We start from the raw sequence: 287,000 nt of genomic DNA, 5'->3' as shown, positions 1-287,000 counted from the left end.
AACCTGTAAAAAGAGAGTTATTTTATTTGGTGGGAATGTTAAGGACTCAAGTCTGGGAGACAGTATCTCAGGCAATCCCTGAGAGAGCTGATTATGAGGAGGTGGGGTGGGAGCCAGGCTACACACAAGTTTGCAGCAAGGGGCAGGAAATCTGAGTATCAAAAGATTAACAAAACTGAAGAGAATTAGTGATCTTCTGCGTATAGGAGTATGCAACTGTCCAGTCTCGCTGAAATCATTTATTTCATAAGCATCTAGCTATCTGGGGCCAAAGATGTTTTCTTGATTGTTCACATCCTCGTTCCTTGTTTACCAGTAAAGCATAGAGCAGAAGACATTTCACAATTTCTTGACATAAAATCAGCTGTTTTGGGCCTAAGCCATGTTGTGATGTAAGCCTGGCCATCAGGCTAGCCCTTGAACAGGGCTCTCGGAAATGGGGGAGCACAGGAACAAAGGATAAGCAGTCAGGAAACCATAGTTCAGTGATAAGATAGAGTCCTGGTTCTTCCTCAAGGGAGGAACAATCTGATAACAAACTTTGAGTTCTGCAGTAATTTGGGTGGAGAACGGAATGGTGATGCGGACCCTCGTGACTTTGATCAACTAAAGCTCAGACTCTGTTGACCGTGGCCCCAATTCCGTCCTGAATTCTCCTCTGCTCAAGCCCCTTCATGAATATGCATACACCCTTACCATAAAACTTTCCCAATTTTGTTGTTCAGGGAGACGTTGCTTAGGGAAAGATCCCCGGTGTCTTTACTTGGGGCAGGTAATAAATCTTTCAGCTTGACACCTACCCAGAGGCAAACCCAGTTTTTCAGGTAATAATATCACCATCAACATCATCATCATCTGTAGTAATTCAATCTTTCCTTACCTTTATATCTTGCACAGTACAATCTTTGTTTATGTATTTATGACTCATTGAGAGCCCTTTACTCTGCTGCTTTTCTGTTGGATGTCAGCTGTTAGGTAATTTCATTCCAAGGGGCATTTTCATTGATCTAGACTTTAAAAAACAAAGAAATACCATTAAATTTGGTGACAGTGTGTCACAACTGAGAATAGACTAAAAACCACTGAATAGGACCCTTTAAATGGGCAAACTGTACAGCTTGTGAATTAAATCTCAATAAGCTGTTAAAAAAAAACACAACACATAAATGAGAAAGTCTAGCCAAAGTGCAGAACCAATAAATTTATCACAGTGTTTGTTGCCAATTTTGACAAAATGTTTGCTGGGTGAGGAAATTAAAACAAGCCATGTATTTTCTGTTCATTATTGCTATCTGGTTCCAAATTTCTATCAATAAGTGAGAGTTGACTGTACTTAGCAAAAACAAAATGCTGGCGGGGGTGGGGGCAGGGATAAATTAGGAGTTTGGGATTAACATATACATACTACTATATATATAAAATAGATAATAAAGGATCTGCTGCACAGGGAACTAACTATATGCAGTATTTTGTAATAACCCAAAGGGAAAAGAATCTGAAATATATAGATAGATAGATAGATAGATAGATAGATAGATAGATAGATAGATAGAGATATAGATACACACACACACACACTCACACACTTGAAACTGACACATATTTGTAAATCAACTATACTTCAATTTGGGGCTTCCCTCATAGCTCAGTTGGTAAATCATCTGCCTGCAATACAGGAGACCCAGATTTTATTTCTAGGTCGGGAAGATCCCCTGGAGAAGGAAATGGCAACCCACTCCAGTATTCTTGACTGGAGAATCCCATGGACAGAGGAGCCTGACAGGCTCCAGTCCATGGGATTGCAAGAATCGGACCCGACTTAGTGACTAAATCACCACCACCACTATACTTCAATTTAAAAATAATTTTAGCAGAATTCCCTGGCCTTCCAGTGGTTAGGTCTCCGAGGTTCCACTGCAGGTGGCATGAGTTCTATTCCTGGTTGGAGAACTAAGATCCCACATGCCGCCAGGTGCCGCCAAAAAATAAATTTTTTTAAAGAATGAAAACAACTAGACCAGTGGTTCTCAAGCCTGGCCTCACAGGGAAGCCTTTCGTGGAATGTACTTAAAAAGTATCAGTGTCCATGGTCCTACCCCAGACCAAGTATATCAGAATCTAGATATAGGTTGGGTTTAAAGTTTCCCCAGGTAATTTTCTTATGCAACCAACAGTGCAAACCACTAGTTTAAGAGATCCATTTTCCACAGTGAGATACCACTTCACACTCATGAGGATGATTATTATTTAAAATAACAAAACCAGGGTTTCCCTGGTGGTTCAGTGGTAAAGAATCCACCTGTCAGTGCAAGAGACACGGGTTTGATTCCTGATCCAGGAAGATCCAACATGCTCGCGAACGGCTAAACCACGCACCACAACTATTGAGTCTGTGCTCTAGAGCCCCGGACCTGCAACTACTGAAGCCCATGTGCCTGAGAGCCCACATTCTGCAGCAGGAGAAGCCACCACAAGGAGAAGCCCGCACACCGTAACTAGAGAGTGGCCTCCACTCTCTGCAACTAGAGAGAGCCCCGCAGGCAGAAACGAAAACCCAGCACAGCCAGTAAATTAATAAATAAAAAGAAAGTAACAAAGCAAAACCAGAAAACTACAAGTGTTGGTGAGGATATGGAAAAACTGGAGCCCTTGTGAATTACTGGTGAAAATGTAAAATGGCACAGCCACTGTGGGAAAAAAGCATAGCAGTTCTTCAAAAAATGAAACAAAATTACCATATGATTCTGCAATTCTACTTCTACGTACATACATAAAAGAACTGAAAGCAGGAACTTGAGCAGATATTTGTACACTCATAACCCAAACAGCATTATTCACAATAGCCCACAGGCGGAAGCAACCCCAGTACCTACCGACTGATGGGTAAACAAAACGGAGTATATGGAGACAATGAAATATTATTCTACCTTAAAGAGGAAATTCTGAAAAGAAAAACGGAAACAAATTTTAATATATTCTAAACATGAATGAAACTGGAGGACATTATGCTAAATTAAGTACAGTATTTGTCACTATAGGGTTCTATGAGGCATCTGTGTGCATGTGTGTATGTGTGTGTGCTCAGGCATGTCTGACTCTTTGCAACCCAATGGACTGTAGCCTCCCCAGGCTCCTCTGTCCGTGGAATTCTCCATACAAGAATACTGGAGTGGGTTGCCATTTCCTTTTCCAGGGGATCTTCCCGACACAGGAATAGTACTTGGGTCTTCTGCGTTACAGGCAGATTCTTTCCCTTCTGAGCCACCAGGGAAACCTATGAGACATCTAAAGTGTTCAAAATCATAGACACAGAAAGCAGAATGGTGGTTGCCAACGGCTGGGGGAGGGGAGGATGGGGAGTTACTGTTTAATAGATACAGAGTCTCAGATTGGAGAGATGAAACAGTTCTGGAGATGGATGGTGGTGTTGACCGCACAACAGCATGAGCGTACTTAATGGCACTGAAATGTACACTTACAAATGGCTGAAGTGGTACATTTTTTATGTTATCTCTATTTTACAATAAAAAGAGAGAGACCTCCTTTTCAAGAATGGGAAGGTGATCCAAATTCTGGCAGTGACATGGGAGGAGATATAGAGAACTTCTGAAAAAAGTTTCTTCATTCCTAGAAGAGGGCTGCAGGGTGAGATGCTCTCTCTTACTTCTTTGGGCGCATCTGGAACTCTCTCTTATCTGGAGCCCTGCAGCTATCTTGGGGCCAGCCGGAGAATGAAGCCGACACCCAAGGCAGCAGACAGATGGAAAGATGTAGGTCACTGGTGATGTCATTAAGCTCCCAAACCAATGGACTAAGAAGTCAGTCCTATCTTAGAGTTTATAGTTAAGTAAGAAAATACATTTCTTAAAGTTAAATTTACTTTGAGTTGAAATTTCTATAATTGGTTCTGAAAGGATCCTGACACTTGTATCATTATTGTTGGTATAACAAAAAATTGGAAATAACCTAAAAGTTTAGGGAAATGGGTGAATTAAAAAAAAGATGTATAAACATAGATGGAGTTATTATATAGTAGTTAAAGATAAACACGTGAAGTGAAAGACAGATTTTGCATATTACATGTAAATTCTAAATGCAGTGTATTTTTCATTGACTTATATGTATATATATCTTTAAATAGATGGATCTCATAGGGCTTCCCTGATAGTTCAGTTGGTAAAGAATCTGCCTGCAATGCAAGAGACCCCAGTTCAATTCCTGGGTTGGGAAAATCTGCTAGAAGAGGCATAGGCTACCCACTCCAGTGTTCTTGGGCTTCTCTTGTGGCTTAGCTGGTAAAGAATCCACCTGCAATGTGGGAGACCTGGGTTTGATCCCTGGGTTGGGAAGATCCCCCAGAGATGGAAAAGGCTACCTACTCCAGTATTCTGGCCTGGAGAATTCCATGGACTATACAGTCCCATGTATATGTATCAGTCAGTCAGTTCAGTTGCTCAGTTGTAACCGACTGAGATGGTTAGGTAGCATCACCAACTCAATGGACATGAATCTGAGCAAACTCTGGGAGACAGTGAAGGACAGACAAGCCTGGTATGCTGCAGTCTACAGGGTCCCAAAAAGTCGGACACAACTGAACAACTAAACAATAACATACTACAATATGGGTGAATTTTGAAAATAGTTTGCTAAGTGAAAGAAGTCGGACACAAAAGGTTATATATGATTCCATTTATATGAAATGACCAGACTAGGCAAATCCTAGAGATAGAAAGGAGATTGGTGAGTCTCAGGGGCAGTGGGGAGAGGAGATGGGGAGCAAGACCCTGTGGGAATGAGGATTTTTCTCACAACAGTTATGGGTTTCCTTATGTCATGATCAAATGTTTTGGAACTAGATAGAGGAGGTCGTTGCACAATACTGTAAGCTCACTAAATACTGCTGAATTGCTTACTTATTTTAAATGGTCAATTTTATGCTATGTGAATTTCATCTTACTAAAAGAAGTTTTTTTTAAAGCAATTTGCTTGTTGTAGGAAAATCTAAACATAAAGGTACAAGTAAAAAATTATAATTTCTTTTCCCAGCTGCTCATCTCCATGTCCAATCCCATCCCACAAATATACCTTCCCTTAACTGTTTATTTTTCAAATTTTATTTTTTTAAGTTAACAAGGAAAGTCTTATAGGGAGGAGGTCTTTATATATATATATATAATTGCATTTTATTTATTTTTGGGTGTCCTGGGTCTTTGCTGCTGCACTTAGACTTTCTCTAGCAGCAGAGACTGGGGGCTACTCTCTAGTTGCTATGCCCAGGCTTCTCATCGCAGTCATTTCTCTTGTTGTGGAACATGGGCTTTGGAGTGCACAGGCTGCGTAATTGTGGCATAAGGGCTCAGTAGTTGCAGTTCTCAGGCTCTCTCGAACACAGGCTCAGTAGTTGGGGCACACGGGCTTAGCTGTTTTGTAGTATGTGGGATCTTTCTTGATCAGGGATCGAACTGATGTTTCCTGCAACGACAGGTGACTTCTTTACACTGAGCCACCAAGGAAGCCTCCCTTAACTGTTTATATATATATATATATATATATATAATAACTCTCCAAACTTTAAAAAGCTTTATAGCATCCAGAGAGATACATATGTTTCCTTCTCTCCTGGAGGTTTACTGAGGACTTTATACCGACATAAGCCAAGCAATGTTGTAGGTGATGGGAAACTCAACAGTGAACAAGACAGGCTGGAGGAATTAATTTTCTTGTAAGAGATGGGCAGTAAGCTTGGGAATGAATGTGATTTTCAATTGTGGTAAATGCTGTGAAAAAATAAAAGTAGGAAAGATGGTAGAGAGTGATGTGGGTTGGTGGAGGGCCAGGGTGGCTAGTAGAGGTCTCTGAAATGAATGACGGCTTCTGAAATGAGTGATGACAGTTAGGGAGGTGATGATCTAGGGAAAGAGAATTCAAGACAAAGGAAATAAAGCTAGGTATCTTGGGATTTCCCTGGTGATCCAGTGGCTAAGACTCCACCCTCCCAATGCAGAGGGCCCAGGTTCCATCCCTGGTCAGGGAACTGGATCCCACATGCTGCAGCTTAGAGTTCATATGACACAACTAAAGATCCCAAATGTTGCAACTAAGACCTGGTACAACCAAATAAATAAATAAAAATAAATACGAAAAAAAAAGCTAGATATCTTTACAGAAATAAGACTGTATACTAGGTACAGTGATCCACTACATATTTATACACATATTAGATATCTTGCTTTCCCCCTTCTTTACCACATATTATACGTGTATTTCCAAGTTGGCCTCATCAGTTCAGTTCAGTCACTCAGTCGTGTCCAACTCTTTTCGACCCCATGAATCGCAGCACGCCAGGCCTCCCTGTCCATCAGCAACTCTCAGAGTTCACTCAGACTCACGTCCATCAAGTCGGTGACGCCATCCAGCCATCTCATCCTCTGTCGTCCCCTTCTCCTCCTGCCCCCAATCCCTCCCAGCATCAGAGTCTTTTCCAATGAGTCAACTCTTCGCATGAGGTGGCCAAAGTACTGGAGTTTCAGCTTTAGCATCATTCCTTCCAAAGAAATCCCGGGGCTGATCTCCTTCAGAATGGACTGGTTGGATCTCCTTGCAGTCCAAGGGACTCTCAAGAGTCTTCTCCAACACCACATTTCAAAAGCATCAATTCTTCAGCACTCGGCCTTCTTCACAGTCCAACTCTCACATCCATATGTGACCACAGGAAAAACCATAGCCTTGACTAGACGGACCTTAGTCGGCAAAGTAATGTCTCTGCTTTTGAATATACTATCTAGGTTGGTCATAACTTTTCTTCCAAGGAGTAAGCGTCTTTTAATTTCATGGCTGCAATCACCATCTGCAGTGATTTTGGAGCCCCCAAAAATAAAGTCTGACACTGTTTCCACTGTTTCCCCATCTATTTCCCATGAAGTGATGGGACCAGATGCCATGACCTTTGTTTTCTGAATGTTGAGCTTTAAGCCAACTTTTTCACTCTCCTCTTTCACTTTCATCAAGAGGCTTTTTGGTTCCTCTTCACTTTCTGCCATAAGGGTTGTGTCATCTGCATATCTGAGGTTATGGAGATCTCTCCTGGCAATCTTGATTCCAGCTTGTGTTTCTTTCAGTCCAGCGTTTCTCATGATGTACTCTGCATAGAAATTAAATAAGCAGGGTGACAATATACAGCCTTGATGTACTCCTTTTCCTATTTGAAACCAGTCTGTTGTTCCATGTCCAGTTCTAACTGTTGCTTCCTGACCTGCATATAGGTTTCTCAAGAGGCAGGTTAGGTGGTCTGGTATTCCCATCCCTTTCAGAATTTTCCATAGTTTATTGGGATTCACACAGTCAAAGGCTTTGGCATAGTCAATCAAGCAGAAACAGATGTTTTTCTGGAACTCTCTTGCTTTTTCCATGATCCAGCGGATGTTGGCAATTTGATCTCTGGTTCCTCTGCCTTTTCTAAAACAAGCTTGAGCATCTGGAAGTTCACGGTTCACTTATTGCTGAAGCCTGACTTGGAGAATTTTGAGCATTACTTTACTAGCATGTGAGATGAGTGCAATTGTACGGTAGTTTGAGCATTCTTTGGCCTCTTAGCTACATGTTACTCCATAATAGTGATACATCATATTCATTACACATGTACTTCTAAGTTGGCCTCATAGCTAAATGTTATCTCAAATGATAAAGAACCTGCCTGCCAGTGCAGGAGACACAGGAGATCTGGGTTCAATTCCTGGGTCAGGAAGATCCCCTGGAGAAGGAAATGGCAACTCCATTTCCTAGTGTTCTTGTCTAGAGAATCTCATAGACAGAAGAGCCTGGTGGGCTGGCTACAGTCCATAGGGTTGCAAAGAGTTTGACATGAGTGAGGTGACTTAGCACGTGCTACATATATCACTTACTTAACCATGTCTTTGTTCATGGACATTTAGGTTGTTTTTAGTTTGGAGCTATTCCATATTCCATATTCCAATTCCAGGGTCCTCAGGGTGATTCCTCTTGTTGTCAACTAACTTTGTGTGTGCATCACAGGGACTACCAGGTTGTCCTTGGAAAACTAACTCTTAAAGTTGAGAATCCTGTGTCTCAATAGACCCAATGAGTGGAAAAGGGCAGTATTGTGCCAGATGCCCTACTGATTCCCCCATTCATTCATCTAACATTTATTAAGCACGTTTTCTATGCCAGGCATTATACTGAGCATTATAAATATAAAGAAGATGAACAAAAGATTCTAACCTCAAATTGCTCAGTCTTAGCACAACGATAATTATCAAGACACTGTAAATCAATTATACCTCAATTTAAACAGAGAAGAAAAAAAAAGAAAGCTTCTTCCTTTTCTATTTGGAGCAGTATCTCTACCCAGGCAGGTTAAGGCTTTTGAAAATCAACAGAGTGGATTCTTTCCTGAATAATTATCCTATTCAGGGACATCAATGACATAATGACATCAACTTTTCTAAGCTGCAGTCTTAGTAGTTTCTTTGTCCCTAGGAAAAATACACCAAAGAAACTCTGCTGATTTAATTAGATGTGAAGAACTAACCTATCAGTGATCACCCAGTGCCCTCAGGGTGATTCCTCTTGAAGTGTGATATCCGATGACATGGGGTTGGAGAAGGACACTGTGGTTCACTCTTTGAGTCAGCTGCTTGTGTTGACATTTTCCTAGCAGGAGGTTGGGGAGAGCAAATCTTGACTGTGAGAGCACTTCAGGCACTTTATTTTGGATACATTGTATTTTCTTCTTCTCCTGACTGATTCAACAGCAAAGGTGGCCTCCTATATATAAAAGAAGGTCTGTTTTTTATATCAATCATTGATATAGTCTCTGTAAACCTAAGGACAATCCACTTAACACCAAGTTTAAAGCGGAACATATACGATTCAGTGGAGTTTTCAGAGAACTATACTAACAGGCTGTAACAAGAACTTTGTATTAATGAGAGGAATAAATCCTCTGTTATTGGGGGGGGGGTCGGGATTTAGGTCCAGAAAATTTCAGGGAACATGAACCACAGACCTGTCCAGAAGCTTAAATCCAGCCTTGTGGTAATTGAGATTTCTGGTTTCTTTACATTTATAGGGTTCAGTTTCCCAAGTGTTATGTGTTAAAGAAACAAAGCAACCAGCAAATTTGCTAATTTCATATTAAACACAATTTCAAACCACTTTAGAGTAGCATTCATTCTCAAAGGTAACTGACAGCTTTGCTTTTGATTCGTCTCATTAGGCTGGGTCCTCTTTTATCCTTAAATCAGACATTTAAAATTAAAATTAAAATCTAGATTTGGGATCTTCACATAAGGTTCTTAAGAAACATTCTGTGTTCCCGCTTGTACGCCCTATAATTTCTATTGAGCAGGTTAGTTGCACTCTGTCTAGACTTCTTGGAGAAAAATAACAATATGTTTTTCTCGGTCTTGGGCTCCGCAAGGGAGAATTACAGGAAAACTTAACAGGTACCTTCCTACTTGAAGCAGTTGGATCTATATATTTATCTTTTGCCCGCCCCCCCCCCCCTTTTTCCATGTTTACCAAACGGCAATTGGCAGCAGTCAATAAAAGCACTTCGAGAAAATCTGAGCAAATTCGTCCATTCAAAAGAAAACCACTTCACCGGAAGGTGTACAATGAAGCACAAAAATAACCCTGTTAGGTGGGACTAGCTGGTTACATCATGGAATATGGTAATCCTCTATTTAATTTACAAAGCCCTTGGCCGAGAGGAGGAAGGGATGGAAAAGTTTGAGTGAAGGCTTTAAATGACTAGTCATACAGACAGTGAGTCACGGTAAGTTTCCAGTTAATAATCCCCTCTGCTGGGCTGGGCTTTATGAGCCACAAAGCAGTTTAAGTGGTAATGGCTCACAGTTTTATGGTCTCTTCTACCAAATGAATACAGAAAATGAAAGACGCCCTGAGTCGCCTTTGAAATGTAGGGCAAATTCAGACTGGGGGCAGGGAGGAGGAAGGTGGAATGAAAGAGAACGAGGTAGGATGCCTGTGAGGCAGGGAACGCAGAGGGCTGGTGAAACGAGAAGGGAACGATTTTCAGGAGTTGAAGGCTTTTCTCTCCACCTTGGAACTGCTGTCCACTTTCCCGCGTTCTGTGCAGAACAGCACGGAACTGGCCACCCCCGCGACCTGAAAGGCTAGCGGTCCGCCACCCAGAGCCGAGTCGCGCCTGGGCTCGCTCCCATCCCCGCCCCCACTCGGTGACAGGTGGGGCAGCCGTGCGGCAACCAGACCTCCGCCTCCTCGCGCTGCCTGCCGGGAGCCGGCGCCGCTTCCGGTTGCTGTCGGCCCCGAACTCCGACTCCCGTCGGCCCCCGGGAAAACCGCAGCGGTGTCGCGCGGGCGCTGCCGGAACTCGTAGTTTCGCCTTCTGCCGCGCTTCATAAGCGGAAACGGGGTCGCCCGGGGCCGAGAACTACCGAGGCGAAGGTACGGGTGGCGGCGAGGGGTCAAACCGCGCCGGGCGTGGGGTTGGCGCTGAGACCGTCGGAGGTGGTTGGGGCTGGGTGGGTGGAGATCAGCGCGCTCACACGAGGAGGGTTGAGTCGCCGCCGCCGCAGCCGTCGTCGTCGCGAGTGCGGAGTCGGGACTTGAGCTGCCGCCGCGACGACGCCGGGGATTGGGCCGCTAGCCCCCGGCCCTTCTGTCTTGCCGCTTTCTTGGGTCAGCGCGGCCTGCTCCTCCCCAGCCCGTCTCCCCCGCCTCCATTTCCCGCCCTCTCTTCACCACACACACGGCCCCCCCGATCATGGATCCCGGCAGTGGTGGCGGTGGCGGTGGCGGCGGCGGCGGCGGCGGGAGCAGCAGCAGCAGCGACTCGGCGCCCGACTGTTGGGACCAGGCGGACATGGAAGCTCCCGGGCCAGGCCCGTGCGGCGGCGCCGGCGGCCCCTTGGCGGCGGCGGCGGCCGAGGCCCAACGTGAGCACCTCAGCGCGGCCTTCAGCCGGCAGCTCAACGTCAACGCCAAGCCCTTCGTGCCCAACGTCCACGCCGCCGAGTTCGTGCCGTCCTTCCTGCGGGGCCCGACCCAGTCGCCGGCATCCCCAGCTGGCGCCGCAGCCAACAACCACGGAGCCGGCAGCGGCGCGGGAGGCCCTTCGGGTAAAGGGCCGGGATCAGCCCCCGGGACGGGAGGAAGCCGTGCTGCGAGGGCTGGGGCAGATGGCCTTGGGGCCGGAGCCCACTGGGACGGGGCCCGGGGTAGGATCGGGGGCGCGCCTCGCCCGGCAAGGGACGCGTGGCCGTGGGGCCGGGAGACACGTGGGGCGCTGACAGCGGCGCCGGCTGTCCTGGGTGGGGCGACCCAGGGCCGGGGAGGCGGCCTGCGTGGGGCGACCGCGGCGGGGTGGGGGGGCGGGAACAGGGTGCGGGGCGCACCGGTGAGGCCTGGGGTCCGCCTCTCACCGCCCCCCGCAGGGGCGCAGTTCCCTGCTGGGAAGTGGGAACCGTATGGGACGGAGAGCGAGTCAGTGCCACGAGGCCTAGAAGCCAGGACAGATGGAGCCAGGAGTCGGCCGGATGGGCGCTGAGAGCGCTGAGGAGTTGGGGCGGACGAAAGCTCGCGTTTTCCCTTCAACCTTGGGCCTAGGCGAGAGAGCTTCCCCCGCTGCAATGCCTGTTATCGAAAGGGTAATTACGTTTTAAATGTCCACGGACCCGAACAGTCCCGAAGGAATCCCAGGATGCATTGCAGCTCTGCCACCGGGCCGAAACTGTTGGCTGTCAATAGATCCTTAGCATTTTGTAAGATTGTGAAGTTAATAGAGTGTCCCAAAGTTAGAGTTCTATACTTAACATTAAATTGTGTAGGAAATGACGTTGATCTGTGTGCCCTTTTTCTGAAGTGGGACTTGGATTCTTCCCCTTAGTTGATGACACGTTTAGAATTTTTATTGCGTTAAAAATCGTTTGCCTCATTCAGGTTGCTTGGTGTATGTAACTCATTCTCTGTGTTCTTGTGTCAGGAGTTAGTCTGTTCAGACACCTGAGCATTTGTTAAAACTTCTTAGGAGTCATATGCAGTTTTGACCATGGCTAGTCGAGTGACTTTCTGTGACTTCAAGTGAAGTTTTCAAAAATCTCACTGTAGTTAGGCTGCTTAAGTGATAGCATGCTTTCAGGTACTGATTTTATTTTGTAGGAATGTCAAATGAGTGAACTTGATTCCTCTCTGAAGTTCTTTGTTGCCCTATTTCTTGGATAGGTAGACATTGTAAAAGTGCTCTAGGAGTTTAGTTTCTTCAGAAACTTTGCCTGCAGTTCTCTCTCTTGAGGCAAAAAGAGAGTTTGGGGAAATGCTTTTGGGCACACAGTTGGATTTAGTTATTTTATTGACTGGTATTTCTTTTACTTGTGTGAAGCTCTTGATGTTTTCCCTTTAAACAGAAGCTTAGCTTTGCTTACTACTTTGGTCTACATAAACTTCTTCACTTACCATCTCCTAAAAGTGCCTAGTTCCCCAAACCTTATCATGCAGGTTGCTCTTACCTGGCCATTTTCTTTTTTGACCCTCCCTTGTAAATCTGGAGTTACTAGTGTCACTGTGACTAGACCTGGGATTCCATTTCCAGCCTATGTAGCCATCAGCGAGTCAAGGGATGGCAGTCATTAGAGCAGTGGTCTGGAAGGGTGGTCATTCTTGAATGAGTAGGCATTGCCTCTTATGAAGGACTGTCTTTTCTCTTCCTGATACTTATTTGCTGATTTGAAGTTTTACTCTTAATCCTTTCCTCTGTGACACTGCCGGAAGTTGGAGATGTAGAATGTGTAGGGGAGTGGTTGTCCCTACCTTAGGGATCCCTACATTATGGTCAGTTTTTTCTTTTTTCTTTTTTTTTTTAATCAGAAACCCAATTTGGTGTTACTGACTCTTACTAGCTGTTTCTACAAAATGCCAGTTAATATTTAAAAAACAACTCATCCATCCTCTGTGGGATGTCTATTTGGAAAAGAATGGATGGTCCAGAGTTAATGTGGCACTATTGGATTGCATGTTCCAGCATAAATTCAGGCCCATAGATTATACCAGCATAAGAGCAAAGAACTATGTTTGGAAGAAGCAGGGAAGACATTGAAATGGCACTTAGGTTGAAATTTGTGAAGGGGAAGCCCATAAAGTGTGCAAGTATTTTTTTGTGAGGAAATCAACTGTAGGGCTAGCATGTTGTTAAGTCAGAGCTTCTGTTAAGTGTTCTTCTGTTGTTAAGTCATAGCTAAAACTGGTGGTGGATGTGTTTTTAAACTGGATACCAGGAGAGCTCTTGAAGGAGTCTAGAGGCAGAGCTCTATCACTAACGACTTTATTTAGTTATTTATGACTGCACTGGGTCTTCTTTCCTGTGCGCTGGCCTCCTCTTGTTGCGGAGCAGGGCCTGTAGGCCCGCAGGCTCAGTAGCTGTGGTGCAAAGACTTACTTGCTCCACCTCTTGTGGGGTCTTCCTGGACCAGGGTTTGAACCCAGGTCCCCTGCATTGGCAGGCAGATTCTTAAGCACAGGACCACCAGGGAAGCCCTAGAATCAACAGCTTTTAAAATGTACATGTGTAGGATGAGTATCGGTCATTCTCCTGAAAGAAGGCTAGTTTTTTCTTTTTCTTTCTTCCTTTTTTCTTTTCCCCCAGTGGTACTTGGAGCAACCAGTAAGGGGAGATGCTTTTGCATAAAAAGTCATCCACTTTCACTGGCAGGCTGCTAGTTAATCTTTATATCCAGCTATAGGATATCCTGAGTCACAGCTTGGGATTCAGTGTTGACCTTGGATCTCTGAAAATTTTTAACATAAGTTTCCAAAGAAATGATTAAGTAGAACCCATGTAAGTGTAATTACATGTAATTCATTTAAGTACAGTTCTCTCCAGATCCAAGTAAAATGGCTAAGTAATGGTCATTTAGAGTCCTTTAGATGAATGAAAATGTAGACAAGTGCTGTGTGTGCCAGAACAAATATTTTCTATAATTGAATGTACTTATTTTCAGTTCCAATTTGCACCAAGTTCAGGCTTTTTTATTGTTAAATGAGAAACAAGTTCAGCAGTGTTCATCAGGATTGGTTGATGTCTTGGTCTGTTTGGGCTGCTATAACAAAATACTGTAGACTTGGTAGCTTGTAAACAACAGAAGTTTATTGCCCACAGTCTGGAGCCTGGAAGTCTGAAACCAGGGTGCCAGCCTGGTTGGGTGAGGGCTCTCTTTCCTCTTCTGGATAACAGACTCCTGACTGACTGCTTTCTGTGTCCTCCCAGGGCTGAAGAGGCAAGGGAGTTCTCTGGGGGCCTCTTTTATAAAGGCACTAATCCCATTCATGAAGGCTGTGCCCTCATGGTCTAAGGCCACCCAAAGACTCCACCTAATACCATTACTTAGGGCATTAGGATTTCAACATACGAATTTGGGGAGGAACACAAAACAGGCCATAGAACTTGGCCAGAGCTTCTAAAGTAATGGTATAGAGTTCTATCATCCCTCCCGCATTGCCTCTCAAAACTGCCATTGTGAAATGGACATGGAGTAAAAACAGCAGTCCTCAGTAAATCCTTGTTGTTGTTTAGTCATTAAGTCATGTCCAACTCTTTGCGACCCTGTGGACTGTAGCCTGCCAGGCTCCTCTGTCCATGGAATTTCCCAGGCAAGGATACTGGAGTGGGTTGCCATTTCTTTCTCCAGGGAATCCAAGAATAAATCCATGTCCTCTGCACTGGCAGGTGGATTCTTTACTGGTGATCCACCAGGGAAGCCAGTTAGTCCTTAGAAGGGGTTTAAGTCACTTGGTGGATGCTGTTATTTACTGAAATTTCCCAAAGGTGACTGACCTCTTCTGGGCCACCAGAGTAGAGAAGATACAGACTCAAAGTAATAGTCGTTTTGTCCTGAAGGGCTCTTACACTTTTTTGTGTTAAAGAATACCAGTTGACTGACACTTAAGTATAAAGAGATGGTAGATATGGTTGCCCCTTTGTTTTCCTTGTAATTGTTCTGCAGTAACAATTGTAATAGAAAGGACTTTTCAGATGAGACAGTGAATGGAATAAGTGGGCTGAAGAGATCAGAAAAAGTATTGTTCCTGGAGTATTATTTCTTTTCCTACTGCGTCATACTGATTATTAGAGATCATTCCATTGTGGCTCTCGTTTCATGATTTTACATGTGGAGTGGCTCAGATATGGGGGTTCAGGGAACAAGTGAGGGCATCCACTAGGGCTGCACCATGTTGAGCAGCTGTTTCAACTGTTAGAAACTTTGTTTGGGAATAAATTTGATTTTTTATTTATTTGGTCACGTTGCTGCTTGTTGGATCTTAGTTCCCCCTGATGTGGAAGCATGGAGTCCTGACCACTGCACTGCTAGGGAATTCCCATGGGAATTTTAGAGCAGGTTTTATTCACTGCTTTTTTTTTTTGCTTTTGTTTATTTTTCACTTTTTTTCTGGAATTGTACCGCATGAAAAGATGATGAAAACATCATGCCGTGTTGGGAAATATTGTAGAGAACACATTTTGAGCCTTGTTTTGTTTGCTGGGAGGAAATGTCTTAAAGTGTTAAAATAGTGCTGTCTTTCTAATTGGAGAGGAAGGAATGAAAAAGAGATTTGATCATCTTTCCTGGTGAGTTAGCTGTATCGGAATGGAATTTTTCGAGATGTGAATCTCTGGTTTTGCTCAGGTATGTGTATGGCAGTTAATGAACAGACATTGCCTGCCTGCAGAAGGCAGGATGCTGTGCTAGGCACTCAAAGTGATACCACCAAGATGGTAAGTGATTCTCAAGGAGTCCAGAAAGGGATCAGATACCCAGTCTACTCAATTGGAAGACGCTTCATGGTAAGAGGGCCACACACAGAGTGCAGAGAGAGGGCTTTCAAAGCTGGGAAGCACCACAGGTCCCCTTATATAAATAATTTCACTTGTGTCACCCTAATCATAAAACCACAGATCTGTTTTCTACTAAGTGTCCTCTGTGACTATCCGAGGTACAGTTAACATAAAATTCACCTTTCTTGTATTTCTGTACTTCAAGTTTCCTAGGAATTTGCTAGAGTACCAGTCATCTTTACTTGTAAGTAAGTGTTAGTCGCTCAGTCATGTCCGACTCTTTTTCGACCCCATTGACTGCCAGCCTCCTCCATCCATGGGGTTTTCCAGGCAAGAATACTGGAGTGGGTTGCCAGTTCCTTCTCCAGGGGATCTTCCAGACCCAGGGATCAATCCCGCGTCTCCGGTATTCAGGCAAACGCTGTACCATGTGAGTTACCAGGAGAGCACACTTCTAAGTAAAGACTTGTTTATTTTTTATTAAACATGGGTGAGTTACTTTGATTCTGGCTCCTTATTTAGAATTTTATCATTTGAATTCACAGTTCTTAAAATTTTGAGAGAAGCCAGATTTTGGCTACTTGTTGTTCTGAGGTCCTCATAATCCTTTTTTAGCTGTCAGTTGATGGTTCATACCGAAACTTCTTAAGAGTTTTATTCCTGCTTTTGGTAGATTTTAATGAAGTGTGGCTGGGCTACAGATGTGTTGTTGGTTTTTTCATAAATGACTTTGTTCTAAGGAAAGGTTAGGTGTTACATTACTACTCCAAGTTAAACCAATCCCCATCATACTCTCCTTCCTAGGTGAGAGGAACACTTAGCAAGGATTTTTTGAGCTAGCCTTGTCTGAGAGTGGTCAAACCTAATTCCAGACCATATTCTAAGTAACTGTATTCCTCTTCACTTGAAATAAAAAAAGCATACCTTAGCAAACTACTGTGTATAAAATAACCTACAAGGATATATTGTACAGCATAGAGAATTCAGCCAGTGTTTTATAATAATTCTAGAGTATAACCTTTAAAAATTGGAATCACACACAAAAAATTTTGAGTCACTGTGTTGTACATCCAAAACTTATACAATATTGTGTATCAGCTATCGCTCAATTTATTTTAAAAAGTACATACCTTAGAATGTCATCAGGTTGCCTGTTTTTGTAGAACTCCAGTAGGAGTTCTTATAGTACTACTAAGCAGTCTGTGCCCATCTCCTTTGTGGTGTTTGGTTTCACGTGGATGGTATTCTGTTATCTTTGTACTTTTTTGTGGTATCTGAAATTTAATATCTTCTTCTTTTTGCAGCAGATAGTATATAAATTATAAAGACTATCCTTTAGCATTGTTTGAAAAATAGAGTAGAACTTAAGTTATTCTACAGAAAAGCTGTATCAGGTTGCTGTTGCTTTAGTGACTGAGTAAATAGGTTCTTTAGAGTGTTAGGACCAGAGATGACCTGGCAGTAATAATAAGAGATGCTGAGTGAATGCCTAAGGTCACTCACAGACTTAAAGACACAGTTGAGCCTAGAATCCAAATTTGCCAGTTGCTAATTTAGTGCTTTCCACCACACCATGCTGTTTAATAATGGCAAAAAAAGGGAGCATGCCCAGAGCTAATTACTACAAATGGATCTTCTGAGAGAGAGGCCCTGGAATTTGCCTTTCTTACATTTCATCCTTAAAAGTTTCTATAATCATTATGGGACATTGAAATGCTTATTATAATAATAAATTTATTGAGCAGTTACCACTCGGTTAAAATGCCCTTCACAACAACCTCTTGGGGTATAGATACTGATGGCCTATTTTTACAGATAAGAAAATTAAGTTTCAGAGAAGCTAAATAAATAGGGGATGTGACATCCATGAATAAACGGAGGAGTTGGGATTGGAACCTAGATCTGATTCCCAAGCTTATCCTACCAATAGTAACTCCTTGCAATTGGAAGTTACACCGTCTGTTGGCTGAGACACTGTTTGAGACACGGGGCTTATGAGTGTGTGCGCCACGGCACTGCCTCCATGTTCTTTCTCAGCAGTAGCTGGGTACACATCATGAGTAGGCAATGCTCTAAGTTTTAGAATTTTATTATTTTAGTTTTTGGCTGTGCTGGGTCTTTGTTGCTGTGCAGGCTTTTCTCTAGTTGTGAGTGGAGGCTACTCCCTAGTTGCGGTTCAGGCTTCTGATTGCAGTGGCTTCTCGGTGGCTCACGAGCTTCAGCAGTTGCAGCAAATAGGCTCAGTAGTTGTGGAATGCATGGGCTTAGTTCCCAAGACCAGCGAGCAAACCTGTGTCTCCTGCATTGGCAGGCAAATTCTTTACCACTGAGCCACCAGTGAAGCCCGCAATGCTCTAATTTAAAGTAACATTTTGAAATTATTTAAAACATTTCAGGAAATGATGTAAAATAAACAGCTGTGATCACCACTATCTGTAACATTGTGCCTTTTTTATTTTTAGAGGGTTAGGTAGTTAAAGCAAAACCATGGGCTCTTGTACATGTTCTGCAGGCTTTTCTTTCTGATGGCTGCTTTTACTATTTTCCAGTGTTGTCTGGGAGAAAATGCCTCAGCTTTTGTGAGACCATGTGGGCACCTGTGTGCCAGGGAATTTTAGTTCCTTACTCAAACTGTTTTTAACATCTCTTGGATATTGTTTCTCTAACTCCTTTAGAAAATTGGCACATATGAAATTGTTCTGAACCCTACTGCTGAAGTTAATTCAATAAAAATTAAGTGTGTATTTATTCTATACAGTATACTGTGCCTACCTGTGGAGACAACATAGAGGAAAAAGTCTCCATGTTTCAGAAAACCAGTCATTCTAGAAGTCCATAATCTCCTAAGGAATAAGAACTAAGCTGTGTATGTGTGTGGATCTATAATTGAAAGAGGGTCATATCTTAGAGGAGTCAAGAAGCCATCTTATTAGCCCTTCAGGTGGAGAGTGGTTGGAGAATAGGGCAAAGTGGAAAACCAGATAAGGCAAGTTCATAGGGCAACTGAAGTGACTCCTTCAGAGGAGCCAGAACTGCACATGTGGGTATTTAATTTTAAAACTAAAATCTAAAATTCAGTTCCTCAGTCACAGTAGCCACCTTTCAAGTGCTCAATAGCCACATGTGGTAGTGGCTATTATCACAGCACAGATATTTCTATCATTGTAGAAACTCAGAATCGTCACACTGTTTACCAGATCTGTGCAGTGTGGGACACTTGTTACTTCTGTGACAGCACTGAAGTTGTTTTTATTTTTCTTTAATGAACACACCATTTAGCTAACAGGAGTAAGATATTTTAGTTAAGATGGCATTATAAATAGCTGTTTTAGTATGTAAAGGGGATTTGAGACTGGTTTTATAGCTAAAGCAGTACAAATTTAACTTGCTGATTTATGAAATAGATGGATTAAGCACTTTTTGAGAATTGGTCATCATTTATGTTTAAAATATGTAGCTTAAATTAAAACATAGCTTTCATTACCTGCCACATGTATGGTCTTGACTAACTTGTGCTGTCCTTACTATATGCTGGCAAAATAGGAGTTGCCATGTTGAAGTCCTTTGATCCATGATTGTATCTTTAAATTTTTTGTATTAAAAAGAAATCTATATAACATAAAATTAACCATTTTAGAGTGAATAATTCATGGCATTTAAAACATTCTCAGTGTTGTAAAAACTGTCACCTCTGTCTAGTTCCAAAGCATTTTCGCCACCCCTTCCCATTTCCTTTTCCTTCCAGCTTCTGGTAACCACCAATCTGCTTTTTGCTCTCTGGATTTACCTATTCTGAATATTTCATGGAAGTGGAATGGTATAACATGGGACCTTTTGTGACTGGCTTATTTTACCATGATCATATTTAACTAGCAGTTTTAAGACCCAGATTATCATCTGTGTTAAAACACAGGCAGTATTGTTGTCTGGCTGTCTTTTGGTAAAATCATGTTTTAAAAATTGTAATAATTTCACCACAATTATTACTTTCTCCTTTTAACTTAAGGTGTGGCAGTTTTAATCACTTGTACACTCTGATAACGTTCCTACTTTATTAGAATTATTCCTTCGAATACTCAATAAGAATGTGTGTCTGAACATGGAGATACCATTGGAATATATGAAACCATAATGTCATTCCTTGGGAGGGTTTTCTTCTCTTTCACTGATAGGTATGAACTATGCAAGACTTGAGAAATCAAGTGCTAATAATCCTGTTTGCTAACCATGAACAAAGGACTTTGGGTCTAGTAGAATTCTAAGCCCAGGATTACTAGTAGCCAGTAAAATCTGGATGTGATGTGCATGGTGAATAAGACCAGAGTGAAATGAACAAGAAGGGCGTACATGAACGTGTAAAGCCTGGGTACACGATATTGAGAAGCTTAAATTTAAGGAACATCTTGTTATATGTGATTTTTCTGCTTTATTAATTCCCAAAACATCAGTTTGCAAATGTCACCAGCATTACCAATAAGTTTATAACATCTTCTGAGGTCTGAATGCATATCATTAGGTGTATATTAAGCACTTGATTGCTTTTGGTACTTTGTCTCTAAGCTTCATAAACTTAAGACAAATATTCAATAAAAGTAAGACATCTTGAAAAATAAAACCATGAACAGATTTTGCATTATGCATCCATGGGGGTGAACTCATGACTGAGGTCACTGTCAGGAGAAGTGCCTTACAGCCTAACACATATGTTGTGTATTTGTAAGTTTAACAGTTGCTTCTAGAACTAGGTGGTCAGGTGTATGTACTATTTCATTTTATAAAGCTCAGTTGCAGTTTGGGTTATCTTACTAAGTGACAGGAGAGTCTACTATACCAGTTATCTTAGTCTTTTCCTGCCTTAGAATATATGTATATCATCATTTATTCAGTTCACTTTTTCTGAGTGATTTTCAACAGGGGCCATCTGAGGAAGGGCAGGATGGTACTTATATAACCTGAAAAAGCCTACTTGAGTCTGATACCATCTGAATGTTAGATGGTAGTTGTCTATTTCATAGGGTTTTCAGGGGAATTAGAAGAGACAGCAGTTAGTACATAAGGGCTCAGGAAAGGTTAACTGGAATTAGGGTAATTTGCCACCAACTCCCTCCCACCTCCAGCACTTGGGGAGTGTTTCTTAATCCCTGTCTAGACCATAATAGACTCAGTACGTTAGTTGATAGAATTGATACTCAGTCCATGTTAGGAGGTAGAGACTCATTTGTTGAATATCTAAGTGCCATGCGTTATTTGATAACAAATTATTTTTTCATTTAATCCTGTCTGGCAGATGGCATGTCATCTTCATCACTCCAGTGAAATAACTGTATCTGAAAACTAACAAATGACAAGCCAGGATTTCAAGCCAGGAATCAGCTCAGTTCTGTCCTTCTGCTACTACCCTGTGCCGCCTCTTCCATTCCTAGGGTGGCATATGAACTTGACTTCTTCTGAAAATTGAGTAATTTTTCCTTATCTTAACCTATAAGCTTTTCTTAATAGAAAAACCAAAAAAAAAAGAAAAACTAATCTATATTGTATCTGAAGTACAGTTCCTTTTACTTTGTGGACTGAGTTCAAAGGATTTTTCCCCCCCAGATCCTGTCAAAATACCCTGTTAATCACATAGGGTGGGGTCATCTTAGACTTTTTATTATTCCTCCCTGCCCCTGTCGGATCTTTGCTCCCTTTATCTTTGCACTGCTGAGCTCCTTCTCTGGTTGTGCCACTCGTTTGCTCTGATGGCACACTTTCTTGTAAGTGGTGGTGTTGGTCTTTCTGACTTGTATCTTTACCTCTCTGGTTCATTTGTGTACTACCATAGAATGATCTCCCTAAGTCACACTTGGCATGTCACTTCCTTCCTCAAAAAAAATCGGTTGCCCTCGACCTTTCAGGGACAGGAATTTCTTTCTTTCCTTCTTTTCTTTTTTTGGCCATGCAGTCTCGGTTCCCTGAGCAGAGACTGAACCTAGGGCTGTGGCAGTGAAAGCCTAATAGGCCACCAGGGAACTCTCAGGAATTAACTTTTTTCAGCACTTCATGTTGTTGGAGATTGGGCCCCAAGCTTTTTGTTGACTTACTTCCTGGGCACTGATTTTATGAGACTGATGTGCTGCCTACTGTGCTAAGGAGGCAGACTGGACACTGATTTAAATGTGAGTCTTGCAGGTTAAGAAGTCACTGTTCTTTATTGGTGTGGAGGATTCATGTGACTTCAGATTCTCTGATGTCTTTTTGCCTCTTGTAGATTCTTTAAAGCAAGAGTACTGAGGTATTGAAGTATTTAGTATAAAAAATTAATGTATGGACTGGGATATTAGTGTATATTTCACATACATCTCCTCCAGTGATGTCAAAAATTTGTAATGTGATAGTTATGGAAACTGGGTTATTGCTTGACCTTAGAATTCTAATACAGGACAAAACTAGCATCATTATAACCACTTTTTCTGAGATGATGTAAGGGCCTGGATGCATTCCAGAGACTATATACAATGCCCTTTTCATTTTATTGGTATCAAATAGAATTTATTTAAGGATCTTGATAACATGTATTATAGAATCTTAACAAAGACTAATCAGTACTTCTTGGGCTAGAGAATCTAGAGTAGTAATGTGTATTTGTTGAGTAAAATCTAATTTGGGCTGGGCTGCAGGTTACTTTTACAGTATCTGTAAAGGAAAAGTTTATGAAGTAGAGTCAGAATAAACATGCTTTTGTGAATACATTTCAATTACTGAAAATGTGTTAAAATTGGCTGTAGCTGGTAGATTTTTTTTAGGTTAAACAGATGTGTAATTTGAAAGCCTGGGTTAGTTGTCATTGTTCTGAATTATTGAGGTTTTTGTTTTGTTATTGAACTTCTGTTTTTCCTGTTTCTTAAAAGATAAGTAAAATGGATGTATAGGTCTCAATTTTTAATAGAGCTTATTTCTGTTAAACAGCACCTGTGGAATCTTCTCAAGAGGAACAGTCATTGTTGTGTGAAGGTAATTTTCTATGATGTGACTCTTTGAACAACTAATTGAGAAAGCATTAAATTGTCTGTGGTGTGTAAATCTAGATAGTGTTTTGTAAATATATATCTCAATTTCTTGTCTAGGTTCAAATTCAGCTGTTAGCATGGAACTTTCAGAACCTATTGGTAAGAAAATTTCTGACCATATTAATACAGTAATATGAAACTCTTTCAGTCTCTCAAGATTTAAGGTACAAATGTTTAAGTGTTATCATTATTATAATGCCTACATTTAAAACTACAATGACAACTGAGTCTTTGCCATTAGGATTTAGCAAGCAGAGCTAATGCAGCATTAACACTGCCATGATAAATTTAGTGATGGCAAATAAAAAGAATCAAGTGGAGGAAATGCTAAATCAGTTTGAATAGGTGTACTTAATTTACATTTGTGAAAATTTTCTTCCATTTTGTAACTTTCTTACCCTTAAGCGTTTCATATTCCCAAGGTGTTCAATAACATTGATACTGAAGTTTTACTACTTCCAAAGGAAAAACAGAAATCTAAATCTTTGCACTTTTTTGTATTCTGATTTTGAACTTCCCCTTTTCTGTCAGGACATCTTGATGCCAGAATAATTGGGCTGTTGGGAGTGTTAGATGTCCTATTCATATTTTGTTCGTCCTTATGAAGATGAAGCTCCATTAAAATAGTCTCTCCTAATCTGAGTCAGAGCTCTGATGTCACCTGTGAGGCCAGCTTGTCTGTGTGTATTACTAGATGTTAGGATATGGAACTGAATATGTTAAGTTCTGTTTGTTGTTTAAAAGCATCTGTGTTTTAATGTATAGATAGATGATAAACCTTTTTCAGAATACTAAACTAAAATGTTTTATTTCAGTAGAAAATGGGGAGACAGAGATGTCCCCAGAAGAATCATGGGAGAACAAAGAAGAAATAAGTGAAGCAGAGCCAGATGGTGGTTCTTTGGGAGATGGAAGGCCCGCAGAGGAAAGTGCCCAGGAAATGATGGAGGAGGAAGAGGAAATACCAAAACCTAAATCTGTGGCTGCGCCGCCAGGCGCTCCTAAGAAGGAACACGTAAATGTCGTATTCATTGGGCACGTAGGTGAGTTGCACTTGTAGCAATGATAAGAAATGACCAAAGTTACTGAATCCATCAGACAGAGAACATCTTATTTAGCTACTTGAAGTATTTAGTGAAACTGAACTAATCTAAAACGTCTTGATTTTTAACTCAATAGATTTTTTAGCTGGCAGAACATTGCCAGCAGTGTATTCTTGGAAGCTGTGGTGGCATGGTAGCTGGAAGAAAATAAGTATATTTGTATGTGATACATAATTGGTCTATAGGCCACTGGTGATGGCTCAGCCTGTTATGACATCTGTTAGTCAATATATTTTTTTAAAGTCTATTTTTTTGTGTGAAAAGAAAATAACAGAATTATGTACCCTGTTTTCTTTCCTTTCTCTTATCTCTGCCTTCTTTTGAATTTGATGATACACCATTCTGCTCTTTTTAGTAGCAAGAACTTTGAAATTTGTAAAGGAACACCTATATTGGCTAAAAGTGCAAAGCATACTACCTAAATGTAGTTCAGGGGTCTTGGCTACTTTTGTTCTCCTTCTGAGGCTCCCCTTGGGTAATTCATATTATCAGTAAAGTAGTCCTAAGTTACTATAGAGCTGCAGGGGGGGGTCTTAGATTCAAGGAGAGAAGGTAACTAACCGGAACTTCTGACCCAGATTCTATTCTTTGCAGTCGCTTTTGCAAGCTGTAATTAGGTATTTTAAATGGGCCTTTGGTTGTGTTCCTATATAGTCCTTGTGTTTTGGTTTGACTACACCTTTGATTTGCCTGTTGTTGATCATGTTGTTACTTTCAGATGCTGGCAAGTCAACCATTGGAGGACAAATAATGTAAGTATATTTTTTGTTAAATACCTTTTGTTATCACTGTAAGCCTCTCATGAAACCTTAATTAAATGTATTTCTAAAAGCTGTCTTTTAGATTTGTTAATAAAAAGTAATATAGAACCCTAGATTATAAGAAATTTTACTTTGTTTTAAATATAATTTTCTTGGGAATAATGAATCTGGGGGAACTGGTGTTTCCTTATTCATCAACTCCTTGAATATATGTGGATTTAATCAGAATGTCTGGCTAACATGCTTTTTTTTTCTTTTTTATCATAAATAGAAGGTATCTAGGTATGAAAATGCCATGGTTGATGTTTAGTGATGTGTTCTAGAATTGAAAAATATTTTAATTAAAATATCTTTTTAATCTCTCCTAAAGTAGACTCATTTCTTTAAGCTGTTATCTTAAAGGATAACGGAGGGTCTAGACGGCATATCTTCATTGTCTTGCTTTGTTAAGAAATCTTAATCAGTAAATTTGCTAGTTACTGCTGAAAATTTCTACAACAGATCCTAAAGCAGGCTATTATACAGGAATTCTTACCTAAGACTCTGTGGAAAGAAGTGGCAGGCCCATTTGATGTTGTGTTTTAGGAGAGTGTATATTTTTTGATTTAGATGACTATTGAGAACACCCAGAGACAGAAGCTTAGAAAAGGATTTGATTTGGATAGAGTCAAGGGAAGCAATTAGGTATTACTAAGGAATTATTTTAAAATTACGATCTCATTTTGACTAGTATGTTTTAAATATTAAATAGTAAGACTTAATTGCTTGGCTAGCACTCAGAATTCCTTTCTTTTATGTTAGTATTTACATTTGCTGTTTAAAAAAAAAACAGTTATTTTGAAATAATTTTAGACTTATAGAAAGGTTCCAAAAACAGCAGTGGAATTGTTAGACAATTTTATTCAGGCTACCTTAATGTTAACATACTAAATAACCACTGTATAATCATCCCAACTAGCAAGTTATCACTGGTACAAACTAACTAACTAAACTATAGATCTCATTTGAATTTCACCAGTTTTTCAACCAGCATCATTTTTTCTGTTCTAGAATTCCACCTTACTCTTGGTTGTTATGTCTCTTTAGTCTCCTCCAACGTGTGACATTTCCTCAGTCTTGTCTTTCGTGACCTTCATAATTTGAAGAGTGCTGTTTGGTTATTTTATCTGATGTTCTTCAATTTGGGTTTGACGATGTTAATAATTAGATTGAGGGTATGCATTTTGGAAGAGAATATCTCAGAAGGTATGTTGTGCTCGTATGAGAGCACAGATGATCACAATATTCAGTACGTTTTATCTATTACTGGTGATAATAGCCATGATTACTTGGTTAAGGTGTCCCCTGCCAGAATTTAGCACTGTAAAGTTATTTTTTTCCCATTATCTTGGGGGAGGTAATCTGAGACTGTAAATGTCTTTTCCACTGAAATTTTCCATGATTTCAGCATCTACCCCAGTGGCACTTATACTTTAAAGTAGCTTTTTTATGGAGTTCAAATTCCCTTTGAGTGCTTTAAAGATTTCCTAACTTCACAACTGAGCAATTCATGAGTAATTAAATGTTTGTTTCTCTTTTCTTTGAACATTTTCAGGTATTTGACTGGAATGGTTGACAAAAGGACACTTGAGAAATATGAAAGAGAAGCTAAAGAAAAAAACAGAGAAACTTGGTAAACTTTTATGACACTATAAGTTACTTTTCAGGAAACTACTTATTTAATGCTTTTGTAGTCTACTAACAAATTCATGAGAGGAGGCTTGTGGGATAAATTATAAAGCATCTATTTAATTGAGACATTGCCTGGCTACAAAATTTCATTCACAGAATTTATAATAATCAGGAACAGATGTTACAGTGGGATTTGGGGAGAAAGCAGATAACATAATAGTACTTAAGGGTATGATCATTATGTGAGTAAACAGTTGAAAGATAAAAGAATATATGGAATAATATATTGACAGTAGTTGCCTTTGCATGGAGAGAGGGTCAGCTCTTTTCTTCTTTCTAACCTTATTTTTTCTTAAGTTAACAAGCTTTATCTCAATAGGACATTGGTGGTATTTTATTTTTTTTAATTGTATTTCTGTGTTAAGGGGAAAAGTTCCTAATCAATATTATACTAAAAAATGGATTCAGTTCAGTTCAGTCGCTCAGTTGTGTCCGACTTTTTGCGACCCCATGAATTGCAGCACGCCAGGCCTCCCACCAACTACAGAGTTCACTCAACTCATGTCCATCAAGTTGGTGATGCCATCCAGCCATCTCATCCTTTGTCGTCCCCTTCTCCTCCTGCCTCCAATCCCTCCCAGCATCAGAGCCTTTTCCAATGAGTCAACTCTTCACATGAGGTGGCCAAAGTACTGGAGTTTCAGCCTTAGCATCATTCCTTCCAAAGAAATCCCAGGGCTGATCTCCTTCAGAATGGACTGGTTGGATCTCCTTGCAGTCCAAGGGACTCTCAAGAGTCTTCTCTAGTAACACAGTTCAAAAGCATCAATTCTTTGGCGCTCAGCTTTCTTCAAAGTCCAGCTCTCACATCCATACATGACTACTGGAAAAACCATAGCTTTGACTAGACAGGCCTAAGTTGGCAAAGTAATGTCTCTGCTTTTTAATATGCTGTCTAGGTTGGTCATAACTTTCCTTCCAAGGAGTAAGCATCTTTTAATTTCATGGCTGCAATCACCATCTGCAGTGATTTTGGAGCCCCCCCAAATAAAGTCTGACAGTGTTTCCACTGTTTCCCCATCTATTTGCCATGAAGTGATGGGACCAGATGCCATGATCTTCGTTTTCTGAATGTTGAGCTTTAAGCCAACTTTTTCACTCTCCTCTTTCACTTTCATCAAGAGGCTTTTTAGTTCCTCTTCACTTTCTGGTGTGTCATCTGCATATCTGAGGTTATTGATATTTCTTACTTACTTTGAAATACAGGTGATGTGATGAAGTTATCTAAATTAACACTGTTATGGATGGTTTGAATTTATATATTTAATTTTTATATGGCAAAGAAATATCCAGATAATTTTTAGCAAGTAACCATTGTTCCCAAATGGTGGGTTAGTAGACTTCACTTGTAGAAGTTACCCTTAAACAGCCTTATTTGTATTATACTTTGTGCTAGATGATTTTTAAAATGAAAATAAAGGAACTCATTACTTAACTCATAGTGATATTGGCATTGGTACTAAATAGTCTTTCTGTGTATGTTGTCATCTTGTTATTATACATAATATTTGCTTACAGAATGTATAATTGACGCTGGATATATATAAAAGCTCTTGAGTGTTTGAATCAGAAGAATGTAAGTTTTAGTCATTTAACTTTTATTTCTATTTAAATGTATGTTGAACATAAAATTCTTCTACCATTAATTACACATTTAATGGCAGAAGAATATTTTTAAAACTCATGTTCTTACCAGTATTGTTATTTTAAAATTATTTCAGGTACTTATCTTGGGCCTTAGACACAAATCAGGAAGAAAGAGACAAGGGTAAAACAGTAGAAGTGGGTCGTGCCTATTTTGAAACGGAAAAGAAGCATTTTACAATTCTAGATGCCCCTGGCCACAAGAGTTTTGTCCCAAATATGATTGGTGGTGCTTCTCAAGCTGATTTGGCTGTACTGGTAAGGAAAGATGTTTCCAGTTCATCCCTGTATTTGTTCGCAGCCCTACTTGAAATGTAAACACTTGGATTTACCTTCTAAAAGCTAGAATTTAGATTACAGTGAACTGTAAAATATACAAAGTTACAGTTTTCACTTTGTTTCACTAATCTGCCCAAGAAATCTTCATAATTTGATTTACTTATGAAAATGTTTCTGCTTTTCTTTACCATTGCTATTATCTCTGTGTGAGAAATTGGTGTCCACTGACTGCTAAACCTAATCCATTTTGTACTCAATCCTGTGAGTACAAAATTGAGTAAGAAATTATCTGTTTAAGATCTTCAGTCATTTTGCAGCTTGGGGGTAGTTATTGTACCAGCACTAAATCACATATATGTTTGAAATGTAAAATATAAAGGCGTACTAGATTTTGGAGAATTGGGAATGAGAAGAAGCATATACCGAAATTTTAAAGTATTTAGACATTGTGACATTCAAAAGTATATATATATACTCAGACGATAAAACAATCTACCTGCAATGCAGGGTCAGGAAGATGCCCTGGAGAAGGCAGCCCACTCCAACGTTTTTGCCTACAGAATCCCGTGGACAGAGGAGCCTTGTCAGGCTATGGGGTCACAAAGAGTTGGACACACTGAATGACTAACTCACTCACTTCTATTTTCTTGCAAGATGCTTCTGATAAAACCGAAAAGAAAAATGTTGTATTGCTAGAAGAGTGTACTTGAATGTGTAAGAATAAGCTGTTCATTTCTTGGAACAGGTGATCTCTGCCAGGAAAGGAGAGTTTGAAACTGGATTTGAGAAAGGAGGACAGACGAGAGAGCATGCCATGCTGGCAAAGACGGCAGGCGTAAAGCATTTGATTGTGCTCATTAATAAGATGGACGACCCAACAGTAAACTGGAGCAATGAGAGGCAAGCTTGGACATCTTACTGTTTGTCCATACTCTGTTTAATGTTGAAACTAGAGAGTTCAGTTGCTTTACATTATAATTGAGTTATTTATAAATATTAATAGATACGAAGAATGTAAAGAGAAACTGGTGCCGTTTTTGAAAAAAGTTGGCTTTAATCCCAAAAAGGACATTCACTTCATGCCATGCTCAGGACTGACGGGAGCAAATCTTAAGGAGCAATCAGATTTCTGTCCTTGGTACATGTAAGTAATCTTCTTAAAAGTTTGTGTCTTATTAAGTAAATTTTTTTTAAATTTTTTGGCCACACAGCATGTGGGATCTCATTTCCCTGACTAGGGATCGAATCCGTGCCCCTGGATCTCTAGGGAAGGCCCAGTGTGTTTGTGTGTGTTAGTTGCTCAGTTGTGTCTGACTCTTTACGACCCCGTGGACCAGGTTCCTCTGTCCATGGGATTCTCCAGGCAAGAATACTGTAACCTTTCCCCTCTCCAGGGGATTTTCCTCAACCAAGGACCAAACCAGGGTCTCCTGCATTGCAGGCAGATTCTTCATGGGTTGAGCTACCTGGGAAGCCCAATAATTTAAGAAAATATTGAGTGTAACCTTGGCTTTAAAAATGCCATGACCTTTGTCTTTTAACTGGGTTTTCCTTTTTGTTATTGAGTTGTTAGGGTACTTTATGCACTGGGTACAATTCTCTTATCAGAGACATGATTTGGAAGCATTTTCTCCCATTCTGTGGGCTATCTTTTTACTTTCTTCATAGTGTCCTTTGAAATACAAAAAGGTTTTAATTTTGATGAAGTCTTGTTTATTTTTTCCCTTAATTGTGCTTTTGGTGTCATGCCTAGGGAATTGTTGCACAATCCAGTCATAAAGAGTTAGACCCGTTATTTTCATTTAAGCCTATTGAAGCTCTTAGGTGTGTGTTTCATTTTTGGACTAATTTTTTATAAGGTAAAGTCTTGAATACTTCAGCTTTATGAGTATTTAAATTGGGAAATGGGAGTCTTTGACTTTTATCCCCCTGTCCCCCAAGAATATTTTGCCTTTTTGGGTCCCTTGAATTTCCATATGAACATTGGGATCAGCTGGTCAAATTTCTGCAAAAAGGCAGTGGGACTTTAATAAGAACTGCACTGAATTTGTACATCAGTTTGGGGGGAATATTGCGATCTTGTCAATATTATACCTCCCAATTCACATACTGTAGTTTTAAAGGGGAAATTATACAATCTTGATTTCAGAGCTGGAAAAAGTCCATGAAAAATTAAGTTATATAGAGTGGCTTCAATTTATTACAACATGTGGGTTATCTGCCATTAAATATTTTTATAAGTTTATAGGGAAACTTTTTCATTATATTGATCTACTTTGTTATTTTTTTAGAAAATGTTTCTGAGGAATAAGTGAGATTAACTTAAGTTAGAGCCATGTAATTTCTTAAAATTTTAACATTTATGTTGACTCTTTAATTTTATTATATTCTCAGTGGATTACCATTTATTCCATATCTGGATAATTTGCCAAACTTCAATAGATCAGTTGATGGACCAATCAGGCTGCCAATTGTGGATAAGTACAAGGTACCCAAAATGTTCAAGAAATTGGGTTTTATGGGAGGTGACAAATTATTTTGTCTTCTGTTTTAAACTATGAAATAACTTTAATAATTAACAACATAACACAGGTATCTTTTTAATAAAGATTATGTTATTCAGTGATATAGATAGATCATAATTTAAATCAGTTTAGTTTATTTTGTTTTTCTATGAGCCAGTGATCATTTTTTGGTGAGAGATTCTTATAAGTAAAACTTCTGAAAGAGTTTGTACATTAAAGTTGATAGATACTGACAAATAGCCTTCCAAAATACAGTGCTAATTTACATGACCACCAGCAGTATATGAACTTGTTTACCATAGCCTAAACAACACTGGATGTAGTCTTTAAAAATTAAGCTTTAAATAAAGAAAAAAATAATAAGCTTCACTATTTTTAACTATGTTTTTAGCTTCATTTTAAGTACTGCACTATCAATATGTAGTATTTTGCTTTTTTTCAAATACATTACTTCATTAGCTTCATGCTAAATTTCTTGAAATTTAGTTTTTAAATAGGTAATGTCTCAGACAGTTTTGAGAGAAGCTCAATTTGAACAAGAAATTTAGATCTTCAACGTAAAATTCTGTCTCCTGCAGTGTGTTTCTTTTTAAATCCTAGGCATACTTATTTATTAGTATTATATATATAGATGTGCTTTTGACACAGTATTTGTTGCCTGTGTCTAAGATTAATCCTAAGCATTCTACCACTTGAGCTAAAGATTTTCTTTTCTGAATAAGCCTTGTAAGATTTCACTTTGGGTTGTTGAACCCCTGTATATTAGTAACAGAAGTCTGACATTTGGCTTTTTATTTTAAACAGGATATGGGCACTGTGGTCCTGGGAAAGCTGGAATCAGGATCTATTTGTAAAGGCCAGCAGCTTGTGATGATGCCAAACAAGGTAAGAATTCATAATGCTCTTGTTCATTTAAATTTTCTCTTGAAAATATTAGTAAGGAATCAGAACTTTTCAATCTTAGGGATTTCATTAAAAGAAACCACTTTTTAAATCCAACATTGGTGGTGGTGGTGGTGTAGTCGCTAAGTTGTGTCCGACTTTTGCAACCTCATGAACTGTAGCCCGCCAGGCTCCTCTATCCATGGGATTCTCCAGGCAAGAATACTGGAGTGGGTTGCCATTTCCTTCTCCAGGGGATCTTCCCAACCCAGAGATTGAACCCAGGTCTTCTGAACTGCAGGCAGATTGTTTACCAACTGAGCTGTATGGAGCTAGTTAATGTCAAGTGCAAAATTTAATCAAGAATATGTGGCGTCATTTATTGACAAATGGAGAAGGGACAGTATTAGCACCATGTCCGAGTTAAAAGGTACGTCATCATGAGAGCTTCAGTTAGTTACTTTATAGGAAGTAAATAGAGATCTGAAGTGGTTAAATGATTTGCTTCTGTTAACATTCTAGATTAGTAAGTGAGCCAGGGATGAAAACTCAGGTTTAACATTAATATAATCAGCTTTCTTTTATTTTTTGTACATAGTAGTTATGTTGGATACTATAAAATGTGTCCAAGCTATGCTCCTAATTTATTTGGGGAGAAAGGGATTTTTTAAAAATCATAAATGGGTCTTTTCTTGACTCTTAATACCTTATTGTAGTTTCTTCATTATAGGAGAGGGTTTCATTAAATAACATGAAAAAATCTCAATAAACTATATTCTTTTGTGTTATTTTTGACTGGTCAGTTGCTGGTAATTGCAGATGACCTGTTACTAAGAAACTGTTACCTGTCTCCAGAGGACTTCTCTAACAATCCAAAGATGTTCTTTATGTAGGAAAAGGCCTGAATGATCAGAAACTCCAAATAGACATTTTGTTAGATTTAACTGAGAATTTCTTTACCACCCTTATTCCAGGCAAAGAATATTACAAAAGATAATTGTTAATGTACTGTTGAGTTTTAATTGAAACCTTACAAATTATACTTTGGGGTTTCTTGATGCCTTATGCATTGGAGATCAGAGTATCCTATCATAGTCTCTTTTCTCTAAGAGGTAATTATGCAGTGATAAACGAGTGAAAATAATGGTCAGTTTGAATCCTTGTTGTATTTTGTCTGTTGAGCAATCACAGAAGTCAAGTTTGTTTGTGGAGATGGAAGCAAGGGGCTGGGGGAAGAATGGGGAGTAGATTCTTAATGGGCACAGAACTTCCTTTTGGGGTGATCATGTTTCGGAACCAGATACTGATAATGGTTGTATACCATTGTGAATGTCGATGCCACTGAATTGTACGATGTAAAACAGTTTAAAAAGGTAAATATGAGTATTTTATCACAATAGAAAAGTACTTACTATGGGCAAGTGAACTTAGTGCTGGGCTGTAGCTAAAGGTGAAGGGACTTAATATATTAGTTCTCTTTAGAAACTATCACTTTACACTAATTACTAAACAGGTCAGTGTAGCATATCTTACAGGTGTTAATCAGTCCTTAAGAACTCAGTTTACTTCAGTCCCTGAGTTTCAGTGGAACAGAATTATGTTTTAAAAGATGTTAGACTATGCTGTGCTGTGCTTAATTGCTCAGTCATGTCCGACTCTTTGCGATCCCATTGACTGTAGTCCACCAGGCTCCTCTGTCCATGGGGATTCGCCAAGCAAGAAGACTGGAGTGGGTTGCTATGCCCTCATCCAGGGCATCTTCCCAACCCAGGGATTGATTGAACCCAGTTCTCCTGCATTGCAGGTGGATTCTTTACTGTCTGAGCAACCAGGGAAGCCCAGATGTAAGACTATTTTACATTAAAAAACTATAGGTAGGGAACCTACAGAATGGGGGTAAGAAATTGTATATCATGAATCTGATAAAGGGGGTTACTATCCATAATATATCAAGAACTCCTACAACTCAACAACAAAAATAAAGAACCTGACTAAAAAATTAGCAAAGAACTTAAAGCAGGCATTTCTCCAAAGAAGATGAACAAGTGGCCAGCAAACACATGAAAAGAAGCTCAACATCACTAATCATTTCAGTCACCGAGTCGTGTCCGACTCTTTGCAACCCCATGAATCGCAGCACGCCAGGCCTCCCTGTCCATCCATCACCAACTCCTGGAGTTCACTCAGACTCATGTCCATCGAGTCCGTGGTGCCATCCAGCCATCTCATCCTCTGTCGTCCCCTTCTCCCCCTGCCCCCAATCCCTCCCAGCATCAGAGTCTTTTCCAATGAGTCAACTCTTCGCATGAGGTGGCCAAAGTACTGGAGTTTCAGCTTTAGCATCATTCCTTCCAAAGAAATCCCAGGGCTGATCTCCTTCAGAATGGACTGGTTGGATCTCCTTGCAGTCCAAGGGACTCTCAAGAGTCTTCTCCAACACCACAGTTCAAAAGCATCAATTCTTCGGCGCTCATTAGGGAAATGCAAATCAAAGTTACAGTGAGATAATACCTCACAGCCATCTGGATGGCTATTTAAAAAAAAGAAAAACCCAGAAAATAACAAATGGTGGTGAAGGATATAGAGATTTGGAACCCTTTCTGGATTGTTGGTAGGAATGTAAAATTGTGCAGCTGCTATGGAAAACTTAACAGCATTTCTTCAGAAACAAAAATAAAAATAGAATAATCATGATCCAGCAATTCCACATCTGAGTACACACCCTTAAAAGCCAAAAGCAGATCTTGGAGAACCAATGTTCATAGCAGCCAACACATGGAAGCAGAAGCAAACAAATATGGTGTATACATAAAACGGCATATCACTCAGCGAGAAAGGAAGGATATTCTAATATAGGCTACAACATGGACGAACCTGGAGGGCATTATTACTAAGTAAGATAAGCCAGCCAGCCATAGACACATAAATCATGTATGACTCTCCACTTTTGTGAAGTACTTTTGAGCAGATAAAATCTTTACTACCTCTCAGAAAGTAATTAAAAAATTAATCTTAATTTTTCATAAGTATGGATTATAGATTTGACTTGCTCTATTTTGTTATAAAAGTCTTCATTTAGGGAAAGGAATTGTTACACTGTATTATTTGGGCAAAAAGTAGTAAACATACTTGTTTGGTTATATATGATGGAACTGCTACTTTCTACCTCTTTATTCCATTACTCTAAAGAATTTGCTAGCAAATATGGCTGTACTACCAGTTTCTGGAATGAATTTCAAGACAGCTATCAGTAAGGTATAAGCTACCTTTGGGGAAAGCAAGCCATTATTTGTGTATGTGTATGGGGGAGAAACTACTGGAGTTTAGCAAATGACAGTTTATAGAATTCTGGTATGGAATATAGTGATTCTGGATTTTCTCCTATTTATCTGTCATCCAATGAGAAAGTTCATTTTGTCTTAAAGGTTGTTTTATTGTTTTGTTTTCTGGCATGTGTTTTAAAAATATAAATTATCTCCAAGGGAGGAAATGGGAGTAAAATAAGGACTACTTTGTGGGTATTGCTTTTAACATTTTCCCCCATATATATGCTTTAAAAAAAAATTATTGTAGTAAAAGACAAATTTTACCACTATTGACATTTTGTACGTTCATGGTATTGTGCAGCCATCAGCACGTCTAGTTCCAAAACATTTTCATCACCCTAGAAGGAAACCCTCTACCTATTAACAGTCAGTATGCTTTTAAAGCTTAGTTGTTCAAATAACCTTAGAAAAATACATTCTTCAGATGTTTGGGGATTGATAGATAATAGAAGCTATGTCTCTTAACTCCTGACTAAGAATAATAAAAGTTATATCTATAAAATTAAAATGGTATATGTTTTAATTTTTAAAAAGTAAAAAAGGCAGGTATTGTTTGGAAATTATTAGGATGTGATATATTTAAAAGATGACAGATAAATCTTAATTGGCAGCTTTAATTCTAAGATATGATTTTCAGTAAGTTTGTGTTATACAAATGTTATAAAGTTTTAAACTCACAAGAATTACTTTGGCTACTCAACAACCACAGAAAAATGTGACTTGCAAGTCTTCAGCAAACAGATCATTTTCCATTCTATAATGTAGTGAATGTATCAAAAGTTTTCCAATCTTGGTTTCTTTTTAAGCACAATGTGGAAGTTCTTGGAATCCTTTCCGATGATGTGGAAACCGATTCTGTAGCCCCAGGTGAAAACCTCAAAATCAGACTGAAAGGAATTGAAGAGGAGGAGATTCTTCCAGGGTTCATACTTTGTGATCCGAATAATCTTTGTCATTCTGGTCGTACATTTGATGCCCAGGTAAACCAGATATTGTAGTTATCATGATGACCTTTACTATCACAATGAGACTAGGATTTAAATACCCTTTGTCCTGATTATTGGTGATATGCCATTGTGTGCAGTACATCTCATACCCATAAGGTCTTTGATGGTACAAGTCCTGGGTAGAAAGTATGCATTTTTACTTTTTATTTTCTGTTGATAATATGTATTGATACTTAATATTTTGCCCAAAGTGTTTTTCACTTTAAGTAGAGCATAGTTGCCTTGGAAGTCATGGTTTGTCTGCTCATTCAGAGCAAGCAAATTTCCAAATAGGAAAACACAATTAATTTCTCCATGCTATTAGCAACCTGACTTCCCCAGGAGGACAGAGTAAGTAATTGGTACAACTCACAGAATTTTTGAGTTGTTATATGATGATTAATCAAGTTAGATTTTTATGTCAGATACAAGGTTGTTAACTTTGGAGCTTGGATACTAGGAAATGGATAAAACTAAATTCATATCAGGAGGGAAAATTCTAGCATGTGAGCAGCAGTGAATGCCTTGGTGGGAGAGTATAGAGGAAAGGCTTCCCAGAGAAGAAAGTATGCCTATGTTTTTAAAGTTTGGGTACTTGCCAAGAAGATCTGTAGGATAAAGATATCAAAAATTCATGCTTTGAGGTAACCCAATCTCACCTATCACTTCTAACACAAAAATAAGTTGGTGGCCTACTGAAATTGTGAGTTACACATTCAATTCTTTTTTTACCTAGGGATAAAGATGATAATTTTTTTTGTTTGACAGATAGTGATTATAGAGCACAAGTCCATCATCTGCCCAGGTTATAATGCGGTGCTGCATATTCATACCTGTATTGAAGAAGTCGAAATAACAGTGAGTTTTAAGATAATTGGGGTTTTTAAGACCATTATTCACACTTCTGGTCTTGAAGATTCTTTTATTAGGCATTATTCTAATCTCATCCTTTTTTCTTGGATAGGCCTTAATCTGCTTGGTAGACAAGAAATCAGGAGAAAAAAGTAAGACTCGACCCCGTTTTGTGAAACAGGATCAAGTGTGCATTGCCCGCTTGAGGACAGCAGGAACCATCTGCCTTGAGACCTTTAAAGACTTCCCTCAGATGGGTCGCTTTACTTTAAGAGATGAGGGTAAGCCTTTAAATTGATGTCCAGAGGTCTAAGGTGCTTAGCTTTGGTAGTTTTCATCTTGAGTACAGTGCACATTAGAAGTTCATAGGAAACTTAGATACCTGTTTATATGTCATATGTTTTATGAGTTGAATGAATTAAACAGACTTGAACATACACTTTAGTAGTAATGCTCTAGATGAAGAACCTTAATCTTGATGTTTTGCAGGCAGTAGGTTTTGAGAGTCCTTTTATTTATTGCTAAATAAGACATTTCTATGATAAAATCCTCTGTAATATGTGTGATAAAAACTCATCTGGAAGAGTTTTTATCCAATAGAGCAAATTTTTGCTAATAAGCAAACCTTTGAGGTAAACATCTTATTTTTTAGAAAAAATCACTTTAAAATCCAATATAATAAACTTTAACTGCACTGAAACGGGGGGAGATAAAGGAGTACATAGACTGATAGCCTTAATGCCTAATATTTTCAAGGTTTAGTATTTATTCATTATATTTTTTATATTTTTATAAATAAAATATTTAAAATAAAAATACTTTGTTATATTTTTAATATTTATTTCAAGGTTTAATGTTCATGTTCTTTTGTGTGTGTGTCCACTTCTGCCTACGTGAATTGGAATAGCTGTAATTTTCCTGTTTCAAACAGCTATGAAACTTTGGTATCATAGAAACAAAATGGCTTTGTGTTTAATAGAACATTTCTCTTATAGATTATTAATTTAGGTTACTATTTTAAGACTATGGAAGACTTTAAATAAAAGGTTTATGGTTCACTTAAAATACAGAATAGTCAGTTCACATATTAGTTCCAATTCAATTCAGCAAAATCTTTACTGTATATCCGCTGAATGTCAGGAGTTGTGCCAAGCACTGGGAATATGATGGATGTGGTCCCTGAGCTTTATTTCAGAGCAAACTATAAAGATGGTATACATTTAAAATCATTATCTTAAAAGTCTTCTTGATGATAGTGAAACTGGCTATTGGGGCTTTCCTATTAATATAACAAAATGAGAATTTTATTTATCAATTAGAAATTAATGTAGCAAGAATTTTTAACTTCAGAATTTTTTTTTCCCCTAAAGAATAGCTTGGCTTTTAGGTTTTTCACAAGACCAAATGGATTTTGTATTTCTAATAGGGTCTGAGAGCCCTTTTTAACAGCTTTTATTGAGATAATTTAAATACCGTGAAATTGACCTGTTTGGAGTATATAGTTCAGTGAATTAGTATGTTCAGTTGTATAGTCATCACTACATCCTGATTTTATAACATTTATAACATCTGAAAAAGGAACCCAAGTACCTGTTTACAAAGTTACCACCGATTATCCTATCTGTCTACCTCTGGCCGTTGTAGGCAACCATATGTCTACTTTTTCTCTGCCTGCCTTTTTTGGACGTGACTTATAAATTGAATCATATAGTTTGTGGCCTTTAGTGTGTAGTTTATTTCACGCAGCATGTTTTTGAGGTTCACCCATGCTGTGATACGTATATAATTCATTCCTTTTTATTGCCAAATAGTAATTCCACTGTATGGATATATCCACACTTTACTTTTCAGCATAGGTCTTAATTAGTAATTTACATTGTAAAATAATGATAAAGTTTTAATATCTAACATAGCCTTGCTGTTAACTACTGAAAAGGTTTCTTAAAATTTTCATTTCTAGGTAAGACCATTGCAATTGGAAAAGTTCTGAAACTGGTTCCAGAGAAAGACTAAGCATTTTCTTGATGACCCTGCACAATACTGTGAGGAAAATTGACTGCAAAAGCCTACTTCACACCGCCTTCTCTTATTTTCTGCCCATTGACAAACCTCTCCCCATATTTTGCAAAGACAAAATTCACAGCAAAAGTCCACATTATGTCAGCTTTCTCATATTGAGAGCTCTGCTATGCCACTGTTGAATTTTTCCCAAGATTTTTTTCTTCCCCTCTCAAACTCTGCTTCCTTGGACAGATTTGGCAATAGCTTTGTAAGTGATGTGGACATAATCGCCTACAATAATGAAAAACCTACCAGGAATTTTTTTATTTTTCATTTCCCCTTGGGCATTCCTAGTCTTTTTTCCCCCCAGGCAGATCATTCTGAGTGTGCGAGTGTGTGTGCACATGTTACAAAGACAACTACCATGTTAATAAAATATTCAATTTGAAACCCTTTTCGGTATTTGAATTGCTTTTGAATACTGTTTTTTATCTGGATGTAACATTGTTGCATTAGCTTTTTAACTTGACCAAGTAATCGAGTACATTTTATTACTTGGACTTTTCTAAACTTTCCCTCTCCACTACTTAAATGAGGCACTTAGAAACCATGTTCAAGTTTGTATTAAAAGAAAGAATTAGATGGACCCCTTCTTTTGATGGTTAATGCATACATACAATATCTTTATGCAGCTGTGACACTGCTTTATTAGGTCTCTCGGTTATTTTCTGCCAACTGATATTTTAACATGGTTTCTTAAACAAAATAAGTGGTTTTAAGACACAGGAACAGCATATCTGTAGTTTTCATAAGTATAAAGCATAATGAAATTGTACCCCTACAAAAAATTCCATTAACTTGTTTAATTAGTGGAATTTACAATATAGACAGCATGTTGAGACCTGGCAAAAATGCCTCCTTTAGTATTTATAAGAGCTGCATGCAACTAGTATGAAAACCGTATCAATTTCAAGTGCCAGTTCTACAAATTACTCAGTTTATTTATTGTTTATATCAGTAATTTTAAAGGCTGACCCTTGCTGGTTAAAGCTAAATCTCATCCAGTAACTAAATGAACACATATTTAGAACCATCAGAATCTGCACAGACTAAAGTTAACAATGACAAGTAGAATTATGTTTTTCTCAACTATGCAAAACTGTTTTCTTAAATATATTGCTGAAATTTGCTCAATTATGATTTGGATGGCCCAGAGCGCAGCACTGTGGTGGTTTTTAGATTGAATCCTGACCTTATGCTACAACTGTCATGATTTTGAAATTTTTAATGAGAATAAATGGAAAATGGAAGGGATACTTTCAGGGATTTTTTTCTGGATTTATTGGAAGCCCCACCTTGATTTTGAGTGTTGCCTTTTACCCAAGACTTAGCCTCTTTTAGGTTGGCTTAATCTCTAAATAAGATACTTTGTAATTGTGTATCTAATGACATGTCCCTTCCCTGTAATCTTCCTGCCTTAGAAAAGAAAAGCCTCCTCTGACTATTTCCAGCCACAAAACATAAAAATTAAATCTAACCGTTTTCATAACTGTAAAATTCCCACTCATTTCATGAATGAGGCTACATCTTATGGACAGAGCACAGATACTGTCCTACAGTTTCTTGTAACTATACTCATGGTTATTAAAGTTGCATGAAATTTAAGTTATACTATGTTTGCAAATCTGGGCTTTTAGTTTTCTGGAATATGTGGGAACTTTAATCAGTACATTATAACTTTTCATACTTCCAAGTTAAGAACAAAATACTAGCAATTGCTTGGATTTTAATGAATCTCTAGAAGCTCAAGAGTCACTGAAATTATTTCCAGAGATATATTTCCATTTTTAAATTGAACACATTTTTTTAAAAAAGTTATGTTTGCTATTAAAACAGTTACACTTTTAGAATATTATGTGCATGTTGCCAAGACTCAAAATGACTTGGATATCAACTGTGAAGGGCCTACCTCTAAAAAAAATGAAGAGAATAAATATAATCATGAAATAAAACTATTGATGGATTCTTGCACATTTATGCAAGTAAGATTATTTAGAAGAAACCTCATTGTTACATTAACCAACACCATACATTTTTGTTGGCTTTGAAGTTCCATGGGAAGAATGCTTACTTGATGGATTGTAAAATCTTCATTGCACTGCCTGGTTACTTGGACAGGCAGATGTGTCTGAAGTGAACTAGCAGTGTGGGGAGATGTTAGACCTATGAAAAGCAATATACAGATTCCTGTGCTGTCATTTTGTCTTCTGCAAGTGCAAGTGTGTTTATATTGTTGACAATGCAAAAACAGGGTAATTGGCTATAGACTTAGGATATTACAGACCTAAACATTTTTCTTTTCTGTCTTTAGCATAGATACGTTAGATTCACAATTTTCTTTGCATCTTTTTACATTAATAATGTTCTTTATACAGCTTTCATGCTAGATTTAATCATAGTTTTTTAAATTAATAAACTTAAGATAATTGAAATAAACATTAAATAATTGCCATTTTTCAACCTTTATTTCTTACTACGGGAGAAGGGGAAATGTTTCTTGTTTTTAATTTGTAAGCATAATTCATCCAGTGAAAATTATGTAAAATCAAACTAAAAGCGATGGACTGAGTATATAATGCTATGAAATTAAGTGACAAATAGTATTCTTGAATAATTAAGCCCATGTATATTTGTTTTGAACTGAGTCTTGAAATATGTGATAATTGAATGTAAAAACTTTGTGAATTGTAGAAGAATAAGGTTATTCACTGTAACAAGAGGTAGTTCGTACTTGTCTGCTAGTTACATAAACTACAAGAACTACTTGTACAAAATAGGAGGGACTTTGAATGTGATGCAGTTGACAGATACTGGCATCCTCAGCTGAAGTGCTACAGATATTGCGGGTCATATGCTCAACCAGCTGCAGTTTTGCAACCCAAGAAAAAGGTGAATTTATGCTCAAAAACTGCTTTCATGATGAACTTTTGAAAAAAAAATCAAGAAAACTCCCTGGCAATCTTCAGAAACACTAGTTGTGACTGTAGTTACCCCGTGGTCTTTGACGGCTGTTGGATCTGGCAGCACTCGCACCTTTCCTCACTGGCGTGGACTCCTTATGGACTGTTGCTTCATGGATGACAGCTCCATTGGTTTGGGTAGGAAAGTTTTTATTACAGCTCTTAACATCAAGCAACTTGCAGCTTTTAAAAACCCTTTGTGGAAATTCTGGTAACAGCACAATAGCTGATTGTGGAATGATTAAATGTTCAGTGTTCGTCTATCTTAACAGAATAAACTGTGCCATTAATCCTCTCACAGACATACATACATAAGGTAGATAGCAATCTACAGAATTTAGGGGACAATTTTCTGTCTCCAAATAACATGGCTTCTATTTCCTCCAGCTGATTTTTTCCATGATTGTAGCAGATGTCATCTAATACATTTATGATCTTAGTTTCTTTCCTCTAGAGATCTTGCCATGGCAGCAACTTAAGTAAATAAATGTACTTACACGTGCACAACTCAAAGACTAGTAGGTTTAAATTTAGCAGTCAGTTGGTTATATTAGATTTCATAGTAAATGGAATAGGAAGTGTTTTTATTTCCCTGTAGTTCAGTGCTTTCCATCTGAACCAGTGTACTGCCAAATTTCAGATAGGGTAAATTTGGTTCAACTTATGATGGTTTTGGCTCTAGGATATTCTTAATTTTCAATATCCTAGGACATAACTGAGTCTTCCTTCAGTACACTTTTCACATACCTCTAATCCTATGCTTCCTTGAAACAGTAATGTGCTAATGTAATGTGAGTTGTTTATTAAGAAGTGTTTTAAGGGCATGAAGGTGTGGGAATATTGGAGTATTCTCCAAAATAAGGGAGAAGCAGTAAGGCACCATGTCTGATTAGGCAGAAAATTAGGCAGGATTTAAGTGACCCTCAGAATGGTGGTAGTCTTTTCTGCCTTGTCACACATGCCACTGTGCCCTTTACTACCTACCGTGGAAACCTCAGGTTTGTGGACAGCAAAGGTAGAATGACATTGTGCTTCCCAGGCTCCCGTCTGCCAGGCACATTAGCCTAGTGCTTGTCAGCCCAAGTCCCCACTACCTCCTTGCCTGCTGCCCAGGAAGAGTGTGTGTGCTGGAGCTGGAGCTCCTGAACACCTCAGGCGACCAGACCACCCACATGCATTAGGCGAAACTGAGATCTGAGCCCAGGTCTGCATTTTAAGGACTTAACATTTGGCACACGTCTTAGTTAACTAGTTTCTTCTCTTTGTTCTAGAAGAAATGTGGGATCTCTCTCAGGCCAGGATTTAGTGACTAGTTTTCACTAGATGGCAGGTTAATACCTAGCTCTCCTTTTTTAAAAGACAGAATTGAAGGGAACTGATTAGGTTTGCTGGGTTTTTAACCTAATTCCAAAGCATGGCAGAATGCTCTAGGTAGGAATTATGGGAATCCAAGGTAAAGAAACCTTTTTCTTATAATTTGTAGCTACCTACTGTGCCTGACTTGGTGCCTGTGTGAGGATTAAGCCCTTAGTCTGCTCTTGCAATTATTCAAATGACTGAAATTTAAAAAATTTGCTTTTGTAATAACAATAAAAATTGTCATCTTCCCTTTTGAAGGATTTGTCCGTTTGTTTATAATTACTGTATTCTGTCATACTCTGAATGTATCTGCTTTCTTTACAGTTCTCAGTGTCGTGTTCAGGCATCAGAGGACACACAGGCTGTGTGTGCAAGATTGACAATAGAGTGTTTTTTATACTTCATGGCCCATGGAACCAGTGTCAGATACAAAAGTTGTATCTGACATCTTAAAGCAGAAAAATAGCATTAGTACCTTGGATGTTTTAGCTTTGTAGTGAAGAATTTTATCCCCCAGTCTAGAATAAATGATGACCAAATTACAGTTAGATTTTAAGTTTTCTGAATTTTAAAAGAACCAAAATTTGATGCTAGCATGATTTCGGAAAGTCACATACGGTCATGGCATCTTTTTGTGGTTCTTTGTATTTAATTTATCCTCTAAACTCAACATTAGTCTTAAAAGTGAAATAAACAAGAATAAGCAGTAAAAGAAATTGTGATTTTATGATTTATATGAACCTATTTTGCATTCTAAGGCATTTTCACCAAAAGTTCTATGAGTTTAGTGAAGAGCGAGGCTACTGATAATTTCTACCAGTACAATAGTTTAGCTAGAGGGGGCATAATGAAAGAAACATGTTGAAATTGCTTTGCACTCTTGTTTGTGACTGTCTAGGTTGAGACTTCACCCCTCTGAATTGAGCAGTACAGTCCTCCTAAAGAACTTTGTGTTTGCTAATAAATCACACAAATTGTTATACTTCAAACAAAAACTATCTCCATTGCCATCTTTGCTATTTTCCTGGCAAATACACTTAATTTTAGAATAAAAGAAATTTTGAAAGATTAGATGCTGAGGAGTAATTACTGTTTACAAACAAGGTCCAGCAGACAGAATGTGTACACAAAGGAGAATTTTTTATTATTATTTAAGATAAAACTTGCATACAGAGAAATGCACAGATCTCAAGTTTAACAATGAATTACCTGGTGTATACAATTATGTTAACATCGCCATCAACATATAGAACATTTTCATCACTACAGAAAGTCTCTTTCTGCCTCTTTCCAATCCATCCCTTCCTCCTGCCAAGGCAATCACTACTCTGCCATAGATTAGTTTTGCCTGTTTTTGAACTCCAGGTAAATGGAATCATGTTATGCACCCAGTTCTTTTTTCCAGGGCGGGGGTGGGGGTGGGGGTGTTTCAGAGATTAATTAACCCACCTGTCTTATCACTAGTTTATTCTCTTTACTGCTGGGTAATTTGTTTGAATTATCATTAGAAATGCAAATGAGTAAATAAGCCAGAGAGGAAAGCTTCACATCTCCTCCCTTTATCTGCTTTTATAAAGCTGTTACCACACACAGACCACTTGGTATTCCTCAAAGGTGGCGAAATAACTTGAGCTTCCCTCCCAATCTATCAGTCTTGAGTGCCTGCTTCACACTGTTCCCTTTGATGTGCCCTGTCAGCTATAACACTGGACTGTCCCAGGACTTCCCTGGTGGCCCAGTGGCCAAGACTCTGTGCATCCAATGCAGGGGGCATGGGTGTGATCCTTGGTCAGGGAACTAGAACCCACGCAGATAAGACTCCGTGCAGCCAAATAAATAAATACTAAGAGAAAAAATACCAGATTGTCCCTATCAGACTTTCATGTTATTAGAGCCAAGTTCATCTGTACCTCTGCTGATTAACTCTTTAAATCTCAAGGCTAAGTCCTTGTTTTCTTTTTTGGTAGATCTTATTAAATTACATGTATGAATAACTTTTAGAAGTTCTTTCATTGATCGCTTATTGATGACCTATCATAATACTTCACAGAGGCTATTGAAAGTGAAAGTCACTCAGTCCTGTCCAAGTCTTTGCAACCCCATGGACTGGAATTCTCCAGACAAGAATACTGCAGTGCGTAGCTTTTCCCTTCTCCACAGTATCTTCCCAACCCAGGAATTGAACTGGGGTCTCCTGCATTGTACGTTGACTCTACCAACTGAGCTATCAGGAAAGCCCAAATATTGAGGCTATTGAAAACCTTCCTAATTTAAGTAAAGATGCACTTTGACTATCAATAACATTTACCAGTTACATACTGTTATGGTTAAATGAACCCAGTCCTCCAAGAAGTTGTCAGCTGCTTATCTTCAATAATAAAAGATGATCAATGGTGCTGAAAGCACCTCCCCACACACACTTTTTTAAGCCTATAAATCACTTCTGAGAATAGTCTTGATGACATTTCTCAGGGAATATAATTCCTCTAAGTTAAGGCTGATAGGATTAAAAAGTTGTCTTCCTAAAAGGTGTACAAGGAGGCATTGGTGTCCTTTGTGAGACAGAGTTAAATGGGGTGCTCAAGGCACCCACACAGCTGTACCCAGATACAAGGAGAGAGCCAAACAGGAATAGCAAACAGGTTAATAGTTTCCCTACTGAAATTTTCTCTGGTTTCACTGTTTTCCTGCTTCTCATTCCCTAGGGCCTTCATTCCCTATTTTTTTTTTTTTTTTAATTATCAGAATCTAGTGATTTCTTGACTTAACAACCTCTTCTTCCCTCCTTGAGTTCAGGCACACTGCCTCCCCTCTTTCACACCTTAAGGTGCACATTCCACTTTCCAATCCTTTTAATAATGATTATTTTCAGCAAAGGGCTAACCCTGTCCTATTACAGTATGTGCCAGATACTATGTACGTATATACGTTATCTCATTCAATTATCTTAACAATTCCAGTGGAGAACTAGTTTCCTCTTACACATTAAAAAAAAAAAAATTGAGGCTTGGGAGATTAGCTGACTTGTCCAAAGCTAAATAACTACTATATTACTGAGTTAGGATCCAGACTCAGATCTTTCTGACCAAAAAGACCATATTCTTCCTATTTCCCTTATGTCATACTCTATACTGTCAGCAATACTGTTTCACCTCATGCCTATATCAATAATTCCCAGCAGATTTCAATACCAAGATGGATCTTGAGGACACTGACAGAACATTTTAAAAATTGCTTTTAGATAACTCAGACATGGATATTTCACTATATGCCTTGTTTTGCCATTTGTACTAATAATTATCTTAACTGCAGGGCTGTCTAGATTTACTAGTTGATTCTAGCAAATATTTATTTTCAAGTAACTAGAATTTGAGCTCCATTATTAAATTTGTTATTAAACTTTGTTTACCATCCAGCAACATCTTCATACATTCTTTGCAGGTAGTTGCATTATGATTTATTAAATCCTTTATACAATTATATACTACTTTGCATATAGTTGATGCCATTTTGTTAATAAGCAGGCAGATTTTGCAACTACTAAAAAAATTTCAAAAATAAAGAGAAACCTCTTTTAGTACCTTCAGGGAAACAATAGTATTCAGTGAGATCTGGGTGCTCAAAATGTTGACTGACTCTTACTTAATATATGCTTACTAGAAAAGAAATACTACAAGACTTAGTAATTGTCTCATTAGAAATGTATATGCTAATTACTTTGACTTCTTCCCCAAGATGTTAATGTATTAATTTTTAAAAAGCAATTTGCATATATGGTTCAAGATACTTATTACTTTTCCTTTAACTCAATTTCCACTAATAGAACTGCTTTTATTATTCCTTTACAAGTACAATTTTCATTTTGGCTGGCAATTATCATATTTAATTCATTTAAAAGTGGATAAAGGATAGATGGGCATAAATAATGTAATTAGGTGGAGTCTGGATAAAGTTTACAGAGTATTAATCTTGTGTGTGTTCCACAGTATCTTGAGTTTAAAAAGTTTTAAAAACAAGAGGTAGAATTGACAGCAGTTTAAGAAAAATTTAAGTTACTTAATTTATGAATGAAATATTTACCCTCAGGTATTGAGTGAAATTTTACAGAATAATGTGGATGTTTAAGGTTAGTTATTTTAAAAGACTACTTGGTAAGAGTAAAATATTTTCCAGCATAAATCCCAAAGTTAAATAACACACTGTGGCAACTACATCTATACAGAAACAAATGAAGTACAATTCACATTTAAAACTTAGTGCTCACTAATGGCTAATTTAGCTCTTAATAAATAGCAGGCATGGATATTTAGAAAAGGATAAAATTTCTTCAGAAATTTCACTGAACATGAGAATGGTTTCAAATACAGCAGAGCAAAAAGAATGAGGATTTTTTTTAAAATTATTTGAATTAAAAGGTCATTGGTGACTTTAGACGGAATAGTAATAGTGTGATTGAAATGAAAGAGTTAAGAGAAAGCTGAAAGCGCTTTATAGCACTTGACTACAAAGACAAAAAAAGGTAGGGAAAAAAATAGCATGGCACTATTTCTTTCTTTTTTTTTTTCCCTTCAGTATTTTTACTTTTTTTGCTCTTTATCTTTTATTTATTTTTACTTTACAATACTGTACTGGTTTTGCCATACATTGACATGAATCCGCCACAGGTGCACATGAGTTCCCAACCCTGAACCCCCCTCCCACCACCCTCCCCGTATCATCTCTCTGGGTCATCCCAGTGCACCAGCCCCAAGCATCCTGTATCGAACCTAGACTGGCAATTCGCTTCTTACATGATAGTATACATGTTTCACAGCCATTCTCCCAAATCATCCCACCCTCTCCCTCTCCCACAGAGTCCGAAAGTCTGTTCTATACATCTGTGTCTCTTTTGGTGTCTCGCATATAGGGTTATCATTGCCATCTTTCTAAATTCCATATGTATGTGTTAATATACTGTATTGGTGTTTTTCTTTCTGGCTTACTTCACTCTGTATAATCGGCTCCAGTTTCATCCACCTCATTAGAACTGATTCAAATGTATTCTTTCTAATGGCTGAGTAATACTCCATTGTGTATATGTACCACAGCTTTCTTATCCATTAGTCTGCTGATGGACATCTAGGTTGCTTCCATGTCCTGGCTAGGCACTATTTCTTAAGAACACACACGAAGCACAAAGACAGCTACTGGAGAAAAGGAAAATGAAGACAATGGAATAGGAGGAAAATTAAAAGAGTAAAGCCTTCAGAAGGTAAGAAGGGATTCATAGATTCAGTGTCCACTCACCACGTGACACGCAGACCTTGTGTGTACCAAGTAAATTTGAACCCCAGTTCTGGTCTCAAAGGACTCAATCTAGTGCATAGAGGAAACAAACTAATCAACAGTCACTATCACACAAGGGTGAAAACACTAAATTTAGAGAAGAACTCTTCTTACTATTGCTATTCTTTCAGTTTGTAAGTAATCTGAGTTCATGTGGCAGCTTATAAAAATTACAGCATTGATCACATCCTGCCTCATAGGTCTTACTTTGCCCTATTGCCCTGTTAAGTTGTAAACTCCCTTGTAGTAAGCACATACACGAGTTGCGACCTATTGAAAGTGAATAGGATAAAACCACAGATATTCAATCTGTGGAGAAATAAAAAATGCTAACTAGTAACTCAACAGATGCTTTAGAGGTTGACATAGCATTTATACCTATATAAATCTATATTTAAATATATAATCGTGTCCAACTCTTTGTGACCCCAAGGACTGTAGCCCGCCACGCTCCTCTGTCCATAGGATTTCCCAGGCAAGAATACTGGAGTGGGTTGCCATTTCCTTCTCCAGGGGATCTTCCTGACCCAAGGATTGAACCCAGGTCTCCTGCATTGCAGGCAGATTCTACCGACTGAGTTACCAGGGAAGACAGAGAGGTAGATAACCAAGTGCTATTATATGTGTTATCATGGATAGTAAAGAGAATTGGCGATATAAAGAATTCCCTGGGACACAAAAATAGTTTCACTTACTTCACCTGCCTTAGCCTGGGCTTCCCTGGTGGCTCAGATGGTAAAGCGTCTACCTACAATGAGGGAGACCTGGGTTCAATTTCTGGGTTGGGAAGATCCCCTGGAGAAGGAAATGGCAATCCACTCCAGAATTCTTGCCTGGAAAATCCCATGGACGGAGGAACCTGTTAGGCTACAGTCCTTGGGGTTGCAAAGAGTCGGACATGACTGAGTGACTTCACTTTCACTTTCATCTTCCTTAATGGTAAATAAAAGTTTAAAATATACCAATGTTCCATTTTTTTCCTCTCTCACTCATAACTCTCATAATCCTTTCACTGAAATTGTTTTCCGTAAGGTCACCATGACTTAACTGCCCAACAAATGGCTTTCCAGAAGTTCTTCAGTATTTCTGGTATTAACACATCCTCACTTCTCCATTCCTAAGCACCCTCTTGGTTTTCTTTTACATCCTAAACAATTTCTCGATTTTATAGGCTCTTTTTCCTCCTGTCTCCTAACGGGGCTTCTCCATATCTCTGTTCTGACTCTCTGCTGCTGCTTTTGGCAGTCTCATGTATTTCCAGTTTCCTTTTTTCTTTTCAGCCTTGCTGTGCAGCCTGCGGGACCTTAGTTCTCCCTGCAGTGGAAGCTTGGAGTCTTAACCATGGGACCACCAGCAAAGTCTCACTTGGTTGCCTGAGTAGTCTCAGGACTTCTCAAAGCTTCACCCAGAGCAAGTAATTTGAAAAGAAAAAAGGAGGGGGAAAGAACACTTAAGGTTGAACCTATAGTCTTTTTATAACCTAATCTCCAAAGTGACATCCCCTCACTTCTGCTCTATTCTATTTACTAAAAGCAAATCACTAAGTCAAGCCCTTACTCAAGGGACAGGGGAATGAAACTCAATCACTTAAGGCTTCAGTGAATTTGTGGGCATATGACTCTTTTAACCACTACAATACCACGGAAAGATCAACTTTCCTAAAGTCTAATTCATTACTAATTCCTCTTCTTCCCTGACACCAGTTCAAAAACCTTGTATCCATATGGTTTCTCCAAAATATAAAACTTCAGCTTGACAATTAATCCCTTAGGCTACCCACTCTAGCCTCATCTCCTCTTTCTCCCCTCTGCACATCCCTACTCCAGCCACTTACTACTTCCAAACACCACCATCTTCTTTTACCTGAATTCCTGCTGTTTCCCTTGGCCTGGAAGTCCGGCTCTTGACTTGAATTCAGATGACACAACATATGGCAGCCCCCATGTTCTTTTCAGAATACTAGGAGACACAGTACATGAAGCCTAAAGTAACAGCTCATTATCGTGTTAAGATGAATTCCAATTCTAAATTCCATTTAGAATTCCAGATTCTAAAACAGGCAAGTGGGAATTGGTGCCAAAGGTTTAGAACATTTTTCCTACAAGTTTTTGGTTAAAGATAAAACGAGACATAATACTGTAAATTAACTGTATTTCAATAATTTTTTTTAAGACAAAGTCAGTATCAGAGATCAGCAGAACTCCCCTTTTTTCAGCTTTGGCAATAGGGAAGGAGCATTTTCCTTGAAAGCAACTGACATGGAAAGCATCCCACTCCCATCCTTTCATATCAAAATTTTCATAGCTTTTTAAGAAACATATTTGATTTATAATAGTGTTAGTTTCAGGTGTACAACACAGCGACTCAGCTAATTTCTTTATCAGTAAATGTTTGCTGCTTATCTATTTTATGTACAGTATTTTGTACTTAATCTTTTTAATTAAATTTTTTATTTTGTATTGGAGTATAGCCAATTAACAATGTTGTGAGTTTCAGGTGGACAGCAGATGGACTCAGCCATACATACCCATGTAGCTCTTTTGCAAAATGAGCTATCCTGACTATCCATCAAAAAGCTCCTAAAAAAAAACCCTCTGGTTTATACCTCCGTGGTGAAAGGCCATATGGCTGTAAAAACAAACGAAAAAAGAGGCAAAGCCACAAGTACTGACTTGGACAACCTCTAAGATACCTTAAGAGAAACGGGCAACGTACAGAACAATGGGCATAGAACCTACTACTTGTCTTAGAAAAAAAAAAACTAAATTGAAGCCCAACCATCCATAAAGAGAAAAAAGTGTAAGTATTTCCTAAACACACGTAGACGGAGAAGGCAATGGCAACCCACTCCAGCACTCTGGCCTGGAAAATCTCTTGGACGGAGGAGCCTCATAGGCTGCAGTCCACGGGGTCGCGAAGAGTCGGACACGACTGAGCGACTTCACTTTCACTTTTCACTTTCATGCATTGGAGAAGGAAATGGCAACCCACTCCAGTGTTCTTGCCTGGAGAATCCCAGGGATGGGGGAGGCTGTTGGGCTGCCGTCTATGGGGTCGCAGAGTCGGACACAACTGAAGTGATTTAGCAGCAGCAAACATACGTAGACCATCCCTGGAAAGCTCCAGGAGAAACAGGTAGCCAGTGGTCTCCTGTGGGGCCGCGGGGAGGGAGAGGGGCCTTCTCCCGTTCTGCAGTCTGCACCGTTACCTGCTCTTGCTCTTACCTCCCGCCTCTGTGAAACTCGAAGCTCAGGAGACCGGCCTCGGCTCACCTTTCGGGCCCCACACCGCTTAACGACTCGCACGGTGTTTCCCGTGCACGAAACCGTCAGGCAGGGAAGGGCCTGTGTCTGGGGAGCGGCGGGGGTTCGCCCCAGGTCACCCGCCAGGTAGGTGGTGGAGCCAGATTTCCCACGCCCCGTGCCTCCTGCTCCCAAGTCGGGGGTCCACCCACAGCGGGCCTTCTTTTCCGCTTCAGGGCGCTTTCGCGGAAGAGTGAGAGCCAGGCGTTGCCAGGCTGCTCCCCGCGCCTCACAGACACCGGGAGCTGAAGAAACTTGAGAGGCATCTATGCCCCTCGCCGTAGCGACTCAAATCGCAAAGGGGGAGCCTACCTCAGTTTGCTCGAGCCCGCCAACCCCTGACGCCGCGACGCCGAAGCGCTGGACCCCGCGCTCCCGGAAGTGACGCGAGCGTCCGGTTCCCGCCTCCCAGCTTCCGGCTTCGGGCCTGTGTCCGCGCGTGCGCACGGAGAGCGAGCTCCCGGGTCGGCACGCGAGTCTCCACGCGGTGAAGGAGACATGGAGGCTTCGGCTTCTATCCCGCCGTCAGCCTCAACCGAGACTTCAGCTTCGAGTCCGGAGACCCCGGCCGGCCCGGAGCAGCTGGACGAAGAGCAGGTGAGTGGCCCCCGGGCGGGGAGTTTGGAAGCGGGGCGGCCGAGGCCTTGTGAGTCGCGGATTCCGAGGGCGGGCTCCGCGCCGGTGTGGACGCCTTCTGGGCTTAGGGTCGCTCGTTCGCAGTGTCCTCCACTTTCCCGCTGCCTTAAACAGCTGGCTAGACGCCCGCCTCCTCCAGCCCTGCGGCCTGGCTCTCTTGAGTTGATTTTTTTTTTTTTTAATGGCCGCTTCGCGCGGCTCTCGGGGTTCTAGTTCCCCGACTAGGGATGAAACCCCTGCCATCTGCAGTGTGAGCTCAGAGTCCTAACCGCCGGACCGCCAGGAGAGTCCCTTACCTTGAATTGGATTTCAGGTATACCTTGGGGCCCTGGAGTGAGGCCCACCTGGCTCTGCTTCCCTGCCGGTTGCCTTTTTTGCTTTTGTTTCTGACAATTCATAAACCTCTCAGTTGATTGCAAATAATTAGCGCAGAACATAGAGTAGCCTCCAAGGAGAAGTGCTGGGAGAAGGCGTCGCAGCACAAGCAGCAGTCCGGCAGCTGGTCTCTTAACAAGCCCGAGAGGGGAGCAGGCTCCTACTGAAACAAGGCCTCCGGCAGTATCCGTCTGGAACAGCTCTCAGCAGCGAGGAGACTTCACGTCTCTCGGCTCCAGAGTCTCTCTTTGAGGAGTGGTGGTAAAGAACGCACCTGCCAGTGCAGGAGACATAAGAGATGCAGGGTTTGATCTCTGGGTGGGGAAGATCCCCTGGAAAAGGAAATAGAAACCCACTCCAGTATTCTTTCCTGGAGAATCCCATGGACAGAGGAGCCCGGTGGGTCCATGGGGTTCCAAAGAGTCAGACACCACTGAAGAGACTTAGCACACACAGTTATTACAGGGGAGTGGGTCATGGCTCTATCAGTTGCTCCTTCTATTCCACACACATTGCCCATCAGATTTCTCATCTAAAGTAACACTCTCAGTTTATCACTCTGAGACACTTGCAGTCTTAGCGCAGGTTTTTAAAAAATATTTATTTGACAGATCCCGGTCTTAGTGGCCTCATGTGGAAACTCTTGGTTGCTGCATGTGGATCTAGCTCCTTGACCAGGGTTGGAACCCAGGCCCCTGCATTGGAAGCACAGAGTCTTAGCCACTGGACCACCAGGGAAATTGCTAGCATATGTCTTAAAGCAACTGATACGAAGTTCCTGCTGGCCACTGTGACTCCATTTTGAACTGCCTCACAGAGTTTTTGTTGTTCCATTGCTAAGTCGTGTCCAACCAGGGCGTGCCAGGCTCCTCTGTCCCACTATCTCCTGGAGTTTATGTCCATTGAGTCAGTGATGCTGTCCAACCATCTCATCCTCTGCTGTCCCCTTCTCCGAGTTTAACATTGCTTAAATGTTTTACGTTTTTCACAAGATGAGTAGGTATCAGAACACAAAAGAAATCACCTTATAACAGCAATAGAGTAGGGCAAGAGAAAGGGGAATGTCTCTAAAACAGGCCCAGATTATACCTTGAAAACCACACGACTGGTTTGATTCCTTCGGGGTATTCTAAAGGAATGTCCTACCAAGTTTTCCCTTTCAGTTCAGTCACTCAGTCGTGTCCGATTCTTTGCGACCCCATGAACCGCAGCATGCCAGGCCTTGCTGTCCACCGCCAACTCCCAGAGTTTACTCAAACTCACGTCCATTGAGTTGGTGATGCCATCCAACTATCTCATCCTCTGTCATCCCCTTCTCCTGCCTTCAATTTTTTCCAGCATCAGGGTCCTTTCCAGTGAGTCAGTTCTTGGCATCAGGTGGCCAAAGTATTGGAGTTTCAGCTTCAGCATCAGTCCTTCCAATGAATATTGAGGACTGATTTCCTTTAGGATGGACTGGTTTTCACTTTAACATTCTGATTAGGCTTTGTTAGAAATAAAGCTGCAAATTAGAAAGCTTTATTTTGTATTAATTTTTATTGGAGTATAGTTGCTTTACAGTGTTGTATTAGTTTCAGCTGTACAGGAAGATGAATAAGCTGTATGTATACACATGCCCCCTGCAGTTTGGCCAAGTCACTTGATCCTTGGTAACTTCCTCAGATTTAAGAATGGGCTCTGCTCTCCAGGATCGGAGAAGGTGATGCAAACAAAGCAAGGGGGCCAGGCGGGCCTGGCGCATAATAGGCACTCAGAAAATGTGAGATGCAGATGTATTGTGCTTTTATGGGGTTTGCTGCCTTCATTGTTGAGTGCAGGGGAAGCATGCTCCCACTTAATTGTTTTGTTTTGGCCTTGCGGGGACCTGTGCCTCCTGCAGTGGAAATGCAGTCTTAACCACTGGACTTCAGGTGGCTGCATTCCTCCGATTACACATTGCACAATCTTGATGAGTATGGTTGTGGAGATTACCTGCGAGAATAGAAATTGAGCAGGGGCAAATTCTGGGGAGGGGCTAGATTTTGAATTTTGCTAAATTCAATTGAAATTTGACTGACTTGTTTATCTCCACTTTGCAGGTTAAGAAGGCAGTGGAGGCTCTGTTGGCACATTCCAGATCCAGGAAAAACGCGAATGGATTACTTCTGAATGAGAATGAAAATTTCTTTTTAATGGTGGTATTATGGAAAATTCCAAGTAAAGAGCTGAGGGTCAGATTGTAAGTTCTTGCTTTCTGCTTTTGCTGTTCTTAACTGATTGGCTGTTTCGTGGAACTTTAACAACTGTCAACTTAGTTTTTGGTGGAAACTTTGCAAACTCAAAATATCTGATTTGAAAACCATCAGATTTAGACCTGCTTAAACTTTCTAAAAATTCCGTCAGTTTTCTGAATGGTTGGTGGATGACTTGACCAAAGCCAGATTCAGTTCTGTTGAATCTGAAAACCTGGTTTTTGAGAGGACAAAGGTTAGAATAAATGAAGCAGCTTTTGTATTTTCATAGAATCTGTTATCTTCCCATGTCTAACTAGTTCCAAGCTAAAATTACTGAGATGCTAAACTCATTCCTATATACAGAGACTATTAAAAATTTGACAGTGAATTCCTTACAGGAAAGAAACCCATGAAGATTACACATTCTTATTGCTATAATTCTTAGGTCAAAGATGCCAGACTTAGCAAATAAAAATACAGGGGAATTTTTTTTGTTAGTGTAAGTAGGTCTCATGTAGCATGGGGACATAATTAAAAAATGATTCAGGTTTAACTGGGTGTCCTATATTCTGTCTGGTAACCTTCCTCTCTGTGGAATCCTTCATTTCCAAAGCTAGAGCTGTTATAGAAAGCAAGATGCGGGATAGCTTTTCTTTCCCCTGTAAGAGTGGAGGATAGGGGTTACGAATAACTATAATTAGACATGTTATCCCCAGATGTCCAATGGCTAGGGCCTCACCTTCTAATACAGCGGGGGGCAAGTTCGATCCCTGATTGGGGAGCTGGGATCCCTCATGCCTCTTGGCCAAAAACAAAAAACAGAAACATTGTAACAAAGTCAATGAAGACATCTAAAAACTTTTTTTTTTTTTTAAGAATGATTACAAACTGGGAAGACCCCTTTAACCCTCAGACTCTTAACTCATCGCCATGAGCAGCCCTAGCCATGTTGTTTTAGTTACTGCTTCACATGTCCGGGTGTGTTCTTTGTTTATTCCGCACTTTTGCCCTCACGTTGTCCAGGTTATTTTCCCAACCACTCAGCTCTTGTGATTTCTGCCACTTGCCATCTCATTGTCCAAGTCCTGCTGCTGAGGCTTGCTTTCCTCTTAAACTAAGGATATGTTTCCTCAGGACACATAGACCTAGTGCCCGAGCTAAGCCTTTTTTTCCCTTTTTGAGACTCAGCATAGCACATGTTTGCTGGTCCCTGTGGGTTTGCTCCCGTTTCTGTTTCAGCTCATAACAGTTATGATTATGGAGCCCAGAGGTTTCTGCAAGGTGGCGTTCTGAACCACAACTGCCCTGATGAAACTGGATTATTCTAGCGCTTCATAGTGCTATATATACCAAACATATAAAATAATGATCAGACTTCCCTAGCGGGCCACTGGGTAGGATTCCACCTTCCAATGCAGGAGGCATAGGTTTGAACCCTAGAAGGAACTAAAATGCCCTGTGTGTTGTGGCCAAATTATAGTATATTTATACTATTTTGAGTGTCCTTGATATATTTTAACTCTTAACCGCGTCCCAAATGTTAATGCTATTTTGGTCTGTGGATATTTGTGGTGATTTAGTATTTGAATCTTAACTTTTCTGTGCCGTTGAAAACTGTGTGTATGTGTGTGCTGTGCTCAGTAGCTTATTTGTTTAAAAACCATGAATAAAGTTTATTGAAATGACTGGATTGATTGTGTATTCTGTGGAATATAAACGTATATATGATCTGTTAAAATGCTTTATTCTTTGGTGTGTCTCATGTATTTTGCAGGTCTTTGCCTCATGGTATTCGATCAGATTTAGCAGACGTGTGTTTATTTACCAAAGATGAACCAAATCTAAGCTCTGAACAGACAGAACATTATTATAAGAAGCTTCTAAACAAGCATGGGATCAAAACCATTTCTCAGGTAGGGAGCAGGTTAATATTTTAAAGACAACTACAGTTGAAGTGACAAGTAATAATTACCTATTTCATGTTACTCTCCTGGGAATTTAATTTTTAACTTAATTTTCCCTTTTAAATTCTCATTGGCTTTGGGTAGGGCATATTCCCTCTAGCTTGTAACGAATGAGCTGTTGAGGTTGGTTGGCCTAAGAGCTCTACATGTGCATCAGCGATGTTTCTGTCTTGAAGATTTTACAGAAGGTTGCTCTGTTAAATTGCTCCTTTCTCCTTCGGGGTGTCCTGGGTTTGCCTCCGGCTTGGCACCTCTCGCCACCTCTCGTCGGTTCTGTCGTTGGCGGTGCAGTTTCTTTAGCCAAGGGTCCCGCTCATTCCTCTGTGTCCCCAGCAGTCGGCCTAGTGCCTGCGCTGTTTCACGCACATTTGTGTCTACTCAGCTGTGACTCCAGGGCATCTTAGAATCTAAACAGAAATTGTCCCTGTATTTCTTCTTCTTGTCCAGGTTCTTAGTGTTTTTGTGTTTTTATACTTCTCTTTTTCCCCCCCTGCTTTCTTTCTCCTTTTTCTCTTTTATCGAAGTATAGTTGGTTTACAGTGTCGTTTTGTATCTGTTGATCCCAGACTCCTAATTTGCCCCTCTCCCTCCCCTCTCCCCTTTGGTAACCATAAGTTTGTTTGCTGTGTCACTGAGTCTGTTACTATTTTGTATATTCATGTTTTTACATTTTCTTAAATTTTCTAGATTATTCCTCTCCGAACTTTAAAAAAGGAATATAAAGCCTATGAAGCCAAGCTCCGCCTCTTGGGTAGTTTTGACTTCTTCATTACAGATGCCAGAATCAGGCGGCTCTTGCCCTCACATCTGGGGAGGCATTTCTACAACAGAAAGAAGTAAGTTTCTCAGCAGTGACTGGACTTGAGTAACATAATGTTTATGACTGTTATGTGCTGCAGTAAAGAGCCATTGTGTTGTTCTAGGGTTCCAGTATCTGTAAACCTTCAGTCCAAGACTTTATCTACAGAGATCAACGACTGCATTGGGGGAACTGTCTTAAACATCTCTAAGAGCGGCTCTTGCAGGTAGGTAAAAGGCGTGAAGGTGTGCCTCTGTTTAATTTTATCTTTAGTAATGGTTTTATTTGGGGTTGCAGAGCCGAACACAACTCAATGACTGAACAACAGCGGTGGCTGTTTAAACATTTATAAGATGGTGTTAACGAAATCAGATTCTTCAGATAAACTAAGATTTATTCCATAGGAGTATTCAGTTCTCTAGAACGGTGCTGCCCCCTAGAACTTTCCCCAGTGCTGGAGACAGTCTGTAGCTGTGCAGTCTCACAGGAGAATGAGCCACGCGTGGCTGCTGAGCTTGTGATGTGGCTGCCGCAGCTGAAGAACCAAATTTCCAACTTCACTTGTTTTTAGCTGAATTTTAAAAGGCATGTCTGCTGACTTTTACTGTATTGGATAGGGCACCTCCAGATGTTCAAGAAAACAGGAGAATAAGGCCGATGCTTAGGGAATGTTAGTAGTTCTGGGTTTCTGTGTAGACCAGCATCATTTGTCCCTTAAAGTCAAGGCCCTCTTCAGTCTTGCTTTAACTTCTTGAGAAGTGAGTTCTGCATCTCCCGTTTCACCAGCCCGTCTTATATTTCAGCATGTTCTCATGGAGCTTCTCTTTCCTGGAATGCTGCGCTGGGTGGAGTCCCCACACCCACCAAAGACCTCTTAGGACAGTGACTGCATTCCAGCCTTCAGGTGGATAGATAGCAGCTCAGCCTTTTTCTTTCTTTCTTTTTTTTTTAATTAGAATGAAAAGCAGGTTGAGTTTGAGTGCTTGAAGGGAGGGTTAAGTTTGAGCTGTGTGGAGGAACATAATTCAACATCATTTCATAAAACACGTAATCTGATGACTGGGACATCTGTGGTGTAGGGATGAGCAGCTGCCAGTAGGGCAGGGCTGTAAAGCCTTTCCACCCAGAGATACCCCAGAAGCCCATGTGGACCCAGTGGTCACATCCATAACAAAACAGGATGTCTTGGCTCTGCTCACCAGGGAGGCCAGCCCTCAGCAGTGTCTCCAGGCGAGTTAGAGCAGGGTATGGCTAGGGAGACTGGTGGACTCTGGTGTCATCTGCCTGCAGGTGGGAACCGTCCTACTTGGGTGAGTTAAGCAGCTAAGTAGAGTTGATGGTTAGGCGTGGATCCCCCACTCTATATATTATAGGCTGACATAAAAGTAGTGTTTGATGGGAATCAGCTAGCTTGAGGGTCAGAGGCCTGGTTCAGGGTGTGCTTGCAGGTCAGCGCCAGTGGGCACACAGAATGGGCGAGCCCCTTCTTTGGCTTGAGAGGGGTGGGATCACCAGCCCGTGTCACCCTCATTCTGCAGATACCCCACCAACAGCCAGCCTGCCTGTCAGCTCCCCTGGTAGGGAGAGTGGGAGCTGGTAGGACCAGGGGACCTGGTGGCTGAGCTGTGGGCACTTCTAGGCTCTCTGCTGGCCTGTGGGTGCCCTCTGCTTCAGTTGAGGAGATAGTTTTGCTCTTGGCCAGAAGCTGTTCCACAAGCAGCTAGTGCTGCGTCAGGGCAGTGGGGCTATAAAGACGGCAAGTGGTCCTCCTGGGAGTGGGTCCTTTGCAGAACAGCCACTGTTGGGGGTTATCACCCTCAGCAAAGCTTGAGGGCTGGCCCGGGGACCTGTGTTCTCCAGAAGGCAGGTGGAATTCCCTGTGGCCCTCCCCACTGACCCTCCCAGCCTCACACAATTATGTGCCAGCTCCTCAGTGCCTTCTTATTTTGATGGCGGGGGTATAGTTACTTCACAAAGCTGTGCTAGTGTCTGCTGTACAGTGACGTGAATTGGCCGTACATATACACGTACCCCCTCCCTCCTGGATTTCCCTCCCATCTAGGTCACAAGAGAGCAGCGCTGATCACCTCTTGATATTTCAGGAGGAGGGTATTTCTTCTAGAACAGGAAAGATGATCATCTCTTAAAATAAATGAAGGGCCTGAAGACCTTAGTGTTTCTACCCTAAAAAAAATGTTTCAGTTGTGCGCTTCTGTTTGTCACATACCAGCTTACGCTTTATTTTGAGATGCAAATTACATTTTCACATCTCTGTCGGATGCTTTTCCAGCACTATTCGCATCGGTCACACCGGGATGCCGATTCAGCACATCGTTGAAAATGTTGTTGCTGTTGCGAAAAGGCTCTCGCAGAAACTGCCGGAGGTACGGTCTCGCAGACGTCTCACAGTCAGTCCTTCATATAAAAGAAGCAAAACCCGCGTGGGTGACGTTGCTCTTCTCTCTGTTTCAGAAGTGGGAGAGCGTGAAGCTCTTGTTCGTGAAGACTGAGCGGTCGGTTTCCCTGCCTGTCTTCTCTTCCTTTGTCAGCAGTCAGGGTGAAGCCAAGGGACTCCGCACACGAGACCTGTTGAAAAAGGTTAGTAGAAGTTCATATCCTGGACAGGCTTCATCATGTCTGTAAGCACAGCCCAAGAAGAGAGAACAGAGGTTCCAAGAGCCTGCAGGAGATGCTGAGAGGAAGAGGAAACCCAAAGTCTAGGCTGTTGAGTACTTGGTTATTCGTGCGCAAAATGTAAGACTGCTTGAGGCTGACATGCCTCTTGGTTCTGGCTTGTGGGTTTTAAATACTGCTGGTACTATTGTAAAAAGTGGCAGGAAAGAAAGTGGACCCTTTTGTTATTGGTGGGACCAGTCTCCTAGTTGATTCAGTCTTTCTCCAGCCGTGTTCATCCGTGTGTCCAGTGAGTGTCTTATTTGTTTGTTTGTTTACAAATGCCTGAACAACAATGTCCCGTATATAAGTTAAACTACACACATCCTTCTGTATACTTTAAATCATCTTTAGGTTATAATACTGAATGCAGTGTGAATGCTATGTAAAGAGTTGCCACAGTGCAGCAAATTTAAGTTTTGCTGTTTTGAACTTTGGGGATCCCCCTGCCTGAATATTTTTGATTCACATCAGGTTGAGTCTGTAGGTATGGAACCCTGCATGTATGGAAGACCAGCTATTTCACAACACATACTATACAGTTCCGAATTATTCGTAACTCAGCCTATAGACAGAGTTGACTTCCACACAGCCGGTGACCACACACTTACATACCCAGATTCTGGATAGAATTCACCACATAAAATGCATCTTTAGCTGTGGCTTTGAGACAAAGTGGAGTTGGGTTTCAAGTGGTGGCAGTGGGGCTCGTTTGCTTGGATCTTGTGCAGGTCTAGGCCCTTTCAGGAGCTGACAAAAGACCTGACTACACGTGCTAAGAAGATTCCACTCTTAAAATTACGCTTGGTTCTTTTTGGAGGTATCAAAGAAAAGCCGAAAGAAGAAAGAAAGAGCTCTTAAAAGACAGCAGGAGAAGAAAGAAAAGAAGCTTCTAAAGCAGGCTAGAAAGGCCAAACCTGCCCCAACCACAGATGCAGTGGCCCCCAAAACTGGGGATGTTCCAGCCCAGGACCCTGCACCCCAGGAGGAGACCGGTGGGGTGAGCACCCTGCCTAAAGCACAAGACGATTCTGAAGATGAAATCCCACTGCTGGTGCCATTGAAGGAAACTCCAGCTGCAGGAAGCGTCAAGGTATTTTCATTAATATTGGTGCCTGTTGTGGATGGGTTCTGGGGCCCACGTGTGCCAGCAGGCACTGCTGAGGGACAGGGAGTGCTATACCTGGGAGGCAGCTCTTGTAGAAATTTGTGAAGTAAGGGATGAAAAATGCCAGAGTGAGCCCCAAGAACCTCTGACTGACTCTGCCCACCTCCTTAAATATTGGAGTGACCTGTAGTCAGCCAATGCTTTCTTCATGTACCTTGGAATCATGGGAGACTCAGCCATATTAATAATGCTAATAATTAACCATGTTGCCTGTGGTTTTGAAGAGCAGACTCAGTTTGCGAAGGTGAGTCCTCAGTCACCACAGAATTCATCTCAGAAAACTTACCTGAGGGGAAACTTGGGTGCTGGGTCCTGCCTCTGACACCTTTGCAAACACTCGGCCCTGCGTGGCTCTTAACGGAGGTCTGACTTCATGGGTTTCAGAGGAGGTGGTTTAAAGGAACTGAGTTTTTTTATTTTGGGGTGCTTTGTTAATGTTTTCACTCAGAGTATCCATCCAGCTATTGGGGAGAGACCTCAGAGGGGAGCAGTGGGTCCTTTTTAGGAGATTGGAGGGTGGCCCTCACCATGTGTCTGGGAGACTCACAGCCTCTCTGGGCATAGCCTGACAGGGTCGTCCCACGGCTGTCCCTGCAGTTTACCTATTATGTATATTTTTGGAACAGTAATCTTTAAAATCTTCAACAGAATTATACTTTTCCTCTGTTAGTGAAAATATTCCTTTTAAAGTATCCCCAAAGTGCTAATTGAGATTTTTAAAATATATTTGAAATTAATGTTGATAATTAGTATGTTTACTACAAGCAGTATAATTGTTTCTAGAAGTAAGCTGTATTTGTTTTAATGTGACTGGAAGGTGATATGCTGGAGGGGAAAGCATCGCTGCCGGGGTGATATGATTCAAGAGTATTCAAGTGTCGGCAGTTCCCTGGAGGTCCAGTGGTTGGCCTCAGCGCTTTCACTGCCGTGGTCCCGGGTTTGATCCCTGGTCAGGGACCTAAGATCCCACAAGCTGTGCGGCATGGTTGGAAAAGAGTGTAGAAGTGTGTGTGCCTTTTGAACCACCTAGGAAATTTGGGGAAAGATAAGAAAGTTTCATCATGTTTTTAATGTTTTTCAAAATTTCCATCTGTTGGTTTACATTGTCAGAAACAAAGTCCTGTTGCTAGTTTTGTCTATATTGTCTGTCTGTGTGGGACACAGTCCATTGCTGGAATGTTGTCCTCGGATCATCTAGGGTGCTTGGAAAATCCAGGCGTCCCAGCCTGGAGTACAGTCCCTGCTTTTTTCTAACACGCCCCACAGTTGGTTTTAACTGGGTAACCGGCCAGCCACCCTGGTTTTCAGCAGGGTAACCCAGTGCCCTAACCCACATATAGGGAATTTACTCCTGGGGGTGAAGAAGAGTCAGGATGAGGTCACAAGTCTTCCTGCTGTGCTCCCAGCGTGTGCTTCCCGGAGCCCTTAGCCCCAGCCATAGGAAAAGATGGTTTTCCACTGATTGCACCAAGAAGATGTAGGGTCCTTTCTACAGTCGTTAATAATGAAATGCAGCTGCCTTTCAAAATGTTTGCAAGGCAGAAGGAAAAAGCCGTTCCTAACTCTTTGTGCTGCAGTGTGCCTTTTAGGGGTTCCCTAAATTTTAGGAACAGAAGCTCTTTGGGTTACACTGTCAGTAGTCTGACCCGTATTCACCCACCTTTTTCTTTTTCTTAGATACAAAAAGCTGCCACAGGAAAGAAGTCTCCGAAAAAGAGTCCTGGTCCCAACGCAGCTCGTGGGAAGAAGAGAAAGGCCTCCCCAGCCCTGGAGACCCCAATAGCTGCAGAGCCCAAGACCCCAGGGAAAGGCCCAGGGAAGAAGGTCAGAGTCAAAGAAGAGGTGGAGAAAGAAAGAAACTCTTCCCTGGGGAAAAAAGACCCAAGACAGACTCCCAAAAAGCCAGAGGCCAAGTTCTTCACCACTGCTAGTAACTCTGTGAAAAAAGCCCCCCGTACCCTGACACGGCGACCCAAAAAACCCAAAGTACCCCAGTCAACCTAAAATCAGAGACTCAACCAGCGGGAAACTCAGCCATCCGAAGAGCTTGTAAAAAAAATACCTAGGTTCTGACTGACCCCTGCTGCGACCTCAGAGTGAGGCCTACCTAGACTTCAGTATACTTTTTAATACTTCCACAAGTAACTCTGATACATATTCATGGGTATATAAGAACCAGTAGTTGAAAGTAAGTCCATTTATTTTGTTCTTCTGTGTATTTGCTAATATAATAGAGGGAAAATACAGTGCTTCTTCGTGGTTGTGTTTATTATTATTAAAGTGTCACATTTGTTTCCTGATACACTGTTGGCATTCCAAATCTTGCTGGTGTTTTACTTGAATGCCTATGAAATAGTTATTTTCTTCATCTGCTTTCAACCATTTGTTCACTTGACAGCTCCATCACAGTAATTTGTGCAGACGTATCCAGAGCTTGTCTGCAGGCCACTGGTGGACTTACATGCGAATCAGCCATGAAACTGGTGACCAACTCGTTTCATGGCCCCCATGCTGAGATGGATCTTGGAAAAGACCCTTGAATCAGAAATAAAATAATTGATTCCATGGCCCAAGGTTCCAGATCACTGAATTAGCATGCATTTGATGAGGGAAATTAACTATCATCAATTAGAGAAGCCCTGGATCTAATCCTGCACATTGGAGGCAAGAAAATACTTATTTCCCATAGCCTTTCCTTATTCCTCCAGATTACTCCTCACCCTACATGGATTCACTTTCCTAGGGGAGGAAGCTCAGGAGAAAAGACTATAAAACTTCAGGTCATGGTCAAACATACCTGAGGCAGTAAACTGACTGCAGGTACTCCCACTGAGTTTGAACTGGAGTGTACGTCTCTAGTAGTAAGTGATATAGTCACTAGCACAGGAAGGACACACTGAGGCGTGCTTTCAAAGATCATGTCATTGATTAATAGAACGACTAAAGGAATAAGAGCTTTAGGCGGTTCTCCAGGTTTTTAAGTCATGAAAGCTTTTGAAACACAGTTTCTCACTCCATTGTCCTTTTAGACTGTTAAAAGTGAGTATACTACGTTTAATGTAGGGGTTTACCATAACTGATTTGTTTACCATAGAAACTAGGTTCTATGGGAAGGTGTATTTAAGACTATAAACCTATAATTCGAAAATAAAAAGGCAATCCAATATTTTAAATGAGCAAAGGGTCAGAATGGACATTAGCCCCAAAGAGATACACAAATGACCAACAAGCACTTGAAAAGATGATCATTAGTCAATAGGAAAATGCTAATCAAAACCACAACAAGATATACCACTTGACCCTAAAAGACAAGAGGGATATGAAGAAATTGGAATGCATTGCAAATGGGAATATGAAATGGTGCAGCTGCTTTGGAAAACAGTCTGGCCGTTTTTTGAAAAAGCATAAGACAGAGTTAACCACATCCATTCCTTTGTATACACCCAAGGACGTTAAGAACATAGGTCCACAGAAAGATTTGTACTTGGAATGTTTATAGCAGCATTATCATAATAGAGAAGTAAAAAACCCCAATGTCCATCAGCTGATGAATGGATAAAGAAAACGTAATATGTCCATTCAATGGAATATTATTAAACCACAAAAAGGAATGACTTACTGATACATTCCACAACATGGAAGGACCTTGAAAATACTATGACCTGTTAACCTCCAAGTCCGAACTTTCAAGGTGGGAATGTGTGTTTGCATGTGCAGTCACGTAAGGTGGCTCACGTGTCTGGCATATATTGTCACGTGTGCATCTTCTATGAGGAGTGCTTTTACATACTGTACAGTACTGTATAGAGTACAGTAGTAGGGTATCTTTATTTCAAGCCCAGGGTGTCTGGAAGCAAGAGGGTGGATAGAATTGAATCTAGCAAAGAACCAGAACCTGTGCCAGCAACGTCAGGGGTGAGTGAAATCGCAGCTCGCCCTCCCGTCTCCTACTGCTGGTGATCCTTCAATGCTACTATCTTCTCCCTCCTCCATCAGTCACTCTTCCTGCCTGTTCACTCGATGCCAGCCCCTTAATGCCAGCTGTTGTACTGTCCTAGGTTCTGTATCATAAGATTAAAAATATTTTTCCTTGATTTTTGTGTTTGCTGTTAATGCACTATTTGAAAAGTTTCTTAAACCTATCACTACAGCACTGTATCAGTTCAGGTCAATCGTTCAGTCGTGTCTGACTCTGCAACCCCATGGACTGCAGCACGCCAGGGTTCCCTGTCCATCACCAACTCCCGGAGCTTGCTCAAGCTCACGTCCATCAAGTCAGTGATGCCATCCAACCATCTCATCCTCTAATCATCCCCTTCTCCTCCTGCCTTCAATCTTTCCCAGCATCAGGGTCTTTTCCAACGAGTCAGTTCTTCGCATCAGGTGGCCAAAGTACCAGAGCTCCAGCTTCAGCGTCAGTCCTTCCAATGAATATTCAGGACTGATCTCCTTTAGGATGGACTGGCTGGATCTCCTTGCAGTCCAAGGGACTCCCAAGAGTCTTCTCCAACACCACAGTTTAAAAGCATCAATTCTTTGATGCTCAGCTTTCTTTATAGTCCGACTCTCACATCCATACATGACTACTGGAAAAACCATAGCCTTGACTAACAGACCTTTGTCAGGAAAGTAAAGCCGTGCATGCACAAGTCCTTTTGAAGGAGATGGCCATTACAGTCATTACCCCCCCCCCCCCCCCCCCGCCCCACCATAGTTTGGCCTCAGGCCAAACAACAGGGAGGTAACACAGCCCCGCCCATTGGAATAAAACCCAGCTTCCCCAACAGTCAGTCTCTCCTATCAGGAATCTTCCATAAGCCCCTTATCTATCAGAGGGCAGACAGAATGAAAACTACAATCACAGAAAACTAACCAAACTGATCACATGGACCACAGCCTTATCTAACTCAGTGAAACTATGAGCCATGCCATGTAGGGCCACCCAAGAAGGATGGGTCATGATGGAGAGTTTTGACAAAACATGGTCCACTGGAGAAGGGTATGGCAAACCAGCATTCTTGCCTTGAGAACCCCATGAACAGGATGAAAAGGCAAAAAGATAGGACACTGAAAGATGAACTCCTCAAGTTGGTAGGTGCCCAATATGCCACCGGAGAAGAATGGAGAAGTAACTCCAGAAAGAATGAAGAGATGGAGCCAAAGTGAAAACAGTGCCCAGCTGTGGATGTGACTGGTGATGGGAGTAAAAGTCTGATGTTGTAAAGAACAATCTTGCATAGGAAACTGGAATGCTAGGTCCATGAATCAAGGTAAATTGGAAGTGGTCAAACAATACTATATAGCTGATTGCATTAGCTGGGTACCTAACTAACTTCGTTGGACTTTACGAATTTGCTCTTGAAATGGAGTTTGTATGTAGGGGACTTAACTGTATTAAGTAAAAGGAGCCAGACACAATGGCCATCTATTGTAAGATTTCATTTATATAAAACATCCAGAATAGGTAAAGCCATAGAGACAAAAAGTAGATCAGTGGTTGCCAGGTTCAGAGGGAGTGAGGGGATGGGAAGTAACCACTAATGGGTACAAGGTTTCCTTGAGGGATGATGAAAATGTCCTGGAATTCATGGTGATGGTTGTAGTCTTGTGGAAAAAAATACTAAAACCCTCTGAACTGTACACTTGCAAAGGGTAAATTATATGTTAACGTGAATTATATCTCGAACAGCTTTGATAAGAAGAACTAATGTTCACAGAAGCAAGTTCAAACTTCTCCTTTATAAATATAAAAACCTACTATTGGGGAGTTTTTATAAAAATTCAATATTTAGTTTTTCCTAATAGGGTGTACTTTAATATAATTCCAGATAACAGAAAATGTTTTGCATTTTCCCCCACAAACTTCATATGCTGCTGCTGCTGCTGCTGCTGCTAAGTCGCTTCAGTCGTGTCCAACTCTGTGCGACCCCATAGACAGCAGCCCACCAGGCTCCCCTGTCCCTGGGATTCTCCAGGCAAGAACACTGGAGTGGGTTGCCTTTTCCTTCTCCAATGCAGGAAAGTGAAAAGTGAAAGTGAAGTTGCTCAGTCGTGTCCGACTCTTAGCAACCTCATGGACTGCAGCCTACCAGGCTCCTCTGTCCATGGAATTCTTCAGGCAAGAGTACTGGAGTGGGTTGCCACTGCCTTCTCCACAAACTTCATATAGATGCCTCTAAATCCCTTCCAGTTTCTCCCTGAGTACCACCAGATACTGATGTGTTCTAGGGACGTCTCTGGTTGTCCAGTGGTTAGCACTCTGAGCTTCCACTGCAGGGTGCACCAGTTCGATTCCTGGTCAGGGAGCTAAGATCCCCATACACTGAGCCCCGTGGTCAAAAAAAACAAAAAGACTAAACATTGCAAGAAAATAATATCCAAAACTCCACATCCCAAACATGAGAATAGTGTATTTTCTATTGTTGTTTTATACAAACAGAATTTTTCATTTCCTTCTCTTTTTTTAACCATTTATATTTTTCAAGTTTCACTCATAAAATTTCTATTCTAATTAAAAAAGTTGTCTTTTCTTAATTGTACTTCTCTCAGTATCAAGCAAAATATAGTAACAAAAAGCATATCAGTGGTTGTTGCTTGGGGATGGGAGGGGAGATGTAGATCACCAAGAGATACAAAGAAACTTTGTGAGGCAGTGGATGTGTTTATGACTGTATTTGTGCTGATGCTTTCATCGATAAATATATACACACATATGTCAAAACTCATTGAACTGCACTTCAAAAACTCATAAATTGGTGCACGTTCAATCCCTGGTCAGGAAGCTAAGATCCTGCATCCACCATGGCCAAAAAAATCCAAAACATAACAGAAGCAATATTGTAGCAAATTCAGTAAAGACTTTAAAAATGGTCCACATGAAAAAATCTTTAAAAACAAGAGTCCCAGGCTTCTCAAACTCAGGGCAGTTGGAAACCACAGGTACCAACTGGATGATAGCTGAGGAAAGAGACTTCCCTCATCTTGACCAAATCATCAAGTGACGCCAAATGAAACCATGACTATATCCCAGGGATAAACAAACCTATGATTTCCTAGTGTTTTACATAAATGCACGATCCTTAATCAGTATATGATACGTGAGTGTTCTGCAAGGTGCTCAGCCTCTCACCATTTTCTATCGTTGGATCAATCGGGATGAAATCTGACAGGTGATAAACGCTCTCCAAAGAATCCACGTTATTGCAATTATCCAATCACAACCCTGTCTCCTATAAAAGAAACGCAGTGCTGTGCTCAAGGTTTCATCTTGAAATGTGTTTGCCTGTTGGTTGTTTGCCTATTTGTTATTAAGGAGATTCATTTAATCAGGTAAAGGGAACTATGTTTTTAAAAAATATATGTTGTGGTATGTTTGAAAGTCATTGAATATTGCTTTCCCCTGTTACTAGGTGAACTCAGGTATGTCTAAAGAAGATTCACTGATCATTGCAGTTCCTCAGATGTGTTTCTTGTTTTACCTTTTGTCCGTTTTCCCTTACTTGTCAATGTTCTGTGTATATGTGTCAGCCGTTTCTGACTCTTTGAGACCCCATGGATTGTGTAGCCTTCCAGGCTCCTCCATCCATGGAATTTTCCAGGTAAGAATACTGGAGTTGCCAGTATTCTGGTTTGCCATTTCCCATTCCAGGAGATCTTCCTCATCCAGGGATCAAACCTGAGTCTCTTGTATCGCCTTCATTTGCAGGGGGGTTCTTTACCACTGTGTCATCTGTGAAGCCCTCTGCATGTTTTTATTTTCTATGCATACAAAGTATATTTCTCCCAAATGATCATTTACCATAGCTTGTCTGTAATGCCTCTTGCCAGTCAAGGAAATTTTTTTTCCCCCTTTGAAGCACCTGTTTCACTTTTTCCAGGAAAAACTTGAAAGAATTTATTTATTTAGCCAGACAAACTAAAACATGCCTTCAACCTAAGACTCTGGAAAAAACAGTAATAAAACCAATAGAAATGCAGGAGGAGTAGTTTAATAGGGGAACAAAATAAATTGGAAAACTGAAGCCTGGTCACACTCAAAGTTAGGCGTTGAAGAAGGTGACAAGTAGCTAAACGTGGCAAGCCAAAAAAAAAAAAGTGAAAATTGTATGAATGAGACAAGAAATTTAGTCAGATAAAAGAAGCTATGAAAAAGTTCATGTAAAACTTCATGGCAAAAAAAATACTTGGCATTTTAGGCAAAAAAAAATACGGTTTTCTTTTTCTTTCTCACCATTTATTTAAACAAATGCTAATACATTAATTCTGTGTCTGGCCATATTTAGAGAGTTTTTATAATTGAAATATAATTGATGTACAATATTATGTTAGTTTCAGGTATACTGTTTATATTTGCATTTATATTATGAAATGATCAGCACAGCAAGTCTAGTAACCATCTGTTCCAATATAAAGTTAAAATTTTATTGGCCATATTTCTTTTGCTGTGTATTTCCTCCCTGTGACTTATAAGTGGAGGTTTGTACCTGTAATCCCTGTCGCCTCTTTCACCCAGTCATGTCTCGGCCCCGCTTCTGGCAACGAGCCATTTGTTCTCTGCATCCATGAGTCAATTTTCATTTTGTTTGTTGTTTTATTTTTTCAGACTCCACATATAAGTAAGGTCATGCAGCATTTGTCTTTGCCTGCCTTATTTCACTTGACATAATACCCTAAAACGTATGGTGACTTAAATAAGTCACCAAAGAGTGTTACCAAAAGTTACCAAAATTGAATCAAGGAGAGTAGAAACATCAGAATAAACCAACCTTTTTAGAAGAAATGAGAAAGGAGGTCACACATCTACGTATGCTGGGCTGAAAAGACAATTCTAACAGCTTTGTAGTCATCTTACAAAAGCAGTGTTACCCTAACCTCAGCACCCATAAAAATCCTCTTGACAAAACTAAAAATATAATGGAAAAATTCTTAACAGTGCAAGCAAATTGAGTCTTTTAAAAACGTTTAATCATAATTTACAAACACTTAGACAAGTTTTAAAAAGGCACAATACACAGTCCCTACTCTCCGCTGTGTTGCAGAAGCTTGTTAATGTTTTCGTGTGGTACATAGGTACATAATTATTTGCTGAATCATTTGAGAATTGGCTGATAGTTCAATAAGATGCGACCATGTCCTCTGGCAAACCTCAGGTCTATGGGTCATGGCCCCAATTCTATAGTGTTTTCTGGATATAATCTAAAAGTTTGTGATAGATGATTTCTTGGAGGTTACTGAAAGAAATAGTGAAAGGAAATTAAGAATATGTACTCATCCTCCTGGATTTTCTGTCAATCTTCTTTGGAACTCAATTGCCAGGTCGTCAAGAAAGAAGTCCTTTGTTTTATATCAGGACACTTGGTAACTCAGTGAATATAATTAAAAATTTGATCCAAAAGTACTGTCATGCCAACTGGGGAGATAGGTTTCTGGTCAACCTCCTGATTTTTCTCACCTTAATTTTTAACTTGGGCTTCCCACATGGCTTAGTGGTAAGGAATCTGCCTGCCAATGCAGGAGGCACAGATTCAACTCCTGGGTCAGGAAGACCCCTTGGAGAAGGAAATGGCAACCCACTCCAGCATTCTTGCCTGGAAAATCCCATGGACAGAGGAGCCTGGCGGGCTATCATCCATGGGGTTGCAAAAGAGTCGGACATGACTTCATGACTAAACAACAAACAATTTTTCCCACCCCTCATCCTACAGATAAGACTCGTCATGATCCCAGCTACTCAAGCTCATGGTCAGTGGACCTGGTTTCAAAGACTAAAGCAAGAATTCCACAAGCCCATCTGTTGGTTCCGTATGGGATTAATAATTATGCTCCTCAAAATTGCTGTGGTAGCCTTCTTCGGTAATCATTTACCTTTCTCCCTCTCAGTGACAATAATTGCTTCTGGCATCGTTTTAATCCTCATTTCTGGAGGGATATTCTTGTATAGATTATGCCGAAACTCAGACTACACCTCTCTTGAACCAGAAGAATTAGTGAGACATCGAACTGCCCACGGTCAGCCTGAGGGTTTTGAAACAGAGGCAACAACTATCAGCACCTCGCTATGATGTATATTAAACCCAGATATCACCGGGTCTTTTAACCTTCTGAAAGTTCCTTGAGTATAGTTAAAGTAGAAATAAACTCTGACCTCTAAAAAGTTTTGTTTTCAGAGTTTGGAATGTGTTTCTTCTCTCTTGCCTGTATGAAATCATTCTTCTTCAGAAGTCCTCTCTCTCGAATTCATCTCGAAACTAGTTTTGTCCTGCTTGTTTCTGCAGCTCCCAACCTTCTTATTCTCTTCCTATCATCTCTGGTGCTTCTCATCTGGGGCTTCACTGTCAGCTCCTGCAGATTTCAACAAGCACAGAAGGTCACAGCCCTCATGACCTGCCATGTTCTGTTCTTGTCTCACCATCGATGGTCAGGTTTTGTACCTTGTCATAAATGCTACCTGTGAGACCCCCAGAACATCATTGCAGACACCTCACTGGCTCAGCACACTTCCCTCAGGGAAGTTCTGAGCTGCTTCTTGACATCTAAGAAAACTAGAGCCAGCCAGTAGTTAAAGTAATAAAATTAGATTTTACTCAGGAAATATTGTAATGGGAAAAGAGACCCCAGCATAGAACTGGGCTCAATTTAAAAAAAAAACATATTTACTTATGTATGTAACTGCAGCCAATCTTAGTTGTGGCATGCAGAATCTAGTTCCCTGACCAGGGATGAACCCAGGCCCCCTGTATTGAGAGTGCAGAATGTTTGCCACTGAACCATCAGGGAAGCCCGCTGGGCTGAGTTCTGCCTACAACATATTCAAGTGGGAATTTTTGGCGCAAGTGAAGTTTGAGGATCAGTCACTGGGTAGAAAATTACTAAGGAAACATTAGGGGTGAGTGGGGAGGACATGGTGAATCTGGCTAAATCAACCTAACAGGATTTTTGCAGAAGGCAGCTGGGGTGGGGAGAAACAGGAATCTGATCAGCCATCGGGGGTGGGGGTTTCTCACTAACCCAATTTAGCAAGTTTCCAGCTCAGATTGGAAGATGCAAAGAGCAGCACAGAAGTGCAGAAGTTGAGTCCTAATTGGGATGAGGACTAAGAGGAGCCAGACTAAATCTGGGTCAAGAAGAGACACTTTGTCATTGAAAGTACCCCCACTTTTCTACCCCTTATAACTCTCCAGGCCTAGGTACATAGGAAGCCCACTGAAGTTTTCCACTGTGGACATGAATCTATAGACCCAAACATCTTAGAGCAAGTCACGCTACAAGGTTGAGTGACTTCTTTGAAAATCATGATTATTGCCTCAGAGAAGACTCCCTACTTCTATTCTACCTTTTGAGATTGTTCCCCACTCCTTCAGTCCTAATGGACAGTGAAATCTCTTTTTGGCCACACCATGCAGATTGTGGGATCTTAGTTCCTCAACCAGGGATCAACCCCAGGTGTGGGCAATGGAAGCACAGAGTCCTGACCACTGGATGGATGTTCAAGGAATTTCCAAGTTTGAAATCTTGTCTTTTAATATAATTGACCAAACATCTTTGCTCCCTCAACATGTGTGTGTGGGGTTCCACAATGAAATGATGACTTATTATGCCACCAACTCACCTAATCACCCTACAGATCCCACCAGTGCACCAGCCCTACCCAACAGCTCTGAGCACCCCACTGAATATGGAGGGAGAGCCCAGAAATTAAGACCTTTGGGGAAAGTTTCTATTACGGTTGGTGTCTCGGAAGGTAAAGATAATCTGCCTGCTGTGCAGGAGATCCTAGTCTGATCCCTGGGTTGGGAAGATTCCCTGGAGAAAGGAATGGCTACCCACTCCAGTATTCCTGCCTGGAGAATTCCATGGACAGAGGAGCCTGGTGGGCTACAGTCTATGAGGTCGCAAAGGGTCAGACACAACTGAGTGACTAACACTTTCACTTTTCTTTCTGTCATGGTTGGCAAGCTCAAAGGTCTTTAGAGGATGCTCAGTGAGTGCAGAGAGAAGCACACAGAAAAAACATCTTTCAACCTGTATCTTTAACATTTCAGACGTGTAGGAAGCAGTATTTAAATGAAGTAAGTATAGATTGTCATAAAGGATCCAGAAAAAAAAAATGCGAGAGCTCTTGAAAATCAAAAATGAGGGCAAAAATTCAAAATCTAAAACTGTTCTGTCATACAAGTGAGGGGATAAATTCAAGACAAATCACTTCCAGTGGAAAACACTGCAAACAACGTCTAATACTTTTTGAAAGACACAATAGAATAAGACAAAGAAACATTTACCATCCCCGAACTGATGTCACAAAGAAGTAAATGTAATAGGAAATCACCATTTAGGTGATTGTTTCTCAGCGGGGTAAGTAATGAACTTTGTTTCTAGTTGAATTTTTTTGGATTTTCCCAACATTTCACTAAGGCTTTTTTTTAAATTATATGGTTATAAAATGAACAGGGAAGCCTCATGTGCTGCTGTCCATGGGGTTGCAAAGAGTCGGACACGACTGAGCAACTGAACAAAAACAACAATAAAAAAGACTAAATAGTTTAAAAAACAACACATATTCATTTATAGATAGGTCCATCCATCTATCTGTTATATATGTATCGATATGTATGGATGGATGTCTTTATCCATCTCGGTGGCTCAGTGAAATATTACAGGAAATGAAAATATATTCCTCCCAAAAGTGGCAAGGAGCTGAAAGACAGTACCTAGCTTGTCTGCTGACATCACATACAGACTGTTTCTTGGTATTGTTTTAAACACAATCATCAACTTTTGGTGTTGGCTTTTCTACCACTGGAATGGAGAAACAACTCCATGATACTTTGGAAACATCTTGCACTTCTGAAAAGTTCTGTAAGAAAAGATATTCAAATCCAACAACTTCCAAGCATAAGGATGATTGGTTTTCTGATCTTTTCCCAAAATATATAAGGCTAAAAGCTATAATTTTTAATCTATATTCCCGGTCTATATGTTTTCAAGTGTTTGTAAAAAAAAAAAATTTCCTTTTCAATAAAGAAACAGTAAACTGGCATTTCTACTCTTTAACGTCCTGAATTGTTTGTAATGGCTCCAAACTGGAAACAACCTAATATTCATAAATAAGAGAATGCATTAAACTGTGATATGTCCATACAGTGCAATATTACTCAAAATAAAAAGGAACCAACTATAGATACTCAAAACAATAGGAATGAATCACAACATAATTATCCTAAGTGAAGGAAGCAAAAGAGAAAAGAATACATACTTGATACTATTTACATAAAATGCAAAATAATCTTTAGTAACAGAAATCAGACTGGGTGGCTGCTTTAGTCTAGGGAGGGAGGCATGGACTACAAGAGGACATTAGGAAACTCTGGAGGGCAGGGGATGTGTTTAAGGATCTTGTTTGTGCTGATGCTTTCATTGATACATCAAAACTCACTGAACTTTACACTTTAAGTTTGTGCCATCGTTTGTATGTCATTTGTACATCCATGAAGCTGTGAATAAAGCACAGAGTAATCATTTTAAGCAGAGTCCCCCCAGCAGGCTTAATATCAGTGTGCTGATATTAAGAAGCCTGTGGTGCCGTGGGAGGTCCATGCTCCTGGTCCCACTGCTGGAGCCTCCATGAAGTACCAGGTGAGCTGTGCTCTCAACAAGGGTCCTGGGAATGCTCAAGCTTGGGGCAGTTGGAAAACCCTGGTACCCACTGGGTGGCAGCTCTTATCTTGACCATACTATCATCAGGTGAATCCAAATGAAACAACTACCATTAATATCCCAAGGGGAAAACAAATGATCATTTGTTTTATTTATGCCACATTATCCTTAACCATCATATAACAAGTGTTTGTCACCTGTCTCTCCTTTAAGAAGTTTTTCAGTCCCCTAACATCTTATATCATTGGATGAACTGGAAGAAAACTAAGCTGATGAATGAAATAGTTCTCTATAGAATCCATGCTATTGCAATTATCCAATCAAGATCCTGTCTCCTATAAAAGAAACACAAAGAGCTGTATTTAGCATTTCACCCTGAAGGGTATTTGCTGATTTCTGTTGAGAAAGAGCTGCTTTTAATACCAGGTAAAGCATGATTTTTTTTCACATTGTTATAAAAGTAGTGGTGTTGGAAGTCATTAAGAAAGCTCTTTTTTTCATGACTAGGTAAGGTCAGGAATATCTTTTGAGATTCACAGAGCATTGCAGTTTCTGAGATGTGTATTTTCTTTCATGCCCTTTGTCAGTTTATTTTTTCCCCTTTAATTTGTGGTGCTCTTTGTTTGTAATGGATTTTAACTCTTTGTCTCCTCTATGTTGAAAATATATACTCCCATCTGTCACTTCAACTTCATCTCTAGTGTCTTTTTTCCTTTATGGCAGCTGTGCTAATTTTTTTCAGTAAAAACTTGAACTTTTTTCTTTATTTAGCAAGACTGAAATTACATAAAATATGCATTCAGTTTGGAACTGAGATAAATGCTCCTTAAACATTGGAAATGGAGAAGGAATTTAATATGAACATCTAAAATTAATCAACTGGAGAGCAAACATTATGGTTGATGGATATAAGTAAAAGCTGGTTTTGGGGAAAGTATTTTTCTTTTTTGGGAAAGGAAAGTAGTTTTCTTTTTGGAACCCTGTCAAGTCAACTAAAAACTTAAAGTTTATTATGAATAAGACAAGAAATATTGGCAAAAAGTTATAAATAAGACAACAGACAACTTCATATCTATATGCTTGACATGCTAGACTACATGAGTAATTTTCTGGAAACCGACATTACCAAAATTAAATTTAGAGAGGACCGAAACTCCAAACAAACACGTTCTGCAAAGAATTTTAAACGTTTGTCACACATTTACCTAGAGATAGCCTGAGGAGCTGATCCCTTTGAGTTGCTGAAAGCTTTGCAATTATTTTACCAAGGTAAACAGATTTAGCCTAGTCTTGGTGTCCATAAAAATTCCCGCAACAAAACTGGGGTCTTAAGTTTAAAACATACATGTAAAAATTCCTAACAAAACTAGAAAATTAACCTGTGTTTTTTAATTTAGTCATAATAGTTTTTATTTACAAAAATTTAAATAATCAAAAGGTGGGTTATCTATACTTAGATTTAACAGATTATTTAGTCATGACTGGTACATATGTATGTAATTATTATCATTATTATTATTATTATTGGAATGATTTGAGAGTAAGTTGTAGACTTCATGACATTTCACCCTTAAACACTTGAACTTGCATCTTCTACACATAGAAACATTCTCCAACAGTAACTCACCTATGTGCAGGAAAATTACTAAATAATTTTAATATAATCAAGATGGCTATGAGGGTTTATTTCAGGACACAAAGATTAATTCAAATTGGGGAAATCATCAAATGTCATTGTACTAATAAAAGAAAACTGAAAGTCCCATTTATCAACAAATACTGAGAACGTGTTTGTAAAAACTCCCTAGAAATTTTCATCACAATTTGTCACAATGACAGAAATGTTCCCTAAATGTGCAAAAGAGGATCAGCACTTGTCCAAGACCATGAGCAACAATCAAAGAGTTTCTGAGAAATGTAATATACACAGCTTTGTAGTTTCCAGTATGTCTTAGATATTCAATTTCCTTGACTCAAGAACCATCACATTTTTGGAGGACAATTATGTCCTTCATTATGCATTGACTTCTAAAACAATTCATTGTAAATTAAAACATTCACTGCTATACCACTTTTAAATGCATGCATTGAATTTGAATCTGTAACTCCATCATTTGTTTGAAATATACATGAACTGAGCTCTGCATTAAAATTCAAAATTTCACGTTCTTCACTTCCTTTTTCTTCAACTTCCTTTTTATTCCATGCTCTCTCACCTAGAGGTGTGTCCTAATGTAATACGTTATGCCTTAAATCTTTTTTTGATCAATATATGATAGTTCTCTGCAGTAAGAGTATCAGTTCAGATCAGTCTCTCAGTCATATCCAACTCTTTGTGACACCATGGACTGCAGCATGCCAAGCCTTACTGTCCACAACCATCACCTACTCAAACTCATGTCCATTGAGTCGGTGATGCCATCCAACCATCTCATCCTCTGTCGTCCCTTCTCCTCCCACCTTCGATCTTTCCCAGCATCAGGGTCTTTTCCAACGAGTCAGTTCTTCACATCAGGTGGCCAAAGTATTGGAGTTTCAGCTTCAGCCTCAGTCCTTCCAATGAACACCCAGGACTGATCTCCTTTAGTAAGGACTGGTTGCATCTCCTTGCTGTCCAAGGGACTCTCAAGAGTCTTCTCCAACACCACAGTTCAAAAACATCAATTCTTTGGCGCTCAGCTTTCTTTATAGTCCAACTCTGACATCCATACATGACTACTGGAAAAACCATAGCCTTGACTAGATAGACCTTTGCAGTAAGAGTATACATAAACCTAAATTGTAAGAAATATTTTTGACTATAAGACTCTAGGTGTTAAGTTTCTTCTTCTAAGTTAAAAATACAGTTAGTATATTTGTGATCAAAATAAGATAGTGCAAATCATATTTTTAACAGGAAAAGGAAACTGGTAAGGACTTCATCTCCAATGATGTAATAATATGTTCTTTTCTCATTTTTTTCCCTTTTCAAAATGCATATGTAGAGAATTCTCATTGCTAGAATGAGATCAACATCAGCATCATTACACTTCTTTTATTTTTCAGAGACAAAAGAAACTCATTCATAAACATAGAGATGGGCATGTACAGAGATGTTATTTAATATTTTGAACTCCTTCAAGGTTACATGGAAAAATCACAAAATGATCTTTTATTGAGTTACTTTTCCTGAGCTGAAGCTTCCATTGATTCCTCCAGTTTTTGTTAACAGCAAAAAATGAGTGACTTCCACTTGTAAAACTGTTATTCGGTTATTAGTCATTTATTTTCTTAAGATAGCTGCCCACATTTCCAATTGTTCCTATATTTGGTGCCTCAGATATTTTTTTAATACTTACCCTAATGCAATGCACCATAGCAAGGTAAATACGAATGAGATGATTTTCGTTTGAAGAAGGCAAGGGGCATCTGCCAAAGGGATACCCTACCTACAGGCAGGGCAGCTGTAGGAAGGGCCACAGCTGAGGTTGTAGAGCCTGATAGAACTGTCAAAACACAAACCACCTGGGTGGACTTTGCGTCCCTTGAGGGTACAGGTGGGTTCATTTCAAGATCACTGTTCTAGACAATGTATCCAAAATAGGAAAATACAATAGTAAAATGATTGGGAAAATTATTCTTATTAATATAGTTTTATATCTAGAAAATCCAGGATTTAACTGAAGAGTTTTAGAATTAGTACAATAAATTTAAATGTCTAGTGATAAATGGTTTACAAGTCTAGCAGTTTTCCTTTATGATGGTAATTGCCAATTAGAATGAAAATTTCAATTATTAAGTTAATCATATGTCATTGGATATAACTATAATTTTGTGTTATACATAGAATTAATGAACAGAAATATAAATATTAAATAAGAACTGAGCATAAAGCAGTAATGAAGACTAGAAAGATGAACTCAGTAAAGAACCCTTCCTGAAAAGGAATTCTCATTATTATAAAATGCAATGTCTTTCCAAGAAATGGTTAGTTACAATTTCAATTATAAGGCCCAACTTGTGTCCAGCTGTTGAGGGTAATGCCAAGAGATGTCTGACAGGTTGTCGGGAAGCACTTTGAACAGGATCACAAAAGGCGGTCTGCTACTGCTGCTGCTGCTAAGTCGCTTCAGTCGTGTCCCACTCTGTGCGATCCCATAGACGGCAGCCCACCAGGTTCTGCCGTCCCTGGGATTCTAAATCAGTACAAATTGGGACTGGCAAAAGACTAGATAAAAATGGAAGATAGAGTGTTGAAACACATCGTATGGTGTAGAATTATTTAATATGATAGGGGTAGCATTTCAAAACAAAGTGCAAGGATTAAATATTCCATAAGTGGTAGAGGACTACTTGGCTATTCATTTAGGAGGGAATCTAGAGTTCCTTTTCATGCAAAAGTACAAATATGGTCAATGGATTAAAATGAAGGACACAGTTATTAAAATGTAACACTTGACAGTATTGATGTGGGGTATTGCTCCTTAAATGTTTCTTGAAATGTAACAAAATGTGCTGGTACCAGGATTTTTTGATCAAATGGACTTTATACCTGAGAAAGCAGAGATTAATAAGAGTAATAAATCCTGTGATTCAGTTGAGATTATTGTGTCTCTTTTATTTAATTTTAATTTTTTAAAAAATATAGTCGATTTACAATGTTGTGGAGACTGTGGCCCTTAACCATGCTAATTAGAAACCCTGTCCTTCGTCAGGTGGGTCCTGAGACAGCAGGCAGCCCATCTGTCTGATCAGACATTGATCAAAACAGGAGTTATCTGCTGACTCTTCCTTAACTCTGCCCTCCCAAGTGGCCCTGGGAAGCCTGGTGAACTCAAGACTCCTCTTCAGTCCACTCAGGCAAGGACAAGGGCATAGGTGGGAATTTCCTTCTGGAAGCTTCTTTCTGTCTTGCTGGTCAAACCCTGCAGCTGGGTCTTCCTACTGGCAGAGGAGGGAAATCACAGCCCTCTGGGCTGCAGGTCAAATTTCCCTTGTTGTGTTTTGTCTGGAGAGTGTGTTGCTTTTAGCATGCATTCCATTCCATTATATCTGTATCTGTAACCTTTTTTTTTAATGTTATTTTAATTTTTAAGGATTTTGGCTGTGCTGGATCTTTGTTGCTGCACTGGCTTATCTCTAGTTGCTGAGCAGGAAGTTACTCTCTAGCTGCGGTGTACGGGCTTCTCATTGTGGCTTCTCTTGTTGCGGAGCACGGGTTCTAGATTGGGTTTCAACAGTTGCCACTCCTGGGCTCTGGACCACAGGCTCAGGGGCTTAGTTGCTCCGAGGCAAGTGGGATCTTCCCCAACCGGGAATCAAAGCCGAATCTCCTGTGTTGACCGGAGGATCTTTACCTCGGAGCCACATGAGAAGCCATACACCTGTATCTAAATTAAATAATGAGGCCCATGCTTGGTGCTGCATTTCATCTGTATCTGATGAACAATCTTAGATACACCTCCAAGTAATGTTGATATTCCCATAAAGTGCAACATGTGTTCTGAGTCTTTACATGTCTGCCAGCAAACCTCAGGACAACATGATATTCCCAATCCCTAGTAGTCTTTCTAAAAATGACCCAGAAGTTGGGGATAGACAGCTTCATGAAGATATTGAAAGAAATATTTAAAATAAATATGGATTAAATGCCAATCATCCCTGATTTTTCCAGCAACATTCCTTGGAATTCAACTCCTAGGTTGTCTTAATTACTAGCCCTATGTATTATATCACCATGACACTTGATAACTTGTCGTGAAAGCATGCTCAGTCACTAAGTCATGGACTTAGTTGCTCCTTGCGACACCATGGACTTTAGCCCACCAGACTCGTCTGTGCATGGGATTTCCCAGGCAAGAATGCTAGGGTGGGTTGGCATTTCCTTCTGCAGGGGATCTTCCCAACCTAGGGACCAAACCCTCATCTCCGGAGTCTCCTGCCTTGACAGGCAGATAACTTAGGGTGAATGGAATTTGAAACTTCATGTAAAAGCAAAGTCCCATCAAGTTAACCTTTTGATTCATCTGACCTTCCCTTTTTTTTCCCTCTAATCCCTGTAGCTAAAACTCATCATGATCCCAGCTTTTCCAGCGAACAGTCAGTGGATCTGGTTTCAAAGAATCACGCAAGAAGAGGTTTCACGTAGATGCTGGTTGTGCCTCTATTTGTTCTATGCTGTGACGTTAGCATTGTTACTCGGCGGTGTTTTCATCACTTTGTTCTCTGGTCATCTACCTTTTGCCCTTGTAATGACAATGATTATTACCGGCATTGTGTTTTTCATCCTCACTGGACTGATGTACTTGTGTGAAGCAAACAAGGTATCAGCTTTCATACAAGAAAAATTTTCAAGGAGGAGAATTGCTCAGGATCCTTGTAAGGCTTTAGAAATGAAAAAAACCAACGGTTGCCACCTGACTGTAATATCATCTTAAACCTGGAAATCCTTGGGACTTGGATATTTTAATGATTTAAATAGAAATAAACTCTGGCTTTTTTTTTTAAAAAGCTTATTTGATTTTGGAATGTTTCTATTCCCTATTGCCTCTCTTTAGTCTTCTTACAGAAGCTCCTGTTCTTTCAAGTTCCAGCCAGATGAATGGACCAGTTTCCTCCTCCCTGTTGCCACAGTGCGCTTCCAACCATCACCGAAGACCCAGCCCCTGCCTCTCACTCTGGCTTTTCACGTGGACTCCTACAGATATTAATTGACCCATCCAAGACCATAGGTGCCCAGCTCATGGCCAACCTCCCTGGCAGTGCCCTGATCTTGTCCATCGTCCTATCCTGTAACTTTTCATCACTGTTGCTTGTGAGTCTCCAAAACAATCCTTCAGACACCCCTTCCTCCCACCATGTAACCCTTATCATCCTTGGTCAGTTCCCCTGGCATCCCTTACCTGACCATCCTCTGATGTAATGGTGTGGTCTACCCTTCTGATGCTAAGGTCTCCTTGCTCTCCCACAGTGCCTCAACTTATCTTTTTGGGTCTTGTTCTTGGAATTACCTTATACTTTCCCTCCCCTTATTCTTGCCTTATACATTCCCTTCTTCATGCCTGGTGACGTGCGGACATGTGAACCTGCTTGAACTAAGCTATCTCCCTGTGTACATGAGTCCAAGGAGATAATCACTCAATAAAGGTGGCCTCTTCCTTTCTTTTTCTTAAAATGTTATTAATTTTTTTTCTGGGTCTTCACTGTTGCTCAGGCTTTTCTCTAGTTGTGGCAGGCAGGGGTCACCCTCTGGTTGTGGGCTTCTCATTGTGGTGGCCTCTCTTGCTGCAGAGCATGGGCTCTAGGCGTGTGGGCTTCAGTAGGTGCAGCACATGGACCCAGGCTCAGCATCTGTGGCTCATGGGCTTAGTTGCTCCTAGGGATGTGGGATCTTCCTGGACCAGGGATCGAACCCATGCCCCCCGCATTGGCAGAGGGATTCTTTATCACCGAGCCACAAGGAAAGCCTTGGTGATTTTAATTCCTTTCAATCATGATCATTCACCAAAGGGATCACCATTGCTGTCCTGCTTTTCTGAGCTGTTTCCAGTCCTTCAGTTCAGGCAGGAATTGGAAGACTCCTTGCTAAGTTTACCGGCCAAAGAAAAACTGTCCCTTCTCCCCTAACATGTAGGGATAACATAATAAAAACACTGCTCAACCTACTCTGACCTGAGGGTTGGATGGCATCACTGACTCAATGGATATGAATCTGAGCAAACTCCAGGAGACAGTGAAGGACAAGGAAGCCTGGTATGCTGTAGCCCATGGGGTCACAAAGAGTCAAACACGGCTTAGTGATTGAACAACAAAACCCACTCACCGAGGAAACCCTATCCTCCAACAAGCCCTACCCAAGAGCCCTGGGGTCTTTCCTCTGAAATGAGAAGGGAGAGCCCAGAAACTAGGACTCTCTGAGAAAGCCTCTGCCATGGTTTGCAAACTCAGAAGACATTAGAGGGCATGGAGACTGTAGGGAGCAGTAAACAGACCTAGATTTCAACTATGTAATTGACATTTTTCAGACACTTAGAACATGCTGCATAATTGAAACAACAGTAGGGTGTCATAAAGGATTCATAAGAAAAAAGCAGGAACTCTTGAATTATGAGTTCAGGCAATGTTATGGGACAGACCTGATGGGAGGGGAGTTGGAGGGAGAATGGATGCATCGATATGACTGGCTGAGTCCCCTTGCTGTCCACTTGAAACTATCACAACATTGTTAACTGGCTATACTCCAATACAAAATAAAAAGTTAAAAAAATAGAGGGGTGGAGGGATACTTGAGGAAAAGGGGACATATGTATACTTATAGTTGATTCAGATTGTTATACAGCAGAAACTAACACATTGTAAAGCAATTATCTTTCAATTTAAAAAAATAAGTTAAAATTCTTTTAAAAATGAGAGCAGGATTTAATTCAAAAAGTTGGGTACAATAAACATAAAAAGAAATATTCAAGAAAAGCAGCTTACAGTGGGGTAAAACTGAAAACAATGTCCAACAATGAAGAGTTTTTCAAAATCTTGATACAATAGAACAAGACCATGAAATATCTTACCATCCCTAACTGATATCAAAAAGATAGAAACACAAAAGGAAACCATCATCAATGTTGACTGTTTCTGGGAGCTGGAATAACTATTGACCCTATTTGTACTTGAATATTTCTTTTATCTTTCCAAAATTTTCAAGATTCTGTAATCAAAAAAATTGAATGTCAAAAAATAAAATTGCAATTTTATTTTCCCAAAGTTCTCAAGATTCTGTCATCAAAAAAATCAAATGTTGAAAAATAAAATATATCCAGGTGACCTGGTTAAAGAATACATGATGAGAAATTACATTTCCAAAAGGGAGGCTTCCTGTGCTATTCAGTGGCAAAAAGACTATGTGGGTACCCAGTGCTGTGCCCATCTCTCATGCGTGCTACATTTTAAAAACAGCTATAACATTTTGCCTTGAGTTTTCTACCCTTGAACTATGGACACATCCTGTAAATGTTTTTGAAGTATCTTGTACTTCAAAAATATATGTATTTATTTATTTATTTTTGGCTGAGCAGGATCTTTGTTGCTGTTGAGGGCTTTTCTCTAGTGGTGAGTGGGGGCCACCTTCTAATTATGGCGAGTGGGCTTCTCACTGTAGTGAGGTATATTGTGGAGTACGGGCTTCAGTAATTGTGACACGTGGGCTCAGTTGCTCCGAGGCATGTGGAATCTTCCCCGATCAGGGATCCAACCCATGTCTCCTGCACTGGCAGGTGGATTCTTTACCACTCAGTAGTCAGGGAAGCCCTGTTTTGCACTTTTGAAACCGAGAATTTATAAGAAAATAATATTCAAGTCCCCAGTTCTCAAACCGAAGGATGGTATATTTTCTGACAGTCTTTCCATGTGCATAGGGTGTCTCTCTTCTCTTCTTGATGACCATCTGTCATATTCAACTTTTTCCTGGTGATTTTTTTCAAAAGAAAAGGGAAAAGCAATCTCCGTCATTGTACCTCTAAAAGTATCTAGAATTACTTGTGATAGTTTCAACTGGAACCAACTTACATATCCATTCACAGAGGGAATGGGTTTATCCTTGCAGTGGAATTGTGCTTCTTTGTAATCCACACCTCTTCCCTTCCACTCCAAGCCCACTTCGGGCTTCTCTGATGGCTCAGCTGGTAAAGAATCTGCCTGCAGTGCGGGAGACCTGGGTTTGATTCCTGGGTTGGGAAGATTCCCTAGGAAGGGAATGGCTACTGTTGAGAATTCTGGCTTGGAGAATTCCATGGACTATATAGTCCATGGGGTCACAAAGAGTCAGACACAACTGAGCGACTTTCACTTCACTTCACTTTACAATGGAATGCTATTCAACGTGAAAACAGTCTGCTGATACTCAAGACAACATGAATAAATCTCAAAATAATTATGCTGAGGGATCAAGCCAGACACAGAGAAGTACATACCAGAGAATGTCATTTATATAAAAATGTGAAATCACTTCTAATGACAGATTGTAGATTGCTGGTAGCCTGGGAATGGAAGGGAGGAGGTGTGAATTACAGAGAAGCACAATGAAACTTTGGAGGTGATAGATATATTTTTTATTTTAATTAGACTGATGCTTTTATTGGTTCATATATGCCAAAATTCAATGAACTGTACACTTTGAATATGTGCTGGCTTTGTACCTCACTTGTACTTTCAAATGAATAAAGAAGCATAGAATGAATTATTTTAGGCAGTGTTTCTCCAAACTTTGCTGCTATTAAAAAGCTCTTAGTACCTACAGTTGACATACTCAACATTGAAAAGCTAAAAGTGTCTCCTCTAAATTCAAGAGCAAGATAAGAATGCCCACTCCCATAATTTCTGTTTAACATACTATTAGAAGTACTAGTTGGGCTTCCCGAGTAGCTCAGCTGGTAAAGAAACCAGCTGCAATGCAGGAGATCCCAGTTCAATTCCTGGGTCAGGAAGTTCCCCTGGAGACAGGATAGGCTATCCATTCCAGTATTCTTGGGCTTACCTGGTAGCTCAGACGGTAAAGAATCTACCTGTAATGCAGGAGACCTGGGTTCAATCTCTGGGGTGGGAAGATCCCCTGGAGGAGAGCATGGGAACCCACTCCAGTATTCTTGCCTGGAGAATCCCCATGGACAGAGGAGCCAGACAGGCTACAGTCCATGGGGTTGCAAAGAGTAGGACATGACTGAATGACTAAGCACAACACAGCGCAGGAGTATTAGCTACAACAATCAGTCATAATCTTTCAGTCTTTCAAAAAAGAATGAAATTCTGCTATTTGCAACATCATCATAGACCTGGAGAGGGCTTCCCTATTGGCTCAAACGGTTGAGAATCCACCTGCAATGCAGGAGACTTGGGTTGGATCCTGGGGTCAAGAAGATCCCCTGGAGAAGGGCATGGCAACCCACTCCAGTGTTCTTGCCTGGAGAATCCCATGGACAGAGGAGCCTGGCAGGCTATAGTCCATAAAATTGCAAAGAGTCAGACACAGCTGAAGCAACTTAGCACGCATGCACGCATGGACTTGGAAAGGATAATGCTTAGTGAAATAAGCTAGATTAAAAAAGGCAAATTCTGTACGTTTTCACTGAAACATGCAACCCAAAAAATTAGATACTTCCCTGGTGGCCCAGTGGTTAAGATTCCATACTTCCACTGCAGGGGGTACAAGTTGGATGGGCTGGGTGGGGAACTAAGGTCCCATATGCCATATGATGTGACCAAAACAAAATAAAATGCAAAAATCAAAAGAAAACAATGAATTTTAAAAAAAAGCAGCCCCTGGTGCTGTGTAAAGTCCATACTCCTGGTCCCACTGCTGAGTACTCCATGAAGCACCAGGTGAACTGTGCTCTCAATAAGAGCCTCAGTGATTCTCAAGTTCAGGGAAGTAGGGAAACCCTGGTATAAAGTGGGTGGCAACTGAGAAAGAATGAACCTTCCCTCACCTTGACCAAAATGTCATCAGGTGAGGCTGAATGGAAACCACCACCATCAACAAGCAGGGGAAAAAAACCTATGCAATTTCCTAGTGTTTTCCACAAGTACATGATCCTTAACCACCATCTAACAAGGGTTTGTCACCAGGATCTCCTTCAAAGAGCTTTCTCAGCACCCCCAGGATCTTATAGCATTGGATGAATTGGGAGAAATCGAAGCTAATGAGTGAAACAGCCCTCCACAGAATCCATGTTGTTGTTATCCAATCAAGATCTGTCTCCTATAAAAGAAACACAGAGAGCTGTTTTGGATGTTTCATCTTGAAAGGAGTTTGACGTTTCTACTTGTTCAAGAGCTGCATTGCAAGCCAGGTAAAGGAATCTACAATTTTTTGCACGTAACTGTAGTGGTGTGTTTGGAAATCATTATAGAAGCTCTTTTCATCATTACTCAGTGAGGTGAGAGGTTTGTTTTTTTTTTTTTTTTTTTAGGTATCTCTTTAGATTCACTGATCATTGCAGTTCCTCAGATGTGTTTTCCTGTTTTGCCGTTTGTCTGCTTTTCTTTTTTCCTTAATTTGTTGATGTTCTTTGTTTAGGAAGGATATTAACTCTTCTATGTGTATAAAACAGTGACTTACCAAAACTTTGTCTGTGATGTCTTAATGCCATTCAAGAGTTTTCTTTCTTCCTTTATTGCATTTTTCTGAGTAAAACATAAGTGCTTTCCTTACTTAGCAAGACTGAAAATATGCATTCAATCTAAGAAACTAGAATAAATAAAATCAGTGGAAATAGAGGAAGAAAAGTAAAAGCCTAAATTAAACTTGAAACCAAATGCAATACCATGCCTGAAGGGTAACACTAAAAGCTTGTTCTTGTAAACAGTGACAAGTAGATCAATTCCGTCAAAAAAAAATTTTTTTTAATGAGCATTTGGTGAGCAATAACAAGAAATAGTCAGGTAAAAGGTAATGTACAACTGCATATCAAAATACCTCATAATTTATGTGAAAGGGATAGTTTCCTTGAAAAGTCAGCAAAACGGATCAAGACGTAACAGATGCAGCAGACAAATCACTCCAGAAGATAAATTCACATCTCCACCTAAAGAGCCTGAGTGGCCTATTGCTTTGAGCTCTGGAAACTTTTCAAAGGCACCTTTTTATAACGATAATTTTACCTCAGCCCAGCACCCATAAAAATCTCCATGATGAAACTGGGGCACAGTCTAACTCAAAAATCTACTTGGTAAAGTTCCTAACATAATGAACAAATAAAATCTTACTTTTTAAAAAACCTTCAACCTCAATTTTAAAAGTCTATTTATTTATAATTGATGGATAATTGCTTTACAATATTGTGTTGGTTTCTGCTATACAGCAACACGAATCAGCCATAAGTGTATGTATGTCCCCTTCCTTGTGGCCCTCTGTCCCACCTCCCCCCCCCCCCATCCCACCCCTCCAGGTTGTCACAGAGCACCAGTTTAAGATCCCTGAGTCCTATAGCAAAGTCCCACTGGCTATCTATTTTACACATGGTGATGTATATGTTTCCACATAACTCTCCCTATTCGTCCCACCCACTCCTTCTCATTCTGTGTCCGCAAGTCTGTTCTCAATATCTGAGTCTCCATTCCTGCCCTGCAAATAGGTTCATCAGTACCATCTTTCTAGATTCCTTGTATATATGCATTAATATGATATTTTATTTTCTCTTTCTGACTTACTTCACTCTGTGTAATAGGCTCTAGGTTAATCTGTCTCATTATAACTGACTCAAATGTATAATTTTTTATGGCTAAGTAATATTCCATTGTATTTATGTACCACAGCTTCTTTATCCATTCTTGTCAATGGACATCTAGGTTGCTTCCATGTAACCACAATTTTCAAGTGTGTAAAATGTTAAAACAGGATGAACACTCACCTACCCTCCTTAATGTTAACAAATTAACATTTTGTTGTAACTTTAGCACGTTTATAACATTTGTTGCTATTGCTATTATTGTTGTTGGCTGAATCACTGAAGAACCCGTGGCAGATTTTATGAATTTCTTGCCTAAATGCTTGAACATGCATCTCCTGTTTTGTTTTGTTTTGTTTTGTTTTCAAAAAAGGAGGGGCATTCTACAAAAACTGAATGCCACCATGGATTAAAAAATTACTTGTACCAGTTAGTAAAGATGGCCATGAGTTTATTTCAAGAACACAAGGATCGGTCCAAATTAGAAAAATTGATAAACCTTATTAGTGAAAAAAGGCAAAGTCATATTTACCAGCAAGTGCTGCAAATGCATTTGACAAAATTCCCTGCAATTTCTGATAAGTTTCAAAGAAGAATAGAAATGCTGATTCTATAAAAGACAATCTGCCAACACAAATAATGTAACAAGTGGTGAAATAACCAAAGCATTTGAGCTAAAGGCATTCTACAAAGTGAGGCAGTTTTCGATGTTTTTCTCCCTGTGTTTGAGTTCTTCAATTTCCTTGATCTCATGCATCAAATGTTTTTAGAGAAACTCCATAGTTACTTATACATTAAGTTGACTTCTAAAGTTTTCCATCACCTTAAATAGTCACAAAGAATGCACTGTCTGGTATATGGTAAATGCTGACCCATGAAAATAACTGCTATACCACTTTTAAATGTAAGTATAAGCCTCAGTCTTCACCACCATCATTCATTTGAAATACACATAAACAAGTTTTTCTTTGTCTCAAGCTTTGCCTTATTTCCTTTTCTTTAATCTGTTCTTTCATTTCATTCAATCTCTCCTGAAGTGTCTTAATATAGTATATTATGCTTTAAAGTCTTTTTTGATCACTCATATCATTGTTCTCTGCAATAAAGATATATATTAATATGTATATGTATATGCTTGGATTTAAGGCAAATTCTTCTGACCATGATGTTCTAATTGTAAAATTTCTTCTGAACTGGGTTGCAGTTACAATTAGTATACGTGTGATCAAAAGAACACTGCTATGGTCTGAACGTTTGTGTCCCCAAATTCATATGTTGAAATCCTACCCCTTTCGGTGATAGTATTAGGAAGTGGGGGCCTTTGGGAGGTGGCTAGGTCAAAAGGCGGAGAAGGCAATGGCACCCCACTCCAGTATTCTTGCCTGGAAAATCCCATGGATGGAGGAGCCTGGTGGACTGCAGTCCATGGGGTCTCGAAGAGTCCGACACGACTGAGCGACTTCACTTTCACTTTTCACTTTCATGCATTGGAGAAGGAAATGGCAACCCACTCCAGTGTTCTTGCGTGGAGAATCCCAGGGACAGGGGAGCCTGGTGGGAGGCCATCAATGGGATCTCACAGAGTCCGACACGACTGAAGTGACTTAGCAGCAGCAGCAGCAGTCTGTGGCATTTTGTTAGAGCAGCCTAAATAGACCGAAAAAATATATTACAACACAAAAATATATTAAACACAGAAAACTTTTAAGAACCACACCTCCAGTCATAGAATATGTATACCTTTTTTTTGGTTTGCTTTAAAAATTTTTGTTTTTGTTTTAGTACAGTTGATTTACGATGTTGTGTTAATTTCTGCTGTATAGCAAAGTGAATCAGTTATATATAGCTCTAGTCTTTTTTGAAGTGTTTTCCCACATAGATCATTAAAGAGTATTGAGAAGAGTTCCCTGTACTATACAGTTGTTTAGCTGCTAAGTTGTGTCCAACTCTTTTGCGACCCCATGGACTGTAGCCCATCAGGCTCCTCTGTCCATGTGATTTTCCAGGCAAGAATACTGGTGTGGATTGCCATTTCCTTCTCTAAGGGGTCTTCCCAAGCCAGGAATTGAATCTGCATCTCCAGCATTGGCAATAGTTAGTCAACCTTCCAGTTTATCTAACCTTAACATTTTTCTCCTTTTATCCCTGCAGACAAGATTCATTATGATCTCATCACCTCAAGTTTACGGTCAGTCAAACTGGTTTCCAAGAATAACTCCTGTCAAGTGTTCATATCAATTATACAAACAATTCTTTTTGTTCTTTGCTGTATTCATCGTTTTGATTTTTGGAATTGCCATGGCAGCTTTCCCTCTGGATTGCAAGACGTTATTCCTGGTAATCACAACAATTATTACTGCCATCGTTTTTCTCATCATTATTGGACTGCTCATTTTTCATGAAGTCTGCCGAAAGCTGGAGGAATTTATCCCTCCCCAGGTGGAAGAATCATGGAGGTATAGAACTGAACACATTGAAATTTAAGCTTCAGCAACAGATTCCAATTGTCAGCACCTGACTATCATCTTATCTGAAATCTGAACCTCCTTAGGACGTTGAACCTTTTTAGTCTTTTGAGCATTTTAAAAGAAATAAATGTTGACTTTTCAAAAGGTTATGATTTTGGAAAGTTCTTGTTCCCTGTTGCCTCTGTGAAATCTCTTCCTGGGGAAGGCCCTTTTTTCCCCCTCAAATATGTGACAGATAAATGTACCAGTGTTCTCCCACCTGTGGTTATCTCATTTTTGGCTGCGCTGAGTCCTCGATGGTTTGTGTGGGCTTTCTCTAGTTGCAGGGAGCAGGGGCCGCTCTTCGGGGCAGTGCATGAGCTTCTCACTGCGGTGGAGTCTCTCGTTGCGGAGCGTAGGCTCCAGGGTACTTGGGCTTCAGTAGTTGCAGCCCTCAGGCTCAGTTGCTCTGTGGCATGTGGGATCCTCCCGGACCAGGGATTGAACCTGTGTCCCCTACACTGGGAGGCGGATTACTATCCTCTGCACCACCAGGGAAGTCCTTCCTCCAAGAAGTTTTTGCTGCTACCAACTTCTTGCTCTCTTTCTCCCAACACTTACGACCTACCTCTTACTCTGGCTTTTCATATCAGCTCCTGCTAATTTTAACATGTATGGAGGTGACCCACTGAAGACTCCAGGTTCCCAACCCATGACTCCTCACCTGCAATGTCCCAATCTTATCTCTGCTATTGAAGCGGAGCAGGACCCTATGGCCCTTGCCCTGCATGTCCTCAGCCTGCCTTTTGTGTGTGAAAAAAACTTTAGCCAAAGAATAACTTTAATCAGAAGGGAGAAAAGGGGGAAGCTAAGAACACCAGTCAAATAGGACAAACAATAGTCAGTAAGCAAAGTTAAGGACCCTTAATTCCTTCTCAAGGATTATAGATAATATTCTGAGCCATATCCTGTGGGTTGTGTTGTAGAGGCCAAACCCCTCCCCAGGTAGAAGAAATTAACGACATGATGATCAAACTGTAGCCATGACATAAGCTGCCACAATTCCAAGAATTTTCCCCAAAGAAATGAAAGCAAATCAACCCGGAACACACACACAATGTCACATGACTTTATCTTACTCTTCCTAAAACTGATATCAAAATCATTTTCAAAAATGGTTTTGCGCACTTAAAAACTTAAGAGAGTAGATCTCATGTTGTATTCTTAAAAAAAAAAAAAAAAGCCAGGAAACACAATAAATGGTTTGGAGGTGAAGCATATATTTGTTACCTTGATTTTGATGATGATATCATGGGTATAGGTATGTGTCCAAACACATCAAAATGTATATATCAAATATGTATGATTTTTTTTATATAGTAAGTATGCCTCAAAAAACTAAACAGAATGGAAGCCATTGTTAACAGGAATTGGTTCTGGCTTGTGGAATACTTCTATTAGGATCTTATTTTTTTCAAAGTCTCCCAAAGAACATATGTGTTGCTTTGTAAATTGTTAAATTTGCTGGACGGCCATGCAGCCCACCATAGATGATCATATAGGTATCATACTTTAAAAAAGAAATCCTAGATAATGTGTAAGTGACATCTTACAAGAGTCACTGAAATTGCCTTTGAACTGGACTCTTGGCTTCCCTTCCTCCCATATCCCTCTGTCATCTCTTGTTAACTGAGAGCATGATTTCTTAAAATTTATTTTATTGAAACATAATTGATTTACAATGTGTTAATTTCTGATATACAGCAGGCAGTTATTCACGCATGTACATACACATATACACTTTCTTTTTCATATTATTTTTCATTGTGGATTATTACAGAATATTGAATGTATTTCCCTGTGCTATGCAGTAGGACCTCGCTGTTTATCCATGCTCTATATAAGAGTGTGCATCTGCTAATCCCAAACTCGCAATCCATCCCACCTCCAACCCCCTCCCCCTTGGCAACCACAAGTCTGTTCTATGTCTGTGAATCTGTTTCTGTTTCATAGATAAATTCATTTGTGTCACATTTTATTGCAGTTATGCAGTCAGGATCCTGTCTCCTATAAAAGAAACAGAAAGCGCTGTGCTTAGCATCTCATCCTGAGGTGTGTTTGCTGGTTTCTGTGGTGAAAAAGCTGCATTTCATACCAGGTAAACCCCACTATCACCTCTATTTATTTACAAAAGCAGCAATGTGACTAAAAGTCGGTAAAGACTCTCTTTCTCTTATTTCTAAGTGAGGTCACGGGTACCTTTTCAAGTTCACCGGCCACTGCAATTCCACAGATAGGGGTTTCTTCTTATACCCTCTGTTTTTCTACTGGTTTTATTTCTTTATTGTCTTATGTTTTGTGTATATAAGGGACCCTATGCAACAGTTCAGGAGGGCATGGAAACACACTGAAGTATTCTTACCTGGAGAATCCCATGGGCAGAGGAGGCTGGCAGGCTACAGTCCAAAGAGTCAGACATGACTGAAGCAACTGAGCACTCACACATGCATGCAAGGGTTCAAATTACCTTCGGTAGCGTTTGTCTAAGGTACACGTTGCTTCCTGCCTCTACTCCATTAAGCCTAAATTAATAGGGGTTTTGCTTTGTGATCTGTATCACCCATACTGACACTAGTATAACAATTTTAAATGATGCATTTAAGTAATTCTGACATTTCCTTAAAATGAGATCTTGAGTCTCTTCTCGTCCCCAAGCCAACCTCAGGGCTATGATCTATGCCCAAGTGCTCTGTGGAAATGTTCCAGAAGTTTGTGATAGTTTCATTAAGGTTACTGAAATAAGCATTTAAAGGAAATTAATATACTTATGTTTCCTGGCAACCTTCCTTGGTCATCCTAGACCCTAGCCCTTTGTTTTACTCCATCAGGACACATTACAACTTAGAGTGAATAGAATTCAAAACTTTGTCTAAAAGCAGTGTCATGGCAAATGGAGAGATGGGTTCCCAGTCAAACTCTGATTTATTTGACCTCATTTTTTTTCTTCTAACCTCTTCAGATAAGATTGTCATGATCCCAACTTTTCAAGCTCATAACCTGAGAAGCTAGCTGCTGAGAATATAGAGTTTATACGAACGCATCTGGCTTTTTTATTTTGGAGTAATCACTTTGTTCCTGGAACTTTCTACAGTGGCTTTCTTTGCTGATCAGATACCTTTTCATCTAGCAATGATGATGGCTGTTTCTGGAATTGTTTTTATTGTCATTCCTGCAATCTTTGCCTTGTATGAAGCTTGTCAAAACTCAGAAAATTCACCTTTAAGCCTAGAAGAATGATCAAACCTTAGAAACCCCCAGAAGCCTAGAAATAACTATTTTGAAATGTGAGCACCAACCACAAGCATCTGATTTATAAGTTGATGTTAAACCCCTAATACCTTCGTGCCTTTGGACGGTTTAAAAAATCCCTTGAGCATTGTTTTAAAAAGAAATAAACTCTGGCTTCTAAAAAGCTTACTATCTGATTTTGGAATGTTCTTGCCTCTGGGAAATCTCTGCAGAAATCCTTGTTCTTTTGAATTCACGTCAGAAGAAGGAACCAGGTTCCGCCTCCCTGTTGCCATGACTAACCTTCTTGCTCCCTTCCAACCATCACTAAGATCCAGTTGCAGCTTCTCACTCTCTCTTCACATCAATTCCTGTGGACTTTAACATGCACAGAGCAGACCCTTCCAGGCCCACAGTGCCTAGCTCACGGCCCTCCTCACATGCTTTTTCACCTTCCTGTCTTCCCCAAGAGCTATCTACCTCTGGGGTTCTGTCCTGTGCCTTGTCGGATCCCCAAACATCACTGCAGACCCCGCATCCTCTAAACACACGGCCCCCGTTTTTTTTCTTTTTGCTTAACATTTTATTTTAAAAAACTTTATAATTTGTGTTGGGGTATAGCTGATTAACAACGTTGTGATAGCTTCAGGTGAAGAGCAAAGGGACTCAGCCACACATGCACATGTGTCCACTCCCCCCCAAACTTCCCTCCCATCCAGGCTGCTCCATAACATGGAGCACAGTGCCATGTACTCTGCAGTAGGTTGTAGAAGTAACTTGTTGGTTATCCATTTAAGATACAGCTGCGTGTTCATGTCGATCCCAAACTCCCTAAATACCCCTCCCCCCTGGCAACCATAAATTCGTTCTCTAAGTCTGTGGGTTTTTTACTTTTCTTTTTTAAAATATGTATTTCTTTGGCTGTGCCAAGTCTTAGTTGCGGCCTGTGGGATCTAGTTCCCTGACCAGGGATGGAACCCGGGCCCCCCTGCACTGGGAGCAAGGAGTCAGCCACTGGGCCACCAGGGAAGTTCCTCCCACAGCACCTTGACTTTTTTCTTGTCCCTCTTGGGTTCCGAATTTTTCACCCTCTCTGACCCTCCTGTATATTCCTGGCACTTTTACTGGCCTATCCACATAGTCCAGAAACTCAAGAAGCCACACCTCCTGGAGCAAGAGACACAAGAGAGTGTCCTTCAAATCATGATCACAAAGTTCAGTCACCCGCACTGCAGTCCTTTTATTTCACTGTATCTTCTCCTTTGCTGCCAGGCTGGGAACTAGCAGATGTCTCTATGAGAAAAGTGCCTCAAAAGAATATCTTCCTTCCCTTTGTCTGATGTTTCTGAGTGTCCCCTCCCTCTGCCACCATTGAGAAATGGACTCACCATGCCACCTACTCATTCTAGAAATCTCACCAGTCAACGGCCCTACCCAATGGGCCTTGATATAGGAAGACAGAGCCCAGAATTAAGGACCTGGAAGGAATTCTTCTCTCATGCTAGAACAGCTAAAAATAATTTGTAGAGGGAGCTGATGCAGATAATAAACAAAGAACAATTTTTTTCTTTCAACATATAATTACTATCCTCAGGTCCGGGGTAGTAGGCTGTATCACAAAATGAAATGAGAATCAGACCGTGTGAAGGATCGGTAACCAAGGCAAGGACACTTGGAAACTGAAAATGAGGGCAGAAATGGAAAAGTGAAAAGATTTGGAAGATGAAGGAGAGACGTCTACGAGGTCAGCCATTTGTGATGGGGACAGTGGAAACAATGTTTAAACACATGAGATTTTTTTAAAAACAGTTCCGTTTTGCAAGATGCAAGAAGTTCTCTGGACAGAGGGCACTGACAACGTGACTGTACTTAATGTCATTGGACTGTCCACTTAAAAATGGTTACAGTGATAAATTTCATGTTATGCCTCTTTTACCACAATCAAAAATCATTTTTTAGAAATGGGATATGGTGGAAGAGAACAGGATTCAAACTGATATGGGAAAAAAAAGAACTTCAGATGAAAGTTCCCACCAACATATGACTTGGGGGTGGTGCAATAATTGCTAACATAAAGGAAGGGCTATAGAAGATATACTTTAAATTGCAAGTGATAAAGAAGATTGAAGTTGGTCATTGAGGCTGAAGTCCTCAGGGGGACTTCCTAACCTGTAGGACCATGAGTCATCCCCTAATAATCTTCTAGACCATTCACTGGTATTTTGTGGAGGGGGGGATGGTGCACTGTATCTTCATTTTTGCAAGCGAGCTTTCTCTAGTTGCAGTGAGTAGGGGCTACTCTTTGCTGTGGTGCATGGGCTTCTCATTGCGTGGGCTCCTCTTGTTGCAGATCAGAGACGCTCAGACCTCAGTGGTCGAGGTGCATGGGCTTCGTTGCTCTGCGGCATGTGGAACTTTCCTGGACCAGGGATTGAACCTGTGCTCCCTGCATTGGCAGGTGGACTGCCATCCACTGTACCACCAGGGAAGTCCCTGTTGGTCTTTTAATATCTGCTAGAAACAACACATATGCCCCGGAAATGGAAGGCTGACCAAATCCAGGACTCGTGAGTTCACAGCAGCAGAGTTCATGTGCAAATGTGTTTCTTGCCTCTTCTGTTGATGTTCCTCTTCCCATTTTTTCATAAAGTACAGGCCATGCGGATCTCCATACAGCAATTTTCATCACAGCTCTTCATAGTCATTGGTGCCAGTGAGATTTACGATGCCCCAAGCGCCACATAATTCTACAAATCCTTAGATACCTGACAACATTGATTTTTACCCTCTGTTTCCATTAATACAACTCGTACCTCATGATAAGAAAATGTAGATTGTACCAACAAATCAAATTGTTTGAGCCTATTGTTTTTAGATGCAGAACAGAATCACCTGATGAAATTTTTTTAAAAAAGTCTCCTTGCCAGGAGAATCTAATTCTGACATGTACATCCAGCTGAAGATCATCAATTTAGGCTGAGCAGGGGCACTTCTGATTTTATTGATTTGATGAGGTTTCAGTGAGTAGTTCTGTCTCATGAACTGGGGGTGTAACTGAGTAGGACCTTTGGGGGCCTTCCCGGGACAGACTACCCCCCACCCCCAACCCATGTCCTCCAGCTGCTTCTTGTCTGTAGAAAATTTTGGCTTCCTAGGCCTTCCCCAAGTTCCAAAGGATAAATTTAATCAGAAAAGTGAGAAAATGTAGAAACAAAGGGAAACAGTCAAGCAAGGCAATAGTAATAGTTTAGCCATGAAACAAAGTCAAGGAGTTTTAGTTCCTCCTCAGGGGCTACCAGTTATCTTCTGAGCTATGTTTTTGAGCCTTTTGGAGGTATTTCAACTCCCACCAAGTGGAAGAAGTTAACTGCTTGCTGATCACAAGCACATAGACCCCAGGCAGGTTGGAACCAGAAGGTTGATGATGTTGACCCCCCAGTTACCTCACCACTAACCAGTGAGAAGAATGTTCATGAGCTGATTATGTGCCCACAACCCCTCTCCTTTATCTTGAAAGCCACTGGAGAGTTTGGGTGTTTTGAGCACTAGCTGCCTGGACTCCTTGCTTGGTGCCTGCAATAAACACTGCACTTTCTTTCACCAAGACCCAGTGTGAGTAGATCTTACTGCATGTGGGCAAGCAGACCCAAGTTTGATTTGGCAATAGAAGAAGCAGTAGACTCCTGCTTTTAATGAAACACTTTAAGATAATCTTCTTTCCTCATCAAGAAATCTTTCTCAGCCCCTTCTGAGATTCTTGCTTATTCTTGGTGTAGTTTTCAACTGGGAATTTCAGATATATAGATGTACAGTCTACTTGGGAGTATGCAAAGACAGAGGCTTCCTTTCTTTGTATGAGGAATTCCAGGCATTGTGGGGATGGTCAAACAGAACTGAAGATCTGAAACAACCGTTTTTATTTTTAAATATTTATTTATTTGGCTGTATTGGGCTTTAGTTGCAGCACGCAGGATCGCTGATCTTTTTTGCGGCATGCGAACTCTTAGCTGCAGCATGTTGTATCTAGTTCCCCAACCAGAGATTGAACACCAACCCCCTGCGCTGGGAGTCCAGAGTCTTCCCTGGACCAGCAGGGAAGTCCTTGAATCAGTCATTTTTAAACTTTGCTGATGTTGTTTAGTTGCTCAGTCATGTCCAACACTTTTGTGAACCCCTGGACTGTAGCCTTCCATGCCCCCCTGTCCATGGAGTTTCCCAGGCAAGAACACTGGAATGGGTTGTCATTTCCTTCTCCAGGGGCTCTTCCTGACCCAGGGATCGAACCCACGTCTCCTGCATTGGCAGGTAGGTTCTTTATCGACGAGCCACCAGGGAGGCCAACAGAGAGGGCTTCAGAGTCTCCTGAAGGGCTTACTGATAGCCAGACTGCTGGATCCCACCCCCAAGAATTCCTAATCTGGTAGGTCTAGGTTGGAATCCCCAGAATTTGCATTTCTAACAAGATCCCAGGTGATGGTGCTGCTGCTACCTTGGAGAACTCTCTCTGAGAAACTCTGATCTATTCCACCTGCCCAGGCCCGAGAGGGAGGTTTTCTGAAACACCAAAGGTGTTATGACCACTCCATGGTGCCAAAGAGACCACAGAAGGAAAACAGACTCCGAGTTGAATCCTAATTCTGCCACTTCCTGCCTGAAAGCTCTGTGCAAATTATTTAACTCTCTGTACCTGGTTTTCCTGTTGGTACAATATGGATGATAATACCTGCCTCACAAGATTCTGTCTGTAAAACACTTGGCCTAAAGTAACATGCAGGAGATAGCATTTCTGATGGTGCCGTTTCTCGTAAATAGTTTATAAACTTCTCACCACTCTTCTCAGTCCTGGCTGCATATCAGAGTCATCTGGGGACCTCCTGAGACCCAAACACCATCCCCAGGGGTGTTTATATAGTAGCTGGGATGACACCGTGGGTATGTTTTCATTTTTATTGGAATATAATGGCTTCCCTGGTGGCTCAGACGGTAAAGAATCTAACTGCGATGTGGGAGACCCAGGTTTGATCCCTGGGTCAGGAAGATTGCCTGGAGAAAAAAATGGCATGCCACTCCAGTATTCCTGCCTGGAGAATTCCATGGACAGAGGAGCCTGGTGGGCTACAGTCCATAGGGTTGCAAAGAGTCAGACACAACTGAGTGACTTTCACTTTCACTTCACTTTCAAAATTGCTTTACAATGTTGTGTTAATTTCTGCTGTACAACAAAGCAAATCAGCTATATATATATTTTTTCTCTCTTTCTTGGACCTCCCTTCTACCCACCCCTATTCCCATCTATTTAGGTCATCACAGAGCACTGAGATGAAATCCCTGTGCTATACAGGAGCTTCCCACTAGCTGTCTATTTTTCACGTGGTTGTGTATTTATGTCAAGCTCCCAAGTGAGTCAGATATACATCAAGAGTAGAGAACCACTAACTTAGTAGTTAACAAACTAGTAGAAGACGAAACAATAGAAGGACAAGGTTTAGCTCCTCAGTGGGAGACATTATCTGTGTGACATAGACCCATAATGTCTTGAGAGTATTCAGAGATACCTGGGTGTTCTCTGTACTAACATCAACTACCAGTAAGCTCACTACCAGTCCCATTAGTGAAGTCCTTCACAGCCCTCCAGAGAGGGCAAATTACTGTGCTAAGTAGGACTAAGTGCTCATCTGAGGCTTAATAATGGCATCCCCGGAAAGTTCACGTTATTGTCATTATCTAATCAAGATCTTCTCCCTCTTAAAAGGGAAAGGAAAGGCTACAACTCTTCTCCGAAGGTTTCGCTAGTTTGGTTGGAAAGTCTGCTAGCTGATTTCTTTAAACTCCTCCTTATTTTTAGGTTTACATACTACTGGGTAAGTAAAACAAAACTGTCTTTCATGAAAGTGTTAACTTTTTGCAGATATATGCACTGAATTAAGAAAATTTAAAAAAAAAGGAAAGAAAGAAAATTTCAGTTACCATTTTGATAAGTACTTTAAAAAATCATGAATGGCTCTGAAATTTAATCAAATGATTTATCGGCGCCTATTGCAATACTCATATGGGCTTTATTTTCATATACTTTTAAAATGTGGTGTTGTGTTATAGTGAGATTTTTGTCATGCTAAGCCATCTTTCCATGCTTGGGATAGCCATTATTTGTTGGCTATATGTGTGAGTGTGTTTTGTTTTTAAATATTGATACAGTGCTCAATAGGCTTCCCAGGTGGCGCTAGTGGTAAAGAACCCGCCCGCCAATGCAGGAGACTCGGGTTTGATCCCTGGGTTGGGAAGATCCCCTGTAGAAAGGAATGGCAACTGACTCCAGTATTCTCGCCTAGAGAATCCCATGGACGGAGGAGCTTGGTGGGCTACAGTTCATGGGGCTGCAAAGAGTTGGACACGCCTGAAATGATTTAGCATGGACACACAATGCTGAATGCTGAATTTAGACTAGAGTATTTCTTAATTATGTATGAAGCATTCATATTCCTGTATAGTTAACAAGAGCTTGTTGATAACTTCTTTGTCACTGAGAAGATTGTTTAAACCTGGGAAATGAATGCTTGAATGAATAGCTAATCTGATGTAGAAATGGATGCCAGAATATCTGCAGTGCCTGTTGCTATAATCCCATCCCAAAAGACAGTACATTAGTTGGTAAGTCGTGTCCAGCTCTTGTGACCTCAAGGAGTGTAGCCCACCAGGCTCCTCCGTCTGTGGCATTTCCCAGGCAAGATACTGGAGGGGGTTGCCATTTCCTTCTCCAGGGAATCTTCTCTACCCAGGGATCAAACTGGTATCTCTTGCATTGCAGGCGAATCCTTGACTGCTGAGACACCAGGGAAGCGCATCTAAAAAGGTATATGAGACTGTAACTTCTGATGGATCTTCACGGAGGACAAAAGTACTGTCTGAAACCTAGCCTTGGGACTTTCCTGTGGTCTAGTTTTTAAGATACCGCATTCCCAGGGCAGGGGGCTTGGGGTTGATCCCTGGTCAGGGAACTAAGCTGGAGGAGAAAATGGCAACCCACTCTAGTATTCTTGCCTGGAGAATCCCATAGACAGAGCCTGGCAGGCCACGGTCTGTGGGATCACAGAGTTAGACACGACTGAGCAACTGAGCACACACACACACAGGGAACTATGATCCCACATGCTGTACAAGGTGGCAAAAAGTACAAAACAAAAACCCAAACCTAGCCCTTTACGTTATCTTCTAAGAGTATTACATTCAATAAATAGTCTAACAAGTCATGTTCATGGAGGGCACGGCAACCCACTCCAATATTCTTGTCTGGAGAATCTCATGGACAGAGAAGCCTGGTGGGTTACAGTCCATGGGGTCACAAAGAGTTGCACACAACTGAATTGACTTAGCACACAACCTGTGTTCCCAGCATAACTGTCAGCCAACACCAACTGTGTTATTGGGTTCTCTCCTTAGTGCTTCATTCACAGCTGACTTCAGATTTTTAGATTGTATCTAAATAAAATGTCATCTCAAATAGAAATATTAATATTTTGCATATCTAACACATTACTTTTTTTTGCAACTGCAGCAGCAAAGATTCACCATGTTTGAGCCTCATAAATGGAGGATAAGGCTACCAAAAAGCATGCTGCAAAAACCTTTTTACATTCGCTACCGGGATTCCCTCATCCTCACCAGCCTGGGATTTGTGACTTTGGCTCTGGGAATTGCTATCACAATCGGAGCTTTTAACAACGTGGGTGTCCTCCTTGGGATGACGCTTGATTTTCTGGGTGTGTTTGTTGGTATTTCTGGGGGTATAAACATGTACACCACCTACTTGTGCTTCCAGAGCTCCTTAGAAGCCCGAGAGGCGGCTGAGAACATCCACCTCGTGTGGAGTCAGGTTCTACATCAAGAGCCTGGACTCTCGGCCGGCACCTGCTTATAATCTCATATTTAACCTGAATGTCTCTAGACTCCAAGTTTGTTTTATGCACCATTTTCAAACTTGAAATAAAATTCTGAAAACTACAGTGAAAGAGATTTTCAACGTCCCTTACTTTTTTTTCTCTTAATTTGGCCACCAACGCGCTGGATTTGCTATAGAAGTTCATGACTGTTGCCTTCTGATCTCTGGTGAAAGAAGGGAATGTGGGAGTACAGGTGATGATGCTAAACCTTGCCATATAGAAGAGATACCGACACGGACTTCTATTGTAGAATTCAGTCTTTCCACTCATCCACAAAGACTTGTGACCTCTGTTTTGGGCCCCTGAATCTTGGCCTCAAACTGCCCAGCTCTCCAGAGATGGACCTGGAGTTTGTACCATGATCTGTTAGGCTCAAGCCTCAGTTCGCATGTGGATCCAATGATCTGGAATGGAAATACAGTGCCAGCAACCCACGTTCCTGTCTGAGCTACCAGGGAAGCTGAAGAGGTGGGTGCTAGTTGTAAAGAACCCGCCTGCCAATGCGGGAGACATATAAGACGCAGGTTCATTCCCTGGGTCGGGAAGATTCCCTGGAGGAGGGCGTGGCAAACCACTCCAGTATTCTTGCCTGGAGAATCCCATGGAGAGAGAAGCCTGGTGGGCTACAGTCCTTGGGGTCACAAAGAGTTGCACACGACTGAATCGACTTAGCACACAACCTGTGTTCCCAGCATAACTGTCAGCCAACACCAACTGCCTTATTGGGTTCTCTCCTTAGTGCTTCATTCACCCCTGACTTCAGTCACAGTACGGCACACGGGTCCCTAGTTCCCTGACCAGGGATCGAACTTGCACTCCCTGCACTGGAACCACAGAGACTTAACCACCGGACCTCCAGGAAAGTCCCCCCGCTCCCTCTGAACTGGTATTTCCTCCTATTGAAACACTCATTCTTCAAAACTTGTGCCATCTCATGATAGCACTCCTCCTCCACCCGCGACTGTCCTCTTAAGGTCCGTCTCTCCATGAGCCACCTTATTCTTCACCCCTCATCAGCCACTGACAACTCCTCCCGTCCTACCGTTTTGCTTTCATTACTATTATTCTTGAGGACAGGGATGGCCCATCAGCACAAAAACTGCTTGGTTCTTGTTGGAATTTAAAAAAATTACTTGATTGCAGTGACTTCCTTGGTAGTCCAGGGGTTAAGAATCCATCCTACTACAGCGGAGGTGTGGGTTTGATGGCTGGTCGGGAAACTAAGACCTCACATGCCTCTTGGTCAAAAAACTAAAACATAAACAACAGAAGCCATGTAGTGAGAGACTCGATAAAGACTTTACAAGGGACTTCCCTGGTGGTCCAGGGGTTAGGGCTCCTTGCTCCCAATGCGGGGGGCCTGGGTTTGATCCCTGGTTAGGAAACTAGATCCCATATGCCACAACTAAGACCCAACAAAGCCAAACAAATAAGTATTTTTTTTCTAAAAAGACTTCATAGATGGTCCACATCAAAAAACATCTTTTTTTCATTGTTTAACAAATTTTATTGAAGTATAGTTGATTTACAATGTTAATTTCTATTCTACAGCAAAGTGACTCAGTTAGACACATATTCTTTCCGATTATAGTTATCTCAGGATTTTTTGAACTTTTTATTTTATATTGGAGTATAGCTGATTAACAACTGTTATAATAGTTTCAGGTGGACAGCAAAGGAACTCAGCCATGCATATACACATATCCATTCTCCCCCAAACTCCCCTCCCATCCAGGCTGCCACATTACACGGAGCAGAGTTCCCTGTGCTACACAATAGGACCGTGTTGGTTATCCATTTAAAATATAGCAGCATGTACATGTCAGTCCCAAGCTCCCTATCTGTTCCACCCATCATCCCCCGCTGGCAACCGTAAGTTCCTTCTCTGGGTCTGTGCCTGTTTTGTAAATAAGTTCATTTGTATCGTTCCGTTTTAGATTCCACACATAAGCAGTGTCATAAAGCATTCCTCCTTCCTCGTTCTGACTCACTTCCCTCCATATGGCGATCTCTAAGTCCATCCGTGTTGCTGCAAATGACCGGATTTCATTTTTTAACAGCTGAGTAATATTCCATTGTATATATGCACCACATCTTCTTTACATTCCTCTGTCAATGGCCATTTTGGTCGCTTCTATGTCTTGGTTATTGTAAACAGCACTGCAGTGAACACTGGGGTGCGTGCCTCCTTTTGGATCATGATTTTCTCCAGATACATGCCCAGGAGTGGGATTATAGGATCATATAGTAGCTCTATTTTTACTTTTTTAAGGAATCTCCATAGTGACAGCACCAATTTCCATTCCCACCAACGGTGCAGGAAGATCCCTTTTTCTCCACACCCTCTCTAGCATTTATTATTCATAAACCTTTTGATGATGGCCATTCTGACCAGAGTGAGGTGATATCTCATTATAGTTTTGATTTCCATTTCTCTAGTAATCAGCAGTGTGGAGCATTTTATCATGTGCCTGTGGGCCATGTTTATGTCTTCTTTGGAGAAATGTCTATTTAGATCTGCACATTTTTTATTATTTTTTTTATATTGAGCTGCATGACTATTTGTATATTTTGGAAGTTAATCCCTTATTGGCTACATCATTTGCAAATATTTCCTCCCGTTTTGTAGGTTATCTTTTTGTTTGTTTTATGATTTCCTTTGCTGGGCAGAAGCTTTTAAGTCCCATTTGTTTATTTTTGTTTTTAAACCCATCCATTTAAAGTGTACGGTTTAGGCCTTTTGGCTAAGATCAAGTGTAAAGTGTACGGTTTAGTGGTTTCCAGTATGTTCACCATTGTGCAATCATCACCAACTGTAGAACATTTTCCTTGGCCCAACCCTTCCAACCTCATAACCTATTTCCTCCCAGACGTGTGTGTGTGTGTGCAAAGTAGTGTCCAACTCTTTACGACCCCATGGCCTATAGCCCACCAGATAACCCACCAGGCTCCTATGTCCATGGGATTCTCCAGGCAAAAATACTGGAGTGGGTTGCCATTTCCCTCCTCCATTCCCCCCAGACATAGGCAGCTACTATCGACTTTCTGCCTCTACAGATTTGCCTATTCTGGACATTTTGCGCACATGTAGGTTTTTGCAGCTAGCTTCTTTCACTTAGCTTGTTTCTAGGCCCAGCCATGTGCACCTTATATCAGTGCTTCGTTTTTGGTTGCCAAATCATATTCCATTGCACGGAGAGGCCATATTTTATTTCTTCATTTGCTGCTTGACCGGCAGCAGCTTGGTTTTGGGCTCTCTCTAGCCAATGACCTTTCTGCTACACTCCATACTTTATCACCCACAACAGTGCCTTGAATTCTCACTTTTAATCATTCCAGCTTTTTAGGTTCTTTTTTCACAAAAATTGATTAACTTCTTTATTTTGGCCACACTGGGGTTTCATTGTTGTTCCTGGGCTTTCTGTAGCTGTGCTGAGCTGAGGCTACCCTCTAGTTGCGGTGTGCAGGCTCCTCACTGCGGAGGCTTCTCTTGCTGTGGAGCACGGGCTCCAGGGCACGCGGGCTCAGCAGTTCTGCTGCATGGGCTTAGTTGCCCCTCAGCATGTGGAATCCTCCCAGACCAGGGATCGAACCTGTGTCCTCTGCATTGGCAGGTGGATTCTTACCCCCTGGACCACCAGGGAAGTCCCTTTCAGGTCCCTCATGCTATTGTTCCTATTATTGAAATTCTTTTCTCATGAGACCGCCAACATACGCAGACACACACATACAAAATCTCCCAGTTCTCTCAATTTCCATGAATCCTCTAACGTCCTCCTTTCTCCCCTCATCTGAGTTAGACCCTGTATCCCACCATGACTGCTTCCTTTCAAATGTCTCCAACTCTCCTTACCTCTCCCCTTCCATTCTACCTTCTGCTTCTTAAAATACATGAAACTTGGTCAATATAAGAATTTACTGGGTCTTCCCTGGTGGTCCAGTGGCTAAGACTCCAAGCTCTCAGTGCAGGGAGCTCAGGCTCAATCCCTGGTCAGGGAACTAGATCCCACGTACCTCAACTAAGAATTTACATGCTGTAGTGAAAGATCCTGTGTGTTGCAACTAAGGCCTGGTGCAGCCAAATAAATAAATAAAAGAAGTAAACATATTAAAAAAAAAAGGAATTTACTTCTTAGATGGCTGTACGGAGGCAGTTAAACATTATGCTTAAACTGACGTATGTTGATCTAAAATCAAGTTCACCCATGTCAAATGGGCATCAGACTTCTCGTGCGTCCTTATTTCCAGCCCTCAACTTCTCATGGGAGACTGGCAGACTCCTTTCTCAGGAGACTTACCACTTTAACACAAAGAGACCAAGGCTTACTCAGTGAAAAGCTGGTTGGCCTCTTTATGCTCCTTTTGCAAATTCACCGGTTGAAAAGGCTGTTTGAGGAGATCCTGAATGGCTTTCCGATGCTTTATTCTTAACACAGGCAGTAAAGAATTACCAAACATCTGAAGAAAGCTCTATGATGAATGAGTCACCCAAGCAAGAAGACAAAAAAAGGAACTAGGGAAGAATAAAACAACGCAGGATGCCTTCTCATTCCCAACAGAAGAATAATTTCCTGCCTACTCAGGAAAATTATCAATCAGAGGTGTGGTTAGGATAGAGATATTTTCAGACACACAAGGTCAGAAACATTGGGTTGATGTGTACTCTTTCTCAAGAATCCTTACAGGAACTTGCCTGGCGATCCAGTGGTTAAGATTCCTAGCTTCCAATGCAGGGGGTTGTGGGTTTGATCCCTGGTCAGGGAACTAAGATCCCACATGCCATGTGGCCACACACACACACACACACACACACACCTTACAGAAACAAATTCTTAAACCAAGAAAGTGAAAGCTTTTTATAGAGATATAAGAGTTAGGGGAGATTACAGCTCTCTTGAATCAAACCAAGAACTAGAACCTGAGCTTTCTGGTTCTTAGTCCAGTGATGATTTTCTTTGTTACACTGTTTGCAATATTTGTCTCAATGAGTTTTAGAATACAAGATTCACTTTACGTTGCCACAATGCTAAGGGAGAATTTCCAGTTGGTCTTTGAATTTAATATTATTTAAGCACCAACATGGAGAAGGAAACGGCAACCTTCTCAAGTATTCTCGCCTGGAAAATCCCATGGACAGAAGAATTTGGTGGGCTCCAGTCCATGGGGTCACAGAGTCGGACATGAACTCAGTGACTAACCACGAAGCACCAACATAAAATACTCTTATAGGCCTACTGTGGTTGACCTGTCAAAATGCTCTTGTCACAAATGAGTCTGCGTCATAATGAGTCTGGTCAGTGTCAGCCTCCTGGTGTTGATAGTATAATACTAATGCTAGCAGAGGCTGGGGGACGGGCACACGGGACTTCCCCGTACATTTCTTAGCAATCTCCTATGAATCTGTTATCATTTCAAAATAATAAGTTTTAAAGTTAAATTGTATGAAAACACAGACTATTGACATTTATAGACCTGGAGACTGGTCATATAGAGTAACTCATAAAGAGACAAATACCATGTATCAGTGTTTATATGTGGAATCTTAAAAAATGATGCAGATGAACTTATTTGCAAAGTAGTTATAAAGACGCAGATGAAGAGAACAAACCTATGTATACCAGAGTGGGAAGAGGGAGGGGCGGGATGAATTGGGAGGCTGGGACCGACAGATATGTACTATTGATATTGTGTATAAAATGGATGAGAACCTGCTGTAGAGCATGGGGGACTCTCTCAGTGCTCTGAGGTGACCTAAGCTGGAAGGGAATCCAAAAAGGAAGGGATATATGTATATGTGTAACAGATTCGTCTTGCCATACAGCAGAAACTAGCACAACACAGTAACCCAAATATACGCATAAAAATGAAAGAAAAAAATAAAAACCAAAACCACCTAATGTCAGTTTGTCTAATTTTACACTGAAAAGTAAAAGTGAAAGTGCTAGCTGCTCAGTTCTGTCCGTCTCTTTGTGATCCCATAGACTGCAGCCTGCCAGGCTCCTCTGTCCATGGAATTCTCCAAACAAGAATACTGGAGCGGGTTGCTGTTTCCTTCTCCAGGGGAACTTCCTAATCCAGGGATCAAACATATTTCCCACACTGCGGGCAGATTCTTTACTATCTGAGCCACCAGGGAAGCCCCCTATCAAGAAACACCCCAAATGCTACTGTAATTATAAGGATTGACCACAGGGTGTCACCAGCGGCCTGTCATAGCCCTCTGAAAGTTTGTTTTTTTAACTCTTTAACTAAACAAGAGTTGTCATTAGGGAAGAAAGGAGTTGTTCTTCTTAAAGAACAAAGAATATAAGTTTAATATATTTGAATATGTTCAAATATATTTTCTCTAATCGGGTGCACTGGGAAGTCCCAGTATCTCATTCTTTTTTTTTTTTTAAGGTGAAAACACAGAAACCCCTAAGAAAAGGAATAGAGTTTACCCAAGGCAAATAAGGCAGTGGCAACCCACTCCAGTACTCTTGCCTGGAAAATCCCATGGACAGAGGAGCCTGGTGGGCTGCAGTCCATGGGGTCGTGGAGAGCCGGACACAACTGAGCAACTTCACTTTCACTTTTCACTTTCATGCACTGGAGAAGGAAATGGCAACCCACTCCAGTGTTCTTGCCTGGAGAATCCCAGGGATGGCGGAGCCTAGTGGCCTGCAGTCCATGGGGTCGCTAAGAGTCAGATGTGACTGAGCGACTTCACTTTCACTTTTCACTTTCACGCACTGGAGAAGGAAACGGCAACCCACTCCAGTGTTCTTGCCTGGAAAATCCCATGGGCGGAGAAGCCTGGTGGGCTGCAGTCCACGGGGTTGTGGAGAGTCGGACATGACTGAGAGACTTCACTTCACTTTCAAGGCAAATAAGACAGTCTCTAGAGGAATCTCACTTCTCAGAAGTGTGGTCCATGGACCAGTAGTGTTGGCATGGCCTATGAATTTGTAAGATGTGCAAAAAAAACCTCAGGCCTCACCCCAGGTGTACTGAATTAGATTCCTAACAAGCTCAAAGGTCCACCCACCACACTCTAAGTAGTAAAAATCTAAGAGACCTGGGGGTTCAGGATGGTGGGACACATGTACACCCGTGGCAGATTCATGTCAATGTATGGCAAAAACCACCACAATATTGTAGAGTAATTAGCTTCCAATTAAAATAAATTAATTAGAAAAATAAAAAATTAAAAATCACTTCATTGAAAAAAGAGAAAGAGACTTAAGAAGATGAATGCAGAGACCTCAGTCAGACGGGCGCGGAGACGCTTCTGGAAGTAACATCGCGATGGCTGCCCAAGGAGAACCCCAAGTTCAGTTCAAACTTGTTTTGGTTGGTGATGGTGGTACTGGAAAATCTACATTCGTGAAGCGTCATCTGACTGGTGAATTTGAGAAGAAGTATGTAGCTACCTTGGGTGTTGAGGTCCATCCTCTTGTGTTCCATACCAACAGAGGACCTATTAAGTTCAATGTATGGGATACAGCTGGTCAGGAGAAATTTGGTGGACTGAGAGATGGTTATTATATACAAGCTCAGTGTGCCATTATAATGTTTGACGTAACATCAAGAGTTACTTACAAGAATGTGCCTAACTGGCATAGAGATCTGGTACGAGTGTGTGAGAACATCCCAATTGTGTTGTGTGGCAACAAAGTGGATATTAAGGACAGAAAGGTTAAGGCAAAGTCAATTGTCTTCCACCGAAAGAAGAATCTTCAGTACTATGACATTTCTGCCAAAAGTAACTACAACTTTGAAAAGCCCTTCCTCTGGCTTGCTAGAAAACTGATTGGAGACCCTAACTTGGAGTTTGTCGCCATGCCTGCTCTTGCCCCGCCAGAGGTGGTCATGGACCCAGCCTTGGCAGCACAGTACGAGCACGATTTAGAGGTTGCTCAGACAACTGCTCTCCCGGATGAAGATGATGACCTGTGAGAAAGTGAAGCTGGGGCCCAGCGTCAGAAGTCTAGTTTTATAGGCAACTGTCCTGTGATGTCAGTGGTGCAGCGTGTTTGCCACTTTATTATATAGCTAAGCAGAACATGTGCTTAATCTTTGGATGCTGAAGGAGATGGATGGGCTTTGGAGTGAATGTGGCAGTTAAAAAAAAATACCTTCATTTTTTGGACCTGCATATTTAGGTGTTTTGGAACACAGTTGTTTCCTCCTTGAGTTTCAAATATAAGACTGCTATAGTCACATGAAAAAAAAAAAAAAAAGAAGATGAATGCAGGCATGGAAAATACCAGTTGCTGCCAATACAACAAGACTGTCCTAATTTGGAGCTCACTGAATCAGAATTACAATTTTAACCTGAATTGGATTAAATATTGTGTTATAATGTGTGCAAATGCATAATGATACCTACAAAATAATGTGTGCACATATGTGTATATGCATACAAAATATGTAAATTGTATTCCATGTTCATTAGACGTCAAACTTTGGTTCTGATTTTGCAAAAAAAAGTTTAGAGATAGCTTGTTTTATAAACTTAGACCAAATCAACAATATGGTTTACACTAGCCTCATGATTTTTTTTTATTACCAAGTGAATTTATTTTTTTTAATTTATACTTTATTTTACTTTACAATACTGTATTGGTTTTGCCATACATTGACTTGTGCCTCGTGATTTTTTAAATGAAATGATATATTCTATGATCACTTGATAAATGCTGAATCTGAACAAGTGTCACTTCCTTCTTTAGAACTGCTAATAAAATCAGAGAGTTTCAAATGTTACCAGGATGCTCTCAGAGTATTATGAAGTAAAGCTTTCAGAGTTTAATGGGGGAAATTTTTTACTTTTTTCTCCTCTAGCAAATTTACTTTTTAATCTCTTGATATTATGGTCGTGTAAATTCACCTTATTTGCTTCCTGCAGTTCATGAATGCTATTCACTTTCCCCATATCCTTTCTCTTAACTTTTGCATTTGATTTTAATACTTTAGTATTCCTCTGCAGTCTTTCACTCTTAGGGGACATTCCTGGTGGTCCAGTGGCTAAGACTCTAAGCTCTCGATACAAAGGGCCAAGGTTTGATTCTTGATCAGGGAACTAGATCCCACATGCTTTGAGTTACAGTTCACATGCTGAAACTAAAACCCGGCACGACCAAAATAAATAAATAAATATTAAAAAAATTCTTATTATGATGGCTGTTGTCTATAAACTTAATAGCTTCTCACTATTTTAAAGCTATTTTACTTCACAGCCTTCTAGTAATCTACTTAATTGCTTTTATGGGGCAAAAAATTTCCAGAGCCGCCACTTTAAAAAATTGTAAAAAAAGCACATAATACAAAAATTACCACCAGAACTGCTACGTTTGTTTATTAAACATGTTAAACTTTGTCACAGAGTTGGCTTCCCTGAAGGACAGTTTGCTCCCTGGCTGATCACATCTTATTGTTGACTTTTCCTTCCTTGTCTGCCTTTCATTCCCTGACCTTTTCTCTGATCTTATCAGTCTCTGGTTTATTTCCTCCTGGGCTGATCACTTCTAACACAGGGACATCTCAACCATAATGGACAGAATGCTATTTAATAATTGCTTGATTTTCATAACTAAATATAAAATGTTATAAAATACAAATTCAGAAAGATACATGAACCCCAGGGTCCATAGCTGCATTATTTGTAATTGCTAAGGCATGGAAGCAGCCTAAGTGTTCATCAACACATGAATGGATAAAGAAGATATGAGACACACACACACAATGGAATACTACTCAGCCATAAAAAAGAATGATGTTTTCTTTGCAACAACAAGGAGGAACTTGGAGAACATAAGTGAAATAAGTAAGACAGAGAAATACAAATAATTTATGGTATCCCTTATATGTGGAGGGTAAAAGTTATAGCAAACTAGTGAATAAGACCCCAGAGGCAGATTCAGAGAACAGAGAACCAACCAGTGGGGAGAAGGAAGTGCAGAGGGGACACAGAGGGGTGGGGAAATAAGGGTTTTTAGGGGATTACATGAAACCGTGTGTGGGAAACATTTGAAAATTATAAACATTATAGAATTTAAAGAATCTTTCAGTCAGTAAAAATGTTAATAGCTTAGGAAACTTAATGAAAGGATTATAGCATTTTCATTGTAATAAAAGTGCTATCTATAACTTTAGAGAAAAATATGAATGCTGTATACATTTTAGAGGAATCCAAATGTAGAACTGAATAGATTTGCTTCATTGTTGAATAGAAATATAAAGGCATGCATATGCAATAAAAATATACACATATACGATGTTCCATGCAATCTTTCTTACTTCTGTGTCTTCTGAGAGCCCTCATGCCCTTGGAAATCTTTCAAGGTGGCCTTTCAAATTCGCCTTAGGAGATCTGTGTTGCAATGCAGTGGGTGTCAAGGAGCATGTATTCAGTATTGATATCGTCCTACCCACTACCATCCATCTGGTCTTCTGTACTTTGGATTAATTTCTGACTAGCAAACTGTCTTTTTTAGAGAGTATTTATACAGTAGTGGAACACACTTCTCAATAAATATATACCAATAAATACTAATATAATAACCGAAATGTTGATTGAATATCTATGTTCCAGTCTCTATGGGATACGATGTTAAGGAAAAAAGATACAGTCACTACCCTCATGGGGCTTCAGTCTAGGAAGGGAGACAAATATGAATCAAATAACATGCAAACAAACGTGACCTTGCACTTGTGTCTAGTGCCAAAAGGGAGGTACACCATACACTGACTGTCTCTGCTGGGCAGACTTGATCTCCTTGGGAAAGTTAGGGAAGGCTTCCCTAGGAAAGTGTCGTACGGGGACAGGGAGGCCAGGAGTTCAACTTTTGAGATGTGATGTTGGAAATGCATCTGAGCTGTCCAAGAGATGTTAAGCAGGCAGTTGGATTATTTATTGGGCTGGGACTCAGGACTGATCTGGGCTAGAGACCTACATGGAAGAGCCATCAGTGCATAAACAACAGTGGAGGCCAGAACCATCAGTGAGATTGGCTAGGACGGTACAGAATTGGAAAAGAAGAGGACCTATACCCATTTATTATCTTCTTTTATCAGCACTAGAAATAGTTCTTGTTTTGGAAAAATGTGCCAGCCACTTATAATCTTCTTTAGGTGCCAAGTACTTTTCCTTGGAGGGATAATTCTTTTCCCTTTCTTGGCTGAGTTGACAGAGCTCAACCAAGAAACAGAATTATATACTGACCCCCCAGCACCAGGGGTGAAATATATAATTGAAGCCCAAGTCATTATTTTCTAATGTGATCGTATACAATGTCAATGGACAACAACTCAATTGTATGACATCCCCCAAGCCTCAGTGATTGATTCGGGATGGTCAGACGATGACCTGGTTCTGGTCAATGAGACTCAGGCCTTGAATATTTGTGGGGGTTGCTGAGAAGACGCCCCATATGCCTGAAACTGCTAGCAGCTCTCTGGACTCCGTAAAGGGAGGAACTGCCTGACAGTGACAGAGTTGACTGATGGAGAAAGACTGGGTTTTGTTGACATTGAAGCTGGCTTTACCTGGATAGGTGAATTTACATGTGATTAAACTTGCTTTCTGCCTTAATCTAGGCTAAGCAGGGCCCCCTACTTAAAGATCATTACTACTAAAAAATTACTGATATACCCATTCATAGACTTTAAAGAAAATGCCAGTAGAGAATTCCCTGGCAGTCTAGAAATTAGGACTCCATGCTTCCAATGATGGGGGTTGGGGTTCGATCCCGGGTTGGGGAACTAGGATCCCATAAGCCAAGTAGTGCAGCCAGGGGGAAAAAAAAGAAAGAAAGAAAATGCTAGTAAAGGGTTGTCCTTAAAGAGGATCTTGCCCCTGAAACGGTAAGTAAATCACTAAGACTTTGGGTTCCCCTGGTTAGAGGGACTTCTTTGCCAGAACTTGATGTACTCCCAAAGTGCCAACTACTGCAATGTTTACTCGGGATAAATTAGCCAACTTAAAACTTGTTCCACTGATCAAAGCTGAAGAAAAGCAAGACAGACTTTGCTGATACTGTAGATGAGGTGAGGAAGAATAACATTTGAATTGAGATGCAAAGAGAACTCTTACAAAGTCATGATGAACCTAAGAATGTTTAAAATCTGGTTAGATTTTTTAAAAAATATATAACTTTATTTATTTTTGGCCACGCTGTGTGGCCTGTGTGATGCCAGTTCCCCGACCAGGGATTGAACCTATGCCCTACAATGGAAGCCTGGAGTCCTAACCACTGGGCTGCCAGAGAAGTCCCTAAGACCTAGTTAGATTTTGTTCTAGAAAACAAATGAGATTTAAGCCCATCCTATAATAAATTTGTGTGGAATATATGGATTCTGGGGGGTTGCAGAGAAGGCAATGACACCCTACTCCAGTATTCTTGTTTGGAAAATCCCATGGATGGAGGAGCCTGGTGGGCTGCAGTCCATGGGATCGCAAAGTCGGACACGACTGAGCAACTTCACTTTCACTTTTCACTTTCATGCATTGGAGAAGGAAATGGCAACCCACTCCGGTATTCTTGCCTGGAGAATCCCAGGGACAGAAGAGCCTGGTGGGCTGCCGTCTCTGGGGTCGCACAGGGTCAGACACGACTGAAGCGACTTAGCAGCAGCAGCAGCAGGATATACAGACACACACACACACACACGCATGTTCCTAGAAACATCTTTTCTAATGACAACACAGGCCTTAAATAGCATGCCTGAAGGACCGACGCTGAATGATAGGGAGCAGAGTCGGCTCGGGTTTGTTTGTTTTTTTTTTAAATTGATATTTAAAATTTATAGCACAACCAGATGACTATGATTCAGATTTAGAGTTTATTCACATTTATTCCTTTTTTGCAAACGTCTTTAAAAATACATTAATTAAAATTTTTGCTATAAATCAGTCTAGAGCAGCAGATGTAGATTTGTGCTAAGTACATTTTATAACAACTTCACAGAAGGGGAAAATGGCTTTGGACATGTTGTTGGAAACATTCATGTGGTTACTCAAGGGAGAATTTGTACATTTTTTATATTTATGGCTTCTGCAGTTTCTTAATAAGCCTTGGCACCCTGCCAAAGGCTATAAAAGACTGAGTAAAATTTATGATCCTTGAGCATGTTTAAAAAAAAAAAAGCACTCTATTGTAGATTAGTTGGATTAAAGGAGCCTGCCAGCCATTTCCTTTAATTGAAGCAGTAAGTACCTTTTAAACTGCAGTGTCAGTGGTAAGTTTTCTTCTGATTTCATGTTAATCCTCCTCATGTACACATGTCCTGAGAATTTCACATGTTAAAAGACAGATCACGTTCGCTTAACCTGTGCTTTAGGTGCATCATAGGGGCTTCACAGACGGCTCGGTGGTAAAGAACCCACCTGCCAGTGCAGGAGACTCGAGTTCAATCCCGGGGTTTGGAAGAGCCCCTGGAGGAGGAAATGGCAACCCGCTCCAATATTCCTGCCTGAAAAATCCCACGGACAGAGGAACCTGGCAGACTACAGTTCATGCGGTCACAAGGAGTCTGACATGACTATGAGACTTAGCACCCACGCCCAGGGTCCCTGTGGCCTTGCCTGTTCTAATTGTCTATTTCCCAAGCCCACATCTTGGAGCATCTTCAAATAGCAAGTATAATTTTAAGCATCTTGAGTGTAGGAATTCTGACTGTAGGTTTTGGAATTCAGCACACTGAATGTAGTTGGCACTTACATTTGTTGAACAGATGAATGGAGCTCCCTGGATCCCATCCACTATTCCAGAAGGACCATTTCCAGGTGGTTTGAGTTCCAGAGGCTGGAGGCAGTAGAAAGCATGGGCAGGATTAATCAGTGGATGGGGGAGGAAAAGTCAGCTGGGAATAGGTATGGAGGGGAAGACAGAACACATGGAAAGGGGACCCTTGTACTCCCAGCTTTGGGGCAGAAAGAAGTAGGGGAAAGAATTGAAAATAATTCCTGCTGTGAAGACAGCACTCCTGGATTTCTCCTGATCCTTCATCCCCCAAAGCTACTATTAATAGGAACTGGAGCAATTCTTTTTTAAATGTTAAATGTGTCTCCCCACATAAAAGAAAGGAACTGTGTGATACATTGTAGCACCAAACTTAGTATCAAGTCCAGGCTGAGAATCACAGGAACATAATTTGGAGGCAGAAATCTGCTTTCCCACCACCGTATCCTTTTGGGGGAACTCCGAAGAATTCCTGGAAAAAAATGCTGACAAGTAAAACATAAAGTCTTTCATCTTATTCCCCCAATTATTTATCTATCTGCTTCTTTTATTTTCTTGGATAATTAGGGCTCTTTTGCTTTATACTGGGCTTCCCTGATGGCTCAGATGGTAAAAAATCTGCCTGCAACGCAGAAGACCTGGCTTCGATCCCTGAGTCGGGATGTCTCCTCACCTGCACTTAGTCACACATGTAAGTTGATGTACAGGCCACCAGCCCATGGGTGGAGGTTTTAGCAAGCTATCTTCAAAGCTGAGTAACATAAGGTAAGTACCAAGAGAAAGTGGAGAGGAAGCACATGCCTAATCCATATAATACCTACAAAGCCAAATAAAGGAATCCAGTTTATACTTTTTGTATCTTTCTTATATTTTAGCACTTCATCAAAGCAGAATGTGGAAGAAGTATAGTCCCAGTGATTTACTGGGATTACTCAGTTCATATGACTATTCAAGAAGGAATATAATAATATTACATTTTAAAAAATGCTGAACATGTAGGTTCCAGCACAGGTTCCCATAGGAGCACTGACATAATTCGTGCGTGTGGCTTGTTGAAGTATCACGTGGTCATTTAGCAAACATTTAACATGCGCTTTTCCTGTTCTGAGTCACCATAAAATTGAAGGTTTTCCTTTTCTGGAACACATATATCAATTGGTGCTTTCAAACTGTGGCACTGGAGAAGACTCTTTGAGAGTTCCTTGGGCAGCAAGGAGATCAAACCAGTCAATCCTAAAGGAAATCAGCCCTGAATATTCATTGGAAGGACTGATGCTGAAGCTGCAGTATTTTGGCCACCTGATGCAAAGAGCTGACTCATTGGAAAAGACCTTAATGTTGGGAAACATTGAGGGCAAGAGGAGAAAGGGGCATCAGAGGATGAGATGGTTGGATGGCATCACAGACTCAATGGACATGAGTTTGAGCAAACTCAGAGAGGTAGTGAAGGACAGAGAAGCCTGGTGTGCTGCAGTTCACGGGTTCGCAAAGAGTCGGACGCGACTTAGTGACTAAACAACAAATACAATACTTGCAAACAGATCACTTCTATTTTCATTCTTATTTGAGCTTGGCCCTGTGGTGAATCCATTTCTGTAGATAATACATTGATAACAGCCTCAAAATAGTGGTTTTATCTCTGAGATGGTGGGTCTATCTTTAAATCATTAAAAAAAAATTTTTTTTTTTATGTGGACCATAAAGTCTTTACAGAAGACTTTACAGTCTTTTAAAGTCTTTACAGAATATGTTACAATATGACTTCTGCTTTATGTTTTTGTTTCTGTTTTATGTTTTTGCTCAGATCTGTTTTAGGGTTTTGATTCTTGGCCAAGAGGCATGCGGGATCTTAGCACCTGGACCAGGGATCAAACCCACACCCCCCGCACTGGAAGGTGAAGTCAAGAAGTCCCCTGAGGTTCTATTTTCAAGCCAGTGAGTCAAGCAGTTTTCCGCTTCAGGATACCTAAGAGATCTGTCACCCTTCCATCATGCCCCCCTCAGGAACAGTTTTTCCAAATGTAGGGGGACTAAGGAGCACGCTTCATGGTGTCTGGGGGTGGGGCCCGGTGCAAGTGCCCCTCCCCACCTCCAAGATTATGGTGGCAAGTTTATTCATTAGTCAACACCCTGAGGGAAATGTAACTGCTAATTATTGACCATTCTCTGTGCCAGGCGCCTTATGTACACATTATTTCATCCTCACCATGAGAGAGGGATTATTAGCCACATGTTAAGACAATGAGCTCAGGACTGAGATGTAAGAAACGGGCCCCAGGCCATCCATATGGGTAAGGAGCGTGTTGGGATTTAATCCTTGCTTCCCAAACTCCAAGTTCCCTCCCCCCTGTGCTATCTCCTACTAACCAACTGCTTGTATCTTAGATGTTCACTGTCTCAGTTTGTACCTGCTGCTTTCACAAAATAACCATAGATTGGGTGGCTTAAACAAGAAACATTTTTTTTTTCCCCTCACAGATATGAAAGCTGGGAAACCCAAGATCAAGATGACAACTGATCTGACATGTGTGGTGAGACCCTCGTCCCGGCTTGCAGACAGCTGTCTTCTCCTTGTGTCCAAACGATGGGGAGAGAAATCATTTCCCTCATGCCTCTTTTATAAGGGCACTAATCCTGTTCATAATGGCTGCACCCTCGTGACCTGATCACCTCCCAAAGGCCCACCTTCTAATATCGGGGGTTTGGATTTCTAATATATGAACTTAAGAGAGGGGACACAAATATTCATGCCACAACATTCACTTCGTATTTATTTGGAGGAATTTGAGTGAGAGAGAATCGTGTTTATAATGATATGAACACCTTTTTTTTTTCCTTTGGAGGGGACTTAGGATGTGACTATAAAACAAAACCCACTTTTGCCATGTGTGCATGGCAGCTGCAGCCAAGAATCTTCAGGAACTTTATACACAAAACAGAGCCATCACTAATGTTACTGCCGGGATGCAGGAGCTGCTGGCCAGAGATCCCCACCAAGAACTCACTCCCACGTTTCCAGATGAGTGCTAGAAGATGAGGTTCTTAAACTAAGACTCCTAATTTGGTGCCCTGCTGAACGGAAAAACCAAGGCAACCAAAAATAGACATATACTGACTCCTTATACAGTTGAGAATTTTGACAGGATAACATGCAGAGGAGTGGAGAATTCAAGGTAGGTGGGAAGACTGGGATCACAAACTAATGCAACACCCCCTGGCAGAAATAAAACCCATCTAAAAAGAACAGGCCAAATAAAATAAAAAAGTAAATAAATAAAATAAAAGGAACAGGCCTTGGGACTTCCCTGGTGCTCCAGTGGTTAAGAATCCACCTTGCAATGCAGGGGTTCGATCCCTGGTTGGGGAACTAAGATCCCATAAGACACAGAGCAACTTAGCCCATGCACCACAACCGCTGAGCCTGCGTACCAAAGTGAAAGATCCTGCATGCAGAAACTAAGACCCGGAATGATCAAATAAATAAAATAGATTAATTAAAAAAAGAACAGGCCTGGTTTGCCTTCTCTTGCTTAGTAGAATACACAGTTCTGGTCATAAGAACTCTCCCATAGACAGATGAGAAAAATGTGGAGATCATCGTGCATGATCTGGACGGGCTCTCTGTCACCACAAGGCACTTACAAGGGAAAGCAGAAAGCAGGAGAGTCAGAGAAGACCTGGCATCAGAGGCAGAGCTGGGGAGATGAGTCCTGAGGAAGGCTTCCCTAATCTTTGCTGGTTTTGAAGATGACGGGAGGTACCACGAGCGAAGGGAGGCTGCAGCCCCCAAAAGATGAGAAAGGCAAGAGAACAGTCTTTTCTGGAGCCTCCAGAAGGAATCAGCCCTGTCCATACCTTGATTTTAGCCCAGAGACCCACTATCAGACCACCGGAACTGTAAGATAGTAAATATGCATTATCTTAAGGCACTAAGTTTGTGGTGATCTGCTACAGCAACCAGAGGCAACTCATACAATCCCATCGAGTTTTCTCTTGTACTGGCAAAATGATGTCCATCTTCATGTAGCTTTACAACACCTTTCAGAGCCTGGCCTTTGCTCATATCCTGTCTAAACTTCCTGGAACCCCACTCAGGTGTCTGTGGTCTAGCCACTCTGACCTTTAAGCATCTTCTTCTCTTTTTTTTTTTTGCTTGATCAACATGTGGGATCTTAGTTCCCTGACCAGGGATGGAACCTGTACTCCCTGCACTGGAAGTGCAGAGTCTTAACCACTGGACCACCAGGGAAGCCCCCTTTCAGCATCTTCCGACTTAAGTCTCCTCTCTCTCCATGCACCCCTGCAGCCAGTTACCTCTTGCTCATCCTGCAGACTTTAGCTCCTAGTTACCTGGGGACATTCATTTGAGAAAAATTTATAGATCGCTAGCACTGTTCTAGGGGCTGGGAATAGAGAACAGAGCAGGAAGAGTTTCTGCTGTCCTACAGGGGAGGAGGAAGACCACAAACAAGAACCCAAGTGATTAAGCAAAGCCATTCCAGAGAGTGCTGAGACAATGGGCAATTTCAGGTGACTGTCAGGGAAGGACTCTCCAAGAGAAGACGTCTGAGCTGAGACCTGACTGATGAACAGAATCCCTTCTTCAGACGGTCAGCTCTCCTTGAACGTTTCTGTCACAGTGCTTACCTGATGTTACAGACTGAATTGTGTCCCCTCCAAATTCATATGTTGAAGCTTTAACTCCTGACATGACTGTATCTGGAGACAGGGCCTTCGAGGAGGTAATTAAGCTTAAATGAAGTCATAAGGGTGGGGCCCTAAGCCAATATGATAGGTGTCTTCCTAGGAAGAGAAAGGCTTGTACACAGAGGAAAGACCACGTGAAGACACAGAGAGAAGGCGGCCCTCTGCCGGCCAAGCAGACAGTTCCAGTGAGAAACTAACCCTGCCAACACCCTGATCTTGGACTTCCAGCCTCCAGAACTCTGGGAAAATGCATTCTTGTTTAAGCCTCCAGGTTGGCTGGTATCTTGTTACAGCAGCCTGAGCTAGTACACCAGGTTTATCAACTGACATCACCCAGACCACTGCCAGAGCCACCCAGCAGTCTCCCGGTTCCCCATCTTGCTCCTCCTCCGACGCCCAGTCTCAGCACACTAGTCCTAGAGAACTTCTTGAAATGCAGATCATATCGTGTCACTCCTAATTCAGACTCAGTAGTGCCATGCAGAACAAGCTCCAAATTCCAAACAGTGGCCCGCTTCGGTTACTCAGACGTGTCTGCCCTCAAACAAACCTCCTGCTCCCCAGACACCAAGCTCCAGTCTCCCGGTTTTTGCACTTGACCCTCCTTCTGCCCGAGAGTACCTTCCTCAGCTCTGCAGACTATCACCTTCGCAGAGGCGTCCCTCCCCTCTATTTTAAATGAAGCTCATCGCAGTCTCTCAATCCAGACCTGAGTCTCCTGGCTTTTCACCGCCCAGAAAGATCTTTTCTGCGTCTTGGTGGGTTCCCACTGCCACTCATTATCATCCCATTATGGGGTAGGGACCCTGCCTTGTCCACCGCCATAGCCCCGAGCACCGCTGGCTGTTGAAAATACAGGTGGATGGGGGACTTCCCTGGTGGTCCAAAGGTCCAAAGACTTAGGCCTTCCAACGCAGGGGCTTCAGGTTCCAACCCTGGTCGGGGCGGGGTGGGGGTGGGGTACAAAGATCCCAACATGCCTTGAAGCTGAAAAAGCAAAACATAAACATTGTAACAAATCCAAGACTTTTTAAAAAGGTCCACTTCACCAGGATAGGGGGGTTAGCCATTAAAGAGTTTTCGATTGCTGACGGCAGATTAATAATAAAGTGATGCTCTGGTGGAGGAAAAAAAAAGGTGCACATAAAAAAAAATCTTAAAAAAAGCAACAAGAAAATACAAGTAGATGAGGCGGCACTGGAAGGAGGGGAGCCAGGCCCTCTACCCGTCCATATCAGAGCCGCCACTGAGTTCCGTGCTCTTCCTCCTCTGCAGGAAAGAGGACAACAACGATGTCCACAGGCTCCAAACAGTTCACAAGCCAGAGAGTAAGGAGCATCAGCTAAGGACTTGCTAAATAAACAGTGTCTCGAGGAAGGCACCTTCCGACACCCGAAACGAGGTCAGTTCCCTGTGAGACGCTGTTCTAACTCCTAGCTCTTCTACTCCGGGGCCGCGCGACCCAGAAAAATACACGCCCGGCGAGCATCCATTTGAACCGCACGCCCACCCCCAATCGGTTCCCAAGACCGCTGCTTCCGGGAGCCGCGCGGCCCCTCCACTGGCTCCGCCCCGCGGCCGCAGCCAGGCAAGGACCGCGCGCCAGCTTCGGGGGCGGCCCCGGAGGCCGGGGCCGAGGGTCGCCGCCTCCCGGTGCCGCCGCCGCCGCCCGGCCCGACGTGGCGCCGCCACCGCCCCCGGCGCCGACGCTCGCGGGCGCAGCCAATGGCGGCGTCTCCCGGGCGGCGGGCGCGGCCTCCGGCCGCCAGAGGGCGCCGCGCGGAGGCCGAGGAGCCGCCGCCACCAGCGCCGCCGCTGCCGCCGCCGGGTCGCCGCGGAGGGAAGCTACGAGCGAGCGCCCAGGCCGCCGCCGCCGCCGCCGCCGCCGCCGTCGCCTGCTCACCGCGCGCCGCTGCCCGCCCGCCGGCGCGGCCGTCCCCGCAGGTAGGTGCGCGCCGCCCGCCCGCCGGCCCGCGCGCCGCCCGGCCCCCGCCCGCCGCCGCCTCGTGCTCGCGCGCGGCCGGTAACGGACACGGGCGGGGGAGGGGCGCGCTCTCGGCCGCCCCGCGGCGGAACGGCGGCCCCGGGGGCGCGGGGCTCGGCCACAAAGGGCGCGCGGCCCCGGCGCAGGGGCGGCCCAAGCGCGCGCCGCCGCCTGGGCCCCTGCGGGCGCGCCGACGGGGGCGGGCGGGTCCCGGTGCCTCCCTCCCTGGGGGGCGGCGGGCGGGGGCGCGTCTCCGCCAAGTGGGGCGCAGGGGCGCCGCCGCGCGCCCCATTCCCGCATGCGTTTCGGCTGACAAAACACCCCGTCTCTGGTTAACTAAAAAATATATATATGTATATATTTTCCCGTACTATTTTTGTCTGTTTGGTGATCGAGGACCCCCACCCCCCACCAATCCAGTACCTTGGTTTTGGGGGCGGGAAAGATGTTCGCGGGGCGCCTGGCTCGTTAATTTCGGGTCACTCTCTTCGCCCCTCCCACCCCCCTGTTAATTTTTTTGTTTTGCACGGAGCTCACGTCTAGGACGTGCACGAATGGTTTCCTGTCTTTATTGTGGACACCGAGACGGCCCGGGCTGGAGGTTTCTCGTCCCCACCCTTAAAGAATGAAGACCTGTCAGTTCCCATTAGCGTGAATTTCCTGTCGGGGACGGTCACTGCAGGGGTGTGGTCCAGCTGGAAAGCTCTGGCTGGTCCCGAGAGGTCGCGCCTGCACCCTGATTGGGTGAAATTTTCGGGACTTGGGTCTTTCCCCCCAACCCCGTCCTCCGATACGTAGTTAGGTATTTTAAAGGCCAACGTCCGCCTGAAGTTCGTGTGAGCTGCCTCCGGAAGGTGGCCGCTGACCGCCGGAGCGGTTGCAATGTGGCTTGACCTACTAGAGATTCCCTCTTCGGTGAAAGAAACACACCTGATTCTAAATCACTTAGGAGAAAACAGTAAAGCACCCCCATTCGTCATTTTTTTCCTGCTTAAATCATACAGGTTGAGATGATGTTTCGAACATACTGGGTTAACTTAAATACATTCTTAATGTCACTGGTTTCATTTTGCTCTCTCTTAACATGGCTACTTGAAAATTTAAAATTAGATATGTGACTGGCATTATATTTCTATTGGACAGCGTTCAGCCAGAGCTTCGGAAGGGGGCAGGGGTGATTAGGAGCCTGTGCCATCTGCTTATTTTTTTCTGATTCTGTGATGGCATGTGGCCTCCTTCTCTACTAGGCTCTCAAGGAATCCCCTGCCTCTTCCCTCTCACCCTCAGCTGGACTGCCCAGCTGATTGCTTAATGAGGATCTTGTCCTAATTTGCAGAATAATTCAAATTAGTGGAGGGAATTTTCTTTGCTGAAAAAACGGTTTCCGTCTGCTGTCTACAGGAGTCTGCAGATAGTTTCACTCAGAATCAGACCTTGAGCTATCGAAGCTGAATATTTTTTGGGGGGGTGGGGTGTATGTTTGTGTGTGTGTGTGTGTAATGCAAAGCACATGTTGATTTTCAGGTCCTCTGACACCTAAATGCCTTCCTTCAAGTTCTTTCTTGGGTGCTCATCACACACCGAGCTACACTCTTTTCCCTTCCCACTTGTTAGATACTGTTAGTTTTTACCAGTACAAGTGGTGGTTGTCAATGATACTGTCCCCTAATTCTTCATTTTGACCAACTGTAAAGCTTGTCAGTTTGGGAGGGTTAAATCAATGTTAAGTAGGAGAGAATCAATTAGTATAGAATCTTAAGTCCAGTAATGGTGACAGTGACTCTTGGAGAGTTGTGAGCATGCCAGTAAAGGACAAGGTGGAACAGAAGGTGTCTGTATTCTTTGCCTTGGTTACTCTAGAATGACTTTCAAGAGAAAGTATAATGTGGGGAGATTTGATTTCCAGATAATATCTTGAAGTGTGTGTGTGTTAGTGAAAATACTTTTTCTCCAGAATCAGGATTGAAAGTGAAATTTGTGTTTTCTAAAGTGTGAAATGTTTACAAATCATCAGAAAAACTTTAGATAGTATTTTTCGGGTGGAGAAATAAGAAAATGTTCATCCAGAAGTTTAAAATGTATACTTGTTCCAAATGTCAGTTTAAAAAATTTAATTCACATACACGCACACACACAATAGAAGCATATTAAGTGAGGTGAAAATTTCCTTTGATGCAAAGAAACAGGGTCATTTATCCTTACCAGGTCTTGCCCAAATAAGTTTGCTTTTTAATTTTGTTATGAGTTTAGCGATGTGTTGTTTTTAGTTAACTAATTACTATTAATTTCACATACTGTGACGCCTTGGGAACCAGATAATTAATACAGTAAAAGGCAGAAATTTTTCTGTTGCACAAATGAGAAAGTGGAACCTTTGTATTTTATTAGAATATGTGAGTCTGGAGCAGGGTAGTAATCTGGCAGTTCAGCACACCTCTGTAGTCCTGGGCATGCCACTGACCCAGGGCCTGGGTGCCCCTGGGCAAGCTGTCTGCAAGATTTTTTGTCTTTCTTGTCCATTCCTCCCATACAGGATTCCTGTGTCAGGCAAGATGTTCCCAGGGCCTTAGGAGGCCTGGGCTCCGGAAGGGCCACCTGGCACATGTTATATCTGAGAGATCTGAGAGCAAGTTCAAAGTGAACAGCTGGGGGGGTGGGGTGGGAGAGGGGTTAGGGGAGGAGTAAAAGTGTGAAATTGCCTCCCTGATGTTGCTTAGTGCAGCCTTCATCTTGGGGCTTTCATTTTCAGTAGAAGGGGCAAACTGCCTCATAAGTGTATCCAGGAGGAGATTTCCCTGTTCCAAGAAGGTGCCAGAACATCTATAATGAGGTTCCCTCCCTGGGTTTGTGGTCTCTGTGGGATGTAATGTGTCCACCCGCTTCTGTAAGTGTTGCAAGCCGGAATGACAGGGAACAGTTACTTTAGCTACTTTGTGTGTTGTTTGGGCCCTGACCCAGAGAGGCTTGAGTCTGAGGACTGCATTGATTACAAGCTGATGATTATAATTTTTCACTTGCAGCTTAGGAATGCCTTTTAAGGCAAAAATTCAGGCACTGTGCTGCACATTCCCTGGGGTACCTTCTCTGGTCCTGTGTGAGGATGTCTTGGAAGTACGGCTGTTTAATAACATTTACTCCTCTTTCTAAACACATGATGTCGTGGGCGGAGCGTATTTCCACTCGCCACTTGGCCCTGGAGTGCTGTCCTAAAATTCCCTGTGTCCATACCATCGACCCCCTCTGCTTCTCTGAGTTGCTTTAAATTTCATCCCTTGCCGACGTCACCCTGTATGCCTGAGTGTGCAGAGGGCTGTATTTATTCGGTTCCTCTTGAGTGGCACTGAAGTGCCCACCTGTCTGCGGCAGCTGCGTGTGTCTTTCAGAGCCCAGCCCCGGAGCCCTCAGAGCCACGCTGGCCCTCCTGGCAGAGCTCCTCGGATGGGAATTCAGGCCCGGGGCCAGCCCGGGCGGCTGGGCCGCTTTCTGGCTGGGCCGCTTTCTGGCTGGGCCGCTTTCTGGCTGTGCGATAGTGGCCCGGCCGCATCACCTCTCTGTGCTTCAGCTTCTTCTCAGTACCTGCCTCTCAGAATTCTTAGGATTGATGATTTCACCCTCATAAAGCACTTGGAACAATGTCTGGCATCCAGCCAGAGCCGTCAGTGATGGCTGTGATTTTTGCCTCTGCCATATATTGTAGTCACATTTCGCTTCCTTGGTGTCTTCTGATAATGGACACTGGTTCCCAAAGTTACTATGAAAGGCCAGAATTTCACAGTTTTGCATTTCATGGTTTAGTTATAGCTTTGTGCTAGGCTTCGACTAGTGGGTGTCACCTCACAGGCACAGAATAAATATATAAGGAATTATACCGGAGAGCCAGGGTGCCTTGCCTTCTGTGAAGCTTCAGGGTGAGTAAGGAACTTAAAGTCAGCTGCTTCCAGAGAGGTGATGTATGTTCCCGTTTACAGTTCAGCTAATTCATGAATTGTCGTTGGTCAGTGGCTCCCTTGTGTCCGACTCTTCTGGCCCCCTGGACTGCAGCACTCCAGGCTCCCCGTCCTCCACCATCTCCCAGGGTTTGCTCAGACTCTGTAATTGAGTTTCTCGCTGATTTTGTTTATTTATTTTTACAGTTCAAAGCTCCGCCCCCCCCTCACCCTCCCACCACTTCCTTTCCGTTTAAGGAGAAGAGGGTGTGGCTGACTGGCTTTTCCCCTGTTGGTGATGTGTGAACTCCTTCAGGAGTGACTTAGGGGTTCAGGTTTTTCCTCTGTTGGTCCGGTTGATTCCCACCCTGTTGATTCACTCCCTTGTTTGCTCCCTGAGGACGTGGGGTCCCCGTCAGCCAGCCCCACTGGCGTCCGGTCACTTCCTCTTTGGCCCCGTCCTTTGGTTTCTCACGCCTGCCTTGACTGAACCGCTGTCCCAGGGACTTTGAATGGAGTGTCCTCTTTACACTTGGCCACTTCATTCATTCTTCGCTTGGGTTGTCATTGACCTGGACCCAGGGAGTGTGAGGTGATCGCATCCAAGAAAGACAGGGGGTGTCCTGGCAGGGAGTGATGAGGGCGACAGCCTCTAAAGCTGACCCTGAAGCCCAGACTCAGGGCTGAGAGGAGCCAGCTCAGGGCAGATCTGAGAAGGGTGTCGTGGGCAGAGGGAACTGCATGCATGAGCTCCCGGAAGCGTGGAGCCCTTGACTCACCCCAGGGACCCACAGGAAGAGGAACAGCGTGACCCGGGCCGGGTGAGGGCGGCGTCTCCGTCAGGAGTCTAGATTTGGTTCTGGGTGCTGGGGGGACGCCAGCAGAGGAGTTTAAGCAGGACTGTAATACCCAACTTGTGTTTTTAAAGAGCATTCCTTTCAGTGTAGTGTAGGGACGGGGTGGGGGAGGGACAGTGGTGAGCTCGGGGGCCCAGAGCAGAGGTTGGTGGGGAGGGAATTGCGACACCCCCCTGTGACTGGGACCGGGGTGGCACAGGAGGCCTGACACGCTCAGATTTGGGGTGCCCGGCATGTATTTTTGACAGTGTCACCGACAGATGCTTTGTGGGTAGATTAGTTGGATGTGGTGAGAGAAAGGTTTCTGGTTTGAGCAGTTGGCCAGGAGGTGATTTCAGTACTGAGAAGGGCAGAGTTAGGCTTGAGAGGAGGAGGGTATAACATTAGGGGCCTTCCAGTTAGACATGCTGAGTAAAGGTCACACACTGGCCCAGAATTTTCTATGGGTCTTATGTCAGTGTAGGATAGATGGCCTTTTTGTAAATGGCATTTGGACAACTAGTAGCTATTTGAGAGGGAATATGTATGTATGTGTGTATATATATATATATATATATATATATCACTCCTTAGAGTAAACTGGTGGATCCGGTTTAAGGAAAAGAAAATATATTTTTTTAATGAATCCGTGAGACTACTAGACGAAAACATGGAGAGTTATTTCGTAATCTCAGAGTGGTGCAGGCATTCCTTTCTTTCTTTAAATCATTTTACTTCTTTATTTATTTTGTCAGTGCTGGGTTTTCGCTGCTGCTAGGGCTCTTCTCTAGTTGCAGCGAGCAGGGGCGACGCTGGTTGCGGGGCATGGCCTTCTCGTTGCGGTGGCTTTTGTTGCAGAGCCCGGGCTCGAAGGTGTGCGGGCTTCAATAACTGTGGCATGTGGGCTCAGTAGTTGTGGCACACGGGCTTAGTTGTTCCGTGGCCTGTGGGATCTTCCCAGATCAGGGACCAAACCCTTGTCGCCTGCCTGACAGGCATTCTTAACTACTGAGCTGTCAGGGGAAGCCCAGGCATTTCTGAGTATGTCAAAATCCAGAAGCCATAAAAGAAAGTATTGAGCTACTGAAAAATAAGACTTTTGCTGTCAAAAAGTACTATAACCAACATCAAAAGTTTGACATCACGTTGGGGAAAATAATAATAACATCACAAAGAACTGCTTTCCTCAACACATAAAGAACTTCCATGAATCAAAACAGCTCAGCCTGGAAGAAAAATGCACGAAGGAAATGAAACAGCAGTTCACAGAAAAGGAAGTACAGACGGCTCTTAAATCTTAAAAGATGTTCAGCCTCACTGACGATAGGAAGACTAAAACAAACAAAGCCCCAGCCACAGTTGTCACACTGTCATCTCCCTGATGGCAGTGGAAACGTCCAGTAATTTCTTGTGCACTGGTGATGGGTAGGGTCATTTGGTAAAACTCGGCAGTAGTTGGCAAAATAAAGAAATACACCTACCCTTCATTCTTTGGAAATTCTTTGAAGATATGTGCATATGAAATGTCCTGTGTACCTGGTGAACTTTTAAAGACTGGAAACAACCACAGTGTCCTAGGGGCCTGGTCACGTTCCGGTGCAGCCGTATCACGGAGCCCGCTGCAGGGCTGTTCACGCAGCTTGATGTGTGCTGACGTGGACTGACCTTCAAGACGCGGTGCCAAGTCAAGAAAAGTAAGGTGCAGACACATGTTAGGAGCCCTGGTTTGTATAAAAAATAGCGTAGCCACAGGATATTTTTAACTTTTTATTTTGAAATAATTACATACTCAGAGGACACTGCGAAAGTCATATATTGACTCCCACAAACCCTTCGTCTGCTTCCCCCAGTTGTGCCGTCTTGCCTACCTGAAGTGCCGTAGCCAAGCCCGGAAACTGACACCTGTATAACGCTGTTAACCAGACTACAGACCTTACTCAGCTCTTCACTCACGTGTGTGTGTGTTTCTGGGCAGTTTTATCCCACGTGTAGATTCAGGTAACCACCTCTGTAGTCCAGGCACAGCTTTGTTCACAGAGTGTCTTTGTCAGGATGCCTAACAGATCTGTGTCAATGATGTTCCATTGATTGATTGCCCTCAGAGGGCACCCAAGCGGCTGAATGATCGGGCTGTGAAGGCGACGTTCCTTTTCACTCTCATGGTATTTTAAAGCCCTGCTTTCTGAACAGTGGGTGGCATCTGGACATCCAAGTAGAACTACCAGGTAGAAGGTTATCTGCGAGCTCTGCTAGGGGATGGACACGGGGCATTGTCGGGCCCTCGAGAATGTTTCACATCTGGGTGGGGCAGGGGGTTCCCGAGGGGAGAGGGTGGGGGGGACACAGGGAGAGGGGTTCTGGTGCCCCCAGGGCCCTCACGTTTAGAGGTCAGCTGGAGGTGAAGCCCCCCGCCCCCGCACTTGGAGGAGGGAAGAGACTCCTGTCATGTGCTGCTGAATTTGAAGAGAAATGGTTGTTGGATTAACTTTATCAAGTTCTCCTTCACTTTAAAACTGAGGCAGGGTTCTGTTGACTGGATCCCGAAATAAGATGGTGTGGAAAGCCTTTATTGTTTTATTTTAAAGTGAGATGTTGGGGGAGGCTTCATTTCACAGGTAAAACTATGGTGGGAAAAAGGCCGAACAGTGATTGCCCTGGGTGCAGGGTAGGGGAAGACCGGCTGGAGAAGGGGCCCGAGGGAACTTCCTGGAGTAAAGGCAGTGGCGTGTCTCAAGACCAGGGTCTGGGTTACACAAATGTATCATTTGTCAAAACCTGCCTTAACGTATTTGCATTTTACCTTAAAAACTGCAAACAGCTGTTGAACTCCACATTATGCTGAGGTGTTTCACGTTGAGTTATAATTGATGTCTGCCGCTCACTTTGCAGTTTACAAAATTGTGTTGGTGGATGGACGGAGGGTGGGCAGCCGTCATTAAGGATGGGCAGATGTAATACATATACCAAAATATTCATTGTAAGATATAGGTAGTATAGAGGTATATGAATTCATGGTAAAAAAAAAAATTTGTGTGTGTGTGTGTATAAAATTTTTCATAACAAAATTTAGGCGAGAATTCTACAGAACACGGAACGCTGTGTCATATGATATTTAAATGTCACCTCATGCTCTGTTCGCCGATTTTTAAACACGTGAAAGTGGCATGGCGTTTCCTGCTGTTAAGAATCTACATCTTACTTTCTCTTAATCACTTGCTTGAGTCGTCAGCTCTTTCTCTGCTGCCCTTTGTCCTTAAGAGGCCAGGGTTCAAGGTTTTTGAGCACTTCCTGGGGAAGCAGCTCTAAGGCTCTTATCTTGGCGGATTATCCTAACCCCAGAGTCCCTTCTGAGTCCACAGATTTGCTTTTTTTGTTGTTGTTACATAAATGAGCCCGTTTATTATAGGCTAGGCAACATTGTCAAATGGTGGTGCTTCTCCTGGTCCTTCAGTTCCTTTGGGCTTCTTTCTGATGCAGCCTTGACTGTGATGGCAGAGGTGGGGGTGAAGGTCCAGGCGCCACCAGCTGCTGTTCTCACACAGGAACCTCAGTGCCAAGTGCCCATGGCTCGTCTCTTCTTCTTGGTTTTGCTGCAGAAGGAGCAGATGTGCTTGGCATGCTGGCTGGTTTCAGTTTTCCTCACCATTTTCCTGGGGGAGGCATCATAACAGGTCCCGTGTTTGCCCATGATTCTGACCTCCTTGGTGCATTTCGCCAGGTGGCCGCCACCTAGGTCCGAGCCCAAGAGTCAGATTTACTTTTCAAGTGAACCTCAAACTAATTCCACAGCTCACCAGGCAAGGGTGGGGAGAGGCCCATGGTTCACTGAAGGAGAGGAGAGGCTTCTTGCCTGCAGCTTCTTTTCTTCCATCCCAGTCACTCTGGCCTGACCACCCTGGGCCTCCAAGTGCAGCCCTGGGTGCCTTGAGCTCCAAGGTTCTGACTCGGCCTTAAGTTAAAGGAGAGAAAACTCGAGTGGCCCCGGAAGGGCTCAGAAGCCACATAGGCTTCTTTGAATACTTTCTTTTTCCAGTGGTCATTTATTCACAAGATTAAAAAAAAATTTTTTTTTAAAGGCTTGCTGTGAAGAGACTCTGTCTTACCCTCTCCCAGCCCCCAGGTTTCTCTCACTGCTGTTGCTTCTGTGAATCCATCTGGAGCTATCTTGTGTATGGCTCGTGCTCAGTGGCCTCAGTCGTGTCCGACTCTTCGTGACCCCATGGACTGTAGCCCGCCAGGCTCCTCTGTCCATGGCGTTTCCCAGGCAAGGATACTGAAGTGGGTTGCTATTCCTTCTCCAGGGGATCTTCCCGACCCAGGGATTACACCCATGTTTCTGGCATTGCAGGTGGATTCTTTACAGCTAAGCTACCAGGGAAGCATGAAGGTTGTTGAGGATGTAGAGTAAAAGTTCTCATCCCAAGGGAAAAAAAAAGTGTTTATATTCTTTCAATTTTGTGTTTATATGAAGTGATGGATGTTCGCTAAGCCTGTTACGGTGATCATTTCGTGAGGTTTTTATGTCGATCATTGTGTTTTACACCTTACCCTTACACAGTGCTGTATTCAATAAAACTGAAAGGGGGAAGAAAAGAAAAAAGCCTCAGCACCAGTTCCCAGGTTTCAGGGCACTCCAGCCTCCATCCCACGCTACACTTGGAAACCCTTGCGCAACACATGGTGAGCAGTAATGAAACTAAAGCAGTTCCACTGTGTATACTTGAAACATGGGTGCAGATCCACAGTTTTTGTGACATGATGTCCTCTTAGAATTGACTCTCAGGAGTCCTCGTCCAAGGGTGACTGTGTGGACCCCCCAACCCCTTCCCACCCCACTGGGGAGCATCTAACAATATCTGGAGATACTGGTGTGCCGCATCTGAGGGGAGGAGTGCTGCTGGGACTTAGTGGACAGAGGGCAGGAAGCTGCTAGCATCCCACGGCACACAGGACAGCTCTTCACGCTAGAGTTTGTTGTTGTTATTTAGTCTCTAAGTCTCGTCAGACTCTTTGCGACCCTGTCCTTCACTATCTCCCAGAGTTTGCTCAAATTCATGTCTGTTGAGTTGGTGATGCCATCTAACCATCTCATCCTCTTTCATCCTCTTCTCCTTTTGCCTTCAATCTTTCCCAGCATCAGGGTCTTTCCCAACGAGTCAGCTCTTCACATCCGACCAGAGTAGTGGAGCTTCAGCGTCAGCATCAGTCCCACCCGTGAATATTCAGGGTTGATTTCCTTTAGGATTGATTGGTTTGATCTCCTTGTAGTCCAGAGGACTCGCAAGAGTCTTCTCCAACACCACAGTTCAAAGGCGTCAGTTCTTCGGTGCTCAGCCTTCTTTATGGTCCAACTCTCACATCTATGCATGACTACTAGAAAATCATCGCTTTGACTATATGGAACTTTGTAGGCAAAGTGATGTCTCTGCTTTTTAATATGCTCTCTGGCTCTGTCACAGCTTGCCTCCCCGAATGGCTGAGACTGAGTGACCCTAGTTTAGGACACTGAGAGGTGACGTTTTATCCCGTTTCTTTTCTCTGTGGTTCTCCTGTAGCTTTCTGGAAAATACTGCATGAACAATGGCCAGTCAGGGTAAATACCCCCGGTGTTGACATCAACCTGAGTTACAGTTAAGGTAAACCCTTACCATCTAGAAAATTTCAATTAAAGTAACTTCACTTAGATCCTCATTCTATCAGTTGTATCAACAAGGATTGTTTCAAAAGTCTGTGTAACAAAGTACGGATCAGGCTTAGACTGCTCACAAGGAAGTCAAAATCCCTTGGAGGCAAGCGGATATGAAACCTTTTTGCTCCTGGAAGGTTTCCAGAAGCAAAACAAGGCCAGGACTGTTCTCACGGCTGCTTCCGCGTGCGTAGAGACAGGCCAGAAACAAAACCTGCAGTTGAAGGAGGAGGGTAGATGAGAGGGGGAGAGAGAGGTAACTTGTGCGTGGGGATTGTTTAGGAGGCGCCTGCCGAATCTGCCCGGTGGTTCAATGTGGAGCAGGCAGAATGTGGACACCCTCTGCTCAAGGCGCACGAGACAGCGGGGACCACTGACCCAGCTCAGGTGGTGTCCTCGGCCTCAAAGACCCTAGTCAAGCCGGAGGATATGGATGCGTCCGCAGTTAATTGTGCGACATGACCTTGATCCTGAGTGTTTTAATTGGGGTCCAGGAGCCCCGTGCCTTGTGTAACTTGTTGCCTGTTTCTTTCCAGATTTCTCGTTTAGAAAGTGGATGTGTGGGATAACATGTCCAGTGTGTCCGAGGAGAGAAGAAAAAGGCAGCAGAACATTAAAGAAGGACTACAGTTTATACAGTAAGGGCTCCCTGCACGCCTCTGTCTTCGCCACGTAGCACTCCCTTTTTGCTGTGGCTCTGGATGTGGGGGGGGGGTAGGAGCACTCCCTTTTTGCTGTGGCTCTGGATGTAGGGGGGGGTCGGACACTTTTAGTCCTATTCACCTGGGTTAGAAATCAGATATTTTTGTCCCAGCAATGCTTTCTGCTCCCGGAACATCAGTCCCTTTGTGTTCCGAGGTGGATCTTGCCGTCACTGATATTTCAGGGTTAAAATCCTGACATATCTCCCAAAATGTTCGACGGAGGAATTTGAACCTAGTTTCACTCTGATGAGGGAAAGTCAACATCGGTCAGCACCCAGGCCTTTTGTGGCCACACTCCTTCTGTTGAGAAGCCCGGCCTCAACTGGCCTTCGGGACGCACGTCAGCGACAGGACCACAGCCCGGGTGGCCGTGTCCAGGCAGAAAGGCTTCTTTGTCCCTCCTGGGAAGGGGATATTCTTTCCCTCTGTTCTGCAGTGAATTGGAACAAGTAGAACTAGTGGTTCTGTACTATTTTAAAACTTTTTCGGCATTTGAAGAATTAGGCCCTCTGTTAGTAGAAGTAGGTTTGGAAGGTAAATGTTACCCTAAAGAAAATACAAAAGAATAGTTTTAGATTTTTTTTTTTTTGTGACTGCAGTTATATGTGAATCATGCTCATAGAGGACAAGTAGGTCTTTCAAATGTGCTTTGAACCAGTGATGAGCTAATGAGAAGCCCAGTTTTAGGGTCACTCCTGGATGAACCAATCCTGACAGGGACCTGATCAGCAAAATTAACTGGTTTCTTCTCTTAGGTCACCGCTGTCGTATCCAGGATCACAGGAACAATATGCGGTAAGGAAAAGATCTGTTTGAAAGTAGCCTATGAACTGTCACATGTAGACTGGCTTGGCAAACCCCAGTGCGGCCCTCTGTTTTTGTGAATAAAGTTTTATTGGAACACAGCCATGCTCACTTGCTGGTGTGTTATCTGGCTGCTTTCATGGCATGGTTGAGAGAGACCGAATGGATCACAAAGCCTCAAATCCTTACTGTCTGGGTATTTACAGGAAAAGTTTGTCAACTCATGTAAATAAGACAAGGTTAGTTTCTTCTGGCATCCTTGGACAGTTGTATTTTCTTTCCTCTGTTAATGTCTTTTTGAAGTAATTTCTTTGAGTCCCTTGACAGTTACTTTTAGCCTTTCATTTCAGGAAGAATGAGAGGGACAGATTATGATTGAGAGGGACAGAGTATCTTCTGGTTTCTCTTTAGCAGAGAAATTGTCACAGTAAAAGGGTGACTTGGTAATCAAATGAAAGAGCTGGAGATGAATCTAGTTTGAGAGAAAGCCCAGTTGACTAGGCCTGGAACTAAAGATTGCCTCATCTCTGCATACCGTTAGTTCCCCGTGGCTTTGTGTCTCTGCGGGTTTTGGTGTTTCTGAACGTCATTCCTTTCTCTCTGCCTCCCTCCCTCTCTGTTCATTTCAGCCTCTTCCTTCCTTTTCTCCAAATAGACGTAGAACTGTAAAGTATGAGAGCTAGCAGTCATGTGGAGCAGTCCTTTGATTTTACAGACAGGTACTCAGGGCCCAGAGAGGGGAATCAGCCTGTCTCTCAAGTCACCTCAGTCATTAAAGATTGATCTGGACAGTTTCCTTTGTCACTTTCGTCAGCTTAGACGTGAATTCACGAAACGAGATGAAGAGCCGTATGTTTATGTGCCCCTTGATAGGAAAGGATTACTTATTTAATTTATTTTGGGAGCTGTACTGGGTCTTCATTGCGGTGCACAGACTCTCTAGTTGAGGTGCACAAGCTCAGTTGCTCCGAGGCATGTGGGATCTAGTTCCATGACCAGGGATCGAACTGCTGTCCCCTTCATTGGAAGGCAGTTTCTTAACCACTGGGCCAACAGGGAAGTCCCAGAAAGAGACTTCTAAAATCTTAAAGCAATGATAGCAATCCTGAAGGAAACTTAAAGAACTTTTGCCCCTACCAAAAGAACATGTGTACTAAAAGCAATAAAAAAAAGATTTGACATCCCCTGGAAGAAAATCTATGACCAACCTAGACAACATATTAAAAAGCAGCAACATTACTTTGCTGACACAGGTCCGTCTAGTCGAAGCTATGGTTTTTCCAGTAGTCTTGTATGGTTGTGAGAGTTGGACCGTAAAGAAAGCTGAGCACCGAAGAATTGATGCTTTTGAACTGTGGTGTTGGAGAAGACTCTTGAGAGTCCCCTGGACTGTAAGGAGATCAAACCAGTCAGTCCTAAAGGAAATCAGTCCTGAATATTCATTGGAAGGACTGATGCTGAAGCTGAAACTCCAATACTTTGGCCACTTGATGCGAAGAGCTGACTCATTGGAAAAGACCCTGATGCTGGGAAAAATTGAAGGCAGGAGAAGGGGATGACAGAGGATGAGATGGTTGGATGGCATCACCGATTCTATGGACATGAGTTTGAGCAAGCTCTGGGAGTTGGTGATGGACAGGGAGGCCTGGCGTGCTGCAGTCCATGGGGTTACAAAGAGTCGGACACGACTGAGAGACTGAACTGAACTGAACCCCCTAAATCAGTAAGCCACCTGAACATTTACAAAAGAAGAAATACAAATGGTCCATTAAAATGTGGAGAAGTTAAAAAAAAAAAAATGTGGAGAAGTTCAGCCTTGCTGGTAATCAGATATGCAAATAAGTAAAGGATACCATTTTTCCTCTAGAAATTGGTAGATTTTATGTGTGCGTGCTCACGCACGTGTGTACACACGTTGGCAGGGGTGCATTCAAGCAAGCCACTATATGCATTCGTCGTTACTGCCTTTTTTCGAAAACAATTATAAATACCAGTTAGAAGCCTTAAAATGCTCATTCCACTTGTATGAATTTATCCTTGGCCCAGAGCTGGCGATGTCAACAAAAATTGACAGGCTGCTTTTGCAGCACTTTTCTTAATTGATTTTTTTCTTGGAAAAAGCAAGCACGAGGAAACTCTAGCTGAGATAGTAGTGACCTGGCCTAGATTTCATAATTTCTTACAATAGTGCTTGTTGCTCTGTCAAATTATTTCCTCTGAAGTTTTAGATACAGAAATTAAAATTTGCTTGCACTCTGACTTGTTCCTTAAAGAGTTTCAAGGGGTAACATTCTTTTTATTTTTTTTAAGGTGTATTTACACGCTCTTGTGAGAAATCTTTTTAATGAAGGAAATGATGTTTATCGCGAACGTGATTGGAACCACTCCATAAGTCAGTATTCAGAAGCTTTGAGTATAGCTGATTATGCAAAGTCTGAAGAAATTTTAATCCCTAAAGAAATCATTGAAAAACTATATATAAATCGTATTGCTTGCTATTCCAATATGGTGAGTTGTAACTTGTAAAGCAGTGTTTCTGGAGAGAAAAAAGATTTTCAGTAACATAGTACATTAGCAAAAGTCAGCTTTCTAATTTCAGTTTATAGGAAAGATGTATTAGGTGCTTTAGAGAGGCCTCAAGCTTTGAAAAATCAATTTTGGCCAAATACTTATGAATTTTTAAAAATAAATTTTTAGATACTGGTCCTTGGAGATACCCTTTTGAGTGTGGCTTTGGGGGAGGGGGTATCTGCTCTTAAAAAAAAAAAAGTCAGCCTAAAAAGATACAGGTATTCACAGGTGGGTGTATCAGTTGTCTCTGCTGACAGCTTGCTCCTTATGTTTCTCTTAGGAGTTATTTTTATTTTGTAATTTAAAAAAAGGAATAGTGAGCCTTCAAAAGAATTAATACAACCTGTTCACTTATCTAAACTTAAAAAGTAGTATTTTGATGTTCTTACAGTTTTCATATAGACATTTACACTTAGGGCCTCAGCTATACCTGGACAGCTTTCTTTCTTGAAGATCTGGGGTCTTTTATGGCCAAAGGTCTGGGTGGTGGGTACATAGGTAGCCATGATATTCTTTCTACTTTTCTGTATTTGAAATTTCATAATGAAAATAATTAAAAAAACAAAAACAAAACAAAAACCATTACCAATCCATTTTGAGAGGAGAATCTGAATTTGTTTGTGTTTGCATCATTGCAAGACATGAATTGATTGCTAACTTTATTTGGTCTCACTCACCAGGGTTTCCATGATAAAGTTTTAGAAGACTGTGATACAGTCCTCAGTTTAAATGCCAGTAACTACAAAGCTCTGTATCGGAAATCTAAGGCTCTAAGTGATTTAGGAAGATTCAGAGAGGCTTATGATGCTGTAGCAAAGTGCTCCTTGGCAGTGCCTCAGGTATGGTATTTATGTTCTAATTCATTTGTTTACATCCTAGCCATTTTATTGCTTCTATGTAGACGAATGGCATCAAAAAGTTATGTTTTCCAGCCAGCCGTCCACCTGCTGCAGCTGGGAATAAATGCCCATAAAGCAAGTGTCTTGACAAGGATAAATTAGAACTGCTTTGTCCCTTCACCTCTACGGTTAGTAAATATAACCCTCCATTAATTGTATATTCTGACATTTTTCAGGATGAACATGTAATAAAACTAACTCAAGAACTAGCTCAGAAACTGGGATTTAAAATAAGAAAAGCATATGTTAGAGCCGAGGTAAGCTGGAGTTCTCGCCATAAGTTATTTTCATTTTGTTTTGTAACTTGGAGTCAGTTCTGGTTTTAAATTAGCATCTTAATTTTCTTTCAGCTCTCACTAAAATCAGTTCCTGGGGATGGGGCTACAAAGGTAAGGTCATTACTCTTGTAAGAATCATAATTTTTAAAAAAGAAAAGAAGAAGTAGTAGCAGTTCTGCTTTTAATATTTTGGGGTTTTGTTTATTTTTGAGGCCTTTTGATTCCTCATACACCTAAGTGGCCAGAGCTTCCTGCCCTATGAAAAGAAAACAAACAGCTCCAGTCATATCTTTTACTCTCAATCAGCATTTCCTGAAGGCCCATGGAGCATTTTACAGGATGTTCATAGAAGTTAGGTGTTATTAGAAAATGTGGGTTGGGGCCACATACTAATTTTAGAAGTCACTGGGTTAAACACATATCTTTTTTAAGGATAAGTCTTCTTAGAGCTGTTAGGAGGTCGCTGTGAGTTGGGGAGGATGGAGTGGCTACACGGGTCCCTCTGGAACTGGAAGGCTCCTGAATATGCTTGGAGAAATACTAGGCCACACGAAATGAGTGGCAAGAGGCCCGCACTGTTTAATCCTACGTTATTACAAAGGTTGGGCTTCCCAGCCAGGTGGCCTGCCAGTGCAGGAGATGCAAAAGATGCAGGTTCAATCCCTGAGTCAGGAAGATCCTGAAAAGGAAATGGAATCCTACTGTGGTATTCTTGCCTGGGAAATTCCATGGACAGAGGAGCCTGGTTGGCTACAGTCCATGGGTCACAAAGAGGCAGACACGACTGGGCATACACTGGACTGGCCCACACGACTGAGTGTGCACTGGACTGGCCATCACAAAGGCTTACGCATTCTGTTTGTCTCTGTCTTAATTGGAAGGAGGTCAGATGTGAGAATTGGCATTGCTCTCTTAGAGCGAGTTTTATAGCTTGCTTTATAGTCTAGAATCCTGAAAATACTATGATCTATTATTTGGTTCAATTTCTAGGCTTTGAACTGTTCTGTGGAGGATATCGAGCCAGGTATGTTTGCACACACACGTCCTGTTAATCTGAAGTGCCACCCTTGGGGACTTCCCGGATGGTCCAGTGGTTAAAACTGCACGCTTCCAGGCAGAGAGTGTGGGTTCGACCCTGGTCAGGGAACTAAGATCCTACATGCCTCACTGCGCACCAAACAAAAAAGAAAAGTGCCAGCCTTAGATGTCATGTACGTTGTAGTGTTGTCAGTTAAGATTGCTGGGTCGTTAGTAGTATTAAAACAAGAGTAATTTCAGAAACCACCTCTGTGCCTCTGGCTGTGTCAGTAGTGACTGATGGTACTGACTGTCAGCGAGCAGTTGTTTGGTATCCACCGTGGCATCACCACCCTCTAGTAGCTCCACCCGAAAGGAGCCCAGGTATTTTGAGAAAGGAGGAAGCATTTTCACAAGTGAATATATCTGTTCCTGGGCAAAACAAACTCTTTTTTTTAGAATTGCTTTTACTCTTTTATTTGAATTGGTTTCGCTGTTGTATCTATCTGTTTATATATTGCTTTCATGTTTTCACCTTGCTCTTTATTTTCTCTGTTATTGGCCATTAACAGTAGTATTACGTAAATATACTGAAAATAAGTGAGCACATGTCCATTCATGTTACAGATTTATTAGCTCCGAGGCAAGAAGCACCTTCTGTTGTTTCTATACCTGCATCCAGTTTTTCTCACCAAGTTGGAAATGAGCTGGCTTCAGTTTCTATTATGCCCTTAACTTCTGTTTTGCCACTGCAAGTGGAAGAGAGTTCTCTACCATCGACAGTGTTGGCAAATGGAGGAAAGATCCCCTTCAGCACGCCGGAAGCGTTTTTAGACGATGGGGATATAGTTCTCGGAGATGAAATAGACGATCTCCTGGATTCTGCACCTGAAACTAATGAAACCGTCATGGTAAATTTCAGTCTGACTCCCTTAAAACCTGACTTTTTCCCCCCTCTTTTTTAAAAAAATTGTGATATAACCTGCTAGATATTTTCAGTATTGACTGTACGCTAAACTTAGGCTTTTCTTGAAAATTACTTTTGTCCTTTTCCAGTGGTAACTGGCACTTTATTTTATACATTAAAAAAAAAAAACCAGAACATGCTAGGAATCACATGTTGTGGGAAAGGGAAATTTAACTCCCTGGCAAACAATAGACATTTGGCATGTAAGGCAAAATGAACTGATGGATTAAGGATTTCTCATTCCTTAAGGATGATTCTCCTGTAGCTACATAACCATAAAGCAAACTTGGGTCCACAGGCCAGATCTGGCCTGCTGCCTCTTTAGTACAGCCCGAACACTAAGACTGGTTTTGAGATTTTTACGTGGCTAGAAGAAAGGGAAAAGAAGAATAATATTTAAGATACATGAAGCTATCTCATGACACTGCAGTAACAGAGTTGAGTAGTTGCGCCAGAGGCTGTGTAACCCACAAAGCCTACAGTGTTAATAGGGCTGTATTAATATCCAGCCCTTATAGAAAAGTTCACTGACTCCTGCTGTGAAGTATATTAAGAAAGGTAGTGGCAGCAGGGATCCTAGAATGATGACGCAGAGAGGGAAACTCAGAGCTGGTTTCCGGGGAGAGTAAGACCAGTGATGTCCTTGTGGGGCTGACAAAGAGAAGATGTAAAAGGCAGACAGACAGTGGCGGGTGCGGGTGGGGGAGTTGGTCCCTTCCACTTTGACCTGAGGCAGGTTATTTCACCTCTCGGTCCCTCGGTTTCCTCATCTGTACAGTGACAGTCCTCGTAGGGTGCACCTCAGCGGGTTAGGAGGATTAAAGGGACGGTATATCCTGCCATTTATAGAAAAGTTCGCTGACTCCTGCTGTGAAGTATATTAAAATAGTGGAAGGTATTTTAATTGATACAGGGGGCGCTCGAAAAATTGTCGCTGTGTGGGGGAGGGGCAAGGCATCGTTCCATTTGTTCTCATGAGGTTGTACATTGACATCTCCCAAAAGATGGTCCCCAGTTCTCCAGGCTGCTCCAGCTCCCTTCTCTCGACCACCCTTCCTTCCGCCCTGGCCCCCGTTGGCTCAGAGCAGGGACTGTTAGGAATCCTAGAAAGCTTGGAAAATGAAGCAGGGACTTCTCATTTGGGTCACAGTGATATTAGAAGTCGCATCTCCAGACTTTTTAAAAAGTGGGCTGGAGAAGAAGTCAGCTCTGTCACTTGGATTCTGCCATCTTGATTATGACTTCAACTTTGTTACCTAACAAAATCACCCGGTGGACTAATTTGTTCTTATGTGCTGATATTAAAAGCAGTTTGGCAAGCTTGGGACAGAGTTTCACGGACTTCGTTCTGGTCTTGTTTCCTCCCCAGCCGTCAGCCTTAGTCAGAGGCCCCCTCCCAACTGCCAGCGTTGGCCCAAGCGTCCCCTTCTCGGCGGCGTCTCTTTTGGGCGCCTTGCCCATCGGGGCGAGGTACGCACCTGCGCCCTCCTTCTCGGATCTGTACCCGCCTTTGACTTCATCCTTAGAAGATTTCTGTTCTTCTTTAAATTCATTTTCAATGAGTGAATCTAAACGAGGTAAGACTCGAGCTGCTTATGTAAACAGTTACAGTTCGTTCTCTAAAAAAGACAGTCTGTTTAACTAACACTAGGTAGTTGGTACTTGAGTTATTTTCATTGTAGCTGAAAATACACTGTAGCTCTAAAACCTGAAGCTTCCTGTTTTAAATTCTCCTGGACTTAACTGTGCCATTGTGGAGATCAAGAAGCAAAGGCCTAAGAGTAGGAATGTATGTGGCACTGTTTGTTTGTTTGTTTTAATAAGATAACTTGTTAAGGTGGGTGTCTGTTGTTTGGGGGGGTGAGATGACTTTTAATGTTTTAATGTTTTCTCTAGAAAAGGGATAACCCCCTCTTAAAGGGTCTTAAAGACCCTTTTAAATTCTGAACTAGGCAATACTTTAGTTAAGACTAATTTAAAATCAGTGTTTAGAATGATAATAGAACCACGTATTTTTGGCTTCATCCATTGAGCTCAGCAAACTATGGTACTTTACTTTTGCAAAGGATTGCTGAGGTTTGGGCCTGACTCCTGTTTTTGTAATTCTAGGCTTAATGTATCCTTTAAGTAGCCACAAGAAAAATCTTCATATTTTTGTCAGGCATCATTACAGTTAAACGAATCAACATCAAAATAATTGATTTAAAGATTGGCAACTGAACAAATGAAAATTTGTGGAAAACAGAGGGCAGAGAGAAAGGAATTGAGTGGCAGACGGAGAAAAAGAAGTTTCTGCTTCACACTTTCAAAAGGAAAGAATCCTTTTCCATTTTTAATATGAATTATCTTCTTAGTCTTTTTTTTAACATTCCCATTTGATAGGCCCTGCCTTAGCTCATGTCTCTGAAAAATTGCTTTTTATTGAAATTTGTTTGTCTAAGGATTATTTATGTCCTTGGTTTCTGGAGGAGAAGAGAGACTCCATAGCCCTTTTTGAGTGTCAATAATGAGCAAGAAAGCTTCTCGGAACTGGGAGGGGAAATAAGGTGGGAAGCCATAGTGAGCTACTAAGCCCTGATGTTCTTATTACATGATTAGAATGAAAAGGTCTGTTGAAGTTTTTTTATTATTTTAGATCTGTCCACCTCAACTTCTAGAGAGGGAACAGCGCTTAACAACAGTAATTCTTCCCTTTTACTTGTAAGTGCCACTTCCTCTTTTGTAACTTCGTCGCTTAAATTGCAAATAGGTCTTTTACTTAAGTAACTGAGTTATTTGAATGAACGGTACCAGCTCCCTGGAATTTTGTGTGTGCTGTGGGAAAGAGTGCTAAAATAAGACTCTTCTGGAACATCCAGTAATAAGTGCTCTGTGTTTAAGGCTGGATCTGTCATGGCAAATTAATCAACAGTGTAAGAGGCTTTAGCACAGTGTGAATGATGAAGAAATGCAAGATCAGGGCATGAAAACCCTGTTGGCTGATGAAGCAGAACAGTTGCCCATTGCTTGTAACAACTCATGGAGCATCCCAAAAAGTGGGGGAGGGGCCTAGAGACCCCACGGACGGGAACATGTAGAAGGAAATGGTTTTTAAATAGAAACGTAGTAAGGACAGAATAGTCCCACCTCTAGTCTGTGCAGAATGGCTCACTTTTGAGATGCGTTTGTTTTCTTCTTTAGTGATAGTGCAATATTTTTTGGCTGTTTTTTTTTGTTTGTTTTTTTGTTTTCTTATGCTTCTTGCAGATGAATGGACCAGGCAGTCTGTTTGCTTCTGAGAGTTTCCTGGGAATTTCAAGTCACCCTCGGAATGACTTTGGAAACTTTTTTGGAAGTGCAGTAACTAAACCCGCTTCTTCAGTGACCCCAAGACATCCCCTTGAAGGAACCCATGAACTGAGACAAGCTTGCCAGATCTGTTTCGTAAAATCAGGTCAGGACCAAACCAAGGAGCCCGTCAATAACCTGAGAGTTTTTAGGAATTTGTAAATCTATGTGGAAACACCAACTATTGTGACTCTTGTATCTTTATTTGAATTCTTTCTAAAGAAGCAGCAATTATTGATTAGGAGCCTTTAGAGTCTAATAGGATAAGTCTCAGTTCTTCTTTGATATAATTTTATGTATAGAATCATTTAGAATAGAATATTTAACCTGATTTTGAAAATTCTTTGTATTTTAAGTATATGTTTAAGAATGTGATCATTTTCAAATAGAGTGAGAACTAGAAAAAAGCATTTTTAAGACCAGTATGTGATACAGTGTTTGTGAAAATTAGAGTACTTTCTGTTGGGTTTTTTCATATCTTTACCCCTAAGTCAAGTGATACAAACACAGTTTATTCTAAACGGGGCCCAAATTCATTTTCTTACTTGGTTTATTTAAGCACATGCTTTTCCTTTACTCAGTTGGTAAAGAATCTGCCTGCAGTGCAGGAGATCTTGGTTCGATTCCTGGGTTGGCAAGAACTGCTAGAGAAGGGATAGACTACCCACTCCAGTATTCTTGGGCTTCCCTCATGTCTCAGCAGGTAAAGAATCCGCCTGCAATGTGGGAGACCTGGGTTCGATCCCTGGGTTGGGAAGATCCCCTGGAGAAGGGAAAGGCTACCCACTCCAGTATTCTGGCCTGGAGAATTCATGTACTATAGAGTCCATGGGGTCACAAAGAGTTGGACATGACTGAGCGACTTTCACTTTCACTTTCCCTTTAGAAGCCATTAGAATTCTTATTCTAATAAATAAGGGTTATATCTTGGGAGCACTGGTGGTTTTGCTCTGATCTTTGTGTTTTGTCTGACAGCACAAAAGGCAAAAATTACTTTCCCTAGCTTGTTTTACGTGGGGGTTATGAAGGGACTTTTTCATGGGAATTTAATAATCATTATTCAGTTGCTCACAAATGCTTATAACTGTGCCTGTAAAATGAAATGATACTTCTTGTGCATATGAACAATCCTTTTTATATCTTTTTCAGGGCCTAAGCTAATGGATTTCACTTATCATGCTAATCTAGACCATAAATGTAAGAAAGATACTTTAATTGGTAGGATAAAGAATGTAGAAGATAAGTCATGGAAAAAAATACGTCCAAGACCGACAAAAACAAATTATGAAGGCCCTTATTATATATGTAAAGGTATGTGCTATAATTACTTAATTGGTGTACCATGGCCTAAGTGAGAAACAATTTGCTACTTTCATTGCAATAGCCCCAGTATTACTGTTACTAAAAATGTTTAGAGTTAACAGCAAATTCCTTGGTTTGAAAGATTAGTATTTGTTTGTATTACTTTTACATTTGCTTTTAATTTGCTGTCAAGTGGGTGTTTAATAGTTATTTATTGAAATAGGGGTTTCACCAGGTTTTAAACAGAAAACTGTCTCAAACGTTGGGTTCTGACATAGTCTAAGCAGAATCAGAACACTGAACTAAGGCTTTGATAATGTCACTCTTTTAATGTATTTTTGAGAGAAACGTAGTGTTTTCATTTTGTCAGACAGCTCCACCTGAATGAGCTTTCAGGCAGTTAAGTTGCTCAGTCGTGTCTGACTGTGCTACCCCATGGACTGCAGCATGCTAGGCTTCCCTGCCCATCACCAACTCCTGGAGTTTGCTCAAACTCATGTCCATTGAGTTGGTAATGCCATCCAACCATCCCAACCTCTGTTGTCCACTTTTCCTTCTGCCTTCAATCCTTTCCAGCATCAGGGTCTTTTCCAGTGAGTCAGTTCTTCACATCAGGTGGCCAAAGTTTTGGAACTTCAGCTACAGCATCATTCCTTCCAATAAATATTCAGGAAATGAGCTTTGAATGTCCGTAAATGATAGAATGGGAAAGACTAGAGATCTCTTTAAGAAAATTAGAGATACCAAGGGAACATTTCATGCAAAGATGGGCTCAATAAAGGACAGAAATGGTAGGGACCTAACAGAAGCAGAAGATATTAAGAAGAGGTGGCAAGAATACACAGAAGAACTGTACAAAAAAGATCTTCACAACCCAGATAATCACGATGGTGTGATCGCTCACCTGGAGCCAGACATCCTGGAATGTGAAGTCAAATGGACCTTAGGAAGCATCACTATGAACAAAGCTAGTGGAGGTGATGGAATTCCAGTGGAGCTCTTTCAAATCCTGAAAGTTGATGCTGTGAAAGTGCTGCACTCAATTTGCCAGCAAATTTGGAAAACTCATCGGTGGCCACAGGACTGGAAAAGGTCAGTTTTCATTCCATTCCCAAAGAAAGGCAATGCAAAAGAATGCTCAAGCTACCGCACAGTTGCACTCAACTCACACGCTAGTAAAGTCATACTCAAAATTCTCCAAGCCAGGTTTCAGCAGTAGGTGAACCGTGAACTTCCAGATGTTCAAGCTGGTTTTAGAAAAGGCAGAGGAACCAGAGATCAAATTGCCAACATCCGCTGGATCATCGAAAAAGCAAGAGAGTTCTAGAAAAACATCTATTTCTGCTTTTTCGAATATGCCAAAGCCTTTGACTGTGTGGATCCCAATAAACTGTGGAAAATTCTGAAAGAGGTGGGCATACCAGACCACCTGATCTGCCTCTTGAGAAATCTGTATGCAGGTCAGGAAGCAACAGTTAGAACTGGACATGGAACAACAGACTGATTCCAAATAGGAAAAGGAGTACATCAAGGCTGTATATTGTCACCCTGCTTATTTAACTTACATGCAGAGTACATCATGAGAAACGCTGGGCTGGAAGAAGCACAAGCTGGAATCAAGATTGCCGGGAGAAATATCAATAACCTCAGATATGTAGATGGCACCACCCTTATGGCAGAAAGTGAAGAAGAACTAAAGAGCCTCTTGATGAAAGTGAAAGAGGAGAGTGAAAAAGTTGGCTTAAAGCTCAACATTCAGAAAACAAAGATTATGGCATCTGGCCCCATCACTTCATGGCAAATAGATGGAGAAACATTGGAAGCAGTGGCTGACTTTATTTTGGGGGGCTCAAAAATCACTGCAGATGGTGATTGCAGCCATGAAATTAAAAGACACTTACTCCTTGGGAGAAAAGTTATAACCAACCTAGACAGCATATGCAAGAGCAGAGACATTACTTTGCCAACAAAGGTCCATCTAGTCAAGGCTGTGGTTTTTCCAGTGGTCATGTATGGATTCGAGAGTTGGACTGTGAAGAAGACTGAGCGCCGAAGAATTGATGCTCTTGAACTGTGGTGTTGGAGAAGACTCTTGAAAGTCCCTTGGACTGCAAGGAGATACAACCAGTCCATTCTAAAGGAGATCAGTCCTGGGTGTTCATTGGAAGGACTGATGTTGAATCTGAAACTCCAGTCCTTTGACCACCTGATAACAAAGAGCTGATTCATTCGAAAAGACCCTGATGCTGGGAAAGATTGAAGGTGGGGGAAAGGGATGACACAGGATGAGGTGGTTGGATGGCATCACTGACTCAATGGACATGAGTTTGAGTAAACTCCGGGAGTTGGTGATGGACAGGGAGGCCTGGCGTGCTGCAGTCCATGGGGTCGCAAGGAGTTGGACACGACTGAGTGACTGAACTGAACTGAAATGATTTTTTAAACTTAGGTGGTGAACATGCAAACATCAGGGCTTTTTTTGCCCTGTCTGAAATAAAAGTAATTTAGAATTGTGCTGCTGTTGTTTTTTTTTTGTTCGTTTGTTTGTTTTAAGAGTTAATGGGACTTCTCTGGTGGCTCAGATGGTAAAGAATCTCCCTGCAATGCAGGAAACCCAGGTTCAATCCTGGGCCGAGAAGATCCCCTGGAGAAGGGGATGTCTACCCACTCCGGTATTCTTGCCTGGAGAATTCCACGAGCCTGACAGGCTACAGTCCACAGGGTTGCAAAGAGTCAGACACAACTGAGCAACTAACACTTCCATGCTTTCAATACACCATTCCTCCATAGTAATATGTGTACCGTGGTTTGAAGCTATCCATGAATTGTTAGAAAAATTTAAACAATGCCCTTAGTGTGTTTAATATTCATTGGCTTTGAAAACACAGTGGCCCATGTTTTAAATGTCTTTTAATTCCCTGTGTCCCCCCTACTTTTTTTTAAGATTTTGTTTGAAAATGTATTTTTTTTTTCCCTTTTTCAGAGGATAGTTACTGTTGTGTTAGTTTCTGCTTTACAGCAAAGTGAATCAGCCACACGTATACATACATCCCCTCTTCGTTGGATTTTCCTCCCATTTAGGTCACCACAGAACATTGAGTAGAATTCCCTGTGCTATACAGTCGGTTGTCATTAATTATGTTTTATTCGTATTAGTATATGCATGCCAATCCCAATCTCCCAATCCATCCCACCTCTGTTAATTTCCTGTCTTTCTAGATGTTGCCGCTGAGGAGGAATGTAGATATTCAGGCCACTGCACATTTGCTTATTGCCAGGAGGAGATAGATGTCTGGACGCTGGAGCGGAAGGGGGCGTTCAGCAGAGAGGCTTTCTTCGGTGGCAATGGAAAGATCAGCTTTACCGTGTTCAAACTGTTCCAGGAGCATCTTGGAGAATTTATATTCCTTTGTGAGGTACTGTCTCCAAGTCTTCTTTCGACTGTGAAACAGGTAGTGGTTTCTGACACAGAAGTATCAAGTGCTTAGCTCTGGTCCTGCTGTATGCTAAAGCATTTGCTTAGCAATGGTAGCTACTATTACTACCCAAAAGAATAACATTCAGACGTCCTATTTGCTGAGTGTTAATTGACATATGCTTGTAATATGTAAGTATGAATGTCATCAGCATCACACAAAAGTTATCATCTTGTATTACATTTTTATGATAATTCTTCTCTGTCTGTTTCAGAAATGTTTTGATCATAAGCCTAGAATGATAAGTAAAAGAAACAAAGATAATTCTACTTCTTGTTCTCATCCGGTTACAAAGCATGAATTTGAAGACAATAAGTATGTTGGTATTTTCTAATATTTTTAGTGACAAAATTAATCCTCTTTTTAGATCCAAATAAAACCAGAGTAGTATCTTCCCAGGTGTTCCCTTCTCTTTTTGTTGTTGTTTTGAAAGATGGTGACTATTTTTATAAGACTAATAGGTTTTGCTGAGAACTTTAAAATGAATTATTAAGATTTAATACAGAAAAGTAATACGGGTTTATAGCTTCTCATGACATGGATTTAGGTATTTTAATGTAGCCTACGATAATTATCCTCTCCTCTCCCCAATTAATCCTACAGTTGCATACAGTGATTTGTTTTTTTCTGAAAGAGATTTAAAATGTATTTTCAGTCTAGAATTTTACATTTTGTATATGTATATGGGCTTACTTGTTGCTCAGATGGTAAAAAAAATTCCACCTGTAATGCAGGAGACGTGGGTTTGATCCCTGGATTGGAAAGGTCTGCTGGAGAAGGGAATGACAACCCACTGTAGTATTCTTGCCTGAGAATCCCATGGATAGGAGCCTGGGGGGCTACAGTTCATGGGCTTGCAAAGAGTCAGACGTGACTGAGCAGTTAAGCACACACACACATGAGTATATACATTTTTTTAAAAAGCTATGGTAGAACAGTAGTAAAATGTCGCTCCATTTTCCTCTTAGGTGCCTTGTCCACATTTTGCGAGAGACAACAGTAAAGTATTCCAAAATACGTTCTTTTCATGGCCAGTGTCAGCTTGATTTATGCCGACATGAGGTTCGATATGGCTGTTTACGGGAAGATGAATGCTTTTATGCACATAGTCTTGTAGAATTGAAAGTCTGGATATTGCAAAATGAAACAGGTAGGTTTGTGCAAGATTGAGACAAGTCCCCTCAAGAGCAGGCAGGGTTTACGGAATGGTATTGAGGACCTTTCCCCATAATCTGGTGTGGCAGCACTGTAGATTTTATCTTGAGTCTTAAACCTGAGTTGCTTCACCTTTGGAGTGGCCTATTTTGAATGTGGTCTCATATAAGTAATTCCTGATACAAGTTCATGTATGCAGTACGGATCCGTGAGGAAGAAAGATTCTTCGGAAGGCACCAAGAGCTGTATTTATAAAGATTCCATTTCAAAAGAGTAGTGTGATATTCATCCTTGGTGACAGATCATGCCAAATGGGGGTAAAGAATTGAGTCTGACTGTGCCTAGACAGGTGGCCTGGTACTGCGTAAAGAACTTTAAACAAAAGTCTTCGGCATTTTTCAGGCATCTCACATGATGATATTGCCCAGGAATCTAAACGATATTGGCAAAATTTGGAAGCAAATGTACCTGGAGCTCAGGTATGTTTTTCCTTTATCCTTTCTGCATTTGGGATCTTTTCTGGAATGGCCTGATGGATGTTAGTAGTTGGCAGATGCAGTTTATACTTCCATATAATCCAGTAACCTGCTTGAGTTTTCTTGAGTTTATTGAGTTAAGTGGGAAAAAAAATTGTGTAAATTCTGAATTTTAGTTGATTATCATTAAAATAAAAAACCAAAAAACTAGGTATCTCATAGTACCTGCCAGGAATACAGGTTAGGGAATTCCCTTGTGGTCCAGTGGTTAGGACCCTGTGATTCCACTGCAGGGGCCATGGGTTTGATCCCTGGTCAGGAAACTAAGATCCTGCATAGCCAAAGAAGAAAAGAATATAGGGTACAATTTTCTCTAATTATTTTATCTTTTGGCCACACCACATAGCATGTAAGATCTTAGTGCCCCAACCAGGGATTGAATCCACATCCCTTGCAGTAGAAAGCACAGAGTCCTGACTACTGGACTCTCAGGGAAGTTCTACAATACAGTTTTCTTATTTAGTTTATTTGGCAAAACAGTTGGGGTCTTGGGCTGTGGGGATCCTTGGAGGAGGGGAGGTAGACTGTGTAGTTTTGCTTACCACTCAGCCAGACTGCTTTATCCAACCATCTTCCTTCCTTTCTCCCCACAAATCCTAAACATTAACACCAGAGCTGGCTTTGATAAATTGAGGTTTGGCATCTGTAATCTACTTTCATCATATTCTCTTATATTTGGATAGAGAACTGGAGATTTAGTTATCAGATCGTATATATAGTGGTCAGATCATTAGACCAGACAAGAACAGAAGTTGTGTGCTATTAAAAAAATAATAATAGCACACAGTTGTGCATGGCGAATGAATGTGTTCTCAGAAAATGGTTTTCTGTTAATTAAAACTGATCTCTTAATTACTTAAGGTACTTGGCAATCAAATAATGCCTGGATCCCTTAATATGAAGATAAAATTTGTATGTGCTCAGTGTCTGAGAAATGGCCAAGTCATTGAACCAGACAAAAACAGAAAATATTGCAGTGCAAAAGCAAGGCATTCGTAAGTAGTGTGTGTGTGCAAATAGTGCCTGTTTCTTTTCATGGGCGTAAAACCGTACATATAAGAAAAAAGATTAAGGCTGTGAGGAGAGCAAAGGAAAGTAGACAATTTAGGAGTAATTGCAAACCAAAAGGAAAGAGATTTTTAGGATTTAGTAGCTAAGAATTCAACAAAATTCAATAGTATTTTTCCTGTATTTTACCATTTCCTTGTTTAGGATTCATAGGGACTGTCTGTTTATAAATATCAACAGGAAGTGAAATGACAGAATCATAAGGCATTTCTTTTAGAAGGGTTGAAAAAAAAAATCTCTGGTCCCTTGGGTACAGACTTTGTACCTGCCCCTTTATATTATGCCTTTGCCAGTGTGTTTTTGTTTTTTCTGAACTCCATTTTTCTTAGGTGGACCAAAGATCGTCGTGCGATGAGAGTGATGTCTATTGAACGTAAGAAGTGGATGAACATCCGTCCTCTTCCCACAAAGAAACAAATGCCTTTACAGTTTGATGTACATACGTAATTTTTAAGCCACTTTTTTTTTTATTAGGCATTTCAAATCATTAGAAAGTAGTAGTAATTCGGATGGAAACTGGTACCCTTTAAATAATGCTCGTCATGTTACTAAAATCTAAGTGGTCCTTTCGTTTTCCTTCCCCTTTTGTGTGTGTGGCTCTGGCGCAGTTTTTAGGTGAGTTACTTAGGAGACGTAGAAATGAACTAGAGAAAAGTAATGGTCTAGACTCAGCTTATTTTCCAGATGAATGACTGTGAGCAAATGGGAGAGAATTTCATTGATTCCTCAGCTTTGCTATCAAACCCAAGACTTTCTGTATTATTAACTCTGTTGATGAGTTTTTGGTGTTTTGTTTTTTTTTATCACGCCTATTTCTTTCACTGAAGCAATGGATGCTCGCTAAAGGATACCTAATGTTACAGGATTTTCCTGAAGTAACCCAAGGGTGGAGAAGGAAATGGCAACCCACTCCAGTGTTCTTGCCTGGAGAATCCCAGGGACAGAGGAGCCTGTGGGCTGCCATCTCTGGGGTCGCGCAGAGTCAGACATGACTAAAGCGACTTAGCAGTAGCAGCAGCAACCCAAGGGAAAAATGCTTCCTGTTGGAGCAACATGTTCCCCCAAAGCCCTTAGATTGGGAACATCAAACTGTCTTACAAGGTGGCACGTTTCGTCTTGGTCCCGTACATGGTCGTCTGGGCAAAGCTTGGAACTGGCCTCACTTTCTTGTTCACGAGAGAGGGTCTGGCGGGGTTATACCTGAGCTCAGGTGAGGGGCGCTTTCTGCCCCAGTGGAGGAAACATGGGGAGAGTCTTTTGCCCAGAGCAGCAGTGCAGATGGACTGCAGAGTCTCCACTAACGGGGCTCCTTCTCCAAATTGCCAAGGAGTTGAGGAAGAGGTGGGTTCATTTCCCATCACCCAGGGCACCTTGCAGTTTGTGAAACTCAACACAGGTTACAAGGCCAGTCTTTGAGGGAGGTAATGTGTTTGTGTTTATCCACTGTGGTTTCAGCCTCATAGCTAACGGGTGATTTATTAGTGGGCTATAATAAGAGAGGAGGAAGGCTTATTAGAACCAGTGATTATCTTGTGCTTCAGTAGATAGTGGAGATTATAGACATACGTCTCAAAATTTTGCCAAGACAAAGACGACCGGGAACAGTTCTAACTCATGAGGCCGCTGCCTAGAACCACTGATTATTCTCTCATTGCAGATGCGGGTTCTACACCGCGTTTACAGGAACACATTTCCTCTGTTTCCCTACCCCACTAGATATTGCTAAGGGGTCCTTTTTCTAAAAGAAGAAATAACACTCTGCGTGCGTGTATGTGTGTAGGCAGTGTGGTGAGGCGGAGAGAGGATGGGCTTCAGGGTCTGCCCGAAGGGCCAGTAAGTTAGCCTCAGTTTGCTCATCTGTAAATGGGAATCATTGCATGGAAGATATGTGAGATGGTGGTGTGTAAAAACCCAGCACAGAGCGGCCTTCTCCTTTGTCTTCTCTTCTCCCTGCTCCTTATCACTGAGCTTTGAAAGACAATAATCAGTGTCTACCCAGTAATACATAAGTAACTTCCTGGGGCTTGAATGGGAAAAGAATATAAGAAAATCCATCACAAGAATGTTTTGGTGACTTGACTTCCTGCAAAAAAAATTGTAAAGGGGGTGGGGGGGGGTCCCTGACTTTCATTCAGGAGAGGAAAGGAGCAGTGTTTAGTGTTAACCACTTCTTGATTTTTGGTGAAAGTCAATGCTAAGCATTTACTGTTATGTAAACTAATACATAGAGCCAGCTCTGTTGAAACACGGATAAACTAAGACAAGCTAACAATGAATTGTGCTAGGATTTATGCTCCATGAAGACAAGTACCTTGATGATATTTACGAATGTGCTCTTGGTGACAGTGGTATTCCTAGTTCTTAATAGTCACAGGTCTTAGGGAAATCTGTTCTGCTGACTGCTATCATTTTATTTTTCCTACCAGTATCACTGTTTTTACTCTGTAAAGTAAAAATGCAAATAACCACAAGAGGTATTACTAGAATGCTGTATAACTGGATGGCCTGGTTAGTGGAATAATTGTCTTCTGACACTGCAGAGCTAGTGAATGATGGCTGAGATTAGCTGCCAGTGTCGGTGAGAAGTAAACGTCGGAGGTTTTCTCTGACCTTGTTTATTGGAGGCGTCTGCAGTTTCTTTCCTGCTTCCCAAGTGCTGACAAGGAGGTATCCTGGGTGTCAGGCAGAGGAGAGTAGGATATGTCATATTGAGGGGGCCAGAGACTTGCACTACAGAGATAAAGTGCTCTGTTGTGTTAAAAGCAGATACTCTGAATAAGTGAATCTGTTGACATTTTCTCATAAGAAAATGTTCCATATTCCAGTTCCATACTTAGGCTCTTTTGAAAAGTTTTGAGACAGAAAGCTTGATATCATCTCATGTCTTTGGGGCTTATAGTCAATTTGAATAGGAGCAAATTAATCTCATTTAAAAATTATATTACTCAGCATTAGCATGGATAATATTTATTTCGCTTACATGTAAAAATTAGGCAGTTTTACTCATTGTACTCTGTCTTAAAGCATATTCATGTATTTTTTTTTTTTAATACAGCTGTGCAATCATATTGCTTCTGGGAAAAAATGTCAGTACATTGGAAACTGTTCCTTTGCTCACAGTCCTGAGGAACGAGAAGTGTGGACCTACATGAAGGAGAACGGGAGTAAGTTGATGATTAAACATGGCCTTGACACCCACGGAATCCAGCTCGCCTGGAAGTCTCTTTCCTCCCTGTAAATTGCCGGCTTACAGGGAACACAGAAGGCAGTCTGTGCTCTAAGCCGTTATCTCATTTTATCAGTGAAGCAGAGTCTGACCACCAATCATGTTTGCTTAGGTCAAATTTGGATACAAAAACATAGGTCAGCATCCTCTGATGACATAGGCGTGTCCCTGAGTCACTGTCTGGGGAAGTTAAGTCCTTCCACGAGTGCTCGGGTCAGATCACCTGCTCCTGGTGTGAAGAGTCACTCCTGAATTTATCAGGTTGGAACTGGAGGTTTCTTCCGAGAACTCTTATGGGTAGAACAGGCCCAGATGCAAAGGCCCAAGGAGAGAATGATTGTCTTGGTCAAGTGTCAGTTTTACAGTGAGAGCCTTGGAAAGAAGCCTCAGGCAACCTTTCACTTCTGACCAGAAAAGGTTTTGCTACCAGGATCGTTGTTCTTCAGTCTTAAGTAAACTGATCAAAATTTACAGATGGTTTAAGATCTGCAATCTGGGGATTACAAGAATCAATTGGATTTAAGCACATCACCTATTGTATTTCAGCCATGTAAACATTCAGTGACTTGTGTGAGTGGGACTCCTTGCTTGGAGTGAGGACTTGAGGATATCCAGAAGGTATCCTTGCAAATCAGGGCTCTTGCAGCAATTCCTGCTACCACTGGCCTGAAGGAAGAAGGATTTCCTATTGTATCTCTAATCTTAGCTGGAGGTATATTGTTAGAAAAACTTGAGCAGACAGTAGAGCCGGGTTTTGTCAGATCCTCATTTCCAGCAGAGCCGGGTTTTGACCAGATCCTCATTTCCAGCTTTACTATTATTATTTTTTAACTCAGTGCCTCTCAGCTGGGGATGAATTTTGCCACCCACACCCCTCTCCCCTTGGGGACAGTTGGTAGCGTCTGGACCTTTTTTATTGTTATGACTTGCGGGGCAGTGCTACTGGCAGCTGGTGGGCAGAGGCCAGGGAGATCTTTAAACATCGTACAGTGCACAAGGCTTATCCAGCAGCAAAGAATTATCTGGCTCAGCACACAGGTGGTGCCGAGGCCGAGAAACCTTAGTTTTATCAGTGGATGCTAATGCTGGGTACACTTGTTCCTTCTGTGAGAAGCAGCTTGCAGCCACAGCCCCGGACCTGGCCATCACTGTGCTGGTGTAAATTGCACCCCTGCGTGTCAGTCCTCTGGGACAGTAGCTGGACTGACGGGGCCCCATCGGGGCCGGAATCTTGGTCCCTGTAGCAGGTTCCTCACCTTTCTCAGTAAGCAGTGAGGAGCTGTGTAAGTTGCCTGTGTGTTTACGGCACTGATAACGAGTGTTTGACGTGGGCCGTTGTGAAGCTGTGGCTTTCCTTTTCAGCAATGCCCTTGAAATGGCTTCTGAATTTTATTTTTTGGCTGCACCATGCGGCATGTGGGATCTTAGTTCCCTGACCAGGGATCAAGCTTGTGTCCCCTGCAGTGGAAGCTCAGAATCTTAACCACTGGACCACCAGGGAAGTCTTGGGTCTCTGAATTTTAAACACCCACAAGGTGTCTTGCAAATGCAGGGAGGAGTTCATCCGTCTTGAAAACTAATGTTTGTCTGTGCCCTAATGGACCTAAATTTGGTTCTTACCCTGAGCGTCTGGAACTGGCCCATCTCTCGTGTCTAATACATAATCATCTCTGTTTGCCTCTTGATTTTCTTTTGAAAATTGTGCTGACTGATGCAAAAAGAGTGCACGCTCTTGTGTGTATTTAAATGGTGTCTTTGAATATTTGCCGCTGAAAGGAGTTCATTTTTCTTTAGTACAAGATATGGAGCAGTTTTATGAACTCTGGCTAAAGAGCCAAAAAAATGAAAAAAGCGATGATGCAGCCAGTCAGTCCAGCAAAGAGAATGGAAAGCAAATCCACATGCCCACGGATTACGCGGAAGTTACTGTAAGTACCGCAGGTTGGTGCCCTTGCCTGTGCTTCCAGGCCTTTTCTTTCCCACCTTCTCCCAAACCTGGCTCCCTCACTCCCAGCTGGCCTGCCCGCCTCCCGGTGTCTTCATTTTCTCTTTGCGCTGGCTCCCTGCTGTAAGTCTAAGCCTCTCTGTCCTAAAAACTCCTTTCCTGCCTCCTTTTTCTGACTTTGGAAGCAGGAGCTGGTGAGTCACTGGCCTGAGATCCTGGGTAGCTTACGGAATGCCTCTGTGAGGGAGACGCAAAGCATGATGAGCCTGCGGGTGTATCCCAGTGCTGGGCCATGCAGGTGCTCAGGAATGGAGGGTTCCCCACCCCCAGGCCCTCCTTGTTTCTGGATGGGATGCTGTGCAGCACGTGGGATCTTGGTTCCCCAGCCAAGGATTGAACCCATGCCCCTTGCACTGGAGTCTTAACCACTAGACTAGTGCCCACCCTGCCGCAAGTCCTCATGTTCCCTTACCATCCTGCTGCAGTCTGGCCTGTCTCTGGGTTCCACCCCAGACATAAGTCACCTGCGGTGTTTCACTGAGCTAGCCTTAACATTTTTCAGAAAAGTAAAGGGGTTAATATAGAGAGTATCTTGAGCTGACCATCCCAAGTCAACTGATGTTAACAGTCTGCCGTGTTTGCTTCTGTTAGGTAAATAAAATATCACAGATGAGGTTGGAACCCCAGTTGTCACCCTTCCCAGAGGGACCAGATCCAATGTGTCTTTTTCCAGGCCGTATCTCCATATCTTGGATTGTCTAATCCTAATCTGTAGTTCTGCCCAGCGTGGTTTTTTAAACTGACACAGATGTACACGTTAACTCTGCTCCTTGTTTCCAGTTTTGGTTTTTTGGCCTCTTTCTGAATTGAATCAGTCAGACCCGGGTCAGGGACGTGTCTCTACTCACGATAAGCCCTGTGGACTCTGCCCTCTCTGCCCGGGCTCAGCGCCGATTGCCTCGCCACCTTAAGTACTGCTGGGGTTTCCAGAGCAGGGTCACCCCAACTTTCTGGGTCTTGAGAGTCACCTGTCTCTGTGAGCCTCTTCTCTCTGCCCCCTTGCCCCCGCCCTGCGGCACCGCCTAGCGTGTGAGATCCTGGTTCCCCTGCCAGGGATCAGACCCGCATCCCCTGCATTGGAAGCACGGAGTCATAGCCACTGCACTGCCAGGGAAGTCCCTCTGTAAACCTGTTCTTACCCAGCGTCACACAGGGTTGACCCAGGGCGCTTGGGAAGTACTGTTCAAACACCGCACGCTTGCATCTGTGGCAGCACAGGGTTCCTAATACAGTTCATGGGTCTGTGCCCCCGGGGCGGCGTCTTCCCAGCATGGGTACTTCCCTGGCCCCTGGCACACATCCTGTCCGCAGTAGGGGCTCAGTTCATGTGCAAGAGTGGAGTTGCTGCTCCTTGTTCTTGCATAGCAGGCGACCCCTGGGCTTTCGCATCCTCTCTGATTTTCCTCATGGTGTTTATCTTCCCCAGGACCCTGGTTTGAACCTGGCCCCCCATCCTCCTGACAGACTCCCTTGTTGGCACACCAGCTTCTTGCCAGAGAGTGCCATGACCCCTGGCCCAGCTCATTGTCCCGGCTCTCTGCTTCCTATGTGCTGGGGGGACCCTCGGCCCATCTCTCCCAGCTACCCCCGCTGGACGGGCTCCCCAAGAATCGTATGTGGGCCTTAGGTGGGGTTTTTAGTCAACCTGGGCCCCCCCGGACAGCAGCTGCTGACACGACCCATGTCTTCCGTGCGCTGCAGGTGGACTTTCACTGCTGGATGTGTGGGAAGAACTGCAACAGTGAGAAGCAGTGGCAGGGCCACATCTCCTCCGAGAAGCACAAGGAGAAGGTCTTCCACACTGAGGACGACCAGTACTGCTGGCAACACCGCTTTCCAACGGGGTATTTTAGTATTTGTGATAGGTACGTGGGTCTCTGCAGCTTCCCACATGAACGCTGCTGGTCTGGCTTGAATTCCACAGTCATTGTATCAGTAGACATGGTTCAGGCTAAATCACTTAGGTTGACAGACTCTGTGTGACCCCATGGACTGTAGCCCTCCAGGCTCCTGTGTCCATGGGATTCTCTAGGCAAGAATACTGGAGTGGGTTGCCATTTCCTTCTCCAGGGGATCTTCCTGACCCGGGGATTGAACCCACATCACTCACCTCTCCTGCACTGGCAGGCAGGTTCTTTGCCACTGAGAGCTACCTGGGATGCAGTGGACAGGGTACCTGGGTGGCAAAGTCTTCTAATCCTGGATGTTGGCATCTGAGCTCAGAGTTTTAGTTGCTCCTTGAACATTTCCTTCACTCACCTGGCGTTACCTGAAAAGACTCACTGGTTTGCCCGCACTGGAGTGAAACATCTTAAGATAACCAAACAGGGAAGTAAGTTCATTTAGGCTCGCCCAGATGATCTCTGAGCTGGCAGTGAGGATTCTCTGACTCTTCACAACCATCTTTTCGTAGTAGATGTTCATCACTTTTGAAACTGCCTTTGAATTATATTCCAAGTGTCAATCTGGAACTTTCTCAGGTCAGATGGAAATAGTATTAATAGTATCACTCTTTTCAGTATAGTTAGAAAATTTTTCAGTGAAAAGCTGGGCAATTTTGAATTGCTCCTTATTTTGTTGTTGGCCATTTCTGTTTGATTTCCCAATTTAGATCCATGTGATATGTAGAATTATTGAAGATTATTTTCTACTTCCGGTCCCCTCTGATTTTCTTTCTACTGCATCAGGAAGGAGTAGAGTGTTTCTTTTCCCAGGAATCAATGTTTTTCATTAAGTAGTACATTTAAATAGTTTAAAGTACTCATTTCTCTATTCTAGATGCCAAGACAATAAAATACTCATTTTTATTATACTCCAATATAAAAGTATTAAAAATACTCATTTTTCTAGGATTATGAGTTTGAGCTAAAAGTTTAACACAAACCATAAAGTTAGTGAAGAGCACATTTTAAAGATTGTTATAAACAACGGGTGGACACTTACCAAGCTGACTTGTCCTAACAGGTATATGAATGGTACCTGCACGGAAGGAAGCAGCTGTAAATTTGCACACGGCAATGCTGAACTTCATGAATGGGAAGAGAGAAGAGACGCCCTAAAGATGAAGCTCAACAAAGCACGGAAAGATCACTTAATTGCCCCCAATGATAATGACTTTGGAAAATATAGTTTTTTGTTTAAAGATTTAAACTAATATGCTGGCTTTTATGTATGTTACGTAATCAGGGCATTGACCAGAAAAATTGAAAGTGTTCTAAGGCACGTAGCAGAGGAGCTGCAGGTTTTCTGCTTGTATTGGCGTCTCTCGTCCCTCCTGAGCAGCAACCCACAGTAGGTAGGAAAACGGGCTGTTGGACAGGTCTGGCCAGGCTCTTAGGGTGTCACATGGTGAAGTGACCGCTACTGGTTGCCATCTGTTGAACGGACATTTGGATGAATTGTGTTCGGGAAGAGGTGATGTCTAGGACGACTCCTTGAGTTGGTCCTTCAGATAAGAACCACGATGCTGAGAGAGAAACACTGTACTAGGATCAGAACACATGATGGATGAAATTCTTCACACGTTTTTAAGAGGAACGAATTTGTCTAATGAAGTTCGCTACTTATCTGTACGTAGGTTGCTAAAAAGGATTTTCTTAACTCAGATTTTAAGCCAAATAACCATTTAACACTAGTATATGTTAAATGGGGTATTTTTCTGTATTTGTATGTTTCACTATAATAAGGGAACTGAGGATAATGTGCATTGAGACTATTTTGAAAAATAATCAGTTGACTCAAATTTTATTTCTTGGTCTTTTGCTGTTTAAATGATGATTTTGAAAGATTAAACTTGTACTGTTGGTATTGTGTAGTGTATGGACCAATATTGCCTGTAATAAAGATTTTATATATAGATGTCTTTCATTTTGTGGTATGGTCCTTGCCTCACAAAGAATTGTTAAAACTGGGTCCTAAAATCACAAGGTTAGATCTTTTTTTTTCTGGCCACTCCGTGCAGCTTGTGGGATCCCAGTTCCCCAACCAGTGATCGAACCTGGGCCCTTGGCAGTGGAAACATGAAATCCTAACCATTGGATCACCAGGGAATTCCTTAGATTTTTAAAAAACACTTTTCTTTAAGCAATTAATGACAAAGTAAATTAGAGGGACATGGCAGCAACTGCCACTCTGTCCCACTCTCCTGCGATTTGGGTTGCTAAAAGGCTTCTCTTATTGACCGACATGCTAACCCCTCTAGGAGCTCTTCTGTGTTTCATTCAGATGAACACTCAGCAAGGGGACGCATGGTCAGCTAGGACGTGGGCTGTGGGACTCCGCAGAGATAGCCGTCTAGCGAGATGCGCTCGATAGGGTCGTTGTGGTTGTTGAAAGACCGCTGAAGGCATGGTCAGCACAGAGACAAAGGCACTGTTGTTCTGCTAAGTCTCCCTAGTCTGACGGCCTTCATGATGTTTTTCTTCTCCATCCTTCCAGACTTCTTTTGTGCTCTTTCCAGGGAGAATAGATGTTAAAAAAAGATATCTCTGCTGTTCTGTTTCAACCTGGAGTTTAAAAAGCTGGTTGTTTTAACCTTGGAAACCTAGGCTTGAAACCTAGTTTGGAATCCTCTGACTGGTCAAGAGGAGAATTTTTTTGATTTTCACACCCCACGTCAACATTTTCTGTGCCTTGGCTCTCTCGCAGTTCTCTGTGCTCTGAACCATCTGTGCAGTAAATCCCACTTCTGCCTAAGTCATCCAGTTTGTTGCTCTGGTTTCCACCTAAGAACCCTGCAGGCCACAGCCTTGGTCTCAGCACCAGGATTTAGTCATTCAGTCACTAAGTTGTATCTGACTCTGCGACCCCACGGACTGCAGCGCACCAGGCTCCCCTGTCCTTCACTGTCTGAAGGAGTTTGCCCAGAATCATGTCTACTGAGTTGGTGATGCTCTCTAATCATCTCACCCTCTGCTGGCCCCTTCTCTTTTGACTTTCTTTTACAGCATCAAGGTTTTTGCCAGTGAGTCAGCTTTTTGCATCAGGAGGCCAAAATACTGAAGCTTCAGCGTCGGTCCTTCCAGCATCAGTGAATATTCAGCATCAGGAAATCAGTCTAATTACTCCGTGATGAAGTCACATCCCCAACCCAGAAATGAAGAGAAGAGAGTAATAGTGGGGTGAGGAGAGGGAAGGAAAATAAGGTATAAAAGAGCAAAACTGCAGTATTAACCACATTGGAAACTAAGAAATCGATGTGTCTCTTTGGACAGGTTGATCTGCCTATCTCCTCCAGAGTGGATTTTTTGTTTGTTTCAATGTTTAACAAATGGAGATACAATTAAAAAACCCCCAAATGTTACCATTTTAAAGTAGAAATCCATGGTTTTAGTAGAATCCAAATGTGCTACAATCGCCACAATGAAAAAGTGTTTTACTCCCTGAAAATAAAACCCACACCCTAGTGTACCTGCTCCCCCTGCTTTTCAAGCTGTAGGTGACCACTAATCTGCTTTCCTTATTTAAAAAAAACATTTATTTATTTGGCTGTGCCAGGTTGTGCCATGTGGGATCTAGGTTCCCTGATCAGGGATTGAACCCAGGCCCCCTGCATCTTGAGCTCAGAGTCTTGTCTAGGGTTGTCCTAGACAAGCACAAGGGCAGTCCCTAATCTGCTTCCTGCCTGTGCTGGACATTGCAAGTGGAATTATAGAATATGTGGCCTTTTCTGACTGGCTTCTTTTACTGAGTGTAATGTTTAAGAGGGCAGCAGAGGATAAGATGATTGGACGGTATCACTGACGCAATGGACATGAATTTGAGCAAACTCCGGGAAATAGTGAAGGACAGGGAAGCCTGGCGTGCTGCAGTCTGTGGAGGGCACGACTTAGTGACTGAACAGTAAGTGTTTCAAGGTTCATCTACACTGTAGCATGTTATCAGTATTTCATTCCTTTTAACTGCTGAATAATCCTTCACTGTGCAGATCTGTTAGGTTTTGTTTACCCATTCTTCTGGTGATGGGCATTCAGCTTGTTTCCTCCTTCAGGCTCCTGTGAATAGGAACATTCATGTGTAAGTTGTGTTGGCCACAATGAGCTGGTCCCATCAGTCCTGAAGAGGTGTTGGGAGGTGGCAGGTAGATTTTCCTCTGCCCAGTTCTCCCACCTGTGTTGGATGTGCCTGGACAGTAGGCCAGGGCTGGAAGTGCTCACCCCTCTCCATCATCCTCAACCTTCCTGGGTCTGCTCTTTGAGGGCTGTTTGCCTTTGACTGAGTTCCAGTGATCCCCACTGGGAAACTGAAGGACTGCATGTTCCCTGGGCAGTTAGTGTGGGTTTAGACACTCCTTAGTTGACCTGCAGAGATGAACATATGGATTTTCTGTCAGTACTTACTGCAAGGGAACAAGGAGTGCCAATTTATGGAAAGCCAACTCTTTGATCTTGATATAAAGACTCCAAGAAACCGTACCATTGTCCAGCTTTACCTAGTAGGCTCAGGGTGTGGGCTCCCTCCTGCATTACCTGCCAACCTGTACCTTGTCAGGCACATCCTGTTTAGTAAGTAAATACTTCGATGCTTTAAAAATTAACAAGCAAAAAAAAAAATCATCAAGCATTAGATGTTTCATACACACACACACACATAAATACATGTCTCTGGTACCTCAGCGGTAAAGAATCTGCCTGCAGTACAGCAGACACGGGTTCAGTCCCTGGGTCAGGAAGATTCCCCCCAAAAAGGAAATGGCAACCCACTCCAGTATTCTTGCCTGGGACATCCCAAGGACAGGGGAGCCTGGAAGGCTATCCATGAGGTCACAGAGTCAGACATGACTTAGAGACACCAAACAACAACAACAAACGTATACATGTTATATACATGTCTATAAGTACATGTGTGTATATATATATACACTCACACATACATACATATACATACAATGGAATATTAACTCAGCCATACAAAAGTGAAATTTGTAGCAACTTGGATGGACCACAGAATATTATACTTAGTGAAATAAGTCAGAAAAAGACTATATGATATCCATTATAGGTAGAATCTAAAAAGATAATATAAATGAACCTGTATACAAAACACAAACATTCACAAACAGAAAATAAATTTATGGTTACTGAAGGAGAGATGGAGGGACAAATTAGGAGTATGGGATCAACAGATACAAACTACTATACATAGATCGGCAACAAGGATTTACTATACCTTCTACATAGTACAGGGAATTACTGAGTATCTTGTAATTACTATACCTTGTATATAGCACAGGGAATTACCTAATATCATGTAATAACTTATAATGGAACATAATCCACAAAACATACTGTGCTGTACATCTGAAACTAACACAATATTGTAAATCAACTATACTTCAATTTTTGAAAAATTTTGTTGAAACTACAGGATGTAAAATAATGGGCTTTCTTGTGCAAGAAACACTGACAGAATACCAAACCAGAGACTCAGATTTAAGGAAGCTGATGAAGGGACAAAGTAGAATAAAATATTTGAAGCAAGTGATAGCATTGCTTTCTGAGTTACCATAGTAACACACTTTTAAAAATAACCAAATTTGGCTTAGAAACAATAGTAACGAGACAGTTTAAAAGACAGAATTATACAATTTTGAGCAGGGGGAAAGTTATGATTATTTGCACACACACAAAAAGAAAGAGCTCTAATTTAAAAAAAAATTAACAAGTCATTATTTCTCCCCAATTCTAAGATAGGATTAATACCTGGGAAAAACATATGTCCCAGGTGGCATGGTGGTTAAGAATCAGCCTGCCAACATGGAGACAAAAGAGATGTGGGTTTGATCTCTGGGTTGGGAAGATCCCTTGGAGGAGGAAATGGCAACTCACTCCAGTATTCTTGACTGGAAAATTCCATGGGCAGAGGAGCCTGGCAGACTACAGTCCATGGGGTCACAAAGAGTCAGACATGACTGAGCACGCACACAAAGAAAGAAACACACGGAATCTTCTCCCTGGCCCTATGCAAACGCCACCACCCTGATCACGGTATGAACAGTGACCGTGAAAGCACAGATACTGGCTGATGTGGACTAGTTAGGGCTGCCATGATTTAATGACTGAACAAGGACAAACTGAGAAGTGCAGTGCAGCCTGACCCAGACGGCCTGGTGTCATCTGAAATGAACTTCCCATTGTCCATCATTGCCGGAGCAGCAATGTCTGGAAACAGAGGCATAAAGGAAACATACGTTGGTCTCCTGGCTTGTAAGATACCGCTGCACTGCCATAAGATATAGTGGGTCTCATGAAATAGCCCAGAGGCAACAAAAGCACTTTGAACTTTATAAAGGCCTGTGCAAAAGACAGGTGTCTTATGAAAGAGTAGGGTGGATTCTGCCCTATTGGCCTACAGTGAATGAGTACCCATGACTTTGGACCGTATTTGTTTTTGTTAGCAATATACTCTGTTAACTCAGATCTAAACAAATCAAGAGAACTAGAAATGGTAAATAAAGTTAACATCTTTTAAAAAACTAGAGATGCATTAAAAATTTTTTCTCAGCTTCTTCCAACAATATTACATAAAACAATAATATAACACTGGCTTTGTAGTAGATTAAAAAAAGAGCAATAATAGCATTAAAATGGAAGGAAGAAATGGAGCTATATTGGAGCAGTTTCTGTATTTTACTGGAATTAAGTTAGTGTAAATCTGAAGTAGATTCAGAAAAAAATGTATACTGTAATCTCTGAAGGGCTTCCCTGATGGCTCAGATGGTAAAGAATCTGCCTGCAATGGGGGAGACTCAGGTTTGATTTCTAGGTCAGGAAGATCCCCTGGAAAAGAGAATGGCTACCTACTACAGTATCCTCGCCTAGAGAATTCCACAGACAGAAGAGCATTGTGGGCTACAGTCAGTGGGGTCACAGAGAGTTGGACATGACTGAGCAACTAACACACAATCCCTAAAGGCCACCGCTAAGAATATAAACTGAAAAAAATAAGTTTTAAATCAGTAAAGGAATTAACAGTGTTTTAGAAAAGAGCCACTTAACATAAAGGAAGGAAGCAAAGAGCAAAAAAAAAAAAAAAAGGGGGGGACTGTGACAGGAGATACTTCCCTGGTGGTCCAGTGGCTAAGACTCTGCACTTTCAATCCAGGAGGGCCAGGTTCCATCCCTGGTCAGGGAACTATATCCCACATGCTGCAACTAAGATCTGGTGCAGCCAAAAAAAAAAAAACAGTATTAAAAAAAAGATGAGATATACAAACCAAAGTGCACAATGGCATACAAACATGAGCTACCAGCATGTTGAGCCTCCATGTTAACAAACCGAATGCTCTGGGCCACTTAGGAAGGTGGCATTCCCAGAGCCCTTTCAGTTCAGTTCAGTCGCTCAGTCGTGTCTGCGACCCCATAAACCGCAGCATGCCAGGCCTTCCTGTCCATCACCAACTCACGGAGTTTACCCAAACTCATGTCCATCGAGTCAGTGATGCCATCCAGCCATCTCATCCTCTCTCGTCCCCTTCTCCTCCTGCCCCCAATCCCTCCCAGCATCACAGTCTTTTCCAATGAGTCAACTCTTCACATGAGGTGGCCAAAGTATTGGAGTTTCAGCTTTAGCATCATTCCTTCCAATGAACACCCAGGACTGATCTCCTTCAGAATGGACTGGTTGCATCTCCTTGCAGTCCAAGAGACTCTCAAGAGTCTTCTCCAACACCACAGTTCAAAAGCATCAATTCTTCGGCGCTCAGCTTTCTTCACAGTCCAACTCTCACATCCATACATGACCACTGGAAAAACCATAGCCTTGACTAGACGGACCTTTGTTGGCAAAGTAATGTCTCTGCTTTTGCATATGCTGTCTAGGTTGGTCATACACTTTCCTTCCAAGGAGTAAATGTCTTTTAATTTCATGGCTGCAATCACCATCTGCAGTGGTTTTGGAGCCCCCCAAAATAAAGTCTGATACTGTTTCCACTGTTTCCCCATCTATTTCCCATGAAGTGATGGGACTGGATGCCACGACCTTTGTTTTCTGAATGTTGAGCTTTAGGCCAACTTTTTCACTCTCCTCTTTCATTTTCATCAAGAGGCTCTTTAGTTCTTCTTCACTTTCTGCCATAAGGGTGGTGTCATCTGCATATCTGAGGTTATTGATATTTCTCCTGGCAATCTTGATTTCAGCTTGTGTTTCTTCCAGCCCAGCATTTCTCATGATGTACTCTGCATAGAAGTTAAGTAAGCAGGGTGGCAATATATAGCCTTGACGTACTCCTTTTCCTATTTGGAACCAGTCTGTTGTTCCATGTCCAGTTCTAACTGTTGCTTCCTGACCTGCATACAGATTTCTCAAGAGGCAGATCAGGTGGTCTGGTATGCCCATCTCTCTCAGAATTTTCCACAGTTTATTGTGATCCACACAGTCAAAGGCTTTGGCATAGTCAGTAAAGGCCCTTTACCTCCCTGGAAACCTTGCACTGGGGTTAGCACGCTGGCTTGTGGCATAGGTGACTTATCTTCTGTTTTTTTTTCTTGTTTTGTTTTTGTGTGGTATCATACTGCCTTAGTTCTCTCTGCGTTTTATTTACCTGGTTTGTAGTTACTGACAGCGGAAGGCTAGTCTAGATCTTTGGCCCCAGCTGTTGGGTAATTAGGGACATTCTCTTAGCTCCAGGCACACGTGTCCCAGGTAAACAATCCCAGTCACTCTCAAATCATATTTCATCCTTCTCTGACTTGTCCTTTTTAATCACAAAAACTTATTTAGAAGTGACCTAACATTTAGAACATTTGGAGCTCCCCCTGTGGCTCAGCTGGTAAAGAATCCGCCTACAATGCGGGGAAACCTGGGTTCGATCCCTCGGTTGGGAAGATCCCCTGGAGAAGGGAAAGGTTACCCACTCCAGTATCCTGGCCTGGAGAATTCAAAGGGCTGCATAGTCCATGGGGTCGTAAAGAGTCGGACACGACTGAGCGACTTTCACTTTCATTAACATTTAGAGTCAGAAAGGATTTAAGAGTTGGCAGAGGATCGCTCGAGCGGCTTGTTAACCAAATTGCTTTCGAGTCTACTCCCCTAACGCCTAGTGGACGCGGTCAAGAGGCTTTTCCAAGCCTCGGTTTTCCCATCTCTAAAGTGAGTACAGGATGCACAGACCGTTTTCCCAGGGCCGTGGTGTAGGGACGTGGTACCGTGGCGCACAGCACTTCACTGTGCAGGAAATGGACACTGGGAGAAAACAGCCCCTAAGATTTTAGCACTCACTATTGGCTCAGCAGTTTCCATCAAGGACCTCAGTTAACCTTCAAAGCATCTCTGTGAGGTCAGTACTGATGCCAATGCAATTCCACAGGTGTGTCCCAGACACGACTGCTGTCACCATTACAGCTCTTTTAAGCTCCCGGAGCCAGGCGGTGACTCTCCGCCGCCCGGGGCTGCTTTAGGGCAGCGCTGGGTTGAACCCGCAGTAAGAGCAGCCGGACACCTAGCCGCGGCGCCTGCGCAGACTCAGTGGACGGACGGACGTAAGCGGGGCGCAACAGCGGCGTGCGCGCAGACTCCAGGGACGGGGCGGGGCCTGTGGGACGAACACGCCTCCGCGGCGGCGCTGGTAGAGGGTGGGGCCGCGCAGACGCCAGGAGCGAGGGGTGTGGCCCTCCGGGGGCGGGGCTTCCGTGTCCGGCTCCGCCCTCTGCCCGGAGGGGGCGGGAGCCGCGGCGGCGGCGGCGGGGCTGACGTGGAGGCTCGGGGTTAGCGGGCGCGGGGAGCTGCGGGATTGGGGAGCGACGGGCTGGCCCGGGCCGGGCCTTCGGGCCCTTGGCGGCGGCGGCGGCGGTATAAAGCCGGCGACGGGGAGCATGTAATGTCGGAATGCGGAGGCCGCGGCGGCGGCAGCAGCAGCAGCGACGACGCCGAGGACGAGGGCGGCGGCGGCGGCGGCCCCGCGGGCTCCGGCTCCCTCAGCCCGGCCCCGGCTGCGTCCTCGGAGGGCCGGCTCCGCCGCGGCTTGCGCGGCGCCTCTCTCATGGCGCGCCGGCGGCCCGAGCTGCTCTGCGGGGCTGTGGCGCTCGGCTGCGCGCTGCTCCTCGCCCTCAAGTTTACCTGCAGGTGAGGCGGCCCGCATCCCACCCCGGGCCGGCGCCCCTGGGCCGGGCCGGCGGCGCGTGGCCGGCTTGGGAGCCTCAGAGTCGAGGGTCGAAGCGGTCTCCGGAAGTCGGGCCTGACTTTGCCCTGGCCGGTGGACTTGACCCTGCGGCATGCGGCCCTGCCCGCCGCTTTCCCTTTTCGCCGGCCAGCGAGCCCTCAGGCGCGGCTCTGATGTGCTGCCCGGCGCCCTTCGTTCCATTTTCATACCAGGAAAGGTGGGCCAGGTTCTGATGTGCTTGTCACCTGTTGGGATCTCTTGGGGGTGCACCCGTCACTTTTGCCCGTCCTGTAGGACCCTTATCACCCATTTTATTTCCCTATGCCTTGGGTAGGCGTAGAAGACCATTAGCGTCCCGGACGTTGAGAATTCATGCACTCATGGATCTAACGATTATTTATCCGCACCTACTGTATGCGGACGGCTCTTCGAGGGTGTGTGATGAATATCAGAAGTCCCTGTTCTCAGTAAACGAGTAACCTTAACATGATCTTAAAGGATTTCAGTAAGTGCTGCGCAGGGAATAGAAGCAATGAGGGTGGGGCCCTAAAGACCTTCCCGAGGAACTACATAGGAGAATCACCCAAGAAGGGGAAGGGGCCAGCACTGGGGAGATCTGGGGGGAAATGTCCAGGGTTAAGGAAACGGCAGGTGCAAAGGTCCTGGGACTGGACAAGACTGGTGGATTGGTGTTTTCCTGAAACTGGAAGGCCTGAGTAGGCTGGAGCTAGTGGGTGGGGTGGGGGAAGGAAAGACAGTTAATGTGTCTTGCTTTGGAAAAGGACACAAGTACAAATTTTGCTTTATGTTTTAGTGTGTCTAGTGTGTTTTCGTATTTTGGTGTGTCTACAGTGTGTCTCCTGGGACTCCAGTTTATTTATAAGTTTGTGGTGCCACTGACTGGCATAGCGGCCACCGGGAAGATTTCAACTTGGAACATTTTTGTGGAGTCTGTTTAGGACAATATATGACCCCTGTTGTCAAAGAGATGGCAAAAGATTGGAGATTTTAGTGGAAAGAAGAAATTATAATAATTATCGCTGATGAATTAGGAGATGGGGATTGACATATATACACTGTTGCTGCTGCTAAGTCGCTTCAGTTGTGTCCGACTCTGTGCCCACCAGGCTCCGCAGTCCCTGGGATTCTCCAGGCAAGAACACTGGAGTGGGTTGCTATGTCCTTCTCCAGTGCAGGAAAGTGAAAAGTGAAAGTGAAGTCGCTCAGTCGTGTCTGACTTTTAGCGACCCCATGGACTGCAGCCTACCAGGCTCCTCCATCCATGGGATTTTCCAGGCAAGAGTACTGGAGTGGGGTGCCATTCATTGCCTTCTCCAATATATGCGCCAATATGTATAAGATAGATAATAATGAGAACCTGTTGTATAGCACGGAAAACTCAACATAATGCTCTCTGGTGACCTAAATGGAAGGGAAATCCAAAAAGGAGGGGATCTTGGATACATATGAGCTTCCCAGGTGGCTCAGTGGTAAAGAATCCACCTGCCAGTGCAAGAGATGCAGGAGATACGGGTTTGATCCCTGGATCGGGAAGATCCCCTGGAGAAGGAAATGGCAACCCACTTCAGTATTCTTGCCTGGAAAATCTATGGACAGAGGAGCCTGGAGGGCTGCAGTCCATGGGGTCGCAGAGAGTTGGACATGACTGAGCATATGTACGCACACATGGAAGTATATGTATGGCTGATCCACTTCGCTGTATAGCAGAAACAACATTGTAAAACAACTCTACCCCTAATTGAAAAAAAGTCATATAGTAAAAAAACAAAACTAAACAAAAAACCTTATTGAGCATTTGCCATTGTGCCAGGTGCAGCCTGCCAGCTGGGTTTCTCAGCCTTGGTACTGTTGATATTTTGACTCAGATAATTCTTGTGGTAGCGGGCTGCCCTGTACATTCTGAGGTGTTCAGCTGCATCCCTAGCCTCTACTTACTACCTGCTCTTACCCCCCACCCCCCACAGTGTGACAGTAAGAAATGTCTCCAGGTCATACCTGATGTCCTTTGGGGGACGGAGTCACCTGTTTGAGAACTACAGATTCCATGAATGCATTTATCTATTTAACACGTGACCTGAGAGCCTGTTATGGATCACTTAAGTCACCAAGCAAAGTCTGGAGAGAGATACACACACATACACACACACACACACATACATATTCTTACTCTTCCAGTTTATACACGAAGGAGTGGAGCTTTGGCCATGTTGCAAAACTTGCCCCAATTCACTTCCACCTGATAAGTGGCTGAGCTGGAGTTTGAATCCTTTATTGTCAGAAACCAGGCTCTTAACTGTGTTCTTTGTCACGTCCTACACAAGGGAATTACACAAAGTATTTTACAAGGTAGAATACGGAAGCGTGGTATTCGAGTTCAGGTGAGGAAGAGAGGCTCTCCTCCAAGGGTGGAGAGCTTACTTGCATCAGTTTGTCCATTTATAGCAATAAAATGTAGTGTTTTCTCTGAGAGAACAAGACTTAGTAGATATGAAAGTCCTTTGAGATTTCAGGAAGAAGTGTAAATCCAGTTAATGGAGCAGGCTGAGCAAGATCCCACCTGCTTGAGGCAGGGAGAATGAGTCAGTGAACAGCCTGTTTGCCTGTCCAGCTTCTTTCTGTGCCACAAATTTGACGGTCTTTTAATAGACTCAAACTGATTTTTTAATAATCTCCTTTGATTGAATGGTGTCATGATACTACTTTATTGTTCTACAACTGACTCTGACATTTCTGCTGCTCTTTTCCTATTTTGCTTTTAAGATCTTGTGTGTTAATGAAGACAGAGGCTTAAAGAGCAGAATTTTTTTTAAGTTATTTTTTATTAATAGCTCCAGACCTGAAATAAGACAACCTCCTTTAGTGTCTTATTGCTTATTTTTTAAAAAAGAAAAAAGGTTGATTTGGGGTTGAAACACTATTAATGATTAGTTGTGCATTTCTGAGCACTTAATCTCTGTCCTAGCTGCCTTTCTATGCATTGAATGTCCATGACTTCATCCTTTCCTTTTACCCTGCTTTGTGGGTGTGTTTTTGTGGGGAAAAAGTTAAAAGTATGTCTTTGGGTGTCTTTGTTATCCCTGTTGTTCAGTTGCTCCGTCATCTCTGACTTTTTGGGACCCCGTGGACTGCAGCACGCCCGGCTTCCCTGTCCCCCATTATCTCTCTATGTGTGTATATTTATTTTGTTTTGTAAGCTCAAACCTGCCTCAGACCCTCTTTGGAAGGAGGTGTAGAGCGTGATTCTGGTATAGAAATTGGGAGTTGCGACAGGACTTCCTTGTTTGCAACCAGCTCTTTTGAGTCTTTTGGTACCTGAGACTTTGGCTTCAAAGCTGCAGGAAATCTTTAATCTCTGTATGGTTTCTCAAAAACAGTAGCTAATTTTAGGAGTTCAATGGCAACTCATGAATGCTTCTGTTGGGGCAGACGCATATGAGTTTCTCTGCCCAGGTTGTGTTTGCTTTTTAACGGGCCGCGGGCTTGTCTGGCTCGTTTACTTGAGGAGCTGGCTCATCAACAGTACTAGGTTGATGATTGTCCTTTGATTTGCCACAGACCTGCATTTTCCCTCCTTTACGTATTTAACTCTTACCACCAAATTTGAAGAGTAGAAAAATAATGCCTCCAAAGACTTTTGGACTTGTCAGAATGTGTTGGCTTGCCTCAGGGCCTTCCCTCTGGGTGACTGCCTTCCTGTCACTCATGTCTCCACCCCATGGAGGAGCTTCCAGGTGCCCTGCCACATTTCCGTGTTGACTTCTCCAGCGAGTGTGATCATTTTGTATAGTTTTGTGTCTGTTTACAGGTTTGCTTGTTTGCATGTCTTCTTTCCTGAGAAAGGAAGCCCCTTGAGAACAGGTCCCTTAGTTCCTATACAGCAGTGCCTGAAGCACAGTGACATTTGCTCAGTGAACTTTTTTTTTTTTGAATTATGGTGTAAGTGACTGAGTTTTTAGGGTTATGAAGATGTTATACTTAGACAAAGCTCCCTGACTGCAGAGTTAAAATATTAGCATGAGTGCATAAATAGGAGATTTGCTCTGACTTTTAACAGCATTACTTTATGATGTTAATAATTTTTGGTTAAAATGGGGAAGCAATATATTTAAAACTGTCTTAATTCAGGAAGCTAAAACCTTCTAGATGTAGAGAAGGGTGTGTACTCTTCCTCAAAACTGAATGACCCAAGACTCTTAAGAGTAGCTTTGGTCTTGGGTATTTGTATGATTTCTTTTTTTTTTTTAATTTATGTATTTATAATTGAAGGATGATTGCTGCACAGTATTGTGTTGCTTTCTGCCATATGTCAGCATGAGTCAGCCACAGGTACACATACATCCCCTCCCTCGGGGCTGTCACAGAGCACTGGCTTGAGCTCCCTGCGTCACACAGCGTTTGCACACTGGCTGACTATTTTACATACGATGATACAGGTTTCAGTGTTACTTTCTCAGTTCATCCCACCCTCTCCTTCCCCCAATGTGTTCACAAGTGTGTTCTCTATGTCTGTGTCTCCATTGCTGTCTTGCAAACAGGTTCATCAGCACCATCTTTCTAGATTCCGTATATGTGTATTAATATATAATATTTGTTTTTCTCTTTCTGACTTAACTTCACTCTGTATTATAGGCTCTAGGTTCATCCACCTTGTTAGAACTGACTCAAATGCATTCCTTTTTATGGCTTTGAATAATATTCCATTGTATTACACTACAACTTCTTTACCGATTCATCTGTCAGTGGACAGCTAGGTTGCTTCTGTGTCCCATTACTGGGCATATACCCTTGAGAGACCATAGCTGAAAAAGACACATGTATCCCAGTTTTCATTGCAGCACTATTTACAATATCTAGGACATGGAGGGCTTTCTCATAGCTCAATTGGTAAAGAATCTGCCTGCAGTGCAGGAGACCCGGGTTTGATGCCTGGGTGGGGAAGATCCCCTGGAGAAAGAAATGGCAACCCACTCCAGTATTCTTGCCTGGAGAATCCCATGGATGGAGGAGCCTGGCAGGCTATAGTCTGTGGAGTTGCAAGAGTCAGACTCACTTAGCGACTAAACCACCACCAGGACATGGAAGCAACCTAGATGCCTGATTTCTTTTGTGGTTCTAATTATCTGTTTGTCTGCTGCATATCTCAGAGCTGGTAGCATGTTCCTACCTGTTCCTCCGTCCTGCTACTTTGCTGTGTACTGAGAGACCAGATGATCAAGTTCATTTGAACACATATAAAGTTAGAATAAAGTGGTCCTTAGAATCATTCCTTGTAATGCAAATGCACCTTCTGACATTTTTTATTCAGATTAATAATATATGTCTGTATGGATTTAATTTGCTTTCACATATATTCAGATGAGGTGAGTAGGGTAGGTTTGTTCATTTCGCTCATTACTGACCTTTGCGGTACTGGGAACTGCTAAACAGTGAGGATTTATCAGTGAAGAAAAGAGCGAGGGTTGTTACCCTTATGGAGTTAATCAACAGGCAGATAAGTAAGTCACAGATTGTGGTGAGGGCTGTTGAAAGCAACTAATAGGAATCTGAGAGAAAAAAAAAAATTGGAAGAATCGTCAGAGCAGTCCTCACCAAGGAGGTGACCCATCAGCCAAACTTATTTCTCATCAGTGCTGTTGTAATATAATTTACACTTGGTAAAATTCCCACATTTTAATATGTAGGCCCATGGCTTTTGGCCAGTGTAGCCACCACTACCGTTTTAATTCCTTGTCCCCAGAAACTTTCCTCAGCGCCCTCTGCAGCCGGTCTTCCTTGCTCTACTCCCAACTCCAGACCACTGCTGATGTGATGGATTTCATTATAGACTAGTTTTGCCTGTTATGGGATTTCATGTCAATGCATTCATATTATATGTATTCTTTAGTGTCTGACTTCTTTCAGTGTATTTTGAAACTCATCCAGTTATAGTATGTATCGGTTTGTTTTCTTTTAAATTACTGAGTGACATTTAATTGTAAGAACACACAAATTAGTTTATCCTTTCACCTAATGATGTATTACAGCTTTTTTTTGTGCTTACTATGTATGTAGTTTATCTTTTCCCATCCCTGTGGTTTCATGCTGTCTGTGTCTTTATGTTTAAAATGCTTTCAGAGAGCATATGGTTGGGTTTTGCTTCATTATCCAGCCTGTCAATCTCTTCCTCTTAATTGGATGGTTTAGTCCTTTTATATTTAATGTAATTGTTGACATGGCTGAGTTTGTGTTTACCATCTGGCTGTTTGTTTTCCATTTATACTTTCTGGTTTTTCTTCCTCTCTTGGTCTTTTTTCTGTTCACCTTCCACACCACCACCCCCCTCCCCGCCCCCCAACCTGGTACCACATGGTCTGCGGGAATCTCAGTTTCCCAACCAGGGACCAAACTCAGGTCCTCAGCAGTTTGAAAGCAGGGAGTGTCAACCACCGAACATCTAAGAAATTCCCTCTTTTGGGTTAATTGAATTTTCGTAGGGTTCCATTTTTATTTTCTCTCTTGTTTCTTAGCTAAGCTGCTCTAATGGTTTTATACTCTTTTAATCCAGATGTGTGGACAGCTCAAGAGTGTTCACTGGGGCCCTTTAACCTGGTGGGATGCAGCTTCAGCACAGACCTTGTCTTGGCTCTGGCCACTTGTTTAGTTTTATTCTCTTTCTTCCCCTGACCTTCTGTGAATCTTAAGTACATACTTGGGAAACCTGTTTTCCAGTTAAATGGGCAGTTGCTTTGCTATTCATCTTTATTAACTTTTGGATCATGATGCATACATACAAATGGAGACATCTACATTATTATTACTTTTACCTGAGTGTCCTAAGTACAGGCCAGCCGCAGCTAATGGACTTAATGTGAGTGGACTGTAAGCATTTCCCATGCCTCCTAGTGATGCCATGCGTGCTCCCCCCTCTTGATTCTGAGCAAGCTCACTGGTGGCTCTGAAACCCTGGGCATCAGCGGCTTGTGGAGAGCAAGGCTGCAGAGAGATAAGGATGGAGTCTTTTGGGTGAGGGAGGCAAGAGTCTGATAAGGATGGAGTCTTTTGGGTGGGGGAGGCAAGAGTCTGGATTATTCAAAGACATTCTTGTCTGCTCTCCACTGCCCTCCCACCCCACACCCGGGGCAGACAGTGTTAGAGAATGTTTTTAACGTGTCATTTAACATGTTTTGAACATGTCTTGCATTCTCGCAGTCAAATCTTGCCTTCGCTTAGCGTAAAGTACTACTTTTATCCTCTAGGCCAGTGTCTGGGGAAGTCCCTTTTCTTATTTAAGAGAAGGCTCTTCTTTTAAGCTTTGTTCTCTTTCTACACAGAGCTGTTGTTAGAAGATAAACTAAACAATCTTGTGTTTGCTCTTTTTTTAGTCGAGCAAAAGATGTGATAATTCCAGCAAAGCCACCTGTCAGCTTTTTCTCCTCGAGGTCTCCGGTTCTTGACCTCTTCCAGGGGCAGCTGGACTACGCAGAGCACATTCGCCGGGATTCGGAGGTGGTGCTGCTGTTCTTCTATGCTCCGTGGTGTGGCCAGTCCATCACTGCCAGGGCTGAGATTGAACAAGCAGCAAGTCGGCTTTCAGACCAGGTAAGGTGGACATTCAGCCTGACCATCAGATGGCTGGCAGTCCAGGTGCAGGGCAGGTTCTCCCCACAGAGACACCTTTCCCAGATGGCTGATTTTGCCAGGGTAAGGCCCGGAGCCTTATTTCTAGCCTAAATCGTAAAGCCCCTGTGAGCAGAGGCAGGAGTGGGAGGAGATGCCACGTTTTCTCGTGATGAGGCCAGTGCTCATCTCAGGGTGCCAGGTTGTCTGGTTTCAGTGGGGAGACTGAAAATCCTCATTGAATATACTGTTAATATTTGCTGGTTATTTTACGTAAGAGAATTTATGGGTCATGATTACAGTGTAACTAGGTAGACCTTTCAAATACCTAGACCATAACTACATTCAACAAATATTTAATGAACGCCACCTTCATGCTTGGTAAGAGGGATATATAGACAGTTGATATCTAGGCCTTCTGTCTGGCAGTGGTTTTCAATCCAGTGGATCCCAGTTGACCTTTATAAAACAAGTATTTTTTGATATCCCTTTTTCTGTCCTCAAAAGGTATTCATAGATGGTAAAACTTCCCTATACATGTAGTTTCAATGTAGCCAATTTAATGCACTAATTGTAACATAAAAATAAGGGGGAAAAGAAAAATGGTATATAATTAAACACGTGTTTTAGTATGTAAGTGCTGGGGTAAGTTAGGTCCATGTACCTTTATGTAGGAGAAGGCAATGGAGAACCACTATGAGTTATAATAGCAGGAACAATTACAAATGCAGCCTCATAAAGTAGGATATGTTGGCCACACAGGGGCCACGAGGGCATTGCTCTCAGTGACTTGATTTTTCGAAACGGTGAACAGCTCTTGGTAAAGTTCTGAGCCAACGAAAGTCCTTTCTGCCCTCAATTAAACAGATGTTGCCTTCTTGAGAAATTCAGTGAACACAGAAGCCATGCTTTGGATTGACATATATAAAGTGGAGTCAAGATCTGAGTTTAATAATAATAAACAGGTTTCCCTCCACATCAGTGTTTGGCAGGCTATTTAAAACTGCTCTGGGTGATATGGAGGATCGTTCCATGTGCAGAGCAGCTTGAAGCACTGCAGGACTTCGGTGCCACGGCCCCTGCCCACCACATGCCCTCTAGCATCCCCCGACCGATGCAGTCAGCCACAAAGCATCCCGCAGGTTTCTAAGAGGCTGCTGTCGAGACCCACTGATCTGGGGTGACTTGTGGCACAGTTGAGTTTCAGAAGTTCATTTGGAACTCTCAGTTGGATTTTCTTAGAAACAATGTTATAAATGTTGGCTAGACTTCCTGCCCAGCGTAGCAAAACCTTTTTAATTAAGTTATACCCCTGAAAGTGGTGATAAGTACTGTATAAATACATTGATTTTTGTATTGATAGCGTTGATTCTCAAGGGGTTGTGATTTTGTGTTCCAGCTTTGGACGCATGGAATCAATCTATTCCTTGTCTCCCCGCCACCCCCGCTGCAACTCCCCGTAAGAATGGCTGATAGTAATAAAGCTGGGGACACTTGTGGGAAGAAAGCAACCCTAAGGGAGCTCTGGGAGGCAACTTAAAGGAAGTCACCCCTTTGTCAGTCGTTCCTCATTTAGAGCACTTGGGGGAAATGTGAGAGTCTGTTGTATTTTAGGGTAAGTGTCAACTACTTGTTATATTACTGCCAGCCTAAGGAATATGTCCTTCAGTGTGACTGTAGGGATGGCGTGCTGTTGTGCAGGCCCCTGCTCCTTAGAACAGCCCTGCAAGCTGATGCTGGTTGCCCTGAAGCACGACCTTGGGTTTAGAGGGCAGAATAGTTTGTTAAGGCCACAGGACAAGTGGTAGAGGTTACAGTGCCATCCACAACTGATGGGCTCTGCTTTCTTTCAGAAAAAAATTTCAGCTCCTTCTAAATTGAGAGCTTATTCTATATTCTCAGTAGGGAAAAGGAGTGGGTTTATTTTTGGAAATAGGCAAAAATTTCTGGAGCCACATTACTTAATAAAATTAGCAAATGTTGTAGATTGTGCCCTATTTTTGAGGTGTCAGCCTTAGTAAAGGTACTGTTACAAAGTATAGGTAGAGTATAACAGGAGTTCTTGAGAGTTTACATTAAGTTTTGAGCAGTACTGCTCTCTGGTCAGTATAAGGCATCTGAAAGTGACTTTTCATTTGTAGTCTTCATATTTTTCAGTACTTTATTACAAAGATTTTAAAACATAATAGCAAAAGCGAGCTCTGTCTGCCACTTAACGTCTAATAACATTTTATTAGGCTTGTTTTATCATGTATCTGTTCATCTTATCATCCATGTAATCTGTGGTTCTCAACTATAGGCAGTTTTGTCCTCAGGGGACTTTTGGGACTGTCTGGAGAGGTTTTGGGTTGTCACTACTAGAGAGGGGAGGCCAGGAATCCCACTGAATCTGACATCCACTGTGTGCCCTCCCCACCCCTGCCCCCAGCAAAAACAAATAAAACAGCAGCAAAAACCCTGTATCAGTTCATGCTAAAAGTGTCGGTAGTAACAAAGGTGAGAAACTCTGCTCCTGTCTAACTATTAATCCATCCCATTTTGGGTACAGGTCAAAGTAAATTTCGGGCACTGGGATACGTCTCCTTAAATACTTCAGCATCTGCCTATAAATACATATTTAATCCATATTTTTGTTATCTAATAGTATATTTTAGAGTATAGTTCTAGTCATCTATTATCTTTATTGGTTTTTAATATCATTATTAAAAATGGTCCTTTGAAATTTTTAGTATGTCAGCTGAAGGTAAGATTGTTTTTATTCTCAGATGCTCAGTTTGACTATCAAAAGACATATCCTACTGGTAAGTTTTAGTATAATCATGCTTAGGAAAAGTTATTTGGTGTCATTCACGTCAGGATTTGAAGCAATTCATTTTTCTCTTGGACCAGACTGCAAAATATTCAGAGTCCCAGCTGGACACTGTCTACTAGGGTCTGTCTTTGTCCTTGTCAGGGTGAATGATGCTCTTCTTTGAACACCCAAAATGATTTTTTTTAATGCTTTCTGTTTCAGAGAGGGATTGTTTCATTTCTGTAGTTTTATTTTTTAAATCTTGGTGATTTTTCAGTTGTTATTTATAGTCATTTGAAACCTTCTTTGACTTGCAGGTGTTGTTTGTCGCAATTAACTGTTGGTGGAATCAGGGGAAATGCAGAAAACAGAAACACTTTTTTTATTTTCCTGTAATATATCTGTATCATCGGAGGTAAGAACTTTCAAGTAGTGTTTGTAATCCAATTCAGTTTATCAGTTTCAAAGTGAATTTTTGTTTTATCCTGTTTAAAAATATCTACTGTAGAAAATTGAGAAAATAATAAATAAGCAAAAATAAGTAAATAGAAGGATCTGTGATTTATCAGTCATCCATAATCACTATGTGTTTTGATTTATATCCTCCTGTGACTGTACATATCCATACCCCCCTTTTTTTTACTTAAAAAATGGAGTCATGTATTGATAGTAGTAATATCTCCTCAACTGCTTTTTTGTGTGTGAACATTTTTCCATGTTATTACGTATTCAGTAGCATTGTTTTCAATTGTACTGGTTACTCCGCTGTGTGGCTGTATGTTTCAAATATTATAGAAATATTTTATGGAATAAAAATGTACTAAAGTCCTTATCCTGTTGTCTAGCAGCATAACATAGTCAGGAGGATATCTAACATTTTTTCAAATTGGGAAGAAAAAACTACAAGTGTGCAATCCTATAATCTATCATTCTGAAATCCAGAGAGCTTTGAAGACCTGAAAGAGTTCCATGAACATCGTCCCCAAATGCATTCATCTGGCCTAAAGTACCAAGAGGCCACCTATAGTCTTTGTACCACATCAGATGCCACGGTACTCATTTTGCTGCAGAAATACTGGTGCTTGGTTTTGGAGAACTGCCCGGGCCTTGCTCTGGGTTGTTTAGTTGCTCAGTTGTGTCCGACTCTTTGTGACTCTACGGATTGTAGCCCTCCAGGCTCCTCTGTCTATGGGATTATCCCAGCAAGAGTACTGGAGTGGGTTGCCATTTCCTCCTCCAGGGGATCTTCCGCGACCCAGGGATTGAACCCGTGTCTCCTATGCCTCCTGCACTGGCAGGTGAATTCTTTACCACTGAGCCACCTGGGAAATCCTGCTGTGAATGTTAGGTCTAAAATCTGACTTGAAGGATTTTGGAGACAGAAGATGAAATTCTGGGCTCTGTGCAGTGTAATTGGTTTGAAGTTTGTTACTGAAGGGTTAAGAAGAGTTGACCAGTAAGAACTTTACTTTTTAGGCTCTATTACCTCCCTCTAAAATTCTTGGGCCTTAATCAATGCAGATTTATTACAGATATCACCAGACTATCATGTGTGGATTATCTATCCCCTTCCCGCACATTCCTATGTCTCTAACATAAAACTTGTGTGGCTCAGAGTGTTGTTTCTCAGGAGCTATTGAATAGTATTTGAGCAAAAACACACATTCCTTCCCCATCTCCACCCTCAAATTTCCCTCTGGGTATAAACACAGTTTCTCTGAGTAACTTGCTGATGGTCACTTCTTTTTTTCTTAAGATAAGTATATGGTGTTATATTAATATTTGAAAGTTGTAAACCGCGGTAGTATGTAATGGGCGATGAGCTTGCCCTGAAGAGATCCCTGTGTTTCTTTTTTTGGAAATAGGGCGCAGATGGCTAGCAGGGAGTGTAGGCCTTGCAACTATGTGTAACCAAGCCCGCTGCCCAGAGGTAGACTTAACTCGCTGTGACATTAAAATCATAAGAGTTCCCTTGAATTGAGTACAAATGTCATTTCAGGATATGTGGGTGTGCAGCATTGTCTTACACTATTGGTTTTCTTAGTTTTATAGAAAGATTGAAAGGACACGAAAGGAACATCAGAAATACTTAGTGCAGCCCTCTTATTTTACAGATGAGGAAACTGAGGCTGGTATACCTTAAAGTGCTTGCTCCTCATCTTGGCCTGTTAAACCTTTACTTGTTTGAGTTAGTTCAGAACCATTAATACTCATTTCAACATCTACCATTCCCATTGTACCAAAAAATTAAGTGCTACGGCAGAGACACGAAAAGGTAGCCTTTTTGTATTCTGTGCTGTTTGTATAACAGCTTAACAGCTTAGTAGTAGCTACCTATAGAAATTAACAGGCTTTCCTGTTTTGTGAGAGCAGACTCCAAGTTTTTTTTGGCTTGTTTTGTTGCCAGTCACAAAGGCAGTTTAGGAAAGACTCTGAAGCAGGAAGTAGTTTTCCCAAAACACTCTGTGCAGAATTCACCTCCCCTCAGTCAGCTTGTCCGAAAGCAGTGGCCATGGTGTGCTGGCAAAACGTGCTCTACGACCTGCATCTGGGGATCTTCTCATTAAACCTGATCCCTGGGACCCTTGTAACACGGTACCTGGGAACCTCAGCAGAGCCTGATTTGCTTGAGTGGACGAGGTTTCCAGGTCCCTTGCCCACTTTCTGCTAAGCAAAATAAGTTATTAGATGATTTTTTTGATTTCTTCCTTTAAATTAAAATTTGGTGGTGGATGATGGGGTTGGTGGTGGTAGTAATTTAAAAACAAATTAGTTAGCAAATGAATTGTAGTAAGTCTTGAATCGATAGAGTCGCTGACCCAGTGTCTCTGCTGTGTGTGGAGAAAGCTATTTTTACCTCTTTCATGCTGATGTTCCCTGTCTGCTGTCATATTCTGCAGGGCACACTGAAGATTGTTTATGTCATCACATTATATGTATGTGTGTTTCTGTTATTATGTATTAATATTGTGATCCCCATTTTATGTAGTTCTTTTCTGTGCTCTGCTGTTGCTGTTAACAGGATGCTTAGTGTCAGTTTCCATTCAGAGAGAAGAATAGGTATAGATCTGCTGAATTTCGCTGTACTCCCCCATCCTGGCCACATACCATCCAATTATATTTGAGCAATGTGTGTTGTGCAAGAGTGAAGAAAGCCCTGTGACCATTCTGATTAGCTTAGGAGGATAACTCGGTGTTGGCAGTATTGCTTATTGGTACTAAATCAAATTCCTGTGTGTCCCCAAGCACAATTGCCTGGGAAAACAGGGAAGATCATTTGTACAGTTCCCTCACTTCATACCTTCATATAATTTTTTGTTGTAATAAAGTTTTAAGGTTTATTTAGTGACCTTTTGTGTAAGTGCCTCTGAAAATATTTAATGACTACTTTGTAGTAGGCCAAAGACCAACTGCTCAACTTGTTCCTTATTTCACAGTGACTTGAAAAGGAAAGTCGACCCCTCCCCCCTCCTTCCGCCCCTCCCCCACCCCCAGCAGAATTATGTAAAGATCCTTTGGCATTTGATCTGTTTTCAGAGTTGCCTGTTTATTGTTTTTTATAGAAATGTTACTGTGAGAGTTAATTTTTTTCAGAGACTAGAATGAACTTTGCTCTGAAATTCAGTTTGCAGAATTAATTTCATATTAAAAAGTAATGGCCAGTTGTACCTCCCCTCACATAAAATGCTTGCTCTTAATTAGGCCTCCAGTTACCCTCTTGAGACAAGGAAGGCTACTGACATATGAACCAGTTGGGATCCTAAAGCAGGACATTTTCATTTTGTAGTGTTGATGATTTCAGTTATATATTACAGGTTTAATGCATGGTGTATTTTTATTTTTTATTTTTATTTTTTTTGGTACTAGTTTTGGACCAATCGAATACAAAGGCCCCATGAGTGCTGTTTACATTGAGAAGTTTGTCCGCCGAGTGATGAAACCACTTCTCTACATCCCATCTCAATCAGAATTACTAGATTTTCTCTCAAACTACGAGGTACCTGTCTTTCCTGTCTTCTCCCATTTCCTCAGCCTTCACTGGGTTGCATTGGATTGTTTTTATTAGAAGAGTCTTTATACCTCCTGATTTGCAGCAATTAAAAGATCACATATAGGTAAGCCCCAATTAAATGCTTTTGGAGATACTTAATTACAGGGATGTTTTGGCCAAGTGAGTTTTTAGAGAACAGGAAACTTGTGAATACTATTTTTTATTTGGGAATTTTAAACAAACTTTCAGTTTATCTCACGATTAGCTTAGAGTATGTAAGAATTAATTACAATTTATATGCAATTGTAGATCTCTAAATATATGATGCATACAGCACTTTTGGGCACCCAGCGGTAAAGGTGGTAAAGGACCCACCTGCCAGTGCAGGAGACATGAGATGTGGGTTCGATCCCTGTGTCAGGAAGATTCTCTGGGTTAGGAAGATCCCCTGGAAAAGGGCACAGCAGCCCACTCCAGTATTCTTGCCTGGAGAATCCCATGGACAGAGGAGCCTGGCAGGATACAGTCCATAGGGTTGCAAAGAGCTGGACATGACTGAAGGGACTAAAGCACATAGGACACAGATTTCTAAAATTTTGGACGATGCTGACAGCTTTTTACTATGCGATATCTGGTTTTTCTTGTAAGTTGTAGTTTAGGTTAAAAAAAAAAGCTAGGAATATGTTCTTTATGTTTTATTAAATGTGTAAAAATTTCAAGGTTTATTAACAGAAAGTTTCCTAACATCGCATCTCAACTGTTTTCCTATTGCCAGTCAACCCCTGATGGATTATTTTTTTGGGATCCTCAGTGTGTGTTCAGGACAGGTTTTTGTTGAGAGACCAATATAAATCTTAAAATAATCTCAAAAATTATAAAAATAGTTCCACAGAAAAATTCACTGGATCAAATATAAAATCGTACTTACAGTGTTAGTCGCTGAGTTGTGTCTGAATCTTTTGGGACCCCATGGACTGTTGCCCACCAGGTTCTATCCATGGAATTTTCCAGGCAAGAATATGGAAGTGGGTAGCCATTGCCTTTTCCAGGGGATCTTCTCAGCCCTGAGCCTCCTGCATTGCAGGCGGATTCTTTACCATCTGAGCCTCTTGGTCACAAGTAAAAATGATACTTAGCTACAACAAAATCAAGACTATAAGTATCTAGTAGAGATAAAAAGCTTATGAATCCACCTCTCACTACTTGAGAATTTAGTAACTGTCATTTGGTTAAAATTTACCTTTTGCACTGTGTATGTTTTATATAGGTGGGATATGAATTTTTTTCCCCGGAGCATCGTTTACAGCTTTTTTCAGTTGTGTCAGAAACACTTTGTGTTAACTGTTAGCAGATTTTCAGGCAGCAGTGTTCCTCTCCAGTTATTCTGCTGCTAGTTCCCAGATGTGCTTTAGGGTGAAGGCTTCCGAACTCTTACGTGGGTAAAGGGTAGGTTTCCGTGCCCTCCTGGGCTTGCTCCCGTTTTCCTGGGAGGCTGGTGAGCAGGACCTACAGTGGGACCTGGGCCCCATCCCTCTGGCAGCACCAACTGGGTCTGCGACTGGGGGCAGGTCACTCATCTGCCAGGCGTCAAGGTCCGGGAACAGGGTTTTCCTGAGACTCCGTTTGGTGCAGTGACTGTGTGATGAGGGTTTTCACGTAGATTTTCAGTAGATGACCGTCAGTCACTGGGGGTAGTCCAGCAAGACGGTGAAGAATCAGGACTCAGACAAACTTGAATCCAAACTCACTTCTGTCTTCTTAGCTATGTGGCCTCCAGCTAGTACTTAACCTCTTTAAGCCTCCATTTTCTCATTGGTAAAACAGGGATTAAATGAGATTTTAAAAAGAAAATGCCAGCTAGGATGTAGTCATAATAAGTGAAAATGTATCAGTGAAAATTACATTGTGGAAAAATCCTGGATAGTTAGCACTCCTGAGAGAACTTAAAATGTGCCTAACATCTGCCGGAATTCCCTACTTATATAAAAACCTTTTGTTTGTTTTGTAACTGAGATGATGAAAAATGACCTGTAGAGGCCAAGAGGTCTTCCTTCAGGTGAACTCTGTTGAGACTTCTGTGGAACACTGGGCCTGGATTGGTGCCCTCTGTTTTCCCTTTACATTTTCACTCAGTGTCCTCTGGAAAGTAAAAAAATGGGAGAAGAGCTGTGGAACATCATGTAGCACACAGCATGTACCTGCCCGTCCCCAAAAGAGTGTGGGAAAAAAACGGAGATGATTTGGCTTTACAGAGCAGAGAGAGGTGGCTTTAGGGTTATATCCAGGTCTGTGAGAGGTTTGTGTACAGAGAGTTTTGAGCAAGTTCTTAAGCAGAGGTCACGTGATGAGATGGACTCAGCTAGGACTCTACAGGGCTGGGTTTTAGCCCTGACATCTAGCTCTGACAGAAATCTTTTATTTCTGCGTTTTATGCAGATTTCTCATCTCTGAAGAAAGGGAGATGGCTCAGATAATCCGTCCTGTTTTGGTTTTGGTGAGTTTAGAGGTTGAAAAGAGGCAGACGAAAGATTTATCATTTTTGGTTGGGAAAGTATTTTTTAAACAGTGCCTTTGAGCATGTGTATCAGAGATCTTTCTAACCCTTTTTTATTACTGTCTCTAAGATGTTTGTAGTGTCTCTGTAGTTGGATCTGCAGGAGAGAGACAAGGGCACAGCCATGACTGAGCAGCAAGGATGATTCCTGACCTTGAGCTTCTGCATTCTTAGAACCCGCTTTTCAGCAGCAACTTTCAGTGATGATGCTCCAAGTCTGATGTTGAGTTCACATCAGACTCGGTGTCGTGCCAGTGACATTACTCAAGTTCTTTGGTTTTTTTTGGCAGCCCACTTAATTAGAAAGATGACAACAATGGTTAGACTGCCTTTAAGATGGGACCCAAGAGAGTGCTGCCAAGATGGAACCCTGTAGAGCTTCTCTTGGCCTTTCAAATGCCTCCTGAAAGCTGCAGATGGCTTTTATCTTGTCAGAATCATCTTTGCTGGGCTTCTGTTCACTGAAATGAAACTGTTGGGTTGGCAAGAGACAGTATTTGATTAATTGTGAAAGAATTTGGGAGTCAGGCCCAGCATGGTTTCAAATGGGAAGTCTTTTATCTTGTGAAACATACCAGATACTGCCTTAGAAAGGAGTGATATCAGCTTCATTCACTCTCTGTAAGATAGCATAAAGACACAATTTCTGATCCAGAAATGAAACCACTGTCATGGTTTTGATAGTTGAATACATAAAAAAGTTTAAAGGAATTTTTAGAGGCCCCACTCTGGACCATAATAAACTTTATAGGCATCCTCTAAATGAAGGTTTCTCAGCCTCGGCATTATTGACATTTGGAATCAGATAATTCTGTGTTGTGGCGGGTTGTCCCGTGCTCTGCAGAATGTTTAGCAGCATCCTTGGCCTCCACCTACTAGATACCAATAGCGCCACACCTCCCCCTTACTTGTGACAACCAAAAATATCCAGGCATTGTCGTGTGTCCCTTAAGTAAGTAAGTAAGTGAAGTCGCTCAGTCGTGTCCGACTCTTTGCAACCCCATGGACTGTAGCCTACCAGGCTTCTCTGTCCATGGGATTTTCCAGGCAATAGTACTGGAGTGGATTGCCATTTCCTTCTCCAGCAGATCTTCCCGACCCAGGGATCGAACCCAGGTCTCCTGCATTGTAGACAGATGCTTTACCATCTGAGCCATGTGTCCCTTAGGGGCACAAAATCATCCTGGTTGAGAACCAGTGCTCTGAATGATTGTTTCCTCAAATAAGGTCTTTAGGATGCCTCACAGGTCTTAGTATAAACACACAGTTTTTCATATAGCACGCAGAAAGCCGCAATCTAATTGTTGCAAGTGTCTCTGCTTATCACAGTGTCAGTAGAGAGATGAAAATTAAGCAGTGCCTTAACTGGAAAATTCTGGAGTGTTACCCGTGGGGAGCCAGAGCCAGGCGTGAGTTATTTTTCATCTATAGGTGTCCCTGAGGCTCAGCCTTTACTCAGTTTGTACCACACACTCCCCCCACCCAAAAAAAGCAAGCATCCTAAGCATGTTAAGGGTATTGCTGATTTAAAGGAGTCTTAATATGACAGATACTTGCTTTGATTGAATATGGATTTCAATATGAAACCTGTATTTGGATTACAATATCCAAATGTTGTCTTTACAAACATGGATTTCAATATCAAGTGTGTTTAATATGGATTGATATTAAAATCCATTAAAATACAGATTTCATATTCCTTGAAATTACAAATACGGATTTCAATATCAAATGTGTTTAAATTTAGGTATACTAAAATTGGGCAGAAATAATTATTTAATGTTTCTGTGGCACTTCTAAGGTTTGTTAGGATGGCACTGCTTCTGTCTCTAAATGTTTCTGCGATGTGTTACAGGAATGCATTTGATAATTTCCTCCTCATTAAAAAAAAAAACCATATTGGTTACTTATAAGTTTGTCTCTAATCCAGGTATTTATGAACAGTGTGGATCATCGTAAGATTGTGTAGTGTTTATTACTTGGGAAGTTACGCTACCCTGCAATTAACAACTTAATATATTGACATAAACTTCATTATTCTGTGTGTACTGAACTCTATTCACATATGCTCCTAATGCTGTTATAAACAGAAATGCTCTAATTCTAGGTTGGTTTGAATTTTTATAAATCCTACAGACGAAGCCTTTTAAAAGCCTATTTCAGATTATTTGATAATTACTTAGAAGAGCAGAAGTTTTTAACAAATGGAGAAAATATATATGTGTGTGTGCATGTATATATACGTATATGTATATGGTTTTGACAGTGCTGCATGGCTTGCTGGTTCTTAGTTCCCCAGCCAGGCATTGAACCCATGCTCCCTGCAGTGGAAGCGCAGCGTCCTAACCATTGGACTGCTGGAGAATTCCCTAACCAGTATTTTATTTGACTTGGAATACATCAAACCTAACCAAATCAGATTGCTCATCATTCACCATACTTCTGTGTTTGTAAAATATGACGCTAAACCCAGATGCTGTTTTTAGGAAAACAGGATTGCATTTAATTTACTGAACATTGCAGAAAGACATTAAAGGGTGAATATTGTAAGTGCTTGACTCTGTAAATTCCAGAATATCTTAGACATTATCAGCAAACAGAATGAGTAAACTATGCTTGGATAAGTGACCAGCAGTTTTCAAGTGCTTTTACTTCTGATTTTCCCAGCAGCCATGTGAGGTAGGTAGAAACTGTAGATCCTTTAAACAGATTAAGAAGATAAAGGTACAGAGAGGCAGAGAGGGTTTGATTTACCCTAAGTGGAGATTGGACTGCAGTCCAGGTCTTCTGGCTCCCAAGATTCTTCCTTATATACAAAGGAATGATTAAAGTCTCTGATTTATAATTTCACTATGTAACTAGAGGTTAAAACTTTGAATATTTAATTATTTTTATGTCATTTTTGATCCTTTCTTCTTCATGGGAGAAAAATTTTAAAATAAATCTTAACTTGACTGTAACCTTTTTCCCTTCATCTTTAATAATGGGTCTAAGAATAATTAGTGATAAAGGATGGGCTATGGCTATTGACTTACTATTAAAGAAGCAAGTTTTATTAATTGGGTTGTTAGTATTTATTCTACAGAACTGGGAGTGTTCTGTGTATGAAAATCACAGGATTGATGCTTGGTAGAGTCTAGAATGTTCTTCCCAGATACGCACTAAAATCATACCTGCCTTACAAATCATGAATGTAGCTAAAGCTAAGTGGACTTGCAGGTGGACACTGCAGGCAGAGACCAGGAGCTTTATGTCATCTTGTTGCAAACCGTGTTAAAAATTCTGCTTTCTTCATTTACCCTACTTGTGTGGTGAAATTCCTCTTCCTTGAAAGTTCTTCCTAACTATTTAAGATACAGACAAGACAGTTTGTTACTTGGGGACAGCATAGTCAAGCACACCCCAGTGTCATTTTTTTTAGACATTAAGTGGATTGGAAAGGGAATAGGACTGAGTGTGGTAATGTCACTTTCACAGTCACTAATTTTATGACTCCTCTGTCGGTAATTTTCAGACATCATTTGCCTTAAGTATCAGTAGCTTCTATGTCAATAGTGCTTACTTTTTCATATTTTAAAGCATGTGACAGAATCATCTGATTTGTACCTTTCAGTCTACCACCAGATGTCAACAGTCTTATTTAAAACTCATATCTGTAACCAAAATATTTTCAAAATCTTTTCATGAATTTCTATAATTTATCTTTTTAAGAGCAGTGATTTAGCATATATCCATTCATTTATTCTTAGAAGTTTTGATAAATCAAGTTGTTTTAAATTTAAGTGGGATAAGAGAACATTTGGAAGGTGTTTGGAGGGAGAAGCAGGGCATTGGGTAAATTGCCAATTGACAGAAATCTGAGCACTTTGGAGACAAACCTAGAATGCTGCCTGGTACCTGCTGTTATCCTGTTGTTTGTTAGTAAAAGTGTTGATTGTACTCTGATGTTGCACAAAGAAGTAGATACTGTTTCTGCTAATTCATAGTTCTGTACAACTTTAGCTTTACATTTTCTGCTGCTGCTGCTAAGTTGCTTCAGTCGTGTCTGACTCTGTGCGACTCCGTAGACGGCAGCCCACCAGGCTCCCCTGTCCCTAGGATTCTCCAGGCAAGAACACTGGAGTATGTTGCCATTTCCTTCTCCAATAAGTGTGAGTTAACATTAATTCAGAAATATTGTTGCCATTGAGGAAAGCAACACATGGAGGTAACTGTTCTCATGGCCACTAGAGGGCGTGCACACCATCTGCTGAAATTTATGGCACACTGCAAATGGTGCTCACGTAGGAAAGACATGTTTTATGCTGGTAAGGTTGGGCTGGCCTCATATAAATAGCCCATTTAGCCTATTCCAGCCTTATTATAGCAGTACTGAATATACTGTACATCATGGAATGGAGTTGAAAACCCACAGATGGTTAGGGTATAATCTGGTACTCTTCGTGTTTAGTTCTTCACCATGAGAATAAATTTCTGTTGGTTTAAGCCACCAAGTTTGTGGTGATTTGTCATGGCAGCCCTAGAAAGCTTAACACATGACATAATATCAGCAAACCATTGCTACAGACAAAGACAAGTGACGGGACAGAAATGAGAGCAGAGAGGGAGATGTGAGTGTCTTAGAAGGCAGAGAAGACGTCTCTGAGGATGCGGCACTTGGACAGAGACTTAGAGTGAAGCCTGTGTGATGTGATCCATCCCTGCGGAAATTTGGGGAAAGTGCTGCAGGAGGCAGGAGCAGTGAGTGCAGAGGTCCTGAGGAAGGAATTGGATTTGGCTGGGCAGTGACTAGAGCTGTGGGGAGAGCGGTGGGAGTTGAGGGCACAGAGGTGTCTTGCAACTGTGGTGTGTCCTGATTACACCTTTGATGAGGTGGGCAAGCGAAGGAAAGGGGCGCGCTGGCAGTTAGGTTCCTGTGGGCTGTTTGGCTCTCCTGGCAGCCGTCCTGGCCTCGGGGAGGGACCGATGGAAACTCTGTGGCTGGACCCTGAGGTGGGACCATCTGTACATACTGGTGGGCGTCAGAGTGAGGAGTGACAGCGTGCATGCCAGCCGGCCCCAGCCCCAACCTCAGCCCAGGGTCAGGCTGCCCCACGTGCTTGGCCGGCTCATCTGAAAGAGAGCCTCAAAAGTATATGAGGCAGGGGCCCCGGTGTCTGCTTTGAACCAGCTCCTGGGTTGATATGCAGCCCAGCAAACAAGGGGTGTAGACCTGGCACGATCGTGTATGTGGATAGGCATGTGTTTTGTTCCCCAAACTTCCCTTTTTGCAGATTTAAGAAAGAACTGTGGAGGAAACTGAAATATATAATCATTTCTCAGATAACAGCTTTGGTTGGAGAGGCATTGAAACTTTGGGGAAATGGTTGTGAAATTTATTTTACCTGAAGCATAACCAGAGCCAGTTTAATAACTTCTAAATGCTAATTTGCAATAGAAATAAACAGATAATTGTCACATTATTTCCTTTTTATTATTTTGAAATGTTAGTTTTAAGTGACATTCCGAAACATGCCACATTTCAAAATTTAATACAGGCTGTCACACTACTATGAATATTTGGAAAATAGTACCTAAAATAGATAGACATTGCCTGTTTCTTTAAAATAGCTAGTATTTTATGATTTATGCAACCTTTAATCCTTTAATATGGTTGTTGAATTTTATGACCTTCATATTTTTGGCAGTAAAAAGTAAAAGTAATTTTACCTATGGGTTTTTTTGTATTGTTTGTGGAATTTCTTTGGAAATTTCAGTACCAGGTCTTCTGAGAATAGAGGGTCCTTCATTCAAGCTGCGTAGCCGCCTGGGAAACCACAGCAGTGGTGCCATCAACAGGGATAAACCCTTACACGGTTAAAACGCCTGCAGAGGACCCCTGCAAATGGTTTAGCCTTTATTCATTCTTAAAGGTTTAATCTGCATTTCTCATGAAGACGTAGAATTCAGGTAGTTTTCATTTCCATTGAGGTGTGTTTACATAAACACACATGTAATTACATATATGCATATAAATAGATACGTATTTATGGGCCGTATGCCTTCTCCTATGATGGGAGAAGAGAATTTGAAGCTCACTTCATATAATTTTTGGCCATGAAACCATTCTTAATATTCAGAATGAATTTATTCCGATTGGTTTTGATTTAGGAGAGTGAAAGAAATTTAAATGGGTGTATTTTCTTTCCATCACTTTTCATTTTATCTTGTATTACCCAGTATTAACTGACTGAAATTCCTGAAGGTCTTGTTTTCCTTAGTTCATGGTGTAAAGGCTGATACACCGTCATAGCTTGGTTTAAAACATTAGGAACCCAAACAGTTTGTTATTCTACTTTGAGCCAATTCTGGATTGGCTTGTTGAAAACATTTAAAGAAATTTAGCAAAAAAAAAAAAATCCTGTTTCAATAACTTTACTTTCTTATTTCCTCAGTTGTTTGAGAAATTAGTTATTTGTTGGATTTTTTTTTTATATTGAGATTAAACATTGACTGTCTCGGTCTCTACCAGAATGAAAAGCAATAGTTTATTTAAAATGAAATCTTATTAGACTAAACAAGTGCTTTAGATTTGAAAGATAGTATGTTCCATTATAGATCAGAAATTTCCTTTTTTGTACAACATACTGATTTTAAACTTTACCAACAGGGTAAATTTCTATTTTACTATTTAGGTCTTTGTCCCAGTGATCACATCAGCTCCAAAATTATTTATTAAAAACAGTGTTGTGTGTTTTAGGGCTAGAAAGGACTCCTTACCTCTGGCTAGTGCTTTATGTTCATCAAGCTCATTCTTCTCAGTAACCCCAGGATGAATGGTCTCCATTTGCCAGTTAAGAAAGCTGAGCTTCACATTGAAGGGTTCACCCAAGATCACTGAGCTGTCAGACTTGAGCTTAGGTCTCCTGACTCCCAGCCAGCACTCTCTGCTCAAGGATCTCGGCAGTTGGGCTTCAGAAACATTTAGTTACAGAACAAAGTTGGACAGAATGGTGCCCTCGGGGCCCTCTAAGGAGGAAGAAGTTATTCTGAACATGAAAACAGAATGTGTTTGGTGGAACACAGTTAATTGGTTTGGCAGAATGGAGGGGTGCACGGTTCTAAGCTTAGAGAAATGGAATGAGCAGGTGGAAGCTGGGATGGAGGACCAAGAGAGCTCTCCGCAGACTGACCTGACAAGAGAGGAGCATTGCCCGTGAGGAATGCTGGCCTCTGAGTCGGGGGAGAGGAAGGAGCCCCAGAAGGATGACCTTGGGCACCAGTGGAGCCACTCAGGGGTAGCCTGATTTCCAGTGAGTGTGAAGGTGTGTTTGGAGTGAGGGGAGGAAGAAGTCGAGGAAGAAATGTAAGAAAGGTAACAGATCATTGAACTGGTTTGCCTAGAGTTGCTAAACAAAGGCAAGTGAGTACTTGAACTTTATGGTGAGGTTTCAAACCAGGGGCATAGGAGAACTGTCCACAGAGGGTGAAAGACCTGCCTAGGGGGTTTCAGCTCTGAACTAACTGCCCCTGTAAAAGCTGCTGCAACTCAACTCGATCCCTTATCCTGTCTGTTGTCTAAATGGAGGGAAAGGGTCAGTGCTAACTGGCAACATTTTTCACGGCTTCTGTTAGGTTTTCACAAAGGGAATGCAGCAGATTGCAGTTGTTAAGTTGTAATGGCATGTCTTTCTTGTTTTGAAATATTTCTCTTTATGCAGTGACCAGCGATACCCCAGCCATCTAATTCTGCTCTTGTTCTACAGCCTGGAGTTCTCGGGTACTTTGAGTTCAGTAGCTCACCCCAGCCACCGGGTTATTTGACCTTCTTCACCTCAGCACTGCATTCATTAAAGAAAGGTAAACAGGATTCATATTAACACATTAGTGCTTTAACCAGAATGTATGTATACTGATACCTACTTTTGCATAGGTTATCTTTGTGATCATACATTTTAGTTCTCTTGATTGTTTTTCTCTGTATTTATATTACATTGTTTTATGTTCTATTGACAGAATTGTTTGCTGTTTCAAGGACCGTCTCTTAAATGTTTAGAGCCTTTTTTTTAATGTAGCTTGATCACACAGTTCTACAATGTTGTATTTTGCACTTTAAATTTTATTATATTCTCTGGTTTTGTGTGGAGTTGGATGTTTTGATCAGTTTTTAGTGGTTGTATTGTTGGTTATATGAAAGTCATGTCACATTACAGCATCAGCCTATGGCTAGCTTCACTATTCTCAAATCCATATATACGTGTTTTTTTTACATAGTTGAATCATATCTTATTTGAAGCCCTGCTTTGTAAGTCAAACATTGTATCCTGCCTGTTTTTTCATGTTGCTCCATTTTCTTTCTCTGTATCAGCTGTGACCTGAAATCAGCTCTCTGTTAGATACTTTCATCTGCTGTTCATCTCCTCCTGGTCCAAGCCTCTTCCCATCCCACTGACGAGACCAGTGGGCACTTACCTGGTACCCAGTCTCCACCCTCCTTCCTCACACGGGGGCCGCTGTGCCAGCCCTTCAGCCTGAAATGTGTCCTCTCATCCCCAGTGCCCAGGGCCCAGCTCTCCATCTTTTAAACCCCTGTTTATCCTCCAGATTCCCCTCAAATAGCACCTCCTCAGTCTACCACGTTGGGGAGAGATTTGTTGTTTTTTTTCATAGCACTCAGCCTAGTTTATATTGATGTGTCTACTTGTGAGATGATTTGTTTACTGTCTGTCGTTTTCCTGGGACTGGGAGGTTTCTGAGGGTGGGGACCGTGTGTCTTCAGTTTAGTGTTCTTTCTCCAGCATCTGGCACATAGCAGGGGATCAGTCACTATTTGCCAGATGAGTGATCGCACTGATCTTTCAGTAGGCCAGCCAAAATATGTAGCCATCCTCCTGCTACTGGATATTACATTGCTTCAGTATTTGGGGGAGGTATTATGATCGTACAACATCAAGCAGTTGTATTATTGGCCGTTTTAGTGTGTACATTGTCTTACAGTTTTATGCATAGAGAATCTGCTGTGTGCATGCTTTTCACACAGGGGACATCGGGCGAGGAACTCAACCTGTCACATTAGGTGTCTCTTCTGTCCCCTTTAAGACTGGGCTGCACAGCTTCAGGTGACTAAAGAGGCTCAGTGAGTCAGAGTTTGAATTTTGAAGACAAAATACTGCCAACTTAAATAAGCTTAAGCAGATAGATGTTCAAAAATCCTCTTAGAAAACTAAATAAAGTCCTTTGAAGATGATGTATAAAAGGGTAGCCTAGAGTTAGTCTCTAGAATAATGGCAGCATTCAAGTTCTTGAGAAGCTGTTTCAAGATTTGAAACAGGGTGTGTTGTTATCCAGCTAACTTATAATGCGTGTTAATGTTTCATCTTAAATTACCTTTTCATTCAGAAGTTTCCAAAACATTGCTTCTTTTGGAAAAAATCTTTCCAAATATAAGGTAGTAGTCTTTATTCCCATTTTTTTCTAATATAGTTGACTTATTAATAGCTTTTTTAATAAGTTTTTTGTTGTTGTTGTTCCTTTTTTAAGCAAGAAGGGTGACAAATGGGTTAAGACTACCTAAAGGTACAAAACAAATCTTATGGTCAGATCACTAATTTTGACATTATTATATTAGATTTCTTCTCGGAATAAATCTAGCTCAGTAAATTTACTATATTTCTTCCCTCTCTAGTTGGGTCTTGTAAAATCCTGTTGCCTATGGACTTTGCAAGAACTGAGTTCATCATATTTAATAATTTTTCACTCCATTTTTGTGGCTAAGCTCCCACTTAAGCTTTAATGAACCATTTTTAGAAGAAAAACACAAATTTGGAAGGATGAATTTCTATGAAATATGTACTGTGAAGGATTACCTAAAGTAAATCTTCCTTGGGCATCTGGGTGTTTTTCACCTTTGCTTTCTCCTACGCTGAAGTCAAATGGTATTTTACTTAATATTAATAGCCGATGCTCAGTAAGAGAAAACCATGCTGGCTTTTTTTTTTTTTATTTAACGGGACAGTTTGAAATGTAAATTCTAGGTCATTGTTGCGTTTCTGTCGTGTACACAAATTGAGGCCTGAGGAACATTTGACCCATTTAACATTTGGTTATAGAGAGCTTAACTGATGAAGTGTTTAGACTGTTGTGGTAGAAAGCAGATGTCCTGGTTCACCAGGCCACGAGCGTATATAAAATGCACATGTCTTTCCATTGCCTTATGGTTTTTTTTTTTTTTAATTGCCTTAGAAATAGCCAGGACACTCTCTAACGTTTGTTTAGCTTGCCATTGGTCTACAAATATTTTGAGAATGTCCCATATATGAAGCACTCTGCCTGGGTGTTGGGGGTAGGGTGCTGAGAGGGGCCATCTCAGTCCCTTGTGTCTTCTGCCTGTTGGTCTCCATCCAGGTGCCGGTTCGTCAGTTTATGTTGGCCCTGCTGTTAGATGGTTGTGGGCAGCAGCCCTTTGTTATATTTCTGTCCATTATTCTCTAGTCATTTTACTTTTATCTCTTTTTTTTTTTTACATAGCAGTTCTGTATTTTCATGTAGTTAAATCTGTGGTTCATTTTCTTGATCTATTTTTTAAAAAAACTGATCACTAGTGTACTTTCTTCTCTTTGGATTTTAAAATTATTTAGCTCTTTATGCTGCCTGGGTTTACCTTGGCTTAAAATACAGAGCACAGTTGATTTTCCTCACTTCTTACTGACTAATCAGCACTATTTATGGAGTAACTCTTCCTTTATCCTTCATCTTGATGATGCCTGCTTAACCAAAAAATATTTTCTTATGTGTAATTGGGTCTATTTTCTGTGTTTTCTCTTGGTCTAGCAACCTTTTTGTATGACTAAATATAATTTCGTTTCTTGCTCTGTAAGTGAGTACCTGATGAAGTCTGGACTCTGCTTCTTTTAGTTCTTATGTTTTATGAAATATTCTTTTATATCCATCTATACATTGGGCTGGTAGTTTTATTAAATGTTTATATTGACTTAGAGGTAATTGACATTTTCATAAAATTTAGCTTCCCTTTCTAGGCTCACAGCATAATTATTCATTTATTCAAACCTCCCTTTCAGTTTTTTGTAAATGGTCTTGGCATGCGTGCATACTCAGTCATGTCTGACCAGGCTCCTATGTCTATGGGATTTTCCATGCAAGAATATTGGAGTGGGTTGCCATTCCCTCCTTCAGGGGATTTTCCCGATCCAGGAGCTGAACCCATATCTCTTGTGTCTCCTGCATCGGCAGGCGGGTTCTTTACCACTGCACCACCTATGAAGCCCCAAAGGTCTTACACACCCTCATTACTGATTAATCCTTGCAAAGTGCTGAATGATTAACTGTGGCTGGCATTCTGGGTGTGTTTCCAGATCCTTGGGACGCTAGTCCCTTGTACTTTTCCTCTCTTCCTAGACTGCCAAGCCTTTCCTCTTTAAGCCTTTTCACCTTGATCTTGGCAGACAGACTTTCTTCTTTTGCCTAAAGAAAACTTGATAGAGGGGTTGATATTTTTAGGGTGCCTACTTGATTTTTTCCTGTCTTACGCTTATTTATTTACTGTAAAGATGGGTTCTGGTAAAATGTTGTTATATTCTGCTGTGATTCAGTGCCCTTTTTAAAAGAGAAAATTTGCAAGAAATTTCGTCCATTTGACCTTCAGAAGGGATGCAGTGCTTCCTGAGGGGAAGGCAGGGGCCTAGGAGCTGGTATCTGGTCCTTACCCTTTGTCTGCCCCGGCAGGGTCTATACACTTGAGCAAAACATGCACCTTTTCTGTGTTTGAGTTTCTCTGCCATAAAATGGGAGAGAGTGGAGGCGAGAGGGTAAGTGCTTGTTTTACAAGGCGGCATCATGTGTGAATTATGTTGTGTGTGAATAAAGTGATAGTCTGAAAGTCTGTAGTAGTTTAATGGGAAAGCCACCGACTGAAAGCGCCTGAAGCGATTTCTGGGTCTGGTTTCTTAAACGCGACTACACCAGGTGTTCTGCACCTAGACCAGCCAGCAGGTCTTCCTCTTCCCTTTTCCTGGAGCTCTCCATCCTTGCTGCTTTTTGTGTAGTGAGCCCTCTGTGTCCACCTGTGGATTCAGCCAACCCTGGGTTGAAAATATTAGGAAAATTCTAGGAAGTTCCCCAAAGCAAAAATTGAACTTGTCACACATCTGCCAACTAACTGACATAGCATTACGTTGTATCTACAACTATTTATTGAGCATTTACACTGTATTAGGTGTTATAAGTTCTGGAGAAGGAAATGGCAATCATAGAGGTGATCTAAAGCATACCAGAAGATGTGTGTAGGTTACATGCAAATGCTGTGCCATTTTACACAGGGGACTTGAGCATCCCTGGATTTTGGTATTCAAGAGGAGTTGGGGCCGGGGCTGGAACCAGTTCCCTGTGGACACCAAGGGATGACAGTGAGGCATGGTATTCTCCCCATGGAACTGACTGTGTCTCTGTCCCACCGGAACGTGAGCTAGTTTGTTCAGACAGTATTTACTGAGTGCCTTGAGGCCAAGATTTCGTCATTGGGCTCTTACAGTTCTTACAGTTTAGCTAAAAGTTTTAATGAATAAGTTGTAAAGAACACTATACCTTGAGATTGCCGAGGGAGTGATTTTCTCAGTGGGATGTTGTCACTTTGGATCTCCTGCCCACCTCCTCCATGTGCCCTCATATCTGTCCTTTCAGGTTCCCTAGACCAGAGTTGCAGGAGTCACTCACCCTGGGCCGGACGGAGGCCCAGCCTGGCTCATTCTTGGCTTCTCACTGTCTCCTAACACTAGAATCCTAATGGATTGAATTGAAAAACACACAATATTTTGGAGAAGTAAATGGCAGCCCACTCCAGTATGCTTGCCTGGAGAATCCCATGGACAGAGGAGCCTGGCGGGCTACAGTCCATGGGGTCATAAAGAGCTGGACACGACTGAGTCACACACACACACACACACACACACACACACACACGACACTTAAATGTCATCCTCAAAATACACTGAACTGTTAACTAAAGACCCACTCTCTTCTTTCACCTTTAGGAATTCCTGAGTGTAATGGACAGCAAACTTTGTGACATTAGTCTTCTAAGGAACACTTTCGGAAAATAACCCTTTTAAAAATAGAAATTGATTAGAGGAAATAATTCCAGTGTAGCGTCCCTCTCCTCCACCAGATGGCGTTTTGTGGTGCTGCTGTTTGCTGGGACAATCCCGTCAGGACACAGAAAGGTCCCTTTATGAATAAAGCTTTTTTGGAGCACTTTTCTGTTAAATTATGAAACTTTATACAACGTCAAGAGATCTGAAAGGTAAGATTTTCTTATCCTGTAAGTGACATTCTTAAAGTCATTGAAAAAACAGGTAGCTGGGACTTCCCTGGCAGTCCAGTGGCTAAGACTGCACTTCTAACACAGGGGGCCCAGGTTTGATCCATGGTTAGAGAACTAGGTCCCACGTGGCTGCAACTAAGAGTTCGAATGCCGTAACTAAGAAACACATAAATAAGTAAATAAATATTTTAGCAAGGATATGATCATATTTCATAGGAAATACTTTTATTCCCATTATGACATCTCCTCAGCCTTGTAAGTGCTGCTCAGTTCAGTCGCTCAGTCATGTCCGACTCTTCGTGACCCCATGGACTGCAGCACGCCAGGCCTCCCTGTCCATCGTCAACTCCCTGCTAGATAAGCACTAAGCTGGAAACCAGACATTCCTGTTCTTGAATTAGATTGAGAAGCATGACTTATTAATTCAGCGAACTTTGGAGGGTCCACTTTGTACTCCAGCTGTGAAAAAGAGTAGCACTTCCTACCATCCATAGTGCCCCCATAGGGTGGCCCTCAGGTGGGCTTGTCCACAGAGCGAGTGCAGTAACACATCTGTGACAGGCTTTGTCGGAGCACAGAGGTGTGGGGTGTGCGGGTCAGGTCAGGGAAGACTGGAGGAGAGCGGGTTTCCCAGGAGGATGAGGAGTCAGGAACGAGAGTGAGGATGAGGAACAAGAGGGCGGAAGACAGGTGGCGCTGAGAGAAGCAAAAAGTTTGCGGAGAGCTCAGAACCAAGCTTAGTGGTCACCTGTAGATACTCTGATTCCTTGGACCCATGTGTTTGAAAATTTTCACTCTTTACTTTCTGATTGTTTTGTGGTATTTTCTACCTTTTTGAAGTTTGCCTTTTTTATGAGTGTGTATGTATATGTGTTTTTGTTGTTGTGTTTTGGGGATTTTCTCTGGCCACCCTGTGCAGTATGTGGAATCCCAGTTCCCAGACCAGAGATGGAACCTGTGCTCCCTGCAGTGAAAGCATGGATTCTTAACCTCTGGACCGTCAGGGAAGTCCTTGTCTGTGTGTGATTTGATTTTTGATCCTATTTTTTCAGGGTTGTTGGGGGTTTTTTGGTGGGGTTTTTTGTTTTTGTTTTAAGCTGAAATAAGACTCCTAGGCAAACAGCCCAAAACATTAAAATCTTGAAAACCTCTCAGGGATCCTCTTCTATAATAAAGTCACACACTTATAGTGAAGCCATTCAGTTCAGACAAACCCAGCTCTGGCCTCCACTTTACTGCTTGTTATATAACATTGAGCATGATAAGTTGATGCTGAACAGAGCACTTTACCCGGAAGATCCAATCTTCACTGCCACTCTTTGAAGTAGAATGTTACCTTCTCAGTGTTACTATCTCAGCTGAGGAGACTGAGGCTTGGGGAAAGGTTGTTAACAGACCCGAGGTCACTGTGAGGCAGAACAGTGGCTCCTCAGAGATGTCCATATTGTAACCCCAGGACCTGTGAATATATTACATTGCATGACAAGAGAAAAGGGGGGTTGCATGTGGACTTAAGTTGCTAATCAGCTGACGTTGAGAAAGGGAGGTTATCTTGGAGTATCTGGGCCCAAGATAATCAGAACAGTTCTTAAAAGTGGAATTGAGAGGCAAAGAACAGTGTCAGAGTGATGCAGTGAGAGAAGGACTTGTCTGGCCATTGCTGGTTTTGACGATGGAAGGGGCCACAAACCAAGGAATGCAAGTAGCCTCTGAAAGGTAGGAAAGGCAATGAGATGGATTCTCCCCTGCAACCTCTGGAAGGAACACTCCCTGCTGACACCTTGATTTTAGCCCAATGAGGCCCGTTTTAGACTTCAGCCTCCAAACTGTAAGATATTTTTTAAAGCTACTAAATTAGTGGGTAATTTGTTACAGCAGTAACAGCGACTTAATATAGTAATGTCCAGTAAGTAAGGAGTGCGATAGGAACCGCAACCACATCGCTCCATCTGCCTCTGCTCTCCTGGGATGAGGAGGTGGTGATTCTCACCTCCAAGGCTTTGCTCATGATCCTACTTAAAATGCAGTGCCTCCCCCTAGTTAGTATCTGCCTTCCTAATTTTTCGGGGCCTAGCCGAAGTCCTGTGAGAGTTGTAGATATTGCCCAGTCAGCGTGACATCTGGTGCTCTGCAGACATAGAGTGGAGATTCCCATCCACCGGCTCCTTTCTTGGAACTCCTGTTGCACTGCTTGGCTGTGTCTCCCACTTAGCAACCAATGTTGTTTCCTGACTTTCTCCTAGACGTTAGTGGCGTCTTCTTAACTTGTGGTCGGAGACTGACTCTCCTCACTAGTGGTGTTAGTGGCAGGTGTCCCGTGTGACCACGGCTTACTCTTTAGGTTCCCTATCTGCAGTGTAAGGGAGCTTTGCCCTAGTTGCCTCTAAAGGAGACTTCAGCTTGAAAATGCTCTGGCCCGTGGCCTGGTTTTTTTTTAGACCTGGTGGCTAAGAATTGTTTTTATTTTTGTAAAGCATGGTTAAAAAAAAAAAAAAATATATATATATATATATATATATGAATGACACCAATGCTAGACCCTAAGTGCAGCATAAGAGGAGATGGAGGAGGAATTTCTAAGGAGATAATGTTTCTTTAGTGAAGTCTTTCCCTCCCTGAGGCTTTTTTTAAAGAGAAACTTGATTGAAATACATACAAGAGATGTATTCAAATTGATCATTTTAATATTGTGCTCTGACTAAATGAGAACAATGGTGTGAGGGTGTTTACGGTCGTGTTAGTATATAGGACAGTGCCTGTTTAGCTCTATAGTTTATGTTCCCCTCAAATGATGAATTTGGAATGATGTGTTTCTTTCCCTCCTTCCTAACTCACAAGTAAAAGGAAAATCCCTGCTAAGAAGCTATATGTTTACTTGGAGTTTAGCAGTACTTTGGCAAGCACCAGCACATGCATAGTGTGTCTATGGTGCCCAAATGCCAGACTTTTTTCTACATAATTGCTTTGTGCTTAGGATTTTGAGGGAGTTGCCTGGTGGTCAGGATTCTGTGCTTTCGTTGCCATGGGCTGGGTTCAGTCCCTGGTTGGGGAACTGAGATCCAGTAAGCCATGCAGCACAGCCATTGAAAAAAAAAAGAAATTGACAATGTAACAAATCTCTGAGTCACATTTCTGGGGAAAAATGCCAGCCATAGCTATAGTTCATGCGCTGAAGACAAACATTTCTATACAGTTGCACCTCTTTGCAGATTTTTTTATTTTGATGAATGCATGTAGCATTGGAAGTGCGTGAAGTCATCATCCGGTGGCTGATGCCGAGTCACTACAGTGGAAACCCTAAGTAACCTTGGAGGGGCTGTTGTTATCCCTGTTAATACAATCCTGTCGTCTTCCTTTTTCTTCCTTGTCCAGACCTTGGAAAGAAGAGTGGGAAAGCAGAAATTAATAAAAATGTCAGAGTATAGAGTAAAGTGAGAATTGTTGGCGGCATGGAAGGGACCACAATACAGGTTTTGCCTTTGGGAATGTAAAGAATTGAGAGAAATTTTCCCAGGGAGTAAATAACTTCTTAGCCATGTAGGTTAAAATCTACGGTACTCAGTCTGTTTTGAAGAATATCATGGTTAGCAGTATTCTGTATCAGTATTTTTCCCAACCTGGTGTTCCATTTTGCCCTGAGATCCCTGAGAGATTAGCTCACGCAGAAGCCTCCTGGAGAGCAGATGGCTGGTCCCGAGGTGAAAATTTCCATTCAGTTCCAGCCTGTCTGCTCATTCTTTCAGTGTATCCTTGGGTACCTTACTTTGTAGGACACCAAATGCTGTTTAATGTAGACCTCTCAGAGAATTTCAGAAGCTCGGCCGTTTATACCCGGAGTCACAAGGTCGAGAGCCCCACCTTTTCCTTTCTGCAGGAGAGAGTGGGACACATTCTTAAAAATAACCATTCCCTGCTATTTAGAGAGGTTTTCATGAAAAAACATCTTTGTCTTATGTGTCCTTCCCAGATAACTGTCCATTATTAAGGCTTACTGGCTGCTGGACTTACCTGAGGCTAACCTTCTTCCTGAGTTACATGAATCTTGCTTTTTCGTTGTGGTCACCTTAGCATGGTTCAGTAGAACTTTAACATGAACCACAGAGATATTTTAAAATTTTCTAGTGGCTGCCTTAAAATTGAAGAAGAAATAGGTGAAATAAATTGAATAATTTATATTTTATTTAACCCAATGTACCCCAATTATTAGCATTTTCAACATGTAATCAACTTAAAAACTGTTGAGATATTTTACATTTTTTTAACCATGTCTTTTATATGTAACAGCACACTTCAATTCAGATGCTAAGTGTTCATTAGATATACTTGATCTGTGTTTAGATTTCATACAATTTACAGCTGAAAAAGTGTTTTACATACCAAATAGTTTTATATTTCATTTTGTGTATTTATTTTTATTGAAATATAGTTTATTTATAATATGATATTAGTTTAAGGTTACAAACTCATCTTTTGAATGTTTCCTTATAACTGAGTTGAGTATCACTTTCAAATTAGATTAAATAAAGTCAAATAAAGCAAAAAGTTTAGTCCCTCAGTTGCTCATATTTCAAGTGCTCGCTAGCCGCTCGTGGTTAGTGGCTACCACCTAGGACCATGCACTTAGGACCTAGGGCTCATTATCCCGATGTCCTGGGATAAAGCAGTTATATCCTAAAATATTGAGTCTCCTGTAGGCACCTCCTTGAGCTAATGCTTCCTGGTAGTCTGTTAGTTGGTGAGTGTGAATTGTGTAGCTTTGCTTCTGGTAAGATTTTTATTACTAATTTGAAAGCAGTTAAACATCTATTAATGGAAAATCTGAAAAAAAAAAATTGAATCATTTTGCTGTACACCTGAAACTCATACTGGATTATAAATCAACCATACTTCAATAAAAAGGGAAACAAAAAACCTTTTGCTAACAAAAGGAACTAATTTTTGTTCTTTTCTGGAATGTTTGAGAATTTTAATATTTTGCCTCACTGAGGTCTTGCCTCAGAATGTATGCAGTTTACCTTAATAGGGAGCTGAAGTTTTAATGTTAAAAATTGAATTTAAAGCAGTGGTTTTAAGCAATAAAAGTAGTCTGATATTAAAACATTATGCAGTGACCAAAAACAAAACCCCTGATGCACACCAGAAAGATCACAAGTGAGCCAGATGAGTCTGAGTGGAGACCAGATGGAGTTTGAGATCTTTCCATTCTCGATGTGTCCTCGGTGGTTGCCAGGAGGTAAATGGTGAAGAGGTGTGTGGAAGGTCAATGAAAGCTCCACCCAGAGGACTAAGGGAAGCAGGGGTAGAGCATTCTGTGAGTGACGGAAAAGAACCCCAAGCTCATGAAAGGTAGCAAGGGGTAAACCTGCAATAAGTGCTGAAAATAAACAAGGCTTCATGGATCAAAGCAAGGCTGTTTGTTCCTCAAAGCATGCAAACAGTGAAGCGCCATGATATATTTGTTCCACTCATCCCTAGTCTCACGGGGAGCCTAGCGGCGGCTGTGTGCCCAGTAGGTTGCCGTGTAGCTAAGGGAGACCAGACCAAGGACTCAGGCCACAGACAGGCTGTTTGTAGCGGACAGTAGATAAGCCAGTCTTCTCGCTGTGATCATCTTGATGTCTGTGTGACCGGCTACAGGAGCTGCTCAGTCACTCCTGCTTTCACCCAGGTGTTCTCTCAGGGTGTTGTTGCGTGTTGCAGTAGTCTTTCTGACACCTTTCCCTGGATGGTTAATAGACTGTAGTCGGCCGGTTACCTGGCTAACAGCATTTATTAAGACTTTATTATGATTATTATTAATTTAATAGGATCATGCCATTGTTGGACCCACTGATGGGGGAGGGAAGAGCATGGTTCTGAATTTGTTTTTTATTATTCAGTACATTCAGAATCCTCAGTTAAAATATTAAAGCTTCATTCATTTTGGGACAAAATTATTCATTTTTAATCAACAAAGACCCCTATTGTAGAAAGCCCTGGAGCCCTGCCTGACAGAATGTTCTGGATATGGAGATGAGAAGTGTTATTTTCATGTGTCGTTCTTACACTGTGAACTTCTCCTGCTAATTCAAGTGCTCCTTATACACAGGAGACTGCACAGATAAACTGCTTCTTCCAGCAAGATTTCCACTATCTGAAGGAACTTTTAAAATATGTGGTTCTTGTAAATTTCTGTGTGAAAAATAAAGTTTTGAAATTGTAATATGTTTGGGCATGTTAAAATCTGCCGCGTGCAGGCGGCTGTCCATTCTTATGAATGCAGCTAAGCTGGTTTTTGAATGGCCCCTTTCAGCTTTTGAGTTAAACTGTCACTCCTGATTCCTCTGCTCCAGTAAATCATGTTGGTGACTTTGGCGGACTCTCAAATGAGTTTCCTACTGGCTGCTTCGCCTTCACCCCTCTCTCTCTCGGTGGCGGTCTGCCAAAACGAGCCTGCTGCTGGATGGAGGGTGGTGTGTTTGCTCCTACCAGTGCATTTCCCCTCCTGGGTCCTGCTTTTTCTCCCAGCACCTTTGGAATCTGAACTTACATGTTATACTTTTTTTTTTTTTAATTTCAAATTTGAACCAGTTTTATAGCTGCAGAAATGTTGCACGGATGGATGGATCCGGAGTTTCCTAACGCTCTACCTTCACCTAGCTCCCCCCAGTGTTAACATGATTTAACCATTTGTGGTGGTGCTTTTGTCAAAACTAAGAAATTAACATTGGTCCAGTGTGAAGGTCTGTAAACCGCAGACCTTATTTGAGTTTTGCCGTTGTTTTCAGTAACGTCTGTTTTCTGTTCCAGGATTCAGTCTGGGATCCTGCATTGCAGCTAATTATTGTTTCTCCTTAGTCTCCTCCTATGACAGTTCCTCACTCTTTTCTTACTTTCCATGACATGGACACCTTTGAAAAATACTGATTGTTTATTTTGTTGCTCAGATTGTTCCGGCTTTGGCCATTAGCGTCTTGGGTTGGTGCCTGTGTCCCTTGAACAAAGTTTCCTCTTTTTATGAGCATGTCTTTCCTGACTCAACAAAATGTTTCAGGCTCATCTTGTACTGCCTTTGCCCCGGCGCTGGGATCAGCTTCTTTTCCAAGAAGCCCTGGATTCTTTTTATTGGAGAATGACATTTAGAAACCCAGATGTGGGGCTTCTTGATATTCAGTGTCATTACTTCTAGGCCCTTTCAGCAGGCAGAGAGCTCAGACATTTATGTGTTTATTCCTGCGCACATGCATGCCTCTGTTCTATATCTATTATCTGTGTCTTAAGTCATAAGTTTATACTAAAAGTTGTAAGTTTATTTTAATTTCCTCTGATTCCAGTCTAACACTGCAGAGTTCACTTTAACTTGCCTCTTTTCATATGTAACTTCTTTCTCTTTCCCTGAGAAGCCTGGCTTTCGCTGTCCTGACAGTATCCAGTCAAGATGCTGTTTGCAGCTCTTCTCTGGTTCAGTTCTTTGTCCTCACCCACCACCCCCCCCCCTCACTGAGGTGTGCGGTATTTGCAGTGCCATCAGGCTTATCTCGGAGAAGGTGATGGCACCCCACTCCAGTCCTCTTGCCTGGAAAATCCCATGGGTGGAGGAGCCTGGTGGGCTGCAGTCCATGGGGTTGCAAAGAGTCGGACACGACTGAGCGACTTCACTTTCACTTTTCACTTTCATGCATTGGAGAAGGAAATGGCAACCCACTCCAGCGTTCTTGCCTGGAGAATCCCAGGGACGGGGGAGCCTGGTGGGCTGCCGTCTCTGGGGTCTCACAGAGTCTGACACGACTGAAGCGACTCAGCAGCAGCGGCAGCAGGTTTATCTGTTGGTGCTTGTGTTCCACATTGGATCCCCACGCAGTGGCTGGTGTAATGAGTCTAGGTTTTGATCGTGAAGGCTGTGAAACATTGCTGTAGTTCTAAGTCTGGTGCTGAGAGGAAGGTTAGGCTGCCTCACTCCCATTCTCTGGCTCCCATTGCCCACCCAGCCCCGCCCTTTGCCATCCACCCTATATATAAGCCTTTCCTGTCATTTTGGGCTTATGCTTCTTGTGTTTCTTTGGTTCTGTGCCATTTTCAGCTCATCAGGTTTGTGTTAGATTGTCCAGCCTGGTGTGAGGGACATGGTCACTCTTGCCTCATCCTCAGTAGCCACTCCTCCTCCGAGAGGAAGAGGCTGCCCCTGCTGGAAGGTGGGCTGGTGCGAGTAACCTAGAAGCTTCGTGTATTTACTTAGATATCACTTGGTAACGTTTAAAGTTGTTTTGGTTTTTTTTTTTTTTTGCTCTGTAAATAATGATGCAGTGAACATCTCTGTGCACAGGACAGTTCAAAGTGATTTTGACTAATTTTCATAAGATAGAGTCAGAGCTTCCCAGTTGGCGCAGTGGTAAAGAATCCACCTGCCAATGCAGGAGACACGAGAGACATGGAGTCAATCCCTGGGTCAGGAAGATCCCCTGGAGAAGGAAATGGCAACCCACTCCAGTATTCTTGCCTGGAAAATTCCATGGACAGAAGAGCCTGGCAGACCACGGTCCACGGGGTCACAAAGAGTCAGACATGACTGAACGACTGAGTGTAGCACACAGTGTGTAACTGATATTTTCCTTAACATCTGCTAGTAAAGCAGAAAGGGGGTAGGAAAAAACGTGCCTTTTCCTGCATCGTTTTATCCACCCTCTTTTAATACTACATATTTTAGTCAACTTTTAATCACACAAATATTACATTAAATATACTCCTTAGGGGGAAAAAGAACGCTTCACACATAAGGGTCAAGTCCCCTTTGATTTCCAAATCCCAACACAAAACAGTTTTTGTTATCCTTTCAGATTCTGTATACATTTGTAACCATATGTGCCTGTAGGAGAAGACATACTTTATAAGTGTGAGGGATTTTTCCACATAAAAGGTACACTGTGTCTTTGCTTTTTTACTCGCATGTGTCTTAGAAAATCTATTCAGGCTGTATAGATTGCCCTGCCCCACTGTTTTCAACATCTGCAGGCAATTCCTTGGTGACTGTCCTTGGGTATAACTCTCAGGGCACATGTGTGGGCACCAAAAAGCAGATGGGGGCTGCGGGCCATGTCTGGGTTCCATCGTGGACAGCACAGCAGATTGCTCTCCCAGGTGGCTGCCAGTCTGCCTTTTCCACCAGCTTTGCAGCAGAGCACTCATTTCTTTACTGGTCATCAATATCTGGTACTCCCTATGTCTCAGATCTGGGGCATTTTGAAGGTGAAAAGTGGCAATTGTGTTTTCATTTGCTTTCCTCCAAAATAGTGAGGTTAAGTGCACAGTTAGCCTCTTACGTTTCCTTTCCTGTTGTTTGCCCATTTTTAACTGTTTTATTTTTCTTACTAATTCATATGAGTTCCTTGTATATACTAGATTGATTCATGTAACCAACATTTATTGCTCCAGAGATCAATACACATGTGCCCAGATGCTGCTGTAGATGCTGGGATAAACAGCAATAAACAAGGTTTTAAGAGGAAGTTGGACCAAAGAAGATCTAAATAAATCAGTAGGATTATGTAAATGTTAGTTAGTGCTGTTAAAAGCTTAGAGTAATGGTAAGGAGAAGGCTTGAGTCAGGAGGGAGCCTTGGTGTCCCCTTACAGACCATCCTTTCAAGTGTTTTTGCCTGGAAACAGGTGGTCAGGGAAGCCTTCTCAGAGAAGGTGGGGTGGGAGCCGAGATCTGAATGACGAGAAGGAACTGGCATGGAAATGTCCAGACAGAGAGAGTAGCATGTGCCTAGGCTCTCAGGTGAGGCTTGTGAGTAGGGGAACAGGGACTGAAACAGCGCAGGTCCTAGTCAGAGGCAGGTACTTGGGAGGAGACGTACGATCTGTTTTAGGAGGTGGTTTCTTCGGCTCCTCCTTTGCGGTCTAGGCTAGGTGGCCGAAAAGAGCTTTGCTCCGGGGAAATTTGTGTGTCAAGATTTGATCGTTGGGTTTTGTGGTTGTTTTAAGGCATAGGCTTTTTCTTTTTAATAAAGGAAAATTTTCTGTTTCAGATTACCTAGGAACAGTACGATTTGGGGTTATCACAAATAAGCATCTTGCGAAACTGGTATCCTTAGTACACTCTGGAAGTGTGTATTTACATAGACATTTCAACACATCACTTGTAAGTATTTTAAAATCACGTTTCTATTAGCGCAGTGGTTCTTAACCTTGTTTAGATCACAGACTTCTTTGAGAACTGGGTGAAATCTGTAGACGCTGTCTGTAGGAGAGTGCACATGGTTTTATATGCAGACTGAGTCCCCTCAGCCCCTTCTAGAACCCGTGCCCTAGAGCTCTCGGATTTAACAGCTAGAAATTCTGTTTATATTCTTAGATTTTGATGCAGCCTTGTTAGCTTTCCTTCTTGGATGAAATTGCTGTATTGGAGAAGTGTTCCTCTGGGACCATGTTCTCAAAGGTTAAGGTTCCATTGGGCGATATCCTTTGTTCATTTGTTACATTGTTCATTTGTTCCATTTATCAAGAGGAACAACATGACACGCTTTTCTCCTTTAGCTGATGAGATGGATTTGGGAGTTCTTGTCAAGTCACAGTGAGAGGCTGGTGGCTTCCCGCCCCAGCGCGCCTCGGTTTCCCAGCGTTGTCTTTGTTCCCTGATTTTGTTTGCTTGTTGGTGGACTGGCCCCAGCTTAGCTGTTTCTGAGCTTCTGGCCTGTGTTGTGCTTAGTCCTGTGCTTCTGCTCTGTTTATTGGCTCCTTCCTCAGTCCCGGCACTGAGCTTATTTTCTCCAGTGTTTTCTCTCTCCGACTTCATTGACAGCGTCAGTGACTTACAGGTCGAGTGAAAACCCGAACCCCCGTACCCAGTGTGCCCAGCCTTTAAACCCACGCTCCCCTCAGCTCAGCGTACAAGGCTCTTGCCTGTGGAGGGACTGCTGAGGGGTGCCCCCTGTGGCCAGTCTCCCTGGCTTCTGCCTTTCTCTAGTAACCCAGATGGCTCTACTCCTTGCAGTTTATATTCCCAAAGTCAAATATATTCCATGTTTTCCAGATAGAAATGTTCATGAAGACAATTAACATTTTTTTCCACCTCCCACCATCCCGCTCTGGGAATCAAAATCTGATGGTTTCTCCTGCCACCCACCCATTCTCCTTGTGCCTCTGTCTTAAGTTTCTTTGGATTTCATCTGCGTCTGCTGTCTATCATTTTCCTTCATCCTTCTTTTGCAACATGCTTTACAAGCAGCATATATCATGTTCATGTATAGTAACAGGTACTGAGAAAGAAATTTAAAATAGATGGCGAAAAGAAGATAGGACTGTGAGAAAGTTACTGAAAAAGATACTGAATTCATGGTGTCAATTCCATAGTTTTTAAGAGTGGCTCATTGACAGAGCAGCAGAATTCCTTTCAGCAAATGAAATATTAATGGAATACCAGTATTTTTTATTTTTAACTAAAAGCAGTGGACATCTTGTTATAAGTCATTTTAAACCTCTATTTGGGGAGGTATAAAATATCTTATTTTGTGGAACTCTCCAAGCATTTTGGGGGGAGTTTTGTTTGAAACTCTGTAATTTATATCATTGGAATTTCAAAAATAATTTTACGTTGACATACTTTGTTAGAGAAAAACAAAGCAAAAAAAATCTGGGCATATCTCTCCTTAATTCTGTATACATAAAGTATGGTCTGTGGCCTTGTATAGAAGTTCTAGGTCACTCAGGGTTTCATGCAAATATTTGTTGAGTTCCTGCTCTGTGCCAGGTGTTCTAGTCCCTGTGGCGGGGGACGGGGGTGGGGGAGACAGGTGAGCAAGGCAGATACAAACTTCTGTCTTAACAGAGAGTCCCCAGGGACAAGGGAAACATGATTTTCCCAAGGGTAAAATGACCCCCGACTCCATCATTTCTGTTTCCTTAGCAATCGCTTTACGCAGGAAGGTAGAGGTCACAGTTGCCAGCAGCAGGCAGGGAAACATTTGTTGATAGATAAACAAATTCATCTTTTCTGCCTCAAGGGAAAAGGTGAATCACATGATCTGAAAGTCACCTCTCACAGCAGCTTCTGCTTTCCAAGCCACTTGCGAGGAAGTACCCTGTCTGGAGAGGCAGAGCCAGAGTGCAGCCGCCCAGGCCACTCCGAGCCTCGTTTTCCTCGCCTGTGAAGAGAGGGCTGAGGCTGGGCAGGGGTGGTGCTGCGATCCCGCCTCGCCTCTTACGTCTGCGCGTTTGTCCTTCCCAGGTCTTTCCCAGGGAGGTCATCAACTACACCGCCGAGAACATCTATAAGTGGGCCTTAGACAACCGAGAGACGCTCATCCGATGGCTGTGGCCACACGGCGGCAAGAGTCTTCTGCTGAACAACGAGCTGAAGAAAGGACCAGCACTTTTTGTATTCATACCTTTTAATCCCTTAGCTGAGAGTCACCCTTTGATAGATGAGGTAAGAGCCACAGTGGGAAGAGGTGTCTCAGAAGCATCAGGCGACCCTCATTGACTTAGAGGCTGCTCTCTTTCCACGATCGGAGTGGTTTCCCTTACTCGCTGAGTGGCTGCTGCGTTTCGTGTTGTCACTTCTTCCTGTAAGTGGGCAGAAGAGCCTGTGCCTTCGTGGTTGGGACCCACCGTGGCCTCTCCGGCCACGTTACTGACAGTGTCTCAAGTCTGGGTGAGGCAGAGCAGACGGTGGTCAAACCAGGCCTCTTTGGAGACAGGCTAGGTTCCCTCTTCCTGCGGCGACTGATGTTCGGGAGAGGTGTGGAGGGGGTGGACAGCACAGGCGGGGTTTAGTGTGGCCTTGGGGGTGTTGTCATCACAGGCATTTGGCCAGGCTGGTCGCCCTGACCGCGCTCAGTCCAGCAGTGGTGAGGTGACCTTGGGATCCTGTGTTTTCCTAACCCTTCTGTGGCTCATAGAGTGGTTTTCGGAGCCGATTGTCATCAGAAGTCAGCCCCTCCCGCCTGCCTCTTCTGCATGCGTTGACTGTCTCTGGGTGTGAGTTTATTTTATGTATGGATTGTTTGGGGGCACTTTGAGCAGTAACAATCCGCAGAGAGCGCCTAGGATTGCTCAGTTGGGTTTACTGGGGGTTTAATTTTTTCCTTCCCTCCAGGATCCCTTAATTGGCCAAAACCAATTTCAGAGAGTCTGTGAGCCACTGGCCAGACTCACCAGATGCTGCTTCTCCCAGGCCCTCTCAGGAGCCTTCCTGAGGGAACCGGGAGGCGGGACCCTCGCCAGGCCAGGCCCCTCCAGAGGCTCTCTGGAGCCTCTTTGTTGACATGGTTCATCCCCGTGGGGCCCCTTCTGAGTGGACGCTGCTCCCGTGGCTCAGAGGAGGAAGAGGAAGTGAAATGGCTCTGCCGATTCTCTGACTAGGGAGGACTTGAAGTAATAAGATTTCATTTCTTTGGAAAATCTTCACTACACAGTTATTTTGTGAACTAAGACACTCTTACTTTACTAAGACACTCCAGTATTAAGAGTTCTTAAAGTTGTTTCTAGTAGATGTGGGGTTTTCAACCAGCCATCCCCTGGTATCCATGGGGGTTTGGTTGCAGGACCCCCGCATATACCAAACTCTAAACATGCTCAAGTTCAGTTTTGTGAAATGGCATAGCATTTACATATAACCTATGCACGTCGCCCTGTATATTTTAAATCATCTCTAAGATTACTTATAATACCTATACCTAATACTGTATAAGTGACAGTGTTAGTTGCTCAGTCGTGTCTGACTCTCTGCAACCGCTTGAACCATAGCCTGCCAGGCTCCTCTGTCCTGGGGATTTCTCAGGTAAGAATACTGGGGTGGGTTGCCATGCCCTCCTCCAGGGGATCTCTCTGACCCAGGGATCAAACCCCCATCTTGTACGTCTCAATACCATATAAATGCTGTGTAAATAGTTGCCTGTGTGCAGCAAACGCAAACTTTGTTTTCTGGAATTTTTTCCCCCAAGTATTTTTGATCCATGTTTGAATTGCAGATACAGGATATGAAGGGCTGACTGTAGTTGAATTCTTGTGGGTTTGGTGGGGGCCTGGGGATGGTGATCTGTTCTGTCTTTGAATATAAAGTAGTACCCAGATGGGGCAAGAGGGCAGCCGGGCTCTTTATTACTCACATAGGCTTGAACTTTTCAGTATAATGTGCAGTCGGAGCCTTACCCTTTAAGAAGGGCTGAGATGTTCTTGTGTGTACATGTGTGTGTGGGAGAGGGGACCAAAACACTGGTTTTATCATCTAAAGTAACCTTTTTTATGCCCAAGAACTATTCGAACAATTTGTTTTTTTGTACAAACATGTGTCTTAAATTAACTCTGTCCATAAGTATCATACGGAATAAGTATCATACGGAGGAGGCAATGGCACCCCACTCCAGTACTCTTGCCTGGCAAATCCCATGGATGGAGGAGCCTGGTGGGCTGCAGTCCATGGGGTCGCTAAAAGTCTGGCACAACTGAGCGACTTCACTTTCCCTTTTCACTTTCATGCATTGGAGAAGGAAATAGCAACCCACTCCAGTGTTCTTGCCTGGAGAATCCCAGGGACGGGGCAGCCTGGTGGGCTGCCGTCTATGGGGTCACACAGAGTCAGACACAACTGAAGCGACTTAGCAGCAGTAGCAGCAGCATAAGTATCGTGTTATAAAATATGGGTTTTCTTTTAAATTGGAAAGGTACTTACTAAATGGTTTTTACACACACACGCACCTTCTTTAATGAAACAAAATCCTGAGTGACTTAACACCCCTTAACTAACTGACCATGGCAGGATTTGACTTAAGTTAGCACAGTTCTGTTTTAGGGAGTATGAGTGGCTCTGGATTAGAATGACTTGCTTGTCTTTTGCATTAAACTGGGGTGGTGTTGGGTGGTGAAAGCTCCTGAGTCTGGAAATGGAAGAGTCCTGGAATGCAACTTGAATCTAAATGGCTAACACTGATCTCAGGGTAAAGTGGATCATTTCACCAGGAAGCGGGAGTGTGTACATTCCCCTGAGATGCCTTCCGTTTACCAGGTATTTATCGAGCCTTTGTTACGAGCCTGGCTCTGGGCGAGGGTCGAGGGGACAGCAGGATAAATCAAGCCCAGTCCTGCCTGTGAGGATTCCTGAGCCTGTGGGGAAGAGGGGTGTCTCGACAGACAATTGGGAGGCTCTCTGGGAAGGACTTCTGGGACCGTAAAAATGCGGACCCTGCCTCTCCCCAGGTTGGGGTGGGGTCACCTATACTGGTGTAGGGTCTTGGGGAGAGTGTTGAGGTTTGTCAGGTGGAGGAGGCTCTGACCAACCAGAAAGGCAGAGTCGGGTCAGACTGTTTGGTTTTACCCTCTAGATAAGGGGAGCCATTGAATGTCGTTTGGCAGAGGAGCCTCCTGCTTTGGGTGGTATTTTTAAAAATAAGGGGTGGCAGTGTGGAGGCTCAGTGGGCGGGGGGAGAGAATGGCGGTCTGTGAGGAGTGAGGCCGAGTCGAGGCAGTGGCCGTGGGGACACAAAAGGATGCTGCCCAAGTCAGCGCTGGCTGGACTGGAGGCGTGGGTGACGCGAAGGAGAAACTAAGGGCTGGCTGATGTTTCTGGTTTGATGGTGCCATTTTCCAGAGAGGGTGGTGCAGGAGCAGGAAGGCAAAATGGAGGAGTACGGTTTGGAACAGGTTGAATTCGTGGGCTCCTCTGGTGCATTAATTTATTTGGAAACATAGATGCCGGGAAATAGTTGATCTACTCGTTAGGTGCTTGGCAAGTTTTTTTAGGCTAGACTATTATATTTAAGAGGGAGAATGAAGACCTCCTCTGGAGGAGTTTAAGAATGTAAAGGAAAGTGACTCAGCTGGGTGTTCAGACTTAGATTCTGTTCCTGGTTCTTCGATGACCCAGATGTGTCTTGTGGGGTGAGCTGCTTCACCCCATCACGTGATAGGCTAAGACATCTCCCTCTAAGACCCCTTCTATCTCTGAACAGGTGGTTCAGTATTTGTTAACAGAGCGACATGATCTGAAATGTGACCCAGACCCTTCTATTAATAGCTCTAGGTGTGACAGCTTCCTGTTTATTGCTGTTTCCAGCCAGGGCTCTTCCTTCTGAATCAGACAGGATGCTCTCTAGGCCTATGAGCCCTGGGGTCAGTCCCTTGGTTCCCTACCCCACCCCACACCTCTCACGAGCTCCACCCTGTGTTTCAGATCACCGAAGTGGCCTTGGAGTACAACAACTGTCACGGGGACCAGGTGGTGGAGCGGCTCCTCCAGCACCTGCGGCGAGTGGACGCCCCGGCGTTCAAGTCCCTGGCACCTGAGCCCCCAGCCCAGCTCTCAGATCCGCCGCTGATAACGGCGTCACCCTGCTGCAACACGGTGGTGCTGCCACGGTGGCACTCCATCTCCAGAACCCACAACGTGTGTGAACTGTGTGTCAACCAGACAGCTGGTGGCCTCAGGCCGAGCTCGGTCAGCGTGCCCCAGTGTAGCTTCTTCGAGATGGCAGCAGCTCTGGATTCTTTCTACCTCAAGGAGCAGGCCTTTTATCATGTGGCATCAGGCAGCATAGAATGCAGCAATTTCCTAAGCTCCTACAGCCCCTTCAGCTACTACACTGCATGCTGCCGGACCATAAGCAGGGCCGTAGCGGGCTTCATTGACTCTGGACAAGGCGTCTTTGAAACCCGGCCCATTGCATTTCCTTCCCTAGAGAAGAAGTGCGAGGTTGAGAGCCCGGGCTCTGTTCCTCACATTGAGGAGAACAGGTATCTCTTTCCTGAACTGGAGACGAACGGCTCGAGCTTCACAGGCCTGAGCTGCAGAACCAACAAGACCCTAAACATCTACCTTCTGGACTCCAACCTGTTCTGGTTGTATGCGGAGAGGCTGGGTGCTCCGAGCGCCGCACGGGTGAAGGAGTTTGCTGCAATCGTTGATGTGAAGGAAGAGTCTCACTATATCTTGGATCCCAAACAGGCTCTTATGAAGTTCACCCTAGGTACCGTGGGCCATTATCTTCCCCAAGCCTAACGCTTTGCTTAACTTTCCATAGGCGACTGTTATTTAGGGATCTCATGACGGTTGGCTCTTACTAGCTCATTTTAAATCTTCACACTGCAGTTGTAATTTTAAAAGAAGCTTATTTTGTCTGTTAAATGAAACAGAAACTCCCTAACTCCAAATTCTGGATAAGTTGGTCACTTAGCCCTTGGGGCTAAGAGTCCAGCGTCCCAGATTGGCAGTGCCTGCTGCATTTCCAAGGTGGGAACCTGGCCACAGTGACAGACAGGGTGGTGGCGACTGGATCTGGTGGTAACTCCCCCAGCTGATGAACAGCCCTGGCAGGCGCTTCACAGAAAGCAGTGGAATGATAGAACCGCCTGGCCCCCTTTTTGTCTTGCTGGTTTAACTACATATCAGGGCTACCAGACCTAATTTGTTCTGCTGCTCCTTTTTAGCAAGTTGAGGAATACTGCTATGACCTTGGGTGCCTAGATGGTAACAAGCGTCAAGTGCAATAAACAAGTGTCACACTGCAAACCAGCAAGACCCACTTTGGGGGCGGGAGTGGGAAGGGGGTAAATCACCGTTCTGGGAAAGCACCGTGAGCTTGGCCTTAGAGCCTGGCAGCAGCAGTGACCCAGCCCACGCGTCCTGTTCCCAGGGCTTCGCTGACATCCTTGATGTGCACACAAGGAAGTGTGAATTCAAAAGCTGTGTTAGTTCAGCCTCGTTGGAACCATCGGGGAAAGCCAGTGTTTGCCAAGTGGAGACCGGAGGAATGTGGTGGCGAGGGCCACCTTTCATTTTCAAGCTTTGGAGAGCATGAAAGTGAGAAACTCAAAACCCTTAAATATTAGTCACTTTAGGTGCTGTCTTTTAAGTCCAGGTGAAGTTTGTTTCCTAATTAGACACGTTTGAAAAGGCTTATGTAAATGGTGATTTATTTTTCCTACATCAAGTTATATACTAAAATGTGAAGCTTCCCGCGTGTGTCGAGGAACCCCGTGAACAGTCACTTAGTGAAGTGCGTCCACTTTTGATATCACACCTTGCTCCTCATTCATGTTGCCTGAAGTTACATTTTGGTGTACTGAGTTTTCTTAAAATGAAACAAGCCTGTATTTTTAAAGCGTTGATTGGATCTTCCTGCCTCCTGTGCTGATACTCAAGCATTCAGTGAGCTCGTGATGGGCCCACCCTGAATTTAAGGGTGATCTGAAAGATGCTGTCTTCTGATTTCTTGTCATCTTCTGTATCTACTCTGAAACATCTAGTTCTATTGTTCTCTGTCCTGTGGTTGATGACAAAATTTGTCAAAGTCCTCATACAAAAACATCCACTGTGTTTTGGAAAGGTGACTCTCAAGTCTGTGGGGCAGTTTCAGAATTCAGCCCTCATTCAAATTAGTGAACAGTTCTGGGTCTTATGTTTCAAAAAACCAACTAAGTGTCATTCAGATGTTGATGACTGATTCTCTTTAGTATTCACTCAACCTTCTTCCCTTCTTCCTTCCTCCACGGAGCCTGTCATTGTTTACTAGGACCTCAGAATGGAGAGAGAAGAAAAAAAAAAAAAAGAAACTCAGATTAGTGCTGCTTCAGATGAAACAAAGGAATCTGAAAACATAGTCATTGGTGGGAAGGGTAAAACTGTTGGTTCAAGTTAGGGTTTTGGATTATTTATGGGTCTTATTTATGCTGTTTTGCCACTAAACAGAGTTGTTTATTTCACTTAACCTTTCAATTAAAGAGGAAACTTGAGGAGCTTTAGTAAAGGAAACACAAACCGTAGCTCCTCTCTCTCAGATGAATGAGTGTTTGAACACCTCCCACATCCCAGTAGCTTGTGCGGTTACTGCATCGGTAGTGAGGCTTAAAGGCCTTGGTATTGTAGGTTGAAATCTCGATGGTGACTCGTTGATGACTTACCCAGTCTCTGGTGTCTTGTGGACCAGTGTTAGAAAAAAAGAGCGTCGAATTCCTAGCCTGTGCACAGTAGACCGTGGAACTCTTGAGTGGTACTCTTTTAGCTAAAGTGCTATCTGCTGAGTTACTACAGCCAATGCAACCCCCTGCCCCATCCTGTGCGGATTTTGTTCAGTGGGCCTGTGAAGCCAGCCCACTTTTTTAAGTGTAGAGTTTAAAGTGGACCAGCTACTCTCCTTGTACCAAGAGAAGAGCTGATCTCATTTTCTCTTCATTTTTAGAGTCTTTCATTCAAAACTTCAGCGTTCTCTACAGTCCCCTGAAAAGGCATCTTATTGGAAGTGACTCTACCCAGTTCACTTCTCAGCGTTTAATCACTGAAGTGACAACTGATACCTTCTGGGAAGTAGTCCTTCAGAAACAGGTATGGAATCGAGCGAGGCAGAAATCAAGCCATCTGTCCCTATTAAAATAATTTCCAAAGCTGCAATCATGGGTGGAGCAGTGGGTGCTGCCGTACAGAAGACTAGCCACATGACAGCCTTACTGCAGAATGTGCATGAATTACATGGTGCTTTTGTGATTGCAAAGCATCCTTAAAAATACATAATTGAAAACACCAAAAGATCAGGGAGTTCCCTGGTACTCCAGGAGCTTAAGACTCTGAGCTCCCAGTGCAGCGGGCCTGGGTTCCATCCCTTGTCAGGGAAACTGGATCCCATATGTCACAACTAAGAGACCCAGTGCAGCCAAATTAAAAAAAAAAAAGTACCCAGAGATCAAGTTTTCACTGTACTTTGTGCATGAGCAGCATTTATGGAATGCTTGCCAGGCTCTTAAGTACAGTGAGGACCCCAGAAGCCTAGTAACAGCCAACTTCTTCTTCCCACAGGACGTGTTGCTACTTTACTACGCACAGTGGTGCGGCTTCTGTCCAGCCCTCAATCACATCTTCATCCAGCTAGCTCGGCTCCTGCCCTCAGACACATTCACTGTGGCGAGGTGAGGAAACCCATGCTGCCGCACTCTGGGCTGGGTGCCTGTCATTGTTCTTGCTTCCAGCTTAGCCACGTGGCTAGCAAGGGCCTGCCAGTTTTCTCTGGACTTGGGTAAGACTGAGTTGATTGTCAGCTGGAAGCTATGAGCAAAAACCTCTTTGGCGCCAGAGTCTTCCTGGTAAATACTGAGTGTTCCTTGCGTGATGCTGAGTGTGTTCAGGCCTCATCTAGTTCATCGGAGCATGAGGGTGTTTCTGTGGGAGCAGTGCTGACCTGTTTGCTTAGACAGTCCCCCAAGTGGCCAGCTTTCTGGAATATACATCACTGGGACCTTGGCCCAGCAAAAGGGGGCCAGTCTCTGACATACTGTCAACCAGCCCTGGGACCTGGAGTGAATCTCTCCAGCAGGCCTTGTTTCCCTCCTCATTCCTAAAAGGAAGAGGAAAGATGGGCTAATACCCACGTGGTGTTCTAGTGTGATTCCATGGCACTGTATGTGGGATCTTCAGTAAACAAATGAATTTTAAATCACTGTTTTGTAAAAACAATGCTCAAAGAGTTTTTGGATGAGATAGTAGGCAGTTTAGAGGGAAAATTATTTAAATTTAAGCTATATCTTCTCTCTCCCTCCTCCCCAAGAAAACCCCTTTAGATAGGTAGAATTAAATATAAAAGATCAAATCAGAGAAAATGACAGAAAATAGAATATTGGATTTGTTGGTTGCTTTGAGAGGTGGAAACTTGCCAAATAGTGAAAGAAAGATGATTTCAGATTTCACTAGGAAAGTGTGCGATGAAAATACAGAAAACCAACTTGCAGGACAATAGCTGTGTCTTCCAGCACGCGCACCTTTCCTTTTGTGTGGCTGCGAATGATGACTCAGAGCCCCACTGGAGGAGGCACTGTGTTTCGAGACTATATAAACGGTATCTGACTTAGTCCTTAGGACCGTCAGTGGAACAGGTGTGAGCACCACTCTCTTTCTACTGAGGACGAATCCGAGACACAGAAATACCAGGCTGCTTGCCCAGAGTCAAGCAACCTGTAAACAAGGGATCAGGATTCAAAATCAGGCCTTCATACTCCAGACCCTGAGAAATTAAAGTGGTTTAAGAAAACTGCTGAGAGCAAAATGTCGTTTGTACGTATAGTGGAATATTATTCAGCCTCAAAAATTTTAGGACATGCATGCTACGTGAAATGAGACACAGAAGGACAAGCACGGTGCGGTCTCCCTTGCGCGAGGCCCCTGGAGTAGGCAGAGTCACAGCGGTAGAAAGCAGAATGGTGGTTACCCGGCGGTGCGGGGAGGACGGGAGTGGTTGTCGAGTGGGGCCAGTTCCTGTTTTGCAGGATGAAAGAGCTCTAGACAGATGGTGGTAATGGTTACACAGCATTATGAAAGCACTGTGCACTTAGAAACGGTTAAGATGGTACATTTTGTGTTATGTATATTTTACCACAGAGGAAGTGGGGGATGGAGGGAGAAACAGCTGAGAAGGACTGCAGTGTGAAAGAAAGGTCACAAAACAGACTTTCCACCTAAGAGGAGAGAGTGAATAAACAAGTAGGGCAATGATAATCTAATAAATGTAAATTAAAACACTAACAAAATGTCATTTATGTTTATTAATGAATGCTCTTGAGTGGTAGAATCTTTGTTTGTTTGTTTTTGTTTTGGCCACATCATGTGGCTTCAAGGTCCTGACCAAGGATCAAACCCAGTCCCCAGGGCAGTAAAAGCACAGAGCCCTAACCACTGGACAGCCAGGGGATTCCCTTTGGTAGGATCTTGTGTTGATAAAATCAGTCAGATGTAGCTAATAGAGAAAGTAAATTGGCATAAGCTTTTTGGAAAACATTTTAGCACCATTTGTAAGAAGTCACAAAAATGGTTATATACTTTTGACCCAGTTAATTTCACTTTGGGGAATTAAGGAAATGGGACTCCCAGAGAAGTATGTGCTCGTCATTCGAGTGTTATTTATATCTGACAGGAGAAAAATGGTTACATAAATTATGGTTGAGCATTTGATGGGATTTTTACCCCTTCATTAGAACAATGCTCTTCATACAGTTAATTTTGAAAAGAATAGAATGTGAAATATGACTGCTGCTCTTCACAGTATGTCGACGTAGACACCAGAACTTGAATGAGAATGGCAGAAAGGAGGTCCTGATTAGCCCAATGGGATTTGGAGGGGATGTTTACAAATATATTTTTTGATTTTACAGTTTAGTTTTTCCTTGAAGTAAAAAATTAGGAGAAAAAGCATTTGATTATAAACCACTTGCTTAAAAAATAGGACTGATGTTCTCTGTAGCCTTTCACAGGGGGAGGCAGGAGTGCTGTTTTGTTAGTGAAGCTATTTAAAACCATTATGATTTGGTTATGTCATTTTTTTTAAAGTGAATTTCATCCTTCTGGACAAATGCATGGCCCTGATTTCTCCCGCTCCCAATTATACATCTGAAAACTTCTGTCGAGTTAATGATTCAGAACATTTCCATCTTTTGTACATACTGTTTGTGGATACTGACACCTGGCCTAGCGGGCCTTCCTCGGTCCGCTTCCTCCTAGGATGTTCCTTTTGCTTCAGCTGAGCAGTCCTGGGGGCGAGTGGGGAGGCCCTCCTGCAGGTCCGGCTCAGTGCCGGCTGAAGAGGTGCCTCCACCTAGTTCAGCAGAAAGCAAGCGCACAGGTTGGGTAATTTAGCCCAGATGTCATTTCCTGTATTAGAAAATTAATCTAAAATCTGCTAAGAAAATACAGCTTTTTTGGTCTCTGTCTAGACTTACAAAATACAGAGTATTAGCTTTCTTACATTTTCAGAGGCTCGATGTATTTTGTGCAATGATTTCCTTTTTCCAGGACTGATTCATGGGTTAAAGTCCTTGCCCACATTCTGTCAGTTAGGTGGACTACCTGTCAGGTGTCAGTGAGACTGTTTTATGCTTTTTTAGAATTCACTTAGTGAATTAAAGTGAAGTGTCTTTACTTTCAAGACATTACATTTCAGGACTTCCCTGGTGGTCCAGTGGTTTAGACTTTGCCTTCCAATGCAGGGGGTGCAGGTTTGATCCTTGGTCGGGAGCTAGGCTCCTTCCTACATGCCTCCTGGCCAAAAAACCAAAACATGAAACAGAACCAATATTGTAACAAATTCAATAAAAGACTTAAAAATTGTCCACATCAAAGGAAAAACAAAAGCCCACCACATTTCCCTCAGTGGGTCAGGTGAGCAGTTGCCTGTCCTGGAAGCCTCAGTGTTTCTCGCGTGCGCTGTGCCTGCCAGTGGTGGGCTCACTGCCAGGGGCCAGTCCGTGTGGCGCACGCGGCACTCCAGGTTCTTAAGTTACTTGAGAAGATGCGTTCAGGTTCCAGGTTGGAGTTTCTTGAGCTACTCTTTTACGTTTTCTGTTCTTTCCCTTTGCCAGGATCGATGTATCTCAGAATGATCTTCCTTGGGAATTCATGGTTGATCGTCTTCCTACTGTCTTATTTTTTCCCTGTAACAGGTAATGTGATTTTTTTTTTTTTCAGTATTTGGGCAGATGGGATTCTTTTGCCGAAAATAAAATGGGTTTGAGGTAATTAACAAAAGTGAAACGTAAATCATTTTATATTACTAAATTATTTAGAATAAAATGCATTGTTTGAAATGTACCACTAGGGACCAAGGGGAAAAGGCCTTTGGTGTCAGGGTGTCAGGTGTAATGGTTTTAATAAATGTGCCCCTCCTGGAGTGTGTTTTACACAAGCATGAATGTGGCCACTGGAGCTCATTCCCCTTCTTGGCCTTATGAGCACACAGTGTGTGCTGAGATTGACAGCGAAGAGCCCCACGTTCAAGTGGGCCAAACAGCAGCTCATGGCTGGGCTCTCGGGGACTCAGGCCCGGCCTGCCTGCTTCCACGTGAGTCATTCATTTCTCACTGAGCCCTGCTGATGGCTTCCTCGGCTCCCTGGTGCAGGGAGCAAAGAGGCTCTCCCGCCCGCTGCACCCCCATTCTAGGGCTCACAGAGCCTTCTTCCCGTGCATGTCACTTCAGGGGTTGTCACCTTGGTCTCTTCACATTCATCTAAGGGCGCTCCAAGGTCAGCCATCAGGGCACCCTCCCTGAGAGCCCAGGCACAGGGAAGGGCCGTTAGGTTAGCAAAAGGACGCCGACCTGGCGGTCAGCGAACATGGGTCCGGATGTTTTGGTAGAAAGGAAATTAACTCGGCCTTTTAAAGCCTGACAAATCAAATGTTCTCTTTGTATAAATTCCTTTTTGTTTTTAAAAGGATGGGTCCTCAGAGACCCAGTCACATGGGTTTGACAATATCTTCTCAGGGAAAAGCACTCGCAGGATGAGTTTAGTAATGCTCTCTAACTCACGTGTTTTATTCTCCGGCGCTCGCTTTTACTGTTTATTGCAGCCACTGTCGTGCTTCGCGTGTCTCTCTAAGGAGAGTGCTTCCTTCATGTGTATTGATTCATTTCCTTGGTTTTTCCTCTCTATCTCAAAGAATTTTTGCTGGTACACTTCCTGTGGTAGTAGGGTCTTGTCAGATCACGCACTAAAAACAGAGCGTGACTCACCCCGTTCCACTGCTGTGTGGTGATGAGCCTTTTTCTTTCTAAGAAGCATCTCAAGTGCCACACAGTCCAGGAAACATGGACAATGACACAAGCAGTTTCACCTTGTGTGGGACAGAGGTGAAGTTTAACGCCTCATTTTTCAAATTTCAAGCCTAGTTTGAAAAAGCGGTGAAGTCCTAACCCCCAGCACATGCCTTTGCACGAAGGCGTTCCCAGCAGCTAGATGGTTTCGTGTGTGGGTTGGGCGCTTTTCGCTCTGAGGCCGCCCAAGGGAGTCGCTCATGCCCTGCAGGAAGGGTGCTGCAGCCCCTTCTTGTTTCCCTGAATTGAAAAGTCAAGGAAGTAGATACTGAATAGAGAAGACTGTCCAGTTCTAGTTTAACAGAGAGAGCTTGAGAACCAAAGTCTTACTGCCCTGGAATGGAAACTTTCTTTTTAATAAAATATTTATTTATTTATTTTTGGCTGTGCGCTGAGACATGCGGGTTTTCTCTAGTTGCGGCAAGCAGGGGCTACTCTCCGGGTGAAGTGTGTGGGCTTCTCGTTGCGGTGGCTGCTTCTGTGGCAGAGCCTGGGCTCTAGGGCACGTGGGCTCGGTAGTTGGCACTCCCTGGCTCTAGAGCACAGGCTCAGTAGTTGTGGTGCTCTGGCCCGGCTGTTCCACAGCATGTGGCATCTTTCTGGATCAGGGATCGAACCCGTGTGCCCTGCATTGGCAGGCAGGTTCTTTACTACTGAGCCACCAGGGCAGCCCAGAAAAGAATTTTTTTCTTATTTCCTAAAAAGAAAAGGTAATCAGAAGTGAATAAGTTCCTTACTAGCTGGTCCAAGGTGAGTATTCAGTTTACTCAGAAGGTAGATGGGCAGAGAGCTGACAGCTTGCAAAAGAGGACATGAAAAGGCTGACAGCATGCAGTAAGACCTTCCTCACAGTCACATGCTTATCTTCCGTGAAGAGAATGTCAAAGTGCATATGCGTTTTGGTAAAATATAAATTTGCACATGCACTGGGTTAAAATATGTGCAGAAGGGAAGGTATCAAGGGGTTGATGGTGATGGTTTTGCAGGAGTGAGGCTTACAAGGGGTGAATGCCTCGTGTGTGCTTTTTACACCCTCTGCAAATTGCCCTCAATGAGCACGTTGAATTTAATAATTATTAAAGTGAAATTGTAGGAGAGAGCTTGTCCTCTGCCGCAGTGTGCAGCCTGGGCCTCCTCCTTCTCCTGCAGGGACACCTTCCCACTCAGGGGCATCTCAAAGCCACTCTTGTTCCACCATGTCTTCTGTGTGACCTTTCACAAGGCAGGTGCTCTGGCCCGGCCCTGGGCCAGCACATTAGAAGTAGGAGGGGGTCTACTCTAGCATGGCCCCTGGGGAAGGACCTCGCTTCTTTAGAGGAGCAGCCCACCCTCCTTCTGTATTATAGCCCATTGGCCAATTTGCATTTGGCCTTTTATTACGTGCTAGAGGTGTATACGCGTGCTCTTGGTGAACTTCCAGGAGAGTCAGATAAACAGTGGGACCTTTACTACCACTCCTGCAAAACGATTACCATTTGGGAAGCAACTTATTGACGCTCTGTGTCCTTGATGCTTAAGGAGTTAGCACAGCCTTCAGGTAGGTTCATGGAGATTGCTCCAGATACTGAAAAACAGCTTGCTTACCAGTGTCATTTTCTGTGCTGTGTCCCCAGATACACACACTAAGCTTTTTGCTGGGGATGGTTCACATTTGCTGTGTCCTGGAAGATGAGGTTGTGTTGCGGAGCTTGGGGGCAGATCCAATCTCTGCTTGCCCATCCTCGCCCGCTCTTCACAGGGGCCAGGATGTTCTCAGTTGTCGATTGAATGGCTGGGAGGCCCCAGTGGAGAAAGCTTATACGTTAAGGAAACTATGCTTTAAAGGAAGATGTGGTTATGTGCTTACCCCCAAAGTTTTAAAAAAATTATTCCATTTACCTGAAATTTTCCATAAACATATAAAATGGGACATATCTGCTTTTAATTTCCCTGTGATCTTTCTTTCATAGGGAAAAGGCTACCCTTCGATAGAACACCTTTTGTCTTTTCTTAGGGCTGGGCGACCTTCATTCTTCAGAGCCCCTCAATCTGTCAAGGGTGGGGCTCCAGTAACACCTTCCCCATTGTGACAATAAAATGTATCTCTACGTGTTGCCCACTGTCCAGAGGGTTGGGGATAGTCACTCCAGTTGAGAACTCTTGCTCAGATAATGTGTAATAAATGGTTGCTGAAGAGCCAGGCTGTGTTGGAGGTTTTCCCCATCTCACCAAGCATTGCTGATGGCCACAAGAATGATATGGTGGCAGTCTGGCCCCAGGACACTCGTCCTGACACACCACTGGCTTTAGGCCTGGGAGCTCTTATCTTTCCTGGAACACAGAGTCCGAGCTCTTTGTCCTCAGGAGCAGACACACCTTTGAGATAAACCACTTTAATTACAGAACCAGCACATCCTCATGCGTAGAACATTTTTTTCCGGATGACATTTTCCGTGCAGACTTCCTTTTGGTAGGAAACAGCAGCTTGACCTTCGCTGGCAGCCTGGTTTTGAACTAAGAACATAGGCCTGGCTCTCTGATCTTTGACTCCTTCCCCCTTTCTCCCCAGAAAGGACCTAAGTGTGAAATACCCTGAAGACCTTCCCATCACCCTTCCCAACCTGCTGCGGTTCATCTTGCATCACTCAGACCCGGCCTCCGCGCCTCGGAACCTGGCTGGCCCTCCCGCTGCAGAGTGTCTTCAGAGCGAGGCAGTCCTGCAGCAGGGGCACATCGCCCACCTGGAGAGAGAGATCCGGAAGCTGCGGGCGGAGATTGGCACCCTGCAGCGGGCGCAGGTGCAGGTGGAGGCCCGGCTCGCCAGCGCACGCAGAGACGAGCACCGGCTGCTCCGGCAGCAGCACACACTGGAGCGGCAGCATGATTTGCTGCGGCTGCACAGCGAGCAGCTGCGGGCCCTGTACGAGCATAAGACCCGGGAGCTTGACGAGGTGGCCCGCAAGCTCCAGGAGCTGGCTGACGCCTCAGAAACCCTCCTCACTGAGAACACGTGGCTCAAGATCCTGGTGGCCACCATGGAGCGGAAGCTGGAGGGCAGGGACGGGGCGGATGACCGCATGCCCCCGAGCAAGGCACACTCAGAGCCCCCTGAGCCCCCAGGTGCCCCCCGGCTGCCCGCCAGCACACCCCTGCCTGCCAACGTCAGCTCCACGCTGGCCTCCGAGGGGAGCCCCGAGAATCGGACAGACTGACTTTGGAAAATGACATGAAGAAATCAAAGGAGAAAACTGTACATTGGGAATATATTTATGCAAATTTTATTGAAATTTATTGTAAATAAAGATTTTCTCAGTGGTCTAGAAAATCAACTTGAATGTCATTCAGCTTTTATTGAACAGGGGTGACATCCCCTCCACTTATTGCACAAACTTGGTAGCTTTGAGACAAAAACAGTAGCACAGTCCATGTGAAGATTCGTCAGAAAAGTTAGTCCCTGTTTCAGTGGCTCAGTGTTGGAGTTCCCTCCCCATCCCCCTCCTGTTGCCTCTGCCATGACACGTAGGATGAAAGGCTAACGTCCTGACTGACAAGTCAGGAAACTTGGACGCAACAGTTGGGCTATTCAGAAAGAATTTAATGAGAGGTCATAACTTAACTGAGCCATTGGAGTGTGTGGCTCTGGTGTCTCTGCTAAAAAAAGTAGCTATTGACAAAGAACAGTGAGAGCTATTGTGTGGTTGGTCACCAGTCCTGTGGGCCCTTCCACTTACCCTAGACACCCCACTAGTGCCCCACTGTGCCTCTGACCCGGCACTGACACCATGCTGATACGCCTGGTGCAAGAGGCATAGATGTCAACGGATAAGGACCCCCCCCAAGAGTGAAACTAAGGAGAAAATGACACTTCATGTTCTCAAAACTGAAACTGCACGGACATGGTAAGAAGCTCAGGGGAAGCCTGACAGTCAAGCGGTGGTCGTTTTCGGGGTCAGGCTCAGGGACTTGAAAATGCAAGTGCTTCGGTTACTTGGGGGAAGGACAGACAGCCTCAGCTGCTGACCGCCGGCTGCAGAAAGTAGAGGTAGAAAGCCCGAAGCTCTGAAATGCGAGGGGAATGGATCAGACACCCCCACACCTGCCCCAGTTTTACATCCTCTGTTAGAAAGCACACCTCCTTGACCTTCCAGTTGACCCCTTTAGAACCTCTGACAGCCCCCTCCAGCCCACACTGTGTCCTGCCTCTGCTGGTGTCCAGTCTCACACTTGGCCATCCCTGGGTGGGGACCAAAGGCAGCCTCTCCCCTGCTCTAAAGCCCAGCCACCTTCTAAGGATCCCTCAGTGGCCTCCTGTGCTGTCTCAATCCTGCTTTTGGCTCAAATTGTCTTTTAACTAGCTACCCCTCCCCTCCCCGCTAGCTATCATTTAAGGCTGGACCCTTAATTGAGGGGTACACTGCTAAGAGAGGTGTTCCCTAAGCTCCCTCCTAGGGGTTCTAGAAAGTTGGATTAGTTCAACACACTTTTTTAGGGGAGATCTGGATGAGGCCAGAGGAGCCGCCTTCAGCGTGCCCAGGAGGCGAGAGCTCGGGGAGGGGGGAGCTCTGCTGGGGTGGGGGCAGCCTGAGGTTAGCCAGGCGCTCCCCGCCTCTGCTGTGGCAGGAGGCTCAAGTACTGGGGGCCAGTGCTCCAAAGCTCTGCCAGGGCTGGCCTCCAGTTTATTCCCAAGGGTGCACACACGAATCACCATCTAATCATCATTTAAGACTGTTTACAGTGGTGTCATTAAAAACCCGAGTTCACTGAAGTCTACACAAGGGACACCATGGAGGGGCGAGGGGTGGGGGGCTGTCGATAGCCATCCAGCTCCTCATCTTTGCAAAAACCAAGTCCTGAACCTTAAGCCCCTTCTCCCCCTACCTGCCCACTGAAGTACAGGCTGCTCGGGGCTCCTGCTTCCTCAGGCACCCAAGAAACGACACTGCGCACTCTCAGAGCAACGTCAGGGGACCCTCCTTGTCGGTGGCCCGCTGAGGACAGTGAAATCGAGCAGGTGGGTGGGAATCTGAGCGGAAAGGAAGCAGATCTGTGAAAAGGGCAGGAGGGAGAAACAGGGGAAACTAAGCCCCGCCCCCCTCCAGTGCAGAAAATATTAAATACAACAAACTAAAACCGCCATTGTCCCCCCTTCCTGGGCCAGCTGGGTTTTGGATGCGGGTGAAGGCGGCAGCTCTGGTGTTTTCTAGCGAAGCCAGCACTCTGTAAAGCCGGGTGGGGGCGGGGCGCCCAGCATGCTCAAGACCACGGGGGCCAGAAACTGCTCTGCCACTGGGACGCCTGGCAGCCTCGGGACTCGTGCCCTGACTCGTCCTTCACTGACTCCCAAGCAGCCGCAGCAGCTTCCTTGCAATCGCTCCACCAGCAACAGGGAACAGCCATTTTAACGACCTCATCTACCAGGAGCTAGCGGGGCGGGGCACGGGGGCGGATCGCGCCCCGCTCTCATTCATCGCTCACAAAGCAAACCACCAAGGCACCCCGAAGGGTCCGCTGCGAGGCTTAAAACAGACATGTCACGTCCTCTACGAACACACACGTGTATCAGAGGCCCCTGCCAAGTGCCATGTGGCCCTTACACGTCTAAAACCACCCTTCCCCACTGCCTTGACTCAGCTCAGCCCTAGTTCGGACAGTCCCATGTGCTCTACACGCGATATTTTAAAAAATCAGCAAAAGAGGCTTAAGCACGTGCTTCCAGGGCCTATTTACAGTTCACAGGCTTGTGAGTTCACGCGTTACAGTAGTAGTAGCTCCATCAAAAACAGGCTCAGCTAAACATTCAAGTAACAAAAGCGCTGCGGGGCCGAGAGCCCCAGCTAGGTCAGGTCTGCCCACTGCCTGCAATGGGCAGTCCCACCAGGACGCCGAGGGGTTGCCCAGGGCCAGCGAACCCCAGATTGGGACCACTGGGACCCTGGGAGTCAGTGCATGCGATGATGAAGCCTGGCGAGGCCATGCCAGCAAGTGTCAACCCTTCCTCTTAGGCGGAGGCATGTCTGTGGTTGCGCCTCTCCTGCGCCTCTCCCGGCTGGCTACAAACGGGCCCAGGAGCCTCCGCATCCCGGCTCAGCCGTGGACTTCAGGGCCGTTGGGGGTCAGCTTGGCCTTCCTCTCCACGCACGGTCCCTTGGCTGAGTACTGCACCAGCAGGAAGGGCTCCTTGGTCTCGCCATCCCCTACGATGCTCTCCTCATCCTCTGACTGGCTGATGCGCTGGAGTCGCAGGTAGCACCAGCAGCCCAAGATCAAGGCCCCCAGGGCAGCGATGGCAATGAGGATGACGATGACTGTGACCACTCCCGTGGTGGGGCTATGGTCCATAATAGACATGGTCAGCGCTTGTAGGGGCAGGGGCTTGCTCCGCAGGAAGGTCTCGTGTGGGGACAGCTCAGCAAGGCTGGACCCGAAAGCCCTGAAAGACAAAGCAAGACGATGGGACACTGCTGGGGACCCTGGCGGCTCACACGCTCTCGCTGGGTCTTCCACTGGGTCTATTTTTAATCAGTTCGTAAGCCTGGCCGGCCCGCCCTCATCCTAGTGAAAAACAGGCCGGGTGGCGTTTGCTGGTTTTTTTGGCTCATGATGCCACCAGTGTTCTTTGCTCACCCCAGCTACTTCCATTTAATACCTTCAGTGCCTCTGCTACCAGCCAGCCAGTCACCCGCGCTCAGGCAGGGAACCTGAGAGGCAGAGGCAGGAGAGGCAACACCCGAGACCTGTGACCCCACCATGGTGGAGGCTGAAAGAGCGTCTGTTCCAGGTGAATGGATGTTCTAGAAACCTAGCACCACTGGGTGTTTTAGTAGGTGCTCACAGATGAAAGGAGCCACTGCTTCGAGACAGACAGAGACGAGGGATTCGAAAGCAGGGAAATGACATCAGCCCCGACGGGGGAAGTATACAGCTCAGCGAGCCTTCCGGTACACCTGTGAGAGGGTGCAGTCAGTGACAGCCTTTGCTCCCAAAGGAGCTGTAGCTGCCCTGGCTTGGGAACTTTGAGGGGGGCACGGGAAGCGGAACAGACCGGCCTCTGCCCTCACTGGGCTCAGCGTCTAGTGCAGGAGCCAGACTACAGACAGGTCAATATGCCACACACCTATTGCTACAAATGCAGGAAAGTCACACTGGGAACACAGGGGACCAGGTGCCACCAGGTTAAACTGGGTGAGGCAGGTGACAGACACCTGGGAGGTGATGCTGGGACATGCGGGAAGGTCAGCCCTTGGAGAAAAGCATTCCTGGCAGTGGAACACCATCTGCTAAGGTTCTGAAGGCAGGAGGGTCCGCTAGCAAGCGTGAGGAGCTGAGGGGGTTTGATCCCTGGTCTGGGAAGATTCCACATGCAGCCAGTGGAGATCAGCTGGTTTGGGTCGGGTAGAGGAGGGGCAGGCAGGGACAGCCCCCTGAGGTTGGAGGTGGTGGCTCCCCTGGGCCCCAGACCGAGCCCTTTTTAACGTCTCCTGCATGACCACACATGGAGCAAATAATAGTTACAGCCAGGTGGTCGTGAGGGTGCAGGAGAGCCCGGGGAGCCTTGGGCACAGGGCCAGTGCTCAGCTGTCTGAAGCTGCTATTTTTGGAGAAGACTGACATCAGTGCAGGTGGACGCACTGGAAGGGGAAGGTGTCCCCTCCAAACAGGATGGAGTGCCGTCCTTGAGCAATGACAGCCTTAATTAGCAATGATTCTCCTCCACACTAAGGAGTTCCCCCCACCCCCACCCCAGGACCATGTTCTGGGCAGCAAAGTCAATGTCCCTGAGTCTGTCCAGGGACCAGTCCTTGAGAAAATTCCTGCCCTGCTCCCACCACCACAATGGCAGAGGGGTCTGGGGCTGGAGGGGGCGACACACCTGGAGTCTGTGCCCTTCTTACCACCTCCAGGGCCAGGCTGCTGCCATCACTCTCAACGGGCTCCCTGGTCCACCTGGACCACTGCAGCCAGTGCCCCGCCACGCAGCAGAAAGGCCCCAGGTCCTTACAGTGACCTTTGGAATCCGACACGAAGCAGCCCCAGCCCCTGCTCATCTCCCACTGACCCCACCTCCCTTCACTCCAGGCCTTTGCCCAAACGCTCTGCTCCCCTAACCCTGGCTCAGTGGTTAAGTGGGGATAGTCGGGGTTGCTACTGGTGCCAACTAGATAGAGACCAGGTGTGCTGCTAAACCTCCCCCACTGCTGGGGACGGCTCCCCAGACAAACATCATGCGGAGGCTGAGAACCCTGCCCTGGTTAGTTCCAGCCCAGGCAGGGAGGCTTCCCGACCCCTCAGGCCAGGAAGCCCCCTTGGTCCTGCGCCTTGCACTCCCTCCCTCCCTTCAGGGCACCCATCTCAGTCTGCCACCCTGGCTTCAGTGTCAGCACCAGGCTGGCACACGTGCTCCAGGGGTGGCCCCGCACACTTCTGTGCTGCCCAGGGCATGTCCTCCCGGCTTCTCCCGTGCCACCATCAGGGCTGCCATCCGCTTCCACAACCCTGCTCAGGCCTCCAGGTAGGACAGGTGAGCCCTCCTCCCACCCCACCCCCACTAGAGCCTGCTGGTAGCACCGGGTAAACCCGTCCCAACCCCCATGCTCTCCTCCCACTTGGGAGCACACCGAGCTGCCAGGCCCTCTCCACCTTGCCCTCTCCACTCGCCCTCCTGGGTGTCCAGCGCCTGCTGGGGTGCCTGCCCCCACCCTGGGTTCTTGAACAGGAAGGGAAGTCAGTATCAGTTCGGAAGAGGAAGTGTGTGTGTGTTTGGGGACTGGGGGGTAGGGAGTGGGTTCGGGGACAGGAAGTCAGAAATCAAACAATGGCAGCAAAAACCTGAGGATGGGGACCCCAGGGGCCAAACCAGCTGGGGAGCCCAGGAAGTGCCCCCAGAGTCCTGGGGGAGAACCAGAGAGGCAGCCCCAGCTCCAAGGGACCCTCCGAGAGGGGCGGTGACCTTTAAACCCTGTCTGCTGCCCCTCCCCACGCCCCTGGCACCCCAGGCCAGGAAGAGGGGGCGGAGCCAGGTCTGGGTATCTCCCTCCAGGGAGCACAAAGCCAGGTGACCAGGCCACAGTCACACCTGGCCGGAGTTCCCTCCCCCACCCCCAAACGTGTGTTTATTACTTCATTCCCTCCGCAAGTACTTCCTGAGAACCCATCCTTTACAAAATCTGGTCGCATCATCTCCTGCTCAGAGCCCTCCCCGGTACCGGCAGAGAATCCGAATTCCCCTGCCTCCCCAGCTTCTTCACACCCTCCTGCCTCCGCCTGTCTCCCCAAGGCCTCTGCACTTTCCGTTCCTTCTGCCTGCGGTGTTCTTCCCTGCACGTCCCATGACTGGCTGTTTCCCCTCAGAGAGAACTTTCTCAGAAGATGCCTCTTGCGGGGGTGGTCTCCCCAGACCCCCCCAGGCTCCAGATGCCCCCCACCGCCCCCCTACCTGACATTCTCTTGGGTCAGGAAAGGTGCTTCCCTAGCCGCCAACTCCTTCCTGCAGTGGGCTCTGAGCCCGGAGGAGGGTGCATCCATCCTGCCCATTGCTGGAGCCCCAGCCCTGTCACCAGCACACAGCAGGTGCTCAATACTTGTCTGCTGACCACCACTTCAAGCTCAGGGGAAGCAGCAGTCCTAGGCAGCTGGCCTCAGTAGCTCCTACCCCTGAATGCCCCCAAGTCTCAAAGCTACCAAGGAGGAAGGACAGGCTGCAGCCTGAGCGTGGGGATGGGTCCCAGGCAGGCCTGACCTGAGCCCCTGGAGGGGCAGCTGTCCCCACACAGGCTGTGGGGAAGGGAAAATGTCACCGAGATGCAGATCCCAGAGCAACCTGAAGCCGGCCGGTTCCCCCCCGCAACCCTCACGGCCTGGGCTGGACCCTACCGATGGCTCCATCTCCTCTGGGCTTCCCTCCTGCTAAGCTAAGCTGTCTCCTGTAAGTCAGTTGACCCCTCACCCTGAGCTAGGAAAGGGCACAGGGCAGGACAGAGAGGCTCACAGGCTGGGTAAATGCCCAGAATGGTGCGTGGGAAATCTGGACCCCTTCAGAACACTCATCCAAGTGGTTAACACTTTATTCTACACCATCATCTGATCCTCCTAACAAGCTGGCAACTAGCGCTGCTCAGGGTTCCCATCTGAGTTTCACAGGTGGGGAAACTAAAGCGTGGGGAGCTTGAGCGGATTATCCAAGAGCGATCCCGGGTAGAAACATGGAGGACGGGACCCAAAAGCGGGGCCCAGCAGAACAAAGGGCAGGGGCTTCCAAGTGCAGGGGGAGAGGGGCAGGCCAGCCTGGGAGCCAGCGCACAGCCGAGGCACTCTAGGGGTGGGCGACCGGCCATGCTCCCCCCAACCTCGGCAGTAGCTCCTTGCCAGCTCCCTTAGTCAGGAGGGAGGCTGGCGCTGGAAGCCCGAGGCCATTTGGATCCCCAAACACACAGTGCCAATCCTCCGCCCTCCCTCCGCCCTCCCGCTCCACCTCCCTGGGATCTCACTCACTGCTCCTGGAAAAACAAGATGTAAAAGCCCAGTGCCTGCAGACGCCACCTCTTTGAGTGTGCCACCCCGGCTCCCCACCATCCACCAGTGGGTTTTAAGGACTGTCCCTGCCTCGGCCACCAGCAAGCCAGGCATCTCCCACTGTCCTGCTGGCCTCAAGAGGCCCATCACTTAGGTCTTCCTCAGTGTAAGGTTGCGTGTGTCACCCCTGCCTCTTCAGGGAACCCCAAAATGAAGCCTTCTCCCCACTCTGCAGGTCCCTGCACCCACCCCAGGCCTAGTGGAGCCTCAGCCTCCAACAGAACAGATTCAATGCAAGTCCCCTTCTTCACCCCATCCCTCCACTCAATATCAGGAGCTACTATGACTCAGCCAAGCTAGTTACCCAGTAACGGCCTCAGTTTCTCAGCCTGCAAAATGGGAACGAGACCTGACCTCACCAGCCAGGCTGCGGGGAGGCTGAGAAGTGATCAGAAATGTGACAACAGGACTCTGGAACCACCAGGTTTGTGTGTCGCCAGGCCCCACACCTTCCTGGATGTCACAGGGAGGACAGTGAAACCTCAGGGTGGCCCCTCACAGCACCCCCTTTCCAAAGGACCTGCTCCCAGAAGGGTACAAAACCTGGTCCAGGCCCAGTGCCACAAATAGCAGCTTCCTCAGGGGACATGCTGCCACCTTCTTCTCGCTTAACTGGGCACATCACAAGTGTTACCCGGCCCAGCTAGACAGGTTAGCTAGCTCCGCCCTGCAGCTGCTACCTTCTGGGACTGTCCTGCTTACAGGGGACCAACCACCTCCACATAGTTAAGCCATGCCCCTTCCCCCGACAGAGCCATCTGTTAGGTGTCCCAACAAACCCTGCTCTGTCTCTTCGGGGGACCCCAGTTCACAAACTGGAAACATTTCCTGCCCAGTTTCTGATGAGGAACACAGGACAGGTGGGGAGGGTGGGGCACGTCAAGGGGGCAAGTGGAATATCTGCTCTGTGCCAGGCCTGAGCCAGGGTTCGGACCCAAGGGAGCACCACACAGGCCACTGCCCTCGATGAGCCAGGGCGAGAACAGTGGCGATGCGGATGAGAGATTAACTGTGCTGTGCCCAGCTCTGTGTCCACTGTCACTTCACCTCCCACCACCCACCCATTAGACCACGGTCCTCCCGAAGGGGAAATTCGCACCAGATCATCTAGGTTCCCCTGTGCAGAAGAGGAAGCTGGAGCAGTTAGAGTCCCAGGGACTGCCCCAAGGTCAGTCTCGGTCTCCTATGCCCGCGCCCTGTGAATCAGCCACTGGTCATTCTCACAGGCTGCCCCGGGGTAGGCCCACTTGCTGGACAACTTTGGTAATAACAGTAGATGCCTGACAGAAGTTGGCAGTGATTATTCTGTGCCTGACACTGGGCTAAACACTTCACACAGATCATCTCTCAGCCTCAAGAGTCCATGGCTCAGAGAAGTTAAGTCAATTGCCCAAGGTCACACAGCTCGAAAGTAACTGCGCAGGGATTCAAACCCAGGCAGCCCCGGATCCAGAATCTGGGATTTCAACTCTGACACTCAAATGACATATTATTTGACCCCCACCTCCCCTGCTCCCATGCCTGAGGGGCCAAGGGGGACAGGTGAAGCCCAGTCCGCCCCCATCAGAGCAGTCTGGGTGACTGGGGCCAAGGGCTCTATGCTGGGGACACAGGGATGACAAGCACCCGGGCAGCTCCCGCGTGCCAAGCGCCGGCGACGTGCAGGCGCGATGCCAGGCGATGCCAGGCGCGCTCCACGCACCCTCTCATTTAACCCTGCCAGGCGACTCCGTCGTCTCCCCGCCTCTACCAAAGAGCTGAGAACAGGCTGGAGAGAGGAAGGGACGAGGCCCGGGGTGGGGGGACAACTGGAGGGGGAACGACAGCTGGAGAAGCAATTCCAGTCGGCTGGACTGGGGGAGGGAGCTTGGGGGACGCGGGACCACGAGACCCAGTCATGCCCACGCCGCGCAGTCACCGCCGACGAAACCGGGCACCAAACGTCGCAGCCCGTCCTCAGTTTCCCCACCTGCGAAGTGGGCGCCAGACGTCGCCAGGACCCCCTCTCTACCCCGCTCCTATCCTCCTGACCACCCCGAAGGCTGCCAGGATCCCCGCCTCCTGTTAATTTTTGAAAATCTCTAAGTGTCCCGAGGAGCCCCGCGGCCAGCCTGGGGCGCCGAACTGCGGGCCGCGGTGAGGGGCAACCACTGCGTTGGGGGGGTACACTCGCTCCCTGCAAAGCCGACTCCGCCGCCCCCCGCCGCCTCCTTTGTCCTGATCTCTCCGCAGCGCAGCGGACAAAGAACCCCCGCCCGCGGGCGCGGCCCCCTGGAACAGACCCTCCCCCCGAAGCCGCGCCCCTCGCCCAGGTTGCCCCTCCCCCGCCGCAGCGACCCCCAGCCCGCGACCGAGCCTTCCAGCGCGCGCCCCAACCCCAGGCGGGGCCGCCCCTTCTCCTTCTGCAGGGCCCCGCCGGGCCCGAGCACCCGGCACCCGCTCCCTCCCCGGCCCTTCCCGGCTCCGCTCACCATGGCGCCGTCCGCAGCCTGGCCCGATCGCCCCGCAGCAGCCCCGGGGGCCCGGCTCCGCCCGCCCGCCAGCCCGGTCCGGCCGCCGCGCACCGTCCGGACGCAGGAGCCCCGCTCTGCGGCGGGCGGGGCGTCTCCGGCTCCGCCCCCGGAGGGGGCGGGGTCCTCCCTGAGTAGCCAATGGGGGCCCGCGCCTGGACGACTGGGCGGGGCGGGCCGGGCGGGGTCACGTGGCGCGAGGCGGGCCGCCCAGGCGGGGCGGGGGCTGCGCGCAGCTGGCAGGACTGGGGGCGGGAGGCGGGCTCGGCCTCGGCGCACGGCGATTGGGCGCGGGTCGGTGCGGGGGCCCCCGTGCCCGGAACCCCCGCCCCCAGCCCCCAGCCCCCAGAGGTTTCCCTTACTCCCGCCAGCAAACAGAGGGGAGAACTGATTCTCAGAGCAGGTAAGAGTGTGGCAAGGTGCCCTGGAAAGACAAAAGACAGGCAGGACCCCTGAGTTACAAGTCCTCCCTCGGGGCAGGAGCTGGTCATTCACTCGTTTATTAATTAGTTCATTACTGCATCATCCATCCATTCATTCGACGTTTGTGGAACGCCAACCATGTACGCTGGGTGTACCAGTGGTGGCCGGAATAACCACGAACACAAGCAAGGACCCTGACCTCAACAGAGCTCTCATTCTGCTGCGGGCTGAAACAGGATTTGCAGCCTTTTTGGCCTCTTTTAATCATGGTTATTGAACGTAATAGCCCCCGCGATTAGGCCTCACCCAGCGCTAGGCCCTGTGCTCTCCTCTCAACACACTTCACGGAGACAACTGGGAAAGGAAGAGCTGCTCATTTTGCAGTTGATATTTCAGAGAACTGAAGTACCACAGCCCACATATAATAAAGACAGGATTGGAGGCCAGGTCTGTTTGCCCTGGGAATGAGTGCCAGTCAGTCCACTTGTCCACCCAGAAGGCGGTCAAGGAAGAGGACACTCCTTCCCCTTGTGGCCAGCTGGCTGTTAGAGGGGCAAGAGTGGGTCCTTCATGGCCTCTGTGGCCAAAGTTCCCTGGACTATTGCCTCTCGCTTGCAAGGTAGGAGGGGGCAGGTGGAGCACCTCATCCTGAGAACTGGTCGTCTTGTCTGGAAATGTCTTTTCCAGTCTCAAGCAGAGTCCTTGGAACTTCCCTGGTGGTCCAGAGGTTAAGAATCCACCTGCCAACGCAGGGGACAGTTCAATCCTGGTCCCGGAAGATTCCACATGCTGTGGGGCAATTAAGCCCCCTCACCCCAAGTACTGAGCCCATGGGTTGCAATTGCTGAGCCTGTGCGCCCTTGAGCCCATGTTCCGCAGCAAGAGAAGCCACCGCTTGAGAAGCCCAAGCACAACTAGAGAATCACCCCCACTCCTTGCAACTAGAGAAAACCCTTGGGCAGGAACAATGACCTAGCATAGACAAAAATAAATTAAAAAAAAAAAAAAGCAGAGCCCTCTGGGAGAAGATGGAGGGCCCCCACTCTCAAGGCCATAGTCACCACGCTCTTTCTGCTCCATCCACTCCGGGTTGGTGTCTTCCTGCTTCAAATGCACCATGTTGTTTCCCACCTCTGGGCCTTTGCCTGTGCTGTTTCCTTCAGCTGAAACGTTCTTCCACTCCATCTTTCAGAGGGCCCTCCCTGATTTCCACCCGGTGCTGTATGTTATGTTCTAGCCTGTGCACTGCAAAATTGTACATTTACAAGAGTATATGATACATGCTTGTCTGAAGGAATGAATGGGCAGACTGCAGACCTCCGGGTCTGACCCCGTTGCACCCTAGCCAAGAGGCTAGGCCCAGGAGGTGAGCTGGAGGTTAAGTGAGAGTAGACAAAGAGGCAGAGGGGCATTCAGCTCCAGGCTGGTTCCCCAGAGGCCAGAGCCAGACAGCTCAACACAGCTCCTACTCCTGAGTTGGCCCGGCACCACCCTCAAAGGCTCCTGCCTGGTCAGCCACACCTGGGAGCCCCGGGTGAAAGGAAGCAAGTTCTTCCCACAGAGTCAGTTTCAGCGGCCTCTGTGGTCCCAGCCTCAAGTAGCCAAAGACCTCATTAGTGGTGAGCAGGCGGGAGGGGCAGGCCCAGAGCCCCAGAGCCCCAGAGCCAGGGTTGGCCAAAAGGTGACAAGGGACTCAGGAACACTTTGGGGGGAAAGATTCTGGGAGGAAAAAAAAGTGATGGGGGGATATAGCATAGCATGGATGATGAACATCAACTGTCTGGGTACAGTGCAGCCTTTCCTACCGGGTAGCTTTAGAAAAGCAGCCTGACCTCTCTGACCCTCAGTTTCATTGCCTGAAAAATGGGGGTGACAGCAAAGACAATTGTGAGGGAGTTGACAGGGCAGTTGTGAGCACCACAGGGGTTTAGTACAGAGGAAACAATTCCATTCACTTTTTTTTTTTAATACTTATTTTTTTGGCCATGCCACACAGCATGTGGGGTCTTAGTTCCCCGACCAGGGATCAAACTTGTGCCCCATGTTTGGGAAGCATGGAGTCTTAGCCACTGAACTGCCAGGGAAGTCCTTCATTCACTCTTAACATGAGTAGTGGGGTTGGATCGGTATGGGAGAGAACCTGGGCTTCCTCATTTGGATCTTGGGCAAATCACTGCACTTCTGTGAGCCTCGGGCTCTTGTTCTTCACAGGGACAACCCACCTCTGGGGTGCTGAAAGGTTGGGGGCTGGGAATAGCCCAGCTATCTGTCTTGCCCAGAGTGAGTTGCTTCAACAATAACAATAACAACGAATAAATAAGAGCAGCAAACTGTGTTCTAAGCACTACTACATATACATGAACCCATTTTAATCCCCATTTTACAGATGGGACAACTGAGGCACAGAGCAGCATATGTGCACAGAAATGATCTGGGAAGGGGGTCTTGTTAAGTCGTAGATTCTGACTCAGTAGGTTGGGGCCCAAGGTTCTGCATTTCTCACAAGCCCCCGGGTGGTAGTGATGGTTTGGTTACCACACTTTGAGCCACAAGGGGCTAGTGCATTTGCTAAAGGTCACAGGTGGTATGCACCAAGCCTTGATTCAAGCCCTCCCAGTAGACTGCCAAGTCCTGAACTTAACCACCACCCTAACTGTCTGCCCCAACCCTAGCTTTCTCCCCTACAAAGAGACAGGAAGTATAGCTCCCCTCCCCAAGCCCATTTCCTCTCTCCAGGAAGGGGTGGGTTCTAATACCTCCCTCAGTTGGGGACATCTGGTCTGTAGAACTGCCCTGCTCCCAGCATCCCAGGGGTCCTCCTGACGATGACAGGGAGGTTTTTAGATGCTCATTAGCCAGGAAGATAATTAAGGGCGAGGGCTGAGCTCGCCTTGGCTCCCTGGGGCTTGCTGGGGCCCAGCTGGGCCTGCCCTGTGCCAGCCTGGCCCTGTGCCCGCTTCCCTTGGGGCGCAGGAGGGGCTGGGACAAGGGAGGGGCTTGCCAGGGAATAGAGAGGCCTCAGCCAGCCTCCAGGGAGACTCCAGTGGGGCCTGTTAGGGTTCCAGGCCTAAACATGAAGAGAACTGCTGGGCCAGAGGGCAATTCCACAAAGGGTGAGAGGTGAGTTCTGCAGGGCGAGGTTAGGTGGGACACAGACACGGTGTCACCTAACTCTGAGTCACCCAGCAATCTGGGTCAAGGAGAGAAATCAGCCCTTGCTGGTCGGTGGGTATAACATCTCTCTGGCCTCTCTCTAGCTCTGGCTCGGCCCCCTTATAACCTTATAACCTCAGGCTGACAGTCTTGGGCAACCCACACTCCCATCTCGAATTGAACAACGTGTTGTTTTTTTGCAGTTTATGTTACTGTCTATTTTTGGCCCAGATATTGCTTTTCCGTTTATGATAGTGACATACCCATTTCTTTTTATGTATTTATTTATGTTGGCTGTGCTGTGAAGCTGATGGGATCTTAGGTTCCCAGCCAGGGACTAAAACCCACACCATAACAGTGAAAGCGCCACGTCCTAACCACTGGACCCACCAGGGAACTTCCCCCATTCCTTTTTCTTTTTTTAACTATTTTTTTGAAATTTGCTCTTTATTTTTATTTTTGGCTGTGCTGGGTCTTCGCTGAGGTGTATGGGCTCCCTCCAGTTGCAGCATGGAGCGAGGGGCACTGCCTAATTGTGGTGCACGGGCCTCTCACTATGACAGCCTCCCCTGCTGCCGAGCACAAGCTCTAGGGCACGCAGGCTTCAGTAGCTGCAGTGCACGGGCCCAGCTGCCCCATGGTGTGTGGGATCTTCCCAGACCAGGGACCGAACCCACATCCCCTGCATTGGCAGGTGGACATCCAACCACTGGACCACCAGTGAATTCCTTCCTCAGCCCCCTCCGTTCCTTTTTAAATCAGTCTTTTCAGGGAGGAAAAAAAAAAAGAAGTGGGTGAATTTAAAGCAAAGTGTAATAGAAATAACTAGAGATGGCTAGGGGGCTAGCAGCGGTGAAGATGGGGGCAGGTGGAAGGCTGAAGTGGAGCATGCACCAGAGGCAAACCCCACAGTGGCTCGGAGCCCGGTGCTCTTATTTCAGTGCCAAACAAGAGCCCCCGGCTGGGGCAGAGGCATCCCATGGGCTCCTGTGTCCAGCTGGGTTGTCATTGGCTGAGAGGAACCTGGGTTGGTTCTGGTCTTCATTTCTGGGGTCTGTTATCAGCGTGATGAGGGGCAGTCTTGGGGACTGGGGAGGGCATGACTGCCCCCAGGTTGCTCCCCGCCTGAAGCCTGTCCTGTATTTCCACGTGTGGTACCCACCCCTCCAAACACACACATGCACCTGAGTACCAGAGCCCTTTAACTGCCCATTCACCAAATCCTTCGTTTATTTACTCAGTTTTTTTCATTGATTTAGCCGATCTTTATGGAGCACCTCCTCTGTGCCAAGCACTGTGCTCCCTCCTGGGGAGACAGGCATGAATCAGATGGGAACCTCATTCCTCACGGGAAGACACATGATAAACGCAGAAATGAGTACTCTGCAGGGCTTGTCAGACCGTGTATGCGCTGGGGAAGAAGGGAAAGACAGTAAAGGGAGAAGTGTGGGGACTGGGAGGGAGCCGGGCCACGTCCCAGACGTGGAAGAAGGCAGTGGTGCAGGAATCCCTTTTATTTTAAGTAATTTTTTGTTATTGTTGATTTTAAGTAATTTTATTAGCAAACTTCAGGTGCAGAGAATGATGGACTAATCATAACCCAGATCATGGTGTATTCTCTTTGGTCCTTGCATGACCTGATTTTCTTAAAAATTCCCGCAGTTATTTTAGTCACATGATTCACACCATGTAACCCATTAATCAAAAGCTAGGACCCTAACAGTGGCCAATGTCCAGCCTGGAGGTTTCCCCATCCTGTCCCCCTTGTCATCCCCATCGCCCTGGGTCCCATCTTCATTGCTCCCTGGTTTCTCTCTTGTGTGGTTTTATCTCCAAGTCTATTTTTATGTTGTTGTTGTTGTTCAGTTGCTAAGTCACCTCTGACTCTTTGGGACCCCCATGGACTGTAGCATGCCAGGCTCCTATCTCCTGGAGTTCGCTCAGATTCACGTCCATTGAGTCAGTGATGCTATCTCACCATCTCATCCTCTGCCGCCCCCCTTCTCCTTTTATGTTGTTTTTTTAATGTTAGCTTCTTTTTACTAACTTTATTGAAAGGGTGTATTACCTTCCCAGGGCTGCTGGAAGAAATTCCCACAAACTGGATGGCTTAATACAGTAGAAGTTTATTCTCTCACAGCTCTGGAAGCTAGAAGTTCTAGATCAAGGTGCTGTCAGAGCCACGTCCCCTTTGAAGGCGCTAGGGGAGGACGTGTTCCGTGCTTCTCTCCCGGCTTCTGGTGGTTGCCAGCAATCCTCAGCAATCCGAGGCTTGTAGCTACATCACCCTAATCCCTGCCTCTGTCTTCACATGCCTGCTCCTCTGTGTGTCATCACCTCTCCCATTTCTCCCTCAACTTTATTGAAGAATAATTGGCAAATATAATCGTATAATTTAAAGTGCACAGTGTGAAACTTCAGATATTAATGCACACACATGGTGGAATGATCACCGAGATCAAGATAATGAACATGTTCATCACCTCACATGGTTAACTCTATGTATATGTATGCACCTACATACACAGGGTGAGAATGTTTAATACCTACTCTGAAACTTTCACAGAGAAGGCACTGGCACCCCACTCCAGTACTCTTGCCTGGAAAATCCCATGGACGGACGAGCCTTGTAGGCTGCAGTCCATGGCGTCGCCAAGAGTCGGACACAACTGAGTGAGCGACTTCACTTTGGCTTTTCACTTTCATGCATTGGAGAAGGAAATGGCAACCCACTCCAGTATTCTTGCCTAGAGAATCCCAGGGATGGGGGAGCCTTGTGGGTTGCTGTCTATGGGGTTGCACAGAGTCAGACACGACTGAAGTGACTTAGCAGCAGCAGCTGCAACTTTCAAGTATACGGTAACGAATAGTCAGCACGCTGTACATTAGACCCTCAGAACTTATTCTTGTAACTGAAAGTTTCTACCCTTTGACCTTTTTATCTCCTTGTTTCTTCCTCCCCCACAGCCCCTGGCAACCACTGTTCTATTTTCCGTTTCTGTGAAATTGGCTTGCTTTCCTTCCTTTTCTTTGTTTCTCGGTCTCTTTCCCACTTCCTTTCTTCCCCACATGTAAGTGATAACCATATGGTATTTGTTTTTGTCTGGCTTATTTCACTTAACATATGGTGGAATAACATATTGTGAGTGTATATGTATATGCATGTGTGCTCAGTCACTCAGTCATGTCCGATTCTTTGCAACTAGTCCGCCAGGCTCCTCTGTCCACAGGATTTTCCAGGCAAGAATACTGGAGTGGGTTGCCATTTCCTCCTCCAATGTGTGTGTGTGTGTGTGTGTGTGTGTGTGTGTGTATTATGTTACATATATGATATATTACATACATGTGTGTGTGTATATATGCCACATTTTCTTTATCCATTCATTCGTTGAAGGACATTTAGGTGTTTTTTTTTTTTCTATGTCTTGGCTATCATGAAGAATGCTGCAATAAACACGGGAGTTCAGATATCTCTTCAAGACACCGATTTCATTTCATTTGGATATATACCCAGGAGTGATTGCTGGATCACATGACAGTTCTGTTTTTCATTTTTTGAGGAATCTCCATACTGCTTGCCATAGTAGCTGCCCAATTTGCATTCCCACCAGTGTGCACAAAAGTTCCCTTTTGTGTGAAGTGGTAGTGTGATTTCAATTTGCTTTTCCCCAATAATTAGTGATGTTGAGCACCTTTTCATGTGCTTATTGGACATCTGAATGTTTTCTTTGGAAAAATGTTTATTTGGGTCCTTTGCCTGTTTTTTAAAATAGCAAATTCTTTTTTGCTATTGAGTTGAGTTCTTTGTATATTTTGGACATTAACTTCTTGTCAGACGTATGGTTTGCAAACATTTTCTCCCATTCTGTAGGTTGCCTTTTCATTTTGTTGATTGTTTCCTTTGCTTTACACAAGCTCTTTACTTTGATGGAATCCCACTTGATTATTTTCGTTTTTACTGCCCGTGCTTTTGGTGTCTTATCTAAGAAATCATTGCCACGTCCAATATCAAAGGGCTTTTTCCTGATATTTTCTTCTAGTAGTTTTATGGTTTCAGGTCTTACATTTAAGTCTTTGATCCATTTTGAGTTTGTGAGTGGTCTAAGACAGGGATTCAGTTTCATTGTTTGCCATGTGAATATCCAGTTTCCCCAGCATCATTTATTGAAGAGACTGTCCTTTCTCCATTGCGTGTTCTTGTCGCCTTATCAAAAATCAGTTGACTGTATTTGTGCAGGTTGAACGTCTGGGCTCTCTGTTATTTTTCACTGGTCTCGGTGCCTTTTTTATGCTAGTATCTTTTTATCGAATTTATTAATTTGACTGCGCAGGCTCTTAGTTGCAGAATCAGAATGTTCAGTCTTTGTTGGGGCGTGTGGGATCTAGTTCCCTGACCAGGGATAGAACCCGGGCCCCCTGCATTGGGAGTGTGGAGTTTAAGCCATTGGACCACCAGGGAAGTCCCTGTGCCAGTATGTTTTATTAAAGCTCTGTAACATAGCTTGAAATCAGGAAGTGTGATTCCTCCAGCTTTGTTCTTTCCCAAGATTGCTTTCACTATTTGAAGTCTTTTGTGGTCCCATACAGATTTTAGGGTACTTTTTTATTTCTGTGAAAAATACCATTGGAATTTTGATAGGAACTACATTGATTCTATAGATCACTTTGTATAGTATGCACATTTTCACAATATTAATTCTTCCAATCCGAGAACACAAGAGAGCTTTCCATTTATTTGTGTCTTCAGTTTCTTTCATCAGTATCTTATGGGTGTTTTTTTTTTTTTGGTTTTGTTTTATTTTTTGTCTTACAGTTGTCAGTGTACAGGTCTTTCACCTCCTTGGTTAAATTTATTCCTAAGGATTTTATTGTTTTTAATGCTATTGTGAACAGGATTACTTTCTTAATTTCACTTTCAGATAGTTCACTGTTAATGGATAGAAACACAAGTGATTTTTGTTTGCTGATTTATATATCCTGCAATGTTACTGAATTCATTTATTAGTTCTAATAGCTTAAAAAAAATTTTTTTTTCGGTCACATTGCATGGCACGTGGGATCTTAGTTCCCTGCCCAGGGATGGAATCTGCTTCCTCTGCAGTGGAAGCGCAGAGTCTGAACCACTGGAACCCCAGGGAAGTCCTTTAATAGCTTTTTGATGGAGTCTAGGATTTTCTGTACATAAGATCATGTCATCTGCAAACAGATAATTTTACTTTTTCCTTTCCAACTTGGATGCTTTTTATTTCTTTTGTTTGTCTCATTGTTACTGGGAGTTCTTCCCCTTCTTAGAAGGATACCAGTCACTGGATTTAGAACCTACTCTAACTCATATGACCTCAACTAAACTTAAATAATACCGCTTCCCTGGTGGTCCAGTGGTTAAGAATCCACCTTCCATTGCAGGGGACACCGGTTCAATTCCTGGTTGGGGAGATCCCATATGCCATGGGGCAGCTAAGCCTGCACGCCTTATCTACTGAGGCCTTGTGCCTGGAGCCCGTGCTCTGCAACAAGAGAAGCCACTGAAATGAGAAGCCTGTGCACTGTAAGTAGAGAAAACCCATGTGCAGCAACGAAGACCCAGCATAGCCATAAATAAATTTCAAAAAACTTAAAAATAAACTTTAATCACACCAGTAAAGACCCTATGCTGCTGCTAAGTCACTTCAGTCATGTCCGACTTTGTGCGGCCCCATAGACAGCAGCCCACCAGGCTCCCCCAGTCCCTGGGATTCTCCAGGCAAGAACACTGGAGTGGGTTGCCATTTCTTTCTCCAATGCATGAAGTGAAAAGTGAAAGTGAAAGTGAATTCACTCAGTTGTGTCCAACTCTTGGCGACCCCATGGACTGCAGCCTACCAGGCTCCTCCATCCATGGGATTTTCCAGGCAAGAGTACTGGAGTGGGGTGCCATTGCCTATACAGGTTCAAATAAGGTTACATGTACCGGTATCAGGGATTAAGACTTCAGTGTATCTCTTCAGGGACACAATTCAATCCATCAACAAAGGGAAGCCAGATAACCAAAAAAAGTGTATCAAGATATATGAATCTTATGAGACTTCATTTCTCGTTTAATAGTCTACATATAGCTAAGATTGGCCCGTACTGGGATTTGCTTATTTTAACTGTTTGTGTCATATTCTCCTAGGTCAGTGCATCATGGCTGGTTTCCTGTGGACAGCCTCTTGAATGGTGTACGGGTATCTGCTAATTCACAGTGCTGTGTGAGCATTCTTTTTTTTTCTTTTTTTTAATATTTTTTTGGCTTTGTTGGGCTTAGTTGTAGCACACGGGCTGTTTGTTACAGCGCACAAACTTCTCTCTAATTGTGGCCTGTGGGCTCCAGAGTGCACAGGCTCAGTAGTTGAGGTGCTTGAGCTTGGTTGCCCTGCAGCATGTGGGATCTTAGTTCCCTGATCAAGGATCGAACCTTCGTCTCCTGCATTGGGAGGCAGATTCTTAATCACCGGACCACCAGGGAAATCCTTGGGCATTCTTATAAGTGGCTCTTGATTGTGCATGCAAGAGTTTCTCTGGAGTGTTTACCCGGAAATGGAATCACTGGGATTCTGAATATATGAATATTTAATTGGGAGAGATGACAGCAAGGTACTTTATGAAGTGGTTGCCCTAATTACACTTCCGCCAGCAACGTGTATGATCTACATCCTCTCCAGCACTTGGTATGATTTGATTTAAAAATGTTTTCCAGTTGACTGTGAAATTGTTCCCAGTAGAGATCTTGATTTGCATTTCTTGATCGCTGATGATGCTGAACACCTTTGTTAATGCTAAAGTCTAAAATATATTCACCTATATTTCCTGCTAAGGTTTCTGAAGCTTTGTTTTTGACATGTACGTCTATAATCTATCATCTCTGCATCATTAAGTTCGAAAGGATTATTCCTCTCATTCCTGCTAAACATTTTTTAAGGTAGGTTTTTTGTTTGTTTTTGGTATTTAAGTCCTTAATCTGGAGTCGATTTTTGTGTAAGGAAGGATGGATTGTGTAAACTGAGGAGCTTTTGTAGGGTAATAAGTGTAGGACAGTGGAGCAGGATGTTCCACTGGGATTGTTGAGTGTACTGGAAGTTGTTCACTGGATATTGAGTTCAAATTCTGCTCCTCTCATGGACTGCTTTGCGATCTTCTACTTAATCTCTGTGATCCTTGGTTTCCTCATCTGTAAAATGAGAATTATAGCAAATACTGTCCTTGGGTGCCACAAGGAGTACTTGAGATAGAGTATGCAGAAAAGCTTCCCACATTGTGGGCACACAACCTAACTAGCATTTGTTGAGTACCTACTGTGTGCCAGATGAGGCCAAGCACTTTCCATGTGTTATTTATTCATTTAACCCCTGACAGCTCCGTGAAGCTGATGGTATCTTCCACACGTTACAGATGAGGAAACCGAGTCTCAGGTAGGATGAGTGAGCCCCCAAAGGCACAGGGCTAGCGTGACTCAGAGGACTTGAACCCTGGCAGGTGAGCTACAGAGCCCTCATCCATCAGCCATTGTGCCACTGTGCTCAGTTATGTCCAGCTCTTTGCGACCCCATGAACTGGAGCCCACCAGCCTCCTTGCCCATGGGATTTTCCAGGTAAGGATACTGGAGTGGGTTGCCATGTCCTTCCTAGGGGATCTTCCCAACCCAGGGATCAAACCCAGGACTTCTGCACTGGCAGGCGGATTCTTTACCACTGAGCCACCAGGGAAGACCATCCAGCTGCATCACATTTCAAAGCCACTCCTTCCCTTCCTCATCACCCTCCAGAATCAAGTCCCTGGGCCTTGCTTCTCTAGGCAGAAGGGTCTAGAGGTGGAGATGGGGGAGTAATAGGCAGTGGGGTTCACCCCTGATTCTCCTATGGCCCCTGCCTTTGACTCTGAGGCTGGAGAGAGGCTGGGGAAGGAGGGGGGAGCCTGAGCCTCTTGTGGGGAAGTCCATCCATCTTCCCTTCCCCGCACCAGAGGCAGTTGACCATCACAGTGTAGATGAATCACCAGCCACAGAGTTCTCCCCAGTGTCATCCATTATTCATAGCCGCCATCCCAGGCACGGGGTGGCTTTGGGGTCAGGCAGGAATTATTCCCGAGGCCCAGCTCTTAGGGGCTTTTATCCACAGCTGAGCCTGACCACAAGCAACCTCATTCTCTCGATCTGAGGGCTAGGGACTTTCAACCCAGTGGGGCCGGAGACTCCAGCACAAGCTAAAAGGCCTGCGACCCGCTGGCTGACAGGACACTTGGGGCTGTTTTAGCCCAGCTCTGCCGCTTTCCAGTTACCTTCTTGGAGCCTCAGTTTCCTTAAGTGTAAAGTGGGAATAACTAGCCCCACTTGGTTAATAGATTTAGAAATTATCTACAGCTAGAGGCTGGAGAAGGCAATGGCACCCCACTCCAGTACTCTTGCGTGGAAAATCCCACGGACAGAGGAGCCTGGTAGGCTGTAGTCCATGGGGTCGCTAAGAGTCAGACACGACTAAGCGACTTTCCTTTCACTTTTCACTTTCATGCATTGGAAAAGGAAATGGCAACCCACTCCAGTGTTCCTGCCTGGAGAATCCCAGGGACGGGGGAGCCTGGTGGTCTTCCGTCTATGGGGTCGCACAGAGTTAGACACGACTGAAGCGACTTAGCAGCAGTAGCAGCAGAGACATGGGTACCAGAGTTGACCACCAGAGTTGCTGTTGTGACATTTACTCTTTCAATGATTGTCTCTCAGGCCTTTCTGGGGATGCAGAGATGGTGTGACCCTTTAAAGTTCACCTAGTAATTTTTAAAAATTTTTATTTAAATATTAGTTGATTTATAATGTGTAAATTCCTGCTGTACAGCAAAGTGATTCAATGGTATCACTGATATCAAAGTGATTCAGCGAAGATATATATGTGTATACATATGTATTCTTTTTCATATTCTTTTCCATTCCGGTTCATCCTAGGATACTGAACATAGTTCCATGCACTCTACAGCAGGCCCTTGTTGCTTATCCATTCTATATATAATAGTTCGCACCTGCTAATCCCAAACTCCCAATCCTTCCCTCCCGAACCCACTTCCACCTTGGCAACCACACGTCTGGGCCTCACATCTGTGAGTCTGTGCCTGTTTTGTAGAGATGTCCATTTGTGTTGTATTTTAGATTCTGCATATAAGTGGTATAATATGATGTCTGTCATTCTCTTTCTGACTTCCTTCACTTAGTACAATAATCTCTAGGGGTGTCCATGTTGCTGCAAATGACATTATTTCATTCTTTTTTATGGCTGAGTAATAGTTCAGTATATATATACACATACCCCATCTTCTTTATCTGTTCATCTGTTGGTAGTTGCTTAGGTTGCTTCCAGGTCCTGGCTATTGTGAATAGTGCTGCTGTAAATGTAGGGGTACGCATGTCTTTCCAAACTAGAGTTTTGTCCGGATATGTACACAGGAGTGGGATTGCTGGATCATATGACAACTCTATTTTTAGTTTTTCACCAACTAATTCTTATTTGCAGCCAGGGTTGAAGCCATTGTCTTCACCTTGGAATTCTTAAGAGTGATCCCTCAGCAGATAAAGTTCAATGAAGAAATTTAAAAATTTGGGAGGGGGTGCCTATAATTCTGTAATTCTCAACCCGTGGCTCCTCAGCATCACCTGGGAGCTTGTTCGAAATGCATGTCCTTCCCTGCCCAAGCCTGCTGGGTCAGGAACTCTGGGGGTGGAGCCTAGTGAGTTGTCTTTCAACAGCTCCTCCAGGCAGGTTGGGTGCATGTTGTTGACACAAGTTGCCATGTCGTGAGCTCCCACGTTGGAGGGCCGCTGTAACAGGGAAGTGAGTGCTTCCAGTGTGTACTCAGGGAGCTTGGGAGCTGGTCCTTCCCCAGTCATGCCTGCAGATGAGATCACAGTCCCACCGACGCTTAGATTGCAATGAGAAAGGCTGAGCTGGAAGAATTCTCATTCAGATTCCTGCCCAACAAAAACTATGGGATAGTAAATATTTGTTGTGTTAAGCTGCTCCGTTTTGTGGAAATTCATTTTGCAGCAAATAGGTAACTAATGTGGTGAATATTGGCAAGCAGGAGAGAGTGGCTGGGTGGGGGGAATAGAAGGATATACTAAGCTAAAGCCTACGTGAAAGGGGTTTATGGGACTTCTCTGGTGGCTTAGTGGTTAAGAATCCACCTTCCAATGCAGGGGACGTGGGTTTGATCCCTGGTTGGGGAACTACGATCCCACACACCGACTAAGCTGAAAGGCCACAGCTTTTGAATTCGCATGCCACAATGAAGACCCAGTGGCGCAGCCAAAAAAAAAATTTTTTTTTTAAAGGGTTAAGGACCTACTGTGTATCACAGGGAACTCTGCTCAATATTCTGTAATAACCTCAATACAAAAATAACTTCAAAAAGAATAGATACATATATATGTACAACTGAATCACTTTGCTGTACACCTGAAACCAATGCAACGTTGTTCCTCAACTATACTACAATATAAAACTAAAAACATTTTTTTAAGGATTTAAGGGACATGTAAGCTGATTTCAACATGCAGACCTTGTTTGGATCCTGAACATATTAACTGTCTTGTTTTACGTTGATATTTGGGGAATGCAAACACCAAGGGAATCCTGGATGATATTAAGCTGTTATTGTTCATTTTATTGAGTGTGATAGTGGTTCTGTGCTTAGTTTCGAAAATGAGGCTATGTCTCTGAGAGAAACATGTTGAACTAGTTACAGATGAAGTGATATGAGGAATTGCTTTAAAATAATCAGGGTGGGGAGGGGGTAGATGTGAAAGAAAAGAAACCGATGGTTGTTGAGAGGGGCAGCGCGTGGCGGTTCCCTTTACTCGTCTCTGTGTTTTTGTATATGTTTGAAATTTTTCACAATAAAAAGTTTTTAAAAAAATGAAATGAGTCCAATGTGCCCACTGTACCGATGGACAGAAAAAACCCCAGAAGCAGGCAGGAAGATTGGAGGGAACTGGGGAGTGGGGAATCTTAGGTTTTTGACAATGGGGGGTCTATCCCTGGGCTTGGCCTCCCCGCCTGGCACTTGTGTAGGAGACTCTGGGGCTTCCCTGAGCCTGAGGCGTGGAGAAGAGTCTCCCCCATCATCCGAGACTCAGCTTTCTGGCAGTTCGTAGCTGACACACTAAGCCATCTGAGTCTATGCCTGTGAGAGGCATCTTTTGTTTGTTTGGCCGCCCTCTGCAGCTTATGGAATCTTAGTTCTCCAACCAAGGATTGAACTGGGGCCACTGCAGTGAAAGAGCGGAGTCCTAACCACTGGCCCACCACCAAGTTCCTGAGAGGCATCTTTCAAGTGTATAATGGTGACGATCTTTTCTCTTAATATATTAAGTCGTCGCAAAGGGAGTGTGTGATTGTGTTTTATTCATTTATTTTTGTATTTTATTTTAGATATCTCTCTTTTTTAAAAAGAAGATACTTGTTCATTGTAAACTCAAAGGGAGTACAATGCAAAGACAGTACCCTTCCTCTTGTCTTCCAGTTACCTCCCAAAGACAACCATTTAATTTTTCAACAGATACATATTTTAAAAATTGACTTTTGGTCACACTCACAGCATGTGGGATCTTAGTGCCCCAATCAGGGATTGAACCCACACTGCTGCGTTGGAAGCACAGAGTCTTAACCACTGGACCACCAGGGAAGTCTCCTATTCAACCGATATGTATTTATGGAGCACCTACTATATGCCAGAAAGGCACTGTGTCAGGAGGCACTAATGAGAGCTGCATGTGGAATTTAAAATTTTCCAAGAGTCCCATTTAAAAAGGAAAAAGAAACAGGTGAAATTAATTTTAATAATACGTTTTTTAACCCAGTATATCCAAACCCATTATATGGAATCAATGCAAAAATTATTAATGAAATTTTAATGATCTTTTCAAAGTGTATTAGCTCAGGCTGCAGTAACAAAATACCACAAATGGGGTGGCTTAAATTTATTTTCTCATAGTTCTGGAGGCTGGAAGTCCAAGATCAAGGTGCTGGCAAGGTTGGCTTCTCCTGAGGCTTCTCTCCTTGGCTTGTGGATAGCCACCTGTGAGCCTCAGTTTCTTCATCTGTAGCATGGGCTTGGTGAGATCTGATTGAGATGGAGGCAGGTGGAAGAAAACAAGATTGTTTCTGAGCAGAGCTGATGCCTCCCGGGGCTCCCTAGTTCCCAATGATCTGAAGAAAATCCTCCCACACTGCCCTGGGCTCCCGTCAAGCCCTGATCTTACTGCTCTGGCCCCAGGGAAAAGGGGTTGGAGCCTGTGAGTGGGTCTCTGGTAGGTCCTGACCTGTCCTGGCAGGGAGACCGGACGGGAGTGAGGCAGGAAGGCAGCTCTGGGTCCTGAGCACCTCCATCTGCCCTTGTATCCTCTGCCCCTGCCTCCCTTTCTACACTGCAGCCATGCTCAGCCACCACCGTTCCCTGACCCTCCCTGTCTCAGGGCCTTTGCACAGGCTGTTCCCACTACTCGGGTTTCCACACACCTCTTTTCAGACTTTTACTCACTGTTTAAATCCTGAGAAGCTTTTCCTGAGGTCCTGTTCTGTGGCCGCTGCCCAGCCTGGGTCTCACTGTAGTGTGTGGTCCCCAACAGACTAAGCCCCCTGAGGTCTAGGATCAGATCTGTGCCAACTTGGTAGCCCAGCGACAGTGGATTCTCAGCAAATGGTTGTTGAGGACAAGCGCACGAAGGCACGAGCATGTCTCTGCTCCATCCAGACTTTGATGCTCCATATGCGGTGCTAGGAGGGGTAGGTAAAAGAAGGTTCCCGCCCCCAGCGCTGCTCAGTCTAAGGGGAGGCAGACATGAAACAGATAATTATACAATCACTCTGAACAGTCCCGGGAGGCAAATATAGAGCCAATGAGAGTGTGTAGAGGGAGATGCCACCTTGACAGGGACCTGAGGTTTCCTGGAAGACATGATGTTTGAGGCTTGATCTGAAAGCTGAGCAAGAATAATTAATTCAACAGAGAGGCAGAAAGATCTTTCCAGGGAGAGGGGACCAAAGTGCAAAGGCCCAGTGGTCAAGAAACACCCAGAGGAGAGTATGTGAGAGGTGCCGTGGGCTGAGATGTTGGGGTGGGAAGATCAGGTCATATGGAGGGTGGCTGAACTTTATCCACAGAGTAGTGTGAGGACATGAAAGGATTTCATCATCCCTGGGAAGATGGAACCCAAATTAAATTGGAAAGAGCTAGCTGTGTCTGCCGCATGAAAAATCAGAGGGGCCAAGAGGGCAGGAAGGAGGCCCCTGCAGTTCTTGAAGGACTTGGACTAAGGCGAGGATAGATAGATGTGGACAGGCATGGAGGATTTTAGCAAAGAGCCAGCCTACAGGCCCAGCCATCGGGGTGGTCTGCAGAGAGAGCAAAGTCAGGATTCAGAGGGAGGCGTGGTGTCTTGCCCTAAGCAGGACCCGGCCAGCTGGGAGCAGCCTGTTCTCAGGAGGAGGGTCTGATGAGCCTCTGGGGCCCTGGCCACCAACCAGCCAAGAATCCCCTGGCCAGAGACATGGTCCTGGGGACACGAGGGATGCTAATCCTGTCTCCAGAGATGATACATTCCAGCAGACAAGTCTTCTACATCCTTTGGGCCCTGCCCTGCCTGGGAGTTGCTGAGTGAACATCTCTGGGCCTTGCCTGCCCTCCCTCCTGCTGAGAGCCAGCAGCTCATCCACTTCCTTGGGGATCAAAGACTCCTAGTGGTCTCCAAGGAAGCCCCCACCCAGGTTCAGCCAAACCCCACCCCTGGGAATGTTCATTAGAGAAGTGGTCCCCAGCCTATTTGGCACCAGGAACCAGCTTTGTGGAAGACAGTTTTTCCATAGTGGGGTGTGTGTGTGTGTGTGTGTGTGTGTGTGTGTGTGTGTGTGGTTTCTTGATGATTCAAGAGCATGACATTTATTGTGCACTTTATTTCCTTTATTAGTACAGCAGCTCCACCTCAGATCATCAGGCACTGGATCCCAGAGGTTGGGGACCCCTGCATTAGACCACTGAGGATGCACACGCCAAGGCCTGGGGACAGCATGTGAACAAGGGGACGAGACGCCTGCCCGCAGCGGGCTGACAGCCTAGAGGGGGAGGAGGGAAACACGAAGACACATTGATAAATACGTTATGAGATATAATTTCAGAGCCAGATAAATGCTCTAGCGAGTGATGTGATGGAGACGGATGGAAGGGTGGGCTGGGGTTTGTGTGAGAGGAAGTCAGGGCAGCACATGCTCTGAGGATGCAGAGAAGCCCGTCAAGGAAAAGCATTGTGGGTGAGGGAACAGTCAAGACAAAGGCTTGAGGTGGGATGGAAGACACCAGGGAGGCGGGGAGGGGAAGATGTGGTAAAGGAGGGGCCCAAGGGGTGGACCTGGGGTGGACAACCCTGGTGAGCAATTTACGCGGGGAGGCCTGGCAGGGGTGAGACCGGGCAATGGGCTTCATTCCCCAGACCTACCAGAATCTCCCTTCTTGCTCAGCTGGAAACCCCCTCCCCCAGAGTTCCCTATTTTAGCCCTTTCTAGCCTGTCTGCCTCCTTCACCCCCGTAACAGGTACTCCCTGGGCTGGAATTTCCCCAAGATGTGCAGTCAGGGAGGGGAAATAACACCCATCATTGTCAAGGCCATCAGTGCTGGGATCTCCTAACCCAGTGCCCTGGCCCCTGCTGGGCGCGCTGTGACTTGGGCCCTTGGCTCCTCAGAAGGGGACCCTTCAGGTTTTACGGGCCCCATTCTACAGACCAGGAGACCCAGACGCAGTGTGACTCGCTCAAGGCCATGTGGCCCGAAGGCAGGAGCCAAGATTTGAATTCAGCTCAGTCTCATCCTGAAAGTGAAAGTGTTAGTTGCTCAGTCGCGTCCAGCTCTTTGTGACCCGGGTGGACTGCAGCCCACCAGGCTCCCCTGTCCATGCGGATTCTCCGGGGCAGAATACTGGAGTGGGTTGCCGTTCCTTTCTCCAGGGGATCTTCTCGACGCAGGGATCGAACCCGGTTCTCCCACATGGAGGGCAGATTCTTTATCATCTGAGCCACCAGGGAAGTCCTAGTCTCATCCTGAAGGTTGGGCAGAGCCTACTCAAGTCTCGCGAGAGTTTCAGGATCCCGGGAGATCCAGATTTCTCCGCCCCTTTCCCACCTGCCTCGCTTCACTGCCGCCATGTGGGTAAGTGTTGCCGCCAGTTTCCCAGTTGCTGAAGCAGACACCCCAGAGTCATTCTGAGCCGTTGGCTGCCCGCCTCTACCAGGGGCTGGTCACGAAACGCCCCTGCTGGGCTCTGTTATAGCTTTAACACCCAGCATATCTGACTAGTGGTTCGCTCTCCCTCTTGAGACCAAACAAAAAGAGGAAATTAAATTGTGGCAGGTTATCATTGATCTAGAGAAAGCCGCACAAGGTCTGTGGTCACCTTTCTCTAACGATACACTTCACACGATTGCGGTAAGTGCAGTGGGTAGGCGGCCAGGCCAGCCGGCTGATCTCTGGTGTCCCTGAAGAATGCCTCAGGACCCGGCGGCTGACGGCGCCCACCCCAGAGGGGCTCTGGGGAGGTGGGGGCCCCCACAGCCCACCCCTTCTGCCGGAGGAGAAGTCATAGAGGGCTCAGAGTCACGGATGCCCTTCACTGAAGCCGTGTCCTCTTTGGGGACCGCAATCTGATTGTGGTGATGGATGCGTAACTCCATGAAGACACAAAACCGCTGAATTGTACTCTTTAATGGGGCATCACGTGGTATGTGAATTAAAACTCAGTTTATCTAATTAAGAAAAAACAACAACAAACACAAGTGTTCTGTGTCTGCCCAGGGCGGGGTCCAGGTCTGCTCAGACAAATGAAATGTGAAAAAAAAAATCATGAGACCACTCAAGTTTTATCTGATAGCAACAGTCAGAGCTAAGCTTTCTTTAAAAAAAAAAAAAATGTTTATTTATTTATTACTTTGCTGCACTGGGTCGTACTTGCGGCATGTGGGATCTTCCATCTTTGTTGCAGCACTTGGGATCTGTAGTTTCAGCATTTGAACTCTTGATTTCGGCATGTGGGATCTAGTTCCCAGGCCAGGGATCAAACCCAGGCCTCCTGCATTGGGAGCTCTGAGTCTTACCCACTGGACGACCAGGGGAGTCCCCAGAGCTATCATTTTAGTGCTGGTGATATGCTAGTTACCTCCTCTGTCACCACAGTTCTATCAGGAAGAATTATTACACCCCCACCCTTGACAGATGGGGGAACTGAGGCATACAGAGGGACTGTGACTGGCCAAGCTCACACACAAAGAAGTGTCCGAGCAAAGTTTGAACCCCATGGTCTAGCCCCAGTACTTTCACATCTGCCTCTGATACAGACAAGAGTAAAGAAGACAATAGTATAGCTATCGAGTGTTCCCCAGCTCAGGAGTGGCCTCCTGAGTTTTTATCAGCACCAGTTAAACCACAGGCTGGTCTAGTTCCAGACACCCTGCAATGACGTGAAGAATATCTTTTTTTTTAAATGACTAATTGAAGTGTAGTTGATTTACAATGTTGTTAGTTTCAGGTGTACAGCAAAGAGATTTAGTTATACATACATATCTATTTTTAAAAGATTCTTTTCCCATATAGATTATTATAAAATACTGAGTATAGTTCCCTGTGCTATACATTAGGTCCTTGTTTATCTGCATGCATGGGAGCTAAGTTGCTTCAGTCGTGTCCTACTCTTTGCGACCCTGTTAACTAGCACACCAGGCTCCTCTGTCCATGGGATTCTCCAGGCAAGAATACTGGAGTGGGTTGCTGTGCCCTCCTCCAGGGGCTCTTCCTGACCCAGGGATCAAACCCACATCTCTTATATCTCCTGCATTGGCAGGAAGGTTCCTTACCACTAATGCCACCCTATCTATTAGTGTATATATGTTCATGAAAGTGAATGTGTTAGTCCCTCAGTCGTGTCTGACTCTTTGTGACTCCATGGACTGTAACCTGCTAGGCTCCTCTGTCCATGGAATTCTCCCAGCAAAAATACTGGATCGGGTTGCCATTTCCTTCTCCGAGGGATCTTCCCATCCCAAGGATCAAACCAGGGGCTCCTGCATCGCAGGCAGATTCTTTACCATCTGAGCCACCAGGGAAGCCTGTATATGTTAATGCCAAACTTTTAATTTCTCTCTCTCTTTGTCTCCTTTGGTAACAGTAAGTTTGTTTTCTATGTGTGTGGGTCTATTTCTGTTTCTGTATTTAAGTTCATCTGCATCAGATTTTTTTAGATTTCACATATAAGCAACATCATATATTTGTCTTTGACTTAGTATAATAATCTCTCTGTCCATCCGTGCTGCCGCAGATGGTATATTTCATTCTTTTTTATGGCCGAGTAGTATTCCATCCTGTATATGTACTGCATCTTTATCCATTCGCCTGTCAGTGGACACTTAGATTGCTTCCGTGTCTTGGCTGTTGTCTGCAGTGAACACTGGGGTGCATGTGTCTTTTTGAATTACACTTGGGAAGTCCCTGTCATCATATTAGTTCTCTGTATGCATGCCCAGGAGTGGGATTGCAGGATCATAAGTTAGCTCTATCTGAGAATGAGATGGTTGGATGGCATCACTGACTCGATGGACACGAGTTTGGGCAGGCTCCAGGAGTTGGTGATGGACAGGGAGGCCTGGTGTGCTGCAGTTCATGGGGTCGCAAAGAGTCGGACATGACTGAACGACTGAACTGATACTAATACTGATTTTTAGTGTTTTAAAGGAACCTTCATATCATTTGAGAAAAGTGCAGTGTCCTCTAAATCATCTTGTTTCAGCCCTATCCGGTCCCCGACTCACTTCTCTGCCTGCCCCCTGCTGGGTTCTTTTCTCATGAATCATATCGTCATTTCATTTATAAGTTCTTTGGAATGTGCCTCTGTGATAGGAACTGTCTCAAATAACCACATTTTCATTTAACTGCCGCTTTCACACCTATAAGAAGTTCACGATTCTGTAATATCCTCTCAAATCCCATCCCCACCGGCCGCCCCCTGTTGTTTCCTAAATGTGTTTAAGGGCTGGTTGGTTCAAATCAAGAGACAAAAATCTGTGCATTGCATTTGGCTGGTGTTTCTCTTAAATCCTTTGTAAGCTATAACAATTCTCTCTTTTGTATTTCCTTGCCTTTTAGTTGTTGCCGAAAGTGTGAGATCCTTCCTCTTAAGCGTTGATTTGCTGCCTCTTAAATGGCCTCCAGCAGAAATGTGAAGACTGGGAGGTGGAGGGGGGGGAGGGAGGAGATGGTGGGGGCTTGGCGCAGCCTCCAGACCTTGTGCCGAGCCTGTATTTCCACCTTACAGGTTATCTGAAATGAAATAAAATCAGGCCTGGGTAGAAAACGGAGGCTTATTGATGTTGGCAGCAACTGTGCTAAATCGCTTCAGTCGTGTCTAATTCTTTGTGACCCTATAGACTGTAGCCCACCAGGCTCCTCTGTCCATGGGATTCTCTAGGCAAGAATACTGGGGTGGGTTGCTTCCTTCAGGGGATCCCGACCCAGGGACTGAACCTGCATCTCTTATGTCTTGTGCATTAGCAAGCGGGTTCTCTACCACTAGTGCCACCTGGGAAGCCCTGGCAGCAACTAAATATATTCATTTGTCACAAGTGGTGTCCATCCCCCCTTCAAAGCGTATATGGAACCTGCCCTTTCTTGCAGTGGATTGGAGGAGGTGAGGGGGTAAGCAGGGCTGGGGTGCTGGGAGGCTCCCACAGTCCAGACGAGAGCTGATGATATCCTGGGCCAGGGTCGTGGCTTAGGTGAAGAGGGGACAGATTCCAGGACTGTTCTGGAGGTCGAGTTGATCTGGCGCAGTGACCACAGAGGGAAGGAGGTGTCCAGGGTGCTTTGTTTATCTTTAAAATTTTTGGCCACGCCCTGAGGTATGTGGCATTTTAGTTCTCCAACCAGGATCAAACCTGCACCCTGTGAACTGGAAGGCAAAGTCTCAACCGCTGGACCACAAGGAAAGTCCCTGGAGTGCTTTGGACAGCAGACTCCTTCCTCTCTGGGGGAAAGCAACCTTCCTGCCTTGGGCTCCTGTGCACAGCCCCTCCTCCCAGCTCCCAGCTGCAGCTGGGGAGATGAAACACACCAAAATGAGGGTGACTCACTCCTCAGCATGGACCACCCGCACCCCACACTCAGGCTTCCGAAGAGAAGCAGCCAACAGAGGAAAGAGAGGGGGTGGGACAAGGGCATGGATGCCAGAATCGGCTGCTTCCCAGCGCTGTGAGCTTGGACAGCTCAATACCTCTCTGAGTCTCAGTTTCCCCATCTGGGCAATGGGATGCCTGTTTTTGCCTGAGTGTTGGGAGAAATTTAATGGTGAGCAGCTCTTTTTTTTTTTTTTTTTGCTTTTACTTTTTTTTTTTTTTTAGTTTTTTATTTTTTAAATTTTAAAATATTTAATTCTTAAATGCGTGCCCAAACATGAACCCCCCTCCCACCTCCCTCCCCATAACATCTCTCTGGGTCATCCCCATGCACCAGCCCCAAGCATGCTGCATCCTGCGTCAGACATAGACTGGCGATTCAGTTCTTACATGGTAGTATACATGTGAGCAGCTCTTAAGTGGTGGTCTTGAGGAAGAGAGCCCAGGTGGCCCCAGGAGAGACAGGAAGATGTGAGGACTGACTGGGTAGGGAGGCTGAGTATGTTGGGAGCACGGTCTGCAGCTGATGAGGGTATGAGGCCAGGCACCTCCCAACTGGTGCTTGACCAGGGTCAGCCTCTGAGCACCCTGGTTATAGACAAAGCAGAACTAATGAGGGGGCAGTGATTGGGGTGCCATTTGTGGTTCTGCCAAGCCTTGGGCCATTTCCTTTTAAAAAAATATATTTATACATATATTTGTTAATGACCATTTTTTAAAAGTCCTTTTGTTGTTGTTTAGTTGCTAAGCTGTGTCCGACTCTGTGACCCCATGGACTGTAGCCCGCCAGGCTCCTCTGTCAGTGGAAGTTTCCAGGCAAGAATCCTGGAGTGGGTTGCCATTTCCTTATCCTGGGGAATCTTTCTGACCCAGGGATCAAGCCCAGGTCTCCCGCACTGCAGGCAGACTATTTACCACTGAACCACCAGGGAAGTTCTTGGTGTGTTTAATTCCTCACAACACCCAGCCAGGTGGAAATGGCATTCCCATTGCCCACATGGGGAAACTGAGTTTCAGAGAGGTACTGAGCTGTTCAAGCTCATGATGCTTATTGAATTTGTTACATCATCGCTCTGTTTCTGACACTAACTCCATAGTCTTTGAGAGTTTTCCTGATTTCTGGAAGACATGTCCCAGATCCTCTTATACCCTTTCTACTTGGAATCAGCCGTTTCTTAGAGGGGCCCTTGTTCCTTTTGGTGGTAAATGGGAGTGAGGGATAACAATCTAGACACGAAGGTGCGTATTCCCATTGGGTATCATTGCATCTGGGTGTGAAACAGGAGATACCAGTCCTTTTCATTCACATTTAAGATCACAAGGTTTTCATTCACCTTCCTTGATTTTAGGTATCTCTCTTTTTAAAATTTTTTACACAGAAAATCTTGGTTCCTAACAACATTAGCACACATTTCTTATCATCTTTATCCTATATTATAAAGCTAACAGTTTCAACCTAATAATACCAATATAATCACTACCTATAAGATGACCGAGTGCTGTTGAGGATTTCACTGTGCTTCTGTTTCTTTGATTCTGTGGTTCTTTGGATAAACCCCATTAGGGATGTATAATCAAACTGCTGTGTTAAAGTCACTTCCAGTGTTCCTTCTCAGTGCGGTTGCCAAGTTGACATTCAGTCAGGTTTATTCATTTCTGCTGGGTATTTTTATTTTAAGGGTTTTTTTTTTTTTTTTGTCTTTGCTTTATAAGTGTGTAGACTGTTTGCATTTACAAAATAAAAAGTGAAACCAGATACACTCAAAGAAATCTAGCTCTAGCTTCCACATCTGTTCCTTTCACTAATTACCTCTCTCCCCATAGGTTACAGTTTTGTTAGCTTCTGATTTATCTTTCCATTGCCTCTTTCTGCCTTTTTTTTTTTTAACAATTCTGTCCCAGAAAGGAGCAGTAATATATAAATATATGGAGATGTTGAAATGTTAATCCCTGCGTCGTCTCCAACTCTTTGCGACCCCATGAACTATAGCCCATCTGTCCATGGGATTCTCCAGGCAAGAGTACTGGAGTGGGTTGCCATTCCGTTCTCTGGGGATCTTCCTGACCCAGGGATGGAAACGGGGTTTCCCACATTGTGGACAGAGTCTTTACCATTTGTGCCTCTTGTATATGTATGTATGTATATTTAATATTTATTTATTGGGCTGTGCTGGGTCTTAGTTGTGGCTTACGGGATCTAGTTCCCATACCAGGGATCGAACCCAGGCCCCATGCATTGGGAGTGCAAAGTCTTAGCCACTGCACCACCAGGGAAGTCCCCTCCATTGTCTCTTTCTGAAAATATAAGCAAATGTATACACATGTCCCACACATTCAGAAGCTAGAATATATATCGTGTACACACAATTCTGCCCCTTAGAATTTGGTTTTGCTGTTTTCTCGTAAACCTATATCCTGGAGACCACCCCTGGGCGGTATTAGGAGAGCATCTTCATTTCTTTTCACAACCGTTGTGCACTCTCCGATGTGGACGTCCAGTTTATTCAACCAGTTTCCCCTTGGCGGATGTTTGTACTGTGTCCAGTCTTGGCTGGTTCTATTAGCACGGCAACAACAACAACAAAGAGCTTTGTGCATATGTGAATTTGTACTCTGGGGGCATGATTCTTACATACTCTAACCAGATTGGTTAAAAAAAAAAACTTTTAAGATTTTTAACATTTTAGAACAGTTTTAGGTTCACAGTAACACTGAGAGGGCCTCGTGGGAATTTTAGTCATAGCTGTGATGCACGTTACCCAGGAGTTGACAGTGCAATGGGTGTGTGTAGCAGCTGTGCTCGTGTGGGTGGAGGTGCCACTTGCTGAGGCAGGAAGCACGGAGAGGCTCTGTCTAACTGTGTACCCTGTGGTTAGCAAGTGAGCTGGTGGTGGAGGGCGCGGGAGCCAAGGTGTGGGAAGCGAGGCTAGGTATGCGGGAACATGCAGGCAGCAGCGACGTCCAATTTTAGCTGATTGGGAGGCTGCAGGCAGTTCTTGGAGAGGGAGAGAGCGTCTGGCACACTTGGTACCCCAACCCCAGCTCCTTCTGCAGGGGCCGCCCTCATCTCCCAGGCAGGAAGCAGGCAGGGGAGGGGACTGATGTCCACCGCTGCTGACTGCAGGCTCCTCTGAACCCCGTCTGGGATAAGTGACCCCCACTCTCCCCGCAGGCCAGGGGAAGGCAGCCTGAACCTGGCCCAGACCTGGGAGACAGACTGCCCTGGGTCCAGACCCCGGCTCGGCTCTGTGACCTTGGGCAAGCTGCTGAAGCTCTCTGAGCCTCAGACTCTTTTGTCCAAAGATAATGGGGTGGGACCTGCCCCACTATGCTGAGGATACTGTAGGCGTGTGGATGGGAAGTGCCTGGCACACAGGAGGTGCTCCCGCTGAGGACCAGCCATCCCTACTGCCCTGTGAAGGGGCTGGGGCTCAATCACTGGGAGTCCTGGTTCCTACCTTTGCTGAGCTGGAGCAGCTAGAGAGACCCACTCACTGTGGTGGTGATGGAACCCATGGGTGTGAGAGTCAGACCGTGAGTGAAAGTCGCTCAGTTGTGTCTGACTTTTTGTGACCCCCCCCACCCCACCCCCATGGACTGTAGCCCGCCAGGCTCCTCCATCCATGGGATTTCCCAGGCAGGAATACTGGAGCGGGTTGCCATTCCCTTCTCCAAGGGATCTTCCTGACCCAGGGATGGAACCTGGGTCTCCCACGCTGTGGGCACATTCTTTACCATCTGAGCCACAAGGGAAGCTGAGAGTCAGACAGCTGAGGTTCAAATCCTGGCCTTGCCACTTCCTCTCTAGCTGACTTTTTCCACTCTCTCTTCCTCAGTTTCCCCATCTGTCAGATGGGGATGATGAGACCACCCACTTCACAGCAGTGTTGGGAAGAAGAATTGAGCTCAAATGTTTTAAGCGCTCAGTCCAGAGCTGGGCATACAGTAAGTTCTGACTAATGTCACCAAGAACCATGACAGGGGACTGTTGTCTGTGCTCAGCTGCTCAGGCTGGAGCCTTAGGGGCACCAGGACAGGGGGCAGGGGGTGTGCAGGCATTGTAGCCCCTGAGCAGGCAGGCACGTGGGCACCGCTGAAAAGATCATCTCTTTAAGAAGGGAAAGTCAAGGGGCTTCCCTGGTGGCTCAGTGGTAGAGTCTGCTGGCCAATGCTGTTTGATCCCTGGTCCAGGAAGATCCCACACGCAGCAGAGCATCTGAGCTCGTGTGCCACAGCTGTTGAGCCTGAGCTCTGCAGCCCGGGGTGGAGCCCTATACTAAGGTCACAGGAGAGAAATCTCTGGAACTGGCCGGTCCACACCTGGGAGCCACGACTGCTAAGCCCAGGTGCCGCAACTGCTGAAGCCTGGGTACCCTAGAGCCCGTGCTGCACGAGAGACATCACTGCAGCGAAGCTCGTGCACCGCAGCCACGAGCGGGCCCCGCTCACCGCAGCTGGAGGAAAGCCCTAGTGCAGCAGCAAGGCCCAGCACAGCCCCGAACAGACAAGCCAAGTCACATGTCAAAGGCAGGGGAACGCAGAACTCTCTGACAAACATAAAATCTTTGAACATATGTCAAAGATTTTTGACTCAGGAGTTTAGGAGGGAGCTAGTAAGATGTTACAGCCAATTCAAAGGAGGATTTTAAAAGCCCAGACACAGGCAGGCAATGGGGAGTGCTGAAATGAATTTGCAAACAGGTGCGAAACTGGTCAGTGTGCACAGGGCAGACATCAATTGTGTCTCTACCGGATGCAGGTCATTTGCATGTCTACGGAAGAGACTCATTTGCATCACTATCCGTTTTCTACCTCGTGGGAAATACCTTGAAGACTCTGCAAGGCCAGGATGACCCCGGAGGGCGCACTAGGCAAGACACCGGCCATCTTTTTTCCCAGTTCAAAACCTTGCATAATTTTACACACACATGCACACACAGAGTCACAATCACTAACAAAGGCAGTCATGTGCACACAGCCACAGCACACACATGGGTCTCCCTCTGTGTGTGTCTGGATGTCTCTCTGACTGTCCTTTTGCGGTGAGAGTGATTCAAGCTCCCACCTCCAGCCTTTGCTCCCCCTCCTCAGCACACATCTCCATCAGCTCTCTGACCACCCACATCTTGCTCATCAGAGCTTCCATGCAATGCCTCTCTGAGCAGGAATCTCTCTTTCCCCTGCACCCTACCCTGTCCTTACTTCTGTCTGTCTTCCATGAGCTTCCACGTGGGCACCTATATAGGGTAGAAGGAGCCTGGACTCCAGAATTGTTCAATCTGAGTCCCAGATGTGGCACTTGGCCATCATGTGACCATGGGCAAGTCACAGCTCTGAACCTCAGTCTCCCCACTTCATCAAGTGGGATGATAACAGAACCAACCTCATGGGTTGTTTCTGTTTTGCTTTGAAGATTAAATTAGCAGAGGCAAAGAATGCTCCTTTGGCAGAGGGTCTGACACACAGAAGAGGCTGACAGAGGATAAGGTGGTTGGATATCATCGCTCATTCAATGGACATGAACTAGGGCAAACTCCGAGAGATGGTGAGGGACAGGGAGGCCTGGCACGCTGCAGTCCATGGGGTCACAAAGACTTGGACACAACTTGGCGGCTTAACAGGTGACACACAGGAAGTGCTCAGTACAGGTCAGCTGCTGTGAAAATGGGGCTCCTAATCCCCTTTCAATGGGTAGCCTGCTAAAGGGCTCACTCAACAGGAGGGGTCACCTTCCAACAGCTGAAATGGAAGGTCTCCTTGGCCCCCCACCCTGGACCTGCCCCCCAGACCTGCCCCTACCCAGCTGCTTTGGATCCCCACAGATGGGATTAAGCAGAGAGGCTGCCAGGAACCCCAGCCCCAGGAGGGGTGCAGGGACTGATGGCTGCAGCTGGGCTGAAGTCCCCCAGGCTGTGGTGATGGATGGGGGGCTGGTTGGTGGAGGAAGTGGGCACTCTGGACGACAGCTGGCCAGGCGCTGATGAATGTCACAGGGGAGGAGGGATGGCAGGAGGATTGCAGAGGCTGAGGGAGGCTAAAGCCCAGCCTCTGGAAAAGCCTGTCTGGGGCTCAGCTAGAAGAGTTACAGCCGGTGGTGAGGGGCGGGCATTGGAGACCTTGAGCACTGCGTCCTGGATACTTCCTCCTAGAAGCGCTGTTGTGAGGCCAGCACCTAAAGGGCCCATGAACTTCAACATCAGACTCTCGTGGTTGAAACTAGTAGCATCAGTAGCAATGTGATCCCAGTCAATCCTTATAACCACTCGGGTAATGATTTACTATTTTCCCAAGTTTGCCTGTGGAGACACTGAAGCTTAGATGGGGTCAAAGGAGCCAAGATCTGTCTCCTCCCAGGAAGCCAAGGGGTCCTCTGAGTAGCACTGAGGAACTCTTCCTTGTGATCACCAGCTCGAAGTCGCTTGTTCAGACCTTTCATGCATTCATTCATGTATTCATTCATCTGTCCGCCAAACCCCAGCTGACTTCCTCCATGCTGGCCTCTGGCTGGGTGCCAGAGATACCCCAGTACTCAGACACAGCCTCCGACCTCACAGAGCTCAGTCCCCAGGAAGAAATAGACCAAAGGCACACTATCCCAACTCTGGACCTTGGGGGTATGGAGTGGTCAGGGATGGCTTCCTGGAGGAGGTGGACCCTGAGCAGACACCTGAAGGACAAGGGGAAGGAAGAACCCATTCTCTGGGCAGGGCAGTGAGCGGGAAGGAAGGAAGGAAGACTTCAGTGGTGGAGACAGTTGAGCTGTATCCTGAATGACAAATAGTAAACAGAGATACAGGCAAGGTTTTCCAGCAGCAAGAAGAATACACACAAAGGCCCAGTTGCAGGAATTGCCATAAGGTGAGGGGGTGCAGAAGGTCCCAGTGGATGGTATGCAAGAGCCTGGGATGGAAAAAGAAATGGCACATGAGACAAGACAGGGTCCAGGTCTAAAAGTCTTTGTGTGTGTGTGTGTGATACAGTTGACATAAAATGTATAGTTTCAGGTATGCAACAATGATTTAATATGTGTATATACTGTAAAATGACATCACAACAAGTTTAGTTAACATTCATTACCTTGCAGTTTTTTGTCTTGTGATGAGAACCTTAAAGATCTCACCTCTTAGCAACTTTCAAACACATAATAGTACATGATTGTTAACTGCAATCACCAATGCTGTGCATTATATTCACAGGACTTATTTATCTCATGACTGGAACTTTGTGGCTTTTGACCCCCTTCCCCCATTTCATGCCTCCCCATCCCTACCCCCTGGCCTCTGGCAATCACCAATCTGTTTTCTGTATCGTTTGGCTTTTTTAGATTCTGCATATAAAGTGAGGTCATACCATTTTTTCGTTCTTTGTCTGACTTATTTTGCTTAGCATAATGTCCTCAAGGTCCATCCATGTTGTAATAAATGGCAAGGTTTCATTCTTTTTTTAATGGCTGAATAATATTCCATTGTATATAGATACCACATTTTCTCTATCCATTCATCCATCAGTGGACACTTAGCTTGTTTCTGTATCACTATTGTAAGTAACTCTGCAATGAACATGCAGATATCTTTTTAAGATAGCGGTTTAATTTCCGTAGGATATATACCCAGGAGTGGAACTGATGGATCATAGGGTATTTCTAATGTTTTGAGGCACCTCCATACTGTTTTCCATAGTGGCTGCACCAAGTTGCATTCCCACTCTACACACCAGAGTTCCCTTTCCTCCACACCCTCGCAGCACTCAGTGCTGTTCAGTCGCTCAGTCGTGTCCAACTCTTTGCGACCCCATGGACTGCAGCACGCCAGGCTTCCCTGTCCTTCACCAGCACTTGTTATCTCTTGTCTTTTTGTTAATAGCCATTCTGACAGGTATGAGGGAAGAGGTTTTGAATACCGTGGAGGGTGTGACTTTATCCTGAGGCTGACAGAGGACCACTGACTATGGCAAGCAGGAGAGTGACTCATGAGATCTGTATTTTTAGAAAGAACCCTGGCTGCCATTGGGAGGGTGGATTAAAGTGGAGCCTGGAGGCCACTGGGAGGCCTCAGCAGTGATGCAGGAGCGAGGCTGAGGGTCCAGCCGGGGCAGGAATGGGTGGTGGACGTTCGGCATTGAGGACGCCGAGTGGACAAGGCTAGAGCAAATAATTTCCTGGGCAAATGTTGCCACAGAGAGGCATGGATGTCCTCTTTACCTGTTTGTATGTCTTTTATAAATGACAAGGCATTGGATTAAGTTTTGAGGGGTTCAGTGGCATATTGAGGCTCCATTAGCAGGTGGTAGAGCCGGAATGGAAACCCCGGAGTGCCCCTTTAGAAACCTAATTCTGGTCTCCTTCTAGGTGGCTTTCAACCGTGTTGCCCTTCCAGGAATGATCTGCAGGGGGAGACAGAGAGCAGGGGACGTGCCCCGAGGCCGAGAGGCACCCAGCCAGAAGGGGGCGCTGTGGTCACGGGCGACCGGGCCAGCGGCTTCCGGGTTGCCGGTGGAGGACTGGGCAGCCTGGGCGGGGGAGTCAGCTCTTACCCGCGGTCTACAGAGGAGGGACCCCACAACCAGAGAGCAGGAAAGGGTCTCCCAAGGGGTGAATCAGCGTATCAGAATACTGCCTAGTCCACTGCTCCCGCTTGGAAACCTGAACTGCGTTTCCCAGATCTGAGAGCAACAGAGGGAGCTTGGAGGTCAAGAATGGGGTCCAGGACTCCCAGACTTTCCCTTAGGAGTAGGAACCCCTGGTTTCACCGACACCCAGTCCAGTCCCGCTAGCCTAGGGATGGCGGAGCCTGGTAGGCTGCTGTCTATGGGGTTGCACAGAGTTGAACACGACTGACGCGACTTAGCAGCAGCAGCAGCAGCAGCAGGCCAGAGAGTGATGGAGAGGAGCCTCGGGATGTGGTCCACGGAGTGAGCCAAAACTCCCGGAAAGAAATGTCCAGGCTTCTTCCAGTGGGTGGGCGCCCACGAGGCCTTGTATAGAAAGGGCGGTGAGGGAGGGGCGACACCAGGTGGCAGGCACCCTTCAAGCCCGGGCATCCTGTGGTTCATCTCCCCTCTTTTCCGTTTTCTAACTCAGGATTTCCAGAGCGGCAGCCGCTGAAGTTTCTTGCCTGGCATGTCTCTCGTTGGTGTGTGGGGGCCCAGGGTAGAGGAAAGGGATCAAGACTGGTATAAGTGCTCTGCTCTGTGGCCTGGGTTTCTTCCTGCTCCTCAGCAATTAGGTTTAGTGAGCCCAACGCAAGGGTGGGAAGGGTGGTGAGAAGCCAGTGGGTTCAAACCCTGAAGCTACCACTCAGCAGTGTGTGACCCAGGGCTCCACGCCCCTCTCTCAGCCTCGTCTGTAAATTGGGGAGACTGAACCCCATTTTGTGAAAAAGCTGCCTTTTGTGTAGAATAAAAATTACCCACACAGGCCTGGTACACAGAGGGGGCTCTGTCTCTCTCTGGCAGATCCCTTTGGGCCAGTTATAGTATGCAGTGGTGAAGCCAGAATTAGGGCTTTGGATAGAGGAAAACAATAGAATGGGAAAGACTAGAGATCTCTTCGAGAAAATTAGAGATACCAAGGGAACATTTCATGCAAAGATGGACACGATAAAGGACAGAAATGGTATGGCCCTAACAGCAGCAGAAGATAGTAAGAAGAGGTGGCAAGAATACACAGAACTATACAAAAAAGCTCCCAATGACCCGGACAACCACGATGGTGTGATCACTCACCTAGAGCCAGACATCCTGGAATGTGAAGTCAGGTGGGCCTTAGGAAGCATCACTACGAACAAAGCTAGTGGATGTGATGGAATTCCAGCTGAACTATTTCAAATCCATAAAGATGATGTTGTTAAAGTGCTGTACTTAGTCTGCCAGCAAATTTGGAAAACTCAACAGTGGCCACAGGACTGAAAAAGGTCAGTTATCATTCCAATCCCAAAGAAGGGCAGTGTCAAAGAATGTTCAAACTACCACACAATTGTACTCATCTCACATGCTAGTAAAGTAATGCTCAAAATCCTTCAAGCTGGCCTTCAACAGTACATAAACCGAGAACTTCCAGATGTACAAGTTGGATTTAGAAAAGGCAGAGGAACCAGAGATCAAATTGCCAGCATCCGTTGGACCATAGAAAAAGCAAGAGAATTCCAAAAAAAACATCTGCTTCATTGACTACGCCTTTGACTGTAGATCATAACAAACTGAAAAATTCTTAAAGAGATGGGAACACCAGACCACCTTACCTGCCTCTTGGGAAATCTGTATGCAGGTCAAGAAGCAACAGTTAGAATGGGACATGGAACAAGGGACCGGTTCAAAATTGGGAAAAGAGTATGTCAAGGCTGTATATTGTCACCCTGCTTATTTAACTTATATGCAGAGTGCATCATTTGAAATGCCAGGCTGGTTGAAGCTCAAGCTGGAATCAAGATTTCTGGGAGAAATATCAATAACCTCAGATATGCAGATGACACCACCCTTATGGCAGAAAGCAAAGAGGAACTAAAGAGCCTCTTGGTGGAGGTGAAAGAGGAGAGTGAAAAAGTTGGCTTAAAACTCAACAGTCAGAAAATGAAGATCATGGCATTTGGTCTCATCACTTCCTGGCAAATGGGTAAAAGGGAAACACTGACAGACTTTATTTTCTCAGCCTCCAAAATCACTGTGGACAGTGACTGCATCCATGAAATTAAAAGATGCTTGCTCCTTGGAAGAAAAGCTATGACAAACCTAGACAGCGTATTAAAAAGCAGAGATATCACTTTAGAGCAAAGGTCTGTCTAGTCAAAGTTATGGTTTTTCCAGTAGTTATGTATGGGTGTGAGAGTTGGACCATAAAGAGGATTGAGTGCTGAAGAACTGATACTTTTGAACTGTGGTGTTGGAGAAGACTCTTGAGAGTTCCTTGGACAGCAGGGAGATCAAACCAATCAGTCCTAAAGGAAATCAACCCTGAATGTTCGTTGACAGGACTGATGGTGAAGCTGAAGCTTCAATACTTTGGTCACCTGATGCAGAGAGCTGACTCACTGGAAAAGACTCTGATGCTGGGAAAGACTGAAGGCAGGAGGAGAAGGGGATGACAGGATGAGATGGTTGGATGGCATCACTGACTCAGTGAACATGAGTTTGAGTAGACTCTAGGAGATAGTGAAGGACAGGGAAGCCTGGCGTGCTGCAGTTCATGGGGTTGCAAAGAGTCAGACACAACCGAGCGACTGAACAAAAACAAAATATCAGAGAGATGAATTTCACACACAAAAGAATTCCAGATAATTCACCTCAATCAGCCAGGTGTTCAAGGTCACCACCAACAGTGATACGTCATCTTGAGGGCATGTACCCTTGACGTGATTGTGTTAACAATGCCCTTTCACCTCTATGGTCTTCCTCCCAAAACACAGACTACATTCTTCTCTTTTTTGGAGGTGAGGCATGGGACTTGCAGGATCTTAGTTCCCCAGCCAGGGATCTAAGCCGTGCCCCCTGCAGTGGAAGCGGGGAGTCTTAACTACTGAGTGGACAGAGAAGTCATGAGACAATCAGACAAACCGCGGTTGAGGGACTTGACAGTTATTCCTGGAGAGGATCAAGGTGATCAAAAACTCAGGAAGGTCAGGAATTGTCACAGCCCAGAGCAACCTACATGTAATGTGGTGTCCCGGACAGGCTTCTGGAACAGATCAAGACTTTAAGTAAATTAGAATAAAGCACAGACTTTGGTAAGTAAAAATCTATTAATGTTAATAACAGGGGAAGCTGGATATGAGTTCTCTGTGTTGCTTTCACAATTTTTCTCCGAGTCTGAAACTAAAGTTTAAAGTTGCTTTTTAACATTTGAGGAGGGACATGAGTTGGCTGTTTTTTATTTTTTCTTTCTTTTGCCACGTGGGCCTGGTGGCCTGGGGAAGTTCCCCAATCCAGGGTCAGACCATGTCCCCTGCCACAGAAGTGCAAGACCTTAACCACTAGGCCACCAGGGGAGCCAGGATGGCTAGTTTTTAATTTTGGTTACTGAAGACATTGAAAATCTCACAACCACTTCCACTCCCCCATTGTTTCCTAAAAGAAAGGGGATCCATAACAGAAGGAAGGTCTTCATCTCGGAATGGACAAGAGTTGAAACGGAGTAAGTCCAGATTAAGAAGGAATTCAGACTCTGTATATTTCTTGTTTTGCCAAAGACACATGAGAAGTTGGGCCTGGGGAATGAGGGTAAAGTGAGAAACGGTAAAAGAAAACCACAGCTGAGAATATGAGATGCTGGACAAAAGCCGGAATGTGACTTGGAATATAAGGTGCTGGGGGGTGGCAGTGATGGGTGGCAGGGCTGACAGTTGGTGGGTCAGTAGGGTGACCAGCTGTCCCGCCCACCTGGGACCAAGGGGTTTCCCAGGCCCTGCACCTTCAGCTTTAAAACTGAGACTGTGTGTGCTCCGTGTCTTAGTTGTGTCTAACTCTTTTGCATCCCCTGGACTATAGCCCACCAGACTCCTGTCCATGGGATTCTCCAGGCAAGAATACTGGAGTGGGTTACCACTCCAGTGGATCTTCCCAACCCAGGAATTGAACCCACATCTCTTGCATCTCCTGCACTGGCAGGCAGATTCTTTACCACTAGTGCCACCTGGTCCTGGTGGTTAAAAAGTTTTAGTTTTGAAGGATTTGTTAGCCAGAGAAACCACTCCATTCATGACACACAATTTCAATTCTTTATAGAAGATTATTTGACTTGATTTCAATACACACTCATTAAAAGAAAAGAAATAAAAACAATAGAAGTAACTGCACATACATCATCAAATTGGGCCCAGCAGCATCCAGGATGAAATAGTGCTGTCCCTTGGTAACAGTAATCTGCAGTACCAACTGGGAAAGGGTCCTGGACAGTGCCTTCACTCCTTGCATAAGACTTCAAATTTCCAGGGGCTTCCACTTATAATTCCAGGCTGCAAACTGATATCATTATCAGTTTGTGAGCAAAAATGCAGCTCTGGTTTTACTTCAGCCTTTTTACAGTGCTGTTTGTTTCACCTTGTGGGTTAATAAAGCAGAAGTAGATGTTTTTCTGGAGCTCTCTTGCTTTTTCTATGGTCCAACGGATGTTGACAATTTGATCTCTGGTTCCTCTGCCTTTTCTAAACCCAGCTTGAACATTTGGTAGTTCTCGGTTCACGTATGTTGAAGCCTGGCTTGGAGAATTTTGAGCACTACTTTGCTGGTGTGTGAGATGAGTGCAGTTGTACAGTAGTTTGAACATTCTTCGGCATTGCCTTTCTTTGGGATTGGTATGAAAATTGACCTTTTCCGGTTCTGTGACCACTGCTGAGTTTCCCAAATTTGCTGGCTTATTGAGTGCAGCACTTTCACAGTATCATCTTTTAGGATTTGAAATAGCTCAGCTGGAATTCCATTACATCCACTAGCTTTGTTCATAGTTATGCTTCCCACTTGACTTCGCATTCCAGGATGTCTGGCTCTAGGTAAGTGATCACACCATCATGGATGTCCGGGTCATTAAGAGCTTTTTTGCATAGTTCTGTGTATTCCTGCCCCCTCTTCTTACTATCTTCTGCTGCTGTTAGGTCCATACCATTTATGTCCTTTATTGTGCTCATCTTAGCATGAAATGTTCCCTTGTTATCTCTCATTTTATTGAAGAGATCTCTAGTCTTTCCCATTCTGTTGTTTTCCTCTATTTCTTTGCACCGATCACTGAGGAAAGCTTTCTTATATTTCCTTGCTATTCTTTGGAACTCTGCATTCAGATGGGTATATCTTTCCTTCTCTCCTTTGTCTTTCGCTTCTCTTCTTTTCATAGCTATTTGTAAGGCCTCCTCAGAAAACCATTTTGCCTTTTTGCATTTCTTTCTTGGGGGTGGCCTTGATCACCGCCTCCTGTACAGTGTCATGAACCTCCGTCTATAGTTCTTCAGGCACTCTGTCTATCAGATCTAATCCCTTGAATCTATTTGTCATTTCCACTGTATAATTGTAAGGGATTTGATTTAGGTTGTACCTGAATGGCCTAGTGGTTTTCCCTACTTTCTTCAATTTAAGTCTGAATTTTGCAATAAGGAGTTCATGCTCTGAGCCATAGTCAGCTCCCAGTCTTGTTTTTGCTATCTGTATAGCAGTTCTCCACCTTTGGAATCTGATTTCAGTATTGACCATCTGGCAATGTCCATGTGTAGAGTCTTCTCTCGTGTTGTTGGAAGAGGGTGTTTGCTACGATCGGTGTGTTCTCTTGGCAAAACTCTGTTAGCCTTTGCCTGCTTCATTTTGTACTCCAAGGCCAAACTTGCCTGTTACTCCAGGTATATCTTGACTTCCTACTTTTGCATTCCAGTCCCCTATGATGAAAAGGACATATTTTTTTGGTGTTAGTTCTAGAAGGTCTTGTAGGCCTTCATAGAACCGTTCAGCTTCAGTTTCTTCGGCATTAGTGGTTGGGGCATAGACTTGGATTACTGTGATATTGAATGGTTTGCCTCAGAAATGAGCAGAGATCATTCTGTTGTTTTTGATTGCACCCAAGCAGTGCATTTTGGACTCTTTTGTTGACTATGAGGGCTACTCCATTTCTTCTAAGGGATTCCTGCCCGCAGTAGTAGATATAATGGTCATCTGAGTTAAATTCACCCATTCCAGTCCATCTTAGTTTGCTAATTCCTAGAATATCAATGTTCACTCTTGCCATCTCCTGTTTGATCACTTCCAATTTGCCTTGATTCGTGGACCTAACATTCCAGGTTCCTATGCAGTATTGTTCTTTACAGCATCGGACTTTTCTTCCCTCACCAGTCACATCCACAACTGGGCATTATTTTCACTTTGGCTCTGTTTCTTCATTCTTTCTGGAGTTATTTCTCCCTCTTCTCCAGTAGCATATTGGGCACCTACCGATCTGAGGAATTCGTCTTTCAGTGTCCTATTTTTTTGCCTTTTCATGCTGTTCATGGGGTTCTCAAGGCAAGAATACTGAAGTGGTTTGTCATTCCCTTCTCCAGTGGACCATGTTTTGTCAGAACCCTCCACTGTGACCCGTCTGTCTTGAGTGGCCCTACATGGCTTGGCTCATAGTTTCATTGAGTTAGACAAGGCTGTGGTCCATGTGATCAGTTGGTTAGTTTTCTGTGATTGTGGTTTTCATTATGTCTGCCTCTGATGAATAAGGGTAAGAGGCTTACGGAAGCTTCCTGATGGGAGACTGACTGTGGGGGAAACTGGGTCTTGTTCTGATGGGCACAGCCATGCTCGGTTCAGTTCAGTCCAGTTCAGTCGCTCAGTCATGTCTGACTCTTTGCAACCCCATGGATTGCAGCATGCCAGGCTTCCCTATCCATCACCAGCTCCTGGAGCTTACTCAAATTCATGTCCATCGAGTTGGTCATGCCATCCAACCATCTCATCCTGTGTCGTCCCCTTCTCCTCCTGCCTTCAATCTTTCCCAGCACCAGGGTCTTTTCCAGTGAGTCAGTTCTTCACATCAGGCGGCCAAAGTATTGGAGCATTAGCTTCAGCTTCAGTCTTTCCAGTGAATATTCAGGACTGATTTCCTTTAGGATTGACTGGTTTGATCTTGCAGTCCAAGGGACTCTCAAGAGTCTTCTCCAGCACCACAGTTCTAAAGCATCAATTCATCAGCCCTCAGCTTTCTTTATGATTCAACTCTCACATGCGTACATGACTGCTGGAAAAACCATAGCTTTGACTAGATGGACCTTTGCTGGCAAAGTAAAGTCTCTGTTTTTTAATATGCGTCTAGTTTTGTCACAGGTTTTCTTCCAAGGAGCAAGCATCTTTTAATTTCATGGCTGCAGTTCCTTGGTGGCTCAGACAGTAAAGCGTCTGCCTGCAATGAGGGAGATCCGGGTTTGATCCCTGGGTCAGGAAGATCCCCTGGAGAAGGGAATGGCAACCTGCTCCAGTATTCTTGCCTGGAAAATTCCATGAATGGAGGAACCTGGTGGGCTACAGTCTATGGGGTCATAAAGAGTGGGACATGACTGAGCAACTTCACTTTCATTTTCACTTTCACTTTGCAGTCACCATTTGCAGTGATTTTGGAGCCCAAGAAAATAAAGTCTCACTGTTTCCATTGTTTCCCCATCTATTTGCCATGAAGTGATGGGACCTTATGCCATGATCTTTGTTTTTTGAATGTTGAGCTTCAAGCCAACTTTTTCACTCTCCTCTTTCACTTTCATCAAGCGGCTCTTCAGTTCCTCTTCACTTTCTGCCATAAAGGTGGTGTCATCTGCATATCTGAGGTTATTGATATTTTCATTCTCAGTAAGTCTTTAATCCACTTTTCAGTTGATGGACAGGGCTGTGTTCCCTCCCTGTTGTTTGACCTGAGACCAAGCTATGGTAGGGGTAACGAAGATAATGGCCACCTTCTTCAAAAGGTCTTGTGCATCCGCTGTTGTATTCAATGCCCCGACCCTGCAGCAGGCCACTGTTGACCCAGGCCTCCACTGGAGACTCCAGGAAACCCACAGGCAAGTCTGGGTCAGTCTCTTGTGGGATCAGTTCTCCTTCCTCCGGAGTTCTGGTGCACACCAGGTTTTGTTTCTGCCCCTCCAAGAGTCTATTTCCCCAGTCCTGTGTAAGTTCTGTCATGAAGACCCAGGACAGTCAAAAAAAATAAAAAGGTCTCATCCAGGGAACATCCCTGATGGTCAAGTGGCTAAGACTCCATGCTCCCAATGTAGGGGGCCTTGGTTCAATCCCTGGTCAGGGAACCAGACCCCACATGCTGCAACTAATGATCCTGTGTACCTCAGCTAAAAACAAACAAACAAACAAACAAAAAATCCTGTGTGCTGCAACTAAGACCCGGTGCAGCCAAGTAAATAAATATTAAAAAAAAAAAATGTCACCCTGGAGGGGTGCAACCAGGCCTGAGGGTGCTCAGTGGGCTCCTCCCTGGTGAGGCGCTCGTCCCTTGGGGTCAACTCAGCAAGGGAGAGGAAGCCACAGCCCCAAATCCTCGGGGTGTGACTCCCAGGTGGCCTTGCTCTGTTCTGTCCACCATTTTATCATCCATCAGAAGTCTTGTTCTGGTCTAGTGTTAAGAGCAGGGTCTTGGGAGCCAGCCAGAGTTGTGCCTCAGTTTCTTTGTACCATTGAGATAATACTAGTGCCTCATGAGTCGGTTGTTGTGGAGCTGCGGTGAGTGACTGGCATGTGAGAAGCCTGTGTGAGATGTCCTGGGATTATTCTTAAGAGTTTCTTGCCCATGTGTTTATCAAGGATCTCCAAATGTGGCTGAAGACCCCAAGGTTCTTTCGCATATGACCCAGCAGTTCTGCTCCTAGGCGTGGACCCAGGAGAAGCAGAAACACACAGAAATTTGTACAGGGATGTTCATAGTATGATTATTCATCATACCAAATGGAGGGACCAACCCAGTTGTCTTGCCAGCTGGATGAGTTGGCAAAATGTGGAGTATCTGTGCCATGAAATGTTACTGGTCAATAAAAAGAAATAAAGTATTTGTTTAACTGAAGCGTAGCTGATTTACAGTGCTGTGTTAGCTTCAGGTGAACAGCAAGGTGAGTCAGTGACACATATACGTGTCTGTTCTTTTTCAATTTCTTTTGCATTATAGGTTGTTACAAAATGTTGAGTACAGTTCCCAGCGCTGGAGTGGTATGTATGTGTTAATCCCCAACTCCCAATTTATCCCCCTCCCCAAGGAATGAGGTGCTCATATTGGAACCGATCGGTGTCATTCCAGGGGGGCTCTGAAGAGCTCTGTGGTACCACAGTCCTTTATGTCTCAGTGCAGAGAAGAGCTCAGCAAGAGCAAAGTGGTAGATAAGAAGTGATTTATTAGAATAGCTTGCGAGGCTTCCAAGCGCGTGGGCGAGAAGTACCACGCCCTGAGAACTTACTGGGCTACAGTTTCATAATCAAAGGAAAAGTGGGGAGGGGGAGAAGACCCTCTCTGTCTTTCTCGAGTAAACATCATGCTTCCATCATCAACTCTTCCTCCACGTTGGACAAAGGAGTTTTCTTGTCCCTACATGGCTGGGTCCACAAATTATTGTTTTCTTCTGTGTGTGCAGAGAGCATGTCCAGGGATCATTAAATTATTGAGCTCACTGCCCAGGATGTGGCTCTCATGCCACCATTGTTTTATTGTTTTGGGTGCTGAGGGAAATGGCAACCCACTCCAGTGTTCTTGCCTGGAGAATCCCAGGGATGGAGGAGCCTGGTGGGCTGCCATCTCTGGGGTCGCACAGAGTTGGACACAGCTTGTGCTTCTGTTGCATGGTTTTTCTGCTAAGCAAGCCTGCTTGGTTTTGTGGTTAAGCAAACCTGCTTTCTTAAGTAATCATTAACTCTACAGGGGTCTCCCGTATTTTCCTTTTTTTTTTTTTTTTTTTGTATTTTTCTACTTACACTCACCTAGTGGGATTAACTAATTAATCACCTATTTTGTCCCTTCAGGTCCTTGCTGGTTATCTACTTTATATATAGTGGTGTGTATATGTTAATCCTAAACTCCTAATTTACCCCCTCCCCAAGAACTGAAGTACTGATATGTGCTACAACATGGGTGAACCTTGACACCCTGATCCTAAAGAGACGAGAGGCTCTAATATACAAGATACCACTCACAGGACCCCTTGGACTGCAAGGAGATCAAACCAGTCAATTTTAAAGGAAATCAGTTCTGAGTATTCTTTGGAAGTACTGATGCTGAAGCTGGAACTCCAATCCTTTGGCCACCTGATGCGAAGAACTGACTCGTTGGAAGAGACCCTGATGCTGGGAAAGATTGAGGGCAGGAGGAGAAGGGGACAACAGAAGTTGAGATGGTTGGATGGCATCACCGACTGGATGAACATGAGTTTGAGTAAACTCTGGGAGTTGGTGATGGACAGGGAGGTCTGGTGTGCTGCAGTCCAGGGGGTTGCAGAGTTGGACACAACTGAGTGACTGAACTGAACTGAACTGAACTGAACTGAGGCTGTGGGGAGCAGAATGAGGAACAGGAAAGTGATAATAAAAGGTACAGAGTTTCTTTTTGAGCTGATGAAAATGTTCTAAAATTGACTGGGTGATGGTTGCACAACTTTGAATATACTAAAAATTATTGAAATGAAATGGTAACCCACTCTAGTATTCTTGCCTGGAGAATCCCACGGACAGAGAAGCCTGGTAGGCTACAGTCCACAGGGTGGCGAAGAGTTGGACATGACTGAGTGACTTCACTTTCACTTTCACTTTAAATGGGTGAACTGTATGGTACGTGAGTTAAAAAAAAAAATTGGCCACACCATGGGATCTTAGTTCCCTAACCAGGGATCAAACCCCTGCCCCCTGCAGTGGAAGCCTGGAGTGTTAACCACTGGACCACTGGGGAATTCCCTGGTGTGTGAATTACATCTTGATAAAGCTATGGTGGGGGGTTGGGGGAGGATTCCAAAGCTTTCAGCTGAGCCAAATCCAGTTTTCAGAGTATTTCTTTAAAGGTCACACACTTGGCCTCCAGGGGGCCGTGTTAGGCTGGTGAGAAGCGGCGTCTCTTTCTTTTCTGGGCCACAGTTAACTCAGATTTCTCTGTCTGCCTTGCTCACATCAGACGTCAGCGTTTCGCGTGTACATCGCCTGCTTTCTCATGCTTGCCATGATTGTCTGGGTCCCTTGGCTGTGTCCCCGCCTGCCTCCAGGCTGGCTGTCTGTCTGCCCATCCCTCAGCTTCAGTCCCTCATTCCAGCTCTGATTACTCTTTCGAAGGGGCTTCTGGGGATGGGGGGTCAGGCAGGGCCAAGGCTGGAGGCCGTGCATGAGAACAGGTACACAGGTGGTGGGGGAGCCAGAGGCCTGGGAAGGTAGGGGGGGGTGGCTGCAGCTCCATGTCCTTGACTGAGTGTGGGTCAACCTGCTTGCTCCTGCCCAACTGTGCAGAAGCTAAGAGGTGATGATGCAGGAGGCAGCAGGTGCAGAGGGAAGCCCGTGGGCCCTGAAGGTACACTGGGTTCAAATCCCACTCCTGCCGGCTGTGGACTCTGGGTAAATGGTTTCCCTTATATAAGCCTCAGTTTCCTCCTCTGTAAAATGGGGCTAACAGCACATAGCTTGTGAGTTTCTTGTAAAAAATAACTAAAGGCAGCAACATGTTAAACACTTGGCATGGACTGGAGTGTGGATTGGGATCATCTGGAATGCTGCAGGGGAGGCCCAGGAGTTCCAGCCCCAGGGTAATTCTGGCTGGCTGTGTGACCCTGGGCAAAACCCTCAACCTCTCTGAGCCCTGCTCAGAGATAACAGTTCTGCCTGTTTCATGAGGGTGAGATGGAGATAAGAGTTCTGCCCATTTCATGAGGGTGCAAGTGAGGACTCAGGACAACAGGTGCCTCGTGGGCCTGGGTATCAAGACCTGGTTCTCTCCCTGCACATGGGACACTGGTCAGGCTGCCCACCCCAAGCTAGCTCTCTCCTCTCTGGGTTTGCTTTTTCCGTCCCCCTCGGCAGTATCTTCCCAGTGAGCCGATGTGAATACAGCCAAGCTCTGTGGACTGGAGCAAAGGGCCGGGATGAGTTTGGGATGGACGTCCTGGATCATGCTTGCCAGTGGTGCCATTCCACCCCCTGGCTATGACTCAGCCATTAGGATATGATTTCCCATCCCGTGGAGGGTCCTACCAGAGGGACCATCCTGACCAACCCCCATCCCAGCATTGGATGAAAAGACCTTTCAGCTGGCCCCAACCCCAGTGCTCAGGGGGGACTGTAGTCGTGATGAAGGGCAGTGATTTGTGGAACCTCCAGTCGCTTGTGTCACCAGGGCTGGTGGCACATCAGAGAGGAAGTCATCCAGAGCTCTGTCTGCAGGCATGTGGCCCATTTGTCCTCATGAAATATTTCATAGTAATAACCCCAATCTGGCTCTGCCACCCACCATGTATCTGACCTGTGACGTCACTGCATCAGATTCCCAGGCTGCAGAACAAGTGCCAGAAGAGATCCATTTTTTCCTTCACTGATTCCCGCATTCGGTCATTCCACAAACGCGTGTTGAAGCACCTGCCAGGCGTACCTGCCAGAAGACCCAGCTGTGGGCACCTGGTGAGGTCCTGGCCCTCACAGCTGGGGCATTCCAGTGGGGGACAGTCAACAAACAAGCAGGTATAAACTGACAAACTGCGGGGGCACTCCATGCTGGGACTGGGCACGGGGGAAGGAGATGGATGGGTGTGGGCAGGAGCGGGTAGGTGACCAAAGCTGGGGCCCCTGAGACAGCCCAAGGAGTTTGTGCTTCATGCTCAGGCTGCTGGGGATCGCACCACAGGATCTCCAGCTAGGGAGGGGCATGATCGAATCTGCCCAGGAAACCATCTCTGACCTCCCAGACATCTGCAGTCCCGTCACTGTGCTGGGCTCTGGATGCAGATGCTCCTTATGATAGTTAAATGGCGTTGAGCTCTTACTGTATGCCAGGGCCATGGTACACCCTGATATATATATATATGTTCAAATGTATATATGTGTGTGTTTTAATGAGGAAAAAAAAAATCACTTTGGGAGCTCCCTGGTGGCCTAGTGGTTAAGATTTGGGCTTTCACTGCCATGGCCCAAGTTCAGTCCCTGGTCCAGGAACTGAGATCCCACAAGCCATTTGATGTGGCCAAAATAAATAAAAATTAAAGCTAAAAAAAAATCACATTGGGGACTTCCCCAGTGATCCAGTGGCTAAGACGCTTCACTCCCAAAGCAGGGGGCCCCAGTTCCATCCCTGGTCAGAGGACTAGATCCCGCATGCCACAACTAAGCCTTGGTGCAGCCACAAAAAAAACTCACTTTGATCTCAAATGATTCTATGAGATAGGCCTATCAATATCCTCATTTTATAGATGGGGAAACTGAAGCATAGAGAGGCCAAGTGACTTGCACCAGGTGACGCAAGTTGGTAGTGAGGGGAGGGGTTGGAGAGAAGGCAGCGGATGTCAGAGACACCTAGGACTGCGGAGGAAGCACTGGCTGCTAGACTGGAGTGGCTGGCTGGGTGACTGGTGGGTGGTGACGCCCTGAGGATGTGGGGCACCTGAGGGAGGAGCAGCTCTCCTGGGCAGAGGCGCTGGGGAGCAGTGTGACACCTCCCTGGTAGGAACTGCTTTATTGAAATGGAGCACTTGGGTTTCTGGCTCTTCTTCAAAGAGGCAGCACAGAGTGGTTGCCAAGCATATGGGTCCCGAGCTGTGTGACTTTGGACCACTCACTCAGCCTCTCTGTGCTTTCGTCTTCTTATCAGCGAATTAGGAAACTAATGACAGCTCCTCCCTGAAGGGCGCCTAGGAATGAAATGAGATGAGCTTTGTCTGGCGCCAGCACCTGGAACATGCTCAAAAAATGTTAACAAGGAAGAGAAGGGCTCAGGCCTGGAGAGGTGAGCAGCACCAGAGAGCCAGTTCAGCAAGGACCTCGCAGTAAGTTGCGGATGATGCTGACAGGTGGGCCAGCCTGGCCCCACCTCCCAGGTATCCCCCTGCCCGGGCTGCCTTTGGGGTAGGTGTCCAGTGGGCATGCCGTAGCTAGATGCCACGCTCTGGCTGGAGGACGGAGCTGCTGTCTACTCTGGCAGACTCCTCTCCAGGTCTCTTTACTGTGGAGCAGAACCCAGAGTGACCAAACCTCATGCCTGCCCCAGTCAGGCTGGTGCCACGGCCTACACAGAAGGGTCAGGTGACTGTCACATGGGGCCTCATGCTTTTTTGATGACTGTCTTCTTGGGGCAGAGTCATCTGGAAACAGGAAAATCCTGGTCAGAAACCACGTGATTCTCAAAGGAGGGGAGGGCAGGGGACCCAGCTGGGACACCCCAGTTCCTGGGGACTGTTGTGGGGTCCAGGCACCCCATCCAAAATTATGTTTTATATTGAATTTATTTCTGGGTTTATTTCTGTTGACTTAAGACTGGATATTTCTTCTAAAAATATTTTTATTATATAAAGATTTTATTTTACTTCCAAATGTCTTACACACTAATTTGACATCATTATTTCCCAGAGGTATGAACCACAAGAAAAATGGAAAAAGCAGGTACTCTGCCAAAGATAAGCAAAGGGAAACAATTACGCTCTTCGCGGCATATCCATGTCTAGTCAGCCAGTGAATTTTTTTTTTTTCTGGTATATATCCATGTCTAGTTGGCCAGTGAAAGAAAAAAATAATTCTAGAAGCATAAGAGAAATGCATGTGTCTTGGTAAAGTCAGAATTTTCTCAGTGGGCACTTCTGTAGACCCAACTTAAAGCAGAAACATAACTAATGTAGCCGCATATGTCATCTTAATTTTCTTGTAGCTGCACTTTTAGAAAAGTAAAAAGAAGCAGAGGAAATTAGTTTTAGCTATATTTTATTTAATTCAATATATCCAAAGTATTAACATTTCAACATGTAATCAGTATTTTTAAATATTCCAGAGCTATTTTCCATCCTCTCTCTCTCTGCGCCCCCTTTTTATCTGATACAAAGTCTTCAAAATCAGGTATATATTTTACAGCTCATCTCGGATCTGACCAGCCATATTCAACTGCTCAGTGCCCCAGGCGGCTTGTGGGCATCATGTTGGCAATACAGCCTAGACACTGAACTTTCCTTCTAGGGAAAATGTGATTTTTTTCCTGCCTTAATGTGCAGTTACTGAAGACTTGCAGTGTGTGTCTGTATTTTATACTTCTTTCTTTCTGTATGGCTGCGCCAGGTCTTCGTTGCTAGGTGCAGTCTTCCTCTAGTTGCCTGGGGGAGGGGGGGGCGGGGGGGGGGCGGGGGCGGGGGCGGGGTTATTCTTAGTTGCTGTGCTCAGGCTTCTCTTTGCAGTGGGTTCTCTTGCTGCAGAGCGCAGGCTCTACGGTGTGGGCTCAGTAGCTTTGGCTCCATAGTTGCTCCGTAGCACGTAGAGTCTTCCAGACCCATGATCGAGCCCGTGTCCCCTGTTTTGCCAGGTGGATTCTTATCCACTGTACTACCAGCACCAGGAAAGTCCTTACATTTCTTTTGTGCATTTTCTTCCCTGTATAATTTGTCTTTGATAAAAGGACTCAATGATAAACATGAGCTTTATTTAAGATGTATCTTTCTTTGCTCAGACTTTGAATGTCTTTATCTTTCTCAGGTTCATCCTTTTCTCTCTTTTAGAAAATTTTCCCCCAACATTTTATTGTGAAAATGTTCAAACATATAGAAAAGTTGAAAGATTTGTGCAGAGAATACCCCATACTGATCACCCAGATAACGTTTTGTTATATCCATCCATCCATTCCTTCATCCCTTTCTCCATCTATTCATCTCTTCATCTCTCTATCTCTCCATCCATTTATAACTCTATATAACCATTTCTTGGGGATAAATTTCAAAATAACTTGCAAACATCTGAACATCGGTCTTCCCAGGTGCTGTAATGGTAAAGAATCCACCTGCCCATGCAGGAGACGCAAGAGATGTGGGTTCGATCTCTGAGTCAGGAAGATTCCCTGGAGCAGGAAATGGCAACTTGCCCCAGTATTCTTGCCTGGGAAATTCCATGGACAGAGGAGACTGTTGGCCTATGGCCCATGGGGCCGCAGAAAGTCAGACATGCCTGATCACATCCACAAACATTCAGAAGAGTCTTTTCCAATGCAACCCACCCCCCACAGGTTACAAAAGAAGCCAGCTGTGTCATAGATACATATGACAATCTTGGGATATGAAAATATTTGTGGCTCTTCTTGGTGATGAAGTCATAGGTCCATGGATGTTGCTACATCAGGAATTGAAGACAGACACTAAATTTCAGTTATAGGCTAGTGAAAACAAAACTGTAATTTTTCTCCTATCTCAGTCTATGGGTACTCAATTTGAGGATGGACGGAGGAGCCTGGTGGGCTGCAGTCCATGGGGTCGCTAAGAGTCAGACATGACTGAGCGTCTTCACTTTTACTTTTTACTTTCATGCATTGGAGAAGGAAATGGCAACCCACTCCAGTGTTCTTGCCTGGAGAATCCCAGGGATGGGGGAGCCTGGTGGGCTGCCGTCTATGGGGTCACACAGAGTTGGACACGACGGAAGCAACTTAGCAGCAGCAGCAGCAGCACTCAGTTCTTATTTCATAAAACCCAAATAAATCATGCTATTACCATGTTAAGGCAAATGCTACCCATGGCAAATTCTTCCTGAGCTCTTGTTATATGCATCGTCTCATTTCATCCTCACAATACCCTCATAAAGATAAAATTACCTACTCATAACACTTCCAATACCAAATATGTGAATATTTTTTCCTCCATACCAGCCAATTCTCCAACTCTCTGGACACTGATTGGGTATCCTATAATTTAATTCGATTCTGACACTACTTACCTGGAGTTGGATATCGAATCCCACAGGTTTAGGGCTCAGTCCCACAGACTGCTGGGAGTCCTGATCCCATACCTTGGGCAGGGCAAGGTGGTAGGTCAGACAGACAGAAACCAGTCTGTGTGTCTGTCTCTTTGCATGTGAGTTTTTGTTTGGGGTTGTATGTCTCTCTAAAGAAGGCTCAGTGTCAAAGAATTGATGCTTTCGAACTGTGGTGCTGGAGAAGACTCTTGAGAGTCCCTTGGACTGCAAGGAGATGAAAGCAGTCAATCCTAAAGGAGATCAACCCTGAATATTCACTGGGAGGACTGATGCTGAAGCTGAAGCTCCAATACTTTGGCCACCTGATGTGAAGAGCCGACTCACTGGAAAATGCTCTGATGCTGGGAAAGATTGAAGGTGGGAGGAGAAGGGGGTGGCAGAGGATGAGATGGTTGGATGGCATCACTGACTTGATGGACATGAGTTTGAGCAAGCTCTGGGAGTCAGTGATGGACAGGGAGACCTGGCGTGCTGCAATTCATGGGGTTGCAAAGAGTCAGACATGACTCAGCAACTGAACAACAACCCTTCGCCTCCTTGGAGCAGTCTCTAGAGCTATCTGAACTGCTGTCTGCCAGGCTGTAGTCCTCATTTTGCCCCAAATAAAACTTAACTGTCACCTCTTACATTGTGCATTTTTTAAAAAATCAGCATATCATAATCATAACTGACATCTGTATGGTCCTTCCTGTGAACAGGTTTCTGAGTGCTTACATGTTCCATGAGTTAGTCTTTCCAATAGCCCTTTGAAGGACTTCCCTGGTGGCCCAGTGGTTAAGACTCCATGCTCCCAATGCAGGAACCATGGGTTTAATCCCTGGTTGGACAGTGGAGCAGCATGGCCTACCCCCTGCCCCAAATAAACAGCCCTTTGAGGTAGGAATGAATACTATCTCAATAATCAGATGAGGAAACAGACATAGAGGGGTTGAGTGATTTGCAGCGGTGGGTCGCAGTGGTGGGCTTTGAACCCAGGCTTGGTGTGCTTGAAGTCAGCCCCCAGATTACATCAGCTCCTGTGTACTCAGTCCCGGGTTCCCCTTGTCGATAAGGATGGATGCCCTCTGGGAACGTGGCATCCTCTTGTGTCCCATCTCAGCACTAGGGAGGGGGGTGCCTGCATCCTTGCCTGTGTGGTCAGGCTCGTGTGTGTGGGTGTCTGTGGTTCCTGTGTGTGTGTGTGGAGCAGGGTGCAGAGATGGATACACAACTCCGTGTGCACGTGTGATGTGGGCTGACAGCCTGCCGTGGCCGCCCCATGAGGGTTCATTCTGGCTCCGTCCTTTCCTGTCTAAGAGCGAATCTCCAGGAATGGGATTCCCAGAGACTGCCCTGGGCCTCCCTGTACTCTAGCCCCAGATCCCAGAGGGCCTTTGTTTCCTTCACTGGGGACTCAGGGTGGGAGGGCTGCTATGGGAATTCCTGCAGAATTCTAGGCATTCAGGCTTTGTGGGGAGGGCAGGGGAGACGCATGGAAAACTCTGACCCCCAGCGTGGTCACTTGGGTGGGCAGGGTGGGGCGGACTCTGTGACCTCGAGGGAGCAGAGCCTGTGGCTTTTGCAGAACCGAAAGCAGGGCCTGGGCGGCGTCTGCCTTGGACCTGGAGTCTGGCCAGCCTCCCTGGTCCGGCTCAACGAGCCTACCTCACCCCCCAGGCTGGCCCAAGGGACCCCACGCTCCTGGATGCTGGGCCGAGAAGGTCTGGGGAGGTGGGCGGGGATGTGAGAGGCTCCAGGGGCTGCAGGGTCAGACGTGGCTGCTTGTCCTGAGTGGGACCTCCGTGGCGCTGCAGCCTCCCTCGCTGCTTCCTCCTCTGTAAATGGGGTTTCCAGTGGGGAGTGAAACCTGGTGGCCCCTTTGTCCCTGCTCATCTCTGAGCCTCCCCACCTCCTCCTCTCCCTGGGCAGGCCATCCTCCTCATCTTTCTCAGCCCCGTGGAGTGGCGGCAGCTGATGGCTTATTCTTGCTCTCTCACTGCACCACTAGTAGGTTGATAATAATTCCCCTAAAGATGTGTCCTAACTGTGGCACCTGTGAATGTGACCTTATTTGAAAAGAAGGTCTTTGCAGGTGTCATCAAATTGGGGATCTTGAGATGAGACCATCCTGGATTTAGGATGGGCCCTAAAGAGGAGAGTGAAAAAGTTGGCTTAAAGCTCAACATTCAGAAAACGAAGATCATGGCATCTGGTCCCATCACTTCATGGGAAATAGATGGGGAAACAGTGAAAACAGTGTCAGACTTTTTTTGGGCTCCAAAATCACTGCAGATGGTGATTGCAGCCATGAAATTAAAAGACACTTACTCCTTGGAAGAAAAGTTATGACCAACCTAGACTGCATATTAAAA

General features: G+C 44.0%; 6 protein-coding genes, 2 long non-coding RNA genes and 1 pseudogene across 15 annotated transcripts; 5 read left to right on the top strand and 4 right to left on the bottom strand.

Moving 5' to 3' along the window:
* Positions 1-10,214: 10,214 nt before the first annotated feature.
* On the top strand, positions 10,215-43,601 carry GSPT1 (G1 to S phase transition 1). Of its 3 annotated transcripts, none has more exons than XM_069569981.1 (15): positions 10,215-10,449; positions 22,775-22,819; positions 22,933-22,974; positions 23,691-23,918; positions 24,697-24,730; positions 26,334-26,411; positions 28,192-28,372; positions 29,139-29,293; positions 29,397-29,537; positions 30,788-30,881; positions 31,723-31,803; positions 35,933-36,106; positions 36,881-36,970; positions 37,077-37,245; positions 38,925-43,601. In XM_069569981.1, exons 3-15 carry the CDS (start codon positions 22,953-22,955, stop codon positions 38,975-38,977), a joined length of 1,500 nt encoding a protein of 499 aa, XP_069426082.1. In that variant the 5' UTR covers positions 10,215-10,449; positions 22,775-22,819; positions 22,933-22,952; the 3' UTR covers positions 38,978-43,601. The 3 variants fall into 3 exon arrangements, with proteins under 3 accessions (XP_069426082.1, XP_069426079.1, XP_069426081.1); XM_069569978.1 differs by having other exon boundaries at positions 10,320-11,123; XM_069569980.1 differs by having other exon boundaries at positions 10,403-11,123; positions 23,694-23,918.
* A 4,288-nt stretch (positions 43,602-47,889) lies between these two features.
* LOC138428977 (uncharacterized) lies at positions 47,890-50,630 on the bottom strand. The gene is made up of 2 exons (XR_011252640.1): positions 50,533-50,630; positions 47,890-48,699 (listed from the first exon to the last, which is right to left on the bottom strand). It is a non-coding gene; the product is annotated as an uncharacterized lncRNA (long non-coding RNA).
* Positions 50,631-51,494: 864 nt separating this feature from the next.
* RSL1D1 (ribosomal L1 domain containing 1) lies at positions 51,495-65,893 on the top strand. Its single transcript, XM_069569982.1, has 10 exons — positions 51,495-52,058; positions 52,148-52,568; positions 55,061-55,200; positions 56,970-57,108; positions 57,847-57,995; positions 58,083-58,184; positions 60,249-60,342; positions 60,431-60,556; positions 61,452-61,724; positions 63,477-65,893. The coding sequence occupies exons 2-10, from the start codon at positions 52,470-52,472 to the stop codon at positions 63,801-63,803; spliced, it is 1,449 nt and encodes a 482-aa protein (XP_069426083.1). The 5' UTR covers positions 51,495-52,058; positions 52,148-52,469; the 3' UTR covers positions 63,804-65,893.
* A 23,186-nt stretch (positions 65,894-89,079) lies between these two features.
* Positions 89,080-123,346, bottom strand: LOC138428974 (uncharacterized). 2 transcript variants are annotated; one of them, XR_011252639.1, is made up of 4 exons: positions 123,156-123,222; positions 121,458-121,735; positions 116,021-116,104; positions 89,080-90,292 (listed from the first exon to the last, which is right to left on the bottom strand). It is a non-coding gene; the product is annotated as an uncharacterized lncRNA (long non-coding RNA). The 2 variants fall into 2 exon arrangements; XR_011252638.1 differs by lacking the exon at positions 121,458-121,735 and having other exon boundaries at positions 123,156-123,346.
* Positions 109,562-110,338, top strand: LOC138428971 (GTP-binding nuclear protein Ran-like). The gene has a single exon (XM_069569976.1). The coding sequence runs from the start codon at positions 109,605-109,607 to the stop codon at positions 110,253-110,255; it is 651 nt and encodes a 216-aa protein (XP_069426077.1). The 5' UTR covers positions 109,562-109,604; the 3' UTR covers positions 110,256-110,338.
* On the top strand, positions 122,325-160,373 carry ZC3H7A (zinc finger CCCH-type containing 7A). 2 transcript variants are annotated; one of them, XM_069569970.1, is made up of 23 exons: positions 122,325-122,692; positions 133,717-133,818; positions 134,640-134,679; positions 136,999-137,196; positions 137,940-138,098; positions 138,335-138,415; positions 138,509-138,547; positions 139,427-139,460; positions 140,081-140,364; positions 141,790-141,997; positions 143,056-143,120; positions 143,667-143,853; positions 144,897-145,058; positions 148,269-148,465; positions 148,740-148,840; positions 149,494-149,675; positions 150,083-150,159; positions 151,078-151,211; positions 151,614-151,719; positions 154,340-154,448; positions 156,305-156,438; positions 158,217-158,380; positions 159,480-160,373. In XM_069569970.1, exons 2-23 carry the CDS (start codon positions 133,751-133,753, stop codon positions 159,667-159,669), a joined length of 2,919 nt encoding a protein of 972 aa, XP_069426071.1. In that variant the 5' UTR covers positions 122,325-122,692; positions 133,717-133,750; the 3' UTR covers positions 159,670-160,373. The 2 variants fall into 2 exon arrangements, with proteins under 2 accessions (XP_069426071.1, XP_069426072.1); XM_069569971.1 differs by lacking the exon at positions 122,325-122,692 and adding an exon at positions 133,325-133,631.
* LOC138429746 (large ribosomal subunit protein eL43-like) lies at positions 130,895-132,025 on the bottom strand (annotated as a pseudogene).
* Positions 160,374-168,105: 7,732 nt separating the features above from the next.
* On the top strand, positions 168,106-226,724 carry TXNDC11 (thioredoxin domain containing 11). 4 transcript variants are annotated; one of them, XM_069569972.1, is made up of 12 exons: positions 168,106-168,575; positions 175,995-176,211; positions 179,338-179,435; positions 182,888-183,017; positions 193,311-193,404; positions 208,887-208,999; positions 211,085-211,285; positions 215,027-215,819; positions 218,031-218,173; positions 218,642-218,751; positions 222,187-222,267; positions 225,965-226,724. In XM_069569972.1, exons 1-12 carry the CDS (start codon positions 168,331-168,333, stop codon positions 226,605-226,607), a joined length of 2,868 nt encoding a protein of 955 aa, XP_069426073.1. In that variant the 5' UTR covers positions 168,106-168,330; the 3' UTR covers positions 226,608-226,724. The 4 variants fall into 4 exon arrangements, with proteins under 4 accessions (XP_069426073.1, XP_069426074.1, XP_069426075.1 ...); XM_069569973.1 differs by lacking the exon at positions 182,888-183,017 and having other exon boundaries at positions 168,160-168,575; XM_069569974.1 differs by lacking the exons at positions 168,106-168,575; positions 175,995-176,211; positions 179,338-179,435; positions 182,888-183,017 and adding an exon at positions 185,453-185,505.
* Positions 226,651-236,589, bottom strand: SNN (stannin). The gene is made up of 2 exons (XM_069569977.1): positions 236,436-236,589; positions 226,651-229,825 (listed from the first exon to the last, which is right to left on the bottom strand). Exon 2 carries the CDS (start codon positions 229,741-229,743, stop codon positions 229,480-229,482), a length of 264 nt encoding a protein of 87 aa, XP_069426078.1. The 5' UTR covers positions 229,744-229,825; positions 236,436-236,589; the 3' UTR covers positions 226,651-229,479.
* Between the last annotated feature and the right edge of the window lie 50,411 nt (positions 236,590-287,000).

This window comes from Ovis canadensis, chromosome 24 (assembly GCF_042477335.2).
Source record: "Ovis canadensis isolate MfBH-ARS-UI-01 breed Bighorn chromosome 24, ARS-UI_OviCan_v2, whole genome shotgun sequence".
Lineage (NCBI taxonomy): Eukaryota > Metazoa > Chordata > Mammalia > Artiodactyla > Bovidae > Ovis > Ovis canadensis.
The sequence above is the reverse complement of the archived record's forward strand: the minus strand, read 5'-3'. Positions and strand labels throughout refer to the sequence as shown.

Coding starts and splice junctions, on each gene's coding strand:
- GSPT1 (XM_069569978.1), top strand. CDS start 10,769: ATGGATCCCGGCAGTGGTGGCGGTGGCGGTGGCGGCGGCGGCGGCGGC. Junction 26,412..28,191: donor GAAAAAAACAGAGAAACTTG/GTAAACTTTTAT, acceptor AAATTATTTCAG/GTACTTATCTTGGGCCTTAG. Junction 29,538..30,787: donor GATTTCTGTCCTTGGTACAT/GTAAGTAATCTT, acceptor TTATATTCTCAG/TGGATTACCATTTATTCCAT.
- RSL1D1 (XM_069569982.1), top strand. CDS start 52,470: ATGGAGGCTTCGGCTTCTATCCCGCCGTCAGCCTCAACCGAGACTTCA. Junction 57,109..57,846: donor GGATCAAAACCATTTCTCAG/GTAGGGAGCAGG, acceptor TAAATTTTCTAG/ATTATTCCTCTCCGAACTTT. Junction 61,725..63,476: donor CAGCTGCAGGAAGCGTCAAG/GTATTTTCATTA, acceptor TCTTTTTCTTAG/ATACAAAAAGCTGCCACAGG.
- SNN (XM_069569977.1), bottom strand. CDS start 229,743: ATGTCTATTATGGACCATAGCCCCACCACGGGAGTGGTCACAGTCATC.
- LOC138428971 (XM_069569976.1), top strand. CDS start 109,605: ATGGCTGCCCAAGGAGAACCCCAAGTTCAGTTCAAACTTGTTTTGGTT.
- TXNDC11 (XM_069569972.1), top strand. CDS start 168,331: ATGTCGGAATGCGGAGGCCGCGGCGGCGGCAGCAGCAGCAGCGACGAC. Junction 168,576..175,994: donor GCCCTCAAGTTTACCTGCAG/GTGAGGCGGCCC, acceptor CTCTTTTTTTAG/TCGAGCAAAAGATGTGATAA. Junction 209,000..211,084: donor GACATTTCAACACATCACTT/GTAAGTATTTTA, acceptor TGTCCTTCCCAG/GTCTTTCCCAGGGAGGTCAT.
- ZC3H7A (XM_069569970.1), top strand. CDS start 133,751: ATGTCCAGTGTGTCCGAGGAGAGAAGAAAAAGGCAGCAGAACATTAAA. Junction 151,212..151,613: donor AGTGCAAAAGCAAGGCATTC/GTAAGTAGTGTG, acceptor CATTTTTCTTAG/GTGGACCAAAGATCGTCGTG. Junction 154,449..156,304: donor CTACATGAAGGAGAACGGGA/GTAAGTTGATGA, acceptor ATTTTTCTTTAG/TACAAGATATGGAGCAGTTT.